Source organism: Mustela erminea, chromosome 2 (genome assembly GCF_009829155.1).
Source record: "Mustela erminea isolate mMusErm1 chromosome 2, mMusErm1.Pri, whole genome shotgun sequence".
Classification (NCBI taxonomy): domain Eukaryota; kingdom Metazoa; phylum Chordata; class Mammalia; order Carnivora; family Mustelidae; genus Mustela; species Mustela erminea.
The window spans coordinates 38,090,930-38,379,287 of record NC_045615.1 but is presented as its reverse complement, the minus strand read 5'-3'; the positions used below and the strand labels follow the sequence as shown (position 1 = coordinate 38,379,287).

General features: G+C 36.6%; 2 protein-coding genes, 3 long non-coding RNA genes and 1 pseudogene across 15 annotated transcripts; 5 read left to right on the top strand and 1 right to left on the bottom strand.

Annotated features, from left to right (window-relative positions):
* Nucleotides 1–96,182: 96,182 nt before the first annotated feature.
* On the top strand, nt 96,183–147,495 carry LOC116584397. Its single transcript, XR_004283188.1, has 4 exons — nt 96,183–96,307; nt 141,393–141,498; nt 142,023–142,146; nt 147,115–147,495. It is a non-coding gene; the product is annotated as an uncharacterized LOC116584397 (long non-coding RNA).
* Nucleotides 96,945–104,219, top strand: LOC116584399. The gene is made up of 2 exons (XR_004283189.1): nt 96,945–96,974; nt 101,647–104,219. It is a non-coding gene; the product is annotated as an uncharacterized LOC116584399 (long non-coding RNA).
* GASK1B (golgi associated kinase 1B) lies at nt 111,143–160,603 on the bottom strand. Of its 3 annotated transcripts, none has more exons than XM_032332686.1 (5): nt 160,425–160,603; nt 158,140–159,276; nt 143,005–143,219; nt 115,843–116,069; nt 111,143–112,968 (listed from the first exon to the last, which is right to left on the bottom strand). In XM_032332686.1, exons 2-5 carry the CDS (start codon nt 159,035–159,037, stop codon nt 112,761–112,763), a joined length of 1,548 nt encoding a protein of 515 aa, XP_032188577.1. In that variant the 5' UTR covers nt 159,038–159,276; nt 160,425–160,603; the 3' UTR covers nt 111,143–112,760. The 3 variants fall into 3 exon arrangements, with proteins under 3 accessions (XP_032188577.1, XP_032188576.1, XP_032188575.1); XM_032332685.1 differs by lacking the exon at nt 160,425–160,603 and adding an exon at nt 159,971–160,182; XM_032332684.1 differs by lacking the exon at nt 160,425–160,603 and adding an exon at nt 159,975–160,182.
* Nucleotides 160,604–160,625: 22 nt separating this feature from the next.
* LOC116584396 lies at nt 160,626–168,889 on the top strand. 2 transcript variants are annotated; one of them, XR_004283187.1, is made up of 4 exons: nt 160,626–160,742; nt 161,110–161,198; nt 164,699–164,804; nt 165,423–168,889. It is a non-coding gene; the product is annotated as an uncharacterized LOC116584396 (long non-coding RNA). The 2 variants fall into 2 exon arrangements; XR_004283186.1 differs by lacking the exon at nt 165,423–168,889 and having other exon boundaries at nt 160,635–160,742; nt 164,699–165,226.
* A 19,702-nt stretch (nt 168,890–188,591) lies between these two features.
* Nucleotides 188,592–273,210, top strand: TMEM144 (transmembrane protein 144). 8 transcript variants are annotated; one of them, XR_004283184.1, is made up of 19 exons: nt 198,602–198,942; nt 202,167–202,346; nt 203,421–203,592; nt 205,801–205,923; nt 208,078–208,177; nt 209,795–209,875; nt 218,618–218,699; nt 220,588–220,664; nt 222,732–222,850; nt 225,226–225,345; nt 226,610–226,707; nt 229,845–229,898; nt 236,702–236,816; nt 249,181–249,269; nt 255,968–256,111; nt 256,486–256,560; nt 261,161–261,286; nt 263,455–263,589; nt 272,419–273,210. XR_004283184.1 is itself a non-coding variant. In XM_032332682.1 (13 exons), the coding sequence occupies exons 3-13, from the start codon at nt 203,484–203,486 to the stop codon at nt 236,783–236,785; spliced, it is 1,047 nt and encodes a 348-aa protein (XP_032188573.1). In that variant the 5' UTR covers nt 188,592–188,688; nt 202,167–202,346; nt 203,421–203,483; the 3' UTR covers nt 236,786–237,666. The 8 variants fall into 8 exon arrangements, 4 of the variants coding, with proteins under 4 accessions (XP_032188573.1, XP_032188570.1, XP_032188571.1 ...); XR_004283182.1 differs by lacking the exon at nt 261,161–261,286; XR_004283183.1 differs by lacking the exons at nt 255,968–256,111; nt 261,161–261,286.
* LOC116584393 lies at nt 213,097–214,618 on the top strand (annotated as a pseudogene).
* Nucleotides 273,211–288,358: the final 15,148 nt, after the last annotated feature.

The window sequence follows — 288,358 nt, the reverse complement described above, 5'->3', positions numbered from 1 at the left end:
GGCTCCACACACAACGCAGAGTCTGCTGGAGATTCGCTCTCTCCCTCCCTATCTGCCCCTGCCCCTAACTCTAAATAAATAAATAAAATCTTAAAAAAAAAAAAAAAAAGACTACTTTGAAGAGATTTCTGACCTTTAGTAGTAGTCCATGGAATTGTTTGGAACACATATGTTGAAAGTACACTTAAATTTTAAGAGTTGTCCCATCAGCATTGAAAAACAATAGCTATAATTACAATCTCTAAGGCATATCCCAAATTCTTAATCATATCACAGTGGAAGGGGATGGGGCATACTCCATGTGTATATCTCACATTTAATTACTGGAACAACAACAAAAAAAGAAAAAAATGAGGAAAAACTAAATGAATCAAATAATAAATAAATAAATACATAAATAAATAAGGAAAGCCACCCAGAAGAGAAGAATCAGGCCAACTGATTCAAAGCTACTAACAAAACAATTCCTTCTAGCACCAGAGCAAACAGGGCAAAGAACACTTGCTATTTTTTTTTTAACCACATATTATATGTGGTATGAACTCTTGGCCACTATATTTATTTGTCATTTGCCCCATCCAATAGTTGTTTTATTGCAAATATTTCTTTTCTCTGTCATTTTTTTTTTTTTTTACAAATGATAGGTTATTGTATAAAGGTAAATTTCTTGTTAGTTTGCTGACCCATGAGGAGTTACATTCAGGCCTAATGAATAAGAATTGAAATTAACCAGAGGCATAGATCTGGACCTGGATACAGTAACTGGGAATGGCGAATTTAAGAATAAGGCTGTTTTATGATAGATGGCCAAAGGGACAGACTATTATGGACCTTTGTTATTTTTCAACTGCCATGACCCATGACCTCTGTTATTCAAGGGGGGAGGTGCTCTATCCTCAGCTCCAAGAACGGAGTATCAGCACACATCTGGCCAATGGTACATGGCAGTTTTGGAGCAGAAGTGGGAACCTGATGAAATGGATCCAACCATAATAACTTCTAGATCAAGCATAGGAGTGGTCAAAAAAAGTTCACTCTCTTTCCCTCCAGATTTCAACCAGGAAAGGAACATAGGGCAGAAAGCACACACCATGGTAAGGCATATGTCTAGCAAAATACGAACCCAACAGACAAGAAGCAGACCTGAGCAATTCAGAGAAAGAAACCAGATCCTGCTAATTGAGAAAGGCTCTGAATTGAAGAGACTGAAAGCTTACACTTATCTAACCCTAGATTTGTCAAGAACATAAGCTAATTATTTTTTCAGTTAAAGGTATTTGAGACTGAATTTGTTTTCACGTTTAACATGAAAATGAATCCGAACTAACCTTTTCAAATTACTTCTCCCTCCCTAATCCACAATTTTATGCCATAGTCATCCAAAGCGTAACCAAATCTCACATTTTGAAAACTTGGCTCTTGGAAGGCTTTTGACTGGAATGTCCATTTTCCTTTCCTGCCTGGAAAACTTCTGTTTACTTCTGTTTAAGGCTAATGTACATGTTGTCTCCTTTGTGAAAGCCCTGCCAAACATTCTGAATGGATGAATGCGCTTCCAAAGTCATTACCATTTCTAAGTTGACACCTAAAATGACTGGTTTGTCTGTTGTATGTGTCACTCAGATACAATAACAAGATTCTGTTAATTAGCTGGTGGGTTTCTGTTTTCTATACTCTATTAGTTGCTTTGGCTTTCTAGGGAAAATTACTACGCAGACCCTCCCAACATACACACACACTCATTTTCAAAAGTTAGCATTATGTTACTCCACTTTTACGAAAGACGTATTTTTAGTACCTGTTTTTGCTAACTGAAAGAAATCCAAAGAGGATTTTGGCTTTTAGGAGAAAAGGTGAAAAGCAAAAATAGCTTTCAGCATTTGTTTTCTACCAGGCAGCTTGAATCCCAAGCAGCAAGTGTGGCCCCGCCAAGCTCCTTTCTTGGAAACCGCACTCAGCATCTCAGCACCAAGCTCGGCAGCCTTGAACTCTTATCTATGAGCATCTGTGCTTCATCTTGATTGATTTTGTGCATCCCTTAGCAAGATGTGCCCTACGCTATCAGAAAAGCCTAAGAGGGTTTATTTTTTTTAGGTCTGGTAATGCTCAAAAGTTTTTCCAAATAAATTAGTGATAACTTCTTCTTTGCCTTATGCTTGAAAGGTTTCCTGGGAACGCTCTATTTTGGGATAGCACAGGAGAAACCTGCATGTAGGTTTTAAAACAATTTGTAACAAGATACTGGCAGTTGCAGTTCCATTGTAATTTCCAAAAAGAGTATTCCTTCTCTAAAATCTTTTTTTTTTAAGATTTTATTTATTTATTTGACGGACAGAGATCACAAGTAGGCAGAGAGGCAGGCAGAAAGGGGGAAGCAGGCTCCCCACTGAGCAGAGAGCCCGATGTGGGGCTCAATCCCAGGACCCTGAGATCATGACCTGAGCAGAAGGCAGAGGCTTTAACCCACTGAGCCACCCAGGTGCCCCTCTAAAATCATTTTTTAAATGAAGCGTATCACTCCTTTTCTGAGTCAAAAGTTGTAATTCTTAAATAACACTATGTTTATTTGTAATATTGTTCCATCAAGTAGAGACTCACTGAGTGTCGACCCCTAATTATATTTAAACATTGTGTGTTTTTCTGTGCTAAGCCTTTCCAGAATTTTTACTTTTCTTTTTATTTACTCCCATTTCAGAAAGTACTTAAGTTGGCTGAAAATAATAATTTCCCAAAAGCCCATAAACACAAGTATTTTAAAGCTGACAACGCTCTGTTAAAGTTATGTCTTAAATGTCTTGCATAATGTAGCTATCCTATCTGATACTTATGAGGTAGAATGGCATAAATACAAATGGTGATTACCAAAACTATTTTAGGTATTATCTTGGGGAACCAAAACAAAGAACGTTTATTTTTAAATGGAGATGTTACAAAAAATATCATATCCTCTCTTTTCCATTGTTCAGTAAGTTCAAGCATGGTGTGTTATAAGCTATTTTTCATATGTTTATGGCACAATGCTAACTGTTTTTATTAGGAAATGGCCTGCTGGCTGAGTGCCCATTCATTGTACCCCAGCATTTTCCCTCAGCTGTATCAGAGCAACAAACTAAGAAGTTCACTACTTCCTCATTAATTCTGGAAAACTCATACCATGAGTAACATATCATGAACCCAGGAACCGTTTTATGTCTTGACAATTGCTGGAAGTGTTTTATTTTGTAACAGAATTTAAGAATATCCAATTTAAATAGCAAACAGTGCATATTGTAGAAACCGAGTCTGTAAATCTCATAATTTTCTTAAAGGATAATAATTGTGACTCAAACCCTGTGAGTCAGGTACTAATAACTTGTAAGCCTATTTCCCTTTTCAATGGCTTCTCATTTGTTGGATATATTACCATAATTTTTTATTGTGAAAGATAACACAAGGGATCATTTTTAGTTTGACGTTTCCTATAATTTATGAGGACACTTCAAATTGCTCAAGTCCTAAAGGTAAAACTGGAAAGCTTGTGAATATTTAGGATAGAAATAATGCCAAGAGAGGGAAAACTGTGGATTAACAGAAAAATGAAGTTTTAGCCTATTTATGCTTTAATTCCCATCCATTCACAGCTCTATTTTCTGCTTTTCAATTAGAATCCCACTCTTCAGCTAAATATTTACAATGCAAAGTAAGAGAATGACTTTGGGCCCTGGACACAAACAATCTAAGTCTGATTCTGACCTCCTGCCTATGCAACTTAGTTCAATTAATTTAGTATTTCTAAAGTTGAAGGCCATTTGCTAAAAGATGAGAAATTAATTTCACTTACAAGTCTGTTATGACTATATTAAAGAAACTAAATAGAAATTATGTTATAAAAAAGGCCTGGTGAGACTCAATAAATAGAAGGTGTTCATAATAAGCCCTCAACTAACATCATCAACAACAGCAGTATTTATCAACCATGAGTATCTACTTAGGGTCTTTACAAATCGAGCTATTTCAGCTGTAAATTCTAATAGTTACTATTGCCTTGTTGTTATTACTACTGTTCTGTTATTTTGCTATTATTACCCCAAGTTTAGAAATAATGTACTTCCCTAAATTGAATACTTTGATTGGGAGAAAACGAGATTGTTATTCTGGAATAGAAAAAAACAAAACAAAACTTAAGAGGATCACACACGTTCCGTTCCTTTTCCTCAAAAACAAATTGTCCAGCTCATAAGCTGCTGTCCTGGTACAGGTTTCCCCCACTATCCGGAAGAAAACCATTCCTAGGAAAACTTTCATAAACCAAAAGAGCATAAGGCTAAGCAATTACCATTAATTTATATAGAAAAATGTTTGAGCATTCCCAGACTCCTAAAAATAACCTCTCATAGGCTTTTCTGATATTGGAGCACACATCTTGCTAATGGATGCACAAAATAAATCAAGCTAAAGCACAGATGCTTATACACACAATTCAGAACTGTGGAGCCTCCTGCTGACTCAGGACACCTGAGTTCCCAGGGAAGGAGCCTGGTGGGACCACAGCGGCTGCCTCTGTACAGGTGGGCATGGAACACAACTTTGGCTTATCACCTTTCTTTGATGGAAGTGAAAATCCTCTTCAGATTTCTTTTGGTTTGGCAAAAATAGGCACCAAGTAGGTCTTTCATAAAAGTGAAGTGGCATAGTGTGAACTCTCGAAATGTAGGGGATACCTGCATTTACCTCTGGCTCTGCTACTGCTGGTTCCCTGCAGGATGCACATCGTCTCTCGGTCTTCACTATTCCCCTATGTTGTCCCTTTCAAACCTCAAGCAGCTCCTCCTGCCTAATATGTCTCCCAGATGAAAATCAATACAAGTTTTTCTAGACATATATTTATTTGTTTTGGTAGAAGAAGCTTCAGATTGGCCATTAACCAAAGATTACAGAGATTCATTGGGTCTCCCAGGGCCTGCCGCTGTGGGTTTTGGGGGAGGTCTGTCCAGTTGTCTTGCTATTTTTATCCGTCAACCCCATCTGTTTACTGATGACCTACTAGGGCTATAACCATGTCAGAGGTGTCAGAAGAAATATTTATCCTGGGATACAAAAAAAAAAACAAAAAAAAAAGAAAAGAAAGAAAGAAGACAGAGAACCATTTTCTTTGGAAATTGATGAATCCCATTTGGTTCATTGGTCTTGAACTTGACACAGTAAAGAAACAGAACGATGGCTCAGTTTATCAGCTGCAGCCCTGATACTTGACAACCCGGAGAGCACTTTCATTCACCTCTCTACGAGGGCTTATGCTCAGATCCCTCCAACCTGATTGAGGATTTGGAAAGTTCTCAGAACATCTTTTGTTCCAGTCCTCATGTATTTCACAAAGTGACCTTAAATATATGCTAATGACTTTTTCCGAGGGCTATTACAAAACATGCATGTCCATACATGTAAGTATACATCATACCAAATTAAATAAATTACCATTCTAATGTATAAAGTCAGAAGAGTAAATTTTGTCCAAATTTGCCAGGGGGATAGGTTTCCACTGTTGTTAAGAAGAGATTGGTAAGGTTTAGCCCAGGCTGTATGACTTACTCTCTTTGAGACTTGGGCAAGTTACTTAACTTCTTTGTGCCTCACGACATAAGATAGCTATACTCAGAAGTTGGTTCTGAGAATTCAGTTTATTGGTATGAGTTTAGAACATTTTTTTTGTAAAACCTTTAATATTTGTTAGACAGCATTACTTTAAAAATATCCAGGAAATTACTATTATTCTACACCAATTTAACATTGTTCAGATTCAGAAATCTTTAAAATAATTTTTTTTTTTTTTTAGTTTTTGATAAACCACAACATTTGGTCATAGAAAATATAAACCAATATTTGGGATAAATCCAGAAATCTCTTTGGGTTTGCATTTGAATATGTTCAAATAAGATAATGCATTCAGCCTTCCAATAATTTATTTAATTAAACATTTATCTAGCTGCACATATACCGAGCTTCTTTCTATTTTTTGTATATGCAAAGTTGGTTTCCAGTCCAGAGTTTTCTATAGCTGGTTCTTTTCATAATTCATGTATGAACTCAGATTTCACCTCCTCAGAATGGCCTTGCTTGAATACCCAATCTATTTTTGCTCCCCCCCAAATTCTCCATACCGTTACCCTGTTCCATTGTCCATGCAATCTCAATTGCAATTAAAGTATATCTAAATTATCTGCTACTTATTTAATCTGTCTTCCTCCACTCCTGCTATTTTTGTTTACTGTTATATCACCAGGGCCCAGAATCGTTCCAGACTAGCAGTAGTAACAGCAATAGCTTACCTTTATGCATTTTGTGCACAACTTACCTTATGCCCTTCACATCACTGACAATTTAATCCTGATAACAACCTGGCACAATAAATGCTATACTACACTCATCTTACAAATGAGGAAAAGGAGGCAAAGAGTGGTAAAGCAAGTGCCCATAATCACACAGCTGCTGAGTTCTTTACCATTACCCTAGTCTACCTCTGAGTAGGCATTTAACACATTGTTGTTAAATAAAGGACTAGATGTGCTGGGTGCGGAGCAAGTAGCTGAATATGCAAAAGTCATGTCATGGGGCACAGGAGTCTACATAAGGGAAATAGATATGGTAAGTTAATTAGTAAGATAACACTTTAAACTTATACAGCGATATATGTCAATTATATCTCAATAAAAGTGAAAAAAATAAACAAGATGAATAGATTGATTCAATGAATCACTAGGTGCTCTGAAATAAGCTTTCACAGAGCGCATGCAGAGTGTAGATGAGGGCATGGCATTTCCTTTGGCGGTAAGTCCAGTTTTCCTAAGGAAGATGATGGCTAATGTCTATTTTGAGGGAGAACAGTGAATATGAGGGTCTTAAATTATGCAGCATTGGAATCTCTAAGTGAAACATTATATAATAGAAAATGCCTGAAACATGGAATCTATCCTGACATCCCCCTAAAAACACCGCGTGGGATTTGTTCATACTGCAGCTCTTCGATGGCTGTAGCTGGATATGTAGTTCAGTGCAGGCCAAGCGGTTACCATGGACATGTGAACAAATGACAGTGTGGAGATGGTCTGGAACCATCGCTTAACTCTTAGAGAATGAATGCCAGTGAGCACTCGTCCATTATACACGATGCATTCTTTGTAAAGATTAAGCATAGGAAATTGCATCATTTATTTCAAGAAAAGTAACATTTAAAATTTATAACCACTGGTCATAGCTGTCATTAGATAGAATTAAACTATTTGCTCACTGTTATTAAAGGCTACATAGTCACTAAATCTATGGTTTAAATATTGTCCTTTTAAAATTTAGGGGTTTGGTTTGACAATATCAAATAGCATTAATAAATTGTCAAGTTTTACAAGGTATTTTATAGTGAAAAATGTGTATATTCAGCTTAAGAACACTAAAAACCTTAATAACAAGGTTAACATATGTCAAACATTTAAAGAAGAAATAGCAAGAAATAGCAGCCTGATAGTTGCCAAAGTTTTATCCTCTAAAATCATTAACTTCTAATAAAGTGGCATTAGCTGGCATCTTATAGCATATTTCTGTATATATGATAATTTTATAGATAATTTAAATTTTATTTTCAAATTTCATTTTTTACTTTTCAATTTTTAAATTAATTATCAAGGTTACTTTGGATTATGTACTTTAAGAATATTATTCTTAATCATTACAGAAGACTTAATGTAGTTATTTGGAGAGGTCCCTGCTTGCAGATTTATGGTCTTTCTCAATTTCTTTGAGAGATTAAAAAACTAGAAAGCAATTGTGTAGACTGTGAACTAAATATGTTATGTCATATGATGTTAGAATATTTTTAATTAGTTAGATTATGTTGATGATGAGAAACTTTTTTCACATATTACAGTTTCTTAGATATAAAGGTAGAATTTAAACTGTCCAACCAAATATATTTATGAATATTAATTTAAAGTGATTTTCTTGTGTTATCCTTAAGAAACAATTTTGAATTAAATTGACTTGAATCTTGGGACCCCTGGGTGGCTCAGCTGGTTAAGATCTGACTCTTGATATTAGCTCAGGGCCATGAGATCTAGTCCCCCACCACCGCCCTGCTCTCGTACATGCACATGCACTCTCAAAAAAAAAAAAAAAAGGAAAAAAATCTTGAATTGACATAATCTTTAATAGATGATTTTTAAGTACTTCAGGAGAAGAAATGTTTTTCCATATGTGTGTCATTTGCCTTCCTGTCATTAGTAATTAATGTTACAGCTTCATAATTTGTTTCTTTTGTCTAATATAGCCCTACAAATTTTTTATCCTATAACCAAACAATCAGAAAAGAAATTTTAAAGTTGAAGGGTATTTTTTCTTTGACAAAGCAGAGTGGCACAGTGTGTTAGATTATTATGCTGAGCTTGGCAAAGTTGAAGTAAGATTTCTTGCTCTTAATAGACAATAAAAAAATCCTTTTTTTATTTAGACAATTAAAAAGTACTTTTTCTCCTAGAAATTTTCTGGGTTAACACTAGGATGACCTTTAGAATGTACTTCCAGTTAATACAAAGTTTATATTATATTAAAGTTTAAATTCCCTGAAAAAAAGAAACAATTATTAAAAGTGTATATTCTGAAAAATATGCTGATAAACTTGATTTTCATTTTCTAAATAGCTCATTTTGTGCTATTTAATAGTATTTGAAGGAACAGGAATATGAGAACAAAGAACATATGAAATATGAGCAGAGAGAGGAAATTAAAGGACATATGGTATCTATTCTGAAAATGGGGAAACCAAATTGTAAAAATATTTAATATTAAAATTTTAAAGAGATATGAAGAGAAACATAATGTTCTCAATGGATAGTGATAAAAAATGGTTCGATTTGACTTTTGTAAGAAAGTGAACTAAATTTTTATTCAAATCCCTCAAATTTGCTCACTCATATATTTTCATTTTTTTCTTTAATGGAAGCTACATTTTAAAAAAAATGTTTGAATTGAAGCTATACTTTTTCTGTCAGATATATTCTATTTATCTTGCCTTTTCATAAACACAAACAGGATTCTTCTACTTCTGTTAGTTTTTTCTTTTGCAAATTGGGCTTATTTATTCTTTTTAATTTAATACATGGAGAAGGTTTTAAAATTCCACATACAATCACTGCCCACTTGACTCACTGATATAACTTTTCGGAGATTTTTCTGAGCTCTTATTATTTTTCTTTAATTACACTGGTGATTGCCGCACATGACATTTTCGATAGTTATATAAGTCATGAAAAATTTCTGGCCACAGCACTTTAGGGAATTATTAGGGGGATATTCTTTGAGTCATATTTAAACTACTGGCTTTAACATTTTTAACACTGTGTTTCATTCATCTAACAAATATGCATTTTATGTGACTCTGCTCAGTATAGTTTCAGGTACTTTGCTTCCAGAGTATTGTCTGAGTAATAAACAGTGACTATTTATGACTATATATTTAGTACCTGGAATTATTATTATTATTCCTGTTTATTACTATATCCTCAGTCATGGGGAAAACTTAAAAAGTGTAATTAATAAATGCTCTATGATCTACCTCATAATATGACCAGGAATAGTTCTAAATTGTGAATTATTTATTTTGATACTTGAAATTTTTGATAGTTAAATCATATAAAATTTATAAAAAGACAATAACATCATATATGTTTTGTTTTCAGTTGTTTAGGTAATTTTTTCCCCTATCACTAATCTTTTTTTTTTTTTTTTTTTTTTAAGTAGGTTCTACACCCTACGTGGAATACAAAGCAGGGCTTGAACTCAAGCCTGTGATCAAGACCTGAGCTGAAATCAAGAGTCAGATACTTAATCAACCGAGTCACCCAGGTGCCCCCACTAGAATAATTTATTTTTAATTCCTGGGAAATACCTTTGCAGAGCATAAAATAAATAGCCTAATATATATTTATTTTCAATTATTGAATTTAATTATAGTTCTAAAAACATTAACATTAGAAAGTATGAAACCATCAAGCCTCAAAGTAATCTCAATGTTCAGCTGTCATTTTCATTCAATCTTAAAGAAACTGAAGCTTTTCTTAAGTCACTCAGCACTTGACAGAAATAAAATAAAAATTCAGGTCTCCTACTTTCAGAATATATCTTCTTTATTGAAACTTTTTTTTCTCTACCAAGGCTTTAGGTTAAAAAAAAATATTCCACAGTATCCACAATATAAAATAAATTGTCACTCTATTTTAAATTTAAAGCAACAAACATGAAATTGGGGTGATTGCTGAGCAAATAATAATTTTAGTATCTTTTTAAACTTATTTTCTCCTAATATAACTTTTCTTGTGAAATATTAGTGATAGCTAGAGATGGTTAGTTGTTTGCCAAAGATTCCACATAAGCTGGGTACTTCTGTAGAAGTAGTAGAGTTGTTCCAGGAACTGGAGCACCTTACCACCTTACATCGAGGGGGTTATATGGCCAAGAGAGAATCTGAGTAGAAATGGTATTAACTAGACATTCTCGAACTTTAGTTTGTATTAAAATCACCTGAAGAACTGGCTAAAACATCTATTTCTGGGCTATAGAAACCTATAGAGTTTCTAATATAGTAGAACTAGAATGAAGTCTATGAATTTAAATTTTAACCACTTAGTAGGTAATAGTGATGTTCCCTACCTATGACCCATACCTTGATATACATCACTACTACTTTGTCCATGTCCAGAAAAAAAAAGTGTTTTTTATGAAGTCATTAGTTTTTAGTTATAAACAAACAAAATGTAATTGCCATCGATGTATAATATGACATATGAATACATTTTTCTACTACCACTAATATTAGTTACAAAAGTTGTAGACACTTATAAATTCAGTTTTAACAAAAAGTTTTAATATTTCAAAAGAAGAAAATCCTGTTCCACCTGGAGATAGTTTTTTGGAAAATGATGTAGGAAGGAGATCTAGAATAAGAGCTATGAATTTAGGGCATGATTTATCTTCTCCAAGTTATCCCTAAGAAAGCATAACCAGAAGAACAAAATGATGCAAATACAGTGAAAAAAATACATATTTTATGGACCTTGGAAGATCTCTACTGACCGCTGTGATGACATTAATTATTTTCTAATGTAAACTGTAACACTGAAGACATTCCTAGTACACTTACTATGAGCTTTAGAAAATCACAAGCATATGAACCCGACTAAACAACTTAAACCAGACTCCCATTTTCAATACAAAAATAATGAGATATTCTACTAGTATTCCAGGAATAATACTTTGGCTTAAGAAACTTTCCTTCCAGGGACGCCTGGGTGGCTCAGTTGGTTAAGCGGCTGCCTTTGGCTCAGGTCATGATCTCAGCGTCCTGGGATTGAGTCCCACATCAGACTCCTTGCTCTGCAGGGAGCCTGCTTCTCCCTCTGACTCTGCCTGCCACTCTTGTCTGCCTGTGCTTACTCTCTCTCTCTCCTCTCTCTCTCTCTGACAAATAAATAAATAAAATCTTTAAAAAAAAAAAAAAAGGAAAGAAAGAAAGAAACTTTACTTCCAGGGCCATATTATGTACTCAGTACACTTCCTAGTTTATGTGTGACCTGCTCATGGCTCAGCGGTCTCCCTCCTCATCTTCTTCCATTCCCCTCTGGCACATGTAAACAGCTTATCCAGTTATCACTCTGTCTCCACGGTTTTATCCCATACTTCAGCATCCTTAGGAAAACAAGTACTCCTAGAGTAAAATTTGATTTTGCAATATGCCTACTATACCTAATCTTCTTTATCTTCTTAAACCTGTAACCTTTCAAATTAGGCCCATTCAGGTAGCTCCCCCTTATTAACTTGAGATCATGGATTAGGCTCTCCTAGGTAATAATCATTCAAGGTGGACAAAGGCATTTCTGTTTGTCTTCCTTGCCCTACCAGAGAGCTGAGAATTTACCAAAAACTTAAGTCATCATTTTCTCCAGAATCTGTGATAGGTATTATCGTCATTTTGCAGATGAGATACTTGAAGTAAAAAAGTAGTTGCAACTTGTCTAATAATACAGTCAACATTTTAGCAAAACTAAGGTTAGAATAAAAGCCTTGTAAATCCAATGCATATGTTTTAAGGTATCTCTCCTTATGGAAAGGCTTACACTGCAAAAATTAAAATAGACCTAGGGCACCCAAACCTGTGTTTACGATGCATAAAAAATTAACAAACAATTTGTTTTTAATGATCTCTCGACACATTTCATGTGGCAGATATGCACGTGAACACAACTTTAATGCAGACTCTAATGTTCTTTTTTTAAGATTTATTTATTTTGAGAGAGAGCGAGAGCTGGGGGAGAGGTACAGGGAGAGAGAGAATCTCAAGCATACTCTCTACTGAGTGCTGAGTCCGATGTGAGGCTCCATCTTACGACCCTGAGATCATGACTTGAGCTGAAATCAAGAGTCAGATGCTTAACTGACTGACCCACACAGGCACCCCATCCAGACTCTCGTTTTCAACTTAATAAGATGTTCTACTGGTATGCTAGGAAAAACTCTTTGCCTTAAAATCTCCCCTTCCAGAGCCATACTATGCACTTACTTTCAGTCTACTTTTTAGTTTATGTGTGACCTGCTCACAGTTCAATAACTACATTTGTGTTAGTCATCATAATAACAGCAGTACAATGCAGTACATTGAACTGAGAAGGCACTTGAAAAATATTAGCTGAATGAATGTTGGAAATACTAATAAAATCATAAGGCATATTTAAAGAAATTTAATTTCTTCCTGGCTTGTTTTTCTTTTCCTTTAACATGAATATAAAGAGGATAGTTTCTGAAATCAGACTTGGCTTTGCTCAGTTTTCTCAGCTAAAAAATGGTATAGTAACACCACCTAACTCATGGAATTTTCATGGGAACTAAATGAAAAAAATTCACGTTAGTCTTTTAAATCAACATTGGACACAGTGTAATGACTCAGTAACTATACATCATTATAAGACTTTCCATTTTGTACTGGTGAATAGCTTTTTTTTTTTTAAACTCATGATAAATGTACTAATCGTAAAACATTACAAAGGACATAAATTGATCAGAGAATATTGCAAAAAGATATATTCATCCTTAAATTAGTAAAAGGCTTCATTATTATTTTTAAATAATCCTCAACATTGTCTAAGATACATTCCATCCTGATAAAGTCCTTAATAGGTAGACGGAGTTTTTTTTATTATCCAGTTCTTTTGTTCCAAGACAGAAAGATATACCATACTTCAAAGTTGCACAATCTCTAACAAAACACCTAACGGTCAACTTTCAGTCCTTGGAAACACAGTCACCAACCAACTGGATAACATAATTCAATTAAAACCACTGAGCGGAATCGCTGCATATTTCCCACCATTTTGCCTCCTTTTCTCTTCCTTTGCTCTCTCCCTTCAATTTCATCTGCTCCTCTATAATAATTGGAGTTGGTCATTTCGTTTTTGTCATTGTTGGAGGTGATGCTGGTAGTGGTGGGTTTTGGAGCAACAGCGCATTCTTTTCTCAGTGTCTTTTGACTCTTCTCTCTCCTTGACCTAAGAAAGAAAAGTGACCACTCATCCACAAGAGCCATGCTTTGCTAACAGAATTTGGGATTCAAACTATATGACCTCTCTGTTGTTCCAAGGAAGTTTTCTTTAAAGAACCCTTTAGAAACAAGCCAATACTTTCAGACATTCTCTGGTGACTGGCAGCATTTGCCATCCATCTTTCAGTGGATAATTCCCCTGTCAAAGGTATAGTCTCCCAGATAACTATATACAATGCAGCATTATTCATTTTCTCCAACAATACACTGGAATCATACCAACTAAATCATATGCTATGGTAACATGCTGGTGAGCTACGTTAACATGAGGCTTCAGGGTGGCATGTCCTAGGAATCAAAAGTACTTGTGTTTTGACACAATTATCTCACTCGCTCAGGAGCTGACCCAGGGTTCAGAAAACAGACAGTAACATCATAATGTTACAAAGGATACATATGCACTTCCTTACATTAAGAAGATTTCCTCTTCTGGAGGATGACCTCTTATTTAATTTTGGAGAGACCTGGACAGCTCTCTTGATACAAGTCATTTATATAGTTGTTAAGCAAAAACTTAGTTGTTGTTTTTGTTGTTGTTTCCCCAGGTGATTCTTCTGGACATATTAAAGATAAAAAGGACACATAAATCTCCAGCCACCAAGTGGACTTAGCTAAATGTCATGTTCTGCATAACATTGGCATTAAGGGATCATACAGAAGAGAATTCTCTTCTCAAAAGATGGGATGGGGAGCTGCTTTCAAAAATAAGTTTTAGAAATAGCTTTCTCTTGCCATCAGATATGTTCATGTTATAGTAATAGATGCAATAAGTAGGACATGATCCTGATTTGTAATTACATTTTATTGTCTTAATTATGTATGTAAATCATACATACACAAAAAAGACCAAACGGAAATAAAATGTCAGTTTTGGATAATGAGATTGATTATTGATGACATTTTTCCCTTTTACTTTTCTATACTGCCACATTCTCTACAATGAGTTTTAATTATATGCACATTTGAAAAAATAAAACTGTTTCTAAAAATATTTTTAATGTTAAAGCATAGCATATCAAGGTATTTTCTTCCTACTTTGTTAATTTCTAATCATGTTTCTTACCATTCTTTTCTCTTTAACTTGTACTATTACTACAAATAACAAACACCAAGGTCTTATTGTATTAAAATTACTTGAATTAATATGCTTTCTCTTAAAAATTTAATGTGTCATAATTGCAACACTAATGTATAATATAGCTCAAAATATCAAACATGAGCCAGACCATCTGGAAGGAAGAAAAGCTCAACTCCAAAACTTGGCGGCTGGATTGACCCTGGGCAATTAACTTAGCCTTTCTGTGTTTTATTTTCCTCACACATAAAGAGAGATATTAACAAAATTCATTTCACAGGTTGTTGTAAGATGAAATGAGCTGTCCTAGGTAAATGTTTAGAACAATGTCTCACACATATTAAGTGCTATATGAGTATTCGTTTTCTTCCTAGATTTTGGTGGATCTACTTGTCTTGGCTTTATAACTACATAAATAATAATCATTTCCTCTGGGTGCTTCTCTAATACTCCTAGTAAGTTTCATGACTACAGAGAACTTGCTAGACTCATTCACTACCAAGTCCCACCTCCTACCATAATGTACGACACCTGGTAGATATTCTATAAATATTTCTTGAATAAATAAATTCATAATAAATATTATAGTCATAAAGCTGTGTCTAAAATGGAAACTGGTCTTTGAATCTAATCTGTTTTCTGAAAGCTCTCTAATTTCAAGGCTACTCCTTTTTTACTAAGAGCAATTAGAAAATGTTTCAGCTGAACTATATTTGTGGGCTCTTACACTATTGTTTATATATTTCAAGTGAGAATATGTTGTCATTTAATGACCTTGCATTCTTTCTTGATATAAAGCTGATGTTGAATCTAAGGCAAGAGTCATGTTTTCTGAATGAAATCGACATGTGTTTCCCATCTGACTTTTCTCTGTGTTGCTTTCAAAGTGCATATACTGAAAGATGGTACAAGTTTCCCTATGCCACAGGAAACACTCCATACTGAGAAGTTCCACTGGCCAGGTCCCCTGACCATGAGTCATAGTTACTCAGAACATTGCTTGAGAATAACTTTACAAGGCATTAAAAGCACAAAGGATTTTAATGACTGACCCAAATGATCTGGAATTGTAAGTGCTTCCAAGAATCCATGCTTATGTTGTTTTATTCCATGTGCTTGATGTTTAGGGGCATGTGAAGGATACATAATATTTCTTTTTACTTGAGGAGATAATTTATAACTCAGTATGATGATGGATTTGAATCTCAAATTTGCCTGTTATTCATATTTAATACATCTTGGTAAACTTTATTTTCAGATCCTTAACTGTATTGTGAAAAAGAAAAAGTATGGTATTTTAACCCTTGGATCAAGCTCAAGTTGTTGAGCTCTTTTCAATTCTGATTAAGTACAATTACAGGATGTGGGAGGGAATTTCAAAATATTCAAGTGGTTCTAGAAGTCTGAGACTGGAAACAAATCACAGAACCACTTTTCATCTTGTCAGTTGCCGACATCATGCTTAAAGAATTCTTATAGCAAAACAAATGCCTGTTTAGAGTATTAGCCGTTCTGTTCCTTGGTATCAATTCAAAGCAGTAGTTCCTACAAAGAACGTTGGAAAATATGCAATCATCATTTTAAAAATATATACATGTGCAAAATTCGTTATTACTCATATCTCACAAAGATAATACTACGACACATTTCACAACCCACATTCCCTGGGCCAAATGGCATTAGTCCAGGCCTCAAACAATGTTGAGATTATAAAGATATATCTGGATTTCATCTAGCATAAAAGCAGCTATGAATCTGAGCATAATGATTTTGGTATATTATTGCTGATTTTCAGATATGCTGAGGAAAAGCCATAAGATTTAGTGGCAGACAAGCCTCTATTCACACATCTAGTCGAGTATTTCTTCAGCTTTAGCTTCACTTTAGGATCAGCTGGGGAACTCTTATAAATCCCTGTACCTAGGTCAAACCCCAAACCAATTACATCAAACACACTAGTAGTGGGGGCCCGGGCATCAGTCTTTTTTATAACCTTCCAAGATTCCCCATATAAAGCCAAGGTTAAAAATGACTGCTCTAGTTATCGTCTGCTGGTATGGCCAAGAGTGTGGGAGCTATCTTTGGGAGTGCTGATAAGTGCTGGATGGCTAAAAGCAGCATTTACTATTAATATAGGCTGGCACTTTTCTAAGTGCTTTCCTCATAGTAACATTTAATCCACCCAAATGGGTAGAAACTATTATTATTTTACAGATGAAGAAAGAGATAGGTCATACAACTAGGAATGGTGAAATGGGGATTCCATTGTTCATTTAACAAACTATGTATAATTTCATATAATACACCCAAGACAGTGTCAAAATACTCAGAGTCTCCAAATGTGATAAACAAGGAGATGCATTCTACCAATAAACAAATTATGAGAAACTGCCTTCTCACATGTGCTAGAATTAAACAAAGTAGAATCATAGCCACTGTGATTCTAGCAACACTGAACCAAATTGTAACCATACTATTCACACACATTTAGCACCCAGATTAAGCAATGTTGAAGGAATAGATCTCATAAGAGCTGAATAAGGATTCCAAAGTGTAATTCATATTCTCTCTAACCCTCTGGAAATGGAGTACTGTTTAAGACATGCTTTCTGCAGGGGTAATCCCAGGGTAAGGCAACCACAATTAAAATGACTTCATTTATGTGCAGTATAAGAAACATGTTTCTCCTTATCCTACATCCTGGTGCTGACTTTCTGCGTTCACAAAGAAAACACGTAAAAAGACCATTGAAGACCTAAGCTACATTTATGCCACTGTTTACATGAAAACTATTTCCTATACTTAAGAGAATCCTACAGGTTGAAAAGCAACAGTTTGAAGATATTACATACATTGTCTCTGATGTCTAGAGATGAACAAACCAATTAAGACCCAAATCCAAATTAAAATGGCTTTATATAAGTAAATTTCAGAAAATTAATAGATGTGAGTTTGAAAAAAAATTCTTGATTACCTACAATTGTTATTTTCGGACCGTCAAAAAGAGTTAATGCCACATTCAAAAACTTTTCACCCTTTTCTGGTAAAGCTACAATAAGGTCTTCATCTCCTTAGCTATTTCACCATTTGAAAGTATTTCCAAAGGGGTTTTATGCTATTCAGAGTCGTTTATAATACGGTGTGAATTAATCATTTAAGAGTAAGATTTTCTATGGTTTTAAGAAAGAGACCTGGGTCCTGAGACCTGGAAAAGGTGGCGAGAAGAGCTGATATCCAGAATGGAAGAAACAGAATGTATGCAATCTGTGGGAATGTCAACGGCAAAGTCAATCATTTCACAAGTTTATCTTGGAACCACTTTCAATAAGAAAGCAGGAGGCATCTGAGAAGGGAAACTAATAAAAAAATTCTTTTCTTTTGTTTTTGGTAATACATATTTCCTATGGCTAATTAAGACTATGATTTTTATGATACACAGAGTACAGACATTTTAATTATAGGTAACTCCTTTAGCACTGAGCAAAATATGGAAACAACTCTAATGAAATCCTTAAAAAAGAACAAAGAGAAGAAGAAAAAAAAGGGGGAAAGAAGAATTCATATCATCATCACCATCATCCTCATACCCATCGTCATAATTTGGCTCAGTAAATCACCAGAGAGATTAGGTGCTTCGTGAAGTTGGGCCAAATGAGGCAAGATTGACTGCAAAGAACCAAATTGGCGTAAATTTAAAAAGTCACTGAGCTGACCATACTGAAATGCAGAGAAAGCACACCAATACATGAAGATTCAAACATGTAATAAAAATCAGATTTAATTGGATTCACAGACCTGTACCCCTGGGGATAAAAATATATGTTTATAAAAAATAAAAAATTTAAAAAAAATCAGATTTAAAAAATGAGGTTTAAGAAGCAAAGAATAAACAGAAACCCATGATGATCTCTAAATGATAGAAATATTGAAGTAATTTCAAAAAATATTATGCATAATATAAAGGTAACTTCATATGCTTAAAGAAAATACTGCTGATTCTTATCACGGTAATGATGCCGAAAGCAATGCCTCATACTCTTGCTGTCACTCTCATTTATGAAATTTAGATTCATTTCTCCAAAAAAGAGATGGAAATAAGGAAGAGAAGGTAAGAATTGTGACCCTCAGAAATTTAAAAAAGTTAATTTCTGCAATAAATTTGAGGAGAAAATGTCAACTCTAGAAATTAAATATCCCATTCTTAAGACAGTAAGTACAATGTGGCAATAAATGAAATATTCCCAATCATTGAGGAAACATTTTAAGAGATAAATTTGAGATAGGCTGGAAAAATCATCGTATCAGTTCCCAGTGCTGTAAAACAAATCTCCCCAAAACTTAGTGACACAAAACTATAGCAGTGCTATTATTTCACATGATTCCTGTTTGTTAAGAATCCATAAGCAACTTCTCTGGGCAGATGTGGCTCAGATTCCTTCATGATGCTCTCGTCAGACTGTAGGTCAAAGTGGAGTAGCTGGCGGCTGAGCAACCATCTCTCCCTTTGTGCGGTCTCCTAGCTTTTCTGTGTGATCTCTGCAGATGGAATCTTTTGGACTTCCTTACAGCATGGTGACCTCAAGACAGTGGGATTACTCACATTAGCTCAGGACTCCAAAGCAAGTTGTCCAGTAAGCAAGGTGAAGGCTGAATTTCCTTTTATGATCTAGCCCTGGAAGGCATCTAACAATACTTCCGTCAAAACATTTAGTCAAAATAACTTCAGCATTTGGGCACCTGGGTAGCTCAGTTGGTTAAACATCTGCCTTTAGATCAGGTCATGATCCCTGGACCCTGCTCTGCCAGGAGCCTCCCTCTCCCTCTTCTCCTCCTCTGCTCTTTCCCCCTGCTCGTGTTCAAGTGTTCCATGCATACACACGCACTCTCTCAAATAAACAAAGTCTTTTAAAAATTAAGGGAAAAAAAAAAAAAAAGCTTCAACAGTCTTCTTTGTTTCAAGTGCATGGGATATAAATCTAATCTCTCCTTGGAAGGAGTATGAAAGACATTGCCAGCAGATCATGCAGGTGAGAGATACCATGGAGATCATCTTTGGAAAGTATAATCTATCATGGCAGTTTTCCATGCCACATGACCTTTGGATAATATGTCTTTCATATTTCTTCCATTGAAAGGTTAGTTTTATATCCCATGCTAACTTATTTTTTTGCTAGACTCTGGTAACAATAAAGACGCTAACAGAATAAAATAGCAAAGTATTTCATTTAGTACTATCATTACTCCCATTTATAGTTAAAAATTTATAGTTTAAAAAAGGGAGCTTCAGAAAGTCTACTTAGCATGTTCAAGAGCACACTGCAAATAGCTAATATAACCTTCATAAATCACTTTATCACTGAATTCTTATTTATTATAATGGTCTACTTCTCAAAACACTTTTGAGTGGAAGCTCAGCAGTAGACCCACCAAAATTGATGGGAAAATGTGAGGTTGCCCCCACGAATGTCTCGCCAACACTGCAAAGATCAGATTCTTCTCTTGTCCATCAGTACTGTTCTACAGTATATTATTTAAATTTTCATTCATATCTCTTTCCCATTCCATATCAGTTGTTACAATTTTATTTTAACTTTATTTAATCTAATGTCAGTCTTCTTACTCCTAGCAAGTAACCAAGTCTCCAATTTAAAAAAGAAAATACCGTCTGATATGAATTCCTTCAAATTCCCTCCACTCCACATCAGGTTTATTTTGAACCAAGTATCTCTTTTCATTGGATTGCTACTTCTACTCAAAGCTAATTCCTTCCCTTGTACTTAGGATCCCCTCCCTTCCTGTCTGCTTTGAGAATTTTCTGTCTTAATTATGTCCATTTATTTTACCTTCTACTTCTTTTCTCTATTGGATCTTTCTCTTCCTTTTAAAAACAAGTTCACATTCCTTATTCTGGAAAAAATAACCCTGCCCTAGTCTCTTTCCTTCTCATTTATGCTGCTTCCCCTTCCAGGTTTCCTTTCGAGTCCAAACTGCTTATCACAATGGTTTGCACTGCATGGATTCCCTTTATTATATCCTTCTTACTCTGACTCATTTTAGTCCGGTTTCAGGTCTCATTTCCTTCAAGCTATTCTTTAAAATGACACAGCTCTTTAATGCAACTTTGTGACTAGGAATATGACAGTGGCATATGTATCCTTTCTTAGTAAATATCCTTCTCATAGCATTTATCCCAGGGTGAGTATTTGCCATGGTGAAGTTTTTACCTGATGCATTTTATCGGCTTCTCACTAAAAGTATTTATTGCCTTTCCTTTGTGTTTATGCCCAGAAGTGGAGATGCTGGATCATATGGTAGTTCTATTTTTAATTTATTAAGCAACCTCCATATGTTTTCCATAGTGGCTGCACCAGCTTACATTCCTGCCAATAGTTTACAAGGGTTCCTTTTCCTTCTCATCCTTGCCAGTATTTGTTATGCCTTATTGTTTTGATAATAACCATCCTAACAAGTGTGAAGTGATAACTCATTGTGATTCTAATATTCATTTCCCTAGTGATTAATGATGTTGAGTGTGATTTCAAGTACCTGTTGGTTACTTATATGTTTTCTTTGAAAAAATGTCTATTTAGGTTCTTTGCATATTTTTTAGTTGGGTCATTCAGGTAGTTTGTTTCTTTGCTATTGAGTTATATGAATTCCTTATATATTTTGGATATTAACCCTTATCAGATATGTGGCTTGTAAATATGTTCCCTTTTCATTTTATGTATGGTTCCCTTTGCTGTGTAAAAGATTTTTAGTTTGATATAGTCCCACTTGTTTGTTTTTGTTTTTGTTACCTTTGCTTTTGTTGTAAAATCCCCTCAAAAAAGCATTGCTAAGATCATTGTCAGGGAGTTTACCACCTCCTCTTTTTCTGGAGTTTTATAACTTCAGGTCTCATATTTAGGTTTTTAATCCATTTGGAGTTATTTTTTGTGTATTGTGTAAGTTTCATTCTTTTGGATATGGCTGTCCCGTTTTCCCAACACTATTTATTGAAAAGACTATCCTTACCCCATTGTATTTTCTGGGTTCCTTTGTCAAAAATTAATTGAACATATATGTGTGGTTTATATCTGGTCTATTTTGTTCCATTGATTTATATTTGTCTGTTTTTATACCAATGCCATTCTGTTTTATTGAATTTAACTTTACAATATAGTTGGAAATCATGCAGTATGATGCCTTCTACTTTGTTTTTTCTTAAATTTGTTTTGGCTACTCAGGACATTTTGTAGTTCCATATAAGTTTTAGGATTGTTTTTCTCCCACAAATCATTATCTCAAAGAAATATCTGTACTCTTTTTTTAAGATTTTATTTATTTATTTGACAGAGAGAGAGATCACAAGTAGGCAGAGAGGCAGACAGAGAGAGAGGGAGAAGCAGGTTCCCCACTGAGCAGAGAGCCTGTTGAGGGGCTCGATCCCAGGACCCTGAGATCAAGACCTGAGCCGAAGGCAGAGGCTTAACCAATGGAGACATCCAGGCACCCATCAAAGAGATATCAGTACTCTTATGTTCATAGAACATTATTTACAGTAGTCGAAGTATGGAAGCAACCATAGTCTGTCAATGGATGAATAGTTGTTGTTTTTTTTTTAATATAGGATATATAAATGTAACCATAGTTTAAAAAAAAAAATGGAAAGAAAATCCTGTCATTCATAGTCTCATGCATAGATGAACCTGGAGGGCGTTAGCTTAAGTTTAATAAGCCAGAGAGAGAAAAACAAATACTTCATAGTATTTTTATATGTGGGATTCAAACAAATAAACAACAACAACAAAAAAAAAAAACATAGAACTCATAAAAAAGGAAGTAGAAAAGTGGTTGCTAGGTACAGGGAGGTGAAGAAATAAGAAAAGTAGGTCAAAGGGTACAAACTTTCAGTTATAACATGAACAAAGTCTAGGGCTCTAAAATGTAACATGATCACGATAGTAGATAACACTGTATTGTATAAGTGAACTTTGCTAAGAGAGTAGAACTTAAATGTTCTTACAGAAAGAAGAAAGGAAGAAAGGAAGGAAGGAAGGAGGGGAGGAAGGAAGGAAGAAAGAGGTAAATATGTGAGGTGATGAAAGTGTTAATTACCTCTATGGGAAGACTGCTTTTACAATGTAGACATGTATCAAATCATCATGTACATTTAAATATCTTATCATCCTATTTGTCAAGTGTACCTCAATAAAGAAAAAAAAATAGCCTCATGACTTAAAATACAGCTAGAAGAGTGAGGACAAAAATGTTTTCACTTCTCTACTACTCTTAAGCCTACCTGGCTTTCAGAGTTCAAATTTTACCCATAATTAATATCCAGATGCTGCTTATAGTTAAGTGCTTATCCCTTGAAGACCAGCATGGCAAGCTCAGCCAAAGAGTCAGGAGTACTAGCAAAGGCTATAATGACGTATTTTATCATTAGTGTCCTCACAGGCAGGGTTGGCCACTGTCTTAGTCTGCTCAGGCTGCCATAACAAAATACAATAGAATGAGTGGATTAAAGAAGAGAAATTTATTTCTCACAGTGTTGAAATCTGGAAAGTCTAAGATCAAGGTGTCAGCATATTTGGTTCCAGCTGAGCGCTCTCTTTCTGGCTTACAGACGCCACCTTCTCACAGTGTCCTCACTTTGCCTTTCCTCAGTATATACACACAAAGAGAGGAAATGATTTTTTATTTTCTTAAAAGTTCACTAATCCCATCATGATATTTCAACCCTTATGACCTAATATAACCCTAACTACATTCCAAAAGCTGCACCTCTTTTGCATGCGATAACATTGCGAGTTTGGGATTTAATATATGAATTTAGGGAAGATACAAAAATTCAATAATAGCTATCTTGTCGTTGGTTCCAAAATTCCCAAGACTAACAACTGCAGTTAGTCTGATTGCAGTTCAATTCAGAATTATGAACTTCCTCATGAGCTCTGAGTGTGACAAGAACCATAAATGGTAGTTTTTGTTCCAAGGTTAATGTCAGGCTTGTGGTAATCACTGACATTCTATATCATACATGAATAAGTCTCTGAAATTTTCACAATCTTGGGTCATGGTGAATCTTTATTAGCTTTGAGTATTCTTGTGGATTCCAAATTAGGACATATTGAAGAATAGCAGCCAAAGAGGTAGATGCCTAGGTAAAGACAGGGGATTGAGCATACATATTTAATTTTAACCCTTCCTGGGATTACACCAAAACTACAACTAAAAGATTTTTTTTTTTTCTTTAAATCATAGGAGCTCCTGGGTGGCAGAGTCAGTTAAGCATCTGACTCTTGATCTCAGCTCAGGTCTTGATCTCAGGGTCATGAGTTCAAGCCCCCCACTGGCTTCCATTCTGGGCATGGAGCTTACTTAAAAAAAGGCATATTCCAGTAGACACACAGATCAAGGAAACAAAAGAAAGAGCCCAGAAATAAACCCACAATAAAAATTAACTTATGACAAGAAAATATAGTGGGGAAAAGACTTGACAGTGCTGGATTTCAAAGTAAAAGTTTCAAGGTCTCATTTCCATTGACGGCAACTGATCATCTTGTGGCCACAAATCCTAGGCTTATTTCTAGGAGTTACATAACAAACAATGCATAATTCCCTGATGGAAAAACTAAGAAAAGAGAATGGGATTTTCTCCTTTGTCCCAGCTAGTCTGTTAATCCTATCTGTTTGGACCAGGAATTTGTAGGTCTAGATTTATATCATAAATTGAGATCCAGTCCAGATCTGTATGGAGTTCAGCATGATGCTACCATTCAGCATAAGACCAAATTTACTAGCTCTGTGGGGCAAGCCAAGAAGGCTTTGAATGTGGCATTAGATCACCTCTTCAGAGATGTAGTAGGTGGGGATGAAAGGAACCATCTGGGAGATACACCAATCTGGCTATCAAAGAATGGTAGACAAAGGATAAGTCATCAATAGTAATGCATTGCCACACAAATTGATCAGTAGAGATGAATTCCCAGTTATGTAAAGACTAACACCTAGAATGAACTAACATAACTCTTGGAGGGGAAAGTTATCAAAAAGATAAAGAAGATTTATCTGAATTATTATCTGACTAGGAAAATTGGAAGCCTAAGTAAATGCTCAAGGGTAAATTGTGTATTAGATCCTGAGGTAATAAAACAAACTGGACATAAGCCGATTGAAGAAGAATCAGAGAAGCAATCATGAATTTCAAAAACCTAAATATTTGTTTTATGAAGCAGAATTAGAATTGTTTCTAAGATCTCTTATTTTTATAAGTGAGTATAACCCACTGAATCTATACCTGGATTAGTCCACAAGGAAGGATGGATCTCCACTCAAATTTGGTTCATATGTAGAGATGGTGTGTTACTATACACACACTAAGAGTGCAAGGAAAGTTTTATTACTCACATAATGAAGCTCTCCAGGGAAAGAAGTTCAGGTTCCCAGGCAGGTCTGAAAAGGGCTTGAGGACAGCAGGGAAAGGATATAAGCTTAGCTTTTACTGTAATGAAGCAATGGAGTTGGAGCAAGGAGTCCCTCAAGCAGACCAAGGTTTGTGTAGTTCAATCTTTCTGCTGGTGTCAAAGGAGGAAATAAACTGGATTTTCTTACAAGTTTACCCAGATGTAGGGTAAAGTGAGTGATGGAGCTTGAAAGCTGTCAACAACCAAACATCAATAATAAGGTCAGATTCTTTTTTACAATCTAATATACTGAATTTTGAAATAGTAGAAGTTATACTTAAGAAGAAAAATCTTATTTTCCCAGATTGTAAATATTAAAATGACGAAGAATTTATGGAAGGTTGACTATTGTCTTCTTGAGATTCTATGGCTATACCTTTGCATGATAAATAAGGTACCTTAGAAACATCTAATTATTTCAATTTCTGGATTAAACAAAGATGGTCTCAAATGCAGAACTTTAGAAAAATATTAAAACTGGTTTTGTACAACACATGATACAATATTTGTGTTATAAGAGTTAAATAATAACTAAATCAGATGAATATTTTTACCACTGTTTCACTTCCAAATCTGTTACGTCCTGCATTAAAGAGTACCAGTCAGTGCCCAATGTACTATTTTCTGAGAAAAAAGTATTCACACATATATGTCAGAAATAAAACTAGCTAAGGGTTACCATAAAGGCAAGTGAATAAATATGCATGTTTACTACTTTTGTCAGGGTATGTACTTTTAGCTCTGAACCATGCTTCAAACTTAAATATGATGGCAAACTAAATGATAACCTATGACTACCTGAAATCCTACAATTGAAGGAACTAGATTGAAATTGACAATACTACAAAATAGTGTACAGCTGACCCTTGAACGATATGGTTTCAACTGCACAAGTCTGCTTACATGTGGATATATTTTAATAAATATAATACAGTAGTGTAAGTGTATTTTCTTTTCCTCATGAGTTTATTAATAACATTTTCCTTTCTTTTGCTTACTTTATTGAAAGGTTATAGATTACAGTGCCTAATACATATAACACACCAAATATATGTTTTTTGTGGGGGTTTTTTTGTTTTTTGTTTTTTATAAAATTGCTTTGTTGTATTTTTTTTTAAGACTTTTATTTATTTATTTGACAGACAGATCACAAGTAGGCAGAGAGAGAGGAGGAAGCAGGCTCCTCACTGAGCAGAGAGCCCAGTGGGGGCTTGATCCCAGGACCCTAGGATCATGACCTGAGCTGAAGGCAGAGGCTTTAACCCACTGAGCCACCCAGGTGCCCCCATACCAAATATATGTTAATGGACCATTTGTGTTATCAGTAAGGCTACCAATCAACAGTAGAATACCAGGAGTTAAGTTTTTGGGGTGTCAAAACTTATACATGGATGAGAGGCAGTGTCTATGGAGACTTCTCTTCAGGAAATAGATGTTGGCTGGTGCCACTTCCTTACACTGTCCTTCAGCATAATAATGGAGCCATGATGAGAATCAGCACAGCATTGACACTGGCTCCCTAATTTGCTCACATCAAACCCCCTCCCCTTTGCTTGGGTAGGACTGCCCTTCTCAGTCAAGCTTGCCTCAGTCCCAGTGTGGTAGGCTCCTCCTATGGAAGACCAGCACAAACCACTGCCCACACCATATCTCTAGAGCATGGAGTTTTAAAGGTCAGCAGTCTTGGATAAAATACAGGCAGGAGAACACTGCACGACTCCTGGAGAGAAGGCAGGCAGAAAACCCAGAGGCAGACAGCGTGGGAACACAGAACTGAGAAATTCTCCTAGAATGGCAAATAATCTCCCTCTTTGTACAAAGAGGGAGATTATTTGCCATTCTAGGAGAATCACTGTTTTCATCAGAATCGCTGTTCACAGAGATGACTCTGCTGCAACAAAAGAGCTGACTGGTGCCATTTCCCTCCCCTGACCTTCAGCATAAACACATAGTTACCTGAGAGAAAAGCTCAGTGCTGACAACTTCTATACACTAAGCTCCTATCCCTTACCCCACCCTTGTGTTCTAAAGAAACTGCCCTTCTCAGTCAAGAGTGTCTCAGTCCCAGAGTAGTGGGTCCCTCCCCCAGAAGACCAGTACAAACCCCTACCCACACCACATCTTCCAACCAGAAAGTTCTTGCAGTGTCTTGGTTATGGTGGAGGTATTGTCAGGTCTCACTTCACAAGCACATCAAAGCACATCTAGTTAAAACTTGCCACATTCAGGCCAGGGACCAAACACTGCCCACAACAGGCAAGGAAAGCCTCTGTAGACAACTGGCCTAAAAGATAAAGCAGCCACAACACAGCAGCATAGTACTCGCACCACACTCTGGAGAAAGTCCCTGAATCATCAGGCACTGGGCACTACAAGACTTCTTCATAAGGCCATTACTTTCAGGAACAGAAGAAATAACTGGCTTTTCCAATACACAGAAGAAGATGGACTTAGACAAAATGCCAAGATGGAGGAATTTATCCCAAATGAAAGAACAAGATATGAGCACAGGAAAAAGATAAGTAAAGAAACATAAGTAATGTATCTGATGGAGAATTTAAAGCAATAATCATAAAGATACTCATTGGACTTGAGAAAGGAACAGAAGACATCAGAGAGATCCTATCCACAGAGATAAAAGTCAAAAAAGAATCAATTTGAAATGAAGAATGCAATAAATGAGATTGGAAACTGGCTTGATGCAATGAACAGCAGGCTGGAAGAAGCAGAGGAGTGAATTAGTGATATAGAAGGCAAAATAATGGAAAATAATGAAGCCAAACAAAAGAGAGAAAGAATTATGGAACATGGTAATAGACTTAGGGAACTCAGTGACTCCATCAGACATAATAATATTTGTATTATAGGAATCCCAGGAGATGAAAAGAGAGAAAAGGAAAAACAAAATTTATTTCAAGAATTAATAGCAGAAAATATCCCTAATTGAGGGAGGAAACAGACATCCAGATCCAAAAGGCACAGGGAACTCCCATCAAAATCAACAAAAGCAGGCCAACACCAAGACCTATTATAATTAAATTTGCAAGTATAGTGATAAAGAAAAAAAAAAAAGTCTTAAGAGCAGAAAGACAAAAGAAAGTCCTTAGTTTACAAGGGAAAACCCATAAGCCTAGCTGGAGATTTCTCAACAGAAAGTTCACAGGTCAGAAGGGAGTGGCATGTTATTTTCAAAGTGCTGAATGAGAAAAATCTGCAGCCAAGAATATTCTATCCAGAAAGACTATCATTCAGAATAGAAGGAAATATAAAGAGTTTCCCAGATAAACAAAAACTAAAGGAGTTTGTGACCACTAAACCAGTCCTGTAAGAAACTGTTAAAGGGGATTCCTTAAGTGCAAAGGAGATGCCAAAAGTGAGAAAGACCAGAAAGGATCAGAAAAAATCTCAAGAAACAATGACAAAACAAGTAATAAAATGGCACTAAGTACATACTTATTAATAATTACTTTGAATATAAATGGACTAAACACTACAATCAAAAGATGTAGGGTGTCAGAATGAATTAAAAAAAAAAGACCCATCTCTATGCTGTCTATAAGAGATTCATTTGAGACCTAAAGGCCACTGCAGATGGAAAGTGAGGGGGTAGAGAAACTCTTATTACGCAAATGGAAAGCCAGCATAGACATACGGACAAACTAGACTTTAAAACAAAGACTGGAATGAAAAGATAAAGAAGGGCATTATATAATCTTAGAGGGGATGATCCAACAAGAAAATTTAACTGTAAATATTTATGCTCTCAACATGGAAGCACCCAATATATAAAATATTTAACAACAAACATGAAGGAACTCATTGATAAAAGCACAATAATAGTAAGAGAGTTTTACACCCCACTTACACCAACAGACAGATCATCTGAACAGAAAATAAGGAAAGAACAGCTTTGAATGACATACTGGACCAGATGGATTTAAAGGATATATTCAGAACATTACATGTTCTGTAATCAGAACACACATTCTTTTTAAATGTACATGGAATATTCTGTAGAACAGATCATATAGTAGATCACAAAACAGGCCTCAATAATCTAAAAAGGTTGAAATCACATTATGCACCTCTTCTGACAATAATACTAGGAAACTAAATGTCAACCACAAGAATAAATTTGGAAAGACCGCAAATACGTAGAGGCTACACATCATGCTGCTAAATGATGAATGGGTCAACCAGGAAATCAAAGAAAAATTACAAAAATACATGGAAACAAATGAAAATGAAAACACAATTGTCCAAAACCTTTGGAATGCAGAAAAAGTGGTCATAAGAAGGAAATATATAACAATACAGGCCTACCTCAAGAAGCAAGAAAAATCTCAAATAAACAACTTAACCTTACACTTAAAGGAGCTAGGAAAAGAATAATAAATAAAGCCTAAAGCCAGCAGAAGAAAGGAAATAATAAAGATTAGAGCATAAATAAATTATATAGCAACTAAAAAAACAAAGAAACAAACAAAAAAAACCACAAATAATAGATCCTATCAATGAAACCAGGAGCTGGTTCATGGAAAACACTAACAAAATTGACAAACCTACAGCCAGACTTAATCAAAAAGAAAAAAGAAAGAAGACAAAAAAATAAAAATTACAAGTGAGAGAGGAGAAATAACAACCAACATCACAGAAATACAAACAATTATGAGAGAATATTATGGAAAACTATATACCAATAAATTGGACAACCTGGAAGGATTGGACAAATTCTTAGAAAAATATAAACTTCTAAAACTGAAAGAGAAATAAATAGAAAATTTGAACAGACTGATAAACAGCAAAGAAATTGAATCAGTAATCAAAAAACTCCCAACAAACAAAAGTCTGGAGCCAGATGAATTCACATACTTATTCTACCAACATTTAAAGAAGAGTTAATACCTATTCTTCTCAAACTGTTCAAAAATTAGAAGGGGAAGGAAATATTCCAAATGCATTCCATAAGGCCAGCGTTACCCTGATACCAAAACCAGATAAGGACTCCACTAAAAAAGAAAACTACAGGCCAATATCCCTGATGAACATGGATGCAAAAATTCTTAACAAAATAGTATAAAATCAAATCCAACAGTACATTAAAAGAATCATTCACCACAACCAAGTGGGATTTATTCCTGGGTTGCAAGGGTGGTTCAATATTCACAAATTAATCAGCATGATATATCACATTAATAAAAGAAACGATAAGAACTATATGGTCATTTCCACAGAGGCAGAAAAATCATGACAAAGTACAACATCCATTCATAATAAAAATTCTCAACAAAGTAGGCTTAGAAGGAACACACCTCAGCACCATAAAGGCCATATATGAAAAACCCACAGCTAATATCTTCAGTTGGGCAAAGAGAGCTTTTCCTCTGTGGTCAGGAACAAGACAGGGATGTCCACTCTCAGCACTTTATTTAATATAATAATGGAAGTCTTCACTACATCAGACAATGAAAAGAAACAAAACGTGTGCAAATCAGCAAAGAAGTCATTATATTCAGACGATATGATACTCCCTATAAAAAATCCCAAAATATTCCACCAAAATACTACTAGAATTGATAAATGAATTCAGTAAAGTCACAGGATATAAAATCAATGTACAAAAGTCTCTTGCATTTCTGTACATCACTAATGAAACAGCAGAAAGAGAAATCAAGGAATCAATTCCATTTACAATTGAACCAAAAACAGTAAGAAACCTAGGAAGAAACCAAACCAAGGAAGTGAACTCAATGGTCAACTAATCTTCAACAAAGTGGAAAAGAATATCCAATGGAAAAAGGACAGTCTCTTCAACAAATGGTGTTGGGAAAACTGGAGATCAATATGTAAAAGTATGAAACTGGACCACTTTCATGCACCGTACACAAAAATAAATTCAAAATGGATGACTTGAAGCCAAAATGTAAGACTTGAAGCTATCAAAATCTTAGAGGAGAACACAGGCAGTAACCTCTTTGATACTGGTTGTAGCAGCTTCCTTTAAGACAAGTCTTCAGAGGCAAGGGAAACAAAAGCAAAAAAAAATTATAGGGACTACATCAAAATAAAAAACTTCTACACAATGAATGAAACAGTCAACAAAACTAAAAGAAAACCTATGTAATAGAAGAAGATATTTATAAATTACTTATCTGGTAAAGGGTTAGTATTTAAAATATATAAAGAACTTATCAAACTCAACACCCAAAAGAATAATTCAGGTGAAAAATGGGCAGAAGACATAAATAGACATTTCTCCAAAGAAGGCATCCAGATGGCCAATAAACATATGAAAAGAAGCTCAACATCACTGATCATCAGGGAAATACAAATCAAATCAACAATGAGATATCACCTCACACCTGTCAGAATGACTAAAATCAACAACACACACAAAAAAACAAAAACAAAAAAATAAACAAAACAAAACAAAAAACAGAACTGGTGAGGACATAGAGAAAGGGGAACGCTCTTGCACTATTGTTGGGAATGCACACAGGTTCAGCCACTCTGAAAAAACAGTATGGAGGTTCCTCAAAAAGTTAAAAATAGAGCTACCCTATGTTCCAGCAATTGCACTGCTAGGTATTTATACTAAGGATACAAAATGCTAATTCAAAGTGATACATGTACCCTGACATTTATAGCACAATTATCTACATTAGCCCAACTATAGAAACAACCGACATGTCCATCGACTGATGAATAGATAAAGATGATGTGGTATTACCTGATGGAATATTACTCAGCCATGAAAAATAATGAAATCTTGCTATTTGCAATGACTATGGAGCTAGAGAGTATTAAGCTAAGCAAAATAAGTCAGTCAGAAAAAGGCAAATACCATATGACTTCACTCATATGTGGAACTTAAAACACAAAACAAACACATGGAAAGAAAAGAGAGAAAGAGACAAATCAAGAAACAGTCTCTTAACTATAGAGAACAAACAGATGGTTACCAGAGGAAAGTTTGGTGGGGGGATAGGTAATATAGATGAAGGGAGTTCAATATGTATGCTTATTATGATGAGCACAGAATAATGTATAGAAATGTTGAATCATATATGGTACACTTGAAACTAATATTATACTGCATGTTATCTAACTGGAATTTAAATAAAATCATTTATAATAGTTATATGTGGATTTTCAGCTATGTGAGGGGGGGTCTGTGCCTCTAATCCCCATGTTGTTTGAGGGACAAATGTACTTAGATCCACCTAACAGAATGATCTTCTATATTCCTCAATATTTTCAAGAGGAGGATTAAATCAAGCACATGTGTGCTATACCCACAAAGTTATTTGGTACACACCCACCTCACCAATCTTTGAGAGATCAAAAATTACTTAAGCAGAGGGTCTGACTTTGCTGATCCATCATTCTTGATCATTACACATATGGTTCCCAGGTGAGTTAACAGTTTAAAGCTGTGTATACTTAAGACTACCAGATCTCCTCTGCTATCTTGAAGTAATCAATGTATCCAATCACATGCTACTAAAAAAGCAGAATTACAATATGCTAGTACATTGCAAACTGACATGGAACAAGTACCAGCCCTAACAAATCTTCAGCCCAGTATCATTCTCAATATCGCTTTCAAAAAGTTTCAAACTGAAGAGAAAATTCTCACAACGTTACCACTTCAGTTAAACAATTCCACAATAATGCAGCTCTCCACTTAATTTTCAATCTATGCTTTTAGTAAAAGGTGCATTTGAAGATTAAACCTTTCTCTGTATATATTTCATTCCAATAAAAGTACCTAGTACTTTTTTTGTGATAGCTGCTTAATATTTTTATACCTTTTTTACTCCATTTCTTGGCAATATGTTTACTTAAACTTTATGAAGGGACAGAGAGTTTTTTCATTCCAGTTTCACACGTGGTGCTTCAGCATGGAGTTTGGAACTAATCACTGGGAAAGAAGGGAAGAGATGAGAAGCTAGAAGTATGAATCTGCAACCGATCACTGAAACATTGCATTTTGAATTAAATAAAGCAATCATTGGTTGTTCTGATAATCCTGCAAAAATTATTGGTGATGAACTAGAATTAAAGGTAATTAAGTAGAAATAGCCTCCTCCAATAAAAATCTGTAGTTAATTTTTTACTCATGTATACTTAGTAAAGAAACAGGAAACTATTTAAAATAAAAAAAGAAAATTAAAATCACATAATCCTTTCATCTAGTAATATCTTCCTACTATTAACATGCTAGAGTTTTACTTCCAATAATATTAGTTTTTATGTGTGTGTGAGAATGTGTCCCTAAAAATATTTCTGTACATTTATTTCTGCATATAAAGATAAATATGCAAACAGAAGCATGCTGCTAACTTTCACTTTACTTAAAGTTATACTATAATTTTCCATGCTATTAAATTTCCTTCAAAAAAACTAATTTGCGGGTGCCTTGGTGGCTCATTCAGTTAAGCAACAAACTCTTGATTTCAGCTCGTTCATGATCTCAGGGTCCCGGGATCAAGCCCTTTGCCCAGCTCCACACTCAACCTCTCCCTCAACCCTTCCATCCCCTGGCTCATGCATGCACTCACACACACACACTCTCTTTCTCTAAAATAAACAGTCATTTAAAAAAATCTAATTTTACATAACTACAAAATTTTCCATTTTATCAATATGCTACAAGTTGTTTCCCCTATTATTGAACATTAAGTTTGTGTCAAAGGAAAGAGTTGAATGTCTTTCTCATAAATAACATGTCAACTGTCATATTTTTGTATTTAAAGATTTGTACTCATCTCCTGGTATTTCCTTTGAATATAAGAAATACTCTTCTGGGTCACAGTATTTTGCCATTACACACTTAATCCATAGTTCCTCACAAATGTGTTGCAAAAGTTTACAATCCCATCAGCAGTTCATCATAATGGCTTTGCACCACACCCTTAACCATCTATAAAGAACTTAGCAAACTCAACACCCAAAGAACAAATAATCCAATCAAGAAATGGGCAGAGGACATGAACAGACATTTCTGAAATTTACTTCTTTAAAAAGAAATTCTACAATGTTATAAAGGATCATGATACTCTATTTCAAGATTATATTAGATGTTCCTATGATTATTTTTCTATGACTTCTATGAAGCCAGGTATATTTCCTTTCTGTGATGTAGCACTCCATGTTCTTTTCATATTTTTATATTGAGCTACTAAAGAGCTTTTAGTTATTATTTATTTGTAGGGACATGGTTTTTAAAAACTAACTATTTTTAAGTTCTATGTCCACTGTCTAAAATCAAATGCATCTGCTTCAAATAAGCTTTAGTAACTCTCCTATATTTCTAAATAAGCAAAAGATTAGACATAGAAAAGAATACATCAAAAGAACATTTCTTGCGTTCTTCTTTCACAGTGACCTCTAGGCATAGTTTTTGTATTTGCATCTTTAACTTGAGTAGAAGACATACATTTTGTATGAGATCAGGAGTCATCATTTTTCTCAGACATCCCCTTCATCTTTCTGAGACCTCACTGTGCATAATGGATGTGTCCACTTACACAAGTACAATGAAATTTGATGAATTGTGGAAAAGCATTCTTTCGTGGGGAAAGAGTGACACACATGTCTTTGGAATGTAAGGAATTTGACCCTAAGTAGACCGAGTCTCATTTTATATAAATAGTGCTCAATGGCAGTAACTTTCATCAACTTAAGCCATTATGTTCATTTTAGAGAAATAACAAAAGAATTGCTTAATTTTTCATAGGCTTTCATTAGAGCAAAGGACAATGTTCACCAAGCAAGAGTTGGTGTTGAAACTACAAATGCAACATTGTGTGGGAAATTCCATGTCCAGAATCTGCCCTCTTGACAACAGGACAGTTTTTGACCTTTGACTTTAACAAATTGTGGTCAAGTTAAAACACTATCTGGAAATCCTCCAGTTAACATCTGCATTATATTTCAACTATGTTAAGAAATGGGAGAGAAAGATATTGAACTGTGAAAATCATTTGATCACAATATTTCAATTTTGTTAAATGGCATTACTTACAAAATACATTATTTTTAAAAATCCACCAGCCAATTAAAGACAGATTGCATGGATAAAAAAACGTACAAGAATAATGAAGACCTAAACAGTATATTTTTTAACACAGGTTTGATGCATTTATGCAAATATTTCCCTGATAATAGGCAGAAGGGCCCATTCCATACACATAAAAAAGATCATATATTGGGCCATAAAAGAATTCATTAATCTAAAAAATATGGAAATAATACTGACCATAATAAAATGAATTCAGTTATTAAAACAAAATAAGGAACAAAAGTCATTCTATTTAAAAATCATTCTGTTCAAATTTTAAAAATTAAAATCTTGTTTGAAAAACTTTTAGATCAGGGACACCTGGGAGGCTCAGTCTTTGAGCATCTGCCTTCAGCTCAGGTCATGATCCCAGGACCCTGGGTTTGAGTCCAGCATTGGGCTCCCTGCTCAACAGGAGGCCTGATTCTTCCTCTCCCACTCCCCCTGCTTGTGCTCTTTCTCTCACTGTCTCTGTCAAATAAATAAATAAAATCTTCAAGAAAAAAAAAATTTTTAATCGAAAAATTGTAAACCAAAAAATCAAAATATCGGGGCACCTGGGTGACTCAGTGGGTTAAGCCGCTGCCTTCAGCTCAGGTCATGATCTCAGGGTCCTGGGATCGAGTCCCGCATCCGGCTTTCTGCTCAGCGGGGAGCCTGCTTCCTCCTCTCTCTCTCTCTACCTGCCTCTCTGCCTACTTGTGATCTCTCTCTGTCAAATAAATAAATAAAATCTTTAAAAAAAAAATCAAAATATCTAGAAAGTACTGATACTGGAGACAGTATACATTTTAGATATAAACCATAAAAAATAAGAAGAAATGAATAAATATAGAAATAAAGCCAAAAATGAATGAAGTAGAACACAAAAAGTGAGAAAAGGCAGATTAGAACTAATAACATTTATTTATTAAAATAAAATAACGGAAGTAATAAAAATCAAAACTAGGTCAAATCTTAGTTATTATAATCAAGGAAAAGAAGGAAGAAAACCAGGTATACAGAGAGATCACGAGAACAAAATAAACATAGACACAGAATAATTTTAAAATGTTAAAAAAACTTTCTTACCACTAAACATAACAAATTTAAATCTTGGATGAAATAAGTATTTTCTGGGAATATACAATGTATCAAACTTGTCCACAGACTCTACATAAATCCTTAAAAAAAATCTAACTAAAAGTTAAACATAAAAGATTTTCCCCAAAATAATAAACAGTACGCCTTGACAGTTTCACAGAGCATTCTTCTAAACTTAAAAAACAAACTATTTTAAATCACACCTAAAAATAATATTGTAAATTATTCTCATAAAAGTGTATTACATTGGTATTAAAATACAAAAAAAAGATTGCAAACTGGCAAATAAGCAAAAAAAAAAAAAAATGCTGACCAATTTTCACTATTTAAGAAAATCATAACTAAAACAGTAGTAAGCCAACTAGCAACACATTAAAATAACAGTGCATCAAGGACAAGAGAAATTTATTGCAGGTATAAAAAAAATAGCTGAGTGTTCGTAAGTCTTTTATTACATTTAATTCTCTGTATTGCTCCATGGTGAAAAATTACATGATTATTTTCCTGGTTGCTGAAATGGCATTTGATAAATTCTCTATTTAATTTTTTTATTTACAAAAAAACCCACAAAAAATAAAAATCAGTGAAATGTTCACTAACACACGTGGGTGCACACATGTGCACAGATAAACACAACCAACCCTGAATCCAGTGTACCAGATAGGGAAACAAAACTGGGTGTAGGAACAAGATGAAAACACTCACCATTACCATGACTAATGAGCAAGGTGCTAGAGGCATTAGCCATTGCAATTTGGTACAAAATATATTTATTTAGTTATTTATAAAGATTTTATTTATTTGAGAGAGAGAGAGACAGTACACGCAGGGTGAGTGGCAGGGAGAGGGAGAAATAGACTCCCTGCTGAGCAGAAAGCCTAATGTGGAGCTCCATCCCAGGACTCTGAGATCATGACCTGAGCCGAAGTTAGATGCTCATTAACCAACCGAGCCATTTAGGTGCCCCTACAAAATTTTTTTTCATTTGAAGTTTAAAAACAGAAGAATGAAGTAACATTAACACTCTTTGTAGATGATATAATTGTACAATTGGAAAATCCAAGACAAATTATGTGAATAATATAACGTATCTATGCAATATGAAACCATAAGGTATTAAAGAAACGTAGTTGTATTTTTATATATATATATATATTTTATTTATTTGATAGAGAGAGACATTATGTGGGTCTCCATGCCAGGACCCTGGGATCCTGACCTAAGCCAAAGGTAGATGCTTAACAACTGAGCCACCCAGGTGCCCCGCAGTTGTAATTTTTAATAACACAGTAGAGAAGGAAGATCGTTCCAAACATGACTCAAAGTGCAGAGGTCATTAAAGTAAGTTTGATAAAATTATCAGTGAGTTGGGGTGGGAGTTTTTTTGCTTTTTTTTTTAATTATGTTATTGGATGTGAGGGCAATCTGGCTGTGACATGTCACCCCATTGATCACCAGGATTGATTAGGCTGATCTGGCTGGCTAGGTGGGTGTCCCTTCCCTCCTCACCGCTCCATGTGCATCCCAGGGGAAGAAGATGACCTTCTGCCATAGAGGAGAATGGCTGTTGGGTCAACGGTATAAGAGTAGCTGCCGCTCTCCCGGTAGAACCTCCAAACAAGCTATAAGTAAGTTTTGTTAAATGCCACTGTAAGAAAAATGAATCCTAAAGACACCATAAGCAAAAAGAAAGACATTTCTCATACCTAAAAATAAAAGAACCTTGTTGCAGGCAATGTGCAATCCCCAACTATGTAAACACCTAGAAATCAAGAAGAAAAAAGCCAATAGTTCATAGAAAAATAAGCAAAGACATGAACAACTTATTGAAAATTCAATAAAAATATATCCTGAGAAATAAAAAATAAAAATATACTCTCATTCATCATAACTGAAATCTTCATTAAAATACAGTAACATTTTTACCTATCATTTAGGTCAATATCCAAAATGTTCAACAAAACACTCTGTCGGGGAGGTTATATGGAAAAAAGCATTTTCATTTATTCTTGATAGGAGTACAAAATACCACAACTCCTAATAGAGGACAATTTGATAAAATTTAACAAAATTTAAAATGCATTTACCCTTTTATCCAGCAATTTTTCTTATGGGAATTATTCCTGAAGGAACACTTGAAATGATTTACACTGAGGGTTATTTTCTTGTGGTACTTTTGTGTTAACAAAAGAGTCAGTGACAGCTAGCTATATTCATCTAAAGAGGACTGATTAAATAAACTTTACATATATAAAGTTTTTTTCATATTACCTATTTACATATTACATATGAAAATAAAAGTTACATAAGTGAAGGGGAAAAAAAAAAAGGCCAATTGGGAGGGAGACAAACCATAAGTGACTCTTAATCTCACAAAACAAACTGAGGGTTGCTGGGGGTGGGGGGTTGGGAGAAGGGGTGGGATTATGGACATTGGGGAGGGTATGTGCTTTGGTGAGTGCTGTGAAGTGTGTAAACCTGGTGATTCACAGACCTGTACCCCTGGGGATAAAAATATATGTTTATAAAAAATAAAAAATTAAAAAAAAAAAAAAGGCCAAAGAAGTTTCTATACCCTGAAATGGAAAATCTCCAGGACATATAGGTAAGTTAAAAAGATATATTCAAGTACATAACATTGTCATATCTTTTTATAGGAAGGTACTGATATATCTTTACAATTGCCTATACTTACTTAGAGAAACACTGGAAGGTTACACAATAGCATAATAAAACATGGTTCCCTATAATATAGGGTCACCGGGGCAAGGGTGATATCTAAATGGCTAAATGGATATCTTTGTATATATCACTTGGATTTTGAACTTTGTGAATAGGCTGTAAATTCAAAAAAAAAAAATCTTAATTCAAGGTATCTTTCCAAAGTACAATATATTATTTAACAGAAAGGCTGTGTGGCAGGTACTCAATGAAATTTTGTTCAGAGAGTGAATGTGTAAGAATAACAATTGTCTCCTCTGTAAACAAAAGGAAGGAAGAAAAGAGTAGAAGAATGTAAGGAGACCGGACAAGGAAGGAGGGGGCCATAAATTCCACTTGACTTTCAAAGTGTTTGCACCTTCCATTTCTATTTGAAATTAATTTTAAGTATGGTATTTGTCTTACCAGTGAACATTTCATGTGAATGTCATTAGAGAATTTCTCTCAATAATGTTATTTCAAAACTAAAAGCATATATCTTCTTATGGATACATATTGTGTGATTATTGAGACACCATTTAAGTATACATAGCACCATGCATATAAAACATTGTTTCATTCAAAAGAAAATTTGAGGTGGGTAGCCCTATTATTTAACTTCTTCAATCATTATAAAATGTGATTTAAATTTTTAAACTTAGTTTCCAAGAGTTGTGTTTCATTCAACTTGACTGCATGTGTGAAAATGTATTTTAGTCTCGTTCCTCATAGGATGCTTTTAGAGGACATTAAAACTGTTCCATTTTTTCAGATTGGCAATATGGATGTGTTTACGTAGAAGTAAGAATTCTTATATATTTATTACTACTGCTAAAAAAAATACCTTACCCACAAGAGGAAAGGTACATTTCAGGCAGTATAATGCAGTTTGAGTGAAAGATTCAAACAGTAAAAAATTAGGTGTTTTTGAGAATATGGGGAATTCCACAGGCATATCATCCTAACTGTGATCCTTTGCCTTCAGTAAGTAGGTCCTCGCTGAGATTTAATCACACATATTTAATTAACTGCTAAATGTATCTGGCCATGTATGGGGAAGTCTGCAGCTGCAGGATGGACACCATAACTACGAGAGCCCACTTCGTCTAAAGAGTATAGCAATAGGTATGGCACGCCGCTAACATTCAGACCATAAAACATGTGAGTGTATGAGGGGTGGAAGAGTCCTCGATATGCTGCCCAGCAGGATGTCATCATCGTATGGAAAAATTGGTTCCATGAACGCCATTCTTCCCCTTTCCCACAGATGTGTTTGTCATGATTGTCCTGAACATGAGTGGTCATTGTGTATTGAGCATATGCAAGGCTTACTTTCTATATTCATAAATTTCTGGAGCAAGGGGTGCCATACCTGGACTTCATGGATCAACCCCTAGCCCCACCCCGTGAGGGGCAAGTCTTGCATATCACTACAGGCCCGCTCTTGCAGCCACGACTAGATCTGGCTTTTGGATTATTTCCCATAGAGAAGTGTTATATTTTTAATATTGATCTTTATTCATTTTATCCTGAATGAATAAATGAGATGGAGGTATTCTGGGTCAGAGCCAGACTTTCATTATTCACTTAAAAATATATAATAACACTGTGATCCCTCATACTCTGATTCTTACCTCGGGGGTGATATGAGAAATCAGACAAAATGCTCTACTGCCACAAACTCCGAAGTCTGTATCTCCAAAGGAAAAGAGAACAATGAATTTTCTTTAGTTTATATCCAGTAGAAAGACAGCTGTTTCTGTCTCTCTAGGGAAAGGAGAAGGAAAGGAGAAGAAAAGGAAAAACAAAACAAAACAAAAGCCTTTGCTCCTTTGAGAGGAGATGGCAAGGATCCTGAGAATGTAAATACATCTTTCCAAGGGCCAGACAAACACTGGATGTCTCCTGCTTTTGTGACCTAGAGATATTGCCCATCTCTGGACTTCAAAGATTTAGGAATGTAAATACCTAGGAAGAGAGCTCTCCAGTCACTCTGACATCTTGAAGCTTAACCCAGGGACCTAATCCAAATGGCCACAGAAATAATTTTCATGATATGTGAAGAGTAAAATGCTTCCAGGAAAAGTGAAAGCAAACACTTCCTAACTTTATGTTCTGTTTATCTATCTCCCTTTCTCAGAAGACTAGGCTTTTTAACAGGAACACTGAGAAATCCAGGGAGTTTTATTTACCCACAAGAGGGAGAAAGTATGTTTTTTATGCAGCAAAGAGAATAATGAGCTCAAAATTGGTGACCAGTACTCTCGGCAATCATAATCATTAGTCTTGTTCACCAGTATTTTGATTACCATTTCTTGCTCTCCTCCTTCAGTCATGTGGTAAAGTCATGTTTTACCACCCCTTGAAGTTAGACATAATCATGTGATTCCTATTGGCCCATAGTATGGGAGTGAATGGAATATGTGCCTTTTGCAGGAAGAAAGCCTGAAAAATCAGGGCACCATGATCTCTTCCCTAAATGATAGACACCCTGACACCTGGCATTCCTGAGTGAGGATGGTGGAGCCTATAGCCAAAAGCAATTCCTTGAAATACATATAGAGTGAGCAGAAAACTCAGTATCTAATGTTTTAAGTTATTCAGATACCGTGATTGCTTATTATACAGCATACATGAAACTATCCCTTCTAACATAAATACATACAAAGTAATCAAAAAATTGTTATTGATCTAAATTTCTAAAAGTTGATACACTTTGAGCTGTTTTCTCCTCTGGGATATGTTTCTCCCTTCCTCAAGCAGCATGAAATGCTCAAGAAATCAATTTTCCAGAGATTGCATCTCTGGGGTCAGCACAACTCAAGAAGTCTAATCCATTTCTCCTCAAAGTACATTAGATATTCAAGTTAAGATGTGAATTCTGTGAGAGCCCTCTGTCAACCAACTTCTAGTTATATGTATACTTATACACAGTAGAACTTGAACTCTCTGTAAGAGAGTTGTTTGGTTTAAGAAAATCAATCTTAGTTCATGTGCATGCAAAATTTGGCAACAAATGTTATCTTTAGCTTACTTAAATACAAATGGGAATTTATTTGAGTACATCAGACAGTAAGTTTGAAGAGCGCACAGAATACTTCCGTGGCTTTTCAGTATTCCACAAAAGGGTTATTTCATTTCAGAGGAATTGTCTGAAAATGTCCTTTAAAAAGTTTGTTTACTAAATTTCCTTGAGTCAAGACGATTTGTTTCCTATGGTTAACCCTTCCTTATTGAGTTTCCATTAGTGAGTTTTATTTACCCGTAGGTAATTACCCATAGGTAATTAATCAAAAGAATCCTTTTAAATGCAATCATGTACCTACACTTCAAACGTTGAACAGCTGATCTTCATGGACTGTCGTGGCAATTCAAGCAATGCGCTGCATTTGTAAATTGTATTCATGACACTCTAACTGGAAGCCAGGAAATAATTTACTAATAAATTAACTTCTCATTTTATAACCTCGGATTTTAAAACTGGTGTTTTTCATCTAAAGAGACAGTTGCACCTCAGAGAACAACATATAATTATCCATTATATATCAGAAATGTAGTGGGGAGAAACAGATAAATTACTGCCTTTAAAATTTTTACTTATTTAAGGATTTAAGATTAAACATAAACACAGAGTAGGCAATTACTTATACAATTCAACACAAAGATACTTCAATAGAAATGCCCAACGATTTAATTTGAGCTGGTAGTATTTGGAAGGCCTCCATTTATAACACCACTATCTACCTTAGTTGTGACTGTTTTGTCTTAAATGACAGAAACCAGATCCTCCTTCTGATGGCATCAACTAAGTAAGCAAGTTTTGTTACTTTTACCCCCATTCACGGAAAAAATAGTCTTACTTGAGAACTTGTTTGACGTCAGCTCTGATTAAGTTAAGCCTTTTTCAAATTCATTATTTTTCCAAAATTATTTACTTTCTGAATATATCTATAGAGCCTAAAAGAATGACTTTATTAAAAATTAATAAGACACAAAAGAATAAATTTCTTTCTACCTAAAATGACTTTTAATAAAAATCCTGAAGTTTTCCAAAGATACTGATAGACCAATGTTTTTTGTTCTGCTTTTTGTTTTATTAAAATTGTTTTTATTAAAATTGGCCATAGATAAACCAAAATGAGGAAAAAAAGACAAAAAAATTTTTAAATAGACTTGATCAAAGACATATCTGTCATCAGAGATGCAAATTTGGGGAAAAGTTTTATTTTCAATATACTTTCCCAATTGTTTTAACATTTCTTTTAATGTGTCAAGACTGATTTACATTCACAGATACAACTAGAGGTAAGTTAAGATTTAAGAATACTAACCTTAAACTTTTTCACTGTTACTTACACATTTATCTAATCACTAAGTAAACCTAAATTAATTATGGACAATAAATCCCCTGGATTAACTGAATAAATGAGTGACTTTACTGAACTCTTCTGTGTCTAGATCAATTCTATTCCTTTAGTCAGTGCTTGAAGACATTTTTATTCAGATGTAATTAGACCAGCTCTCAGGCAGCATGTAGGCCAGTCTCTTGATGAACAATATGCGATGAGCTGGTGTTTTTTAAAATAATAATATATCAAATCACATAAATATGATTTTGTAACCAAAAGCAATTCAACATGAGAGTAGCAGTGACACTCTGGATCTTAGTACTATACTAACCTCATCTTAAATTTTAAAAGAATCTAGTCCAGACCAAAAATGTGTGAGAGAGAATTTGGTGTTTGCTGTGTAAAGATCGTGGCCCTTTTATTCTGAGGACAACCAGAGAAGGAAAACTTAGAGATTCCAGTATTTAGCTGTTTCAGAAAAGAAGGTAAAACCCCAGTTTCAGCATGAGTCTGAGAATGGCAGAGGAAATGGATGCTCTGTTACATAGTATGTCAAAAAAGAAAGAAAGAAAGAAAGAAAGAAAGAAAGAAAGAAAGAAAGAAAGAAAGAAAGAAAGGAAGAAAGCTTTTAAATTCTTAAGAATTAGAATGCCATCAGCCAGATATGCAATTGACATCATCAGAGATTAAACAAAGTATAATACTTTAATTTTAAGATTTAAGAATACTAACAAACTTTTTCAGTGTTTATCACTGAAAAAGTGATAAACTGTCAATTTAATACCAAGTAAGTGTTTGGAACAAATGATCTATTAAGTTTCTCTTTGATCTTAGATCTTTGATTTTATAATGCACAAGGAAGCAAAAGAGTTTGGATTTTTCTCCCCCTTTAATATCTAAATTGTCTTTTTTTTTTTTTTCCTTTTTTTAAGTCTCAGAAGAAGAGTTAGTAAGAACAGACCTTGAGCTGAGTCCCATCTTTCTCAGCCCTGGCTCCCACACCATCTCTTGGGAAAGGGATGTGAGTGTTCAGTGAACCAACTCCTCCAAGGGCCTTGGGATTCAAGTGGAAGTTTTGCACTGATACTCTGAGGTTTTGGCTCTGAGGAAGAAAACAGGAATTTTAAGAGTTTTGACATATTATGTTCTTTTGTTCCTGCTCTCTCATAAGTTAAAAAAAAATTTTTTTTCAGACGAAATTTTTCCCAAATACCCTGACACCAAAGGCAGCCCAGAGACCTCATAGCAGACTCTAAAGGACTAGCCATCCCTGTGCCCCATCCTTGATGTGGTCTCAGGATACTTGTAGGAAAGAGCACTGGGAGGAGGAGAACTTTAAAGTAACCCAACACTTTTGCATTCCAGGCAGCTGAGCTTGGAATGAGACCTCATTTCCTCACAGCATTACAAAACCGTACCTCTCAACCTTCTAAGGGGCTTGGGATATTTTAAGTTATTTCTGTTGGCCTCATAGAACACAGAATAGAAGGTCTATAATAAGAAAATAGAGTAATTCTGTCCTCTTTTTACCTCCTTTCCTCACTATTTCTCAAACCAACAACAAAAAAATTTTGGTGATATTTCAGAAAAGGAATGTGACAAGGCCTGTTTCATTTTAAAACAGTAGTTTCTGAAGCTGTTTCCTTAAGCATCATGATACCATGTTGCATTCCTTCCAAAGAAGAGGCTAATATCATTTGTTTGTTTTGTTAATCTAAATTACATCTCTGGAAAAAAAAAATATTGAAATAATGGATGTGAAAATGTCTGAAACAGTGCCTGGCACTTACAAGCCAGTTAATAAAGGTGCCCTTTATGAAATAACTGACATTATTGAATTTATTTGTAAAACTAAATGTTCTTGTTTAAGAAATTTTATACAATTTTAAAAATTCCATTATCCACATGGCTGGGAGAACTAAGCCCTCAAGGGTCAAGGCTTTACAGTGTCATACGAATTTTAAGAATAAGTAAATATGGCATATTCGGCAGCAAATCTATATGGTAAAAGTACATATAACATATATGGTAACTCTTTCTAAAAGTTTTCTTTGAATTCTATTGGAAATTATTTTTTTTTAGACTATTTTAAAATAAGTCCTTGTCTATTACATAAATTTGCATCTTGAGTATAATCACAATAGGTTCAATGTTACTATTTCTAATTTGTTCAGGAATAAAATGTTGAGGTAAAGGCCTCATTAGGATGAGATTGTTATAAACATGAATGCCTAACTCATTAAATCATATAATGGTGAAACCTTACCCCTGAGGATAAAATAACATGAAGTATGAATTAAAGCATAATTCAATGAGTGATAAAAAATATAGCTTACCTTGACTTATATTTCATTAATAGTTTACTGGTTATCGACATTAACACTCTCACCAAGATAAATAACTACATTGATGGGGGACAAAGAATACCCAGTAAAATATTTGGTGCACTGTACTTGTATTTCTCAAGAAATACTGGTAACAAAGTCTCCACGTGTTACATCAGAGCCCATTGGATATCCGAGAGGGCTCTATGTGCTGACTGGTTTTAGGACACTAGGCAGTTATCTCTGTGATATGATTCAAGGATACTAGACAGGCCAGGATGTCCTTCCTAACCCTCCATATGTGCTGACTGACTCATGACATTCCAGAATGCTTTATCCCTCAGATCAGAGGTTGTAAGCAAGAGTGTTTTTCAGGATTTTAAAATATTCTATTTAAAAATACCAGTGTCCCACCAGATTGCTGAATCAGAATATTTAGGGATTGGATAAAGAATATATGAAACTTTGATGTCTCATAAGACCAATCCCTTTCCGCATCCTATCCACACACCTATTGGAGCCCTCACCTAAAGCTATTTGCAAACATTTGTATTTTAGTATGAATTTTCTGAATGCAGATTTTAAAGAGATAAAGAAAAGAAGAGTGCATCAGTGTAACTGGGGAAAGACCAAGTAAAAAAATTCAGGAAGCGATAAACTTAATCTCATGTGTTACATCCAGAAGAAATTTATAAGAGAACAAAATTTTATAGGACTTAGCATGAACAAGACTTTAGCTTATGTTTTTTACAAAAAAAATCTATAAAACAGCAAATATCTGTAATAGTTTGAAAAGCTTACAAAAATATACAAACTAGAGGAAAATTAAGTAGAAAAATTACAAAAAGTCCCACTACTAAAAATGGACAACAATTAATAGAGATAAATAGTATTTTACAGTGCTTATGAACATTTACAGATGCCTTTCACATACTTCGTATCATTTAAGTATTAAAACAACCTTATTGTTTGGTAGAAGTAAGTGCAAGTAGATAGTGATTAACACTATCTTATGGATGAAGAAACTCAACTTTCTCAAAGGAAAAATATTCTTCTTGTGTCCTTTATCAAATCCTAGAGAATCTTCTTGCTAACCATTTCTTAGCTAGGTTCCAAACCTTTCTAAGTGGCCTAGCATTTAGATGTTCTTCTAAAGTTCTTTGGCATTGAAGGAGGCTGTGAATTACGGCAGGCCCTCTCTGTCTACTGCTTCCATGTCATTGTGTTATAGTAAATATCTGTTTGACTAACATGACCTAGTATTCCAAATAAAATGAGAGATACTAGTGGTCTATAATCTTGGATTTCCAAATTTATCTTCAGAGTTCCACTATCTGCAATCTATATCTGACAGAGGTAAGTTTAAAATCAACATCTAATGTTGTAGTTCTGCTCTAGCTTCTATCTCTCTTTTATTTTTATTAGTCTAGCAAAATAACTATTGACTGTGTTGATCTTCACAAAGAACTTTAGTTTCATTGATTTTTCTCTAATGGTTTTCTCTTTTCTCTTTCATTGATTTCCACTCTGATGTTATTATTTTCATCTTCCTCTTATTGGCACTGGATTTGGTGCTCTGTTTTTCTAGCATCCTAAGGTGGAAGCTGAGATTATTGATTTTAAATCTTTCTTCCTTTCCACTATGAGTGCTTGATGTTATGATTTTTCCTCTAACCACAGCCTTCTTTCTGTTGTTTACTTCTAATTTAATTCTGTTGTGGTTGGAGAATATATTTGATATGACTTCAATCCATTTGAAATTATTAAAACGTGTTTTATGTCCTAGCATGAGGTCTGTCTTGAACAATGGGTCTTGTGCACTGAAGAGTGGGTGCATTCTGCTGTTCTCAGAAGAAAAGTTCTCAATATGTCAAGTCAAGCTGGTGATAGAGTTAGCCAAGTCTTCTGTAATCTTACTGCTTTTTTTTTTTTCTAGTTGCCTTGTCAATTACTGTGAGAGGAGTACTGAAATCTCTAACTATAATTACTGAGTTGTCTATTTCTGTTACAATTATGTAAGACTTTGCTTCATTTATTTAGGGACTCTGTTTAAGTACATTTATTTAAGTGCAGTCACTAAATCTTTCAGTGTATTGGCCACTTTATTAATTAGAAAAGTCTGTTTCTGTCTCTAGTAATATTTCTTGTCTTAAACTCTACTTTGATATTAGTATAACTACTTGTTTGTTTCGAGTTACTGTTTGAAAGGCATAACATTTTTTCCATCTTTTACTTCAACTATTTATTTCTTTGAATATAAATAAAGTATTTGTCTTGCAGAAAGCATAGGGACGAATCTTAGTTTTTTATTCAATTTGAAAACACTGCCTTTGATTATAGTTTAGTCTATTTATATTAACATAATTATTATTAGGGCTGGATTTACACTTTGCTATGTTATTTTCCTGTATCTCTTATCTTTCTCATTCCTCTTTCATTGCCTTCTTTTGGAATAACATTTTTAGTTTATCATATTACTTTCTCTGATGATTTTTAGCTTTATATATAATATATAATATATACACACATACATACACATATATATAATATTTAATTTTTCATTTATTTTATTTTTCTTCATCAATACTCAGCATATTTTATTCCACACTGCATTTTGGTCTTCATTGTTTCCATAAGAAATGAGTTATTAATTGTATTGTTGCAAATCATTTTTACTTTACTGCTTTCAAGATTTTCTTTTATGCCTTTGGCTTTCACAGTCTGACAGTGTGTATAGGTATTATTCTTTTTGTGTTTCCTAATTCCTGGGATCTAGGGCATTCTATTTTTCACCAAATTTGGAAAGTTTTTAGCTATTATTTTTTCAACTTTTTTTTTTCCTCCTCTCTTCTCTATCTCCTTGTTGGATATAGGAGATAGTTGTAATTCATGGTGATTCTCACATTGATAGTGATTCTTTCTTCTGCCATTTCAAATCTGTTGTTGATCCCCTCGTTCTAGTTATAATTTTCAACTTTAGAATTTATTTCCTTTCTTTTAAGATTTTATTTGTTTATTTGACAGACAGATATCACAAGTAGGCAGAGAAGGAGGCAGAGAGAAGGGGGGGGGAAGCAGGCTCCCTGCTGAGCAGAGAACCCAATGGGGGGCTGGATCCCAGGACCCTAAGACCATGACCTGAGCTGAAGGCAGAGGCTTTAACCCACTGAACCACTCAGGCGCTCCAGAATTCATTTCCTTTTATATAGTTTACACTTCTTTACTAACATTCCTTATTTACTAACTCATTGTCATCCTAATTTACTTTTATTCTTTGAATAGCATTTTCTTTACTTCTGTGAATGTATTTATAATGGGTGCATTTAAATCTCTGCTAAATTGAGCAGATGAACCCATACAGAGTCAATTTTTTATTTACGTCTTCTGCTTCCGTAACTGAGTTTAAGTCACACTTTATTTTTTTTTTGAAAGTTCTCTTTTAGATGATCTACTCTAGTGACGGTGTTTTGTTTTGTTTTGTTTTCTGGGTTTATTGGACTTTTAAAAAGTCCTTGTCTGTATTTAAACTGCAGAATCTATCTGTTCCAAAGTTGTCTGTGTCTTCCTTCAAGTTTTTCATTCTTATGTTGATTTTTTAGCCTGGCTTCCTAGGTATGACCCTGTTTTTGCATAAGGGGTTAGATAATGTTTGAAACTGAGGTTTTGCTTAAACACCTTGACCATGCAGTTTCCACCCTCTGCTGATTTATCTGTATTGGTTTGAGAAATGCAGTCAATGTTGCAGACTGTTTTTGTGTCTTCCTAGGTTTTCTTCTCCTTCTTTTTTTCCCCCCTCGACCTTTAGATCTCTCATGTACATGCATAGGTTTCCAGTCAGCCTGTGGACACATGGAAGGCTTATCTCAGCACTTCCATGGCTCCCTCACCTCCCTATGAAATAACTGGTTGGAAAATTTTCCTGCCTATTCCCAACTGAACTCATTACCACTGTTAATCAGCAAAGCAAGAGTTTTGCCTCCTATCCTGAATTGGTTCAGTCTGTCTCCTTTGGCAGCAAAGCCACAGGTTTTTGTACCCAACCACAACTTGTGAATCTAGATCCTGTTATCCAACTAGGGACTCAGAATGTGAGCAGTCTCAGGGAAAAGGCCAGGAACTCCTGCTATCCTTACCCAAAGCTCTCACAAGTTTTTAGGAATTAATACTTCTTAAGTTGTTATCTGCCTTGGATCAATTTTCTGCTTGACTTATTTCACTCAGCATAATGTCTGTGCCTTTCCATGATTGGTTTTGACCTTTTTGTCCTGTTTTATATACTTATTTGTGGACATGAATTGCCAAACTATTCACATAACTATTATTTCATTGATATGTCAATCTGCAAAAGGCACAAATCATAGAGGCAAAAAGGTCAGTTTCTGGGAACTTGGCTGAGGTGGAAAGACGTTCTAACTACAAAGGAGGCATAAGAATTGATTAAAGTGATAGAAATGTTTTATACCTTCACCTTGGTTTTGGTTTCATGCCTACATGTATTTATCAAAACTCATAAAATTGTACAATAAAAAAGGGCAAATTGTGCTATTGGTAAATTATACTGTTGATAAACTTGGGCTTTACAAAAACAAAAATATAGTTATCTAACTTTTGTTTCTTATCCTATCATTGTCAAATAAGTATGAAAATTACATTAGTTTCCCATTGTTGCTGGAATAAATTACCATGAGCTCAATGGCCTATCGTAACACAAATGTATTATTATACAGTTCTGGAGTTCAGAAGTTCAAAATGGATCTCCCTGGGCTAAAATTAAGCTGTCAGGAAGGCTGTGTCCTTCCTGTAGCTTAAGAGAAAAATATGTTTACTTGATTTTAACAGCTTCTAGAAGATGCCTGTCTTCCTTGACTTACCTCTTCCTTCCTTACCTCTTCCTCTATCTTCAACATGTGCAACAGAGCTTCTTTAAATCTCTCTCTGACTCTGACCTTGTCTCCCTCTTCCACATTTAAAGAACGCTTATGATTACATTGGCCCCACTTAGATATTGCAGGATGAGCTCCATATTTTAAGAGCTGATTAATATCCTTAATTCCATCTGAAACCCTTTCCCTTGCCATGGACTATAGTATAACATATTCACAGATTCTGAGGATTAGGAACTGAACAACTTTGGGATGCTCACCACAATAATACCTACTTCATGGGTTTTTTGTGAGGATTAAGTGAATTATAAATATGAAAAAACTAAAACAACACTAGGAAATTATGCTGAGTGAAATAAGTCAAGCAGAGAGAGTCAATTATCATATGGTTTCACTTATTTGTGGAGCATAACAAATATCATGGAGTACAAGGGGAGTTAGAGAAGAGAAGGGAGTTGGGGTAAATTGGAAGGGGAGGTGAATCACGAGAGTCTATGGACTCTGAAAAACAATCTGAGGGGTTTGAAGTGGCGGTGGGGTGGGAGGTTGGGGTACCAGGTGGTGGGTATTATAGAGGGCACGGATTGCATGGAGCACTGGGTGTGGTGAAAAAATAATGAATACTGTTTTTCTGAAAATAAATACATTGAAAAAATTTAAAAATAAATAAATGAATAAATAAATAAATAAATATGATAAAACTAAAACAACACTAGGAAATAATAACTATTCAGTACATTAGCTCTATCATTATAAATTATTATTACTATGTAGCTTCTCATATTAGGGTCACACGTGGACAAAATGAGGAGTATGAGAAAAGGTGGGAAAGCATAGGTCAACACAATCTTGTCACACTCTCAATGGCACAGAATGTGGAAATACCAATATAACTTTCACTCAAAGAGTTATCATTTATCCTTTTATCCCTCTAACTTTCTGTTCTAATGTTAAACCTATACATAACCAAATCACTAAATAAGCTACCCAACTAATTTTGCAAGGGAGAAAAAATTTTAAATCCCTTCTAATTTCTAGATCCTCAGGCCATTACCAAGGTGAATAAAGTGACTGTGTATCTTGAAAAATGGGCTTATTCTCAGAATTCCCATAAAACTCAATTTAACTACTTTTTATGAATCCATCCATAGACATATTCAGCCTTCAGGCACTGTGAAGTTCTTTGTTATACCACAGCAGGTTACGTCATTCTCAAGCTTGTGGTTACATGTAAACTGGAACAGGAGCAAGCCAGTTGTATTTTTCAAATTACTAAGAGGTTAGTTAGAATAGAAGTCATTATTCTCAGTCTAGGATATACAAACCAGCTAAGCAAAAGAGAATATTAATGATTCAAACTTAAAACCTTCATTTATTCATTTTTTTATTATTGCTACTCCATCAATAAAAATGCTTCATTCTTTCAGATGGGAAAAAAATATATTTCCCACGTATGTACTCAGTACCCTATCATGTTATATAGATATATTTTTGCTTAGTAATTAAACAGAGCTACTCTGAAGTAGCTAACGTCCTTTAAGATTAACTTGCCCCAGTAAAATCAAGTATTAAAAGTGTGTTTGGCATAAGGAAATAACTTCTGAAAGAAATGCAAGTTCACACTGGAGTAGCAAAACTTTGAACAAACATACGTAACAGAACTACAGAACTGTCAGAGGAAAATCCATAGTTTCAAATATCACATTAACATATAAAATAATAAAATGAATGAATAAAACATTTATCTTGAGAAATTATTTAAAAACCTATGAAAAATAAATAGAAGGAATGAAATATAAACAGACTTTAAGGGGCATCTGGGTTGACTCGGTCAGATAAATGACTGACTATTCGTTTCAGCTCAGATCATGCTCTCATGGGTGGTGGGACTAAGCCCACATCAGGCTCCCTGCTCAGCAGGGAGTCTGCTTGAAGATTCTCTTACTCTGCCCCTCCTCCAATTTACGTGCATGCTCACTCACTCTCATTCTCTCTAAAATAAATAAATCTTAAAAAAAACTTTAATAGGTTAAAAATCATTAAATTAATAGAACAAAAAATAAATCTAAGAATTATCTTCACTTAAAATATAAAAAAATAAACCATTAATAATCTCATTAAAAACAAAAGAGTAAAAGCACAAATACAAAATATTGAAATGTTTTTATGCAAATAACCATGAATAGAAAAAACACAAAAAGAATTATGAGAAAATGTTTTGTTCATTACTCTGTTCAATGACAATAAGAATTTGTATGAAATAAATTGTTTTCTGGGAACACATATATTAAAATTCAACCCCAAAATAGTACGTAATATTACCAAACCAGTTACTCTAGAAGATGTCACTATAAAGCTATTCTTTCCAAAGATTAAAGAAAGGTTAGAAAAGTTTCACAGGGATTTCTACTAAACCTGTAAGGAAAAAATAATTACAGAGAAATTCATACTACTCACAAAAACAGAGAAAAGAATGAAAAGAACTCAAATACTCTTTAGAACATGATCATAGCATAGACCCAGAACCCAAAAACAGTAGCAGAAAAGCAAAACAAAGTAGAAATCATTCTTATTTAATGATTATGAATAAAAAAAATAGATAAAAGAATCCAAGGCACATTAAAATTAATGATGCAGCATAAGAAGTATTATTAATTCTAAAAATGCAAGGATGGTTAAATGTTACTCTAGTTATATAAATTTGCAGACTAATTAAGGAACCAATGAAGAAAAATCATACAGTAATTTCCATACATAATGAAAAGTCGTAAGAAAACTAACATAATTATTGGTATTCTCAGTAACATAAGACATTTCAGTTAGTTAAATCATGCTTAATTGGGAAACATTAAGAGCATTTTAATTAAAATCAAGAATAAAACAAATATGTTCTTTTCTACCACTGTAATTAACATTGTTCTGAATATATTCATGCAATTAGATCATAGAAAAAAATGTAAAAATTGAAAATAAGGAATGTTATATCATCATTAAATTTAAATTACATCTTTGTTTTCTGGAGCAAAAAATAAGACAGTCAGGAAAACAATTACAAGCAGTAAGAAAATTTATTGAAGTTGGTTGGAAAATTAAATATACAGAATGAATGATCTGCACATCAACAAATAACCGCTAGTTGTAAGATGTGACTTATTTAAAATAACACAAAAATAAGTAAAATATCAAGAAATAAATTGAAACATGCACAATGTACATAAGAAACATTTTAAATCCTACTGGAGGATGCAAAAAGGGGTTTGTACAACTGTATGACACAACTTACTATGAACAGGAAGATTTCACATAATAAAATGTTAATTTCTAGGGTGCCTGGGTGGCTCAGTGGGTTAAAGCCCCTGCCTTTGGCTCAGGTGATGATCCCACGGTCCTGGGAATGAGCCCCAGTTGGGCTCTCTGCTCAGCAGGGGGCCTGCTTCTTTCTCTCTCTGCCTGCTTGTGATCTCTGTCTGTCAAATAAATAAATAAAATCTTTTTAAAAAATGTTAATTTCTCACAATTAACTTATAATTTTTAAAATTACAATAAAAACACAATATTGATTTATTTTTGGAATTAAATGCACTCACTTTAAACTTCATAATAAAATTAATAAGCATATAACATCAAAGGCATATTCCATGAAGAAATATTTGATAAGCTGAACTCCATTACATTTAAAAACCTCTGCTCTGTGAATGAAATGTCAAAAGAATGAGAAGACAAGTCACAAAATGGGAGGAAATACTTGCAAAAGATAAAGCACTATTATTCAAAATATAGAAAGAGCTCAAAAATAACAAAATAAACAACCCTATTAACAATTAAATCAATGGCCTTAACAGACACCTCACCAAAAAAAGATGTGCTGATAAGAAATAACCATATGAAAGGTGTTCCATATCATATGGAAATGTAAATTAAAACAACAATGAGATACTACTACACACCTGTTAGAACGTCCAAAAGGGAGAATTCACCAAATGCTGGCAAGGATGTGGAACAACAGGAATTCTTACTCATTGCTGTGGATATGCAAAATAGTACATACTGCCAGTTTGGAAGGTACTTTGGCAGTTTTGGGTGTGTTTGTGGGTGGGTGATGTGGTATGTTTTAAGAAACTCAGCATAAGTATTACTATAAGATCTAAAAATCATGCTCTTTGGTATTTACCCAAAGGAGTTGAAAACTTAAATCCAAAAGCACATATGCATGGAATGTTTATAGCAGCTTTATTCATCATGGCCAAAACATGGAAGAAACCAAGATATCCTTCACTTGGTGAATAAATAATTAAACTGTGGTAGGTTAGACAATGGAATATGATTCAGTGCTAAAAAGAAATTATTTATCAGACCATGAGAAGACATGGAAGAAATGTAAATACATATTACTAAGTGAAAAAAGGCAATCTGAAAAGACAACATATTGTATGGTTTCAATTATATTGTTCTAGAAAAGGCAAAACTATAGAGATAGTAAAAATATCAGTGGTTGCCAGGGGTTGAGGTGAGAGGAACAAATGAGTAAGAGGAGCATTGAGATTTTTTAGGACAGTGAAAATTGTATGATGTTATAATGATAAATGCATTTTATTATACATTTGTTCAAACCCATGTAGTATATGAGAACAAGAGTAAATAATAATGTAAACTATGAATTCTGGGTGATAATGATGTATCAATGTACGTTCAAAAATTCTAACAAATGAACCACTCTTGCAAGAGTAATGAAGAAGGCCACGCATCCATGGGGGTAGGGAGAATATGGCAAATCTCTGTCTTCCCTCCTCATTTTGCTATAAATCTGAACCATTCTAAAGAAACTGAAATCTTAAAAAAAAAAAAAAATCAATAAGACAGTTTTCCTCTCACTGAGGCAGAAGAGAGCTAAAAAGAATGCTTCCCCTCTAAGAACAAGAAAAAGCCAGATAAACTACAAAATCCTACATATTCTTGAACCTACCAAAAAGCTGGTGTCACAGAGTAACACCAAGTAACCTAGAAATCCAATAAGGGGCAGACATCCATTAGAGCGAGTGCAAAATTGACCATCTTATCTATGAGAGAAATAGGAAGAAAGCAGAACGATCAGACACAATGATAAAAATTTCATCTGAAATTTGAATACATTGCTAAAGATTGAGAAAGGGCTAGCATAACATTTCTAAACTGATGACAGCCCCAGACACAAAAGGAATTTGCGTTTACTCATGAAATCTTTTTCAAAAAATTTCCAGTGGGTAGCATATGAAAGAGTGGGGGCCTCACAAGAGACTGAAGAGAACCATGCCTGCCGGTCAAGACATGAAAGAGGGGATTCGCTGCCACTGCTGGAAAGGCAAAAATGTTTCCCTGCCTGTTTCCTTATCTCCTAAGAAGCAAATGCCTTAGGGAGAGAAAACAAGACTTGTCAAACTTGGAGCATAAAGATCCATTGAGGAATTCCTACAACCAGCTCAGCAGTAGACTTGTCCTGGCGGAGGAAAGAATCCATGAACTTGAAGATAGGTGAGTAGAAATCACCCAAAGGTAAACACAAGGGGAAAAAAATAAAAAGAATGAAAGCAAACAGGGCAGAGCATCAAAAAGACGTGGGGAAAAGTCAGATCATCTAAATATTTGTATTTGGAGTCCCAGAAGGAGAACAGAGAGCTCATAAGACAGAAGAAATATTTGAAAAGATAAAAATCATAAACTTTCCAAAATTAATGAAAAAATCAAAACTGAAATTCAAGACCCTAAGAGAACCCAACGCAGTATTTAAAAAATATATATACACAGACATACCATATTCAAACTGCTGAAAAAGATAAAAATAAAATCTTTAAGACAGGGTGGGGGTGGAGGGTGAGGGAAGACCCATCACATATAGAGGAGCAAAGACAAAAACTACAACAGCTTTTTTTATCAGAAACCACACAAGTGAAAAGATAACAAGCAGCATCATTATGTTCTGGAAGAAAAATCTGAAAATCTGTCATCCCATATCCATACCTAGAGAAAATGTTTCTCAAAGAAACACACAAATGATTGCCTGCAGAATCCACTGAACTACAGCTTCATTAGCATTAAATATTTATGTTGAAACAGAAGAATGTCCCAAATCAGTTATCTAAGTTTCTACCTTAAGCAACTAGGGAAAAAAGGGGGCACCTAGGTGGCCCATTTGGTTGAGCATCCGACTCTTGGCTTCGACTGGGGCCTTGATCTCAGGGTTATGGGATTGAGCCCTGTGGGGAATCTGCTTGAACTCTCTCTCCCTTTCCCTCTCCCTCCCTCCTAAAATGAAATAAATTTTCTGTCTCTCTAAAATAAATAAACAAATCTTAAAAAAAAAAAAAAAAACAGAAAAAGAAAAGCAAATTAAACCCAAAACAAGCAGAAAGGAGAAAATAATAAAGAGCAGAACCAAACTCAATTACATTGAAAACAGACCCAAAAATAAATAAATAAATAATAGAAAATAAGTAAGTGAAACCACAAGCTTGTTTTCTTTTTTACCTTTAACTAACACCGTTGTTAATTAAATTATTTTTGTATTTTGTAAATTATAATTGTATAATTTTGTATTTTGTATATAATTGTATTTTGTATATAATTGTATATTTTTGTATTTTGTAAATTATAATTGTATTTTGTAACTTATAATTGTATAATTAAATAACAATTGTTCATTGTTAAATCAGCAAGACTGATGAAGAAAAAAGACGAAGACATCAAAAAACAATATGCATATTCTACTGATATTACCATAAAAAGGAAAATCATGTAACTGGATTGTGAGATGCACAACATAAAATAAAAGTTGTGTGATGTAAGAACAAGCAGTCAAATTAGGAAATGGGAAAACAGGACCAGTAAAAACTGTCATAGCTAGATAGATTGACAGGGTTATATGTGGAACCACAAAGGAATGAGCAAAGGAGTGACTGTTTAAGAAATACTGGAGGGACGCCTGGGTGGCTTAGTTGGTTAGACTGCTGCCTTTGGCTCGGGTCATGATCCTGGGGTCCTGGGATCGAGTCCCACATCAGGCTCCTTGCTTGGCAGGGAGCCTGCTTCCTCCTCTCTCTCTGCCTGCCTCTCTGCCTGCTTGTGTGTACTCTCTCTGACAAATAAATAAGGTCTTAAAAAAAAAGTCAATATTTGCCAAATCAATCAATCTAAATCAGAGCCTCCAAAAAATGCATATAAAAAAAAAAGAAAGAAATACTGGAAAGATTATTTAAGAACTTTATGGAGAAAAATGAATTTGCTGAAATGAAATTTTGATGTGTTCAGTGTGTGAAAATGTGAAATGTAACACTCTGAAATTAATTTTAAAAGGTTATCAGAAAGCATCTAGCATAAGGTGAAATACTGATGAGTACCTCAAAATTAAGGATCTTTGCTTTGCAAAGTTTCGAGAGAACATCAGGGGGAAATCCTGCAAACAAACAAACAAGCAAACAAAAAACCAAGAAAATGTTATCTAGAATATTAGAGTCTCTTACAAGATTGGAAAACACTGAAATCTTGTGTTATAATAGATAGAAATATATATGAATAAGAAGTGAAACTTCACAGATTGAAAAACATAGGAGGATATTTCAAATCTCCCTAATCATCAGAGAAATACAAAGTTAAATAATGATTTATCACTTTGTATGCAACAGATTAAAATAATCAAAGATATGGAATACCAAATGTTGACAAGGATGTGAAAAAATTTGAACCTCACATGTTTTGGGTATAAGCATAACCTGGCACGGCTATGTGTGGAAAACTTGTAGATCACAGCAACAATGTACCCATTGTTGGGTACATTGGGTATGACCCAGCAATGCTATGATGCCCAGGAATTTGGATGTAGAAACATTCATGTATAGCTCTATATAGGGGTAGATCCACATATGTTTGTTATAGCATTATTTTGATCATGAAAGCTGGAAGCCTCCTATGTGTTAATTGCTGGGAAATAAGACTGAAAAAAACAACAGACATGTTAAAAATTATCATGTAGTAATTCAGAAGTCATGACCATGAAGTATAGAATAGATCAATAACATGATATCCTTAATATGATTTTTAAAATACACACACTAACCAATAGTTTACAGTTTATAGAACTATACTCATATCCAAGAAAATACTACACCTTAGAGCAATGCCTATGGTAAAGGGGAATTGAAAAAATGCATTTGGTGATCAAAGACAAAGACAAAGGTAAGAATAGAGTAACACAGAAGACTCACACAAGTCCAATAAAATAGTATGAGTGAGGGGCCGCCAGGGTGGCTCAGTGGGTTAAAGCCTCAGGTCATGATCCCAGAGTCCTGGGATTGAACCCCATATCGGGCTCTCTGCTCGGCAAGAAGCCTACTTCCTCCTCTCTCTCTGCCTGCCTCTCTGTCTACTTGTGATTTCTGCCAAATAAATAAATAAAATCGTTTAAAAAAATAGTATGAGTGAGCTAAGTAACATAACTTCTGTGCCTGAGCCTTCCAATACATGCTCATACACACACTTCTAGCATACATCTGTATACACACATACCACACACATACTTACAGTCATAGACACATAAAAACTAAAACAAAGCCAGAAAATTAGATAAAACTTTGATGTGGGAGCTGGATGAAGATCTAAAGATACAGTATACTCATTTGAGAGAATATGATAAAGTTGTTAAAAATAATGAAAAGCTGGGCGCCTGGGTGGCTCAGTGGTTTAAGCCGCTGCCTTCGGCTCAGGTCATGATCTCAGGGTCCTGGGATCGGGTCCCGCATCGGGCTCTCTGCTCGGCAGAGAGCCTGCTTCCCTCTCTCTCTCTCTCTGCCTGTCTCTCCATCTACTTGTGATTTCTCTCTGTCAAATAAATAAAATCTTTAAAAAAATAATAATAATGAAAAGCTGATAAGAAACCATTCAGATGTATATTATCAAGATAAAATAATTAAGTCCCGACCTGTATAAAGAGCATGGTACTATTTTCATCATAATATACAGATATAAATTAGATATATAGATATGAGAATGGGAGACAAGATGGTGGAGAAGTAGGAGGAGGCACCATTTCAACCTGTCCCCTAAAGTGAGCTGATTACCTACCAAAGAACTCTGATCACCCACGAAATCAGCCTGAGATTAGAATTATACACTTCTGGATCTCCATTGGGCAGGTAAAGTGGAGTGGGAACATTGGACTGATATCGGAAGACAAAACAAAGGGGAGGGAGCCACCGGAAGAGACCCATTGGAAAGAAATAGCCCAATATGAGAGTGCCCTATGATTGGGGACCAGCATTAACTTGGTGTCTGGTTGAAAGCACGCAAAAAGAGCAAAGGATCGTGGGGGGAAGTTGGAAGGATCAGGCAGTTAGGGACAGGGGCTTATGCACGCTGACCCAGGACAGCCACCGCTGGCTCTGAGCCAGAAAGAGTGCAGCGAAGAAGCCAGGTCTTGGTCCCTGAGCTGCTGGCATGCCTGAGAGCATCTGGGTGACAGCGCCCTTGAGGGTGAGGGACCCTTGCCTGCCGGAAGAGCCACAGCCTTTTGCCCTCTCCGTGGGCGCCCGCACTGTGCAACCAGAGTCCAAGTCGCACTCTACATCCTCCCCTGAGAGAAATATGCCTGCAGGTGCCAGCCGGCACTCTTTCAGACCAGAGAGTCTGAGCAGTCCCAGCCCGGGCCAGCGTGAAAATCTCAATGCACTCTCTCTGCCTGGGACCTCTCTGGCAGTCTGAACCTACCCAGACAGTCACGGCTAGTATTTCTCGTGGTTTTGGGTACAAGCAGGAGTTCCCGTGACCCCAGAGACCGTGACTGGGAACGTGCTTTGCCAGCTGCCTAGGGGGAATTTATGTGCTCTGGAGCACCCAGAGGTGAACAAACTGAGGCTTCTCTCTGAGAGGGAGGTCTGGGTGCAGTTTGCTTTCCTCTAAACAGCCAAAAAACAACAAAAGCTGCCAAGGGGAGAGAAAACAAATAAATAAACAAACAAAAAACCTCCAGAGAACAGAAGCCTGAAAAACTGGTTTCCTCAGCACCCAGCCCCTTGATGGGGGCAGGAGGAATTTAGCAACACTGCCTGAAAACCCACACAGCGGGCCCCTTTCCCAGAAAGCCAGACCAAAAAAAAAAAAAAAACAAGAGGGCAACCACCACTACTTCATAGATACAACTTTTATTTTTAATCCATTCCTACTATTCTGGTCCTTTTCATATATATATATATATATATATATATATATATATATATATATATATATATATAAATTTTTAACCTATTTACTATCACAATGAGATGTTCAGTACATCAAATTCCATAATAACCTTTTAACCTGAACTTTTTGATACATATACCTGTGTTTTGCTTCTGCTTTCCTATTTTTTAATTTATTTTATTTTATTTTATTACTTTTTAATATTCATATAGAGATAAGCTTCAAGGTAATCCCCTTTCTCCAATCAATGCTACCCCCATAGGTAAACCAGTTTTAATCCCGCTTTATCTCAGGAAAGTTGAGTCCTTTAACAAAGATATCAAGATACATCCAGGAAGAATCAAAATAACCTTCCTTGCCCACACTGAGAATTTATAACCACTCTCCCATTATTTCCTTCTGCCAGTGTTTCTGTGTATTTGTTTTTGTCTTGGTAGTATATAAATCTTATACTTGGGGTTCTTTTTGATGAAGATCTTTTTATTTACTTATTTATTTTTCTTCTTGTCATCTATTTTTGTTGTTCTTTTTGTTTGTCTGTTTTTGTTTTTGTTTTTGTTTGTATACTTCATAAATCTTACCTTGTGGCCCATTTGGGTTGGGCCTTCTCTTTTATGTTTCTTTTTTTTTTTTTTTTCTGTCTCTCTCTCTTTCTCTTTTTTTTTTTTTTTCTTTTTTCTTTCTTTTCAGTGGGGAATCTCAATTGCTCAGAAGCATTCCAGGGTGCACCTTGCCTGCACCACAGTTGATACATTCAGCTACACATCCTTTCAGCCATCTCTCACCAAAATGACTAGGAGGAGGAATGCCCAACTGAGGAAAAGTTCCTTTGAACTTTGGGCCCTCTGGGCCCTCTCCATCAGAGCTATTGGATATGGACACAGACAGTATGTCGGAAAGGGAATTCAGGCTAATAATTACCCAGGCAATAGCGAAGTTGGAGAAAGCCTTTGATGACAAAATGGAATTGATTAGGACAGAAGTGAAAGCCACCAGGGACGATGTTAACAATATTCTCAATGAGTTACAGTCTAATCTAAATTCTCTAAAAGCTAGGATAACTGAGGCAAAAGATAGAATTAGTGATCTAGAGGACAAACAGAGAAAAAGGATCAGGAGGTAGCCTGGAACAAATAGTTTAGAAGCCATGAAAACAGAATTATGGAAATAAATGACACCATGAAGCATTCCATGTCAGAATTATTGGAATCCCTGAGGGGGAGGAGGAAGAAAGAAGACTAGAAGATATAGTTGAACAAATTCTCCATAAAAATTTTCCCAATCTGGTGAATGGAACCAGTGTTTGTGTACTAGAGGCAGAAAGTCTTCCCCCCAAGATCATAGAATCTAGAAAAACCTCGAGATATCTGATTGTGAAAATGATGAATCATAATTGTAGACAGGAGCTCTTGAAAGCAGCTAGGACAAAGAAATTCCTTACATACAGAGGAAAGCCCATCAGAATAACATCAGACCTGTCCACAGAAACCTGGCAAGCCAGAAAGGGCTGGCAAGATGTATTCAGGGTGCTAAATGAGAAGAACATGCAGCCAAGAATAAAGTATTCTTTATTGAAGAATACTTTAGACTGACATTTGAAGTGGATGGAGAGATAAAGAGCTGCCAAGACCAGCAAGGTTTAAAAGAGTATGTGACCACCAAGCCGACAGTGCAGGAAATATTAATTTAAGCCAACTCCACACACAATAAGGGAAATAATCAAGATTAGATCAGAGATCAATGAGATAGAAACTTAGAGATACAGTAGAACACATCAATGAAACTAGAAACCAGTTTTTTGAAAGAATCAATAAGATCAATAAACCATTGGCCAAACTAATCCAAAAGAAAAGAAGGAAGGCCCAAATTAATAAAATTATGAATGACAAGGGAGAGATCACAACTAACAACAAGGAAATAGAAACAATAATCAGAAATTATTATCGACAGTTATATGTGAATAAGTTAAGCAACCTAGATAAAATGGATGCATTCCTGGAAAACTATATACTTCCAAAATTGAACCAGGAAGAAACTGAAAACCTGAAAGACTGATATCTAGTAACAAGATTGAAACACTGATCAAAAATCTCCCAAAAACAAGAGCCCAGGACCTGACGAATTCCCTGGGGAATTCTATCAAACTTTTAAAGAAGAAATAACACCTATTCTCCTGAAGCTGTTTCAAAAAATTGAAGCAGAAGGCAAACTTCCAGACTCTTTTTATGAAGCCAGCATTACCCTGATCCCAAAACCAGGTAAAGACTTAACCAATAGGGAAAATTTTAGACCAATATCCCTGATGAATATGGATGCTAAGATTCTCAACAAGATCCTAGCAAGTAGGATCCAACAGCACATTGAAAAGATTATCCACCAAGACCAGGTGGGATTCATCGCTGGGTTTCAAGGATTGTTCAACATTCACAAATCAATCAATGTGATAGAACAAATCAGTAAAAGAAGAGAGAAGAACCACATGGTCCTCTCAATCAATGCAGAAAAAGCATTTGACAAAATCCAGCATCTGTTCCTGATTAAAATGCTTCAAAGTATAGGGATAGGGGGAAAATTCCTCAACTTCATAAAATCTATCTATGAAAAATCCACAGCAAATACCATCCTCAATGGGAAAAAGCTCACAGCCTTCCTGTTGAGATCAGGAACATGACAAGGATGCCCACTCTAACCACTCTTGTTCAACATAGTATTAGAAGTCCTAGCAACAGCAATCAGACAACAAAGAGAAAGGGGGGTTCTATAAAAGAGGAAAAAACCCAAGAATATCATTGAACAGAAATATATGGAGACAATCTATAGAAACAAAGAATTCACAGGTAACATGATGATACTTTATATGGAAAACCCAAAAGACTCCACCCCCAAACTACTAGAACTCATACAGCAATTCAGTAATGGGGCAGGATACAAAGTCAATGTACAGAAATCAGTTGCTTTCTTATACACTAACAATGAAAATACAGAAAGGGAAGTTAGAGAATCAATTCCATTTACTATAGCACCAAGAACATAAGATAACTGGGAATAAACCTAACCAAAGAGGTAAAGGATCTGTACTCAAGGAACTACAGAACTCTCATGAAAGAAATCAAAGAACACACAAAAAGATGGAAGACCATTCCATACTCAAGGATTGGAAGAATAAACATTATTTAAATGTCTATACTGCCTAGAGCAATCTATACTTTCAATGCCATTCCGATCAAAATTCCACCAGTATTTTTCAAAGTTCTGGAGCAAACAATCCTAAAATTTGTATGGAATCAGAAGAGACCCCGAATTGCTAAGGAAATGTTGAAAAAGAAAAACAAAACTGGGAGCATCATGTTGCCTGATTTCAAGCTTTACTACAAAGCTGTGATCACAAAGACAGCATGGTACTGACATAAAAACAGACACATAGACCAGTGGAACAGAGTAAAGAACCCAGATATGGACGCTCAACTCTATGGTCAAATAATCTCCGACAAAGCAGGAAAAAATATACAGTGGAAAAATGATAGTTTCTTCAATAAATGGTGCTGGGGAAATTGGACAGCTATGTGTAGAAGAATGAAACTCAACCATTCTCTTACATCGTACACAAAGATAAACTCAGATAAAAGACCTCAGTGTGAGACAGGAATCCATCAGAATCATAGAGGAGACCTCTTCGATATCAACCATAGCAACTTCTTTCAAGTTATGTCTCCAAAGGCAAAGGAAACAAAGCAAAAATTAATTTTGGGGACTTCATCAAAATCAAAAGCTTCTGCAGAGCAAAGGAAACAGTCAACAAAACAAAGAGGCAAACCACGGAAAGGGAGAAGATATTTGAAAATGACAGTACAGACAAAAGGCTGATATCCAGGATCTACTAAGAACTTCTCAAACTCAACACACACAAAACAGATAACCATGTCAAAAAACGGGCAGATGACATGAACAGACACTTCTCCAATGAAGACATACAAATGGCTATCAGACACATGAAAAAATGTTCATCATCACTAGCCATTAGGGAGATTCAAATCAAAACCATGTTGAGATACCACCTTACACCAGTTAGAATGGCCAAAACTAACAAGACAGGAAACAACATGTGTTGGAGAGGATGTGGAGAAAGGGGAACCCTCTTCCACTGTTGGTGGGAATGCAAGTTGGTGCAGTCACTTTGGAAAACAGTGTGGAGATTCCTTAAGAAATTAAAAATAGAGCTACCCTATGACCCTGCAATTGCACTACTGGGTATTTACCCCAAAGATACAGATGTTGTGAAAAGAAGGGCCATCTGTACCCCAATGTTCATAGCCACAATGACCACAGTCGCCAAACTGTGGAAAGAACCAAGATGCCCTTCAATGGACGAATGCATAAGAAAGTGGTCCATATACACTATGGAGTATTATGCCTCCATCAGAAAGGATGAACACCCAACTTTAGTATCTACATGGAGGGGACTGGAAGAGATCATGCTTAGTGAAATAAGTCAAGCAGAGAGAGTCAATTACCATATAGTTTCACTTATATGTGGAGCATAAGAAATAACATGGAGGACATGGGGAGATGGAGAGGAGAAGGGAGTTGAGGGAAATTGAAGGGGGAGATGAACCATGAGGGACAATGGACTCTGAAAAACAATCTGAGGGTTTTGAAGGGGCTGGGGGTGGGAAGTTGGGTGAGCCTGGTGGTGGGTATTAAGGAGGGCACATATTGCATGGAACATGGGTGTGGTACATAAACAATGAATTTTGGTACACTAAAAAGAAATTAAAAAAAAATAAAAATTTTTTAAAAAAATTTAAAAAAAAGATATAGATATGAGAAATGCTTGCACATGCATAGACTGACTCTGGAAGAACATGGAAGAAAATGGAGCAGTGATTGCTTCCATGAAGAAAACTAGTTAGCTGACACATGGTAAGGGAAGGGACAACAACATTTTACAGCATAGCATACCATTTCTTTTAATTTCTTACTCTTATTTGCATGACCACTTCAAAGAAATAAATGAAATGCATTGTTAAAGTAAACATAAGTGAGGAAGAGTTTTCCCTTCTTCCTTTCTAGGTTCTTTGGCTATTCTAATAACTAATTTGACATAAGCTAGATTAACAGGAGAAAAACACATTTAATTTTGCATGAGTGGCAGTCCCATAAAATTATGAGACTCAAAGGCTGCCAGGCACTTGAAGCTTATATAAAAGCCTGGGCCTGAGCCAGAGAAAGGAGTAGAAGTCTGGAGACACGAAGGGGAGGAAAGCTACTCACAAAGGAGAGAGGCAATATTTTAAAACCAAAGGCTTGCCTGTTACTCAGGCAAGTTTCTTAGGTAAAAGGTGTATCTGGTAATAGCTCTCTCCTGGTACAGGCCCCCTTTCCAACATAAATTGGGCAATTTAGGGGGAGGTAAAGAGGTCCTCCTTAATCTGCTGAGATTTGATTACCTTTAGCTCTAAATAATCCCCATGCCAAAGTGACATATTTTAGGGTCTCCTGTCTTGTTCTCCTTCAAAAACTTGCACCAATAAAATAATTGTCTACTTTGAAATCAGCAATGAGATTATCACAGGCTAAATTACTGGCAAGAGTTAAAAACTTAAGGGTCCCCTGGGTGGCTCAGTGGGTTAAGGCTCTGCCTTTGTTCAGCTCAGGTCATGATCTCAGGGTCCTGGGAGGTCCTGGGATCAGCCCCAATCAGGCTTTCTGCTCAGCAGGGAGCCTGCTTCTCCCTCCCACTCTGCCTGCCTCTCTGCCTACTTGTGATCTCTGTCAAATAAACAAATAAAATCTTTAAAAAAATTTTTTAAAAAGATAAAGCCATCAGTCAGAAAGCCTGAAAAGGGCCCAAGCTTTATTTAAAATTTATCTTCTATTCAAACACAGCAGTCTTTATCCATACCTGCAATTTCAGTTTTTGTAGTATTTACTGTATCACGACTCTTGCGGGTAAAGCTATATTTTTGATAAATCAGGATCTTATTTAGAATTCAGAATAATTAGCAGAATGATCATAATCTCTCCAGGACATACACAAGCATTTTCTATTTTATATAGCCAACGATCTCTAGATCCTAAGGGCCTTAAAGAATTATCCATGACAAAGCCAAATATATTGATCTGCAGATGTGCTGGAAAGCTTTCCTGGGAGAGTACCTTACCAGTGCAAAGACCAATTCCAATTCCTGTCTCTGCTGGAGTACTTTCACTCAGACTTTCAGCACAATTTCAAAGCCATTCACTTAAACTGTCCTTGATATGCTTACTCATCTCTCCCTGGTACACTGTCAAATACCCTTCAACTTGCACTCAAAAAGCTCTGATTCCTTGAAGTGGGGACAGTATTTTTTCTAAGTCCTTCTAAACATCTCACCTAACTGAGAGAGGCCAATTCCATCCTTCAACCATCCTACAAAGATTTTGTCAGTGCAGCTGTCATTTCTAGAGCAGAATCTGTAACTAGTGAAGCCCTCAAAGACCACCTTTACTCAGTAATTGGGCATTGACCATTTTGATCATATCATGACCTTGTCGAAAACAATATTTCCCATAGTGCTCTTAAGGAAGGGCACAGGAATGGGGGAGAAAAGAGAACTTGAGAACAACTCTACTGAAGATTTATACTTCCTCAGATCTAGCTACCAGAGAACTGAAATTATTAGAAAAACTAATTATTCAGCTAAAAGAAATTAAGTTTATTTAATCTTAAAATGTTAGTAAAGATATTCTTAATATTTCTTTACTTAATAATTAAAGCAATTGTTACCATGGATAATCACTAGTAATGTAATTTGTATGGAATTTATAAAATTTAGGGAGATATTCATTACCATTAACTTTGGGAATGTTTTTAAAAGGAAATACTCCCATGTGTTTAGGTAGATAAATTAGCAACACAATGTTATTCTCAACTTTTGCACTTAATAAAAACAATAAGAATTAAAATATAGTCAGATAAACAGAAATGAATCAGTATCGATTTTTCTTCCACAGAGAAGGGAGATGACGTGAGTTGCTGGCCTTGTTTGATTTTCAACTGTAATGTATTTCAGGCTTTAGCAAGCTTTTTCTGTAAAGTGCCAGTAGTAAGTATTTTAGGCTCTGTAGGTCTCCGTCACAACGGTGTCATTGTAGTGAAGCAACTACAATCAACAGGAAAATGGGCATGTTTTGTTCCCAAAAAAATGTATTTACAAAAATGGAAGGCAGGCCAGATTTGGGCCTGCAAATTGTGATAGTTTGCTTACATCTAATCTGTTTATTTTAGATAAATGATTCATAAAGATTTAGTAAGGGGCAAATAATAATCCAGACCCCCAAATCTCACCAGGTGTGTGCTTTTTTAATAGAGATGCCATGAATCCATAAATGTACTTATCTGATACTATGTGACATCATTTTTATCCCTATATTAATCTTCCTTTCCCTTCAGGTACACATTGGCTGTAAGAGGTAGAATTTGTTGATTTTTTTTTTTAATTTCACAATTTATTTTCTGTCCTATTGTGAATATTTCACGAAGAAAACTGTATCATCTTAGCAAATATTTTATAGAATTCCAGTTCTCTTATTAGAGCACTACAATATGAAGAATAAATACATGCTAAAACCGCTGAAAGAAATTTGAAGGAAGAGATGAACTTTTATCATGGTTTAACAAGATTAAAGGGATATGTGTTAAATAAATCACTGAACTGGAATTGATTCAGTAAAATTCAATAAATTAAATTCCTAATTGCTCCATGTTTGTGTGAATGAAATAATAAATTCTTAATGATAGCATGAATGCTGAAATTAAGAGAACAAATCATATCCGTAGGAAAATGAAATACACTTTTTGTTTTCCTCTCTTACAACTTCCCTATTTCAGATTTTCAGGAAAAAATAAAGTCATTAAGTGTCATGAGTTGAAGAGAACCTTAAATCTATTCCCGTTTCGTTTTTCATTGTCCAAGAAAAATAATCAGGAACAAAAAAACTCAAATAAATGAACAAAAGATCAATGTCCACATCGTGTGTTTTGAATTTTCTTCTTAATTCTGTTCTCTCTTTTGAGCTAACAGGCTATACATGGAAACTATCTAGGTAATAGGACTGTGAGCAGTGTATAACAGACAAATACATGTGATAGTTTTATTCTACTCCTCCTATTTCTCCACCCTACTCTTTCAGTCTCTATAACAAATCTCTGTGTTATACTTATGCAGTCACAAAAATGTTCTCTATGACTAACATTGCTAATAGATGGTTAAGGAATACACTGAGAGAGTTATAGACAACTCATATGTAGAGTAATATTTTGTAAGAAAAGATCTTTTAAACGTTGTAATAATTATATGGCCCAGTACATTGTATTCAAGTCTCTGTCTATTCCAGACTGCTATGTAGTAACTGATTAGCAGCAGAAAGTTCAGTTGTATTTACATAATATTTCGAAACACCTTAACTATTATTAACATGTTTTATTCTCCAAAATTTTCTGAAGCACTTAGAGTAGGTAGTAATATATTTATTTTGCAGAAACAGAGATGGGCTCCCAGGGGCTAAATCGTGCATGCAAAATCAGAAAATTAGTTAATGATAGCACCTAAATTAGAACCCAAATGTCCTTCTTTTCTTATTGCATGTCTAATCTATGAAACTCTATAGCAATTAATAGTCCTGAGATGTACACACCATAATACACAATGTGAATGTAGATCTAAACAGCAAATTGAGAGGCACCTGGGTGGGTCAACTGGTTAAGTGTCTGCCTTCAGTTTAGATCATAATCCCAGGGACCTGGGTTGGGCTCCCTTCTCAGCAGGGGGCCTGTTTCTCCCTCTCCATCTGCCCCTCCTGCCCATTCTCTCTCTCTCTCTCTCTGTCTCTCAAATAAATAAATAGAATCTTTGTAAAAAATAAAATAAAATAAAATAAATACAGCAAATTGTATCTTTCAAAGTGTAAGGGAAGAGGCTCAATTCAAAAAAACTGGATTGGGACACAACTTTAAAGGCCAGCAGCAGAAATGGTGAAAACACAGCCAAGAAGAGAACTTTCAAGGCAGAATATCTAATAACATTTTTAAGAAAAAAAGAAATAGGGTCTAGTTTTTTTTTTTAAAAAAAAAAAAAAGGCTGACAAGAATGAGACTGGTCCTAGGAAGCAGCTTGGGGACAAGAAAAGATCCGTCTCCTCTGCTTCTGTGTACCCTGGAAAGAACTGAGACAGCACCGTGACTTCTCCTTTAAGGCATTCAGTGAGGTGGTCCCACCTATTCTTTTTGAAAAATATGAGGCTTCATTTTTCTAGTGGGAGAAAAAATCAAATTTATTTTCAGTTCGTACTGCTTCTTGGGCAAAGGAGCAATGACACAGATATGTACATGCCACCCAGGCTGATTTGTTTAGTCTCAAGAAAAGGCAGGGCAGTTTGCCATTGTATGGGGATTTATTTCTGACAATTAGAAGAGAGCTAGGATAGTGCTACAAGAGGGAATGGCATTTATTAACGTCATTATTAGCCTTCTATGAAAAGGGTTTCTATTTTGAAATAATCTTATCTAGCATATACACCAGTGTTTTCCAACGAAATTATCACCTTAATGTGCATCATTCTTCACCAAACATTGAACCCCCACTTGATTGAATAATTTATGGACTTAACAACTTTTTTAAAAAATCAGTTAAAAAATAGTTTTGAGCAAACATTTGGTCCAATTCTTAATCACTGTTTTAAATCTTTTATATATATTGTCTCACTTACTTCTCATGACAACCTTATGGTTTCAATGATTATGCACATTTCCCAGAGAAAACTGAAGTTTGAGATTAAGTACCTTCAAGGTTTTTTAGAGTTATTAAGCCGAAGACACGGATTCAAACCCACGTCTGTCAAGCTCCAAAGCCCAAGGGTTTGGTCATTATTTTCCTGATGACATTTATTTAGAAAGTCAAGATTTAGACACAGAAAAAGGAAACTAATAGTACAGGCCAGTACAGTTGTCAAATAAATAACATGGACAGGATGCAGTATACAATTTCTGGGTAAGAAAAATATGACTGTAATTTTTAAAAGGAGGAGAGGGGATTAAAACAAAATTTACCTCAGTTAAATCTAGAAAGTTAAGAAATATACAGGTAGATGGCAAGTGTTGGGGCATTAACCAGAGGGAACTGTGGGAAGAAAGGTGGTAGGATAAAGACACAAAATGAACATAAATGCTCATGTTCACAAACAGACAGTAGGCAAGTCTAGTGGAAGTAAAGCAAAGAAATTGTACAGACTCACACAATACTAAAATATATATGAATGAATATGACCGTAGTTCTCCTATCACGGTAAAGATGATGTGCCTTACTACTTAGAATACATCTGTTTCTCTTGTGAGAGTCCAGAAAATCACAAATTCTTCTTAGATAAGAACAAAGAAGAGAATTGACAGGTCCCAGGCTAGTGTAAAAGTTGCATACAGTATAAGAATTGAAGCAAATATTATCATAATGGACTATGCTGTGGCATCAACTGAACTCAAGTCAAGTTGTAAGGTGGGAGTTAAAACTGGCAAATATGTGGGGTAGTTGGCTGGCTCAGTCAGTTGAGCATGTGACTCTTGATTTCTGCTCAGGTCATGATCTCTCGGGGTTGTGAGATCAAGACCCCTATCGAGGCCCCTGCCGGGTTCTGTACTGGGTGTGGAACCCACCTAAGATTCTCTGTTCCTTTGCCTCTTCCTTCCTTAAAAATAGGAAACTGCTGGTAAGAGATTAGAGCTAGAGTCAGAATTCCTTAGTGAGTACAGGACTTCTGGGACCTCTGACTTCTTAACAATTTTACTCCTAGTGTTGGCCAAAGGGAGGACAGCAAGGCTGTCACAAGAATGAGCTTGCCTTCATCAACATATCTAGAAGACGGATTATTATCACCATTCTTACTTCAGTATCTTTCATCCCTCTGATACATTCTGTGCTGGGATTCTTCCTATGTATTTATGGCCTATCTAGGCACTGACAAGTCACAGATACCACACCCGTAGAGGAGAGAGGGGAGAGCAGGGTCAAGGCATGGAGAATTCTCACAAAAGCTGTCCTTTCTCTTAGCTATAGAGAGGGTAAAATAGAGACTCATTTCTCTTTCAAACAAGGTTTTCCATTTTCTATGCATGACTGTTTACTAGAAACAAGAGAAAACATTTCCTTTCCATGTACAACAGAAAATTATATGTAGAGAAAAATAAAATCTATTCTCCATGGAAAGAATTTTAAAAACAATAGAAGTTTGACTTCTTTCCAAAAAACATGTGTCACGTGTTTTCCCCATGAACAGGTGTGGGGCTGGACATTGAATTGTGCTCATTCCCACATATATTCTCAGATCTCACTCAGATCTTCCCAGGAGAATATGAAAAAAATTCAACAGTCAGAGTTCTTTACAGATACCATGATGCATTATTACAAAATGCCCGTGGCAGAGCATCGCCTTTATCAAGACTACACTTGATATGTGAGTTGCATGAACTCACATAGTTCATGCAACTATGTGAAATAAAATCAAGACTGTAATGTTCCAGCTTTGGTTCCCAGTTTAATCATGAAGAAGCCTATAGTCATCAGCACTTGTTCACTGAAGGCCCACCTGTGTCAGGGCTCAAAGGAAAGAAGATGGCTCTGCATGAAAACAATGAAATGAAACCACAGAGCAAGCCATTCTCTTAACACCCAGTCTATATAGTGCCCTGTGTTTTCCCTATGTGGTTTTATGGCATCACTTTATGTCCTGGAACTCTCCATGTGGATGGAATACCAATACCTCAAACTGATCAGTTTCACAACAAAACCATTCATCTTCTCCCCACCCCACCCAAATCTATGCCTTCCCTGTTTCCCAATTCAGACAATGATAGTAATATCCTTCAAAACTATAAAACCCTGTAGAATCTCCAACTTCCTTCTCCTGTTCATTCTCCAAATTCAGATGCTGGGTACTTTCACCACTTTCTATTCCTCCAGGCAGACCCTAATTCAGGCTCTCAATATCTCTTATCTGAAAAATTTCAATAGCCTCTTAACTTGGCCTCCCCAACCTCTAATGTCTCCCCATTTTATTATCTCCTTCACGCAACAGTCACAGTTAGCTTCCTTAATCTCAGATTTGATCATTTTTAATTCTCCGTTTGGAACCTTTCATCAATTCCTTATTTTGTACAACACCATTTCCTTGTAAAATTAGCTTTACCTTGTGCCAAATAATGGGGAAAGAAAGAAGGAAAGAAGTAAAGATAGAAGACATTGGAAAAAGCAAAAAAAAATTGTAAAAAAAAATTTTATCAAAATTAGCTTTGCATTTTATTTTTTTATGTTTAATTGACTTATTGTATAAGCAATTCTATTTCAGAAAATAAAAAACATATGCAAATCTGCTTATTTTTGCAAAAACAACCAAAGAATGAATAAACTAGATACTGTTAATTAGTTATGTACAAGGGGAAGATGTAGATTAGACAGAAATACTAACTTTCCTCAATTTGCTTGCTAAGGGACCTGACATAAGCAGCCTACTCTCAAATAGTTCAGTTAAAAAAAAAAAAAAAAAAAAAAACCATAATGGTGAACGTGTGAGAGACAGACAAGACAGAAAGAGAAAGAGAATGATAAAGCTAATTTTCCAAGGTGTTAAAAATTGGTCAGTCAAGTTGTATAAGTCATTCTTTTCCCTGACATAACATTTATCTTTTTTTTTTTCCACTAAGGACCAACTAGAAGACTTTCCTCCAGTCCTAATATTTATTTTGCATCACTAATAGACTTGGAACTCTGATAATTTGCTAATAATTCTGTAGCAGTAAAAGTGGGCAGTGTTTATTTGAAGTTCATCCTTGGCCACGGGTTTAGAGCATGTGTTTAGTAAGGGACTATGTTTTGCATATTTTCCCTTTGGTAGATGTGTTGCAGATAATTAATTCTTACTGTAATCTATTTTGAGATTATAGCCTCCTCTCTCAAGTTTGTTCTTGATTTTCTGAGCTTAAATTTCTTCCTCTGCAGGATAAGAACAGTTGAATAAACACTAGATTATATGTCTAAGGTCCTTTCTCCCCCCAAAAATCTCTTTTATATTTTACTTTCTCTATTCTTTTTTAATGCAGAAGAATTTTAATTATCTCACCCCCAGTATTTTTATATCACTAGGGAGGAAAAAAATCAATTACTCGTGTTCATGATCAAGGTGAAGTGAGGTTCATTGTCATGCTTGCTCCTTTCTACATAATTTTAATCTCTTAATTGAGTCTAGAAATGAAAGGATCTTATTATAACTAGGACTCTAAAAATACTATCTCATGCCTGAGATTGCTTGCATTTTTACAAGTAAAAGAAAATTGTTGAAATCATTGATTTGTGGCCAGTCAGATGTTTTCAGTTTCTATTATTTCTCAGCCCTGGCTTGTAGAGTCATTGTTATGCAGCTTTGCCACTGTGCTAATTTGGCATTTGCCAAAAATATTCATAATCATGAAGGAATGGTGTGCAGAACAAATGCTTTGTAGTTGTCTACAATCTTTCCAGTGGTAATCAGTGTTTATTTGTTTTATAAATCATCAGCTACATAATGTAAAAGGCAAATGTATTTCCTTTTCCCTTTTTTCCCCAGGGAGGATCTGACAAGAACTGATCCAAAAGCCACTGAGAAGCTGTTTGTGAAGCAGGGCTGTAACCTGTAACAGACAGCGTGTCCAGATGGACTTCGCAGGACCTGAGAAGTTAGATGGCAAGAGGCTCGCAGACCACGTCTCCAATAGCTGCAACCCTGCTGGAAAAATGCAGGGTTTGAGTCCCGTTTTCATCAATAACTCTTCCGGACACCCTACGTTATAAAAAGGCACCCACCTTGGGAAAAAAGTTAATGTGCAAAAATTTAATAAAAAGACTCAGAAGGAGGACCTGCTGTTTATCCTCTAGGTCCCTGAGCCTGCACCCCTTAAGAGCAAAGTAGTCTATGCCACTTCCAAGGACACCATCAAGAAGCTGAGCGGTGATCAAACTTGAATTAAAAACAAACTCTGAGGCAGAAGTCAAGGACCACCACACCCTGGCAGAAAGGCTGCAGGACAGGACCCTATTCTTTGGAGAAGCCTGTATGGGTCTTTTTCCCGTCCACCTGCCTAGAGCATTTCACAGCGGATCTTCCTGTGTGGGTTGAGGGGGTGGGGGTGGGGCTGCTAAGAGGATGCCAGCAAGTGGAAGGCAACCCCTCCCCTGGGGATCTCCTCCTCCCTAAATCCCAGACAGTTCTGGCCTTCCCAAACTGCTTTTAATCTCCTGATTACTCTTGGATGGAGGCAGACCAAGTTGCCCCCAGTGACCTCAATTTAGCAGAGGATGGTGGGAGAAACTGTATTTTATTTAGTAGAAAACTATAATGATGCTTTTATTTTTTAAAAAATATTTTGTTTATTAATTTGACACAGAGAGAGAGATGACAAGTAGGCAGGCAGTGAGAGAGGGGGAAGAAGTATCCCCACTGAGCAAAGATCCTGATGCCGAGCTAGATCCCAGGACCCTGAGATCATGACCTGAGCTAAAGGCAAAGGCTTAACCCACTGAGCCACCCAGGTGCCCCATATTGATGCTTTTAAATAAACTCAATATTATACATTGGACTAAAGTTGAACGTGATCCTTTTTTTTTTTTTTTTAAGTCAGTTAAAACTCACCAATTAAAAAAATATCTTTAATTCACTCATTCAGTAAACATGTATTAAGCACATATTATATGCCAGGTTCTATGGACCATAAGACCAGGTTCTCTGCTCTCAGGAAACATATAGGTAAAAATTTTAAGAAAAAAATGTGTTTTTGTATGGATATTTGAAAAGCAAAAAGAGGGGCACCTGGGTGGCTCAGTCAGTTGAGCATCTCCCTTTGGCTCAGGTCATGATCCCAGGGTCCTGGGATTGAGCCCTGCATTGGGCTCCCTGCTCAGCAGGAAGCCCGTGTCTCCCTCTTGCACTCCCCCTGCTTGTATGCCCTCTCTTGCTGTCTCTCCCTCTTTGTCAAATAAATAAATAAAACCTTTAAAATAAATAAATAGATACATAGATAGATACCAAAAAGGTATTAATCTGGAGTTTTTATTAGTAAAGAGATATGAGCATAAATGATGAAAATGTCAGGAATATAATTTAAAAATTACAAAAAACAAGCGACATTATTCTTTGAGACCCTTTGAGAATAGTTTCAGGAAATATATTAATGATGATGCTTTCTTCTAAACCATTTTTTTAGTATTTTCATATGTATTTCAATTTACCTTGCTACTCTACAAAGAACTAGCATGTTAAAAAATCAAACATACAAGGGCACCTGGGTGGCTCAGTCATGTTAAGCATCTGCCTTCAGCTCAGGTATTGATCTCGGGGTCCTGGGATCAAGTCCCACACCAGGCTCCCTTCTGAGCAGGGAGCCTGCTTCTCCATCTCCCATTCCCCCTGCTTGTGCTCTCTCTCTCTCTCTGTCTAATAAATAAATGAAATCTGGAAAAAAATCCAACATATATTTCCAGGGATACAAGATCAGTGTGTTAAAATATTAATGTTTGGCAGAAAATATTTTTATTTCCTGCTATGACATCCAGCCGACTTCAAGGGTTTAAGATTCAGACATGTAACTGGTGTGGACATTGTTAATCTTCCTATGCAGACATTCAGGAGAAAATTACCAAAGCAGGATAGGGAAAAGTTAGCATCATTAAAAAAAATGACTTCTCCTCAAACAATATTGTCATTGTCTAAATGCCAAGGTCCTTTTGGAACTGTAAAAGTTTTCATGATATCAAACCCAACTGTTTATTAGCCAATGAGTAGTTCTTGTTTTCTAAAATATTCTTGATGTGTTTCTTCCCAAAAAATGTTATCTTTAAAAAAAGTTATCTTGGAAGATTATTTTTAAAGTATTGCTTAATAAAATTATTCTGTATTATTGATTCTTAAAGTATAAAATTATATTGAATTTTTGTATTGATATTGTGTTGATATTTTAATATAAAGTCAGTGTTATGTATTATACTTAAGTAGAACAGATTCTACACTAAAAGTGGAAGTCATTTTTTATACAGTCAATTAAAACTCACCAATTAAAAAACAGCTTTAGAGAGTCTACCCTCATTAATTTAAAAAAGTCTATAACCAACCATAAATTGACAACCCAATTAAAAACCAGGCTAAGAATTTGAATAGGCATTTCTCCAAAGGAGAAACACAATGGTCGATAAACTCATGAAAAGATGTTCACCTCATTAGCCAGAGGAAAATACAAATCGAAACTGGGACATACCACTCCCCAGTCCTTATTAGGATGACTATAATCCAAAAGACTGTAACAAAGATTGGCAAGGATTTGGAGAAATTGGAACTCTCATAAAACTTTGGTGAATGTAAAATGTTGCAATGACTTTGGAAAACAGTCTAGTAGTTCTTAGAAGGTTAAACATTAAGTTACCATATGACCAGCACCTCAACTCCTGGGATAGATCCATAAGAAATGAAAACAAATGTCCACACAAAAACTTATAAAGGAAGGGCTTCTGGGTGGCTCAGTGGGTTGAGCCTCTGCAGTCAGTTCAGGTTGTAATCCCAGAGTCCTGGGATCAAGCCCCATACTGGGCTCTCTGCTGAGCAGAGAGCCTGCTTCCCCCTCTCTCTCTGCCTGCCTCTCTGCCTATTTGTGATCTCTGTCTGTCAAATAAATAAATAAAATCTTTTTAAAAAAAATATGAATTCATTTATAATTGACATACTTATTGAATAGAAACTATTCTGTTGGAAAACCTAAAAATAATTTTTTCCTTAAATAACAAACATTTCCTGAGACTTTACATTACTAATTTTTTATCTGAATTTTTTCTCAGAATCATGAAATAATTATTAATCTAACTAAGCCAGATTTGGCACACATTTTCATATAGTATTATTTCTATTACTAGAGTTCTCTATGAATTTTTAAAATTTTTGTATTCAAGTATTACATTTTTAGTGTATCTATTCTCTAATATTACTATGAAGGTGTTGCAATTAGAATACTGTTATCAAAAGTATTAGAATACACTCAGAGTCCTGGGTAAAACTCTAAATATATGTTGTTTTTTTTTTCTGTAACAAATGATATATCCTAAAATATCTTAATAAAAATAGTGTGAATTAGAAAAGTTAATGTGTTTAAATATTGATTGAAATAAGGATAATCGTTGACTTAGCTTCACTAAGTTTGCTATATTGGGGTGCCTGGGTGGCTCAGTCGTTAAGCTTCTGCCTTCGGCTCTGGTCAGGATCTCAGAGTCCTGGGATTCAGCCCCCATGTCAGGCTCCCTGCTCTGAGGGAAGCCTCTCTGTGGGAAGCTTCTCCCTCTCTCACTCTCCCTGCTTGTGTTCCTTCTGTCACTGTGTCTCTCTCTGTCAAATAAATAAATAAAATCTTAAAAAAAAAAAAAAGTTTGCTATAGAAAAAAATGGAAAAAATTAATTTCATTTCAAAAATCATTTAAGAAATAAGGAAGCATCTAAGCCAGATGTGATATTGAAAACATGTTTGTCTATATGCATCTCTGCACTGAATAAAATGTCATATTAAGAATGGTCTCTCCAAGACAGACATAACATTCAGTAATTACCACCACATAAAAGAAAGAAGCAGAGGAATTTGCAAAAAGCAAGTGTAGTCAACAAAACGAAGATTAGAAGCACACAGGTAACTAAACCAAAGAAACTAAAACTAACAAAACTAAATTGGGCACTTAATCTTAAGGGGAAAATTTCTAAAATTTTCATACTCAAAAAAATGGGTCATGAAGGGATTTATTTCATCCAAGTTTGCTTCATCAAGGAACACAAATAATTCACAAACATTTAACTCATGGATAGTTTCCATGGTGATAAAGAAAGGCCAAAATGGAAATAATTTGTGTTGATTCTTAACCCAAATAATGACCAAAACTGCCTTAAATAGGGGTTATTATTGGTCACAAATATTTCTATAGAAAAGCATTTTATTAACAATAAAGAAATAATAAATCCAATATTTAAAGCAATAGACCACAACTACTAAAACCTTCATGAATTGCTGTACAAAATAACACTTCCATGTTTCTTTTAAGTGTAGACTATATTGATAAAATTGAGTCTATTCCTTTCCTTCAATATATTTCATATGACCCTCTGTGGTTGAATAAAACCAACATAAACTGTTGCTATAGCATTTATGTATTTGGTGCACATTCCCCAAAAAATGGTTTATGAAACTGAATTTATATGAAGATATTTTTATTTACATGTTTGTCTATCCACACAAGGAACATAAAGTACTATTACAGGGCACTGATGAAATGCTATTTGACTCTAACTATCCTTAGCGTGTATTCAATAATCACTATTGTTTTTGAGACTTCCCTCCTCTTTCATTTAGTGGAAAGAAAATTGCTGGGCTATTTCATGCCACCAATGTAGTCCTTCCTAGATGGAAGAGTTGCTACAATTATTTTCTTTCATCTTTGGATTTCTCCAGTCTGTATCCCCTTTCTATATTGGAAAGAAAAGACAAAACATAAAGTATTGGATAATTTGAGTTGGTACCCTGTGTAGTTCTCTTTACTCCCATTCCATCTCTAAAACCCCTGTATAAATTAAAAGAAGTAAAATACTTTTTTTTATTTCTTAATCAGAGTCCCAGTTATACTGTCTATGAACAGATAGGATCTAGTAGTTTATTTCACTCTTGCCATAGCCTAGAGTGAATAAAAACAAAAATTCAAATTATAAAATAGCTTACCTTTTCCCCTGTCATTATTTTATAGTGATAGACATAATCAGAAATCTCTTTATCCCTAATTATTTTTATTAATTAAAAAAACAGTGAGTTCAGTGCCATTATTACTTTGTACAATTTAAATTTTGGTTTCTTAATATAAAAGCTGATCAATCATATAAAACAACTTTAAAAGAGTTTGTGGGAAGCAGGCACATTTTTTCATCTGTTTTGTGACAAATTTCTTCATCCAAAAGATATTTATTGGATTAATTTTTTAATTCAGAGACTATATCATTATCCATTGTTTTCACTGACAAAGAAATCCAGCAGTAACAAAAGAAAGACATCCATGGCAGTAGAGCTGCTTTATTAGAATGAAAGTAAAAGAAGTAAAAACAAACAAAAAACTCATAAAAGAAAGAGGATGAAAAACAAAAATCATTGAAAGTTAGAATGGTTGTGTTAGAAATTGAGTAGAAAATGATAAAATTCTGGCACAGGAAATCAGTTAATTCAGAATACCTTAATATTTGATAATTGTAAGCATTTACTTATCATACTTTTTAGGGCCTTTCCTGTATAAATTCATTTAATTCTCACTGCTTATACTGAGTGGCATATTAGTGATGTATTAGGAAGTCCATCACCGCAACCAAAAAATAATGTATACATCCATCACCCCCAAACTTGTCTTTTCTCTCTCCCTTCCCCCTGCTCAGGTAAACATTGATCTGCTTTATGTTACTATAGACTAGTATAGATCACATTACTATAGACTAGTATTAGTTACCATAGATGTAACCAGACTTACACATAAATGGAATCATAAAGCATGTTCTCCTTTTCTGTCTGGCTCCTCCTCAGAATAGTTATTTTGGAATTCATCCATCTTGATGCATGTATGAATAGTTCATCACTTTTCATTACTCAGTAGTGCTCTATTGTATGGATATAACACCACTTGTTTATCTGTTCACATGGTGATACACGTTTGCGTTGTTTCCAGTTTCTGGTTATTACAAATCAAGCTGCTATGAATATTTGTGTACAAGACTTTTGGTGATTCTCTTGGGTAAATGCCTAGGAATGAAATGGCTAGATCATGTGGTAGTTGTGTATTTAACTCCCAAACATATTGCCAAACAGTTTTCCAAAGCAGTTGCATCATTTTACATTCTTGCCATGAGTTAATGGGTGCTCTACTACCTCTGTATCCTTGCCCACATTTGGCATGGTCAGTCTTTTAAATTTTAATCATTTTTACATTGTGTACAGTGATACCACATTGTGGTTTTAATTATTACTTGCCTAATAACTGATAGATAAGTGAACATCTTTTTTATTTTTTTTTGAAGATTTTTATTTATTTATTTGACAGAGAGAGCTCACAAGTAGGCCGAGGGGGAGGTAGAGAGAGAGGAAGGCAGAGAGAGAGGAAGGCAGAGCGAGAGGGGGAAGCAGGCTCCCCGCCGAGCAGAGAGCCCGATTCGGGGCTTGATCGCAGGACCCTGGGATCATGACCCCACCCGAAGGCAGAGGCTTAACCCACTGAGCCACTCAGGCGCCCCAGTGAACATTTTTTTGTATGCTTATCTGTCATCCATAAATCTTTCTTTGTGAGCTGTCTCTCCTGATCTTTTACCTATTTTTTATGGGTTTATGTTTTTCCTTAAATTTATTCAGCTGTGAGAGTTCCTTATACATTCTTGTCACAAGTCTTTGAATTTTCTCCTGATATATGGCTTACTTTTCAATTTTTATGACTGATTTTGAAGTGCAGATTTTTTTTTAATTTTTTATTTTTTATAAACATATATTTTTATCCCCAGGGGTACAGGTCTGTGAATCACCAGGTTTACACACTTCACAGCACTCACCAAAGCACATACCCTCCCCAATGTCCATAATCCCACCCCCTTCTCCCAAACCCCCTCCCCCCAGCAACCCTCAGTTTGTTTTGTGAGATTAAGAGTGACTTATGGTTTGTCTCCCTCCCAATCCCATCTTGTTTCATTTATTTTGAAGTGCAGATTTTTAAAGTTTTGATGAAATCCAATTTATCAATTTACTCCTTTATAGATTATGCCTTTGCTAATGTATGTAAGATATCTTTGCTTAACACAGGGTCACAAAGGTCTTCCCCCATGTTTACCGCTAGATTTATTACCATTTTAGATTTGACATTTAGGTCTATAATCCAATTTAAGTTATTTCTTTTATACTGTAAGATAGTATAGATCAAAGTATTCTGTTCTTTTATTTTTGCATATGGTTGTTCAATTATTCTAGCACTGGTTGTTGAAAGGACTATTTTTTCCATGAAATTGCTCTTTCATCTTTGTCAAAAATTCATTTTCCATGTATGTGTGGATCTATTTTTGGATCCTCTCTTCTTTCATAAAACTATTTGTCTCTCTCCTTTTTTAAAAGACTTTATCTATTTATTTGAGAGAGAGAGAGAGAGCACAAGAGCAAGATGAAAGGCAGAGGGAGAGGGAGAAGTAGGTTCACCACTGAGCAGGGAGCCTTCTATTTGTGTATCTTTATGGTAATACCACACTATATGACTGCTATAGCCTTATTGAAGGGCTTGAAACCAGTTAGTACTAGTTCTTTAAATTGTTCTTTTTCAAAGTTGTTTTGTCTATTCTAAATTTTTTTGTACTTCTAAAAATATTTTAGAATCAGCTTGTCAATTTTTATAAAACTCCTGCTAGGATTTTGATTGGAACGTGTTTTATAGCTGGAAATATGGTTTATCTTGGTACATATTCCATGCACAATTGAAAAGAGAGCATAGTATTCTCTTGTTGGCTACAGTATTCTATGAATACCAAGTAGTTCAGGTTGGTTAATAAGGCCGATAAGTCTAGTAAATTCTTGCTGATTTTCTCTGTACTTGTTCTATCATTTACTGAGACAGGAATATTGAAATTTCTGACTATTGCTGAGAATATTTCCATTTCTTCTTGCAGTTTTATCTATTCAGTTTCATGTATTTTGAAGTTCTACTTGAGGCATAAATGTTTAGATTTCTTATATGATTTTGAAAAACTGATTTCTATCTGTGGAAAAAGGTTTTCATCAAGTTTGGAGAAATTTTGAACATTATTTCTTCAAATATTTTTTCTGCTCCTCCAAATCTCTTCATCAAGAGCTTGAATTACAAGTACATGAAACATCTTGAAATTTCCTACAACTCACTGATGCTTTATATTTTAAAATCCTTTCCTCTGCTTTTTAAATTATATAATTTCTATTATTATGTCTTCAAGTTCACTAATGTTTTCTTCAATGTTCATCTGTGGTTAATTCTATAAAGATATTTTTCATGTCATACATTGCAGGTTTCACCTCTAAAATTTTGAATTGAACTAAATATTTTTCTATGTCCCTACTGAACACATTGAACATATAAAACATAGTTACAACTGTTTCAATGTCCTTTTTTGCTAATTCTAACACTGTGGCAGTCATCAGTCAATTTTGATTTTCTGAGTAGTCTCCTCATTATGCATTATGTTTTCCTACTTCTTTGGATGTCAATAATCTTGTTTAATAACAAACATCATGAATTTTGCCTGGATTGTTGCTTTATTCTGAGATGCAATTAAGGAACTTAGAAATAATCTAAGCTTTTTGGATCTTGCCTTCCTGAATTTTTTAGGCAGAAGCAGAGAGGTGCCCATTCTAGGGCTAATAATTTCCTAGTACTTGGGCAAGACCTTTCTTGAATTATGAGTTTTTCCATGCTGGCTAGTAGAAACGGGAATCATTCCCAGGCCCATGTGAGTGCCAAACACTGTTCTCTCTAATCCTTTTGGTTAGTTCTTTTCTCATCCTTGGATAGTTTCTTCTTTGCTTGCACGCACTGATCAGTGCTCTGCTGAATATTCACGGGGACCATCTTATGAACTCCAGGGATCTAGCACTGGAGTCTCTTTTCTCCAGTACTCTGTCCTAAGAACTCTAACATTCTGTTCTTCTCAGATTCAGCTCTCTGAGATCCAACTTCCTAACTTGAGGAGTCTAACACAGAGTCCCCACCCTGTGTTGCAACCTGGGGTAGTAAATTGGGGAAATGAGCCTTACTTTATCTGTGTCCTTCAGGAATCACTGTTTTGAAACCTGATGCCCAGTGTCTTGAAAACAATTTTGATATACCAGTTTTATTTTTCGTGTGTGTGTGTGTGTGTGTGTTCATTTTTTGTTTGATAAGCAAGAGGGTATTTTCAGTACCTGCTACTATATCTTGTGCAGAAAAGGAACTTTCCCCCCTATCTTTCAAAAAACAACTAAAGAAGCAAATGAAAAAGCAGTAGATAAAAAGAGAACATGGAAGAATTCTTTTTCCTAGTTTGTTATGATGATGCGCCGTAGCTGATAGATTAGTTTTCCATTGCTGCTGTTACAAATTACTACAATTTAGTGGCTTAAAACAATACAGATTTATTATTTACAGTTTTGTAGGTCAGGAGTCTGACACAGGTCTCAGAGGTCTAAAATCAAGATGTCAACAGGGCTGCATTTCTTTCTGGGGGCTTTAAGAGACAATCCATTTTCTTGCATTTTCTAGCTTCTAAAGACCACCCACATTCCTCTACTCATGGCTTCCTCATTTCATCTTCAAATCCAGGAAATTCACACCTATCTGACCATTCTTCTGTAGTCACACATCCCTCTGACTATAGCACAGAAAGAAACTCTGTTTTTAAGGACATATGTCATTAGATTGTGTCCACTTAGATAATTCACTGTACTCTCAGCCACTTAAAGATTCTTAACTTAATCACACCCCAAATTCACTTTTTTTGTGACCTGGTTTGGGTCATGATCCCAGAATCCTGGGCTTCCTGCTCCACGGGAAGCCTGCTTCTCCCTCTCCCACTCACCCTGTTTGTGCTCCTTCTCTTGCTGTGTCTCTCTCTGTCAAATAAATAAATAAAATCTTAAAAAATATATATATACCTACCATTAGACACTGGAGAAAAATAGTGTAATATTATTGCAGCAAATGGTAGTTAGCCACCTTGGGAAGCCTCGTTTTAGCTCATTGAGGTTTTTTTGTTGTTTACTTTCATAAACACACATATATGTATACCTGAATACTTGAATCTTGAATACTAGGCAAGATTCTTTAAATCTTTAAATAGTTAAATTTTGAAATTGCTTTTACTAAAATAAAAGCAGGAAAGTCTTGCAGATTTTACCAACTGTTGACATTGTGGGCAGTTGCTGGGAAGAGCTTCTAAACACAGGTGGAAATAAAGAACTCTCTCTCTAGTCATTGGTGAGAATATTGAGCTCAAGACCACACTCTTCTGGTTTCTCACAACTCTGTTTCCCTCAGTTAGAAAGGAAATAGCTGATTAGCCAGGCTTATTTCTATTACTTGGATGTATTTTAGGTCCATTATCCAACACAAAATGACTTGGAAGAAGTTGCCTACCTATACTAAGTTCCTAGAGCTGCCATAACGAATTATCTCAAACTGGTTAGGTTAAAACCACAGAAATTTATTCTCTCAGAATTTTGGAGGCTGGGACTTGAAAAGGAAGAAATTAGAAGGGTTGGTTTCTTTTTAGAGATCTGTGGGAGAATCTGTCCTTTGCCTGTGTCCTATCTTCTGATGACAGTCATCAGTCTGTGGAGGTCCTTGGCTTGTAGCATCTTCCATCTTCACATGGCCTTTTCTTGTGTAACTGCAGCTGTGTCCAAATTTCCTTCTTCTTGTAAGGACGTCAAGCACATTAGATTAATGACCTCATCCTAACTTGATGAAATCTACAAAGATTCTGTTTCAAAATAGGATCAAATTCACAGTTACTGGGGGTGAGGATTTCAACATATCTTTGGGCAGAGGGGACATACAATCATAACACTACCCTACCTGTCGAAGAATTTAAAGTTATGTTAGGAACCACTTAAGCCAAGAATTCACTTAGGCCTCACTTTCTGGACACTTTATAAAATTCTGGACACTGTGGAGACTATTACCTCATGCATCAAAGACCTTCCTGGTAGAAATCAAGGAAAATGTTCAAGTCAGACATTGGCTATTAAAATATTAGATGTATAATTCTGTCTTAGATCTCATCTATATATTATTATAATCTCATCAACCATGTAAAACTTATATTCTTTACCCTTCTGTGTTATCTGGGTACCCCCAGGTTCCCCTACACCTGATTTAACAATTACTTCATCAATGGCTGTTTCATGTTTTCCTGTGAGCTCAGCACCATACTGAAGAGCTAGGAGGAACTGGAAATCCTGTAAATGTGATATTAGAAGACATCAAACAATCTAATCTTCCTACTGTGCTCAGAGGAGGAAACTAAGACCAAAGAGGTTAGTTGTTTCTTAAGTTAACCCTTTAGTTGGTGACAGAGTCAGATATCCCTAGGTATCAGTTGTGTCTTGCTTACTGTTTTTGCTCATTTGACTATTACACTGTAATGCCAGTATAACTCACAAAAATATGTGTGGGGTAGTATCATTTCAATTTTTGCTCTCCATCCCTGATTACAGTCAACATGGAGGAGAAGGCTCCCAATTTCATTGCCAAGAGAGGAATCCTCCCCTCTGCATTTCACTCTAAGGACCTAGAAGTACATTGTAATTTGCTAATATGGCAAATGTGTGTTATTATCACTCTGTACTCTGTCTAATAAATAAACATGTGGGAAAAGCCAAAACCTCTTTTGGGTTCTATGCAGCTGCTGAACTCTCTGAAAGTCGGCTTTCTTCACACCACTCTTATAGTTCTCAACATTTCAGTTTGCTCAAAAAAGCACTGAAGGGTTTGCGTGGGCTGGTGCTAATGTCTAGCTCTGAATATAAAAAAGATAGTTATCCATAGAACAATCACATTCTTGATCAAATAATGATTTATGTCCCTAAAACTGGGCAACAAAAATTCAGATTGACTTCTTGTAAGTTACACTTATTTGAATTCTTCACTGCAATTCACTTATGCTTTCTCCAATTTTCATTTTCTGTACAATCAGAAATCTCAAGCACTATTGTGGCTTTATACTTGCAGGAATAAATTTTAAGAGGGAGCTTGATTAATTTTGCCTCAATCTCTTTTTTAAAATCAAAGAGGAAATATTTCACAGTATGCAAGTATCTTTGCAGCACTAAATATGTTCATTTATCAAGCTAGGTATCCATAGTCAAAGAAATAGGAAGGATTGAGAGACTATAAAGGAGAAAGGAAAATTTAGTCAAAAATAAAGGTAAAGTGGGGCACCTGAGTGGCTCAGTGGGTTAATGCTTCTGCCTTCAGCTCAGGTCACCCTGGGATCAAGCCCTGTATCAGGTTTTCTGCTCAGCAGGGAGCCTGCTTCCTCCTCTCTCTCTGACTGCCCCTTTGCCTACTTGTGATCTTTGTCTGTCAAATAAATAAATAAAATCTAAAATAAATAAATAAATAAATAAAGGTAAAGCAATCCAGTTAAAAATATTTTGACTTAGTTACTAAGCCAAATATTTATTAAGAATATTGGTATATAATTTTTATAATTACTGCTATTATTATATCAAAACTACTTGATGTGCGTGGGAGGCTCAGTCAGTTGAATCAACTCTTGATTTTGGCTCAGGTCATGATCAGAGTTGTAGGATTGAGCCTCTTCTTGGGCTCTGCATTCAGTATGGAGTCTGCTTGAGATTCTTCCTCTCCCTCTCACTCTGCCCCTTCCCACGAGCGCATGTACTCTCTCTCTAAAATAAACAAAATCTTTAAAAAGAGTATAATTATTATTATTTGATAGACCAATAATTTGAACAAAAAAATCATCTATATAAAGTAGCTTAGAGCCCATAACTCATATCTTTAATAGAGAAATGGTTGAGTTATTTCTGGAAGAAAAACAGATAATTTCATTTTCAAGCTACATTAATTCATTAACTTCAACCTACAAAAATAACTCTACAGAGACACAATGTGACATAACATTCAAATCAAGAACTCTGTCATTAGATTTCCTGGATTCAAGGCTAGACATCATAAAGTACTTGCCATATTACCTTGAGCAAATGAATTGGGCTTAATAAGCCTTCCTCAATTTTCTTGTATATCAAACAAAGATGACAAGTAGTACCTGCCTCAAAGGTATTTTTGTGCAAATGTAATGAGATAGTGCACATAAAGTACTTGTAGTAAGTGTTCCACAGCTTATCTGTTATTACCTGCCTGCAAAAGCTTTGTTAATAAGGTGCCTGGAACATAAAATAATGGAAAATGAAAAATAATGGAAAGAAAATGCAGCAAAATGTGAGCAGTGGTTAACATCAAAGTAGTGCAATTGTGATTATTTTTCTTTTTTCCATTTTTAAATCCACTTATATTGTATTTAAAACAGAATATGATTTTATGAAAGTCATTAGAGGAAATATGTTACAACAGAAAACTTTGTTATTCTTAATATTTTTCTATGTATGGAATCTTTAATTTCTAGAAATAAACAACTTCCAGTCAACACATACACTTCTCACTCCGAGATGAGGCTTTACCACTGCCTAAACCCCACACGGCACATGCAGAGAACTCACTGCTTGACATTGATTCAACCAGCCCCTTACAATTAATTACAAGTTCTGCTTTAAAAACATTCCTAGGATTAGAAACTCATGTTCTGCAGAATTCAAGGAAAATAGAGCTTACTTATTTGTATAAGATATGTATTGCTGTTATATCAAATGCTGGATCTGCATTAAACATTTCTTTGTAATATACTGTCCAAATCTGATCTTACTAAATTTAACTGCTACTAACTGAGTATTGTGTTAAGGAACTGGGGTAAATAGATATTCATTTAATTTTGGGGATGACTTTTTTGACATCAAGATTATTCATGTCAATTTTGATATCTGAAAATCTAAGTAAAAAAATATGTGTCTTCAGGTGGAGGGTGGGGAAAATCTACCCACTTATTTCTTAACAATAAGAAATTAAAAAGTAATTAAAGGCAACTTACACAAACACATTTAGTGAAAAAAACTATGTCCATACAAAAGAAACTTCCTTAGAAACAATTAGTAGATTTATGAATAACTCACTTTAAAAGTACTCAGAAGTCATACATAATTACCATGTTAAAACTGATTATTTGATTTCTTACATGAATTTTGAAACAATATTTTGTAAAAAGAACAGAAAGTTTATACATAAAGATAGGCATGAAGCTTTTCATATTTTTTTTAAGATTTTATTTATTTGACAGAGAGAGCACAAGAGGCAGGCAGAGAGAGGGGGGAAGCAAGCTCTCTGCTAAGCAGAAAGCCCGATGCGTGGCTTGATCCCAGGACCCTGAGACCATGACCCGAGCCGAAGGCAGAGGCTTAACTCACTGAGCCACCCAGGTGCCCCTTTTCATAAAATTTCTTTCTTTCTTTTTTTTAAAATTTATTTGATACAGAGAGAGAGAGATCAAAAGTAGGCAGAGAGGCAGGCAGAGAGAGAGGGGAAAGCAGGCTCCCCACCAAGCAGAGAGCCCAACGCGGGGCTCGATCCCAGGACCCTGAGATCATGACCTGGGCCGCAGGCAGAGGCCCAACCCACTGAGCCACCCAGGTGCCCCATAACATTTCTTAATAAGGTTACAAAAGATGAGAATTTGGCCATGACCCATTCAATTTAATCTGAATTGATTTCCTTTCTTTCCCCTGGTAGTATTTCTAAGAAAGTGGCTCATTTTCTCCCTTGGAATTTAAAAATGTAAAATATCAGCATACTATTGGACTCACCTTCTCTGGAGATACATGAATAGAGAAGACAGACAAACACAGAGTGTGACCCCTACCAACATTTTGTACAGGAGAAATTAGGTAAGAAATAAGTATCAAAGATACCATGAAGTGACAAGTCATAAATAAAATCTAGCAATCCGTGACTTCTTTTCCTTTGCCCAAGTCTTTAATCTTTCACAGTCTGTAAGAAGAAGGACTAGCCACAGTTGCCTCTTAAAGATGATAAGTGGAGTTTTATGCACTGGCTGCACACAATGACTTTTTTTTTCACCTGTAGATAAGGGCCACCTGCTTATTTATATCCCTGAAATATGTTATTCTCAATATTACACACATCAGTTCAAAGTATGAGTAACCCTGGAGGCACAAGTGATTAATAAAATGAAATGTATGAAAAAACAAGTGATATGAAAATGAAAAAGTATGAACAAATAAAACGCTATTTACCTCCTACAGAGATTTGTGATTACCAACCTAAGCAAGAAAGCACTTTGAAATATTGTTTAGGCTATTCGTCTGAAATTTTTACAAGATCAGATGCAGACATCTCCAAATAGGGAAGGTGAGAGTCAGAGATTTTGTGCCCATCCAACAAGCAAATGTATAATTTGTAAATATTTTTCATCACCAAAAATAGTGCACCTATTTTCCATTATCTTTAACTGCAAAATATTCTTATTCCCATTAAATCTTTTTTTAAGGACTTTTTTCTTTGTAATATGCTAAGAAACCTGCGTTTTGTTCTTGGCAAATAAACTCGACCAACTGCAGAAGCAAATGCTTGTCCACACTGTTGTCCAGACGTAAATATATGTATATTTACTAAAATAAAGATATATAATATGTACTTTATATATTAAATATTATATATTATATATATATTTAGAGCTATCTGACAAAATCCCTTAAATGAGAGATGAATAAAATAACAGAAAATGCGGAATAAATAAGAATGTCAGGAACCAGTGATCCCTTTACTTGAATCATGTGGAATTTGGTAGTACCCATTCACCACAGGTGGAAAGCAGACAGTCTAGTAGCATTCATTATGATTCATTCTTATTATGGGTTCCTCACCTGAAATTATAAAATATTAGCTAAGAGCTTTGTAATTGGGTTCAAGTTATCACAATTCTAGCTTTGTGAAATGTTTGTAGTTTTTGCTACTAATTGTTCAGATAAAATAATTTTTTGTAAAATATGATTAAATATCAGCTCCAATCTGTAAAAGAGACCATTTACCCCGAGGAATAAGGAAAAACAGAAATTCATCCAATACTGAATTTCTGGAATTAAAAGGGATACCTGCTATTATGACAGATATCTTTGAAAGGAACTGTGAAAATTATTTCATAGCCACACAAACAAAGGAAATGCCACGCCAATGGTACTCTTTTGCAAGTTTGTTTAGATATTTCTACTACCTACCTGGATTTAGGGAATGGGTTAATCCTCAGCAAGAGAAAAAATTAACATCATCTCAAGGTTATTGAGAATCAAAGCTAAAATCTACCAAGTGATTAATTTGCTCTAATTAAATGTAATTCTGCAGAAGCATTTGGAAATCCAATGATCTGTAAAAATGGTAAATAAATGTTCCCTGACTAACTGTTGCATGTGATTTAACTGTGATTTCAGTACTTGCTAATATTCCCTTATGCTTGTCTGATATTGCTTATAACAGATTGATTATGAGTTTCCCATTCAGTTTCCAGGTTTCACACCAAATGTCTGTGTTTGAAGATAACATAGAGAAGAGTATATGCTGTGTGTTTGGAGATGGGGTAGGAAAAAACATACGTTGGAGTCAAGTTGGAAATATCGATTAGTCAAAAGAGAAGCACAATTTTTATTTCCTGCTAGTAAGTTCAGGCAGGCAAATATCTTGACCCAGATTTAAGAGTTCCAGGAAGTACTTGCTACCATTGATTCCTAAGCTAGAAGTTCCAGTTTTCACAACTGGTCTTGTTCCTTTATTTCTCCTTCTGGGGGATGGGAGTTGGAGGGTGCTAGAAACACATGGCCCAGGGGCAAAAATGGGAGGTGGTTATTGAAGCAATACCCATCTGGACTGAAGGAGAGCCTTATTTTCTCCAGTGTGGCTGAAAAATTATTGTAAATATTCCAAAATACTTAAGAAAATAACATCTTTAATGAGAAGACATTTCATAAAGAAAAATACTGACCCAAATTTAACTAATATTTTGGCTCATATGGATTATTTAGCTTATGTAATATCTAGTCCCTAATTGCTTTTATTAGAGATTCACTCGATAGTTTATTTCTGTTTTGTTTTTTGTTTTTTCAAAGATACCACAAAGTACTAGATCCTAGAATTTTGAAAGTGGATATTTCATTGCATTCATCTATGTAATCTCTGCAATGTTTGCCCAACACAGTGTCATAAACAAATGCTTATTACTATAATAAGGGATGAGCACCACATTTCACTTGTATTTTCTTACTTCTTATGATATGGAAGGTAGATTCTATAGCCACCGAGTGTACATAGCTTATTCCATAGATTCCATGTCCAAGATGCACTGATTTTCTTTTAACCCCCAACTTCACCCATTTGCTCCAGCTCTATTTTGGGGGTTTTGTTTTCTTCTTTGTTTTTTGTTGTCTTTTTGTCAATGCTACTGCCATGGAGTGGTTAAGCAGGTAACAGAAGACGCAGGCATGGAAGGTCATTAACACATATATGTCATTGGATTGATTGAAAGTCACCAGGAAAGGCATAATGAGATAAGTCAAGAAAGGTATGGCAGGAAGAAAAAGGTATGTAAAATACAACCCAAACTGGTGCTTCAGGTATGTTTGATCACCCACTAAACATAGAACAAGAATTTCTGATATAAAACATGATAATCTAAAATTTACTGTACAGTTTGATCTTTATGTTCCCAGAGTCAGAACCTGCCATCATTTGTGTTATTTACAGACACTAGTTAGTGAGAAGAGAGCAGCCTGAGGCTCTCTGTTGGGATGTTCACTAAAATATCCTCCCTGACATGGGAGTAGTTTCCTCATTAAAGTCCCAGGAGCTTCTGTTTTTAAGGTCAAAAACTTAAAAAGGGGATTTTTCAAATTTGATTCTTCTCTTTGCCAAATAAGGATATTCTTCCATAGAACAAATTGGAAGATCAGCCTGTTAGGTTTTGTGGAAGATTTAAAAAAAAAAAAAAAAAAGAAAAGAAAAGAAAAAACTTTAGAATCAAACATTAGGCCAGGAAGTCTCATTAGGAAAATTATACATCAATTTGTTTATATTTGAGTTATTAAATATAACTGTTCATATCAAAAGTCTATACCATGATGATAGGTATCTGAAAATGTATAACTTCTCTAATGGATCATTCCATAAAATATGCTAAGAGAGGAGTTCAAGCCAAGCTTGACTTAATATCCTATTGATTAGATCATATTACATGCAATAAAGTCTTTGAGTATTAATTATTCTTTCTTGTCATGTAAAGATTGTTCCCTAGGGCTGGATTGAGAGAGAGAGAAGAAAAAACCTCATGGAGTATTGAAAAGTCCAAAGAATGAGGCGCCTGGGTGGCTCAGTGGGTTAAAGCTTCTGCCTTCAGCTCAGGTTGTGATCCCAGGGTCCTGGGATGGAGCCCCACATTGGGCTCTCTGCTCAGCAGGGAGCCTGCTTCCCCCTCTCACTCTCTCTGCCTGTCTCTCTGCCTACTTGTGATCTCTGTCTGTCAAATAAATAAATAAAATCTTTAAAAGGAGAAAAAAATTTAAAAAGAAAAAGAAAAATCCAAAGAATGCTTTAAGAAAATTAGATTTCCCAAGTAATGTGAATTTCAAGTTAATCTTTTTTTTTCTTAGACTGTGTTTCAGTATATACTTGCCATCTCCAATTTCTCTCCCTACATTTTTTTTTTTTTTAAACCACTCCACTTGGACCACCACTATTCCAATGAAACTGTTTTTAAGGTCACTAATTACCTGTCAATTCTCAGTCTTCAGACTCAAGTTTCTTATGCCTTTCTCTTTGCTATATTTTGTTTTTAGTGTCTTGGTTCCAGGACACTAAAATAGTTTGGTTTTCCATCTTTCTTGCTGGTCCCTCCCTTTCAGGCTCCTCATGCCTAATAAACCCTTCAATCTTAAAATTTCCAAATGTGAACCTCTCTGCACCTTAAAACCTGACCAACCTGAAGTCTTCTTCTTCTTGGTCCTCACTGATGCTTCTATATGTCTCATACCCACAAGCAATCTGCTAGTTCTAACTTCAAAATGCGTTCAGCATCTGATCACCTTCCTTCACAGTCGCTGCTCACCCCATGGTCCAAGCCATCATCATGGCTCACCCAGATCACAACAATCACCTCCTAATTGGCCTCTGTGCTTCTACTCTCACCCCTGTACTATATACTTCACACATCAACAGAGCCTATTAAAAGGAAAGTTATCACCCTTGAAATTCTTCAATGTGTATAAAAGTCAAAGTATATACAATGGTATACAAGTCCTTCCATGGTTCAACCCTTTGTTACTTCTCTAATACTATCCCTTGCAAGTCTTCTCACGGCTTCCTTTGCTCCAGTCATGCTGGCCTTCTTGTTCTTCCCAGAACACATGAGACAGTTATTACTTCGGTACCTTTGAATGAATGTTCTCTCAGTTTGCAGTGCTCTTCTCCCAAAACGTGTAACTCCGTCCCTCCCTGCTTTCAACCATTTCCTAAATGTCGCCTGCTTATGGAGGTTTTCTAAATCACTCATTTTAAAATTACAACCCTCACCTTGGCAGCCCTGGTCTCCTTTAAGTAATTCTAGTTGTCTTTTTCCATCCTATTTACAACCCTTCATCATTCCACATCATTAATTCTTTTATCATCTGCCTCTTCTTCTAGAATGTTAACTCTAGGAGGGCAGGGATTTATAAATTGTTATTTATCAATTATAAATTCAGTAAATTCTTTTAATTAATAAATGATTCATTTTGCAACAACCCCACACTATTTTCTCATGAAAGACTAGGATTTAGTACCCTATAGTGGTCCTGATCTCTCTATATATAAATTGTTTTTTTCCTCCTCCCCAATTGTCTCAGTATCTCCTTCCAGATGAGTGCCTGACAAGGCATGTATCTGTCGTTTAAGAATCGCTGTTCTAAAAACTAGAGTCAGACCCACCCCACCCAAGAAGGGATTCACTAACCTCTACTCAAACTTCTTCAGAAGCAGAAAACTTAGGAATAGCTTTGATTGTGAGACAGTTTCTTAAATTGGAACACAATCAGTCTCCCTTTCACTTACAACCACAGGTTCAGTTATTGTTTTTGAGGAAAGGCCTGAATAATTATTTTTACTCTTCCACATGAAGACTCTTCAGGTATTTGAATATAAAAATATTTTCCATTTGCTTCCAAAGTCCTCTAATCTTTTGCAAATAGCATCCATTCCTCCTATTAATTAAATGCCTTAAAATTTTAAAACATAACATTTATTCTAGAACAACTTACAGCACTTACTCTACAGCAGGCACAGCACTAGTAGGCATACCAAATGCAGGATCTTATTTAATCCTCAATGACACCTCTATCAGGCAGACACTACAATTTCCAGTCTTACCTCACAGATGAAGAACCTGGGCTTCAGTAGAGCTTGGCAATTTGTCCAAGGACACAGGGCAAGAAAGTAGCCCAGCTGGAATTCAGTGTCAGGCTTTGTCTAACCCCAGTATTGGATTCTTATCTACTGTACTTGCTGTCTCTTGCAAAATTACTAAACAATTAAAACATCTGATTCCCCAGTCATTTCCCAAGGAACCATGGAGCCTATAATCTTCCCAGTCAGACTTGGGGATTGGAATCCCCGGTTTACTTCCCACCAGCTGTGTGCAACAAACTTTCATGCTTTGGGTACTGTTTACTTCATTGGTAAAATATGATAATAATGAGAAAATTAGCCAACTTAATATATGGAGAAACCCAGCCTAGCAGTTAAGAGCACTAGCTCTAGAGTCCAACACTTGGTTTAAATTCAACTCTGCTCCTTATGTGTTATGATCTTGGGTGAGCTTCCAATTTCTCTCAGGCTCAGACTTCTCACTTGTATGTCAGAAATAATGATAGTACATCCCTCACAGATTGTTAGGAGACTTGAAAGAGAAAATCTTCACAAAACGTTTGTCACATAGAAAGTGCCAGATAAAACTGAGCTATTATTTGTATTACATAAAAACATCAAGCAACTACAAATTCTAATTACTAATATAGGTAAATAGAGCAAATTTCCTTGACACATGACAAAACAGAAATATGTAAACTAAGTTACAAAATCAAAGTTATACCAAGAATAATGATCTTGACAATAAAATAAAATGATTAAAATTGACTTGCTTAAAAGCAAAATTAAAGTGTTACTTGTAGAGATACATTCATAATTCAAATAATACAGAAACAAAAAATAAGAATATAGTGAATATAAAAATAACATATTTATGTTACAAATACAGGGCACAGAAAAAGTACTTAAAGTCTATGTGAGACTAAAGAAAAACTCAACAATAATATTAAAGAGGAAATTTCTACCTAAATATTATCAGTCTATGATAGGAAGTCATTTGATTTTTTTTTTAACTGTAAAGATAACATTAACATATATACAAAATTTTCTAAGATTCAGAGAATATACCCACTGCAACTACCCAGGCAATATTTACCAAATGTAGTAAGATATAAAGAACATCTCAAATAAAAATCATAAATAAATCTAAAGGCTATCCTTGATTACCATAATAAAGCCAGTTATTTTATTCATGTAACAGAGTTGATTCCTCATCACTTTAATTTAAAAAAGGGGGAAGTTAAAGTTTAAGACTATTTGCATTTCTTAATACACCATGTGAAAGTTTTGGGTTGAAATTGAGGCTCTTTTTTTGTTGTGTGTTAAAGCAGGCAGAGTCACAAGATCAAACTAATATAGGAAGAAGCAGAATAGCCTTAGTCCTTCTGTTAGATAAATAGTCCATGTGCCCAGGAGGAGAAGAGTGATATACAGGTATGCAAATTTTTTCTCTCTTTTCACTTGTATGTAGTGAGTAACAAAACTACATAGGGACAAACTTATTCAAATTTATTTAACTTCCAAAACATTCTCTTAAACTTGATTTGCCTTCTTTAACTTTTGAGGTTCCTCAGGAAATTGTCCGAGATTCTCTTCTCATCTGTCTCTGTCTCCTTTACTTAGATGATCACTCTTTTTTAAAATACTTCATATGAATTCATTATTTTTATGGTTTTTTTCCCCTTCAATTTTGGAAATTCATAGGCATTGTCTTTTTGATTATTGCCACTTTTCTCTCTTTCCAATCCTAGGCTTTTGGAACTCCTAATATATATGTGTTTGTCCAATTCATGCTATCTTCCATAAAGAAGTTATCTTTAAGACCTTCGATTGTCACCAACAATTATAATCTGTGATATTTCCTCAGCTCTACCTTCCATATCTTAAGTTTTGTAAAGAACCTACTATTTAACTTCCACTGTATTTGTAATTTCCTAAAAGATTTTATTTATTTATTTGACAGAGATCACAAATAGGCAGAGAGAATGGGAAAAGCAGGCTCCCCACTGAGCAGAGAGTGTCCAATGCGGGGCTTGATCCCAGGACCCTGGGATCATGACCTGAGCCGAAGGCAGAGGCTTCAACCCACTGAACCACCCAGGTGCCCCTGTTTAAATATTTTTAATTATCTTCCACATTACTGATTATAGTCAGCTTTATGTTATTCATTGTTTCATGTGATTAGAGCAATAATTCTCCTATGTATTGTGTCTGTCAACTTTGTTTCATGATCAATGATTTCTTTATAGTTTCATTTTAATTCTGCACTTCTTTGAGAGGGATTTAGTTTTGGCTGGAGTCTGTTTGCTGAGTGGTTATGGGAATGATCCTCAGAGGAAGTTTTGCATCACTCTTCTATTTATCCCTTGGGTATTGTAAGGACCAACTTTTATATTAATTTCTCAGCTGGGTGACTCTGGCCTTCTCAGATACTGTGAAGTTCAACTCCAAACCAAAATGGGACATAGCCTCAGGCTTCTGATTGCTTGGAGGAGCCTAGTTCCCAGACACTAAACAAATATGAGTTTCCTCATCAACTGCTGGGTCATGGGGCAGATATTTACGTACACTTTTCATTTCTATGGTTCAGACTTTATGAAAGAGTATTTTTCATAAAGAGTTCTGACTCTTTGCCTTGCATAGTCCATATATAGTAACTGAAAATCCAGTCCTGTGCTATTTTTATGAGTAGTGAGGAACCCCTCCAACTCCAGTATCAAAGCTACAGCAGCATTAGCTCCATGTTTATTTAAAGTTTTATCCTTTATTATTATTATTATTCTCTTGCCTAGGTCTTTTCTTTCTTTCTATGTTTTCAGTGTTAAATTTGTCAAACATTCTTTATCAAACATTCCAGAGTGGGAGAGTTGCTGCATATACTTGATACACCATTTTGCTGAAACCTAAACTCCTAAACTGGATGATTTCTTCTTCTTTCATGGATTTTGAATTTCATCTATATTCCATCAATTCCAAAAGTATATTTCAAAGATAGTCATTCTGAATTAATGATGGTTTTACCCCACAAGGACATTTGGCAAAGTCTGGAGATGTTCGCGATTGCCATAACAAGAGGACAGTGCTGTTGGCATCTAATGGGTAGAGGTCAGAGATGCTGTTAAATATCCTGTAATACCCAGGTCCTTATCGTGGCCCAAAATGTCATTAGGGCCAATGTTGAGAGACCCTTGCCTAGTCCATATGTCTCATTTTCGACATCTCCACTTGAATGTATATTGACATGTGTCAAACATTTTTTTTTTTTACTTTTATTCACAAATTTATTTCTCACTGATCTTTTCCATTTCAGTTAAGGGTACCATAACGAACCTAATTACTCAGGTTAGAAACCTGGTGGTCCTTCTTGAAACCTTTACTGCCAATCTGGTTGATTTTGTCCTCCCAAATATATCTGATGCCACCAGATTTCATCTACACCATCCTCATTACACTCTATCCTCATTACAGTCAGCCATCTCTCACAAGAGCCACAAAACGGTCTTTAACTGTCTCCCTTGCAAACTTCTCTGTCTCTAGTTCTTTTCTACACAGATATCAGGGTAATCTCATTGCACTTCTAGCACAAATCAAAATCCTCAGCAGGGCCTTCAAGCCAGGTGTTCATGATCTGGGTCCTGCTGATCTCATTAACCACCTTTTGTGCTGCTCCTTCATTTATCATGCTTTAAAAACCCAGCTATTTCCTGGAAAATGAACCTTTTTCTACCTCCATGCTCCTCTTTCTGCCTGGAATGTTCTTTCTCCACTTTTCAGGGTAACTGCTACTCAATCTCCATTCAGATTTCAGTTTAATCACCTCTCCTCCTGAAGGCCTTAACTTGTTCCCCAATCTGCAACCCATCTTCCCTGTTATTTCTCACATTTATGCAAGTTTTAATGTTATTGTTCATATTCTCCCCTAAATGTAAGTTTCAAATAATCAAGAACCATGTCTGCTCAGTTTACCACTTTTTATTAGGTTGGAATATGACAGGCATTCAAGAAATATTTGTTGAAATAATTAATGTATACCAGAAATTTAACAGGAATTATCACTAGGAATTATCACTAGGCTAACACCAGTTGAAGAGATTCTGTGAATCTTGAATTTATAAGGACATTGAGATTTAGGTGTATGACTAAATACATACTATGAAGTAAACTATATTCAGCTGCTAAATAGTTACAGCGTTATATAATATAGATACATATATGGATATAATATACATGCTTATGCATATATATAGGCACACATATGTATATAAGACATATATATTATGGGCATATATGTGCATTAAATATATGCATATATGTATATAATATATACATAATATATGTATAAAAATATTTCTAACATAATGAGTTAAATTAATATTTATAGTTATTATATAACAAAATATTTTACGTATTATACTTTGGTTCTAATCTTCAAAGCTAGTGCTATAACTAATGAAACTTTTACATGGTTTTGACATTAAAGATATTTCTTTCCCATATATTCATAAATCCCTAAAATTTTGATTCTCTTGGTCCCTAAAGAACTTGATCAGATTTTTCCTGTCTCATGAAATCCTATATCCAATACCGACATCTTCAAAATAATCACTTTATTTCCCAGTCTCTTTCTTTTCTATTTTCCAAAATTTAGGTTTTCAGCGTTCATCATTTATATGTGTATAGTTTTGAGTGTTTTGCTATTTCTACCTGGAAACAAAGTCCTTTTTAGAATGACGTAGAGAAATGCATGAATAAAAGTAAATCAATTACCATAAAGTGTATGTGTTGATAGATACAATTTATAGAGCTTTGTTTTCCAACATTAGCATTTTACAAAATGGATTTACTAACTAGATATTTGGGAATGGCTTCTCTCCCTCATTTCTACATTATGGCAGCAAAATTGTTTTGAGAGACTATCTTGATTTCATAAGAAAGAATATGACATTCTTAAAAAGCACCCCCCAAAAATGTACTGAAGCCATGAATTTCATAGTATTTTGTGTGTCATGGTCTCAGATATCCCACTGGCTATCAACTTTAATGCTGCTTCATGCTCATGATGAGATGGCTGCATACAGAATCCCAGTGTTCTTGAATAACTGTGCCTGACTGTTTATAAAAGGAGATGTGTATATTTTTGCCTCCCAGTCTTCCACAATCCTCAATATAAAGGTCCAAAGGCTTATATAAGACAACCAAATAGATACTTAATTGTTGAGCATATATTTTTTAAGAGTGTTGTCACTCACACAACGGGAGAGAAGAATGCAAAAGAGTGTTTCAATCACAGCAGTATAAAATTGTGTAAAGTACTACTGTTTGGTCATGAAAATCAGCTTTTTTCATATGACTCTAAGTGAAAGTAAGAATTCTTTCCCAGCACAGAGCTGATTTTATATGAGTTTAAATGTGTTCTTTATTTTTTCAATCTCTTGCTTTAAAACACACTAATCTGTTGACCGAAGCTCTACTGGCTATTATATCTACTTGCAAACTAGCAAATTCAATTTTCAACATAACAACACAAAGTAAAATGAAGTGGAATGCTGTGATTTTAAGGGGGCTTTGCCCTCCTTTGTTCTGTGAACTTTACTGGCTTTCACACCACAGCAGTCTCACAGCTCTTTGTTCAAATTCAACATCAAATGTAAAGAATGGCTTTACATTGTGATTTTCTTACCCGAGGAATCCAAATGCATCAAGAAAAATGCTCATCAAGGCTTGGAACAGAAAGAGGTATTTGTTTTACATGTGCCCAAGTTCTGCGTAACTCAACATTACGACAAATGAGTTCAGATTGCAATTGAGAGTTGAAATTCTCTTTGTCTCCTATGAATCATAAAGCCAAAACACATGGCCCAACATAACACTTTTGAAATATTAATTACTGATAGTGGGAAACATTAAAGATCACCATGTTACATACATAAGTAGAACCAGACATGTGAGAGATATGACAAACTTGAGTGGCTTCTGCTTCTTATCTCTATCAGATGTCTATTAGTCAATTTTTCCACTTAAACACTGGCCATAGTTCCTGCAATTTATCTCAGTGTGCATAAGAAATAAAATTCTCTCTGGGCACTAAGTCACTTTGAAGAGTGGAGAGAACACTGGATGGAATTGGGAAGGGGGTGTGGCCTAACTGTCATAAGCATAAGTTGTGAAGTCAAGTAGATTTGGATATGAATCTCAGTTTGGTCACTTCCTAGCTCTTTGTTCCTGGAAAAGTTATTAACTTCATTCTTCCATTTTCTCATTGTCAGATAGTGTCATGAGGACTAACTTGGATGAATAGTATTTGTGAAGTGCATCACACCGTGCCAACTTCACAGTAGGAACCTGATATGGGTAGTTGCTATTAAGTAAGGAAAACCTCCATACCGTTTCATGCCACAACTCTCTGGAACTCAAATGCAATCATTTTCAAAATACAAATGAAATATGTGTACCAAATGAGCCTAAATAACAACTAGATCTTTAGCCGTATCTTTACTATCCCTTATTTGCCTCTCACTTTATCTCACACTCTTTGGGTTGATTTAAATGGTGTCCAATACTTACATAAGCCACTTTTAAGTGTTAAAAGATAAGAAAATCAAGAGGTTTGTAAGGTATTCAGGCAAATTTAACTGCCATTTGTCTAAGCAGCAGAAACAAGGCTCTGAATTTTGGGGGAGCAAAAATACGGCAAGAGTAGATAGAGCCTAAGAGGATGTGATGAAAGCTTGAGAATAGGAAAAAATTCTGAAGTCTGCATCTCTGTATCCTAGAAAAAGAGGGGAGATATCAGCACTAAAGAAAAGAAGAAAGAATTGCTGGAGACTGCAAAAATAATCTGGTTGTGTATTGCGGAAAAGTTATCCCAATGGTCATAAATTACATTGAAGAGGTTTCTAGAAAAGAAAAAATAGAAGTAACAATTCTGCAATACACTTAAAAATGTAAAGAAATGTGAAATGTAAAGAAAAAAGAAAAGAAAAGAAGACGAAGAAAAGAAGAGAGGGATCAGAGATACTGAAGGCCCTTGAGGGGATTATGTTACAACAAAGGAAAACAGACTTAGAGAGGATGGCTTCTTGAACTTTGCTGTCTTCCCATTACTCTTACACTTCAAAAAATGTCATCCATTTCTTTCAGAGCAGAACGTCTTGCCAAATATGCTATTTAAATATTGATTGTAGAAACACTTCCTTGATTTGAAAGTATACTACCAAGACTGGCAAAAATCCAAACTATTTCTTTCTGTAGTCTTTGCCATGATTTATATGGGTAGTTCTTCCTACCAAGACAAAATGGGAAAAGAACAGAATGTAAACTGCACAATACATGCTATTCTTGAAAATAAAATGCACTGGCTGGAGATCTTGTGAAGGATATTTGAGATATTACTCAAGAAATTCTGATTATGTACACAAATATATCTGAAAAATACTGTTTCTGTTTCTAATAGGAACATTTGAAGAACAGAAAGGGAATGTTAAGGGAACACTATAAAATCAATTATTCTTATGTATGAGAAAAATTTGGTCAATGCCTCTGATTTTTGTTACATTAACTTTGCAGCTTAACTTTCAAAGATCTGAAGAAAGGAAGTTGCTAAAGATGCATGTGCTCACTTATTTTTCTCTGCTACATTTCAAGACCTAAAGCAGGGACTGGCACCTAGCTCACACTTGACAAATATTTGTTACATGAATGAATAAATAAATCCTCAGAGAAATCAAATTAACAAATAAACTCTGCAATCATCACCAGCTGAGAGGTAACTGGGCCAGAACATCCTGAGATATAAATTTAATCTCATGGTTTAGGGCATCCCAACCTGAGTGCAGAGTCTCAATCTTAATAGCAAGTATCTTGTTTTATACTCCACTGAGAAGAGAAAATCAGCTTTTTCATTATGAAAAAATAAAAGGAAACAATCTAGCTCCTTATCTAGATTTATTGTTTCATGTATATGGTCCATGCAGTCATGTGTGTGATGCATATATTCGTCCTTCTGAAATTTTCAATGATACAAACTCTGTCACCTTGTCTGGTTTAGACAAGCATCTTTAGGTAATACTGGTGTGGTGACCATAGCAGAAAAAAATAAATCTAAAGCCCTAAGCAGCCTGTTTTACATAGTATTCCAGAATATCCTTTCAAGTCATCTCCAATAACAAGGATATTTTTCTCAGAATTGTTAGTTAATTCCCTTTGAATCTTAAGATATATAAGGGTCCACAATTATGTATGAAAAATACTTCAAAATTAGACCTATCCTACTTCATACCTTATCTTATGCCTAAGTAATTTCAAGAACTTCCTAAATTACTTCTCTGCAGCTTCCATACCCTCTCCCCCAACACATGCTCCAATCCACTCTAAAACATGGCTCCCTAACTCAAGAACTTATAATGGCCTCTCAGTGAAATATGGCAAGGGAAAAATGGCTTTAAGATTATTCTTAGGAAGCCCTTATTCTTAGGAAAGAATGATTTATCTAGTATAAAGCTATAAGATGACTATCATCAAAACCAGAAAACCCGTGTAGATTTCTTTGAAAATAAGTAACAGGGTTCTAAAAGACATAATTAAAAGAAAATGAAAATAATACCAGCAAAACACTGCCAGATTGGACAAAAAGGAACAAGAGAAAGCAGGACTCTTAGAAGAGGCAAGACTGTCAAGCTGGCTGACTACAGATCTTGAAACATCTCAGCTTCCATAACTGCATAATCAACACGATGAGACTGGAAAGCTATTGGGCTGTGAATGTACACTATTCCTCAGAAAGAAAAGGGAAGAATGACGCAGAAGGTGATTCAGAGATCATCAGAGCTGTTATTTTCACCACAGACCCTGGGACAGAACTGGCTTCTGCTGGTTTCAGTGGGCCAGGATGCTGCCACCAGGTGCCTCTGGGTAAGGCTGCCCTCCCAAGCCCTGTGGGCAGGTCCCTTGCAGAGAGTCATGGGGGTAATGGCAAACTAAAGGAGCAAGATAAAGTCTTGCAGCTGTGAGGGTGATGCTGCCACCCCAGTGGGCCTGGGAGATAGGACATCGAGCCAGAGGGGATAATTCTCGACAATTAAAGGTCAAAATTTGCCTTTCTATGTTTGGACTTACATGGGCCCATCAACCCTTTCTTTTCCTATTTGTTCCTTTTGGAATGAGAATGTTTCTCCCAAGCTTGTCCCACCACTGTATTTTGGAAGTATATAACTTGTCTGGTTTTACATGCTCATAACTGGAGAAGAATTTTGCTTCAGGATGAATCATAGCTCAAGTCTCCCCCATGCGCCATATGTAATTTAGATGATATTGAGAGGAGACTTTGGACTTTAGATTTTAAAGTTGATGATGGAACAATTTAAGACATTTTAGATTGTTTGCATGGAATTAATGTTATTTAGTATGTGAGAAGGACATGAATTTGTGATGGCTAGTACTATGGATTGAATTGTGTCACTCCAAAATTCAAATGTTGAAGGCCTATCCTCAAAGTGATGATATTTGGAAATGGAGAATTTAGGAGGTTTAGATGAGGTCATGAGAGATGAGACTTCAGGATAGGATTACTACACCTATAAAGAGAGACACCTGAGAGCTTACTCTCCTCTCTCTCCACCCCCATACACCAAGGAAAGGCCATGTGAAGACACAATAAAAAGGTGGCCATCTACAACCTAAAGAGAGAGGCTTTTCCAAACACTGGCTCTGCTGGCATCTAGATCTTGAATTCCACTCTCCAGTACTGTGAAAAATAGTTCCTGTGGTTAAAGCCATCTAGTCTGTGACATTTGTTATGGCAACCCAAAATAACTAAGATGGAGACCTAAACCCTAAACTAGGTATGCTGTCTGGCAGATAAGGTAAAAGAGAAGAATGGAGGGAACAAGCAATTGCTGCTGAGAACAGAAAATATAAACCCCACGACACAAGAAAATACAAAGACCTGTGTTCTACAACAATATTGGCAATGACGGAAATGTTCTATATCTGTGCTAATAGATAATGCAATATCCATGAAGCATACATGGCTCCTGAACATTTGAAATACTGAGTGTGACTGAAATTTTAATTTAATTTAATTTAATTTAATTTTTAAAAAGATTTTATTTATTGACTTGAGGGAGAGAGTGAAACAAAGCATGAGATAGGGAGAGTCAGAGGGAGAAGCAGACTCGCCGCTGAGCAGGGAGCAATGCAGGACTGGATCCCAGGACTCTGGGTTCATGACCCGAGCTGAAGGCAGATGCTTAACCAACTAAGCAACCCAGGCACCCCAATTTAATTTTAATATTAGTAGTTCCGAAAACTATCCCCTGCAGTCCCAAAGAATATTTTTAAAACATCTTTGAAAAACTATTTCAAATAAAAAGAATGAAAAAGGTCAATCAAGAGTTAATAAAGCCACCAAAGATAAAAGCTGAGCTCTCTAAAAAGAAATTTTAAGATAATAAAATCATTAGGAGAAATTAAGACTAATAGGAAGCAGGAAGAAGCAGAATAGATGTGGCTGAAATAAAGTCAGGGACATAAAAGAAATCCTTGATAAAATAGTACATTTTGTGAAAAAAATACAGAGAAGTAAGCAAATAAGGAAAAACCAGTTGATTCAGTGGCAGATTCCACACACACATAATAAATTGGTCTTTACCTAAGGACAGAACAAATAGAATAGAACCCCCCAAAATTCAAATATATACTATAAAATTCTTCTTGAAATGAAAGAAAATATAAATATGTTGATTCTATGTTGTGTTCCAGGAAAATATGATGCAGAATGACCAACACTGACACATCCTGAGGATGTATTAAAATTAAAAGATTAAAAAAAAAAAAGAATTCAACATGCATCAAAATCAGAAAAGCAAATCACCTACAAGTCAGAGAAAAACAAAGAAGCCAAACAAAATAAAATAAAAACACAGTCTAGCCTCTGAAATATTATCTACCATGTTCAGTGCCAAATGTTAAAATGTCTACAGACTTCCAAGGGCATTTTGTTTTGAAGAAAAAAAAAAAAAATTTTTTTTTTTTTTAAGTGTGGAACCCAAGTTCTATAACACCAGGCTGTTACATACCTAAACAAACAGAATGTTTTCACAAATGAGCAAAGCTCACTGAATATGGAACTCATGGGTAAGTCTGTAAAAAAATCATTTGATGAAGTCAGTCAGCAAAGAGATGAATGAGGAAAACAAACAAAAACCTCGGGAATGGAGAGGCTGTAATTGATGATGGGCAGAAAATCCATTCAAATATAAAATTAATGTTCCTGTATCAAAGTGGAAACCAGAAGGTAAATATTAAGAAGATGAACGTGTAAGCACGATGATAAATATGTTAGAAGTTGGTTTGTGAAGGAAAGAAGCGAAGAGGGAGGAGAAATTTAAGAGCGTGAACATCTTTACCTGTCATAGGAAGAACTCATGACACACTTTCTAAAATTGATAAATTAGAAAAAGACCTAATTACCTTAGAAACTAATTATAGATTTACCATTGGTTGCAATTATCAGAAAAGCTATCAACCTAGATTAAACTGAAGCAAAAAGGTGAATTAAGAAAGGACTCTGAGGAAACCAGAAATTGGAACAGACCTCCAGAACAGCTAACACCAAGGAGTCAGGATACCAGACTTCCCCATCTCAGCTGCCAACACCTCTCAGGGTTTCACTCCATCTACTTTAAATTTTCTGCACTCACATAGAGGAAACGTCTGACTAAGATCTCCAGAACATTACCCATTATTGCTTTAGTCTTGGGTCTTGGTTTCTTTTTCTGTTTATCCATTCCAAAATCCTCAGGCAAGTTTTCTGAGTAACCTACTTAGGTCAGGTGTTCAGTTTGAACCAACCAATTATGACAGGAAACAGAGCTGAATAAAGAGATGTGATTGGCCCAGGGTTACGTCACATGTACATCCCTGAACCTATCAACTATGTCCTGGAAGCCCAAGCAGAGGTCAGTTGAGGTGGTGTCAGGAGCACAAGGTTATTCCCGAAGGAAAGGGTTAGTTGATAGACGGTAATACATTTAGGTCGTGTTTGGCCTCAAATATACTCAGAGCCACTACTGTAGTTGTCACCATCTGCCAAACAGTTACTTACCAAACAGTTCAAATTCCCTGCTTTTGTCCTGGACAAAAGTGCAAAGTGCGAAGCCCTTGAGAATGTTCTTTCCCTCAGGTACAGAAATAGAAACATCCAGGCTGCCTCAACAGGTTGGTTCTCTAGGTGTTTATGGGAAGCAAAGCTCTCCTGCCAAGCTGTGGTGGACCAATGCTGTGAGAAACCGACCTTTATCGCTTTAAGCCACTGAGATTTCATGGCGTTTTGTTATTACAGCATCACATAGCCTACCCCGTTGATATTCCCTTCCTTTCTTCTATTTATCCTTCTTCACTGCCCGTTGGCTGTTAACTGTATCACAGAGGACCAAGTCCCGTCTAATGCAATTTGCTACTCTTCTTCCCCTCCTGCTGGTAAGGTAACACCCTCCACTTCTTTTGACCTTCTGTCAGAGGAGGTTCCCACAGGGCTATAGAGTCCCTGGAAAGAGTATGGCTTCTTTATATTCCAGGCATCTTCTCAAAGACTACAGATACTGGACACTGAGACAGAGGAAGAGCACAGATTTCCAAGCACTTTTACTTCAACCAGCATCTATTCCAAAATTTTTACCCTGATATTTAATTTGTCATAGGCTCTTAGATTTATGCTTCACTTTTCTAAAATTTTTATTGCAAAGCTTAATATGTCTCTTGCTCCTATCATGTGGCTTCTTTTATTGATCTCTTTCTCCAAACCATCAGACCTCAAAGAGCTCTGAGTGATGTCATACAGTGTGGTAATATAGTCTATTCAAGGACTTTCCTTTATAAGCTGAATGTGAAAGGACTAAAAATAAGTAAAATAAAATAAAAGGTTTACTTTTTAATGGAAGACTTTCTATCAATGAATGTACTAAAACGTGAAGAACTAACGGATCTCAACCAGGGAATGACTTTGCCACCTAAGAAGACATTTTGCAGTTATCAGGAGACATTTTTGGTTGCCACAACTTGAAGGCATGTTACTACTGACATCTATCTAGTAGGTAGCCCAGGCTAAAGTCAAGACTTTCTTAAGAATTTGTGTCTTTAATTAGGAATTTGCTACTCCAGAGGCTGCCATGTCACTCCTCTTTTAACACAACATGATATCTCTACATGCAACCAACCATAAGACAAAGGAAATGAATGACACAATATCAGTAGCAAATATCATTGTCCTAAGAGTCACCAAAACACAGTCCTATATTATAACTCTCACTTGTAACCTGATTAAATTTGGAAGGCTGACTCTTAAGAAAGGCTGTAAATTATTTCCTCATTCTCTTAAGAAAGACCTGAATCTTGCAAATTTTAATTCTCACAAAGTTGGAAAGGGTATCTGAATCACAGTTGATTTTTTTTTAAGTTACTAAGAGGTAAAAAAAATAAATGTTGACCTCCATTTTAATACCCCTGAGGCCTCAAACAAGGATACAGAACAAGATCTCTTGTTCTCCTAAACAGAAGTTGAGCCAATAACATAGGGTACTTTATGAGCCAAATAATGTCTGGTGTCCTGGAGCTAAAGAAAATGTTGGCACATCTTGCAAAATCACAGCTGTTTCAGTCTCATTTAGTGACTGGTCCCACTCTCTGCAGCCCAGTTTGCCTTTTGAAATATGGCACAGCTAGCTATGCTGCAGCATGTGATTAAAGCCACTGACAAGGGAGGTTTTATTTTTTAGCTCTTTGTCTCAAAGCTTTAGAAATCTTGACAAGTACTGCTAAGAAATACAGATTACTTTTTTAGAATGGAGATGCATAAAGATTTCTTAATATGTGATTGTGCACATTTTTATCAAGAAACTAAATGTACTTTGGAATCATGATGGTAAAAAGGTAACTTTCTAAGATTAAAAAAAAAAAAGTTGAACTAATTTAATCATATGCAGTGCTGTTGTAAGAAAAGTTCTCTGTGACTTCATTCACTTACCCTGGGTATTTTTGTAGGTTGCAAAACAGAGTCTGCCAACAAGCCCTTCTGAGTCAGACCTTTGAACTAAATAATCAACTGATAACCATTAAAAAATTTAAAAGTTAAATGAAAATAAGCTCCAAATGTTAATCACATGGTACCATTCAGTTCTTTAATAACTGTCTTTCGAAAGATTGCTAAAGTAAATTTTTCAAAAATTTAACAACACGACTCTCAAGCAAATAAAATATGACTCTGTAGTCAAAAGTTTATAAAAGCAAAATTTTCAAAAAAGGTAAAACCCCATTTCTTATGCAAATGTGAAATGAACATACGGCAAAGATTTTATTTAATAATTCATTAGCAAGGAAACCACTAGGATGGTAAAATCATTTCAAAGAGTACTTCAAAAGCTAAGTATTTAAAGGCAAAGTCAGGATAAGATTGTTAGACTAGATATAAAACTGGTTAATGTCCAACAGATAATAAACTGTAAAACCATTAGCGTTGTCTTTTCCACCAGGCAGAAATTATTTGCATCTCTATGGGATAAAAATCTACACATTAACCTCTGCCCTACAACATTGTTAAGTAGACCATTCAATACAAAAGCAAGGCCAGCATTGCACTGAAAGAACACTCAAAAAATCTCTTCTGGCTGTTTCCAAGTGTCAGATAACTTTTCCAATAAATTAAATTATCTTTTATGAAGGAAAGTTCTTAATTCTTGATGATACCAGTTTTTAGAGAACAGTCTTTATCCTCTTTCTTTGACCCACGTACAATTTCCATATCATTTTTTCAGACTGGTGCCCTAAGAGTGCCTTCCTTTGTTCTGTGCTGAGATAAACATTAGAATTTCCTATGATACTGTGTAGATAAATCTACATCTAGGTTATTTTATTCATTAGATATAATGTAATATATATTTAAAGGTACAATGGAATAAACATGTTATTATACAAGTTCAGAGATTATAAATGTTTTAAGTATAAGTCTAAAGCATTTTATATTTTGATAAATTCCCCAGAGTGCCTAATAAACTTAATAAATATGAATTTTATAAAGATAACCTTAATTATATAATTCTAAAACTCACCTCCAACAAAGAAAAACAAAAATTGTGGTATCTGTTAACTAATTTGCATACCACCTAAGACAATGCTCTATGTACACCAGGGAAAGCAAACGATCACTAGTATCAATATCAAATAAATGTATATACAAACACAATCCAATAAAACTCTGTTTGTTTCTTTTATCGTGGACAGTGGTAGCAGACAGTCTTCTGTACTTAACTTCTGAAAAGTAATGCATGTACAAAAAAAAAAACCCCATCTAAAAAATAAAAACCACGCATCTTTAATTTCTAATATTTTTATTACAGATTTTTAAGATATGTATTTATTTTCATATTATCAGCTTAAAGAAAATAAGTCACACAAGAATAAACTTTTGTACTTCTGCCAAGGTAAATTGTTCTATTTCAAATTTATCAAGTTATAAATAAACCACATAATATGTTTATGTGAATGAAACCACAGTATAATCTGAGTGCACTAGAAAGGCACAGAATACTCTCATTGTTTCAGTAAGAGAAAAGAAGAGCATTACTTAGAATTAAAAGCCTGGCCCCGTAGCTATTCATTATTCAACAGTAATACGGCATGAATTATTCACTGATTATAAAACAAAACACATTGTTAAAAAGCAAAGGTGACTAAAATAAACATGTGTTCCAGGACCTTTCATTTAATATTAAGCATGTCAGAATCACTGGAGGCAAATAAGCAAAGCCAGACCCACATTAGGGAGAACCAAGCCACCCAAAGGCTGTGTAGCTTGGTACACAACATGAAAGCTGATTTCTAGAGAGACTGGATTCTCACCACTAATTTCACAAATTTGGATAAAGATGACCTATTCCACAAATAGCTTATTAAAATGCAAATATGCCATCTCGATAAGACAAGGTATAAGACAACCTGACAAAGTTCTTTCAAGTCAGTGGCTCAAAATAAAACCTTGGTCTCCAAGGTTTTGGTAGGCCAATTTTTTATTAAAATGCTGATTAATGAGAGAAAAGGGGGATCTTAAAAAACTCAAAGATAGCAAGTCAAAGTGGAGACTTGGGCAAACTAAAGAGTGCACAGAATGTGTGAAACCAGAGAAAGGACCTCAGAGGGATAATGGAACAGTAGAATGGTCTGAAGACCTCTTCTCCAATGGTCAGCAGAGCAAATACGGATGCTACAATGTAGTTCTTTAATATGAGTCTAGGAAAGTTACGATTAGATGGTCAAATGATCCCTCTCTCGTTGGCCATCTTCTCTTCTAGTTACCATGTGTTGTTTTGACATTTTGCCCCTATATATTTGCATAAATTAGAATCCATAGGTATATATTTTTTAAAAAGACTAGTCTTTATTGTAATGTTTTAAATAGTTCTACTTTACAGTGGTGTTAAATGACCCTTGATTGGAACATAGAAAATGCAATGTTTTAGCAATAACATACAGAACTTAGAAAACAGAGACTAGAAAGCATTACAATATTCTTAAATTGTATTCTTCAGCTTTCAGGGGAAAAAGAAGTCAGTATAACAGTTTTTACATAAGGAGTGGGTGAGGTGGGGGGCAGGGATGATGACTTGTTTGAGATTTAAAACCTCTGTATGAATATTTATCATATGTGATGACAGGCATATCTTCCCAGGACACAAAGACCCAACATGTGAATACTGTATGTCCATGTCTTATGCCTAATTAGGAAGTTGGTAGAGGGTGTTTGGGGAAAATTATTTGAAGCTCAACATTGTCCAAATTCACCATTTTGATTCTAGTCATGTGCTTTCACTGAGGAGAGTCAGGTTTTAGTTTATTTTGCTCATATATCTCCTATTAGAATAAGCTAAACAATATATTTAAATGCACTCCATACCTGGTTCTATTGTCCATATCTGGGCAATATCATTTAAATCTGAAGAACACCACTATTATTAAGAAAATATACAAAAACTAGAATATATCATTTGTAAAAATGACAAAATTTGTTAAAAAAGCATCTATTAAAAAAGGCACTCTGTAAGTATAATTTCAAATAGGTAACATAACTTAAAATTATTCAAGGTCTAAGCCACTAGACATAAGCTGGACCAAAACTGAGAAAACAAAACTACTGAATGCATAAATTGTCAGATTTGGATAGTTTCAGTACTGAAAAGAAAATAAATATCTTTTTAAAAAAAAGGAAACTATGATTCTTACTTCTCAGATTCACAGGAATGGCCAATCGTTTTATACATACAGTAGAATATATAGTGGCGCTTTTTTGCAAATAACCCACCATTTCTGTGCAGAATTATCGTACACCCTGATGTTTTTGCAAATCACATGCCTCAGTTTTCCAATGCGGACCTGCCTCTGGGTCATACTCGGACAGCTCTGTTTCAACAATCAGACTGAAGAGTGTTAAGAGCCCTTCCCATCAGTACTTGGGCAGACCAGTCAATATGGCATAAAATATGCTTTGTTGAAGGATCAGTACCTCTGTCTTACACTGTTCTTTTAAATGCATGACAAATGTTTTAACAAAGCTAGCTGGAATAATAATTGCAACCATCCTGTAAAATCAGATGTAGAGACTCACGTGACATGATGTTAGAGAAAAATGTGAACAAAAGTTTTTTGAGCAATATATTTCTTAAAAGGTTTTAAGCCTGCTTATTGTCTTCAGACCCATCATAAACACTTGGTTAAATTTATTTACTTTATATATTCATCTACACTGCCTCATTCCTATAAAGACTTGAGGCTTGTGTACCTATTTAAAAACAAAAACAAAAAAATGCATAACTTTATCTAGTAATCTAACCAGAAGATCCTTTTATTCATTCATAGGTAATACCCTGGCCCCATGTGCATTGATGTAGGTAAGAAGGATTTTGGCTCTCTGCTCTACGACATCAATAAGCTTTTCTATTCCTTGCCTGCCTCCTTGACTTTCCCAATAAACTTTATCAAGAAACAGGGACTGAAGGAGTTTCTGCCGTAAGTGCTGGCTCTTCAAAACAGAAACTGCAGATTCGGGAAACCTGAGAAGATAAAATGATATTTCATTCTTAGTAATTGCTTAGAAATATTATGCCTTACCCAAATGCTTTGCCTTTCATTAATCTGGCATAAATCACACTCTCAAATAGTACCTGGAGAATGAAAATATTTTTGTCACTGTCAAGCTGACACTTCTCTTAATAATAATATACTAGAAGAATATGTTTCAAGGGAACTGAATTTTCTATGTTGAACTTTCCACTGAGAACCTGACATACTAACATCTTACTTAAAGTCATTATCTGCAGGCAAAGAGAGGCATGGAATTAAAAAGAGTTCTGTTAGCCTGGCAAAAATACTTCCCTCAATCTTAAGCTCCATTTCACCCATAGAAACCACTTTAATCTGTCAAGTAGAATAGTATCCTCATAAGCGTCAACATGGGATTTTTATGCAAGAAGATATGAAAAGCAAAATGCTGACAAATGCATGACTGAATTTAATGTGAAATAATCCGAAATGTAGGTGGTAAGAAGAGAAAGAAATCATTCCATAATGCTCAATTAAATAAAGAATTACTTCTGATTCAGATTATACTTTAGGAATTCTGAGAATCTGGGAGCATTTTACTAAATTGGAATACTAAAGTGTTTTCATAAATTTAACAAAACTCGTGTTTTAGAAGCAGGCATTTCACTGTGACCCACCTCTGGAACACGTGAGGCCAATTTGGAAGGGTCCTTGTTGAATTACCTTAAGAGAGTGGTTTGTGCTTCTTGCTTTTCATTTAGAAAGTAAAAACAAGCTGCCTACCATTTACATTATCTGAAGAACTTTATCAAGGTTCAAGTTTCATAAGGAGTGTTTTGCTGAATCTCCAATTGACCCCATCCAACTTTCATTGAAATAATGATGAAAGCACAGTAAAAATACTGGGGTTGCATAGTAAATTTCATGCAAATGTAGTTGCTCCTTAACAACTAAACCAAGAATATATCCTTGTTTGAAGAATACAGTTTGCTGGAAGTTTCAGTCCTCCTAAATGCCTTTTCCAAATTTCAGTGGAGTGAGCTAAGGATGGCATTCAGGGGACATGAATGCAAGGAACCCAAGTGCTGTGATGCTGCAGAAAGACCAAAGGGCACAGAGCTGGACGTGCTTAATGACTCTGAGTAGGTATGGAATTAATTAATGCTGATAAGATGCTCTGAGCTCCCTGAAGACATGTACTATATAATTTAGTGGCTATGGTATTAATTAAGTAAGCATTTTTGCTCTATGAAATATTTATAATCCATGATTTATAAATTCTATGACCCTTCAACTAATTTAGCTGTACCAGAATGTATGAGATGAAACCGTGAAAACCATGGATCTCTTTAGTGACTAATCCTTTTCACAAAAGAAAATTTAAAAAGTACCTGTCTGTGCATTACACTGATTAATAGGAATATTCTATGCATAAATCTGGGCTAGCAAAGTCTTCATTTTTGCTTTTCAATGTGTGACTTACTTATTCAAAAAAAATTTTTTTGACTCGACTCATTACTCCTCATATTGCATTTAAAGTTAACTTCTTTCAAAGGATAAATAAAACAGTATTCATAATAATATGGATGTACTGAATAGATGAACCATATTCTCAGGCACTCCTAATTCCAAGAGAAAATTTAAAGACTTAAGAAGACCCCACAATATCAACTCAGTAAGTGATGCCTTCGGTCAATTTTTCTACACATAAAATTCCCTTAGTTTAGCCACTTTAAAGAAAGAATCTGTCATATATTCTACTTTCAATCCACAAAGAGATGTGAGAACGAGTATTAATGGGCAAGACATGGCAAAAACTCAGGAAACTGGGGCTCACGAAACTCTCATGGGAATAGTATTGTCTCTAGTCCTGGAAGTACACAAAAACCACACTACCTAATGCGGAGTGTTAGGAAGAAATAATGAAACATGCTTTAGAGTGTTGTTAACAAAAATAAAAGGAACAGCTTGAATAACATAAGTTACTGTAGAAAAATGATTGGACTTGGATTTGAAAGATTTGGGTTCTACTCTCAATTTTAGACTCCTTCATGTGCTCTCCAGGAGTCACTTAGCTTCACACAGCTGGTTCACTCTCTCACTAATGCACCCCTCTATTTCCAAGTCTCAAACATACCCGTGTCTTGGTCACTTTGATTTCTAAGGTAGGAAGGCTATGAAAGAGTGGCTATGATCTGGGGCCTGAAATCCAGCCTTGATCCCTATAGCTAAAATTGAATGGCCCAGACTCTACAGTGGGTTCCTGCCACTATTAAATGCATTAGTTTCCTTTATGTCCAAATAGATAAGCTCGATACTTTTGTCCCTAGTCTATGTCTATGAGAAAGATTTCCAAATGTTCAAAACCTTCCCACCTGAACTCAAACAGCTGCTGTCCTTTGATACTGTGTCCTAATCAGCAGATTAGCTCCAATTTCCCACCACATTCAGAAAAATATCTTGAATTTATTATACCTTTGGACATCCCACCACATCAGTATCTGTGTCTGTTAGTCCCCCTGCCCCATATCCTGATAATGGAGCTTCTGGCCACCTCCGTATCCCTACTTTGCCAGCTCCCATTCCAGAGGTCCCTGCATGCTTCCAACTTTACCCACATGGATTTTCACAGTAAGGGCCAAGGAAACATAACAGGAATTTTGTAGGTTGCATGGGTTGGTGAAAGTGACACCATGGCTGCAGTCTTGTTCTGTTCTGCTTAGGTCTGTTTCCCATTTCTGGGCCTCCATCCCCAGATTCCACATCCACAATTCTTTTTCAAGCATTAGATCAGTCACACATAGCATTTGAGTTTTCTCAAAACCTTACCAGTTATTTAATAGAAATGTGATGTCCCATAGATGTTACTACATCTTAAAACTTACTCTTTGATGCCTTCTAACAATTTGAAGTTTAAGTTATCTTCACTTCTGTCAAAGAAACCCTTGTTGTCTATGAAGACCAAATGCCTTGGGTCATGCTTTCGCTGGATAACATGTGCTAGAGCCACAGAATCTTGGTTGTCACATTTTGGCCTCAGACCATTCTGTACACAGACATCTTCCTTTCGAGGTCGGAATCCACAGCAATTTGTATCTAAGCGATTATAAATCTGAAAATGGAAAGCGAAAACAAAATCTAAGATGCTGAGTGAAAACAAAACTTGGGAAAATAAGATTTCTGAAGAATTAGTGCTTTCTAAATAGCTGACTTGCCAGAATCTAATAAGGCCAGGCTCATTTAATTAAAGGCAACTGTCAGAGGAAGTCCAAGGTTCATATCCCTCTGACTCAGCCATGGTTAAAAGCATTTCCAGCTTCTAACAGCTCCAAAGTCAGATCATCCAAGTTAGACATCTCCACCCTTAATATTCAAAGTTCCCACTGACATCATATGTAGACACATGGCCAGAAGAATCTCTGACTCTATTCATGGCAGAAGATAGAAACCACGGCACTTTTTTTTTTTTTAAAGATTTTATTTATTTATTTGACAGAGAGGGACACAGCAAAAGAGAGAACACAGCAGAGGAAGTGGGAGAGGGAGAAGCAGGCACCTGTAGAGCAGGGAGTCTGATGAGGGGCTCAATCCCAGGACCCTGGGATCATGACCTGAGCCAAAGGCAGATGCTTAACAACTGAGCCACCCAGACACCCCTACCACTGCACTTTTATATACCTAAAGGCTATAGCTCATTTTTTTTTTCCTCTAGCTGGATTATAGAAAACCTAACTTATCTCAGTGGCTCTAAAAGTTAACTGCATCCTCTAACCTTTTTGGACTTTAGAATTACACTAACCTGAAATAAATAACATGGAATAAATCTTTTGAAAAGATGTGACATCCAGCAATCATAACAAGAAGCACTACCTATATGGAGCCCACAGCTAGATTCTAAATAAGTGAGCAAGATGAACAAAATTATTGGGCCCAGTGGGGTTTATTACAGGGATAGGGTTTCTATCCTATAGAAGAAGTAAACAAATTAATTAGAAAGGGAGACCTGTGTTATTTCCATTTCCTTTGGGCACGAAAGAAATGATATTTATTAATCAGGGTAAATTAAAGCCTCAAGCTAGGAATTAGATAAGTTTCAAGTCCAATCTCTATGACCTTGTGTAGATTCCTTTACATCACTGACTTTCAATTTAATTACCTATGTAATAGGAATGATACTATGGCACTGTACCTTGTACAATTAGTGAGGATAGTAATGAAAATGTTTATACACCATCCAGCCCTCACCCAGGCATCTAGAAGATACTCCAAAAGATGAAAAGCTATTATTGTTGAAACCCACACATACACACTGTATGAATTGATTTACCTCAAAACAAGCTTCCAAGTCAAAAGGCAATTTCTCCATATTTATGAAGAAAAATTGAGCTTCAGAGAGGTTAAAAAATCCTCTCTGGGGGCACCTGGGTGGCTCAGTGGGTTAAAGCCTCTGTCTTCAGCTCAGGTCACTATCCCAGGGTCCTGGCATCAAGCCCCGCATCGGGCTCTCTGCCAGGCAGGGAGCCTGCTTCCCCCTCTCTCTGCCTGTCTCTCTGCCTACTTGTGATCTCTGTTTGTCAAATAAATAAAAATCTTAAAAAAAAATCCACTCTGAGTAGGATAGAAGTAAGTAGCAAAGTTAAGATTTAGACACAGCTATCGTTTCTCGGCCTTTTGGCTAAGATCAAGTGTAGACACAGGTATATTTGTCTCCAAAGTTCCAAGATTTTCCTCCCAATACATCATGTCGAATAGTTTAAGGTTAATCAAAGAAAATACATATGCTCATGATTCAAAAGATGGCTGGACATAACACTGTCACTTTTATTCCTTTGACACTAAATTTCAATTATTTCTCTTTCCCTGTTTTTACAGATCTTGTGGAGCTAGCCACACTTAAGAGGTCAACTGCGCAATAAGGAATGCAGAAAGTGTAGTACCAAAAAGATAAAAGAAAGTGTAGTACCAAAATTTAGCCTACTTTGAAATGATGATTCATTCATTCATTCATTTATCCAACAAATTTTTTTGACCATGTCCCATCCATCAGTGGGGTAAGGCACCAAGGCAAATATTGCCCATGCTCAGTACCTCCACACCATCACTACTCCCGGAGGAAAATGAAGTGGTCATTTAATTTTGCCTCCCTACCACAGCAAACTTTAAGAACTGGACAAATGACCTTTGTCTCTGTTTTCTGCACATAAGTGAACTTTGTATCAAATAGCATATCTTGAGAAACAGGGATTATAAAAGAGGTCAGCCTAAGCCAATTTTCTGTGACATTTATATAAAACCAGTCACATGGGACAAGGGTGGTTAGTGAGCCAAGAAGCATTTGGATAATGCAGAGGATACATTGCTGATCTACAAGCAACCTACAGATAAAGGGAGGACTGTCTGGACTGGTTCCAGACAACTGATCCATGGGGCTATAAGTCTAAGCAATGATTTATCCAAAATGTCACTTAGGCTGACTGCAGAGAACAGTAAGTTCCCACTCTGGTTAAAGTGTCTTTGTCTGACATGAGCACAGGGGTTGCCCAAAGGTAAGCAAGAGCGACCCAAGCAAATCACTATAGGTTAAATGAAAAAAAGCACAAATGAGAACTATAAGAAAAAAATATTGAGTCTTTTCACTTCAAACAATTTGATCCACTTTGTGTAGTACCTTGACTTCCTTTGAATATAAGAGAAATCAAGTGACGTAAAGAGATTGCATCTGATTGCCAATTATTTAAGATCAGGGAGTCAGGGAGAACATGAAAAATAGTCCTTCTAGAAGCTGCTTCTCATCCAATTTCCCCTCTTTTATAATTCCCAAAGAATCTCTATACCATGCTCCAACATCAACATATGCTTATAACCTGTCATAATGGCATTATATAATAGAAAAAAAACATAAATCCTATTTAATTTTGACCACAACATTCAAGGTCTGTTACAAAGGATAAATGGTGGGCATTTTAGTTTTAAGGATTAATCTATCAACCGCTTAATAAGGTTTTATTTATTTATTTATTTATTTATTTAAATTTTATTTAGTTGTCAGAGAGAGGGAGAGAGAGCAAGCACAGGCAGACAGAATGACAGGCAGAGGCAGAGGGAGAAGCAGGCTCCCTGCCGAGCAAGGAGCCCGATGTGGGACTCGATCCCAGGACGCTGGGATCATGACCTGAGCCGAAGGCAGCTGCTTAACCAACTGAGCCACCCAGGCATCCCTATCAACCACTTAATAAATGGTACCCCGAACCCTGAGCTTTTTCTTCATTGTTGATTTCATATCAGTGAAGAAAAGACTAAGAAATATAGCTACATTTCTGTTGTTTCTACAAAAAAGCCATGAGTCAAAAATATTAATGTTAAATAATAAGCTCTTCAGAGTCCAGATATCAACTCTCAGTACTCCTATAAATATTATACTTTTCTATTTTTAAACTACAAGAAAACATTAAAAGTTAGAGGTGGAAAAGACCGATTTAGGTCATTTTTTTTTATTGCCTTCCCAGCATTAGATTGTTTCCTACAGTGTATTTTTAAAGTGCTTTGTCTGATCTAATTTTGAATCACTCAACAGTCTGTGATGATTTCACCACTTCCCTGACAGACTGTTGTGCTATTCAAGTCTAACAGACCTTATTATTAAAAATGGGTGTGTGTTCGGCTCAACTTCTTGTCCAGAAAATGTTCACCGCCCACTTTTATTTGGACGTACATGTGAAGTTGGTAGGTATGTTAATACATGTTGAGTGTGTGTGGGGTGGTGTGAGTGTGTACACCTACAAATATAGAATCAGGTTGTAAGGCTTCAAGTAATCTGGGTTTCTCTTCATTTTTCTTATCCTCTAAGTAAAGTAAATTATGTCTTTGTATTATTGTCCTTGTCTAGCAGGGGCTTAAGTAGCTCTTAAATCTTATTCCCTAGCTTTTCTCAGAATTTTGTTTGTAGTCTTCCTTTTGAATTCACATTCACTATACCAAAAATAATTTGACCACAAAACCATAATCCACTCCCTTAAATTCAGTGCCATATTGCTAGGCATTTAATTTAGTTATATATTGAATATATTTCTGCTTACTTCCAAGAGAGTTTATCAATTTTTTTAAAGCCTAATAAAGCATATCCTAGATAGCTGTGAATCTATAATATGGTTTTAATATATATTTTTTGGCTCACATAGTAAAACTATCATTTCATTTAACTACCACATAATTAATCACTATTGTTCACATCTATGGGTCTATATCCTTAGATAATTCTCCTACAAAGAAGACTCATTTGGGGGTAAATCTTACCAGTTAAGTGATTGTGAGTATTGCTCATCATTATTGCAACTTGTTCAAATTCACAACCTCTCACTCTTTAAAACAAGGAAAATCTTTTACAGAAGTAATCTTCTAGATTACTACCCAACCATCATTTTCCATAAAATTGCTCTTTCCTCTTTTAGGAAAATATATATTTTCAATGTTTACCTAACTAAAATTATACGCAGAAAAATCCAGGTGTTCCAGCCAAATTTTTTGTTGTTGGTGGTGGGAATATTTTTAGATATACTGCCTTCTTCTAAAATTCCTTTTTTAAATTCTATTTTCCTTTTGGGGGTGTAACTTTTGCCTGCATGAAAGAAATATCTTTTCAGTGACTCAGTTAAGTTTACAGAGCCTAAACAAGGATGCCTCTGCTGCACTGACCAGCTCTCCAAAGCCCCATAAGAATCTATAGAAATCCAATGACTTTTCACCCTTTGGCACACCACCCATTCTAGCTGTGTCTTCAAAAAGTGGGTCTATCAAAGCAATGGCTTCATAGCTTCTTTTTCCTCAAAGCAATGAAATTAAATAACTAATTTCAGGCAATGTCTGAACAAAAGCAAGAAAAAAATATTCTAAAAGTGCTGCTAATATTAATGAAAAACACAAGAGCAGTCATCTACTGAGTGAGCCAGGAACTGTACACTTAATGCTTTACATGTATCATTGCATGCCTGCCAACAGTCCTGTCTGATAAATGAAGCAAGTGAGGAACAAGGAGGCTGGTTGACTGACCCAAGGTCCCTCATTTCATAAAAGATAGAACTTGGGATTCTAACCCAGATATTCATGCCCTTCTCCATCCTGATAATCTCTCTCACATGCAGCCAATGTGGTGGGGGGAAAAAAAAAAAAAGCAAGTGCACTTGTATAGAATACTAAATTACTGAATGTCACTACATTCAGTAAATACTGGTTATAAAGTTTCAGCAGAAATACAAAAAACTGCAGTTCAGGTAAAAACACATGAAGGAAAGGATATTACGGTTGTGTTTTGAGGGACAGGAAGTATTAACTAAAAAATAGACAAAAGCATGAAGGTAGGCAATCAAAAGACATCTTTAGAAGAGAGTACATGAGACTAGTGCTTCTCAGAATGTCTGTAGTGAAAGACCAGGGGTTTTTGTTTTTTTCTTTCCTTCAGCCGCACAATCTATATGGATTGTTGTTTGTTAAATGATACTGATAATTATAATAATAATTTATTACTAGAGAAATAAAATACAAAATATCAGCCAAATATTTGAATCAACAGATGAAATTCCCCTACAAAATGGCCATCAAAGTTTCTAAGTGCTTATTTGCAATTTGTGTACTTGTCATGGACTAATAAATTGGCAGGTTGAGTCACTCAAAATGAGTCACATTTTAAGTAGGATAATGCAGGACAGTTCTGTCGAGGATTAGGGGAACATGAAGGCAAGTAGCAGAGCAAAAGGTGGATAAAAGTATTGTGCCCAATAGGGAAAGCCAAATTTCTGAAGGGTCTTCAATTTTCACTATCATTTTCTCAAATAGAGCTGGAAGGAAGGTAAAAACAAGGGAGCAGGGCATCAGAGGGAAATGTTAAAAAGAACAAAAACTGAAGGTAATCAAGACAGAGTGTAGTTGGAAGCTGAAGAGAGAGGAAAATGAAGATGTTCCTCCTCACATAGATTAGAAATTCCCCCGATCCAAATATTTTTCTCATTCAACTCTTTTAGTTAAATTACATAACCCTGTAGATTTTTCTACTACCGTTTTTGTACACCTCTTTAAAGGTCTCAGTGAGCATATGTGTGTAGGTATGTGTGCATTTCTGGTTGGTGAGTCAATATCTTAAGATCTCACCATCTCTTTTCAAGCCATTTGTTTTTATCCACTTAAAATTCATACTTTTACAAAGAAAACTGTATTTCTAAAGAGAAAGTTTAAATAAAGCAATAACATGTAGTAAGTAGAAGTTAACAGTTTACCATAGCAACTCATCCAATACTTGGCACATAGTAGGCACTTGATAAGTGTGTATTATAAAAAGAACCCCTGAGAGTTGGTATTCACTGTGAATTTCGCTATTTACAAAACTCCTTCAAAACCCTGTTTTCTACTGGGAAGAATCAAATACAAAATAATGGTGGCAAAGGAAGACATGGGTCTTTTTTAAAGTAGCATCCAGTGAATGAAGGGGGAAAAAAAAATTGAAAGGGAGCAAAAGATGGAACTGCCTGTGCTTGCCATTTCTCTTGGTTGGCTCCCTTATTTGGGTTTAATTTCACTAACCATGGACCAGAAACTGTTATATCCCACAGAGAGTCTGCCTTAACACCTTGCCAGTACTAGGCATTTCATAAATACATAACAAGCAGATGGGACAGAAAAGCAATAGGGCATCCTTTTGTATAATTAACAGTTTCCTGGAATATTCCTTTGATTCCCAATTATTTCACTGTCCAATGAGATAATTTGTCTTTAGAAAGCTTGTTTTGTCATTTTGTCAAATTATCATTTGTTTTTAGGAAATGCATGGAGGAGGGGAAGTCTTATTGTCTCATTTTCAACAATTAACTTATTTCAAAAAGGCATAAAGACAGTGAGGATCACAACTAGTATCAGCCCTACCCTAGGTACAGAAAAACACGGAAACATATAGACTTACTTATTTATATGCTAATAACACATAATTAGAAAAGCCTTGTATGTGAATGTGTCTTGATGTGAATTTGTGTACTGTTACCATGTTACCAGCGAAACTAGATGGATCCCTGTAGTCTAATGAATGTATAAAGGTAGACCAGATCATAGAGAAGAGCAACCTCAAACAAATCCCATAGTCCCCATGGTACTTGTTAATACAGACTTAGTGTCTTACCTTGCTCTATACAAGCAAAAGCAAAAGTGTTCTCACCAGCCTGTACCTGTATCACTTGGGAACTCTCACCTCATAAAATAACAGATTTCATTTTTGTTCTTTGCTGCCATGGCAACGGGTGCCCATTAAATTACTCTGCATGTAAATGTGACTAGCAGAATATCTGATGAACACTAAGAAAAGTAAAAATAGTTCTCAATATATATACCTAACAATGGCCGTAGGCTCACTTTTGCCTCTGCCTCTGGAAAGAACAGTAATTTGCTCTATACTACTCAGTTTCTAGAATTCCACATTTAAAAATATCTATCAATATGAACCAATTCAATGCAGCATGTCTAGTTTCTTCCATGTTACTGAATCGTAAGCAAAGATGGAATAGTATTTCTTTATGCAGAAGTAAAAACATTATTAATGCTATGATATATTTGGATCTATTTCTATAAATGCAATGTTTAGAACCCAGATACTGTACCTCTGAATAAGTACCAAAAGTCAAACATCATTCTGCCCCAGAAAGACTAAAGAGAGTCACCAGACAAATGATAATCTATTTTTAGAGAAAGAAAATCCACAATCTGTAATTTGCACAAGTAGAGCTGCATGGAAATAGACTCTGCCAAAGGCACACTCATTTTCCTGTAAAAACTTATAAAGAAAACTAAGAGAAATAATTTTTACATTTTATAAAGTTCTGATTTATGAAATGGGTTTATATTAAACAAAGAAAATTAAAACAAGAATAATATAAGTAAAATGTTTAAAAAGTGCCTTCTTTTGAGGATATGAAACACCATTTTTAACAATTTAATATTAAATAGGGTTGTAAACACTTAAGATTACATATACTTATAGCTAAGGTAAATACTGTCACTAAAAACTTTCTTTCCTTGACTTGACTATATTAACTTTCAGTATTCTCATGAAATTTCTATCACTCTTATTTTCCCCTAAATGTAGTATTTTACTATAAGGATATTGGCAAAAATAAGATAATCTAAATGACTAGGCAAAAACACAATTGTGATTATAGTGACAAAGTTCCTTCGCTTGATGTCACTTTCGTCAGGCTCCTGAACCTTTCTCCTAGGCCCATCTAGGCACTTCCATATACAATCCAGTTTTAGCAAGTCAGTTTAACCAGAACCCTGCCACCATTGATATATGATCGCATTCATCTTCCACTGGCCCCCAGGGATATGTCTGATTGCCCTGGTCTGTCTTCAGCAAGAATCTGGTTAGACCAGTTAAACCAGACCTCCTCTTACTCCTGGCACTTCCTCTTCATAATTTGCCTTCCCACTGACCCCATGCTGTATTCAGGGCGGAGCCCAGTCTCTCTCTCCCACTGGAATATCCCATTACAGTGGTCCCTATACCTACAACCATCATCACCAATAAAGTCTTCTTTGACCGTCTTTACCAATGTCACTGACTATTTCTTCAACAATGATTAACAAAATCTAATATAACATATCTAAAAGCTATTTAAACTTATATCTTTCAATGGAAATTGGTTCTCTTTATAAAAAGCTAATAATTCTGACAGATTGATTATTCTCTGGTTATTGAAAAATAAGTAATACTTGAGAGTAGAATGGTGGTTTCCAGGGGCTGGGAAGTGAGGAAATGAACAGATGTTGGTCAAAGGGTACAAGCTTTTAGTTGCCAGTTGGGTAAAATCTGAGGATCAGACCATGGTTAATAATATTGTATTGTATACTTTAAATTTGCAGAGAAGATCTTAAGCATTCTCTCCCACACACATACAAAAGGTAACTATGTGAGGTGACAGGCGTTTAGTTACCTTGATTGTGGGAAATATTTCACATGTATACAAACATCAGATCACCACACTCTACACTTTAAGTATATACAGTTGTGTTTGTCAAGTATACTTCAATAGAACTGGAAATAAAACTAAATAAAGATGAGTTTCAACCTTTTTCAAAGATTACTGCTACATGCACTTACGTACTTACAGAAGTTCCTGTTTGAAGACAGATTTGTTTTAATTCTCTTTGGGATAGCAAGTAGCTATAAAGTAAACCCTTTATGCAGCTTAGATACAAAAATCCCAGGATACTGCTAACTCACTTTACATTATAAAGTTTCTAATTATCAAAATAACCCAAAGGGACATACATCATCTTTTCCTACATTACAAGTAAGGAAAAAATTCAAAGATGGTAAGTAACTTGCCCAAGGAGACAAAACTAGTGTATGATGTGAACTTCTACCAACTTCTGCCTGACTCATCACAAGGCCTTCCAGGGTAGAAAAGACAAGCTTTTTGCTTTCATGAAGATCACAGTCTGATGCTTCTAAGTATGATTCACTGTGCCTGATCCATCATGTTTTACAGAGTGCACGTACTCAAAAACTGTCTGTTGAAAAAATGAAAGAATGAATATGGGCATCGCTCAGCTCACCCACTCAAACCTATCTAATGCAGAGAACTAACTGCCAAAAGACCTCTCATTAGGCTAGACCTCCATGTTTTCTACTACCCGTTTTCTTGTAAGAAGCTCAGAATCTTCAAATCAAAATCACAGAATCTTAGAATCACAGAGATGTGATACCTTTGACGTTATGAGCTACTATTTGGACAAAGGGAAGTTTTTTTCAGAAAAATCACCCAGGCCCTGCTTCTCAAATGTTTTTTAAGTATCTCTGACACATAGAGTTATTGAAGACACCAAAAAGGATGAATTCATGTGAGCTAGTTATTATATAGAAATTAAACCTGAAAAAATAACTTGTTACGTATTATTTAAAAATAACACTAACCCATCCATTAAACGTTAACATATTTTTAAAGAAATTGCTATACTTTCCAACAAAATAATAAGAGAAATGAAATTGTTCTTCCAAGTAAAAATGATGTTTAATGAAAAAAAGCAGCTGGTTCAGCTCACAAGTCAAACAACTGCCTAAGGAGTTCTCCTCCAGGCAACTACCACACTATGGGAGGCATTAAGAGTGCCTTAGGCATTCTTCCTGTGTTATCACACAGAATTTTTATTTTTTCCATTTTTAAATTTTTTTATTTTATTTATTTAATAATAATTAATTTAATTTATTTATTCGAGAGAGAGAAACAGGAGGAGCAGAGAGAGAGGGAGAGAGAATCTCAAGCTGACACAGAGCTCAATCTCACAACCCTGAGATCGTGACCAGATCTGAAACCAAGAGTCAGACACTTAACTGACTGTATCACCAAGGTTCCCCTCAAGCAGGATTTTTTTAAAAGATTTTATTTATGTATTTTGACAGAGAGAGAGAAAGATCACAATTAGGCAGAGAGGCAGGCAGAGAGGGGGAAGCAGGCTCCCTGCTGAGCAGAGAACCCGATGCAGGCTCAATCCCACGACCCCGAGATCATGACCTGAGCCGAAGGCAGAGGCTTAAACCCACTGAGCCACCCAGGCGCCCCTCAAACAGAATTTTTAAAAGATGCATACTTACAGGTACAGACTTAAGAAAATTAATAGTTTTTCTGCTTTATCAAGGACATTCTTAAGTGAATCAGGCGAATTTTGCATGTACTTTTTCACATGAGCACCGTGGCAATGAAAGGTAGGACAGGTATTGGTATAATGTAGCGCCAGCTTTGATTCATGCTAAGGCACCAACAAGTTTACCCCACTACTGCAAACATCAACATAGAAGGGGGGGAAAAGCAAAAACTGGCTTAACATCATTATGGGAATAGTGTTGACCTCATGGATCCTCTGAAATGGCAAAAAAAAAAAAAAAAAAAAAAGACATCACCCCAAACAGTCCTATTGAGTAATAATTTTTTGAGCTCCATTTTCTCTTAGTTATCTATGTTCATTAAATAACTTGAATATGGTTGACAAGAAGATGGAACCAATAGAATCTTTATGAACCACCTCTCACTTAACCCTCTCTGAGTCTACTTTGTCGGGCAAAATTATTTTTAAAGTAAATCTTCTAAAAATAATTATATCAAAAAATATCTATATTGAGGCCAGATGAATATCTGCCTGCCCTCTCAGGTGTTCCTATGAAAATACTAGTGTATTAAGCTATCCATGGTTTTTTATTTGCTTCCTGGAGGATTTATCCAGGTCTGAGGCTTAGATCTCCTGTTTTCGAACATAGCAATTAAGGTTGGTTTCAAACTGTCTGTTGTTCAATGGCATAGGATTAATGGGGAAGCCAATCCCACAGCTAGCTCAAAGGATACATTAAACAATCTCTGAATATCAAAAGGTGGTTAGGGAATCACACAGACTTCCTCAAATCCCTGATCTTTCTCCCCCAGCTATCTATACATCAAGATTTAGGATTGAGACATAGTAACTATGCACTACTCAATTTCAGCAGAGTTTATAAATTCCATGGCAAGTGCTGAAATAAGCAAAAATGTGTATCATTAAATAACATATACTGTGTTTTTGATTAATAATTAAATTAGAATTGACCCATGAATGCTCATTAGGTTGTCATTTAGCAATATGAAGTTCATGAATATAACTTATTTGACCATTTTCCCCTTTGATTCAGAATGATAAAAGAGCAAAGATTATGTGAACCAATTTCCTAGTCCATGTTTTATGCAAATAAGGCTTTAGTATAATCAATGCCAGAAATCTCTGAGAATAAATACTAGACAGTAGGTTCTAAAAGCTTCTAAGTTAGAAACCGATGTCTGAGGAACTTATACGCTCCTTAACAGGAGCGATATGCTTTCAGACACAGGGAAGTCTTAACGAGAAGTGGATCAGTGTACAGAGAAACACATTCTTGTTGTAAAGGCCAAAAAGCCATGCCTCTGTGATAAACCAGGGTCAGTATGGCTAGACAATTGTTTTTCTTTGATGCTGCCTCCATGAAAAATCAAATAAATAGCTTTGATGCTGTGAAGAGAATGTAGTTTCTAAAAGTCAGACCTCCACGAGAGCCATGATGTCAAAGCCCAGAACAGAGGCTCACAGGCCACTGCCTTTGTGTTTACTTTCTCAATCCTGTCATATTCTTGTAGAAAATTTTTAGCAGCAGACGTACATTCCACTTAATGGCCATAAAAAGCGAAACTATTTGCCTTTTGAAATACACGCCAATATAATTCTACTGTTGGTTTCCTAATCTCACCAAGGTTTTGAGAAGGCCTAACTGTTAAGGGAACAAGGTACAATCTAGCAGGTCAGTTTCTTCACGGAAGGGGGGGTTTCACAGACTTCCTACATCAGACTCTCTTTGGAAGAGAGAATTCTGAAGGAGCAAACATGTGTAAATGGGATGTATTCCATGAATAATCAAAGGGGAATTGGCTGTGTGGATTAACCAAGAGGACATCTGGAAAGGAATCACACTGAGAAACAAGAGTACAATAATTCCCAGGCATAGAAATGACATCGTGTCAGACTCAAAGCCAAGTCACAAAATCTCACATGATGACTGAGCCTCACAGATTGATTTGGAATTGTCTAGACAGAACACAGAAATTCTTCAAGTTAGTTCAATTTAACTGAATCCCATGAGCAGTGTACTGTTTGCTTATAAATCCTGATTTTTGTTTATAAATTATAATAAAAAGTACTAAGCTATGAGAACAGGAAAAAGAACAAAAGATTATAAAGTAAACTATCTAAATAAAACACCTACGAGGCCAAGCAAAGTCTTTCATATGGTGTCAAAGTAGCCAGAAGCAATAAATAAATGCCCTAAGGTATTTGTTATATTAAGATGCTGTTTCAATCTAAGGAAAACTTTCTTGGCTATTGCCTTGCAGACCTATGTTCTCAGGAATAGAACCTCCCTAATATCTACCTCCTACAACATCCCTTTTACTGGCATCATAAAACCACAGCCTGCCTAAACCCTGCTTCTCTCTAACTGGTAAAAGGACAGGAGAAGCATGTGGCCAACGGCACTTAATGTATTTAAGTTTTTAAAAGCACACAAATATCTACTTACTATGCACGTAAGATTCCTTTAAAATTGGGTGAATGAATCACTTATGACAGTGACCATTTATTCAGAGAAAGTGCAGGAAGGGGACTTGAAGAGATGGTCAAAGGGGAGTTTAACTGATTTTTAATGTGTTAGTGTTTCTAAAGTAAATTATAATAGCAAATATGCAAAAATAACAACAACAAAAAATTAACAGTATAATCCTAGAAGGTAGAAACATGGTATTTGTTATGTTAATCTTTGTTCTTTAAGTTTTGGGGGATTTGTTGTTGTTGTTTTTGTTGTTTTATGTTTCAACAAAGGGACTAGAGATCTTGGGGAACAGAATCTCAGAATATAATCCCAACTAGCTTCCCAGATTCTGTATGGTAAGAACCCTGCAGTTAACAAACATGTAAGAATGTATTCTCTGAAATGCCCTCATCTCTGCAAAAATGACAGCCCTTCATCCCAATTTGACCTGAATGGCTGATCCATAGAAACAACATTATATGATCTCATGATTCCCTACATAGTACGATACGCTATAATGAGTAGCTCTTTACTGCAGAAAATTCACAGAGAAACAGACATGAACCCTACTCTAAGGACCTGCAGATTTGGAGATTCAAGAAATCACAGCTATGTGTGCATATATACATTCAAATTCTTGTAAATAGGGTGATTCTAGATGAGATCTCTGCTGATCTATTGAGTACTTTCCATCTGCCAGTACCTTGGTCCATTTGCGCTGCTACAATTATACAATTAAAAATAAAATAACAGGGGCGCCTGGGTGGCTCAGTGGATTAAGCCGCTGCCTTCGACTCAGGTCATGGTCTCAGGGTCCTGGGATTGAGCCCCGCATCTGCCTCAGCATTCCTGCTGAGCGGAGAGCCTGCTTCCCCTTCTCTCTCTGCCTGACTCTCTACCTACTTGTGATCTCTCTCTCTCTGTGTCAAATAAATAAATAAATACAAACAAAAAAACATTATGGTCTGTGCTGTGAGGTTAGGATCCAATGTCTTCAACGACCACCACCCTCTCTCCTTAAAAAAAAAAAAAAAAAAAAAAAAAAAAAAAAAATAAAATAAATAAATAAATAAATAAAATAACATAGACTGGGTAATTTATAAACAATATTTATTTCTCACGGTTCTGGAGGCTGGAAGTATGAGATCAAGGTGCCAACACAGTCTGTTTTTCATAAAGGCCCCCTTCCCAATAGCAAACTGGCGACATCTCACTCTGTCCCTACTTGGTAGATGAAACTAGGGAACTCTGTCAGGCCTCTTTGACCAGGTACTAATCCCACTCAGGAAAGCTCTGTCTTCATGACCTAGTCACCTCTTAAAGCCACCCTCCCATACCCCACCTTGGGGGCTAAGATTCGATGTATGAATTTTGGTGAGACACAAACATTCAGACCATAGGCAGCCAGATATCATGATAAACATTTCACGTGATAAAGATTTTATTTCATATCAATCTCCAAGTGAAGTGAGATCATTCTCCATTTCAGTAATAAAGAAATCAAAGCTCAGAGATTATGAACTTGTCCTAGATTACAGACCGGACTATTGAAGAAGCTGGGATATGAATCGAGCCTTACAACAATCAATGCTGTTGTTTTATCTCTGTTGCATATCCCTATGATTCTGTGTTGTTGCCCTCTGATTTTAATGTATTGAAAACTTGTGAACATTTTTTAAATGATGTTAGATATTCAGAGGAAAGAGGGAGCTTAATATGATTGACTTGGTTCCAGAAGACTTTGCAGAGAAAGGATTTGACTGGAGTTTGAGGGCCAGGCTGCACATTAGATGGGGAAGTAGAATTGACTGTAGTTTGAGGGCCAGGCTGCACATTAGATGGGGAAGTAAAAGCAGTGGTGAGTAATCTGTGGGAAAAGTGGGGGTGGAGGGTGCAACAGGCAGTGAGTAACCACAGCACACACACACAGAGGCATACACAACCCTGAAGTTAACAAGCACATACCTCCTTATGTGTTTGCTAACTACAGGGTTCTCAGTCTACAGTACTGAAATACCACAAAAGATCATGGCTGATGAGCAGATGAGGACAGAAAGGAAGTTACAAGGTCACGTTATGGTGTTTCTTCAATGTTAACATTTCTCTATATAAGTTGTACCACTAGACAACCAGGGTTTATATCAAATCTACCATGAAAGAACCAGGTAAGAGATGAAGGTAAACTACTTCTTAGAAAAGTATTCCAAATAATAAATGAAGCAGTGATGAGAGTTGGAATACCCCCCATTTCTCAATGCCTAGTGAATGGATGGATCAACATTGAGCATCGATAGCTACTACTGTCAGAAAAATGAAAGACCAACAAGACATTATCTCTCCTAGTAGAGAAATATACCACCATCTATGTAGAAGTCTTGAAAAAACAAGTTAAATCTAAATTGTATCAAGTCTCTAAACTCCACACCAATGTCTATTGAATATAGGTGACAGGAAGACAAATAAAGACATCATGGAAGTAAAACCAGCAAACTCCAGAATCTAGAACTCTAGAAAACAAGGCAAATGCTTTCTTCAATAAGTAAACTGGTAAGGGAAAAAAAAGGAAAAGGTGGGCGCAGAGTCTATACATTAAAAGACATATCAACTGATCACAAAGTGCAGGCTTTATTTGAATCCTGGTTCCAATAAACAAACTGAAATAATAAATAAGCAAGCAAGCAAATAAATAAATAAAGCATTTATTAGACAATTAAAAATTAGACCAGTTACTGGACATGTTACTGGAATTATTGCAAATTTTTCTTTTGGGTGTTATAATAGTTACATGCTTACGTTTTATTTTCTGGTGATCATAGCATGAGCCAAAGGCAGACGCTTAACTGATTGAGCCATCCAGGTGTCCCTAATGCACTAAGGCACTTAAAATTTATTTTCCAGGGGTACCTGGGTGATTCGGATAGTTAAACGTCTGCTTTTGGCTCAGGTCTTTATTTTGGGTCCTGGAATTGAGCCAGCAGCTGGCTCTTTGCTCAGTGGGGACTCTGCTTCTTTCTCTCCCTGCGCTTCTCACCCCACCATTAATTCTCTCTCAAGTGAATAAATAAATTCTTTAAAAAAATTAAAATTAAAATTAGAAAAATATTTTCCAATCAAATGGAACTTTTCAGAGCTTTTTGTTTGTTTGTTTTTTGTTTTTTGTTTTTGTTTTTGTTTTTTGCAAGAAGCAATTAAAACCATTTAAAGGAAAGTAGGAAAAATAAATTCAGCCATAGTTTACACAATAAGTTGAGTTGGGGAAGATAGAGACAAAGAGATCAGCCAGAAGTCTCTTACAACATCTGGACCTATATTGATAAGAGTTTGATTAGGATAGCATTAATAGGGAAGAAAAGGGAAACATAAGTGGAGTAATCCTGAGGAACTACAAAGTTTAGTGTATCTCAAAGAGTCAAAGATTCAAAGATGATTCAAAAATATCTGACCTGACCAATTTTTTAAATAGTAATATCATGAGAAGGAACAGGTAAGTCAAGGGGGCAAATTGTCGGGGCATGAGGTGACAAATTTGCTTCTAGACATCAAGTATGAGAGACTGACATGACCATTTGTCATTTAAAGTGAAGTATTGTTTTGCCACATACGCATAAAAATGTTTTGTGCCCTCTCCAATCATGATGAATTATTTAAAAACAGCCATGAATTAAAGTTGTATAATCAAATAAATGAATAAAAATGTATGTCAGACCTCCTCAAACAAGGAAGATGACCCAAAATCTTCCTTAATAAACATACTTTCTTGGCATAGGTTAGCCATTTCTTCTATATCCTTTTCTCTGCAAAAATCTCTTGTGTTCTCTGATACAGAAGCAAATCTGTAAACTTCTTTTACATCACCTCCTCTGTCTCTATCTAAACATAGCTGCCCAGTAAACACCAGCTTTTCTGGCCAATTTGCTCACATATGATAAGTAATACTTAGAAGAATAAAATTATAATGTCACAAAATAATTTGGTAAGTGTTCTGAGGCCTTTTAAAATAAGGTAGTCCCTCCTCGTATTATAGCATCAATAATACTGAAAATAATTTCTCCTAGTGAATAATCATGGACATGTGTATTATAAAAACTATGTCAAAGTCAGACATTTGAATTTCATTTGTAAGAAAGAGCACACTTTATACAATTAAAATTCTGTAGAAACTGCGATATATTTTAGTTCTTAGCACATCCATACCTTCGAAGTTTAGAGTTGGTCAATTTTAATGTCTAGAATATCACACTCCCATGTCCTTTATCTTAGGAAATGACTCTCTGTAATCAAGTGAACCATTGTGATTCTCATCATAAAAACAAATTGTGAAGGTTTTCAATAATTAGAAGCAATAATACGTCTTCTCAAAACCCTCTCATCCTTGGCCATCTTTGCTCCCTCAATCCCAGTCAGCTCAGCAATTAATATTGCCCAAGCTAATCATTTTCATCGGTACTTGAAGACAAGATAGTATGTGACTTACATCACATTTCATTGTTTGCTAGCAAATGAACAAAAACCTATATTATTTGCTTGCTTGGACTTAACAATAAATATAAGGCTACAGCCTATTTGGATCGGCAATGTGTTACTTCTGCAAAACAATGAAACTGACCCAAACTATTAGAAATCTCAGTGTCCAAGACCCTGGATTGTTATGCCTCTTGCTGTCAGAGCACCTATTGTGAGTGATCTCTGAAAGTTAGAGGCAAAACCCTTGGTCACTGAGTAGTAGGGATAAAAGGAGGCGATGCTTGGAAGACCTTCATAATCTACCATGGAGGCCACAGTTGGAATCTTTCTTTGCCTAGCATTGGATATTCCCACAGATACAAATATTTTTTTAATGAAAAGTTATATTTTCTCTGGTTTGATGATAGTTCATTGGAATTTTTACTTTTACTATTATCATATCATTAAGTGAAAAAAATGATGCATAGAAAGAAGAGTGGAAGAGAATAGGTCAAAGATTAACACCTATTAATTTAATGCATTATATTCAGGAGCTAAATCATTAGAAGCCAGGTAAGAGCTAGGAGAGTTGATTGATAAAAGACAACTCTAGGGTGACAAGGCATACCAATTCATATTATTGTTGTTCGTTGAATTTATGAACATAAGTTTATTACTCACAGCCACCTGGGGAAAACTACTTAATGGATTTTCCCACTCTGCCCTTTGTTAGAATCCCTCTCTCTGAAACCCTCTTCCTGTCTCCTGGACTCACTTGATTTCTGCAAGGTCTTCAGTTTCTAGATTAAATGTCATATTCTCTGTTTACACACTACAAATCTCAAAGAACTAGTAGCATCTTATTTGTTTCAAAAGGATGTTAAACTTAATTATGACACCTGATTCATTTTGTTATGATTATCTGTCTCTGCTGTTAGACTGCATAACTCGAGGTCAGGGACGGGATCTCAGCTATTCTATCACCAGCACTAAACCTGCCAAGTGTCTAGGATAGAAAAGGGCCCAAAAAAGTCTGTCAAGTCCAAGTGGAAAGAAATATATGTAATTTGTTTTGTTGAAGGTGGAAGAAAACATCTCCCAAAACACATCTCTGTTAGTACTCCTCTATCTAAACACTCCTTAATTGCTCATCAAATAAATTATTCTCAGAAAATATAAGTACACAAAGAACTCCATTAAATAGGAAAAATATTAAATATTTTTTATTCATTTGATTTTTCATTTTCTAACCTTCTAATTCTCTTATTTTAACAAAATTTATTTCTTTATTACAATTACACTTTTGTTGCTTCAACTTTTAACATTTTTAATTGGACACTTTTGATTTAATATTTTAATAATATAACTAGGTAGTTTTCTTTGATCAAAAAAATAACACCCTGAGTGTGACATTCTCAGCTACTCTGCTACTAATTGAAAGGTTACAGAGTTGAATAAGACAGGGGCTTGCCCTTAAGAAATTCACAGCTATTAAAAAAGACAGACTAGTCAAAAACAATTAAAACTTAATGGGCTAAGGCCTTAATATAAGTATATAAGAATAGAAAATATAACAACTTGGGAATGACTTACAATTTAATGAATAAAATAATGGTAAAATACTTTATTTTATTGGTATTAATCTCTACTATTATTTCCGAATAATAAATTTCTTAACATGTAATACTCATTGAACCTATTATGTAACAGACATTATACTAAATTCTTCATGTGTGTAAATGTATTGAATTCTCTCAATAACCTTCTCTATAAACATTGTTATTATTCCTGAGAGAACCAAGGTAGAGAGAGGTTAAATAACTTCTCAATGTTAAAAAATTAGTATTAGACATTTGGATTGAACTGTAGCAGACTGGTTCCAGAATCTCAGTTCCTAACCATTATACAGACTATCTACAAGCTCAAAAAGCAAGTTTTATAGATCCTAAATCTTTTCCTATTATTTTATTTGACCTTTTGATAGAAACTTCCCAAGTCTTAGAAACTCAGATTCTCTCTAGAATACTCTTCTTTGGCATCCTAACGGAGGTGAATTTTTGTCTCTGCAGTTCATACCCCCACGCTTCAAGAATAAAAGGTTACTTGTGTCTCTATCACATTTACAGACCCAGTAAAATGGCATAGCTTTTATGAATGTAGATTTGTTAATTGGGTAAAACAAAAAGAATGTTGTGTACAGAAAATTAACAACTGGGTTCTGTATTCTCTTGCCTTGTTGTAGCATCATAGAACAAGTGATTTTAGTTTACTTCAGACAGAACTTTTCTAAAATTGTTAACAAACTCTACTCAATGAATTCCCAACACATTCACAATCACCATTTAAATAAGACATATATTTGACTTTAAAATAAACATCTCAATGTAACTGATGAGGATTATTGAATAAAAGATAACTACTATAGTACTCATGAAAAATGGCCTACATATGTTCATTTATTCATTTATTTGTTCAGCAAACATTTTAACAAACACCTCTCTATAAAAATTGTATGATCCTAAATACAGAAAGTAAAAAGGTCAATTAAGATATCACCTTATACCCAAATTAATAAAATTATTAATGAAAAGGGAGAGATCACAACTAACACCAAAGAAGTAGAAACAATCATCAGAAGTTATTAGCAACAGTTATATGCCAATAAGCTAAATAACCTAGATGAAATGGATGCATTCCTCTGAAACTATAAACTCCCAAAATTGAACCAGGAAGAAATTGACAACCTGAATAGACTGATATCTAGTAACGAGATTGAAGCAGTGATCAAAAACCTCCCAAAAAACAAGAGCCCAGGACCCGATGGATTCCCTGGGGAATTCTACCAAACTTTCAAAGAAGAAATAACACCTATTCTCCTGAAGCTATTCCAAAAAATTGAAGCAGAAGGAAAACTTCCAGACTCTTTCTATGAAGCTAGCATTACCATGATCCCCAAACCAGGCAAAGACCCTAACAAAAAGGAGAATTTAAGACTAATATCACTGATGAATATGGATGCTAAAATTCTCAACAAGATCCTAGCAAACAGGATCCAACAGCACATTAAAAAGATTACCCACCATAAGCAGGTGGGATTCATTCCTGGCCTACAAGGATGGTTCAACATATGCAAATCAATCAATGTGATAGAAAAATTAATATGAGAAGAGAGAAGAACCACATGGTCCTCTCAGTTGATGCAGAAAAAGCATTTGACAAAATCCAGCATCCGTTCCTGATTAAAACACTTCAAAGTATAGGGATAGAGGGAACATTCCTGAACTTCATAAAATGTATCTATGAAAGACCCACAGCAAATACCATCCTCAATGGGAAAAAGCTCACAGCCTTCCCGTTGAGATCAGGAACATGACCAGGATGCTGACTCTCACCACTCTTGTTCAACATAGCATTAGAAGTCCTAGCAATAGTGATCAGACAACAAAAAGAAATAAAAGGTATCCAAATTGGCGATGAAGAAGCCAAACTCTCTCTCTTCGCAGATGACATGATCCTTTATATGGAAAACCCAAAAGACTCCACCCCCAAACTACTAGAACTCATACAGCAATTCAGTAATGTGGCAGGATACAAAGTCAATGTACAGAAATCAGTGGCTCTCTTATACACTAACAATGAAAGTACAGAAAGAGAAATTAGAGAATCCATTCCATTTACTATAGCAGCAAGAACCATAAGATACCTGGGAATAAACCTAACCAAAGAAGTAAAGGATCTGTACTCAAGGAACTACAGAACACTCATGAAAGAAACTGAAGAAGACACAAAAAGATGGAAGACCATTCCATGCTCTTGGATGGAAAGAATAAACATTGTTAAAATGTCTATACTGCCTAGAGCAATCTAAACTTTTAATACCATTCCAATCAAAATTCCACTGGTATTTTTCAAAGAGCTGGAGCAAATAATCCAAAAATTTGTATGGAACCAGAAGAGACCCCGAATGGTTAAGGAAATGCTGAAAAACAAAAATAAAACTGGGGACATCACGTTACCTGATTTCAAGCTTTACTGCAAAGTTGTGATCACCAAGACGCATGGTACTGGCATAAAAACAGACACATAGACCAGTGGAACAGAGTAGAGAGCCCAGATATGGACCCTAACTCTATGGTCAAATAATCTTCGACAAAACAGGAAAAAATATACAGTGGAAAAAGACAGTCTCTTCAATAAATGGTGCTGGGAAAACTGGACAGCTATATGTAGAAGACTGAAACTCGACCATTCTCTTACACCGTACACAAAAATAAACTCAAAATGGATAAAAGACCTCAGAATGAGACAGGAGTCCATCAGAATCCTACAGGAGAACATAGGCAGTAACTACTTTGATATCAGCCACAGCAACTTCTTTCAAGATATGTCTCCAAAGGCAAAGGAAACAAAGGCGAAAATGAACTTTTGGGACTTCATCAAAATCAAAAGCTTCTGCACAGCAAAGGAAACAGTCAAGAAAACAAAGAGGCAACCCACAGAATGGGAGAAGATATTTGCAAATGACAGTACAGACAAAAGGTTGATATCCAGGATCTATAAAGAATTCCTCAAACTCAACACACACAAAACAGATAATCATATCAAAAAATGGGCAGAAGATATGAATAGACACTTCTCCAATCAAGACATACAAATGGCTATCAGACACATGAAAAAATGTTCATCATCACTAGCCATCAGGGAGATTCAAATCAAAACCACATTGAGATATCACCTCACACCAGCTAGAATGGCCAAAATTAGCAAGACAGGAAACAACATGTGTTGGAGAGGATGTGGAGAAAGGGGGACCCTCTTACACTGTTGGTGGGAATGCAAGTTGGTGCAGCCTCTTTCGAGAACAGTGTGGAGATTCCTCAAGAAATTAAAAATAGAGCTTCCCTATGACCCTGCCATTGCACTACTGGGTATTTACCCCAAAGATACAGATGTAGTGAAAAGAAGGGCCATCTGTACCCCAATGTTTATAGCAGCAATGGCCATGGTCGCCAAACTGTGGAAAGAACCCAGATGCCCTTCAACAGATGAATGGATAAGGAAGATGTGGTCCATATATACTATGAAGTATTATGCCTCCATCAGAAAGGGTGAATACCCAACTTTTATAGCAACATGGACAGGACTGGAAGAGATTATGCTGAGTGAAATAAGTCAAGCAGAGAGAGTCAATTATCATATGGTTTCACTTATTTGTGAAGCATAACAAATAGCATGGAGGACAAGGGGAGTTAGAGAGGAGAAGGGAGTTGAGGGAAATTGGAAGGGAAGGTGAACCATGAGAGACTATGGACTCTGAAAAACAATCTGAGGGGTTTGAAGGGGCGGGGGGTGTGAGGCTGGGGGAACCAGGTGGTGGGTATTGGAGAGGACACGGATTGCATGGAGCACTGGGTGTGGTGCAAAAACAATGAATACTATTATGCTGAAAATAAAAAATAAAAAAAAATTTTAAAAGATATCACCATATAAAAAATGTAAAATTTCTCTGGAGTAATATCTACTATGAGCAAAGTCAAATGAAAAACAACAAAATAAAAAATTATTTGAGATATATAGGATTGATAATAATTTTCATGATAATCAAAATGTTTTTATAAATAAGTAAAAGCTATGGAATGCAAAAAAATGGGAATTATATGAACAGGCAACTCACAAAAAATGAACTATAAATAATGCATATTTGAAAGTATGAGATCCTCAATCTCACTCATAATGAAAAAACTGGAAATATAAGCAAGACCTTACTACCTGCCATAAAATCAGTAAAAATATTAATCATTTTTCCACTTCCCAAGGTTGGCAAGAAAGAAGAAAACACTTGCTCTTCTATCTTACTGATAAAATTATAAAATGCTACAGCATCTAGAGGAAATCAGTATTTTGTTGTACTGTGGGAAGCAAGTAAATGTTGGATGAATGAAAGAATTTAAGTCTATTCTCTCAGATGCCATCCTCATATATATAATTTGATATATTTTGATAGATACCAACCAAATTAACTCTTAACAATCGAATTAACTTCTGACTTTTAGATTCAATGCTTTAGGCAGAGCCAAAACTGGGAACTCCCATTAGTGTCATAACTTAGGTTCCAGTAAAGCCTTGCAGAGATCACATCCTCATGGATTATGAGGAAAATGAAAGACACCTTCACAAGCTCCTGAGGGCAGAAGGGACAAGGGAGTAGATTACAAATAGAACTAACTGATCTACCAATAGAATCCATTGCTGCAGAGTTAACAGCAACCTGATGCCCAGTATTTCAAGCCAAAGGTGATCTTGGATTATATAGTTTGAGTGGACTGGAGGAATTCATCCTGTTAGGAAATGACAAAGCCTGAACTCAGATACGAGCACAAGCCATACCTAAAAGAAGGTGGATTGGGGAGATATTTCAAGGACTTGGTCACTATATGGAAATGAGGGTAAGTATCAAGAGGCATATAAATGACTCCCAAATTTTTGACTTGAGAAATTGGAAGATGATGGCACCATTGCCCTATAAAATGAATAGGAGGAAGCTTTGCTTATAAGTTTGTCTCTTAAGCCAGAATTCCTCAGTTGGACTACAAATTCTATTGGATACCAGCTCTGTGACTCTAGCCAAATTAGTTAATTTCTCCTTGCCTTGATTTCCTCATTTCCAAAATATGAATAATAATAAGATCCACTTCATGGGACTGTTATGAGGATCAAATAAGTTAGTATCTTAGTGCTCAGGACAGAGAGAGTGCTTAGAACTATGCCAAGCACATAGCAAGTGTCACATAATTGTTAGAATATTAACAGTATTAGTTTAAGTTCTTAAAATATTTGTCTTCTTTGAAAACTTATATAATAGTGATGTGTCTACATTCATCCTCAAGACCACAGACAATGGGCACAATGACAAAAGCCGCTGATGCTCTCAGGAGACTGTGCATCAGTTTGAATTCATTCTTGCTCAATCAAGATAATGAACACAAAGGTTACAATGCGAACACACCTCTTGTGAAAAAAAGCTTTCTTCCTCTGTTTTCTATCATATCTCTTATAGACAGGGAGCATCACTACTCCCCCAAATGACTCTCCTTCAGATAAATGGTATACTTAGGATGCCCTAAATATCCTATGAACATTGCCAACCTCATGTCCTTCCTTACATTTGTGCCTATCCTCTTTATCATTTGTAGCCTGCAATCTTACTCAAACTCTCCCTCCTTTATTATTTTATGGCAAAGCACTCTCTTTTTTAACCTCATACCAGTAAGAAATTTTTTATTATCCCATCCAGCCCTTCTTACATGGATCTATTTTTGTTTCATACTATACTTTCCTATGTAATTTTCTAAAAACCCAAATGTGGGGGGCACCTGGGTGGCTCAGTGGGTTGAGCCTCTGCCTTAGCTCGGGTTATGATCTCAGGATCCTGGGATGGAATCCCGCATCGGGCTCCCTGCTCAGCGGGGAACCTGCTTCCCCCTCTCCCTCTGCATCTCCCCCCACTTGTGCTCTCTCTCCTTTTCTCACTCTCTGTCAAATAAATAAATTCTTTAAAAAAAAAAAAACAACAAATGTGGGATTGGGAGAGGGGATAACTCTCTTTACTATTTTGCTACCCCTGTGTCAATTTTCTTCAGTGTAATGCACATTAGGTGCTGCATAAACACTTCATCATTTGTTGAATGATGGTTGTAGTTTTCCTCAATAGAAAGGAGAATAACAAAGACAGAAGGTAGGTGGAGATTTAGTTGAAATTTCCATAATTAAAACAAACGTCACTAGAGACAACTTCTAAAAGGGTTTTCCCTCTAATTCAGTCTAGGTTAGCTCTTATGTTCCTCAACTACAAACCTCAAGGTCATTCCTTTCTTATAGACTTCACTGCCACATTCAAGACTCTCCTATCCCTCCTGCCTCTAGTCATCATTTTCAAGAGCTTCAATCTCTCTACTAACCACTCCCCTAAACACCTGGCCTCATAGTAAGTACATTTACCTACTTAGCCCTCATTTTTCCATTTTATTGCTAATACATTTTATCACACCAACCCCCTTTATTAACCTAAAGATACCTTGGGAGTTGCCATACAATAATGGTCAAAAATATGGAATCTAGTGTTAGCCAAAACTGCCGAAATCTCTATTTGGGAACTTAACAGCTCTGTAATACTGAACAAGTTAGGTAACTCTTTAGAAACAATTCTCCATGGCATTTCTGCACATCTTAGATCAGGTTTTACTTTGCACTGTCTCTTCAAGGATGTTATTATAGCAAACAGCCTTGGAAAATACAAAGATTGTTTCCCACTAATGTGGAAGTCAGATTTTATTTATCAGCTAACGAAGATAATAAAGATAACGTCTCCTTCTGGGACAATGTTGGACAGGTTTGCTAGCAACCTCTTATAAGATTGGGGGTTTCTTAAACTTAGAGTTTCTCTATAGTAACAAACCACTACATGCAACATTCACCAGGCTACTTTGTATCATCCCAATGGGACTCTAGGGGCAAAGGAGCATGAAGCTCATTCCATTTGTTATACCATGAGTAATGAAGTCATCTGTCTGTCTCTGTTCTCTGCTACCATCTATGAACATGTGGCTGGCTAATCTGTTAGCTTGTAAGAAAGGTAAGATCTCAGACTTTCCACAGTTCTTGATAAAAACCTCTTTACACTTCAGTTTCCCTTTTACCAACCCAAAAAATGGAAAGAAGATGCCTATCTCAGAGTTAGCATGTTAATTAAATGGGGACAAAATGAGATAATATATATACAATGCTTTAGACCAGTCTGAACCTCATGCCTGGACTCTACAACAGTTTTTGGTGACTTCTGACTGCCAGCTTGTCAAATGCCCTGCTCTCCAACTCTGTTCTCACTGGTGGTTTTGCAATGCTGACACCATAAATCATCCTCTTCTTGAAAATTCCTAATCCCTTGAAAGTCTGTGACTCTGGTTTCCTTCTTACATTTTTACCTCTCTCTAGTTCCTTCCCAAAATGTCACACTCACACACACATACAGAGGAATTTACAAAAGGAGAGTGCTTTGCAAATGTCTTAAGACAGTTCTAAATTCTACAAAATATTAATTAGTGACACAACAATAGCAGCCAACAGGTTTTTCTAAAATGGAGGAAAGGAAAAGCAGTAATCAGAATGAGGGGAAGAAGAGAGTCACGAGATCTTTATCAAAAGGGGACAAGAGTTATAAGACATCTGTGATATTCCGTGTCACTCACTTATACAGAAGGTCAATATTTATCATTCTATTATTCTCCAATGTCCAATCTTAATTAAATATTTGCAAAAAAATTACTAGAAAGAAAACAATAGAAATGGTGGCTGTAAGCTATATAACCAAATGCCACTATAGAACTTATACTTTGGCTTCATGAAAATTCAAGGTATAGAAAATTCTTAGCGTTAGCCTTACATAACTCAGTGTCAGCCTTAGATCACCCCTTACTTGATCTGATAAGCTTACCTGTAACAAAAAATCGAAGAGTGCCAGCTTGGACCACTCGTGATGATGTATTTCAGTACAACCCCATTCAGGCTTAGGTACTCGGCCATTCTGCCAACACTTCTGTTTCAACAACTGTTGGTAAGTTCCCCAGGTGAGCTTAACAGAAGAGTGGGTCTCATTACTTGCTGGAGATAAAGATGAGTCCCAGAGAATGAGAGGGCATGGTCGGCCATCTATAAAATCCAAACAAACAAACAAATTTGCTTTAGCATGTTCAGCATGACTCAGTGTGAGATTTTAGACAGTCACTCATAGCTTTGCCCTCTCACCTCCCAAATGCAAGAGTTTGATTAGATGATATTTCAAGGTCCCTGTTAGGCAATGAAAGGAAAGATTTTTGAGACAAGATGTTTTATTGATGTGGCACAGGAATAAGCCACTAATTACCAATAACAACGTCCTCTGGTTAATGTGGTTTTATTCCACTTCTAAAAGCAAACACCATGAAAAGGGTAAGAATCCAGGTGTTTATAATCATCTATTCGATGTCTGAGTGGAGTTGCTCTCTATATGTAATAACAACTGTCTGATTTTCTGGGGCCACAGAAAAAGAATTTTTGGAAGTCACAAATTTAAAAGTGAAATTGCACGGCTCACACCAGCCACCACCATAATTTCCAAAGAAATAAAAAAGAAGCAAGATGGAAACTTTTTTTCTCTTTTGGTGGAAACAATAGTGCTCTTGGTAATGGATCATGTATTCACACATAACCTCACGAAGTGCATTTAAGCAAATGTATTTCTTCAATTGCATGCACACAGACGATACGTTAAAAAAAAAAAACTATCATTCTAATTGTTTTTGTCTCACTCTTGAGAGTTTAGAAAGGCCACTGGTAGACTGTACCAAGAATGATGAATCCAAGTAAAGTCATAAACAGGGAAGATCACGAAGGTCCAATAAATGATACTTCAAGCTTAAAACAAATGACATCACTTTCCAGCCCCCATTTCTGCCAAATAAAGTCACTGACAGATGATGTTAAGCAGCTTTGCTTCTAAGTTAAAAATCAGAATGATGCTCTTGGGGAGAAAAAAAGTCACAAAGATCTGGAAAAGCCCACTTAACTCATTCTTAACAGGCCTGGACAACAGAAGCCTCTGAAATTATGACTGGAATGTCTAAGACACATCACAGGAATTTTTAAAAGTCCTTTTAAATAACCTGAGAGCTCTTGATCTATGACTGTATTCCTTTGGTTAAAGACATTTATTTTCCCATCTTGCTTGTTTGCCTTTTGTAGAGTTCTTATCTTTGTCTGGTCTTTACTACAGGAAACTGCTGTCTTCTCTAACCTCTTCTGAATTTGCTGTTACAGTGACCTCAATAACTTTGGTAGTGTTCACAGATCACGTGCATTCCAGTTTTATTCGAAAGAAAAATCTTCTTCCTTTTAGCCTTGGAATTTCAGCCTAGGACTTTTATGCAAGAAGTCCTTTAGATTTGGGGAAGCCTGCCACAGTGACTAACACAATTAAGAAAAAAAATAGAGAAAGAACATAGATCTAAACTAAAGAACTTCATTTTTAACACCATCACCCCTTTTCTTTCTTTTGACTTTCCTAAATGGTTTTGGGGCTGCTCAAAACTCATTGTTTTCTTAGGTAGAAGATAAATATAATTTTAAATGAGTAGACTCCAAATATGACATCAGTTTAACAAATAATAATAATAGTAAAGCCAAGGCAAACGCAGTCCATCATGAGTGGGAGACAGGTAGAGACCAATGTCTCTACCAAATAAGAGTCCAAATATGAGTGGAAGACAAACATCACTTGCATAGATATGTGTACTTCAGACTTCGAAAGATAAACACCAAGAAGTTCTACCCATCGATGTCTCTGTACTAAAGTTATACGCAGATGGCACTTTAGATTCACAGGGCTAGGAAGTATTCAAAGGGAGTTGAAACCTAATCCTGAACCTCAACAACACACATCAGTACAGGAGACAGACAGGCGGGCCGTTTCCTCAGCAATTCACATGAGGCTCACAGAGAAATAGGGAAATGATTTACATAAACAATTGAAACAGTTAACCTTTTGGGCTGTTTTTCTTTCCTTTAAGACATTTGTTTCTTATTTTTAAAGCAATTAAAAACAAATCTACTCATTTCAGGAAATGTAGAAAAACATTAGCATGTAAAACTAAGAAAACAAAAATCCACTATAAGCCCCGGATAGGAGCTTAATAATTGGTTCTGTGATTTATATACTGACTTCTGGTATTTTCCCATCCTTTTCTTTCTCACCTCAAAATGTACACTGTTTTTAGAAACTTAAGAAGTAGAACTTTTGGTGAGAGCTTAGTGCTCTGGAATCCTACAGATCTTTTGAAATCTGGTCACCTTACTTCTTAGCTTTGTAACATTAGACAAGTTAAGCAATCTCTCTAAGCCTTGCTTTCATCCTCTGTAAAATGGGGGTGAGAATGTACCTTCCCAAATTGGTTTTTAGGATTAAATGAGTTCTTACATTTGAAGTCCTCAACCTGATGCCTAATGTATATGCGTATCCCAGAAACTTCTGCTACAAGTATTACTCTATAGAGACATGATGCAATGACACAATTCATCAGTCTTTGACTGCCTTCATTTGTATATGGAGCATCTACTATGTGAAGTATAGTACTAGGAACTGAACCTAAATCAATCAATCAATAAATGCCAATTTCTATTTATTTTCCTGGCGTTTACATTTCAACTGGGGGAAGAGGCAAAAATTATGTGAGGAAAGTAAACTATGTGGGACTGCCTTGTATTATACAGTTAGTCATATATACAGTTTGACTGCTTGACTAAATATTTTACCACAAACATTTCTCTTACAATTAAATATTTTTAAATGGCATCAGTTCAATTGTCATATAATAACCTAATCCAGTGGTCAGCACACCCTGTCAAAGGTAGGTAGTAAACATTTTAGGTTTTGAAGGCCACCTCGTCTCCATCACAACTATTGACCCAGAAAATGCTTAACTCTGCTGTGGCATGAAAGCAGTCAAAAACAATAGATCAGCAGATGGATGTGACTGTTCCAATAAAACTTTATTATAGACATGAAATTTGCATTTCATATCATTTTCAAGTGTCATAAGAAATGTTGTTGTTCTTTTTATTTTTTTCAACGATTTCAAATTGGAGAAAGCATCTGTAGCTCACAAGCCACTCAGAAAGAGGGAAGGGGCCATCTTTGGCCTGCAGACTGTTGTCAGTCAGCCCCTGATCTAGTCTTTAAGGATATTGAATTTCATTTGCCATTTCTCTATTTCAGCACATCGAATTTTCTGAATGATACATTTTCTATACTATTATTTAAAAAGTTGTTCCCAAACTGCCAAAGGGAGCTTTCAGCTGCTAGGAGTAATTGGTTTTCAGTTAATATTCTGGGGTTTTCTCCACATCTATCCATGTCCCCTCAGCAAAATATTTTGAATGCTGACCATAACACAAAGATATTCCATCCTGCCCTGCTGGAAATCTGTGTCCCTCAGGCAAGGGAGATTTCCAGAAAGCAAGAAGAAAGCAGGGCAAGTAGTAATTCTCAGGCTGAGCGTGGGTGGGGTGGGTCCTTCGCACACACTGGTCTCCTTCCTGCATCTCAGTGCGTATGGCCGGCCCTCCAGATGATAGTCGTAGTCAGAATGGCTCCAGATCTCAGAGCCATGAGTATGAGTGTGGAAGAATTCCACTTTCTATAAAATATGACTGTTAGAAGAATGAAGTGAACTTTGGTAGATCTGAAGGGATGACAGAAAAATAGCCTCTGAAAACAGGAAACTGGTTAAAGCAACTTACCCTGAAGTATTTCAGAGATGAGGAGCATTCATCTCTTCACATTCAGGTTTGTCAAAATGATGCAGTACTTCACTCTCCAGAGAAATCTGAAGAGTGAAGAGATAAAATTCTAACTGTCAGAGTGGTGAGAAAGCAGGTTTTAAAAGATATGTGGGTGTTCGTGTGAATTAAAGGTTATACAGCTGCTTTAAAAAATGCGACTTGCCAGCATAAGTTGGCTTTTTTTCCCCAAAATTTGAATATTTCCTCTGATTTTTTATGTTCTCCCAAGTCATTCTCTACCCAAAAGCACAAAGAAGACATCCTTTTGAGAAGATGAACATGAACATTCACTAAGAATGTGTCCTCTACGCGATCTCCTTTGTCTGGAATTTTTAAACACCCTTCCCTTTGAACACCGGCTGCCTGGTTGTGTTGAACTGCAGGTGAACGCTAATCATGCTGGCTGGAGTTCTCAGTGTCTGTCTGCATTTGTCACTGAACAAAAATAAGTAAAAACATTCTGGAGTTCTAAAATCAAAGGTCCTTTCTATCATATGGGCCAAGTTCCGAGACTGTTTCAAGACTCCTTGTGAACAAGACAAAAAGAAAAGTGGCAGCTCAGCTCAGAGCCCTTCCTTAAAAATAACTCTCCAGGGCGCCTGGGTGGCTCAGTGGGTTAAAACCTCTGCCTTCTGCTCATGTCATGGTCCCAGGATTCTGGGATCCAGCCCCACGTGGGGCTCTCTGCTCAGCAGGGAGCCTACTTCCTCCTGTCTCTCTCTGCCTGTTTCTCTGCCTGCTTGTGATCTCTGTCTGTCGAATAAATAAATAAAATCTTTAAAGAAAAAAAAAAATTCTCCAAAATCTATTCAAGAAAACAAAAGCCAATCAAAATTTTAGACTCATCTTTGTTATAGGAAATGAATTCTGTCAGGTTCCACAACAACTATCAACAGTGCATTGGAGGGAAACCTTAAAGCCTTGGATCTCTAATTGCTAAAGGCAATTATTGGTGTTGCTGTAACTCCAATGATAGTGTAGCAGGTGTCTAGCTGTTAATGATCCCTTAAGTACTGTCTGTTCTATTTTTCTAGAGTGCCTCTCCCAGTAGGATTTTGGCAATTAAAAGTATTAGACTGAAGTGAAGAAGCAGGTAAGATCTCTTGGCTTAGAGCTGGTAAATGTGAGCAAGTCAGAGAATGCGAGAGAAGATTCCGGGACAGCCCTGAGGGAGAAGACAATTTGAAAGAGTTGATGAAATTTTAATTCCGCTCAGGGTTTTAGATATTGTTAATTTACTTATTCAAACAAACTTTTACAATTGTCCTCAAGTAGACCTATTAGTGCCTGGGTGTTAGACGGAAAGAATTCAGTGAGACACAGCAAACATAGAAGCCTCACAAGATCCCTATCCCTGGTAAGCCCTAGCCTCAGAAACAGAGAAGTTGCACACCTAATGATGATCAGACAAAACTATCTGCCAGTCGAACAAGGGTTTGAAGGCAACAAGTGAAGGACTAACGTAAAGATTGAGCTGTCAGTGCAAAGTTAAGAAACGGAGGAATACTGTGCCCTAGAATAGCTATGTGCCGAAATGTCGCAGTTAATAAGGAAAAGAAACTTCGCTGGAAAAGAGCTAAGAACATGCAGTGTTGTAGAAAAAGAAATCACAAATGTTGACTCTACTCCTGACTGATCACTCATCTCCACAGAACATGAGTCAAGTCCCTCAACCACCTTGATTAAAGCACTGAGTTCCCCAAGGTATGAAAAGAGTACCTTCCAAATCTATCTCATGGTTGTGTGAGAATCCAGTGAAATACTGGAAATATAGCCCTGTCAAATATTTAAAAGAACCAAACTTAGGTTTTTATGATTTAAAGAAAGGAGAGGCAGAAGAGAAGCAGAATTCTATAGATTCCATATGTATACGTTCTCTATAGTCAACCAAGTCCTATCTCAGAATAGATTTCTGGCTAATTTAGATGAAATTTTTTCAAAAAACAAAGAAAAAACCTTTATTTACTTACATAACTGTTTTTCAGTTTATAACTTGTTTTCTCTAGATTGGACTGAGTTAAAATAATTTCCATATCTCCTTAAGAGTTAGCTAAGTGAGAAGCTGAGGAAACAGGAAAGGAGAATGTCCTGTGACTTCTGCCATCACAAACTACTTAACAATCTAAATCATCAGTTCTACTTTAAAAACACAGCGTGCTTCTCTTTTCTGAACCTTGGACTAATGGACAGGAACTTCTGCTTTCTAGGTCTGCCCTGGACTTCTGCTATATATGTAAATGAAATTTCCCAGAAAATTCCTGTCTCAATATTCCATTTAGAAAAACAGAAATCAAATGTGACTTCTGAGAGTGTCACATCTGTGTCACATATGTGAGGATGTGGTCACTGTGCCAGGCTCCAAAAAAACAGTCATATTTTATGAACAATGTCCTGGTCACATTAGGGTGACCCAGTCCTGGGCCATTTCATTTTATTAATGTAGATAAAGGAGCCATGAATTCTTGCCCAGGGTGACCTTCCTACAATGCAAAACTCATTATATCACTCCTCTTCTTCAAACCCTTCAATGATTCTCCATTATCTGCAAGATAAAGTCTATGTCCTTACATGACATCGAACCCAGTCACTCTGGAGTACCACAGTTTTATCTCACTTCATCCCCCCCACAATCCTCCCAAACCCTCTCTCCTTCAGAGCTCTGAGATTTCCTAAGCACCTCTGTCTTCACAAGTTTTTCACACATCTATTCTCTCTACCCTTCCGACACCCACCCCATCTCTCACTCCACCCACAGTGACTTTAGATCAAGTTCTGACGCTAGCTCTTCGAGACGTTTTTATAATGCCCCACCCACCCCCCTACGCACACATTCTGAGCTAAATTTTCCTCCTCTGTGACTGCAAGATCTCCTCAAAATATCTCCATTGAGGTCTCTGTCATACCCTTTTTGTATGGTGCAGTTGCTTAGCTGTCTTCTACCCTCCAAGCTGAGCATTCTATGAGAACAGGGACTATTTCATTATTACCTTTGGACCTCCAACTCCTGACATGATATCTGCACCAAAGCAAGCACTCAAAAATATTGGAGAATGGGGGCACCTGGGTGGCTCAGTTGGCTAAGCGTCTGCATTTAGTTCCGGTCATATCCCAGGGTCCTGGGATCAAGCCCCATGTCTGGCTCTCGGCTCAGCAGGGTGCCTGCTTCTCCCTCTTCCTCTGCCACTCCCCCTGCTTATGCTCGCTCTCTCTCTCTCTCTCTCTGTCAAATAAATAAATCTTTTTAAAAATGTTGGAGAATGAATGAATGAAATTTTCAGAATCCCTCAATTTTCATCTATAGCCCTGAAGTTCCAAGGAATGGTCAATGGGCTCAGAATCGAAGTTTGGTTAATGGGACATCCATTCACATTAAGCTGTGACTGAAGTGCCCTCACTCCCAACTGAGTTAAGAAAGATCAGAAAGAAACTTCACAAACAAAGGCGAGGATATGCAGAAGCTTCCATGACTTGGTTCTATCTAGTTTGTGCTCAACAGTCCATTCCCAGGTCTCCATAACCCTGTGAGTCACTGGAATAATGAAAATGAGGGTGGTGGAAACCTGTCTCTCTCCTCCAGACCCCAGATCACTGTCTTGAGAAGGGGAATAGTGAGAGAGAGCATGAGCAGGGGGAGGGGCAGAGGGAGAGGGAGAAACAGACTCCCCGCAGAGCAGGGACCCTGATGCAGGGCTTGATCCCAGGACCCCAGAATCATGACCTGAGATGAAGGCATATGCTTAACCCACTGAGCCACCCAAGTGCTAATATGAAAAAAACGTTTTTTTTTTTTTTCATATCAACTCACTTAATTTTCACAACTTCATGAGGTAAGTTCTGTTACCATCATTATTTTTATTGTCATCATCCCCAATATATTAATGAAGAAATAAGGTGCACAGAAATTAAGTTAATTTATCCCAGGTAACACAGCCACTTGATCACAAATGACTACAGTATCGGGATTCAAACTCAGTTACTCTGGATTGTCAGTTGCATGAACTGAATTGTGTTCCCCCCAAATTTATATGTGAAAGCCCTCAATACGTCAGAATGTGATGGTATTTGAAGACAGGGCCTTTAGAGAGGCAGTTAAGTTAAAATGAGGCCATTATGGTAGGCCCTAATCCCAAATGTCTGGTGTTGCCATAAAAAGAGATTGAAACACAGAGAGACACGGGTGAGGGCACTTACAGAGGAAAGGCCATGTGAGGGCAAAGAGAGAAGGCAGCCATCAGCAAGCCACGAGAGAGGTCTCAGAAAAAAACAAACCTGTGGACACCTTGATCTTAGATTTCCAGCCTCCAGGACTGTGAGAAAATAAAACTGTGATTTCAGCCACTCCTCCTATGGTATTTTGTGATGGCAACCCTAGAAACCTAATATGACAATCCATGCCCTGAACGACAAAACTATTTGAATCAGAGTGTGCGGCTTCTTCTCCATGTTTAGAACAGTGCCTCACACACAGAGAAAGTAAGTGTTATCAACTACAACTGCAATATTCACCCATTCAATGAAATCGGAGTGAGGCTGTCTAGTCCCTCTGCACCTTCATGGTCCTTAGACCGATCCAGAAACAATAACAGATTCAGTCCTAATGGAAAGATCATAACTTTGAGCTCAGGAAGGTTCTAAGTAGGTCCTGGCATCGGTAGTGGATGAAGATTCCCTTCGGGCCACCCAACTGCCACACGGCCCACTGGTGTCAGCTCTAAAAAGGCAGAGATCCTTGACTTTTGTGTTCACTGGTGTAGCCCGCAGTGACCAGAGGAGCAGCTGGCACAGAGCAGGTGCTCAATAATATATTTCCTAAAAGAAGAAAAGATGACTATCATACTGGAGAAGGGCGCAGATTGCACAGAACTGAGAAGCACATGCATTCTTCACACCATGGTAACTATTCATTGTACTTTCTGTCTGGGCCATGTGTGGGATCAAGGGACAAGCCGCAGAAGCATGGCAGAGAAGGTTACCAGGTCCCCTCGCTTGTTTAGGAAAGTATGTAGTAAACAAACAAGAGGATCCTGGAACACAGTGCCACACTGAGCGGATGCTCAGCAAACTTTTGTTCACCAGTGAATGAAAATTATTAAGCTCACCAGCTCAATTTGATTGCTAATGAAATACTCTTATGACTTTTCTGGTAACACAATGTGCTTTCAATCCAGATTTTAACAATGAAACGTGATTCCTAGACTCCCAAAGAAATCTTTGAAGAACGTTTGTTCTTCAAAAATCCAAGGCTTTAGGATTTTGAGTCATTGTAGCTCCAGGTTGTGGGAGCATCTGGATTATTTCCATAACTCCCTGCAAAAGGTTTCTGTTTTTACCTGAGAGCCTGAAACAACGTGAAATTGGCAGGTGCCATCTCCCTGCTCTGGCTACCGCCCCATTACCCAGCAAATGCTGTGCTACTCACATGGCCTCAAAAAGAGAGTGGAAAATACGCACTGGATTTCTCCTACTTTATCATAAAATGAGGAGATGCCAGTTGGAAAACAGTGAGCAACTTGGGATCTACAATGAATTTAAATGGCAGTGGATGGGGCGCCTGAAGTTTGTCATGGAAGCAGCCTTGACATACAGAATTCCTGGAACTGGGCTACCTTAATTCGGTGTGACAGCTCTGTGGCAATAAAGCAGCATCTTAAAAATAAAGCATACATAATGTATCTCCCATACTGGGCATGAAAAATAGTACAATGCTTAAATGCTACCAAAATGGTGTCCCTTGGGATTCATTCACATTACTGAGCAGACTTTGAGGGAAGCTTTGGCAAAGCTGCTCAAGCGAAGATCACAGAGGGGTGCTGGGTTTTCTTATGCTCTTGACTTTTATGTGGATGTAGTTTGCTTTTCTAATCTTAGGTAAACAGTTCAAAATATTTTGTTAAAAAAATTAAATGTATCAGCACCATAGAGTATCTGGTGACCCTTGAAACTTTTGCAAGGATAGTTTGGCAGAAAACACACCAATATGTTCAGTCATGTTTGTATAATCATTTATGGTAAAACAAGAAAATCTAGTAAGCATTGGCTTGCATTTAAAAAAAAAAGAAAGAAAAAGAAATTCTTGCAAAAGTATTCAGAGTGGTATGTCATACTTCCTTTTAACAAAATATCACCCATGTTCAGTTGTTGAATTGAAAACAGAAATTGAGTAGAAACAGTAGTGATAAATCAGAAATAACCAGGCTAAAATTTGCCCATTTTTGCCACTATCCCATAACTATACCAAGTTATATCTTAGAGGTGATGTGGGTTAAAAGAATCAACTTAAGGAGGTTTTACGTATCAGACAGAATGGTTACACATTTCAGTTTCATTGCTCACTATTGTCCTTGGGCAAATTTCATAATCTTTCTGAATCTCAGTATTCTCATATGTAAAGTATCGATAGTATCTTCTTTACAGAATGATAAAGTGATGCATTGGCTTATAATACCAAATGTGTTGTAGGAACTGGGTGATGTATAGCAGTAGATTCCTTACAAATTCACAGTTGAAGAAGATATCATTGTTGCAGAAATTGATTTTTTTAAAAAGTCCTTTGGTGCTGTCTTTCCATTCAATTTTGCATTTCCCACATAGATATGCACAAGAGGAGACTCTGTTCCAGTAACAATTGCTAGATTTTGTAGCATGGTACACCACTGGTACTCCCTATCTAATTACAACCTTGCTTTTCCCTAAGGACACCATTCTCATTTTCTGAGTTATCTTTGGAGTCACAGAACATGGTCTGATATAGAGCACCAGGTCAGTGGGTCCATGAATTTCACATACATACTTTTTGTATTCAAAGAGAATCAGATACAATTCATCAAGTTATACAACCAAAAACCTGTCCTAAGCTAACCTGAGCTAGTGGGTCTCTGCTGGTAGGATCACCCACAACAGTTTTATTAATTAAAAAAACAAACAAACAAAACCTGAAGATGAGCTTTATAGCTGAGACTTCAGACTCAATCAACAGAAAGATTCACCTGAGAGGTTGGGGGCAGGTAGACCATTTAATTGTAGCATTGGATTTTCTCATTAAAAAAATTTTCTACTGCAAAGGTTTCTTAAAAAGATTTACTGAGATAAGCCAAATATCTGTATTTGATTCATAATACAGACCAGCTATGTTCTTGGTTCTGGGCTTGAATTTATTTTCACAAACATTAATCAAAAGTCAGAGAACAGAAACAACACTTAGGGCAGGATTACTTATAGGATTTTTCTGGCCACTCAATCTCCCATATATTAAAAAATTTATTCTTAGACCAAGCCAGATCATCAGAGGAAATACATACCTAAAATAATCCAACAGTTCCTCCTACAGAAAACCCATTATCAAATTACATTACAGTGTAAGACCCGCAGACCACATTGATGGTCCTCACAAGAATAAGCTCTATAAATCTCATTATTTGCATAACACAGAGGTTGCCAAAGACATTTTTCATTACCTTTATAGTGAGCTCTTTATAAGATCCTCCAGGAGAAATCTCAGCATGACTTTAAGTCTAAAAATGGTCGTACTTGTCTCCTGAGTATTGGAAGTGGAAGCAAATACAGATTTACTGTTAAGAATCAGTAGAACACTGGGAGCGTCTGTGACTCAGTGGGTTAAGCCTCTGCCTTCGGCTCAGGTCATGGTCTCAGGGTCCTGGAATCAAGCCCCACATCGGGCTCTCTGCTCAGTGGGGAGCCGGCTTACCCCCCACCTTTCTGCCTGCCTTTCTGTCTACTTGTGATCTCTATCCATCAAATAAAAAAAATATTTTTTTAAAAAAATCAGTAGAACAAGCCAAGATGTATTCCTGCATTCATTCAAAAATATTTATTGAACACCTACTATGTGCCAGATTCTCCACTAGGATCTAGAAATAATAAACAAGACAGGAAATGTTTCTGCCTTCACAGACCTAGAGACTAGTGGAAATGAAAAGATGATTAAACAAGTAACTAAAATACAAAGAGATGATATAAAATGAACCAGAGGGGCACCTGGGTAGCTCAGTGGGTTAAGCCTCTGCCTTCAGCTCAGGTCGTGAACTTCGTGTCCTGGGACTGAGCCCTGCATCAGGCTCCCAGCTCAGTGCGGAGCCTGCTTTCCCGCCGCCCCCCCCACCCCCGGTGCGGAGCCTGCTTCCCCACCTCTCTGCCTGCCTCTCTGCCTACTTATCATCTTTGTCTGTCAAATAAATAAATAAAATCTTTAAAAAAATAAATGAACCAAAAATAGGTCCTGGGCAACTAGGTAAGATCTATCATCTCCTTAGGTAGACAGGGAGCCTGAAATAAATCTAAGCTCGGACCAAAAGAAGAATAAGAGGACGCTAGAGGAAAATATACCCTTCTGTGGAAATCAGGAGAGGAAAGACATGTCAAGAAAACCCTAGAAATCGGTGGATACAGAGAGATACCAAGAACCTAAGATGGTCTATATATCTTCTACCATGACCAGCACTGATCTATTTATGCACTTTACACCAATATAATAGCCTACATGAGTAGAATTATATTGTGTAGAGTGTTCATAACTATATTTAAATCATGTCACAGATTCCTGAGGAAATTGGCCTGATTTTATGTCTCTAAATAACTACATAGAAGGTATCAAAAAAAAAAAAAAAAGAGAGAGAGATTTAGTATTGTTTGAGAAATAATCTTAGGTAACTCATCATACTGAGAGTCATATTGATACAACTTTGTTTCTTTTCATCACCGCTTAGGTCCAAAATGAGAGAATAATACCAAGATATATTGGGATTATAAAACCAGTCCTTTAAATTGAGTACAACTGTCCTCTTGATCCTGACAAATGCTGAATATTCAGGGGTGCCTGGGAGGCTCAGAGGGTTAAGCGACCAATTCTCGATTTCAGCTCAGGTCATGATTTCGGGGTTATAGGATCAAGTCCTGTGTCAGGCTCCATGCTCAGCAGGGAGTCTGCTTGAAATTCTCTCTCTCCCTCTGCCTCTGCCCCACATCCCACCTCTCTATCTCATTCGCTCTAAAACAAATAAATAAATGTGTGTGTGTGTATAAAATACATATTTTTTTTAAAAATCCTGGATATTAAGAGCAAAAAATAAGTATATACAAGGAATCCCAATATTGAAAAGTTTAATTCAACAATCAAGAGACCTGTGTTCTAGACCTGGTTATGTCATATAAAGACATGATATGTGAGGCTTGGAGGCCATGTAAGTAATTCAGTGAACTTGGTACCTCATGTATATAGTGTAGTAACATAAACAGACAATATTTATTGAAGATCTACTGGGTGAAAATCACTCATTCCACTTGTTTTTCATGTATTAACTAACAATAACTTCATCAGGTAAGTACTATTGTCCTTTAATAGCTGAGGAGACTGAGGCATTCAGAGATACTGTAACACTTCTGGCTCACATGGTTGGTAAATTCAAACTCAGTCAGAACGGTTCCAAGTTCCTACCCATTAATTCATTCTCCCAACTTCTACCCAAGAGTATCCCAAGGAAGTACCATATTGGAGTATCATACCTCAGGATCTATTCACCTTCTCTACCCAGGGGCCTTTATGACATGATAGTGAATGGATAATAAGAGTGACCCTATGCTATGACCTACTTTGCCAAGACAGACTTGGTAGATGCCTGTTATCTCCATGCACACCAGTATCTTCTTTTACTCCAGGGTGTTCTGCTATGATAAGTTATACAGTCACCTAAACCCAGTGGTTTAGAGCTTGAGTTCTGCTTAAGCAGAATCTACCTTATAGCTTAGTTGTGAGAAATATAGGCATGTATCAGCTATATGAATCAATTAGTATAATGCCTAGCAAATAGTGAGCACCCAAGAAAAATGAGTTTCAACCAATCTTTTATTAAATGTTTGGGAAGTTACTGCACATCTGCCTAATCATGGTGGACTATTTTGTGAACTTGAGACATCAAAACATAACTGTGAGACTGAAGCACCTAGACATGGACCAGGATAAGTAAGGAATGTCAAGTCTTTGTAAGTAAATCACTGGTACTTCTAGAAGTACCCATTGTAAGACTAAATTATAACCCTAAAGCCGTTGAAAATACAGATTAGTTCTTGACCACTCCCAAGAATTTTAATCCATTCCATTCTGGACTCCATAAAATGCTAAATTTTATCATGACGAAAAAATAAGAAAATATTCTTTGAGCTTATAATTCCCTTGTGGTCCTTTCTAGTCTCTTGGGCCAGTCTCGATTCATACCAGCAAATTCTGGGCTTATTCTGCTTTCAAACACAAACCACTGACCCACACTGTATTCAAAGCCTGGAACAGCCTCAGGATTCAGAAAATATCCTTCATACAGTGTGAGCACAGCCACAGACCACCCCTTTTGCCTGACACCCAAGTGACTGGCTATATAACCCAGAACCTGCCAAAATGTCACCTGACAGAGTCTTAGAAATCAAGCTCAATAAATTTTAGTCATGGGCTCGAAGAAACCATATACCTAGTTAGTATATACTGAAAAAATACCTAGTTTCATTTCATTTTCTTTGTAAAACTAAGGGAGTTAAATCAATTGTAAAAGAACCAAAGGGTCTGGTCACCAGGGTGACTCAGTTGGTCCAAGCAACTGCCTTAAGCTCAGGTCATGATCCCAGAGTCCCTGGATCTGGTCTGGCATCAGGCTCCAATCTGCTTCTCCCTCTGACCCTCTCCCACTTTTGTGGTCTCTCTCATTCTCTCTCTCCCAAATAAATAAAATCTTAAAAAAAAAAATTAAAGGGTCAAATCTAACATGGTCTGACTCTGGGCCTTTTAAAAAGTTTCCATCTGCTGGAGAACGATAACCCCCTCTCCCTTTTACTTTTAAAAACTCCTAAGGAATGAAATTCTACTTACTTCCATAGTAACCTCTCTAATAATATGCCTGACTGTCAGCAAGTTCTTTGCCTCCACCCGGCTTCCTCTTCTCATCATGCAAATTGCCACTGGCTTTAATTAGATTTAATAAGCCACTGGGAAGTGCAGTGAGGGAAAAGGAGAGCAAAGATTACACAGTGTGGGCTTACCCTTGCATGTTGAATACAGCATTTCCCTGGAGCGTTCATATCCTCCCAAAGTTGGGAAAATAAAGAACGCCAAACCTATGGAAAGACATGCTGCTGCTGTCCAAATGTGAGACGTGGGTGGAGAAAATCATTTCGAAAGAGAGACTGAGGGAAAAGAGGAAAATCAACCCAAATCCCCAACAGCTGCAAATCACGAAGCATGTGAAGCTGTTACCTTGGATGAACTCTGATTTCCTGCTCACAGACGGCAGGGTCCTGTTGAGCCCAAGGATCCTGTCCAGGTGGAAGGCAAACACCTCACTCATGTCCAAAGGCTGCTTGAGTAGTCCACAGGGACTGGGGCCACAGCGGGGCACAGAGCCAGCAGAGCTCCCCTCCAGCACCAGCAAGTGCGCTCCACTTTTAGAGGACACAGGCTGAAGACCTGCCACTGCACCATCCGCCAACAGGCGCATTCGGAGGATGTCTTCTTTGCTCAGCCACGAGGGGGCGCTCTCACTGTAGATCCTAATGTTGCTTTCCCGGGTCTTGGGCCGCTGAAAATCTGAGCCCCCAACTTGCACTCCGGGGCCCCGTATCCACCTCCAGGGCCGTTCCCCAACCTTGGCCAGGTTTCCTCCCTGGACGTACCCAGGCACTTCAGCATCAGCATCCTGTGGCTGAAGGGATGGTCCGACCAAAGCCTCCTGTCCCAAGGCTGGCGAGGCCACTGCGTACTTCTTCCTGCGCTTGGGTTTCACTGTGCCTCGGATATTGGCAGGCTTGCTGCGCTTGGAGCGTAGGGTAATGTACACCACATTGAGCTGCAGCGTTGTCCCATTGCCCTGGGACTCTGGAGGGGCCAAGGTACCATCCAAGGGTATCTCAGGAAAGGGTGCCTCGGCGGTGTCGCGGCTCTGGTGCGGCCCCTTTTCTGCTGCCCTTCCTTGCTGGAGAGAGGCACGTCCCACCTGGCTCACCAGAAAGCCCAGGTAGATGGCACAGGCAGTGCCCAGCAGGAGGTTCCTCCGGGTCCTTGGACGCCGGCCGCTCCAGAGTTTACGCACCCGCGGGACACACAGGGAGCAGATGAACCAGTTTATGAGTTGCCCTGGCTTGTCTGGACAGGTCATTTCTCTGCTGCATCCACATGTTGAACAGAGTTTAAAGTCTGCAGTTGGTTCCTGCTGACATGATGCATGGTTTCCTGAATTCAGCTGTCGTCTCCTCTTAGGTATATAAGTGATCTCCAGTGGGTAGGGTAGAGGTGGAAATAAAGGGCTGGTGATGAAGTTGGGAATGTTTCTGACACTCGCGGCAGCAAACCTTTTAAACTCCTATCAGCTTCCCCAAGGAGAAGTGTGGCTTGTTTCTGGGAATGAATGAAAACAGAGTTAACTGAGTCACAATCTCAAACTAGTTCAGTTCCTCTTCAACAGTAAAGAAAAAGAGTAACCCTTTCCTTTCATAAATACCACCACCATGAATTTTTTTTAAATTATGTTTAAAAAGAGAAACAGGACAATATAGAATCAATATTCAGTTTAAACTAGTGAAAACAAACCACGAAAATCCAAGAATATTTTATAACTTGTAGCTAGAGTAGTTTAATTTGACTCTGAAAGAAAAACATTAAAATCTGACAAACCCTTTTTGGAATTTAGAAATGATTTCAGACAAGGGATAGACGGTGTTTAAAAACAATCTATAGGCATCCCATTTTTATTTTTTAAAGTTCTGCATTACAGATTGGGCAGAAGCAGCAAGTATTAACATTCAAATTCAGAAACAGTTTCTCTTAATCTGATGGTACAACTTTTTCCTCACTGTAAGTTTCATCATCTCTACATAAAGAATGATCTCAATATAAAGCCAAATGTCCATATATCTCAGAAGAAGTTACATTTTTCAGTCACACACACAGAAACACAAAACACAAATCCAACTGCCTTTCATTCCTTTTCTTCCCACAAAAGTCAGCTGAAAGAAAATAAAGGGATCTCTAGCTTTCTCTCTCTCTCTTTTTTTTTACATTACTAAAAAGAAGAACTCATAAGCAACCTTACTTACACAGCTGGCCCCGTGCTTGGCTCCAGGAAGAATGTAATCCCTGACTGTAATGCAAAGAACTTTTAAAGGCTGAGGCATGTAAGTAGAACATATTTCATGGTCAAGAGTGTTCCACATTTCAAATATCTCAGCTCAGCTTTAAAAGCTCTCTTGAAAACTCCTGATTGTAAAGCAAAACGGTTACTTGTCAACTGGCTGTTGGTAGCCCAGTTTTAAGACACGCAAGGTTTGTTTTTTTTTTTAATAATTTAAAAAATAAACTTTAATTTTAAGATCTGAAAAAACAAAAGCCAAAGCCGTACAGAAGCAGTGTTCATTCAAATAATTTTCCACTTATTTTTAACCCCTGGGAGCCCTCTAGTGTCCTGTTTGGAAACAGACTCAGAAATTTCAGTCTCATGGTGTTAAAAAGGATTGAAAGTGTTTGCTAAGCAGCAGCAGGATAAATACCTTATAAAAGGAGGAATGCCATAACCCTGCTGTCCATCCCGGGTAGCGGGGGCGTAGAACACCAAAGTTCCCAGCGACTACGACTCATCTTACCATCTTGACTGTTTACAGAACATTTGTCTCCCACCACTTCTGAGAAGGCCTGGAGGCTCATAAAAAGGTAAGAAAGGGTTAACTTAAATGAGGAAAAAAATAGACCGGTGAGATAAGAGTGCACCCAGATAGAGGAAGACATTTATAGAGTGCTCTTACACGGTGCAACAGCTCACAAAAAGAAGTCATGGATTCCCTCTGATTGGAGGTTGTCTTTAAAAACAGGTTAGTAATTGGCTTGGGGAGTTTGCATGTCCTGACACAAACGCAGGGTTGATGACCTCTGGGTCTCACTTAAGCTCATTCTTTTTGCTTCAAAGGCAGATAGAATCAGAAGGTAGGAAGGTGACAGGGATTGTGGGTCTCACTGGAAAAGAAGTTTGTGATACTGGGAGGCCAGTAAGAGATCAGCATACGGTGTAGAATCGTAAAAATACTACATTTTATAATGCAAATAAAAAAAAAAAAGATCAAGGGGATTGAAACATAGAGAGAAGGAAAGAATTAGCTTCCAAGTGATTAAAATGCTCAAAAAGTGTAATACAGCTGTTACTTTAACACTCGAGCTCTCTCCCGTCTTCTTTTTTAAAAGTTCTGCCACATGGAGAAAAGAGAGGAACAATTCCAATATTGACAATGGTCTAGAAGTACCTGTGGATTCTGGCTAAACTTCATGAGACTGTAAGCATTTTTCCAGAAGCATTTTTCTTTGTGTTCCAAAACTCTTAAAGCTCACTTGAGTTATTTTCTAGGTAGTAACTGTTAACTTCTTGAAAGGAAACCATGAGAGAGTTGTTTTATTATAATGATATTAGGGGTGCCTGGGTGGCTCAACCAGTTAAGACTCTGCCTTCCATCCAGGTCATGATCCCAGGGTCCTTGGATCGAGTCCCACGTCAGGCTTCCTGCTCAGCGGGGAGTCGGCTTCTCTCTCTGCACCTCCCTCCACTCATGCTCTCTCTCTCACTCACTTTCTCTCTCTCAAATACACAAGTACAATCTTTTAAAAATTATATTGCAGTGATATTATTCTCACATACCAAAAAGAATAACTGGCCTGATTCCAAAAATTAAAAGTGTTTCTTAAATTAAAGGCAGAAGCCAAGTTATAACAGGCAAAAGCCTCATTGGCTGTTTCTAAATCAACTTCTTTAGTAAAGAAATGTTTCGGAAATAGACGAGAGTTGTATGAGTTGGTAAATTTGCTTGACTGACCCTCACACCAACAGAAGTCTTTTTATTAGAAGACCAGCACACTGCCTCCTTTTACAGCCTAAAAAGGGTAGGTAGCCTAAAAAAGCTAAAGGGTAGGCTATTTAAAGAATGGGCTCCAGAGGGAAAAAGACTGGCTCCTAATCATCTTTGGCTTTCTAGCTGTAGTCCCTTATGACAAATAGCCTTACCTCTCTAGCCTCAGTTTCCCTAAGAGAAGACTAATAATAGCACTTACCGCACAAGTTTCTTGTGATGGTTAAATGAGGTAACGGTGACAGAATGATCATTTGAAAGATTAGTCAATATTTTTTATTTCCCCAGCACCTTACTGAACTTCTCAGAGACCCTTCTCCCAGCCCAGGCAGCTTGACAGGGAATCACCACCTCATCAAAGGGCAAGCTATCATCATATAATTAGGAACATGCTCACTGAATCATTGCAGTAGTCAATATATGGATATAACCAATATAGTGGACAAGAATGTTCATCAGATGTTACCAGAAACAATTCTCACTGGGGCGCCTAGGTAGCTCCGCTAGTTAAGGGTTGGACTCTGGATTTAGGCTCAGGTCATGATCTCGGGATCTCGAGATTGAGCCCCTGTGTCCGGCTCTGCTCTCAGCGGGGAATCTGCTTAGGATTCTCTCTCCCTCTCCTTCTGCCTCTGCCCCTTCCCCATCCCCACACCCCCGACTCACTCACTTCCTGTCTCTCCCCTTCTCTAAAAAAATAAAGAAAAGAAAGAAAAACCATTTTCCTCATTCTCCCCACTACCTATTCAAACTTGAATTGTGTCCTAGTAGCACTTTCCAACTTCCTTGCATAAAAATGCAGACGTGGTTTTTCTAGTCATACTAAGATTTTTTAAAATGTCTCCATTTATTTTAGTCACACACACACACACACACAAACTGCATGAAAACTAAACAAATGTTTGATCTAAACATAGTCAAAATTTTTAAATTTCTCTTAAGTTTTAAGTATTTTCCTTTTCCAGAAATTAGCTGTCCCTCAAAAAGCATAGCAGAAGCCTACTGAAAAGGGGGAGAGGAAATCCCCCATGCACTGTTTGTTTCTTTGTTTTTACTGTCTAGACCTTCTACCTCACCTACATACCCACTCACCCCACTCTGGGTCTGTCTGGCTATTCCAGACTTAAAGGGTAGTGGAGATGTAAAAGCAGTAACTACAGTGGAAAGATTCTTGCCACTCCCTTATATTGTCATGAATTGGTTTATAAGCTCTCTGGGCTTAGCATAGGTATATAAAGCTGACCATCTGGTGAGCATTTTGCAGTTTCTTCAAAAATACCACTGTGACTGTTTCTCCTCAGCCTGTTGGGTTCCGGCAGCTCTCTGCCCTGTTGAGGTCACATTCTCTCTTCAGGCCGTTCTCTTGGACAGCTTTTAAAATGGCCAGTGGGGTGGCTTTCTCATGTGGGCCTGTCTGCATCACCCACAAGTGGTCTGATACACAGAGTCACCATCCTTTGCCTCAGCGACATTAGGCTATCTATTTCCCTTGGCATGGTGGACCCTCATTTTGGGATGGGGAAGCAACTGCCATCTATTGCTCATGGTCCAGGTTGAAACTGAACCGAAAGGTATTTTCTACCCCCAAGCTCAAGAGAGAAGTTTAATTTCATTTTAGAAAAATAAACCGGGATGCCTGGGTGGCTTAGTGGGTTAAAGCCTCTGCTTCGGCTCAGGTCATGATCCCAGGGTCCTGGGATCAAGCTCCGAGTCGGGCTCTCTGTTCAGCAGGGAGCCTGCTTCCCTTCCTCTCTCTCTGTTTGCCTCTCTGGCCTACTTGTACTGTCTGTCTGTCAAATAAATAAATTAAATCTTTAAAAAAAAAGAAAGAAAGAAAGAAAGAAAGAAAGAAAGAAAGAAAGAAAGAAAGATAGATAAACCTAAATTCCTTGAATGCATAATGGCTCAAAAGTTTGTTGTCACAATATAACATTCACATGTAACACATATATATGTGTTCACATATAACACTGCAAATGTTTGTTGTTGGTATTAATATTGGATCAGAGAGATCATATCCTCATACCTAAAGTACTTTCTCTTCATTAAAAAAAAAAATCCATGAGGAAAACAAAGCAGAAAGGTAGACAGCAAGACAATGATATGGCTCATTAAAATTACCAGGGAAACTTTTTGTACCTTTATGGAGGCAAGAGAGGGTAACAAGAAGCAACGGGAGCAGGGTCCAGAGCCTCTGGCGGTGTTCGATTTCTCCACCTATATGGTATTTAGGAAAAGATGTTTATTTTGAGACATTTTGTTGGCTATACACTTACAATTTATGAAACAGGTGGTAGGTAAATAAATATTCTTCTTATATACTTTATATCTTGCTTATGTTCTACGTCTATATAGAAAAGGGGTAGAAGTAATAATTTTTTTAGATCTCAGATAATTTTTTTAATATAATTTTATTTTTTTAGTGTTCCAGGATTCATTGTTTATGCACCACACCCAGAAGTAATAATTTTTTACATATTTTTATTTACAATGAAGAGTTCATGATATCTTCAACAGTTAAAATTAAAGAAGCTAAAGCAAAATAAAATCATTGAAATTTTTAAAAATATATAGATACCTAGGCCCCATCCACCTCCCCAGAGATTCTAATTTAATTGATCTGAGGTAGAACCCAGCAATCCAAACTTGGAAAGACTTCCAGTGTGTAGGGTTATAATTCACTTTTCTAAAAGCTAAATGGTTAGTTTCAGAAGGAAATTAACACCTTCTTGCCATCAGGTGATAAGTCTAAGGTTTCACTGGCAGTAAAACAATCTTTTAATCCTCCAAGGCTTCCAGTTGTAAGCACTGAGTGCGGTAAAGACTGCTTCTCCTTCAGACTAGGAGAACTCCAGGACAAGATTGGACAGTGCATAGGGCTCCAGATCTGTCATTCACATTACTCACATTTCTCATTTCTCCACTCCTGTCAGGTGTACCTTTGGTGCCTACTGTGGGCTCAAGCTCATCCACTTTCTCAGAGCCATTCAGAAAATGAAGAGGAAAAATATCTAAGGGCTCCAGTCACAGAGAAACTAAGTATCACGCTTTTCCTTGCTGTTGTGGACTCATGTTTGTTACATAGATTACAGACCTACAGAGGAACACCTTATTCCTAGCTCTGTGCTGACCAGACCTTTTCGCTGGGTCCCTAACCCTTGCTCACAGCCTTCCCCACTCTCGAGGACCTATAGCTGTTCTAGAACTATAATCCTGGCTTGAGCCTAGGTTCTTAGGTAACACCTCTGTCTTGCTTGTGATATGAAATTTGCAATATTTTTGCTATCCATTCTAATACCAGGCCTGGGCAGTCCCAACCTGGCCTGTCCAGACACTGAAGAATTCTCAGTCTTACAATCTGTGAAATGTTGTCATAAAGGTGTTTGACTGGGGCGCCTGGGCGACTCAGTGTCTTGAGCATCTAGCTCTTGATTTCAGCTCAGGTCATGATCTCAGGGTCATGAGATCAAGCCTCACATCGGGCTCTGCACTGAGGGTGGAGTCTGCTTGAGATTCTCCCTCTCCTTCTGCCTCTGCCCCACCCCGTGCTTGCAGGCTCTCTCTCTCTCAAGATAAATAAAATCTTAAAAAAAATAAAGATGTTTGATTGGTACCAAGAATTTTGTAGTTCCTTAAATAGTGCTCTATATTATATAGGTCTTCAGAACTGTATGCAAAAGAAATCACAGTGTTCTGCTGTATTAAAAAAACGTGTGCCCCTTCATCGGACACCTGATTATTTGGTCACTCCAAAGGACATCTTCCCGGTTGACCTACACCACTACATCTACTTACCATACGTAGGAGAAGCACTTTGAAAAAGAACTAGCTGTCTTCTCAGAGCTAGCCTTTCAAATCTGTGAAGTGACGCTGCATGCCATCTCTTGATCTCTCCTGTGTGACTAGACGGGCACCAAATAAGCATAGCTCCAGGGGACGCAGTGCTTGGTGTTTTATTGCTTTGGGTGTTCTCCCCTGTATCCCTGTTATACCTGGAAAAGAGAAACACAAGCCTCCGTGCCAGTGTGGAAATCTGCAATCACCCATTTAGCTTCTCTTCCCTGGGAGTGTTTGTTGCACTTATATAAAGTTTTGTTTGGGTCAGGATGTTTCTGCCACAGGACGAGAAACAGTGCAACGTTTGTATGAAATGAGCGTAATACAGGAAACACATAAAATGTCTGATAGCCGATTTGACATATGTCTGACATATGTTTGAAATAGTGAATTTATATTATTATATTGTTATATTGTTGTTCTTTCATTTCTGGATAATTGGATCATTTCTGCATGTTTTAATAACCAGCATTTTTCCATAGTTCTGAAACCCAAGAATGCATAGATTCTTCATGGAATAAGAGAAGACAGGTAAATCAGAGGCCCCTGAGTTCCTTCTAAAAGCCCTTTAGACAATCTAAACAATGTAGCTCCTCTTCTGCAGCAGTGAGTGCTGAAAGCCCCCACGCTCTGCCTCCCACCTCCACTCCCAGGCCACACACACAGAAACGAGGCCAGATGCAGCGGCCCTCAATCGTTCTTGGCTTAGGATCGGAAACCAAAGCAGCAGTGGTTTGGGACTTCTATAAAGCGTAAAGATTGGGTAAAGCTGTCTTAATCCTTAGGCTCCTTGCAGAAAATTACGCAGGGCTACAAATGATTTCTTTTCTCTTCACCTAAGGCATCATTTGCCTGAAAGAAATGAGGTGCAGAGTCGAGTTAAGAGGAAGGAAGTCTCCCTGGCTAGACTAAATTTGGCCTATTAGAAATGCAATGGGGTTATAAACAAACACCTTCAAAGAGGAAGAGAAGGGAGGGAGAAATTTGGGGTCCTTTTTTCATCTGCACTAGTAGTTTTGAGACTCAGCTGTGTCTCCACTGGGATTCAGGCACGTGTGGCGTATCTGAGAAGATGTTGGATTGTGAAAACTGCACATGCATTTTTCATGAACTTTTGAGACTAGCTGGATTCAAAAAGAAAGTGTTATCACATTCCTTGCCCATCCACCTATTGTCACCTTCCCAGATCTAGAGATTCAAGCCCTGGGAAATAACTACAGGCAAACACGAATGGAGATATTTTTCACATCTTGTTCTGGAAGATATCAAGGCATCAGCAGGCTGCTTTTGTTTCCAAGCAAGGAAATGTGATGTGGAGTCTGGGAGCACGCCATTGTCCCCACCCTTCCAATTTCAGGCACCCTGTCGGGCAGCACATGGACCTCAGGCTTCCCATGGAAGGCGGCAGCAGGCTCAGTGGTGCGGCAGCCTTAAGTAGCTGCACAGACAGGAAACATAGAGGAGGAGCTGGAATATGGTAACCAGAACTGACTGGGTGATAAGCACTTAAGTGAGAAGCCCTGGCATCCTGTGACACAGCTGCATACTTGTCTGAGAGGTGCTGGAGATCGTATTTTATGCAGGAGAGGGTAAGAGTCAGTGCAATTTGAGTCACTCCCACTAAAGAGTGCTTGGGACCCACATGCTTCTGAGACTCAGGGAAAGGCACAGCCACTTAACATTTATTAAAGACCCACTAAATGCCAGTAATGTCCCAATGAATATTGAATGAATGAATGAATCAGTGAGTGAATGGATGAAATAGTGAATGAATGAATGAAACTATTAAGATAATAAAACACAGTCTCTAGACCACACAGTTTCTCAAAGTGTGGCCCCAGACCATCAGCATCAACTTCCCCTGGGAATTTATTAGAAATGCAAATACTTAAACCCCACCCCAAACCTATTGGCCTCGAGACTCTGGAAGAGAGGCTCTGCAATGTGTATTGTGACAACCCCTCCAGGTAATCCGAGGTGTTCTGAAGTTTGAGAACCATCGCTCTGGTCGAGGAACCCCAAAAAGAATGGGGCAGGCCAGGAAGAAGACAGGAAAATGCCAAAAGAAAAATGATAGAATAAAGCAAAAAGTTGTAGGAAGATTGGAAACAGCATTTGTAATTTATGTGAAGTTATTCTCTACCTTTTCCTTCTTTATGAGAGTTCATTTCCTCCTTGATACCTCATCCGTTGGTTGAGAAAAGACAGAATACACTAATATCACATGTTCTGCCAGCCAGGCACCCCACGTACCCAGCCCTATTGATTCTAGCCCCTTTCTCAAAGCAGGGTTATAGCATGTAGATACTGGGAAAAGAAGGAGTCTGGGAGACGACAATCACAAACCATAGAATGGAAACCAGGAACACTCCTGGGTATGGAGGAACTCTCTATGGAAAATTACAGGAGGAAATGAAATCCTCTACAAGCCGTCACCAGCTCTGGACCCATAAAGAAACCTTTGATAGAAAAATCACACTGTTTTCCAAAACGCAGTCATAGGGTTCCCAGGGCCACATAATATGTAGCATAGACAGCAATTATAAGCCAAAAAGCTTTGGTGAGGAGCCTGGAATGGGTTCTGAATTGTGAAAAGTGAGCAAATATAAAACAGTATCACACATAGAAGAAAATTAAATATTTGCATAAGAATTAACAAGTTGCTTCCTTATATATAACACACCTCAACCATTTTTTCCCAGGAAGTAACCAAGGCTTTGGTTAAGAATGCACATTATTTTGCAGTTCTTTGTGTTGGGTAATAAAGTAAACTATTGAGTAGTCACCAGCTTGGAAACAACACTCTTTTTCTTTTTTCTTTCTTTTGAATCTTTGTACTAGTTTTTCATAGTATAGAAATAGCCAAAAATACAGTTTATGACAATAAATCTACATTTAATTCTATTGATTTAAGGAATTTGTAAACAAATATTCTTAGCTGGGTGCTTTTGGCAAGTGTTATGAACTGAATGTTTGTCAAAATTAGTATGTTGGAATTCTTATTACCAACCTGAGGTAAATGTGAGGTAAATGGAGACAGGGCCTCCGGAAAGTAACCAGGTCATGAAGGTAGAGCCCTCATGATGGAAACTGCCCCGGTAAGAAGAGACGAAAGAGAGCTTGCTTCCTCTCTCTGGTCTCTGCCTTGTGAGGACACAGCAAGAAGGTAACCATCTGGGAACCAGAAGGAGGATCCTCACCAGAAGCCAATCATATTAGCACTTTGATCTCGGACTTCCCAACCTTCAGAACTGTGAGAAATAAATTTCTGTTCTTTAACCCATCCAGTCCAGGGTAATTTGTTATTGCAGTCCAAACTAAGACACCAAAATATTTTATTTTGCTCAGTTTCACCTTCTGAAAAATTTATTATATCCAGCTCATAGGGTTATTCTAAAATCTGTTATACAGAAAGCACTTAACACAGTGCTTGTACACAGAAAGAAGTAATGGCTCATTCACTTGCTCTTTTCTTCTTGCAAGATGATGCCAGTGACTAAGATCTCTCTAAAGAGATCCCAAGAAAACGCTGATGGATAAAACATTGATCAATACATAATTTCAGGTTTAAAAAATAGTTGTCATCTTACCAAGTTACCGATGCAACATATTATCCAGAATTTGCTTATTATCTCCTTCTATTCTTGACAAAGTACTTAAAATTAATCAGGAGCATATTTGGCATGCTACCTTGGATTAAAATCTTTGGTCATTTTTGCCATTGATATTGAGAATGAGTTTATGGTAACCATGGTGAGGCTCTAGTAAGGTGGGTCCTTGACAATGTAATTGAAATCATGGGACATTTGTCATACAAGGTATTTAGTGTAGATCATACTTTGAAGATTTGACCTCAGGCAATTTGACACTTTCAGCCTGGTTAGGTGCACCCCCTCTAGGTCTCTAATAGTATTCCCAGAACAATAATAACTTATGATAATAGTAGTACAATAGTTTAATAACAGCACTTCATAGAGTTGGTATGAGGATTAGATGAATCCATAAATAAAAGCCATTATCATGCAACAATAAAATGTTAACTTTTCCACTACTGGGACATGTGATAGGGAAAATAGACCTTAGAGGTCATTCAATTATTGGCTCACTTTATCTCGCCAGTTCTTCTGCCAGGTATCTCCCTATTATGGAGAAACTTCTAATTTTCAGAGACTGAGTCTAATTATCTTTAGACTTCTATTCTTTGAGGGGCTTTTTATTTAAAACCTTTTTGGTGCAACTACTATGTGACAAGCATTATCAAGTCACTTTGGGTATAGCACCAAAAAAGATACTCAGTGGGCTAGCAGTCAAGGAATATACAGGATCCAACCTTCCAGACTGGATTGTCTTCTAAAACTTTCAGCTTTGTCATTTCTCCACATTCTTGCCCACCTACCACCCTTAGAACCTGCCCACACCCAACAGACACAGCATCTACATTTTTTTTTAAGATTTTTTCTTTATTTATCTGACAGAGATCACAAGTAGGCAGAGAGGCAGGCAGAGAGAGAGGAGGAAGCAGGCTCCCTGCAGCGCAGAAAGTCCGATGCGGGGCTCGATCCCAGGACCCTGGGATCATGACCTGAGCCGAAGGCAGAGGCTTAACCCACTGAGCCACCCAGGTGCCCCAAAATCTACATTTAGATTTCAAGTCTCCCCATTGTCTTGTAGAGCATGCCTACACACAGCATCCAATATGACAATTCTAATCTAACCAAATCTGTCATCTGCCAAGTAATGGTACTAGACTGGGTTGATGCGTTTTATAAATTATTCATTTTCATTTAATGAATAATTCACCCACCATCCATCATAAATTTCAAACTGAACCAAAGCTTATTTTCACTTATTCCCTTATTGGATCCTGGGGAAAAAAAATGCATATTTTTCTTTTCCTTAAGTAAGAAAAGAATCCTTTAAAATTAGTTGAATTACAGCTAACAAGTAGGTAACTTTCCCTCTCAAATACATATTTTTAAATAAATAAGTTTAATAAGATGGGTTTAGAATTTCTGCAGCTAAAGCTTTTAAATGTCCAAGAAGTTGGTGAATCTAAGTATATCACAAAACGTTTGTATTGCTTCCTTAAGTTTTCCATGGAGAGCATAATTCAAGATCAAAATATATAACTTCTGCCTCAACAGTATGTCAGGCTAGATACTCTCAAAGGTCTTCTTACTTTAAACCTAAACCCAGGATAAATAAGGAAAAATAAAATACATAACCCACTGTTTACAAGTTTTCTAAAAGGAAAGGACTCTCCAATTTATAGCTTTCACAAATTGTTATCACTTTGTATGAAGTGAATATAAGCATGCAAAGAAGAAGAAAAAAAGAAAACAGAAATTTTTAAATTATCAGGATCTAAATACAAATTTAGTGTATATACAAAACGTTTAAAGGAAGACAAAGTGAGTATGCAACAAAAAAATTAAATGAGACATATTAAAGAGAAATTTTAAAAAATAACACTCAGAGAGGATAAAACAAACTGTTGAAATTAAAATTTAATGGATAGAGGCACCTGGGTGGTTCAGTCAGTTAAACATCCACCTTCAGCTCAGGTCATGATCCTGGGGTCCTGGAATGGAGCTCCACAATGGGATCCTTGCTCAACGGAGAGTGTATTGCCCCCTCTGCCTGCCTCTCCCCCCTGCTTGTGCTCTCTCTTTCTGACAAATAAATAAAACTTTTAAAAATTAATGGATAAAATTTTTAGAACTTCAGAAGGAATCCCCAAAACTGCATTCAAAAATGCCCTCAATTGGATGGTCAGCTTCTGAGCTGTGAATGCGCAAGGCAATCCTGGAGAACTGCAGTAAACGGCAGACTGGAAGCTCAAGAACGGAGGTGGATTTCAGCAACCAGACAGCACAGGGATGTTAAAAGATTGCTATTAAAGATGGAGGAGACTTCAGGCCTGAGACCCACCCCTGTGAGGAAATGCAGAACAGGAAAAGGCATAACAAAGCTGAAAAACAAGTTTTGACTGAATCAAGGTCATTCACTACAATGCTTTGACTAAAAATCTTAACACTTTTTGGAAGAATGGCATCTAAGGCCTCTACAGTTTATCATCCATAATCTGAAAAGCAACTGAAAATTATAAGCATGCTAAAAACAAAAGCAAATGACCAAAGAGAAAAGGCAAGAAATAAAGAGATATAGGTGCCATCTATATGGCCACCACAAGAGCAGGTGTGTTGCTGGCCCTAGCCACCTGGAGAAGCCCAGTCCAATGCTATTTGGCCACATTCAGCATCTGGGAGGGTACCTCACTACACACTGGACTTCCCTTAGCCCAGGCTACTTCTTGGCCAGTCTTCTTCCCATGTGCCTGTGCAAGTCAGGGCCCTCCTGCACCAAAATGGCCCCAGTGGTAGGCTGTCAGTGGTCATCAACCCCAAAAGCAACTGAAAATTCTTGTCAGAAGAAATTTGTCCAGCATAAATAAGTTCTGTAAAATAAGACTTGAAAACCTTGTCCTATACAATAAGACTTATATAAATTTTGTTTGGACCATACATTAGAAGGCAGGGGGAAAATGGCTGTCCATCACATTTTTAATTGCTCCAACTTTAACCAGGAGATGACCTATATTTACAGGATTCAGACTTTTTAGAATTACTTGTTCACTGTAAAAAGAGATTAAAGAAATTATGAGGTAAGGCAAGAAATCTCACCACGTATAGGAATCTTTATAGTATTCACATGACTATAATGCTATAATGTGCTATAGTTTTTATGGTATCCACATGACTGTTCAAAGTATAAACACATTTATCCTGAGATCTATGTAGTAAGTAAGAGCCTTTTATTTGTAAGCTGACGTATATGAAATAGTCCTAATGAATAATGAGAGTTACTAGATGTGCTTGAAATGGGAACTTTCTTATTTCAACTGTAATATGGTGCTCACTTGCTTCTTTTGTTTTTTAAACAATAAAATATGCCATATTATGAAGGATTATAATCTTGTTGCTGAAACAAGAAAAAATTTTCAAAACAATTCCCGCTTCTGTATAAAATAAGATGTTCTGCTGTTATTGTTCTTTCTACCCATCCAGCATATTAGTGGTTCCCTGATGTGCTGTGGGCAAATCCATGAACTAGCAGAATTTCTGCTAGAATTAATTTAGGACTGTCTGACTTGATGCTAAACAAACATCAAGTGACAATGTCATTTTTTTTTTTGTCATGGCTTTAGCTTGATAAGTAAGGTATATTTCTGTATAAAACCACATGCCATTAGTTTTTAATTTGCTTCCAGAATTGGAAATCTTTCTCAGTCAATATTTTAAGGAAATAGGAAACCGTGATTATTTTTACTCTGGAGTGCTAGTTAATGAATACAAAGAGGTTAGAGAGATTTAGAGATATTCATCATTTAATAGTATTTAATGTTTATTTCAGTATATTTAATATGGATAACATTTTAGGAAGAGGAATAATGTTTTGATTTAATGTGGGAAATGAAAGGGGTCCCAAGAGTGGCTGACTCCTGATTTTGGTTCAGGTCTTGATCTCAGGGTCATGGGATAGAGCTCTGCATCAGGCCCCATGCTCAGCCAGAGTCTGCTTAAGATTCCCTCTCCCTCAGCCCCACCTCTCTCCCTAAAATGAGTAAATAAATTCTCTTTAAAAGTGTGGGAAACAATGGTTAGGAACCAAATTCTATATCAAGACCTGTGACTATATTACTTATGCAGCAGATTTCATTTTTCATGACATGCCTTATTTTCCTAAGCTATAAAACAGAGATAATGATTTTTAAAAGAGCGAGAGAGAGAAATAATCCACAAGTGACTCAGTCTTTAAAATACTAGGTAGGATTGGTAAGTTAAAAATGCAAAAAATGAGGAGTGAGAAAATTTCGACAGGAAATTGGGACCTATAAAAAGAAATCAAATGGACATTCTTAATCTGAAATTTATATATATATCATATATACATATATCATACATATATACACATATATATACATATGCACATATATCATATATAATTATGATAAATATATATGATATATATATCCAATAAAAATTTATTTGGGCCTAAATAAAATAAATGCAAGGTTTCTAAAATCAGAAAGAGGTCCCTAGGAAATATAAAAAAACTAAGTGTCAGAGAGGAAAATGGGAAAAAATAAAAACAGTGTTTAAGAGATACATTGGACAAACTTCAAAGATTTAATGTATAACTAGATGTCCAGAAGAAAAGAGAAAAACAATGTGGCAGAAACAATACTGGACGAGATAATGACAGAGAACTTTCAAACTGGCAAAAGACATCAATTCAAAGCTCCAAAAAAAATGCACTGAGATCAAGAAAAGATATGTCAAAGAAAACCCAATAAACACCTCAGAGTTGACGTACCAAAAATGAGACCAGATAGTGCTAAGAATTTGTAAACTGAAAGGGAGGGTCAAAGACAGATGAACAGAAGCACAAACAGCTAAAAGGATGGGAAATATAGAAAGGAGGATATGAGACACAGTAGACATAGGGATGAGACAAGATTTAAAACAAGAATAACCTGAGGTGTAAAAGAAAGGAGATAGAATCTGACTAAAGCAGTATTTGAAAATAAAATGGCTATGATTTTTCAGATTTAAGGAATGCTACAAACCTCAGGAAGGATTATTACAGACAAACATTTTATATAAAGGAATCACTATAAAGTTTGAACAGTCGAAGCGTAGTTGTACTTTACAGTGGAATCTTAAAACTGGGAGAGGTCTGAGAGATAAACTATTATAACACATGGATTTGAGGAAGCAGATCAACAACTGCACAAGCAAATGACCTAAGGAACGGCACAGATAAGGCACAGCCAGAATCAGAATTCTTGAATTTAGATTAGGTGATGTTTTCACTATACAAGACATTCTCTTTTATTTAACTTTATATGTCAGCAGCATTATCCAAAGATATTGATCCTCCTATCATTTTTAAATTATACTTTGTTAACTAAACTATTTTTAAATCTTTCTTGCTGACTTCCATATTGCCAAACAGATTGATAATGTAAAAAAATAATTCGAAGTCCATCACTCCCTCAGGCTGCTTTGTGTTAAAGGTAGAACGGGGACAGAAATTCAGATGACTGAACTTCCAATCACAGAGCATTTTTCACATCCAGCTTGTTGATGTTGCTGGTTTTTAATATCAGTGGTGCACTGTGTCTTTTTTTTTTTTAACATAAATGTATTATTTGTTTCAGGGGTACAGGTCTGTGATTCATCAGTCTTACACAATTCACAGAGCTCACCATAGCCTATACCTTCTCCTATGTCTATCATCCAGCCACCCTATCCCTCCCACCCCCTACCTTCAAGCAACCCTCGGTTTGTTTCCTGAGATTAAGAGTCTCTTGTGTTTTGTCTCCCTCCCTGGTCCCATCTTGCTTCATTTTTCCCTCCATTGTCCCATGATCCCCCACCCTGTCTCTCAAATTCCTCATATTAAGTGAACTCATATGATAATTATCTTTCTCAGATTGACTTATTACTCTTAGCATAATACCCTCTAGTTTCATCCACGTCATTGCAAATGGCAAGATTTCATTTTTGATAGCTGCATAATATTCCTGTGTGTGTGTGTGTGTGTGTGTGTGTGTGTGTGTGTGTGTGTGTGATATATAGATATATATATCTCACATCTTTTTATCCATTCATCTCTTAATGGACTTCTAGGCTCTTTCCACAGCCCAGAGACACTGCCAGATTTTTAAGAGTGATCTTTAAGTTAGAGCAGTCAGATCATTAATGCGCAGCTGGGACTGCTACTCTGACCCCAAGCCCAAAGGGGCAAGTGTAAGTGATGGGCACTTGAGCTGAAGCTTCTTTAGGTTCATGGTTTAGAAGAGACCCATTTCACCAGTAGTTAGCAATCTTAGAAAGTTAGATAATCAGGCACTATGCTGACAGAAAAGTTGAACTGTCTACCACACAATACAGGAAAATTGATTTTTTTTTTGCACTCTTTTCTCCAAGATTAAAGATTACCTCCTCTTCCTCCCTTGATATATTCTTCCTCTGTAAATTCAGTAATTCCCTCTACTTATTTCCATTATTTTCACTAATCCTACTGGTATTGTCATTTGAAATTAGTTGGTTGCTCTTCTTGGTTTCAGGCAACAGAAAACCCAGAAACCCTACTGAAGTTTCCACAAAAAGAAATGTTATTGACTAGTTTCACTCAAATATCCGGAGGTAAAGTAGGCTTCCATGCAATTCGTTCATGTCTGGCTAAGTTTCTCTGTAGTCCTTTTGGCTACATCCTTGGCTGACTTTCCTCCTTATCACAGGGTGGCTTCATGAAGCAATGGACTCTGCCTGATCCCTCTTTCACATCTAGGTAAAAAAGAACAAGCATCTCACAGCCATCAAACAAGATTTCTCAGGTCTGTACAGAAAACAATCACTATAGATAAAAGAATGTCATATAGGTTTACACCTTGGTTACATGCTTATTATTGAAATCATAACCGTTATAAATGATACTGAATTGCCTCTAGAGCTGGGTGTGATATTCATCCCACACAAATCCTTAATCTCCTCGCTGCTACACAATAGGAAACAAAATGGCGTTAGGTAGATATGCAAAACATCCATTATAACTGTGGTGGATTTTGTTTTTTCTATTGTCTCTGTAAAACCATGACAACCTGGAAGATAGAGACAGTTCTGACATATCTCTGTATCTTCAGGTCCTACTTCAGGCATATATAATCAGTATTCAATAGTCACCTGAATGAATGAACAACTAAATAACTAATAACTAATTCTTCTCAGAAATGTATTTATCATCAACCATCTCAGAATTCTTATAACATATTGTAGTTGTAATAATATTTGCACAACACCATATTGTTCAATCCCACCCTGCATGGTTATAATTTTTACCTATTGCTTTCTGGGTGTTTCACTTTGTTTCAACACATTACTGATTATTTTTAGAGCTGCTATTAACACAGACTTCAATTCCTGTCCTGTTTTCCCCTTGAGCAGTGAAGCAGTTGCCATGGAAACGGAATCCAATACCTCTCTCTAGAGCCTCACATCAATGCAATTTGATGTGGGGGACTAACATACTACCTCCTACCTGTATTTTATAAGTCTAGAGATATAATACCTCAAAAGATGTAAGTCATTACTGGGGTAAGGCATTCTCAATAAAGTATGGGCTTGACAGCTTGTCCAAGAGATGTATCAGAGCTCTCATCTGGAAATAATCCCCTAATCAGAGCTGGAAAAAGGTTTTCATGCTTGAATTGACTAAAAATTCCAAGTCACAATGTAAATTTTATTTCAAGATGGGGGGAAGGATCATTTTAATTGGCACCACTCGTTCAGCACAAGGTCACAGACACATAACCTTTGTCGGAGAACCAAGTGTGGTGATTACGTGGGATGCTTCTTTCCCATATCCACCCTACACAAAAAGTGAGGTTTGGAATCAAATCCAGGTAGACTGATAGAGGAAGAGAAGTATAATTTCCCAAGTATATCTTGCTGAGGCAACTCCCATCAGCCAAGATCTTTTCTCTGAACAATTTATAGATCTAAGCTTTAGCTTTAGTACTCTCAGCACCTGGGAGAAGGATACATTGGCTATGTGGGAAGCTAGGTGGGGAACCAACAACATTGACTGTATATGAGCAGAAATGGTTAATTACCAGGTCCTAAGCTCTCGGCTGGAACTGATCTTCATAGTGTAAAATGAAGCTTTGACCTGTCAGCACTACAGGATCTTTTATTTGGTGGACATATTTGTTATGATAGAATTTTCCACCCTTCCATGAGATACATGTTTACATAGTCTATCTCTACGGGTATATATCTGTGGGTAACCTGGCTTAACTCAAGGACATGGAACGGAAGAAGCCAAAATGGGGAAGATGCAGGTGATGACAAGGCTGTGAGAGAAAGATTAAAATATTAGATGCAATGATATCGACAGTACCTAAAGTGTAGTGACCTAAGCAAAGTGGGTTGTGAGTAGACAAGGCACAGCCTACTAATCCTAAGGGGCATTGAATCTTTTAGAAATGAAAAGATAACAATGAGGACATGGATGAGAAACAAAACAAAAAGATACACATACCAACTGGAAGGGAGTATATAGACTGAAATCAGCACCAGAAAAGAAGAGCCAGGGAGTGAGTTTAGACTGTAAGACAATAGTCAGCATACCCACGATTCTGTTGTAGGATTCCAATAGATTCCTTTATGCCATATTTTTAAGTTGGAGAAGGAAAAGATTTGTTTTTAGAATTTGTTTTGTTTTTAACTGTCTGCTTCTTTGGTTTACAGTCCTGGCCCTACCAAAATGATTTTTTTTTAAAAAAAGACTTCATTTATTTATTTGATAGACAGGGATCACAAGTAGGCAGAGAAGTAGGTAGAGAGAGAGGAGAAAGCAGGGTCCCTGCTGAGCAGAGAGCCCAACGTGGGGCTCGATCTCAGGACCCTGGGATCGTGACCCGAGCCGAAGGCAGAGGCTTTAACCCACTGAGCCACCCAGGCGCCCCCCAAAATGATTTTTTAAAGATGACACTCAGTGTTGTCTGTTCTTGGTCTGTGCCTTCCCTGTCTCTTTCAAAAGGGAAGTGTAACCATGAGCTAGATCAAGCCTCATTCTCCCACTGCCCTGTTCACCACAGTTTTGTTCTTTGCTGTGTAAACACTTGCCCTTATCCCAGGCCCCTCCCAGCTGCTCCCAAGAAACATTCAGTTCCCATCATTTTTCTGGAAAGAAGGAGGTCAATATTATTAGTGGAGTGTTTTCTACATAGCACCAGGTTTGGAAATATTTTTTGTCAAGACATGCATAGGCTTTCTCACACTGAATACTTCTACTACAAAGCCAGCCCACACTTGGCCCGTTTCTATCTAGGACTCAGGGGCATTCAGGTTTGCCAGGTTCTCTGCAGGGTATTAGTTGGGGTTGTTTTCTTGGCTCCTTCATACTAGGCCCATTTCCAGGTGGCTTGGTACAGATCTTGTTCTTACTTGATTTGCTTTGGACAGAATTGTTGACCTGCTCCTTCTCTACCCCTTACTTTTTTGCCCTATACTACTTAAACCCAACCCCCCAAACACGCCACCACTTCATTCACTATGTCCATTCTTGCCTTCTCACCCATTCTTATTCTCACAATCCTACTCTACTCCCTTCTCTTAGTCCATTATATAATGGCTGGGGGGGGCTAGACTGGATTAAGTGAGGAAATGTAGTAGAAGGAGATGTCAGAGGACAACTCAAGATCTTATGGGCCATTGTAAAGACTTTGGCTTTTACTCCTAAGGAAATGGGAAGCTACTGAAAATTTTTCAGATAAAGAGTAGACATGATCTAAAAATGATGGAAAAGAATCACTCTGGTTGTTATTTTAGGAACAGTCTAAGGGATTGTGGGGCCACAAGAGTGAAATCCAGAAAACCATCTGTAAGCCACCAAAATAATTCAGATTGAAATGATGGAGTCTCCATCCAAGGTAGTAATGATGTAGAAAAGATGTCAGGGTTCTAAGCTGATGGCAAAGAAAGAATTCTTGATATGTCTTTGGTGCAAAAAGCTGGTTTTATCAAAGCATGGTAATAGGACCCGTGGGCAGAAAGAGCTGCAATCAGGTCATGAGGAGTGGCCCATCATATACTTTCAAGTTGGGAGGGGGTTAGGGATAGCATAAGCCTCCCAGGTTGATTAAAAACATGGTTTCCAGGATCCTGAGGGAGCTATCTATTGTTAGGAAAGGTGATTTATTACTGTTTAGTAAACACTTAGTCATGAGACTCTTCAGATGTATATCAGTGGGCCATATGCTTGAAGGTTGATTGCCAACATGCATCTTGAGGGGTAGAGATAAAGTAAGTTTCCAAAGGAATTTTTATATGTTGAAGTAGACTTACAGGATCCTTGGGGTTGGGCTAAGATTTCCTCTTGCCCTTAGCAAAGTAGTAATGTCAAGGCAGCTGAGTTGCTAGAGGAATGTCACTCTGCCCATTTCAAGGACTTGTCAATGGGTGGTAAATAGTAAGGAAATTGAATTTTTCTTTTGTCTTTGTTTCCCACACCAGTCACAATAGAGGTGATAAGATGAGGTCAGATCCAAATATATGTAGTCAAGCTGAAAGAATTTCCTGACAGTTTGAATATAGGGTATGAGAGAAAGAATGGAGGGAAGGCTGATTCTATAGGTTTTGAACTGAACAAATATTTAAACACTTACATACTATTTCAGGAAATCATGATTGTGTCAGGCATTATCCTAAGCCTTTTGCCAATCACAATTCACTTAATCCTCATAACCCTATGAGATAGATGTTATTAGCATCCCCATTTTATAGATGAGGAACTTGCTATGCAGATTGCTTACATAACTTGTGCAAGGTCCTTGTGAATGTTGTTGCTATTAACTCAGATGGATCAGTGTAGGAGTGGGATGAATTTGGAACAGCATTAGAAGCTTATCTTTCTACTTTTTAAGGTCTAGAGATCACTAACCATCCAGACTCAGCCCACATTTGCCTTTAGCTGCTATTAGTTCATGGTATATGCATTTTTTACCTACAAGGGTTAAACCAGCTTCAGCTTCCACTGGAAATAGTGGCATGCTGGTAACATTTACCAGTCCTTCGGTGGGGAAGAAAGTAGCATTTTCTGAGCATTTGTTGATTTCTGTGATGCAAATATCCTCACCATAGCCCATTTCAAACAACATAGTTTTGTTGAATATGAAGTTTAGAAGAGATGTACACAGTTTGCCCTCAGCTATAGCACACCACTAATTGGAACCTTTATAATGATTTTTAAATGCTAGTGAATATCTAGCAATGGTAATTCAGGGCTCTCAAATTAGGAGAATTTATGATTAGAGACATAACCAAACTAGCTGGGAAAAATAATTTACATTTGAACTAGAAGTTGAAGTGTAGATGATAAAGCAAGAATAGACAGAAAAAAATCAAGAATGTGGAATAATGAAGGGGTTATATAACTATAGGAGAGGTCAGCGGTTGAAATAGCTGATTCCTGGTTGATGGAAGAAGGGTCCAGAGCAGAGATGACTAGGATGCAGGATTCAGCCAGTCATAAGTCTCAAGAGTAATTAGAGGAATGCAGTCAATGTAGCAGAGAGGAATCAGAAAACTTCAAGAGCAGGCAGTAGCAAAAGAGGCTCAAGCATAGTGTTTGTCAAATGAGTGTTTCTCCAAACCATTTGCTTTTGAATCTCCAAAAGGCATTTTCAAAGATCTTTATGATGCAATGTGTCTGGGTTGGGTAAGGACCTTCCTAAAAGTTCCATAAGTAATATATATATATATATAAAACTAGCTTTAATCTGGTAAACAATAAAGGCAAGAGGACTCAGGTTATCAAGGCCTTCCAAGACAAAATAAAAGACACCTAATTGTGAGATTAGAGTTTAGGACCAGGATAGCAATACCTGAAAAGAATGGAGCAAAGATAATATGGCAGCCAAGTAAATGTGATACACAAGGACTGATACTGAGACCTGAACACTAAGAGACACATAAGGGACACTTAGCAAAACTACATAAAAACTCCCGTACACATCACCAAGAAGTTTTCAGCTTCATGGCAGTGAGTGCCAAGAGAAAATTTTATACAGGGAAATGACACCACCATTCTACTTGCAAAATAGAGTGGAGGATAGAATGCAAAGAAATAAGACTGAAAGGCAGAAAAGTAAGGGAGCAAATGAAGCAGATGCCGATAAAGGCGTGAGCAATGGCTGTGACAATAAGGTGGGATAGTGAGGTTGGTTTTAGAAATATTTTAGAGTTAGAAGTCATATAGGGTATTTGATTGAATATGGAGAGGGAGAAATAGGCAGAAATTGAAGAAGATTGCCACATGTCCAAAAAAGGTGATTCAGCAAACACTTGCATTCAGGGGGATGGGCACCTAAGAAGAAAAAGAGATGAGGAAGTGTATATTCATTAGGAATCTTGATTGCAAATGAGAGAAAATAACTCAATTGGCTTAGGGGAAAAAGTGGTTTTTCTTGCTGCATGAAATCTAAGAAAGGATTAATAGTGTAGTAGTGTACGACAATAGTGTAGTGAACTATGATAGCTACAGTGTTGTCTTCTTAGGACATATTTTAATATCCCTTCTAATAAGGTTCTCAGGTTTTTGAGCACAGCCCTATCTGAACTACCCATGCACACAGATGTACCATGTGAACTGGGTCTGGCCAATTAGAGTACCCCATGCTTTTGGCCAGAGTGATTAGCTAAGAAGTGGTAGCTCATAAGACATGAGCTGAGCCAATCAAGGGCCCTCATGAGACTTTTTATTAAAATTAGCAGAGAGCTTTTGTCTTTGGGGTCACTGTGTAGGAAGGATGAAAGACTGGGGCAGCTTGCCACTCTCATTTTCAGCAACCTAGAAATTGCCGAATTGCATGAAGTTCAATTGAGACTAACTGAAACGCTGAAACAAGCAGAGATGAGAGATGGATTAAAAAGAGATCCAGGCGAGCCCCGCGTTGGGCTCTCTGCTCGGCAGGGAGTCTGCTTCTCCCTCTCCCTCTGCTTTTCTGCCTACTTGTGCTCGCTCTCATTCTCTCTCTCTCTTTCAAATAAAACAATAATATAAAAAAAGATAGAGAGAGAGAGAGGTCCAGCAGTTCTGAAGTGTCACTTCCAGGCATAAACAGAGGCCTGGTTAATGCAGTTATTTAAGTGATCATGTTAGCTACTTTAATCTCTCTCCCAACCATATAAGTGGGCATATAAGATAAATATCACTTTATATGGACATGTAAGTGGACATATAAGATAAAAAATTCTTTTTTCTCCCCTAAGCTAGTTAGCAATGGGTCTCTGTGATATAAAGTGTAAGATTCTCCGTTAAGACCTCCAAAAGCCTAGAAATACAACTAGGCCTCAGGAAAACTACATCCAGGGACTGAAATATCATTAGTCCTACACCTTTCACCTGCCTTTCTCTGGACATTGGTTTCATTCTCTCTCACTACAGACCACTTTCATTTACATCGTTAGAAATGTGACCACAATGGCTCCCTAGTTTTACTTTCCATAGGTTCTATCTATTTTTGAACTTAGTTCTATCTCTATTTTTAAATAGGTTTTATCCTTATTTTTGAACTTGGAAGCACAGAGACTAAAAGGCAGTCTTATTCTCTGCCTTTTAGTCTCTGTGCTTCCAAGTTCAAAAATTCTAAGAAAGGATTCTAATTGACCCACTTCAGGTCATAGAATAATAGATCAATAAATGGTAACTAGGGTTTTGAAATATTCTGTTTGACTTAATATGGGCGAGGCTGACATCCCTGAACCAATCAAATGAGGCCAATGGGGCAAATAACTATAAGAAAATAGCAACACTCAGGGAAGCTTAAGGAGGAGGCACAGGAACAATCCCAAGAAAAATGAAGTAGTACTCCCAGAAGAAGGACAAATATAGCTATCAGTGTCCCTTACTGGAAGATGTTGTTTTAAACACATTGAATTTGGGGCCTGTGCAGAGCCAAAAGGTGACCAAGGAAGTATGGCCTGTTAAAATTACCAATCAGGTCTATCAGGGACAATGTCTAGATATCATTGATTCTGATGAAACAGATCCCTTCGGACTATAAATTGCAAATTTAAACTATAACTTATGTATAATTTTAGCCCAAGATTACCTAGAATTTCAGTGTTCAAGACAAGCATGCACAATTTAATACGGTTATGTGCTATAGTGGCATTGTGAGGTAGGAGAAGAGAAAAGGTTGGGAATCAGAAAGGAAAGACCTTAGGAGCAAAACATCCTTATCTATGTCTCTGCTCTCTTGGGCAAGAGACCAAGACACAAGGTCATGACCTAACAAAGCCCTGGGACCCCAAGCTTTTTGGTCTGAACAACTGGAATAATGAGATTGCTATTGACCAAGAAAGGAAAGATTGTGAGTAGAGCAGAGTTGGGGTAAGTTTGAGTTTTATCTCAGATATTTAAGTGGATATGTCAGGTAAGCTATTCAAAAAGTTATTGGATTTCAGAAGAGCAATCTGGGTGTTCCAATATTGAGGGTCAGGGATGAAATGAGAAACCAGATTGATGAAGGAGTCTTTAGAGGATGGAGAAAAACTGGGAGAATGTGGTGTTCTGGGAGCCACATCAATGAGAAACATCAAATAGAAGGGGAAAATCAGCTGTGACAGATCCTGCTGAAGGGTCACATAAATAATGACAGAGAAGTAATTGTTGGATTTAGCAATGGGGCTGCCATTGGTGATTTTGACAGTTTCCATTAAGTGATGGAAGCAAAAGACGAAAGTAACACTTTAGCCATGGATGCCAGGAGAAAAGACTGAAATTAAATGGGACACAGTTCTGGAAACCAGAGGATAAATAGGATGTAACATCTTAGGACTTGGACTTATCCATATTCATGATGTCCTATAAGGTGACACGTCCCCCATCCACAGAGACACCATGGGAGAGAGAAAATCAGGTTTGGGGAGGTTATTTGATCAACTGAGCACTATTGGTATGTCTTTTATTTTGCTAAGAGAGACTGAGTATTAGATAAAGCTTCTGTTTAAATGAACAATCAGACTAAGATTTAAATCAAAGTTAAGGTTTTCCTTCTTATCAGCAGTGGAGAGAAAAAATCAAATCTAGTAAGGACAAAACTAAAGGAACTACATTTATTCTCATATTGGATTTGTTGCCTGTGTTAAGTTTTTCAACTTCATGGGTTCTTTTTATTATATTTTTTCCAGGTTTATTGAGGTATCATTGACAAATAAATATTGCATATATTTCTGGTTACGTGATGATTTGATATACATACACATTGTGAAATGATTACCACAATCTAGCTAGTTAACATATCCATCACCATACATACAGTTATCTTTTTGTGAGTGTGTGTGGTGAGTATGCTTAAAGTCTCGGTAGCAAATTTCAAATTTACAAGTCAGTATTATTAACTAGTCACCACATTGTACATTACATCACCAGAATTTACTCATCTTATAACTGAAAGGTTATACTCTTTGACCAACATTTCCCCCAGGTCCTGGCAACCACCATTCTACACTGCTTCCTTGAGTTTGATTTTTTTAGATTCCATATAAAGTGAGATCATGCAATTTTTCATTTCCTTTCTGTGACTTTCATCCACACCCCCAATGACACTTCTCATTTGGCATTCCACCGTAAGTATTACGTTGACTGTGAGCCCTGTGAGATATTATTGAGAAAAATCACATGGTCATGCCAACCATCAAGGTATGAGAGGCCATACATGTTCATTGGAGGACATGTTAAAGATGATTTATGCAAAAGGATATCCTGGCTAAGATCGGGCTCAAGAGATACTACATTTTTGATGAGTAAAGCTAAGTAAAAACTTTTAATTGAATGTGGCACTGTAATAAGTTGTTCATCATCTAAAGATGTAGACTTTAAATTACCTAGATAAACTGTTCCCTTATTTTTAGATAGTCAACAGGTGAGCCCTCCAACAATACAAATTTAAGTCATGTCCTTTGTTCTTAACAAACTTGTGATGACCTGTAGGCCAAAGTCAAGTGTTGTGGTTCGATCAGTCAGTATGTAAGGTAGAATCAGAGCTATATCTGTGAGAATATGGATTTCATTTTTTTATTAGTTTTAATATCATTATTATTATTACTGGTTGACTTGTTTCTTTGTTTTGTTTTTTTGGGGGGGGTTGTTTATTATAATTTTTGAGGATTACTTGTAAGAGATGAGTCACAGAAGACAGAAGTAGCTTTCCTAGAAGATAGCATGAACAGAATACTCCAACACCCATATCATAGAGAAGAGACATCCTCTGAGGTCCTTTTAGAACCAACAACGCTCTGCTCCCTTGGTGAGCTATAGCTATGAGAACATGGCTATGGTGCCACATACTCATCAGTCACAGCAACAGGAGATCTTTTTTAGACTACTTGGTGGCTAGCCTGGGGAAGCTAGAACAAGAAAGGAGAAATAAGAAAGATGTCACACTGGGAGTGTGAACACCTGGGAGGCTCCCTTTGGAGATTGGCAGACAAAACTGCAAGACTCTTGGATGCTGAGGTCTTGTAAACATAGTGTGGGAGACACTGTAATCTGGGTATTAAAAATAAAAGAGGTTTAATTTTATATACGAATACTGGTGAGGATTTTTTCCAACTTCCTTATTAGGTACAAACTAAGTGTCTTGAACAAGATTACCCAGGAGGAGACCACGCCTTGTGCATCAATATTTTAAGCTCTAGGAACTTTTAATAATGTCAGCTAAGAAAGTAAAATAACACAAAAATCTTCTCTGCCATAAAGTCAAATGCAACTTTATCAGAAAATAATATTTCTCCCAAATACACGATGCAACCATAAGGTACTGTAAGAGCCCAATTCTTAGAGTATCTCCTGATTTCTTACTGAGAAATCTTCTCTAAAATCACAGATTATCAGAAACACTTTTGTTTGAAATGATTTCAGTAGGAAAAAACATCCCACTCTTGTCTGGAAGAGTTAAGTTGTGAGGCAGCAAAGCAGCTTTGATTTCCAGGCCATCTGTAGAGTTTCAGATAGTGGGTCTCTGCACGTAACATCTGATATCTATTTTAAAATGTTTCCAAGAAAGGTCCATTTTAGTTCTGGACTGATTTTGGCCTCTTTACAGATAGCACCACTTTGCTTTGAGCCCATCAAAACTCTGATGCATTTACATTACACCTAAACTCCACTCTTTTGCAAAGTCCTTAACTCTTTCCTTCCTTTGCTGAAACACTCCATGGATTCCTTTGACGTGCAATCCCCCACATCGCAATGAGTCAGTAAACCGGGTTTATTTAGTCTACAGGTTTTTCCCACAGGCTCTCAGGTGTATTGGGCTAGGAAAAGACCATGTCTTAGATTTTAGAGTCTCCTTTGAGCACAGTAAATTATCTGTATTTTATCCTATTCCTTAAGCAGAAGTAAAAAAGTGATCTGGTTGCAAATCAAAGTATGTTTATAGCTGAAAGTTTACATGTTATAAACATAAAAAATTCTTAAGACCAGAGACAGAAAAAAAAAATCAGTCTTTAAAATGAAAACAAAATAAAACAAAACAGAGTTAGTTTCCTTTCACTTTGCTAAAACTCAGGCTGTGCCTCTTAGAATACAACAATGGCCAACAAGAGGGGGTTTTCTCCTTATTAATATGATGAAGCAAGTAATAGGATATGACCATTGCATCACTTGAGAGATACTGATAAACTTGAAATACGAACCTCCAAAAACCTTCTTCCCAGTCCTCATTCTTGACCTATGACATTATTTTCTAGCTAACTGAGAAGCAGAAAACAACAATAACAACAAACAGAAGAGAATATGCTCCAACTCCCACCACTTTTTCCCACCCTCCTGCAATTGCACCTGGATACTATTACTATAGGTGACCTCTTTGTGCACCTAACAAGGGCTATCCCTTCTGCTCTCTTGCTAGATCCCACCTGCTCATGCCCATTCAAGGGTATTATTCCAGTATTTCACTTCTTTTTTTCCCTAGTAGTCAGCATCCAGGTCAGTCCCCAGCATTCTCCACTCCTGGTATCTATGCCATCATGTAATCTCTTCTCTCACTGAATCAGGGAAGAACCACGTGACCCACAGAATACTGTGAAAGCAATAGTGTGTGACTTCAGAAGCTACGTCATAAAGGACAATGATACTTCCACTTTTTTAATTTCTCACACTGGGAAAAGCTGCATCATGTCATGAGAACATTCAAGCAGTCCCAGGGTGAAGCTCATGTGAAGAGGAACTGAGGTCTTCCACCACCAACTAGACCCAACTTGACAGTCACATAAGTAAGGAAACTTGAAGGTAGAGCCTCTAGAACCACATCTTCAGATGTCTGGAACCTCAGCCAACACCTGTGGCAGTTTTAGGAGACATTCAGTGAGAGCCCACCCAAGGTGATCCTGAATTCTTGACTCGCAGAAACTGTGAGAGATAATAAATGTTTTGTGTTCTTCAAGCCACTCCATTTGGGGATAATTTGTTGTGCAGCTGTAGATAACTAGTACATCTCCTGTGATCAAAATACTTCCGTGACTCCCAATTTTTCTCAGAGAAAAAACCAAAGTGCTCTTGATGACTTACATCCTATTCATCGTTACCTCTCCAACTTCATCTCCTCTCTCACTTTAGTCCCAGCTAGAGTGACCTCTTCACCATTCCTCAGATATGCTTCAGGGCCTGTGCTCGCCATTTCCTCTCCCTCTCCCCTGCCTCTTTCAGGTCTTTACTCAAGTGTCTCTCTCTGGGCGAGCCTTTTCCTGGCTGCTCTTCCAAGAATATAGCATCCCTACATGCACTCACACCCACACACATTCTCCATTATCCCTTTCTCCTGTTTCTTTTCCCCCAGCATATATTACTATTTAATATACTATATATATTCCTTATTATCTGGTTCCCCTTAGTAAGGCAAAAGCTGAGTCAATGCAGGGAATTTTGTTTACTTCCAATGCCTGGGGCAGTGCCTGATTTTTTATAGTACACACTCCATAAAGATTTGTCCAATGAGTATATGAATGTTAAGGCTGTAGGGATACTCAATAGTAGCTTTAAAAATGCTTCAGACATAGACCTTTTGTGACCCACTCCAACTTTATAAAGCTCCTTCTAAAATTTACTGCTGGAAAGGGCTTTTCTTTCCTAAATAATTATTTCATCAAAAAATGCAGTTAAATGGTAAACTATCCAAACCAACTGTTTGCCTTTTTCCTTGTAAAACTCAGATGAAAATTGAAATTAAACTATAGTAATTATGTGAGTCCTTAGGGTCTGTGCCTTTTGTTTCATCTTGATTGTTTTCTTATCCTTCATTCTTATTATTTCACTGTGTGTTCCCATTCTACACTGCTTCAAAGACATTATGAAATTAATATAAATAAAAACAAATAAGTAAATACTGTTTTCTTTAACTCACAACAGGAGATTAAAACCATCATTGGTTTACTATACTTATGGAAATACGAACTTTTTAAGGAACAAACCTTTAACTCTTTTGCGAACCCTTTTAAAAAGTCAACATAAGGTAATAGTTTTATTATTCATCAAGATAAACTTTATTGTAAAATATTTTACTGACAAATATGCTATGAGTCAAGACAAGAATACTTATTTCAACATTAAGCCATCAATTTGAGTACCGTAGTAAATTTTATCCAATTTCAAATTATTCTTGGAAAACTTTATTTGCTTTCATTATATAATAAAACTCTTCTTGAAAATTATTTGTTAAATTTTTTCCTTCTTTTCCAAAGAACCTAGGAAGAGTTCTTTTAAACACTAAAGTACAGGATTACACTATCTGACAAATCAGCAGGGGTTTTTTTTTGTCATCCCACAATTCATAATTTTTCATTATATATAGAGACCCTCAAAATGGGGAGTGGGAGCACACACCCTACAGGATTCTCTAGGATCACTTAGCAACTAGGGCAAAGAGAGAAAATAACTGAGATTTTTTTAAAGTTGTTATATCCGTACCTACCCCAATGGATCATAAAATGATAAACACAAGTTTAGAGATTACATATGGGTAACAATTGGTTTTGATTCTATAAGAAAGTAAAATAGTACTTGACAGTAGATGTCTCACTTTGTAAATACTTCTCATAGTGAATAGTCGAAAAAGATCAACAAATAATATATAAATTATATAATATATATACATATGTATGTATATAACCATATTTTAAATGTTATATACTTGGTACAGTTCATCTGACTGAGAAAAGGATATAACTGCTATAAAATAATCACAAACTTAAAGTGATATTTTCATAGATTTTAATTTTTAGAACAGTTTTAGATTTACAGAAAAAATGAGAAGATAGGACAGAGTTTCCATATACCACCTCTCTCCCCTCTCACATTTCCCGTATTATTAACATGTTGCATTGGTATATATCATTGCACATTAATGATGTGTTGCATCGTTACAATCAATGAGCCAATATTGATAGATTATTATGAACTAAACCCCGTAGTTTATATTAGGGCTCATTTTTTAGGTTGTACAGTTCTATGGGTTCTGAGAAATGTGTAATGCCGTATACCCACATTACAGTATCATACAGAGTAGTTTTACTGCCCTTACAATCTCTGTGCTTCACATACTCATTCATCCCCTCCTTTCCTTGAAATCTTTGCAAACACAGGCCTTTTTCTGTCTCCATAGTCTTGCCTTTCCCAGAACAACACAGTTGGAAACATATAGTGTGTCTTTTTTTTCAGATTGGCTCTTTTCACTTAGCAATATGCATTTAAAATTCTTCCATGTCTTTTTGTAATGTGATGGTTCATTTCTTTTTATTTTTAAACAATATTCTGTTGTACGATGTACTATGGTATATCTATCCACTCACCAATTAAGAGATCTCAGATGATTCTCGTTTTTAGAAATTATGAATAAAACCGATATAAACATTTGTGTAGGCATAAATTTTAATTCATTTGGGCAAATACGTAGAAATGTGATTGCTGCATAACATGGTAAGACAATGTTTAACTTTGAAGAAATCCCTCAACTGTCTTCCAAAGGAACCATACCAATTTGCATCCCCACCAACAAGGAATGAGAGTTTTGGTTGCTCCACAGACTGACCATTAGGTCACATTGTCAGTTTTTTGGATTTTAGCTATTTCATTATGTATTAAATGGCTTTAAAATGCAATTTAATTTGCAACTGCTGTTTTAATTTGAAATTGCCTAATGATGTATTATTCTGAGCATCTTTTCATATGATTGTTTGCCATTTTTGTATTTTCTTTAGTAAGACATCTGTTTGAATCTTTATTCTACTTTTCAAGTCGTATGGTTGGGTTTTAAGAGTCTTAAATAATTTTAGATGAAAGTTGTTTATCAGGTATGTATTTTGCAAATATGTTCTCCTGTATGAGGGTTGCCTTTTCATTTTTTAAAAAATGTCTTGCAGGGTAGTACTTTTTTAATTCTAATAAGTCCAATTCATCAGTTGTTTACTTCATTGATTGTGTTTTTAGTGTTGTTTATGAAAACTCATCACCAAACCCAAGTTCATCTAGATTTTGTCCTATATTATCTTCTGCAAGCGTTTAAGTTTTGTGCTTTACATTTAGGGTATGGACCATATTAAGTTAATTTTTGTGAGAAGTGTAAGGTCTATATCTAACTTTGTCTTGAACATGGGTGTCCAATTGTTCCAGCACCATTTATTGAAAAGCCTATACTTTCTCCACTGAATAGATGATTACATACGTGGAAATCTATTTCCTTGGCTCTATTTTCTGTTCCACTGATCTGTATCTATTTTTTCATTAATACCACATTGTCTTCATTGCAATACCTGATCATAAGCCTTGATCAGGTTATAGGGTTGGGTAGTATCATTTCTCCAACTTTCTTCTTCTTCAGTACTGTGTTACTTATTCTGGATATTTTGACTTTCCACATAAACTTTAGAATCGATTTGTCAATTTTCACAAAACAACTTGTTGAGATTTTTATTGGGATTGCATTGAATTGATAAACCAAGTTGGGAAGAAGTGATATCATTACTAATTCTTCAATTCATGAACATGGGATATCTCTCCATTTATTTAGTTCACTGATTTCATCCATCAGAATTTTGTAGTTTTCTTCATATAGATCTTGCAAGTATTTTGTTAGATTTATAGTTTTTTTTTATTTTAGTGAGTGCTAACATAAATAGAATTGTTTTTAATTATAAATTTTATTGTTCATTGCAGGTATACAAGAAAACAATTGACTTTTCTATATTAACCTTGTATCCTGTAACCTTTCTGTAAGTGTTTATTAGTTCCAGGAGTTCTCTTGGCAATTCTTAGGAATTTTCTATATATATAATCATATCATTTCTGAACAAAGACAGTTTTATTTCTTCCTTTCCAGTCTGTATACCTTTTATTTCTCTTTCTTCTCTTATTTTATTAAGTAGGACTTTCAGGATAATATTTGAAAACAGTGGTGAGAGGGGTTACCCTTATCTTGCTCCTGATCTTAGGGGGAAAGATCTAGTTTCTTACCATTATGTATGCTTGCTGTAGGTTTTTGCAGATGTTCTTTATCAAGTTGAGGAAGTTCCCTCTCTTTTCCTAGTTTGTTGAGTATTTTTTTTATGAATGGGTATTGGATTTTGTCAAATGCTTTTGCTGCATCTATTGATAAGATCATGCACTTTTCCTTTCTAACCTGATGATATAATAGATTACAGAAACTTATTTTTATTGTTGAATCAGTTTTACATAGCTGGGATAAATCCTATTTGGTCATGGCATATAATTCGTTTTTATACATTGTTACATAGCTTATATTAGCTAATATTTTGATGAAGATTTTTGCATAAATGCATCTATAAGAGTTATTGGTCTGTAATTTTCCTTTCTTGTAATTTTCTTATCTGATTTTAGTATTAGGATAATGATAGCTTCACAGAATGACTTAGGAAGGGTTCTTGTTGCTGTTTTCTGGAAAAGATCATAGGTAATTAGTATAAGTTATTCCTTAAATGTATGATTCACCAGTGAACTCATCTGGACCTGATACTTTCTGTTTAGAAGGCTACTATTAGTGCTCGCTTCGGCAGCACATATACTAAAATTGGAACGATAGAAGGCTACTATTAGTTGACACAATTTCTTTGATAGATATAGGCTTATTCAGATTATCTATTTCTCCTTGAATGAGTTTTGGCAGATGGTGTCTTTCAAGGAATTGGTCTATTTTATCTAGATTATCAAATATTTGAGCATAGCGTTTTTCAGAATATTCATTATCCTTTTAACATCCAGGGGATTGGTAGTGATATGTCTTTTTCATTTCTAATAATAGTAATTTGTGTCTTCTTTTTTTCTTTTTTTAACTAGTCTGGCTAGAGGTTTATTACTTTTATTGATCTCTTTAAGTAATCAGTTTTTTGTTTCATTGATTTTCTTTATTGATTTCTGGTTTTCAATTTTATTAAGTTCTACTCTTTTTTTTTTCCTTACTTAGGATATAATTTGTTTTTGTTTCTGGTTTCCTACTGTATACAGTTAGATTATTTATCTCAAAACTTTCTTTTCTGATGTATGAATTCTATAAGTTTCTCCCTCAGCACTGATTTCACTTCATTTCATAAATTTCATAAAGAGCATTTTCATTTTCATTTAGTTTGAACTTTATTTCATTTTGAGAACTTTTCTTTGATCCATGACTTATTTAGGCATGTTGTTTATATTCCAATATTTGGGGATTTTCCAACTATCTCTCTGTTACTAATTTCTAGTGTAACTTCACTGTGACCTGAGAGCACACATTCTATGATATTTATTCTTTTAAACTTGTCAAGATGTAGTCTATGGTGGTCAGTGCTCTATGTGAGCTTAAGGAGAATGTCTAGGCTACTGTGATTGGATGAAATATTATATAACTGTCAATTAGATCCAGATGATGATAATGCTATTCAATTCAACTATATCTTTACTGATTTTTTGCCCACTAGATCTATCAATTACTATTGGAGGGGTGTTGAAGATTCCAACCACAATAGTAAATGTGTGTTGATTTCTTCTTTCAGTTTTAACTGTTTTTGCCTCATGTACTCTGACACTCTGCTGTAATGTGCATAGATAAGATTGCCGTGTCTTCTTGGAAAGTCAACCCCTTTATCATTATGTTATGCTTCTCTTTGTCCCTGATAATTTCCTTGTTCTGAAATCTTCTTTAAAATTAAATTAACTATTCTCAGTTTCATTTTGATTAGTGTTAGCATGGTATATCTTTCTCCATCCCTTTTAATCTGTGTCTTTATAATTAAAGTGGGTATCCTGTTAATAGCATGCATCTGGGTTCCGTTTATTATTTGCTCTATTGTTTAATTAGTGTATTTAGACCACTCACATTTAAAATGATTATTGAGGGCGCCTGGGTGGCTCAGTGGGTTAAGCCTCTGCCTTCGGCCCAGGTCATGATCTCAGGGTCCTGGGATCGAGCCCCGCATCGGGCTCTCTGCTCAGCAGGGAGCCTGCTTCCCCCTCTCTCTCTGTCTGCCTCTCTGCCTACTTGTGATCTCTCTCTGTCAAATAAATAAAATCTTTTAAAAAATAAATAAATAAATAAAATGATTATTGATAGAATTGGATTAATACCTACTATAGTTTCCTATTTGTTATCCTGTTCTTTGTTTCCTTTGTCTTCCCCTTTTTTTCTACTTCCTCTGGTTTCAGTTAAGCATTTTATTTTTCCACTTTCTCTCTCTCGGCCTATCAGTTAAACTTCTTTTTTACCATTTTTTAAGCAATTGCTTAAAGTTTGCAGTATACATTTACAACCAATTTAAATCCACTTTCAAATAGCACCATACCTCTTCACAGATAGTGCAAGTACTTTATAGTAAACTATTCCCAATTCTTCTCTCATGTCCCTTCTGACTCTACTGTTATTTTACTTATTCTATAAGCTATATAACCATGTAAGCTATAACCACCTAGTATGTTCTTGCTATTTGTTTTGAAGTTATCTATTAGGGCAATTAAGGATACAAATAAAAGATCTTAGTTTTGCCTTCATTTACTTTTTTTCTAACATTCTTCCTTTCTTCATCTTGATCCAACTTTCTGAACTATATTTGTTCCTCTCTATGGAAAACTTCTTTTAACATTTCTTCCACGATAGGCCTACTGGTGATAAATTAATCAACTAATTAATTTTAAAAATGCTTTAGTTTTTGTCTGAGAAAGTCTATATTTCCTCTTTACTTTTAAAAGGATAATTATACTTAATTCAGATGTCTAGATTGATGGACTTTTCTTTCAATATGAAATATTTCACTATATTCTCTTCTTGCTTGCATGGTTTCTGAAGAAAAGGCTGATAAAATTCTTACCCTTGTTCATCCGTAGATAAGGTATTTTGCCCCAAACTGCCTCCTTTCAACATTTTTCTTCATCTGATTTTCTGCAATTGAATATGATATGCCCACATGTAAATATTTTCTGGTTTTACCTTGTTTAGTGTTTGTACTTCCTAGACCTCTGATTTGGTATCATCTGTCATTAATTTTGGAAAATTTTCAGCCATTATTACTTTAAATATTTCTCTTCCTTTCTCTTTTTTCTTTCCGTATTCTCATTACCTTTGTGTTACACTTTTTTGTGTGTAATTTTCCACAGTTTTCAGATATCCTATTGAGTTCTTTCAATACTATGTTCTCTTTACATTTATGTTTGCAGAGTTTCTATTGCCAAATCTTCAAGCTCACTGACTATTTCTTGGCTGTAAAAAAGCATTCTTCATTTCAGTTGCAGTGTTGGTTTCATTCTTAAAATGAATGAAAAGCACTTTCTTTTCATTCTTAAAGTTTTCATCACCCATATTACACATTTTGTCTTGTATGTTAACTTTCTCCAACAGAGCTCTTACCATATTAATAATAGGTATTTTAAATCTGAAGTCTGATAATTCCAAAATCTCTACCATATCTGAATTTGATTATGAGGCTTGCTTTATCTCTTTAGATGTGTTTTTTCTTGCCTTTTAATATGTCTTGTAATTTTTTTTACAAGCCAGATATGATGTATCAAATAATAGGCACTGTTGTAAGCAGGCCTTTAGTGTGAGATTTTCTTTTTACCTTGCCAGAGTTAGGTTGTGTTTAATATTTGCTATAGCTGTAGATGTCACAGGTTTCAGTTTCTCCTAATATCCTTCCTTCTGTCTCCTGTTTTGTCTTTCAGCTTTCCTAGAAACTCCTTAAACTGTGTCTGTGTCTTGCAGCCCTCTCAGTTGTAATCCACTGTTATTGTTGGAACACTTTTAATATGCTCATAAGGTATTGGGGAGTGGAAACACTCTATACTCTTATGAGTAAATCTCCTTTTTTAGTGAGCCAGGATCCCTGAACTGTAACCCTCAGAGAAGTTTCCTAACCCTTTTTTTTCTTCATGAGAGACAAGAAAACTAGAAGGGGCTCAGATCACCCAATTATTCTTCTTCCAAGTCTGATAAAGCTCTGATAAAGATGTTTATCTAGAAGACTAGGCTTTATTTCAGAGAACGGAGGTTCTGGGCATGTTTCATAACGGCTACATTTCCCCTCCCTTTGCCTGAGGCAAGAGGAAATTTTTCTCTGATCTTTACTGTAAGAACCTAGCAAGACTCCTGAAGGTCAACTCCTGAAGGTATGGGTGCTCCTGGTCACTGGGTCCTCACCATTACTGTTGAAGAGCCCTCTACCCATTACTGGCTCCAGTGAGGTCATAAGGTATGATTCTCTGCATTCACCTACCTTTGCAGTTTTCAGGGAGGTGATTTACCTTGTGACCTCAATTATCTGGTAGATGTAAGAAGAGTTGCTGATTTTCAGTGTGTTCAGCTTTCTTCTTATCTGCATGACAGGAGTGATAACTCCCAAGGTCTTCAAATGCCATAGCAGAAACCAGAATTCTAATGATATTTTTTAATACATTTTATCTTTCGACCACATAAAAGGATGAGGTACACAGATCTTATTATGTCAGTAATAACATAAAAAGGCAAACAGGTTTAGAGAGAGCAAATGAATTTTCTAGAGATAAATGGCTAGTATACACAGCTAACCTGGATCTTCTATTGCCTTCCCAAACTTTTCCAATATAGGCTTTTATGTTTAGACATTAATGCATATGAAACAACTCGAAAGAAGAATTTTAGTTTAAACAGAGGACCATCTGGGTTTGGATTAAGTCTATGGCATGATGTGAAAAGCACTGGACTTGAGGCATCCTTTAATAAATGTCCTCAATCCTGACTCAGCCCCCAACTCACTTTAAGATTTTAGGAAATTCACAATAATGTGAGTCTCAGTTTCTCAATGTGAATCTGAAGCAAGAATGAACCACATGATCATTGAGGTCTCCTGAAATCATGAAGCGAAACAATTCAAAGTTGAACTTAGGCACTCACTCATATTTTGGGGGGAAAGAGGGTTTGTGAGGAAAGGAGAATTTGTTTCCTCAAAATTTTTCTGAACTCTGAATTTCTGAATTAATCTCTTACCTTAGGTGGAAAGCCTTAGCTTCCTTAATTCTTTATATAATGTGATACTTTTCCTTCCCATCTGCTGCTTACATTATTGGGTGTGTGTGTGTGTGTGTGTGTGTGTGTGTGTGTGTGTGTTTTGAGAGAGAGAGAGAGAGCATGAGCAGGGAGGGGCAGAGGGAGAGAAAGAGAGAAAGAGACAATCCCAAGCAGGCTACACACTCAGTATGGAACCTGAGGCAAGGCTCAGTTTCACAACCCTGAGGTCATAACTTGAGCCAAAATCCTAAGTCTGCTGCTTAACCAACTGAGCTATCCAGGCACCCCTGCTTTTTCATTATTGTTTATGAATATGACTACTGTTAAAGATTTCGTTTTTATTTATTTATTTGACAGAGATAAAAAGTAGGCAGAAAGGCAAGCAGAGAGAGAGGAAGGGAAGCAGGCTACCTGCTAAGCAGAGAGCCTGATGCGGGGCTCAACCCCAGGATCTTGAGACCATGACCTGAGCCAAAGGCAGAGGCTTTAACCCACTGAGCCACCCAGGTGCCCCATGAGTACTGTTTAAAGCAGGACTTCCTTCCAGGATACCTCATCTTTGAGCAGTCCTTATGCTTTCTTCCTCTTATAACTCTACAGTCATTACCAACTACTGAATTGTCTCTGTTAACTGTCACTTCCTCAGAGAGGCCTTCCTTGATCTCTTAGACTAGGACAAAACCCAGCACTTCCCCTTTTCTGAACTTAATTGTTCATATCTATGTTTTTTGCTCTTCTGGAATCCTTATCAAGGCAGGACTCCTATAGGTCACTGCTGTACTCCCAGGGCTCTTAAGTCCAGAACAGTGCTGTCCAACAGAACTTCTTGTAATGATAGTAATATTCTGTAATCTGCATATGTGACTATCGAGCACTTAAAAAGTTCCCAGTACAAATGAGCCACTGAATGTTTACTCTAATTTGAATTCAAATAGCCATATGCAGTTAATGGCTACATCCCTGACCATGAAGGACTAGAGCAATGTTTCTCAAAATCGAAATTGAAATGTCAGGAATCAGTATTTTAACTCCTTCTCCCGGTAATTCTTCCCACCAATAAAATTTGACTATTGATCTAGAATGTGATTCTCAAGACTGGCTACACATTAGAATCATCTGGAGGAGAAAATGATTCCTAAGCCACATTGCCAGAGATTCTATTTCAGCTGGTCTGCTGTGGGGTCCAGGTATTAGTATTTTAAAAAACTAAATAAAGCAGGGGCTCCTGGGTGGCTCAGTGGGTTAAAGCCTCTGCCTTTGGCTCAGGTCATGATACCAGGGTCCTGGGATCAAGCCCAGCATCCCAGGGTCCTGGGATGGAGCCCGCATCCGGGCTTTCTGCTCAGCAGGGAGCCTGCTTCCTCCTCTCTGCCTGCCTCTCTGCCTACTTGTGATCTCTGTCTGTCAAATAAATAAATAAAACCTTAAAAAAAAAAAAAAAAACTAAAGCAGAAAACCTCTTCAGTGATCATCATGTACAATCAAGTTTCAGAGGCCTAGAACATATGTTCTCACATAGTACTCAGTACCTATTAGATAAATACACAGAAAAACCGGTCTGTGTGCATTTAGAAATGATCAGTGATTACAAGTGAAATCTTGTGATGCCACAGAGATGTTACTGACATTAGTGATTCAGAAGAATTTCTTGATGGTGATAACAAATTCAGCTTTAGGCAGCCTTTTATGATTGTATGAAATTCCTTGGCCCTTTGTTTCATTCATAATTAGTACAAATACCACCTAACTCTGTCACCTTTAGAGGGTGACTCGCACAGAGCTCCCTGAAGGATCATCTCTTAAAATATACAAAAGCTTTTCTAGTTTGCTGGTTGATCCACACAGGGCCGGAGGACGCCGCCTCAGGGTCACGTGAGTCACAAGACCACGCTCCCCGAGCAGCAGTTGGAGAAGGTGTTTCTCAACCTGCAGCCCTGGGCGGCCTCCACGTCTCCTTTATTGCAGTGCTCCCTCCTTCTCCAGGCGTTGCGCCCTAATTGTCCCCGCGGGAAATAATGGCTGGCGGGGCAGCCGGGTCGCGCGGAGGCAACAGACCTCCGGGTCATAGGTGCTAGAGCCCGCCCTTCTCCCGCCCAGTCATAGATAATTTGTCCCGGCAGGAAGTAAAGGCCGGCGGGGCTGTCCCAGCAGCTGGGGAATAGGCGGGTGCGGGCTCCGCCGCGGCGCGGGGGAGACACCGGAGAGGGTGCTGAGCTGGAGGGAGCTTCAGCGCCAGCCCCGAGCGCAGTGAGTACGAGCAACCAACTCCAAGGAACCCGGTAGCTTTGCAGTGGAGGTCTCCTGATTTTTCAGAATGCGCTGATGATTAAAAAAAAAAAAAAAAAAAAAAAAATCAAAGCTCAGAATAAAAAAGAAAAAAAGAAAGACCAAAGCTCAGAACAAGTATGTTCAAGCACTGAGAATTTTACCGAGGATGTCGGCAGATCTTGCCAGGAGAGTTGAGGAAATCAACATGAAACTAAAACTGAAATCTTAGTTGCTGTAGAAGAAGCATTATTGATTAGAACGTGCCAAGTTCTAACAAAAAAGGTCTACATAGAAGTTTAAATTGACAGGGAAAATTGAAAGGAAAAACATTTACAAATAAATGAAATAGAAGTACAAAAATAAAATTAATGACTAAAATATCAGGACACTTGAAGGCAAGCACTTAAAAACTCTTTTATTTAAGTGGTTTGAGACTTGTTAACAAGTCTGCACTAAAAAAAATTGGGAGTTATGTGCTAAAAGTGATATTGCTTCACTTTTGCATATAAATTTTATTGATTTAGGAAGGTAGATTCTTCCTTATCGATGGTGTGTATTGCCAACTTGCCAGCCCACATTGAAATTAGGTCACTTGCTTTCTGAAATGTACTGGAGCTGTATGCAATAAATTTCAGTTGTTTGCAGGATATAACTTTAATATTGATAGTGTTCACTCAGCAGTCAAAATGCAGTTCGTGCACTCGGATTAGCTCTTCAAATTATTACTGCAATAGCAATGAAATCTAAGAGGGCTGTCAATGGTCTTTAATAAAGCCATCTTTTCACTTAAATAATTTGCCACTTCTGAAAGTTAGGCGTTCTCTTATCAGTTTGTATTTATAGAGGTTTTGTTTCACTTTGCTTATTTTAATTTAAATGGAAAAAAACTAATTTCTTAGCTATCACCAAATCATGTGTCTTCTTAGTCCCGTGATATCCTTCCCAGGTAACTCCAGTTCCTATGAGCTATTATGGTCCTGATATTTTAGCAGCAGTACACCTGCTTAATCCTTGAGCGATATTCCATGTAAGCCATTGCAGGGCTAAACTTTACTTGTGCCTAACAATTAGAGTATTATTTTTATTGAAGTAGTGTTGTCATGTCAGTGTTTCAGTGTGTCTCAGGGCCTCTTCCTCAATTACATCCCCAAGCAAGATATTGTCTTACCAGCATTTGTTTTGGTTTGTTTTAAGAAAGCACATATAATTTCAAATAGATGTTTTTCTTACTAAGATTTATTGAGTAATTTTGAAGTTATCCCTGTTTTCAGTTAAATTATCCTTAATAATGCCAAAGAATATATGTCATAGGCAGTTCTATATTTAATATTCTCTGCAAGAACACATAAGGAACAATACATGGAAAAATGAAACACCTTTATTTTTTTAAGATTTATTTGTTTATTTGAGAGAGAGAGAGAGTACACCAGCAGGAGCATGGAGGGGGTGCAGGGAGGGACACGGAAGACAGAGCATCTCAAGCAGACTCCCCACTGAGCATAGAGCCCCAGGCAAGGCTCAATCCCAGGATCCCGATATCATGACCTGAACTTAAACCAAGGTCAGACGTGTAACTGACTGAGCCACCCAGGTGCCCTAAAATACCTTTATGGTAAATATCATTGTAAAATAAAACAGCAAGGAAAGCTGATTTCAGTTATACTTTATTCAACACATACCCCAAGAAGTCATCATAACTTTAAATTTGGAGGGGAAAAAAAGACTGGATTGATTACCTTCCATTCCAGAGGGCTTAAGGAGATGAAGTGAACCAAAAAGTCAGTGCACAAAATATGATTTCAAAATGATATTGTGGGAAGATTCTGATTACCTCTTATGATAAAATGACTCATTTGTGTTATTTTTTCCTCAGGTAGATTATACAACTAAAAGAGTAAATTATATTCAATAGCCTTTTCTAATGTTATGAAGAATGTCTGATTCTTGGCTATTTGTGGTTTGGATCCTTTTCTTCAAAGGGAACCAGAACTTTTTGATAAGCTTAGCAGGGCTCTCCAATAGAACTTCCTCCAATGTCGGAAATATTCTATCATCTGCATTGTTCAGATAACTACTGGCTATATGTGACTATCAAGCATTTCATATTAATTACCTTGGCTAAGGAACTGATTTTTTTTTTTTACCTAATTTTAATGGAAATTTAGTTAGCCACATGTGGCTAGTGGCTACCAGATTGCACAGATGTTTAGCTGCCTCACATTGTTTTGCTGACCAGGTGATAGTATTGTGCCCCATACCACTGTCATTCTTGTATTTTAGGAGATTCCTTTTTTTTTTCTTCCAAATTTTTATTTAAATTCTAGTTAATTGACATATATTGTAATATTGACTTCAGGAGTAGAATTTAGTAATTCATCACTTACATATAACACCCAGTGCTTATCACAAATATCCTCCTTAACCATTGCCCGTTTAGCCCACCCCCCACCCACCTACCTCCCTCCATCAACCCTCAGTTTATTCTCTATCCTTAGGAGCCTAGGATAGGGATCCCTAGGTGGCTCAGGGTGGCCTGCGATCAAGTTCGGCATCAGGCTTCTTGCTCAGCAGGGAGCCTGTTTTTCCCTCTGCCTGCCACTCCCCCTGCTTGTGCGCTCGCTCCCTCTCTTGCTCTCTCTCACTCTCTCTCTCTCTGACAAATAAAATCTTTAAAAAAAAATGTTAAAAAAAAAAAATAAGATTTTAGGAGGTTCCTGAAGGGATACCTCAAGGACCTAAACCTTGAAGAGATTTAAGAAATTCTTGAAGAGATCTTTAAAGGATTCTTTTATCTATTTAGTTATTTTTCTTTTTAAGTCATAAAGATATAAGGTTTCATGAACTACTTCAACTAATACACACCATGAGGGTACTACCGATGGGGACAGTGCCTTTGTCTGTACGTAATCCCTGAATCTATAGCAGCAACACAATCTACACGTGCCCTTTGTTGCGGCCGGCACAACAAATTGACCAGGAACGTGAGGGTAAGAGGATGGTGAAAAGAAATTAAGAGACAAAGAGATGGGGGCAGGAGGAGCACCAAGGAGGATGTCCAATAGTGCCAATTTTATTCAAGGCTGTGAGGCATTATATAGCTAACAGAAACAATCATAAGAAAGTATCTATTTTTAGCTGATTACTAAAGAGTTTGCAGCATGCACAGAAAATCCTTCAAGCTTTCCCATTATCTATTTCCCAAGCACCAATAGCAGACCCTCTAGCGCCAGATGTACTGACTTCAAGGCCACTCAAGACATAGTTTGTGTAAGCACAGCACAGTCTTACAGTGGTGTAGTCTATAGCCCGTGCAAGGACAGCAAGGACCAGCCAAGAATTTCTGACCCCGGCCAAATCCTCGCTATCTGACTAGCAAACGTGTGGTAAGTCACGTAGGCGAGCGCGCAACACATAGCACAGACCGTTTCTCAGTGCTACTCGACTTTATCGACCTAAGTCTTTTGTTCGGCTATTCAGCCTTTAAAGGAGGCACAAGTCAGGGCCTGGTTTGGTCCTCATCTCAAGGCTTACCATGGCCTCCCACAGCCCTTAAGCTCCTATCTGAAATTTTTAAAAAGCTTTTGCTTTTGAAGCACCGATAGTTCTCTTTTTATATATTTATATAAAAAAGAGGGGCAGGGGCAGAAGGAGAATTTCAAACAGGATCCATGCCTAAGGCAGAGCCCCAAATGGGACTCGATCTCATAACCCTGAGATCATGACCTCAGCTGAAATCAAAAGTCAGATGCTTAAACAACTGAGCAGCCCAGGCTCCCCAGACTGTAAGTTCTGAAAGTCTTCACATTTTTAATTGTCATTAATTGTCATTTCATTTTTAATTGTCACAACAACCGTTTGAAGTAAATTGAGTCCTGGTCCACCACAGATCTTTTCATTATGCCAGTCCATGTACACAAGAGAATTTTTTTATACTATAATAAGAATTATCTGCAGAAGTGCCTGGTTGGCTCAGTTTGTTAAGCATCCAGCTATTGGTTTCAGCTCAGTTTGTGATCTTGGGGTCCTGGGATGGAGCCCTGAGTTGGGCTCTGAGCTCAGTGGGGAGGCTGCTTAAGGATTCTCTCTCTCTCTCTCCTCTCCCCCTCATCCCCACTCTCTCTCTTTTTCTCAAATCAGTGAATGAATCTTAAAAAAAAAAAAAAAAAAAAGTCTCCAGATTTTGGAAGAAGTTAGATTTTCAAGCTCTGAAGACAAAGTTGTTTTTTTTTTTTAATTGTAGATTAATGATCAAAAACTATTTGTTGGTAAAATAAAAGAAAAAAACAAATGAACATGGAGTATGAACATAATACATAATTTCGTAGTGTCCTAACTTTTTATCTGGAAGAAGGAATTTTAGCATTACTTTTTGAAAAGCTCAATAAATATCACATAGTAATCACAATTTATTCATCGTCTCACAACTTCTTACTGGTTTTATTTTTATTTTATTTCAGAAGCTCTTGAAAAGGACATCAAGTGCAAAGTGAACCAGCTCACTCCCAGGCGGTATTGGAACCATGAGCAGTAACGGAACAGACCTGACCATTGGTTTTGTGTCCTCTTCTGTAGCTGTCCTTTTGTTTGGCTCAAACTTTGTACCACTTAAAAAATACGATACTGGTGATGGTAATTATTCTTCCTTCATAGTTAACTTTAAATTATGTATAAATGTGAAGTTCTCTTTTTTGGTGGTTTTTTTGTGTGTTTTTTGTTTGTTTGTTTGTTTGTTTGTTTTTGATGATGGCTACAAATTTTCTTCCACCTGGCACCACATGAATAGAACTTATGAATAAATCCTTCGATAATGCTCATTTCATTTTTTCTGAGATTTAGTCAGTATAGATTAGTCTTAAGGTTGTGTTTCATGGTAAAGCTGGGAGAGTGACTATCAGGAAAGACGTTTAGCCTTATCTAGTATGTTTACAGAAGAAGAAAGTTAGTCAGTTCTATCAATATACACTTGTTTTGAAAAGGCAAATTGCAAAAACACTTCATATAATAGAGAACAGTTTGAGCACAACATGGATTTTGTGCTTATGTGCCATTTTGATTCTGATACAACACTAGGTGAGCACAGAAAATGGCACCCAGAAGAATAAAGGTACATAGGAAAGCATGAGATGCGCTTGCTCACACACCCCTCAACGTTCCAAGGCTCCCTCAGTACCATACCTGTTCACATCTGGTGTTAGGATTCCCCCATCCACCAGCTTCACAATAGCTCCAAACTGCCTCACTTCTGATGCCCACTTCCATAAGCAACCTTCAAGTCTTTTTCAAGTTGAGGTGCCATATTTATTGTAATACTTGTGAATTTAAACACTTAGCCAGTGTAAAACTGTACTTTTTTTTTAATTGGGTTCCTGTCTTTTTTTTTTTTTAAACTAGGTTCCTGTCTTTTTCTTTAAACACATTGTTGATGAAGTGTTTTTTGAGTGTTGTTCCCTTTTCCCCATAAAAACTGTGGTTTTTATTATGTGATTTTGCATAGTGCGGTGTTTTTAGGAATGCACGTGGCATGTTAAAGTTGACCTGACTGTAATGTGAACTTCGGGAAAGTGAAGCAGGAGGTTTATTGTTTGTTTTTTGTTTTTTAATCCACCTGCCTATATATAGCCAGGAGAAGAAGACGTTCAGATATTATGCTGAACACCTGGTGGGAAGCCCTTACTTTATCACCTCTGTTCCTTTTATCTTGCTACTACTTAATAGAATTACAAATCTTTTCCCCCAGAGCTTTTCTCCTCTTTTTCTTTGGAATTAGGATGGAAATGGAAACTACTAAAAGAAGAACAAAATCTATACCAAGGGGTAGAGGAACTGGTTTTCAGGTATCTCCCAACAACTGTGATCCTGGACAAGTCTCACCAGCTCTTCTGTTCTCAGTTCTGAATTGTAAAATGAAGAACTTGTAAAATGAAGAACCTGTAAGATGAAGTTCGCTTTCATCTCTGTGATCTTCCTATTTTGCCCTAGGGACTAACAGCCACTTTTTTTTTTTTCTCTCCTCCACCATGAGATTGAATTGAAATAGGCAAAAATCTTCCACAGGTAGAGTCAGAAGTGCTACACTGAGTTATCCCTGCCCTAGTATTTCTTCCTATATCGACTATTTCTTTAACCTATGAATCCCTAAACCCTTGAGGGAACAGAAGTCTGGTACAGCTAGACTTCCTATCACCATGTCATCTTCCGCTAACTGGCAGATGGCAACCCAGAGCACAGAAAGGAGAGTGCTCCAACCTAGAATGCTAATTCTCAGGTTTGGACTGTCAGGCTCATCACAGGTATTCAACTCTAGCTGTGAGGGGTCTACCTGCGGCCACAAGTGGCTTTGTTTTTATCCCAAAGGTGGTATAAATGATCCCGAATGGTCTAAATTACCACTGTGCTATTCTGAAGTTCTTAATGCTGTGTTTTGGTGAAAGAAGGCACTGGGTGTGGCATTCAAATAAAAATATATAGATTTGGGCTTACCAAAACTCTTCGGTAGAAAATTCTTGATTTGTCTAACAGGTGAAACAAACAAAAGAATGTTAAGCAGGAATGCACTGTCCTTGGCAAGCTCTGGAGTAAACAGTAGGTTTAAATTCCAGCTCTACAAACCGTTAGCTGTTGAGACACGTTGCTTCATCTCACATTCATTTTCTCCGTCTTTAAACTAGGGTTAACTATGATGCATAGTAATTGTAAAAATTACATTACGTGTAGAAAATACCTTATAGGCATTCAATAAGTGGTGACCATTCCTCTAATAATATTGCTTTGATACCCCTAAGGGTTAATTTACTCAAATCAGTTTGAACCACTGTAACTGATTTCTTTTATTTCCAGGAATGTTTCTCCAGTGGGTACTGTGTGCTGCCATATGGTTGATTGCCGTGGTGGTCAATCTGATATTACATTGCCCTAAATTTTGGCCTTTTGCAATGGTTGGCGGCTGCATTTGGGCAACAGGTAATGCATGATTTAATTTATTTGGTAATCACTTAATACTATGACCAAAATAACTCTGGTTCATAATAAAAAGAGATAGCACAAACAGCAATTCTGAATAATCCTTAGACATAGATACTAGAAATTCATTTCATCCAGATGCTCAATAAATATTTTGAGTACATTTTCTGACTTTTTCCTCTTAATGATTTCTTTCTTAGTTCCTGATAAAAATTATAGCAAAAATGTTTCAGTTGCTCTCTTTCTGTTCAAGCATAACTCATGTATTAGTTTAAGTGCTCTAGGCTTTCTTTTCTCTATGCTAATTGGAAAATATTTTTTTAAATAGTAGTCTCTACTAATATAGTATTTAAGACTTGTTCTTAAAAGTAGGCAGACACATTTTCATTTCAAAAGCATTGGCAAAAAAAAAAAGGGGGGCAAACAAAAATCTTCCCTCTGTTGCTTTATCAATATCTGAAATTATATAACTGGAATTTATACCTTTGGCCCATCAGGACATTTTTTCTTCTATTAATATAAATATATCCCAGAAGAATTCTATTCTATTTAGCAAAAAGATTTCCAAGTATCAAGGATTTTTTGAGATTAATTTGATTAAAAGCAAATAAATTTTAAAATATTAAAAACTTATTGGGTACCCACTAAATTTGAATCTCTGCAGAATTAAATGATTTAGTAAAGTTCCTGAGTTGAAGGACAAAAGAGTTCACTTTTAAATTTCCACTGGAATTTAAATTATTATACCTCATTTATACCTTGGTACAATTATGTTTATCACATCTAATGGGGATAGGGAAACAGAAAGCTCACTGTATCCTACAGCTCTTTAAAACAACTATAATATTTGTAATTACCCAGCAGGCTCTATTAGGATTCAGTGGGGAGGGTTGTAATTTGAGAAATGTTGCAGATGTGGATGCTATAGGTCATAGTAATGGAATGGAGATGGGGAGTAGAGGAAAGGGAGCAGCCAATGATGATGTAGGGATTTTATCATAGGTGATTAGGAGGGTGGTGGTATCACTGATACAGGTGATGAAAATAGAAGTATGTGTCCAAAAAGAAAAATGATGAGTTTAGTTTGGGACCTTTTGAGACTGAAGTTCCTGTTGTTCCCACGTTGGGGGAACATCTGCTTGGAGATCTCTTCTTGGGAACAGACAATAAAACTGTGGAGAAGGTCCAGGCTAGAGCAATAGCACTGAGAGTATGTGTCTCTAATTGATAGCTGAAATCTTGAAAGGGCAAGTGCCCAAAGAAGGCTATATAGCAAGAGAAAAAATGTGTTCAAGGGGAAATATTTAGGGGGCACCTAGATCCAGACAGTATGACAAGAAAGAGTAGCCTGTGACAGAGAGAGACAAGAAGGAATCAGGAAATGAAGGCATCTTGGAAGCCATCAGAGGAAATCTTTCAAGAGAAGATTGCAGGACTGAGGCCAGACTACTGAGTGGTTAAGAACTATTAAAAAAAAAAAAAAAAATCATGCATTTGGCCTTGAGTGACCTTCCTGAATACAGGGTTCTAGAAGGTATGTCAGTGAGCATGGGAGAACATAGTCTGGGGCCATATTGGGCCAAAGACTTCTGGTCTTTGGCTCTGGTTCAAGTCTAAGAGGACAGTCACCACTGATTTATCATTGAAAGTTATCATATATCTTTCTACAAGAAGTTATAGAATAGAGACCTACATTAAGGATAAAGAGTGTTAGTGCAATTAGGCAAAGAGCGAATTTATCATTTTTCTTTATAGGATTTTGTTTTATGCCTAGTTCTTTTAGCAATCATCAACATGAGTTTAATGCCCAAAAGTGTAGTTATTTTATTTAAAAACCAAGGAATTGTGCTTGTGCTTTCCTAAATTTGTCCAAATCCCATAAACTTCATCTGAAGTTAAAAATTAATTCAATTTGGGGCACCTGGGTGCCTCAGTGGCTTCAGCTCAGGTCTTGTTCTCCGGGTTCTGGGATATAGCCTCTCTGCTCAGCAGGAAGCTTGCTTCCCCCTCTCCCGCTGCCTGCCTCTCTGCCTACTTGTGATCTGTCCCTCTGTCAAATAAATAAATAAATCTTTTTTAAAAAATTAATTCAGTTTGTAAATTTATTTTTGTATTAGAAATAACATATTTTTTTTTTGTATGTTCTATCTCCAGGGAACATTGCTGTTGTCCCAATTATCAAAACCATTGGTTTAGGCCTTGGAATCTTAATCTGGGGATCATTTAATACCTTAACTGGCTGGGCAAGCTCAAGGTAACACAAAGCAATTTCAACTAAGATTCTCTACACTGATGTAAGGCAAGTCCTAGGGATTGGGCTAGCTGAGGGGAATAACCTGGTTATTACCGTCACAGAGATTATAGCTGTAAGACATACACATGAAATATGCTACTTTTAATTATTATTTGCCTGAAATTCTAATATCCCATCTAAATATTTGGTTAAGATACAGTAAAAAATTAGCTCCTCAGAACAGAAGAAGGAAGAGAGGAGGGAAACTGAAGTGTATTGTGTGACAATTTCTTGGACATGTTATATGCATAATTCTCTCATTTTCACAAACATGAGGTAAACACTACCTTATAAGAGAGCTGAGAGACAAAGAGACTGAGTAACTTGCTGAATGTCATGGAATGAATAAGCTAGGCTTCAAACCCAGGTCTTCTAGTTCTAAAGCACATATTCCTTCTGGAGCCTGTGCTATGGTCAAAAAACCATGCCCCACCTTCCCAGCCACTTTTGTAAATAAAGTTTTTTGGAACACAACCAAACCCATCCATTTCATATTGTCTCTGGCTGCTTTGACACTATAGTGGCAGAGCCGAGTAATTGCAAGAGATCATCTGGCCCACAAAGCCTAAAATATCTGCTCTCTGGCCCCTGCCAGCCCCAGCTCTGGAGGGAGGGGTCCAGCAGGGTCACCATAAGCCACATGGTGTCCATTTATATTTCAAGTTAAATTAAAATGTGATAAAATTAAATATTCAGTTCCACACTGCACTGCTCATAGATCAAGTGTTCAATAGCCACAGATGGCCAGAAACTACCCTGTTACACTGGGCACCTATAGAAGACCCCGCCCCCATTATCATAGAAACTTCTATTTGATTGTGCTGCCCTTGTTCGGTATTCAAATTAACACTCAAGTGGAGTTTGGGAAAAGGAATAGAAAGGAGGGTGTCACTCTTACCTTAATTTTGGCGCTCCTCTTCCCTCTCAAAGCATTATAACAACCTCAGTAATAATAAAACAAATTAACTTCCAATCTGTTCTTTCCTGGCCTTTCCCTGTTCTTCCCCCAGCTTCTTACAGGTGCTATTTTCTTTTGCTTCTTCTACTTGCCTCTTTTATTCTTGCCCTGAATGGGCAACAGTGCCAACAGTAATTGTTAGTAACAAATGCTACAGTTGATGTCAAGGCATTAAGAAAAAAAAAAAAAAAAGGTGATGCCAAAACGTTGGCATCTTTGGTTGATCTTTAACCAAGCAGTTACTTAAACGTCTGTCTCAATAAACACTGTACAAAATTGCAGCCAATTAATTAGGATTCACTTAGCCACTAATGTATTTTGTTTTCCTTCTTCCTTAATCTTAATAAGAAAGGACACTCGCAAGAACTTTTATGTATACTGACTCATTTTAGATATCTTCATAAGAAGAAAGGGATATATATGACAATTATACCTACCTTATAGGTGTCCCATTTCAAACATGAGGAATTGAGGCACGCAAAGAGATGTTCAAGTCACAGTTAGTAAGAGAGGGATGTAGGATTTGAATCCAGGAATCTGACCCTGAGTCCATGTTCTTGAACACTGTGATGAACACATTTTCAAAAATAGCTACGCTGATGCAGCTCTCTCAATTCCAGGTTTGGCTGGTTTGGAATGGATGCAGAAGAAGTATCAAAACCGGTGCTAAATTACGTCGGAGCTGGATTATCAGTAGTGAGGTACACAGTCGTTTCGGACTTAACTCTTCTTCTAAAACTTTAGAACGCTTTTTAGAGATCCCAATGTGTTCACATTTTTTTAAACCTGCATTTCATAAAAGTGCCATGATTTGCCCTCTGATTCTTCATTTATATTCACAGATTTGGCTTTCGAGGACAAAAGTGTCAGCTCTGGGTCCCAAGCCCCAGCTTTAGTTCTCAAAAGCTCTGAGACCCCCCGGAAAATCATTGAGCTGCTTTGAAGCTCATTTTCATTTATCTGTGATCTTTAGAAAAATCTTAGTACATAGCTCCTAAATTAGAATCAAAAGGCACATTATTTTGCAAACTCAACTATACTCTATAAATAAATGTTATGCTGTCTCCCCAGTGCCCCTGGAATAGTCCTTGATTCTCTCCTCTTATCTCCTCTCATTACTCACTTCCTCTTTGCCCACCGCCCACCCCCCCACAACCCTCTGGTTTCCACATTCCTGCTGTCACTTCATCTCTGCTCATCCCAGTCTGATAACTACTCTCTCACATATGAAAACATGTATTCATTTAAATATGTGTTTTGGGATGTATCTGTGTCTAGTCATATGCACTATATGAATGAAGATGAAAATGACTTTAAATCTCCATAGGTCAGTGTTCAATCAATAAAACTCCAGCAGGAATTAGGTCACCTTAAATTCAGTCCCTTTCCTTTCTAGTCTCCATTTATATTCCCTGTCAGTGCTTCACATAATGGATAGCCGTGCCTGGAAAGGTTTTAGTACTTTTTTATTCTTCAGGGAAAGAACACTCTATTTCTCTTCCTCCCGCAATGATGGCTTTTTCCCTGCCACATTCAGGAACAATCTCTTTGTCATTGAAATGTTGCCTAAGAGAGTGGTTCCAGGCCAATTGGAGAAGAAATAACATAGATTATTCTAAAAAAGCAGATTCCTGACATTTTTGGTTAGAGGCAATTTTATGTATTTTGTGCAATTCACATGGCATCCTAGCTTTGAATAGCTCTCCCAAAAACAATTTCTTTACACCCCAAAATTGTTATGTAGCATGCTTTAGTTTTGACTTAATAGTAATTTAAGGCCAATTTACTCAGTCTGTCAGGCATTGTTTTTCTCCATATTTCTTCTTTCTTTAGAAAGTGTCCATTCTCTAAAATCGCAAATTATTCATGTTCTACCCACTTCTATCTGTATGACCTTGGGCAAATCACTTAATTTCTCTAAGTCTTGGTTTCTTCATCTGGGGCTAAAGTGAGGGAAATAATTGTGTCAGCCTTATAAAATATTTTGAAGATGAAATGAAAAGAAATATGCTAAGTGTTTTGTATATTGCTAGGTAGATGGCTAACGCTCTAAAATTTGGGTAATTTGTATTATAGTAATCATTATTTGTATCAATAGCTAGTTCATGTTCAATTACTGGTTTCCCCTGAGGGGTGTGTTACTCAGCTCTGTAGTAAGCTGTCGGTGCACTTGGAGATCATACGGTTTGGTTTGGAGCTTAGTCTATGGCACAGAAATGTGATTATCTCTTCCTATAGGGCATTCCAGCTCCCTTCTGGGTTTCTTTACCAAAAGGACCTCTGGAAGCTTTTGTTTCATTATTTTAATTCCATTAAATCAGTTAGTTCAAAAGGCATTCATTGAATAAGCTTGGAGTTTCATGGCCTGTATAAGGAAACTTAGAATATGGTCACATTTGTTTAGTCACCTCCTATTGCTTTTTTTTTTAAAGGGATAGGTGAGATAGATTGTTTCTAGCCTTACATTTTTCCTATATGTGGTATCACTCAGTTTCTACAACTAAAATCACTCTAGGTATTTTATTTTATTTTATTTTATTTTATTTTATTTTATTTTATTCGGGAGCCCCATGAGGGGCTCAGTTTCATGACCTTTTATCTTATTTTATTTTATTTTATTCGGGGGCCCCATGAGGGGCTCAGTTTCATGACCCTGAGATCATGACCTGAGCTATAATCAAGAATCGGATACTTAACAGACTGAACCACCAAGGCACCCCAACTCCAGGTATTTTAAACAGCAAAGCATTTCACACAGTAAAATTTTCACAAAATTGTGATAAGGCCCAGTGGTGCAAAAGGAGGAAGGGCGCTCTGCCCAAAGCCCTGGAGCCGATGCTCCAGCCAGCCCAGCTTCCTCTGCCCGGAGTTACCACCACTGCTGAAACTACCAGAGCCGCCATCAAAACAAAACAAAACAGTCTCTCCCAACTTTTAAGCCTATTCTTATGCCTCCTGTTGGCAAAACTTAGCTGCTAATAGAGTTTGGGAAGTCACGGGTTTCAGCTTTCTAGCCTCCATGGTTCAGGAGAGAATATGTAAGAGTGGGTGTGAAGCAGACACCAAGAACAGTGTTCTCTAAAACAAACTTAAATGAAGATCCAGGAGTCAGAGTTCATAAAAAAGCCAATTTCTTTTCCAATTTAAAAAAAAAAAAGTGCTTTGGATTATCCTTGAGTCTGCTCCCTATTTCTTTCTCAACTTGCTGTTCCTGGAGAGTTGTGTATAAGGAAACCAGTTTTTGTTTCCAGCCCTTACCCTTCTTCAGAGCCACGGACTTATATCTAACGAGGGTCCAACTCCACATCTCTATCAAGACGCCCCCAGGCACCTCCTCCCCAGCCTGAGGTGAGATAACCAGTGGAAGAGAGAACCCTGCTGGGTCAGGACATGGTCAGCAGTCTACGGACATTAGCCATTAGTTCTTTTCTCTCTACCTTCATTATTTCCCAGTCAGAATTACTTTTCTTGTTCTCCCCTTCCCTGTCAACTGGTTCCTCTTCCTGTGTTCCCTGTCTCATAGAATGTAATAGCCATACTTATTCAAATTCAAAACCTAGTCATCGTGAGTTTTTTTCCCTTTCATATCCCATCTTATATCTAATCCTGTAAACATTTTTTTCCTAATGTTTCACAGGTTCTTTCCCTCCTTTCCCCCAGTTCCTTAATATAAATTCACCTGTATATGATTGTAAAAATCTCACATCTATGAGCCCTTGAGGGGCTCAGTTGGTTAAGCATCTGACTCTTGGTTCTGGCTCAGATCATGATATCAGGGTCATGATCTCAGGGTCATGAGACGGGGCCCCTAGTCAGGCGCTACACTCAGCTTGGAGTCTGCTTGGGATTCTCTCTCTCCCTCCCTCTCTGCCTCTCACCCTGCTTGCTTGTTCTCTTTCTCTCAAATAAATAAATAAAAATCTTAAAAAAAAAAAAAAATCTCAGAGCCACTGCCAGGGAGTAGCAACCCTAAAGGCTTAGGCCTTTAGGGAAGAGAGAGGGCAGATGACCTCAGTGCTGCCAACAGGAACATGGAGGTCTGGAAGATCAAGAAGCTCATCAGGAGCTTAGAGGCAGCCCACAGTAATGGCACAAGCATGATATCATTGATATCATTGATATTCCTCCCAAAGACCAGATTCCACCAGCTGCAAAATTGTTAGCAGATGAGTTTGGAACTGTATCTAACATTAAGTCCCAAGTAAAATGTCTTTTAGTTCTGGGAGCCATTACATCTGTACAACAGATACACAAGCTTTAAACAAAGTACCTCCAAATGGCCTGGTTGTTTACTGGGGTACAATTGTAACAGAAGAAGGAGAGGAAAAGAAAGTCAACATTGACTTTGAACCTTTCAAACCAATTAACACATCATTGTATTTGTGTGACAACAAATTCCATACAGAGGTTCTCACAGTGCTCCTTTTGGATGACAGCAAATTTGGCTTCATTGTAATAGATGGTAGTGGTGCACTTTTTGGCACACTCCAAGGAAACACAAGAGAAGTCGTGCACAAATTCACTGTGGATCTCCCAAAGAAACATGGTAGAGGAAGTCAATCAGCCTTGTGTTTTGCTCTTTTAAGAGTGGAAAAGTGACGTAGCTATGTTCAGAAAGTAGCTGAGACTGCTGTTCAGCTGCTTATTTCTGGGGACAAAGTGAATGTGGCTGGTCTGGTTTTAGCTAAATCAGCTGACTTTAAAACTGAACTAAATCAATCTGATATGTTTGATCAGAGGTTGCAATCAAAAGTTTTAAAATTAGTTGATATTTCCTATGGTTGTGAAAATAGATTCAACCAAGCTATTATGTACTGAAGCTCTCTCCAACGTGAAATTCATTCAAGAGAAGATTTTGATGAAATCAGCCAGGACACAGGCAAGTACTGTATTGGAGTTCAAGAAGCACTAAAGACTTTAGAAATGGAAGTTGTAAATATTCTAATAGTCTATGAAAGTCTGGATATAATGAGATACAGTCTTCATTGCCAAAGCACAAAGAGGAAAAAATTATCTAAGTCCAGAGCAAGAAAAGGATAAATCTCGTTTCACAGACAAAGAGACCGGACAAGAACATGAGCTGATTGAGAGCACACCCCTGCTGGAATGATTTGCTAACAACTATAAAAAATCCAGTGCTGTATTGGATTGTCACAGATAAGTCACAAGAAGGATCTCAGTTTGTGAAGGGATTTGGTAGAATTGGAGGTTATCTTGCAGTACCAAGTAGATTTCCAGAGAATGGAATACCAAGGAGGAGATGATGAATTTTTTGACCTTGATGACTACGAGGTAGTCGACATGGGTCTGGCAAAACGTGCCTCACCCTCCAGCATGCAACCCAAGGAGCATACCTGTGGTGGAATCCAAACAGTTCAATTATATAAGAGAATATTATGAATATGTATACAGCAACAAACTGGGCAACCTGGAAGAAATGGACAAATTCCTAGAAACTTACAAACTGCCAAAACTGAAACAGGTAGAAACAGAAAATTTGAACAGACTCATAACCTGCAAAGAAATTGAATCAGTAATCAAAAATCTCCCAACAAATAAAAGCTCTAGGCCAGATGGCTTCCCTGGAGAATTCTACCATACATTTAAAGAAGAGTTAATACCTATTCTTCTCAAACTATTCCAAAAAATAGAAATGGAAAGAAAACTTACAAACTCATTCTACAAAGCCAGCATTACCTTACTTCCAAAACCAGGCAAAGACCCCACTGAAAAGGAGAACAAGAGGCCAATATACTAATGAACATGGATGCAACACTTTTAATAAAACAGTAGCAAATTGAATTCAACAGTACATTAAATTTTTAATTTATTAATTATTTTTATTTATTAATTAATAATTATTAAATTTTTCACCACAATCAAATGGGGTTTATTCCTGGGTCGCAGGGGTGCAGATCTCTGCCTTACAACTTGAACAGTTCCAGAACTTAATCCATGAGCATTGGATATACTGAAACAAAACCAGACCCTACCCTGCACTTTGGTTTGTCATGGTGTCACTGCAGGAGCCTAGAACTAAGTTCCTAAAATGCCACTTTGGACTAATTTAGAAAAGAATTCCAGTTGTAATTTTTACTTGGTGGTAAAATTGGTTGTTCCTCTATTTTATGAAAGAAAATTATTTTTTTAACCTACATACATAGAATCAAAAATACTTTAACTACTGTAAACCTTCAAAAGGTAATAGAAATGAGGTAATTAAAAACAAACTCACATCTACTTTACCTAGTTTCATTTTTTTCTATTGCCAGTGTAACTTTCTTGTATCTTGTATCAATCATCACTCTTCTAATTAAGAACCTTGGAAGACTCCCATTGGATTCAGAATAAATCTGTCTCCTTAGTCTGGTATGTCCTCCACCATCACAGATTCAACCCTTCCTAGATTAGCCTTCTCCCTGTATTATCAATTCATTGACCCAGATTATTTATCACACCATACCCCAGACACTTACCCCAGTCCAAAGACACTTTCCTCAGCTTCCTTGGCCTCCTATAAATATCAGTTGAGAATTCTTGGGTTGTTTTCTTGTGTTATTTTCTTTATTTCCCTTCTTCCTAATTAGAGTGAGTTGCTCCTAAACTTCCATTGCATCTTGAACTCTTATTATACAAGGGTCTGTTTTGTATTATTCTTACAGTTCCTTTATCCTTGAACTGTGAGATCCTTTGAAGGACGAAGTCTGTTATTTTCTTAAAATACCATCTCTCCCACCATCACCATTAGACTTTGCCACACAGTGCTTGAAATTAAAAGATGCTCGATATAGGCTTGTTAAATTGTCAGGGTAAACACATACAAACAAGTTCTATTAATAGTAAGATGTATAGAGGTATGAATCTAGGGAAACGGGAAAGATCAAAAACGTAGAGAAGCACTCCTATGTATAGCATTGATTTTTTTTTTAATTTTCCATGCTTTTGACAATATTCACAGACTTTATCATATATCTTTGTATCTTAGACACTGTACCAAGTTCTGTAAGTTTGTAGCCCAAAAGGCCTTGTGATCTATTTGGTTTTATGTTCGTATACATAAGATAAATTTCATTACCTTGTCCTAACTTAGTGCCCTGCACCCCCTCTTGACCTAACTGATCTGAGTTACCTATTTGTGACAAACACTAGTCACATGAGCTCAAAACCACTTGGTCCTGATTTTTTTTTTCTCATGCTCAAAACCCCCCTCCCATCCAATATTCTCTTTACTTCCTAACATATTTTAAGATTTTACCATGTTCCCAAAAGTACGCTAAGAATTTTGCATGCATTGTTATTTAATTCTCATCACATTTCAGTAAAATTGGCCCATCCCCATTTCTTTAGATGGAAAAAGTTGAGACTTAGAGAGCCTAAGTGATTTGGGGGAGGTCATACAGTTGTTTGAAGAAACACTCAAAGACTTTCTCCTTGGTACCGTTCAAGTATTTCTAATATGCCATCTTATACTGTCATTAGGAAAACATACTTGTCTATACAAAGTTGAGGGTTTTCATGATAATTTTGAGAAGAATGCAATTAAGATGACTAATAATAGCTTTGCAAATTAGCAGTTATGTAAGTACACATTTAACTAAGATACACACATTTAATTAGGTTTCATGCATTCATTTTTATTGAGTGTTAAGCTCTTTGAGGATCTTCAAGGAGATCTTATCTTCCATTGAATTAGAAAATCTGTAGAGAAAAAAGTTCACAAGGACTTGTGGTAAATGGTCTGGATTATGTGATGACTATTCTCAGTATTGTGGGAATTCAGAGAAGGGGAAGAGTCAGTGAGGACCAACCCGGGAACAGGGAGGATTCTTGTCACATTCAGCCTTCAGTTCTTCTTTAGTGTGGATAAGAAGAGGAGAGTGGGTTCTGTGTTCAGCTAAGAAAGAGAAACAAGCAAGAGCAGGTGGTTGTGGAAGATGGGAGTGGAGAGGTTGGAACAGGGACAGGTCAGAGACGGAAGTCGCTGTGGAGAATTATGTGGAGTAGGTTATGGGGAACATAATGCAGAGAGTAATAAAACTCAAAAAGGACAGTTACATTTGCTAGAGAAGGGAATATGGAACCATTCAACTTTTGAAAGCAAGTAAGAGGCTGAACTAAGGAAGCTAAGAAATTTTAAATTCATATTTAAAAAATCACACATTATCAGCACTTGTCTGCACTTTGATACCTACACTATTTCAGCCTCCTCTGTACTTTGAAAACTCCTCTTACATCTTTAACTTTTGAACCATGCAAACATATATATTTTTAAGATTTTATTTATTTATTTGACAGACAAGGTTCACAAGTAGGCAGAGAAAGAGGAGGAAGCAGGCTCACTACTAAGCAGAGAGCCCGATGCGGGGCACTGGGATCATGACCTGAGCTGAAGGCAGAGGCTTTAACCCACTGAGTCACCCAGGTGCCCCCATGTAAGCATATTTTTAAAAAGCAATGTCAAAAGTTTACCAGAGTTGTTAATTTCCTTAAGTTAATTTAATATTTTAACACATTTTAGCCTATTTGCGTGGTTCAAAAGTCAATAATGGTAAGCAAAGCATTTGTTACAAAGATACTGGACATGAATAGAAAATGCAGTATGCAAGAATGTCAAAGAGGGGGGAGCCTGGGTGGCTCAGTGGGTTAAAGCCTCTACCTTAGGCTCAGGTCATGATCCCAGGGTCCTGGGATCGAGCCCCGCATCGGGTTCTCTGCTCAGCAGGGAGCCTGCTTCCCCCTCTCTCTCTGCCTGCCTCTCTGCCTACTTGTGATCTCTATCAAATAAATAAATAAAATCTTTAAAAAAAAAAAAAAGAATGTCAAAGGGGAAAAGTCATTAGGCTTATGCATGTGTTTTCATCTCTTAAAATATACTCTGGAGATCTTTCCATATCAGAGCACAGAGGGTGTCCTCATTTCTTTTTTTATATCCATGAAGCATTCTGTTGTGTGACCATGAAGACTGCCTCATCTGAGTGTGGGTGTAGTGACCACAGCACCTCTTCTTTGGGGGCTGTGCAGTTCTCTGCTCACACCTGTAGTACCTGTCTGCTGAAGTTTGTCCATCAAGGATGTTGTTAAACGTCTAGGGTTTTGTCAGTATAACAGGTGGTTTTCACTTGTATTTTTTTTTTAACCATGTGATTCCAGAGTTAAGCAAGAATAAAAGATGCAGCTATAGACTGAAACAAGAAAATCAAGAAAAAGATCTGATTTGAGGGCAAATTTCATGAGTTAGGTTTCTAACTTGTTGTAGTTAAGGACACAGGAGACTTCAAAGAGAATGGCATCCTAGAGAAACGGCAGGACCCCTGGAGAAGCAGCGTGGCAGTAATCGTCCGAGCATTAGAACTGGATTTAAGCTGTGTTTTCTCATAAAATGCAGGCAGCTTGCTATGAACCAGGGATATAATAAACATCACTAAAATTTATTTTCTTTACAGTGCTTTCATATTTTTGTTCATCAAAAGTGAAATACCAAATAACATGTGTTCTGTGGACACCACACCATTAATGACAGATCATGTGAGTACAGTGTGAGAAACAGTATGATTTGAAACATAAAATTTAGATAAAAGGAAGATTTGAAATAGATGAGAAGATTTTTTTTTTTCTTTCAAGGCCATTGACACTATGTTTGTGTATTTATTATAGTTAGGTCTATGTGGCAACCAATCAAGATTGCCACAGGAAAGCTTCTCAGAAAATTCAGAGGTCTATTTATATCTGTTAATGGTAGATCTCAACCAAAAGGTATATATACAAGCCCGTATTTTGGAATGGCTTAAGGATTTCTGCAGTGGGAGGATCCTGAGTACAAAAGAGTAATACGAAAGTTACTGAAGAAAGAGGGAGGAGAGAGGTCTTAAAGTAGGCCAGGGGAGAGCAGTGAGGAATAGCTCAGAGGCAACCAGTGAAAGGAAAAATCAAGTTGTATGAAAGGAGGGGTAGTACTTGATTTTCTTCCTTTCTCTTTTTCATCACATCCCGTTCCACTCAAAGGTAATGACAAGAAATATGTAAGAAGATGTTGTTTGACCCTGAAGAACCTGAATTAGTCTGGGATAGCAAATCTATATTAAACAGGAACAACCTATAAGAGATCTGACAAAGCACAAGGGCCAGTGGCTACATATACAAAAGTGATTGCAGAGCAAACCCCCATGGCCATGAGCCAGACTCCAGTCCTTCCTGTTTCAAGTCTCTCTTCTGTCTGCTGTGGGTCCAGTGCTATCCGACTGCCCTCGGAAAAACCAGAGCCCTACACCCCCACAGCCACACCGTCTCCCGGGAAGGTGCCGGCTCTACTCCTTACTTCAAAATTAACATTTTCTTCTCCCTTCCTTCTTCCCCTCTCAAAACCCTTATCGAATAACAAGACTGAAATGTGAAGTTAACACTAAAGTTAACTAATAATTAGCTTCAGGATAAAAGGAAAGAGATTTATTAACCTATAGACATCTCTAATCTGGAAAATGTTGCGGAGAGAGAACGGAGGAATTGAGACAGAGTGAAGGTGTCCAATATTCCTTACCTCCCCTGGGGATTCAGATACTTCCTGACCAACCACTCCTCACACCTAGGGAGAGAAAAAGAAAGATGCAACTCTGTAAAAGATGCATAATAGGTTAACTGCCTTAGTTTTTCTAGGCACGGTGGAAAGGTATAAGCAAACCAAGTGTAAAGATACATAAACGGCATGATTGGGTAATATGCAGCCATACATTATGAGCTCCTCATCATTGAAAGAAAGCATTGTTGCCAAACTTGCGTGAACACATGACAAGTAATTCAAATCCAATATCTTAGCTCTTACAAAGGCATCAGGAGTATCACATTAAAGTAATTTCAGCTAAAATGCAAAAATGATTACATTTGACATTAGAACTATTATAAATTGGCCTATAATTTTTCTTGACTTAGAATATTAACCTAAAAATGAATCTTAACCTCATCAAGAAACATGGCTGGAAATGTTTTATTAACTAATTCAGTTAAAGAAAACTGAATTTAAAAAGTACCTGTCAATTTTTTAGTATTCCATAGAGGAGTATGAGTTTTCCTTGGTTCTAATTTTTTTTTTTTTTAGATTATTAAACCTTGCAGATGAAATACAAACATTGTTAACTTATGTTACTTTTGATAGGTGTATCAAAATGGCCATAGGTTAAACTGAAAAAATGTAAACAGAGAAGTTGCCAACTGCCCAGCCTTTTCTGAATGAAAGAGTAACAGAATCACAAACGTTCCAGTCTGAAGATGGGCCCAGGATCAGAATGCATAGTGTCATGTGCTCCTATTTTAAAGTCTGTTTGAGAAAGAAAGATTAAAAACATTGAAAATGTTCTTGACACCAGGGTGATTATCAGTTGAATGCTGTTTTTGTTTTGGTTTGTGCCACTATTTTCCATAGGTGATCAACAGCACTCAAGATTCCTGCCCTGACTATTCCTGGGTGGATAAACTTTCTACAGCACAACAGCGCACAGTGTAAGAAGAGGTTCTGTTACCCTCTTTCTTATTTGGGTAAAGTAAGGATTCCCGGAGTGAAGTGGTAGTCCTCTAAGTTCAAGAAGCAAATGGTAACATAGGTTTTGACCCTCATAGTTCCATGGTGGACAGACTTTCTTGTTTCCTGCTGAATTTTTAGGTAGGGAGGTCTGTGATCTCAGTGTTTTGAGAAATTCCTAAGCCACTGCAGTATCTCTAGCCAATAAGTAGCTGACAAAACCAATCTCCTTTTGCAGCACTTTTGTGCCTAAAGTAAAAGAGGTAATACAGGCCACAGCATATATTAATCAACAGGCTCTCAGCAATTATAGTCAAATTAGGCAATACACTTCTCTAATACTGCTTGGCCTCCACTGGAAATCCCTATACTCATATTGGATGATTTTATAATCTCAAGATATTCATTTTCAAATATAGTAATAGAGTATTTTGGGTCCATAACAGTTATACCCCTCACTGTCATAAAGACTGAGTTTGGCTCACCAGGAGACCCTGTATTTTAGAGTTTCTTGTGGTATGTTTTTGGATTAGCAGAGAAATATGGAAATATGTAAGTGGTACCTTGCATTTTACAATCGATAACTGTTTTGAACTTTATGTGGAGACACACATAAACGCTTCAAGAATATAAAGCATTTCCTCTGTTAGTATCCACACTAACCTCACAGTGGGGAAGAGGCTGTGCCTGGTACCTAAGAAATGCTCAATATTTGAATCAATTGAGTGAAAGAATGAGCTCACAAACAAGCTTCAGAAGATAAATACATTGCTGGTTTTGCTTAGAGTAAAACAGCTCTCAAAAAAAGGCAACAACAAAAACAAGAACATTTTTTCATAAAGTGTCTCCCTTTTAAGGGAATATTTGTTAAGAAAAACATTTTTGATTGTCTCATGATTAGCCAGACCTGGTGTGTTAGTCTGGTCTGTGTCTGGGACACCCCTTTCAGGACGATGGAGTCTAGGCTTCCCCATGACACAGGGATTTCCAGTGTGGATGGAACTGATTGTCAGGTTGGCCCTGTGAGTTCCTATTGAAATAGACTTTAAGAATTTGTTTTTACAGAGTGCCTGGATGGCTTAATCATTAAGCGTCTGCCTTCAGCTTGGGTTCTGATCTCTGGGTCCTGGGATTAAGACCCCTTTGGGGCTCCCTGCTCTGCAGGAAGCCTGCTTCTCCCACTCCCGCTCCTCAAGCTTGTATTCCCTCTCTCGCTGTCTCTCTCTCTCTGTCAAATAAATAAATAAAATCTTTAAAAAAAAAAAAAGAATTTTTTTAAGCTTGAAAAGGAATGTTTTTGTTTGTTTGTTTTTGCCGAAAACTCTTGCCTGTTTCATGCCATTGCCCTTTGTATTAAGTTAAAGGGACTGTTCCAAAATATTAATCATCTCTCCCCAAAATTATTGGGAAACTTGCCTCATGCAAATGTAGCACAAGTCTCAGGAGTCCACATGGTTCCATTGCTTAAGATGAAATATTTTCTTTTTACGATAGGAAATGTTTTACCCAAAATAAACAAATTATTTGATTAAATCAGTGCCTCCTGACCATACCCTCGTCAATGAAGGCATGGGCAAGTCCAGGGATATCAACAGTTCTTGAATGAGCATGCATTGAGTATTTTGTCTATCCTAGCCCTGTACTAGATATTGAGTGTTCAAAAAAGAAGTGTAAAGCATACAGTCAGTCCACAAATAGTTCATATTTAGAGAGCCAAGTTCATTATGCAGACAGTATAATGATAGCAATGGTTACGTCTACGTAAAAACCATTTATAATGATAACCCATTATAATTTCTGTAAATCGTATACTTCTAAAACTAGGAAGTGGAGGACAGAAACTGCGCTTTCAGTCCTGGTGCTACTCTGACCCTAGAGGATACTGCATTGACTTTTTGACAGACATAGAGCTTGAAATAGATGTCTGATTTCTGCATAACTGCCTGTGATTTACACTTAGAAGCATGCTTTAGCTATGATTCCATTTGTGTGTTTGTCAGAAATATTGCTGTGGGCCAAGATTAACAGTGATGTGCTTGTTTTTTAAGGGGCTGCACTCTTGCAGTGATATCTGGAATACTCTATGGGTCTACATTTGTGCCCATCATTTATATCAAGGACCACAGCAAAAGAAATGACAGTATATACGCAGGGGCAAGCCAGTATGGTAAGAGTAAAACATTATTTTCCTTTATAAATGAACTCAATACCTGTTTTTCTATTTAAGCATATAAAAAGAATGTGATCATAGTAAATCCTGGTACATAGATTCGACTTACTTTTTCATTGTAAGTGTAGATTAGAAAACCACCGAAGACTAAAAGTAATAAAGGACTGTTTGAGTCTTTTCATATGATCGTCAAAATACAAATATAATCAACGTTATTCTAGTCAGGGTTTATATAGGCTACTTAGATCTTAACACACAGTTCCTGGATTTACAGTAAGATTTGGAGATTATTTTCCAGTTAGGTAATCTCTGAGAAAATATGTATTCTTCTGCTCTTTTAAAAAAAGCTAAAGTGCAGTACATACCACTTTAAAATCAAGTAAAGGCCAAAGTATAACCTGCCTAAAGGTCAAAGTATAGCCTAGTCAGAGGATATTGTTTTTAAAGCCCAACATAATGCCCCCAGATTATCTCAGTTTCTAGGGATAGATTGAGTCTGTCAGGTATAAACAACACCACGTGCAATAGCCCTTGTACAGACTCATCAGGAGATGAAAGGAGGTCTACTTCAGGGGTCCTATCATTTTGTTGAAACATGGCTTCCACCCATGAACTCATAAAGGAATGAGATCATAGGTAATAAAGTTCTAAATTGGATGGAACAGAAAATTAATGTGATCTACATTCAGATAAGGGAGAAATTTGGAAGGCAAAAGTCATGAGGGAGAGACTGACGACAAAACTGGGATTTAAAAGACTTTAATTGAGTGGCTAGACTGTGTAGACACCATTGTTTCTTCGTTCTTTTTTATATTCAGTCCAAATAACATTCAAATCTTTTATGAACTTGTCTTTTTTTTAAGGTATTCTACAAATACTTTTTGGGTTTTTAGTATTTTCATCTGTAAAGGATAAGAACCAATAAAAATAGAATAACATAAGATAAATTAAAAGAGAAGGAAAAACAAGAATGAAAAAAGTAAAACTGAATCAGGAATGAGTCTAAAAACTGTAACATATTTTTACACTTGCTAGAAATGAGCCGTAAATTTGGCTCTAAGATTTCTTATAGACACAAGGGAAATCAAATCTGTCCCACAATTCAGTGAACACAAGATAAAAAGAACTAATCATCCAGGAGTACAGTTGTTCTTGGTCCTGGGCCATAATAAATAATTTCAACAATCTCTTTACATAAATAGTACAATCAATCCTTAGGGGTCTTTCTTACGACAACTTTAATGCCATCTAATAGGAACACACTTTATTCCACTTTATTAAAACATAATTCTAGGGAGGTGCAATTTTTTATTTCATTTATTTAACAAACACATAAGTATTATATGCACTGTGCTAGCACTCTTCTAAGCACATTACAATAATAACTCAGTTGACCCTCATAACAACCTTATTAGTTAGATACCATTATTATTCTTGTTTTACAGTTGAGAAAATTTAGACTGTGAGAGATTAGGTAATTTGCCCAGTTCTCAAAATTAGCAAGTAGTGGATTGCAGATCCCACTTATGTGGTATGTGCTTTTATTAACGATGTTATGCTGTCCCTTGTGGTAGTTCATACACATGTTGTTCTTATATGATCCAGAAGTAGGGTTTAAGATTTTAGAAGAACAGACACACTGGTTGACCTTCAAGCTTTTCTCCTTAAACATGACCCCTCACCTTTGCCAGAATTTCCTTTGAGAGAAACATTGAGTCTAGTATGACCTTCCCAGCCAAGAACCTATCATAGACACATCTGTATGACGAAAGGACAGTCTGCTCAAACAGTCGGTGCAGTTGGGGTTTCTCAGATATGATACCACCATCATGTGTCATTAACTCCCCCATGTAATCAGGCCTATAGTAAACAACTAAATAAAACCCTCTTTGAGAGAACTTCCTGAATATCCTCTCACATAGTTGTCGTCTGCAACAGAGATGCTCGTCTCCAGATTGGTCACCATACAAAATTAGCACTCTCCCGTATTTTTCACACCACCCCCACTTTGTCTACTTGGAGATTTGCTACATTGGCATTAGTAAAATTAAGTCTGCAATCTATTTTTAAAAAGAAGATGGTTTTCACATAATATTTATAGTTTCTTATTTATCTTTCCAAGATAACCATAAAAATCAACCTTCTAGATCTGATTATAGTAACTAATTTACTACTTAATATTTCTAAGTTTTAGATATGTTAATTAATATTCTTTATAAACAGCATATAGAAACCTAAAATCATAAAATATAATTAATAGTTCCTTTACTTTTGAGGTTAATTTTGGTGAGTTTGTTTTATTTTTGGAACCCTAAATATATTTGAAATGAATAAAAGAATATATTTGAGAGTCTTATGGTCTGTATTTTCAGATTTAGACTACGTTTTTGCACACTTCAGTGGCATCTTTTTTACAAGCACAGTCTACTTTCTGGCCTACTGTATAGCCATGAAAAATAACCTGAAGCTATATCCTGAAGCAGTCTTGCCAGGTAAGAATATTTACCACAAAAAAAAAAATCTTCTTACGCTGTGAAAGTATTCTCTACTCACTTAGCTTGAATAATCATCTCCTGGAAACCAAGCCACCCTATGTGACTTTGTCTGTGTATATATGTTAATTCCCTAGTTGCTCTGGCCCAACTCACCAGTAAATGGGAAAGATTTAAAAACCATGAAACTTGATATGAAATGCCAGTTATTATAGAACCTGAAACTTGAAAAATGAATCTAAGGTGATTTCCTATACCAAAATACCTTGTGTATTGACAATCAGACTCTATTATTTCTTCTTCATTATCTAAGGATGGTTATTAAAAGTCGGAGTCAATAGAACTTTGTAGTCACTTAGGTAAACAAACATTTTCTCTGAAAAGGAAGGAGAAATCCGTTTTAGAGTTTGAAAAGGGTATATGATAAATGCACATGCTTTGGACTTAATACATTTGGCACTGGTGGTAAAATATATATATATAGTTTCTTATTTTTTAGAAGTTTGCCATAAAGCAATATGGAATATAAGTCCACAAGGAAAAAATTTTAAGAACAAAATAAAGCATATGTCAGAGATTCATTTTGAATACCTGATTTGTTTAGGTCAAAGTATGCCCGTGGACCATTATAAAAAATGATAGAGTATTTATTGAACACCTAGATAAGTATCCTGAAAATTTTATCTGCTATTTCCATTCAAATTCTAGGAGCTTCCCCCCACCCCTTAAATGGTGTTCTCAGAGCATGCCCAGATCCAGTATCTTCCCTAGGTCCCTCTCCACTACGAAATCTTTATCTCAACTACAACTTTGGGTATTTTATTTAATGTCAATAAACTGAAAAGGTTGATAATTATACCCACAGCCATCAAGAAGAAAAAAAAAAAAATGACTTGGTTTCCAAATGGATCCTAAAACCATGTTGGCCAAATATGTCAATAAGAATGCTTTGATAGGGGGTGCCTGGGTGGCTCAGTGGGTTAAGCCTCTGCCTTCAGTTCAGGTCATGATCTGAAGGTCCTGCAATGGAGCCCCACATCGGGCTCTCTGCTTAGTGGGGAGCCTGCTTACCCCCTCTCTCTGCCTGCCTCTCTGCCTACTTGTGATCTCTCTCTCTCTCTCTGTGTCAAATAAATAAATCTTTTTAAAAAAAGAAAAAGAATGAGTTGATAGGAGAACTTTAATATTCCCACTGTATCTAGAGTGTGGACTTTTCAGGAGAGGAACATGGCTTATAAGTGTGCGCTGTTTGCGTGTGTTTCAGGATTCCTGTCAGGAGTTCTTTGGGCAATAGCCACCTGCTGTTGGTTCATAGCTAACCATGCTCTCAGTGCTGTGGTCAGTTTTCCGATAATCACTGCTGTAAGTAGCTGAATGTTTTCCAAATTGTTTTTCAAATATAAATCTGATTTCTCTGAAGCATTCTTAGTGAATCACTGGGGACTATCATGGAGTTCGATTTTTTAGGAGTACAGTTTGTATGACAGATTCATGTAGATTCACCAACACCCTCTCATCTCACGTCCCTAATTGCTCAGGAAACATCACTAACCTCATTTTAGCAGGTTTGTTCGTCCTTGATATCCTTGCAGTTTTTATCTGGTCATTTTACTTACTGTCATTTTGGATACATTGTAATTTTCTGTCTATAACAATGCTTATCTCTATGTAATATTTACAAATTAAAAATGCTTTTGTGTATATTCTGAATCTCCTGACAACCTTGTGAGACAGAAAGGACTTCAGACTCCTCATATGATCCTTTGGTATTTTTAAAGGCTTTCAGAAAGTCCTAAAGCAAACTATTGTCTCTGGATGAGTCATGTGATTAAACATTAAGTTTTGCTTTGTGTTTACAACAGGGAGTAAATACAATGGGGTAGTAATTCTTTTTAACTGGTAACATTATTTCTTCAGAAGATATTATTTATTTTCTAGCACTAAATTCTTAATAGGATGTACCATATGGGGCCTTTTACAAGGGACACTGACTAACAATAAATACTATTTCTTAAAAAAAAAAAAAAAGAACTTGTAATGGACAATATTTGGTTTTTCTGTCACTGTTTCTTGTATTAAATTATGGTAAAGACTTAGGATAAAACATTAATGCCTAATTCCGTGGAAATAAATCGCTGAGGTAGGTGAAGTATAGGCAGAGAGTTGATGGGAGTAATCACCGTGGCTCTTGGAGACTTGCCTGTCAGATTAACTATTCTCCAGCCACCCAGTTCTCCAGCCAGTTCTTGTGAGAACTGGATTTTTTTTTTTTGACATCAACTTTTTTTAGTGGAAAATTTTAAACATACCCATCATCTAGCTTCAACAGTGATAAATATGGTCAATTTTATTTTATCAAAAGAGCACATTTTTTGTTATTCTAGCAGCGCTGTTCTTCCCAGGTACATCTATTTCCACTGTTACATACCCATTGGTAGCTAGATTGTGAATTTCTTGAAGGTAGCATCTAGAGTTTATTACCAGTAACATTTAATTAAAAAGGAGAGAGAAAGGAAGGAAGGAAGGGCAGGAAAGGGAGGGAGGGAGGAAGGAGAGGAGGAAATGGAATAGGAGGGAAATGGGAGGGGAGGAGGGAAGAGGTGGGGAGGGAAAAGAAAGAAAAAAAACAGAAGAAACGATGTAGCAGCAACAAGGGCTTGATACCTCCGCTCCAACTCTTCACTGATAAATCTAAAAGGTGACTCAGTTTATCCAGAAGTTCAGCTTCTCAAGGTAGCTCAAGTTCACCTTGTTTTCAAAGGTTCATTTGCAAATATGTAATTTATATTCAGTTTACGAAAGGAAAATATGCAATCATAATTGCCAAAACAGCTATCTCTTATCTAAGATGTCCTTCCTCTTTGGCTCTTTTGCCTGAATCAAAGAGTATGTACACACTTTGAACTATGCTTGTTTTACTTTTAGCAAAGCGTCACTTTCTATAACCACATTACTCCTCACAATAACTTTTAGACCATGTCTAAAGTAATATTTAGGAAATGATCAGCCAAAAAGCCTCAAAGGTCAGTGATACCTTTTGGCATTGTCTTCTATCATGTTCTCTGAAGAGAAATAAATTTCCAGATTAGAGAGGATAAAATTCTTGAGCGATTGGCCTGATACCATTAGTATTATATTTCCTTTTCTATTGTTTCCTTCCATCCTGTCCAAAGTCAGTATGGAATTGCCTAAGGACACAGATGCTTCTTGTTTGGTTTGGATTTTGAGGCTTAACATCTTACGTCATTGATAAAAGACAGTTCCTTTGACCTATTTCTCTGGCACTTTTGATGTTGAATTTTCCAGACACTGATAAACAGAGAGTAATGTATTTTTATTGCTTCACTCACATCCCTGGAGTGGAGTCAAACTTTGTTGACCCAGTCATGTAGACAGTTGGAGTAGTGGAGGGCAAAAAATCTGTTGGAATTGTTTATAAGAAACCCTTCCAGAGTTTGTGCAGGGCTTGAAAAGGAATCATAAAAATGCTGATACAATATATTTTTTCTCCACAAAGACCATGATTAATCCAAATACCAATTTTTTTTCCTTCTCAGCTAAGAAAAGTTAATAAACTTGAATAGCTTCAAGTTTCAAACTGCAGAATCATTCTTTCTTTCCACCTCATTTCTTCTCATTTACCTTTCCTAGATTATTTCATTCCTGTCTGAATAAACCTTTTGTTTATTTTTCCTTACATGGCTTTTCTATCATCCTATAATACTGTCCTTAGCATCCATTGGAGTTTAATGTCAGATATATTTCACCACCGTGCAATAGTACCAGTTTAAGAATTTTTTTAAGAGTACAGTATTTGACAGGTCCAAAATAACATACTTCAGTTATGAGATTCAGTTTCTTCAGTTATGAGATTGCTATATGGCAAATAAAGTTATAAATTATTCCCACACTTTGGGGGCACCTAGGTGGCTCAGTCGGTTAAATGTCTGCCTTTAGTTCAGGTCATGATCCCAGGGTCCTGGGATCAAGTCCCACTCCAGGTTCCCTGTTTGGTAGGGAGTCTGCTTCTCCCTCTCCAACTCTCCCCTGCTCATGCTCTCTCTCTCTCCCTATCTCTCTCTCTCAAATAAATAAAATCTTTAAGATAAATTATTCCTACACTTTGTCCTATTAATCCCATTTCTAGTGTCCTAAGCTCACTAGAAAAAAAATAAATCATTTGCTTATTAAAATTTACTATAAATAGATCACATTTATTTGTGTAAATCACATAATATGACATCATCAATGTAATAAATACGAAAACTATAAAGAAACAAGAAAAATCTTTATTTTTTTACTGGCTGCTACCTTAGTTTAATGTTGAGTTAGTGTTGAGATTATGAATAGTTTTCCCTGACAATACTGTTATACTGTTTTTACAGTAGAAAGTTATTCAATGGAAGTATTAGGCCAGCTCTCCAATATACTATATTTATGTAGAGTACAGGTCACAGAAAAAGTAACCAGTTTAATTACAGTTTTTCTTTTTGTTCAAGGGTCCAGGATTTATAGCTGCAATGTGGGGTGTCTTCATGTTTAAGGAAATACAGGTATGTATAAGAAAGGGGGCAGATTAAGAAAACAGGTGTAGAGTCAGGTAAAAAAGGTATTTCATACTACGTTTGTGTCATTTTCTGAAAACTGTATGTGACCCCGAAGCACTTCTGCCTCAGATGTTCAAAATGTTATCATCCCTAACAAGGAAAGAAAATACTAAAGATATGATAAGTATTATGAAACCTGTTTCTCTCCACTCTAGTACCCAGTGAGAAAATGATTTAGTTGACTTTTTATTTCTGATAAGAGATTTTGGTTACATAATCTAATAAAATATGATAAAGGGAAATTTTATTTAATGTAAAATATGATAGATAAACAAGATGAAAGTGTTTTTATCCTAAAGATTAAAATATCCTTGAGGTAAATGGAATTTGGGAATAAATTCTTCTGTTGGTTCTCATGCCTCCCAAAGGCCTCCATATTAAACCAGCAATTTTATAGGAAAATAGTATGGTAGCAGGTAACTACTACCCCTTGTCTTTCAAGTGTAAATGATAATGATTTAAAATTTTATTTATTAAATAGCTCTAGGATGTGTGTGTGTATTTTCACTAAAAATTGTTGTTAGGGACGCTTGGCTGGCTCAGCTGTTGGAGCATAGGACTCTTGATCTTCAGGTTGTAGATTGGGTGTAGAGATTGCTTAAAAACAAAATATTTTTCAAAATATTTTTAATTGTTTTAGAATGTTTCCCATTAACCTTTATTTGAGGAATATATGTGAATAGTATTTTGAAATAATTTTTATTATAAATATATATAAATCAAAGACAGTCTGTCAAGGTAGCATAGATATATTTTCTATCTTCATATGCAGCTGTAATAACAAATAATTTCTGCTTCTAAAAAGATCTGATGTTTCTAATCTCTGGGAACCAAAAAGTAACCGGTGTACCTGGATAATTCTTAAAATGATTATTCAATTTTAGATTTAAAATATCATTTCATTTATCCTAAGTAAATGTTTTGATTTAGAAAGCCATAATCTGATAACACAGGATTCTCAGACTTAAAAAATAATAAGTTTGCTTAAGATATATGCACCAAGATCTTAATTTTTGTACTTTTTAAAATACAAAAGACAACTTCAAACATTTATAGACCCATAAATTGCTTCCATCCACATTTCTCATTTGTTTTAGTTAGGGTTGTTTTCCACAAAAAATAATTATATGTCCAAAACATGCCATAATCTCTTTGCAAATATTTCTTCTGCTTCCCAAGGGATAATTATTGCTATTTAAGAATTAGGTTTTTATTAACCAGTATAACATCCTGAAGCCTTAGAAAACCACAAGTGAGCATAGCTTATTTGCAGTTACAGAGAGAAAGAAGCACAAACGAAGAATAGATTTAATATAAAGGATTTGGAAAATTCTTCTAGTCACTACTACTGTATTAATTATACAAACTTAAAAAACCTACTTCCGTAGTTATAAGAACTTGAGAGAGAAAGAACCTCTAGCCATTCAGCTAATGGTAATTCCTGAGTCCTCTAAAATGATACTAAAAGTCATTTAAAGAAAACTTTTTTTTAACGGCACCTATAAAAAGACAGCTCAGATTGAATAGAAAAGAATTTTCTGAAAATGATAAGCCATGACCAAGTAGGGCTTAATTCAGGAGTGCCAGGAAAGTTTATAATATGCAAATTAATCAGAGTATTATAATGTTAGGTAAACAGAAAAACTGTGTGATAATATATATTCAAAAGACTTATGCTGGGGCGCTTGGGTGGCTCAGTGGGTTAAAGCCTCTGCTCAGGTCATGATCCCAGGGTCCTGGGATCGAGCCCCACATCGGGCTCTCTGCTCTGCAGGGAGCCTGCTTCCTCTTCTCTCTCTCTCTCTGCCTGCCTCTTTGCCTACTGGTGATCTCTTTCTGTCAAATAAATAAATAAAATCTTTAAAAAAAAATAAAAATAAAACAAAAGACATATGCTGAAATTAAAAACCAGTTTTTAATTAAGAGAAAACCTCTTAGAGTGCTACAAATAGGAGAAATCTTTCTATCAAAAACAATAAGAAACACATAGCTAAGATAAAACCTAAAAGTTCTCTCCCAGTTATACCTCAGTAAAGCTGAGGAAAAAAGTTTGCTGTAAGTTGAAAGTCAAAGATTTCTCCATATTATTCAGTATTTTCTGGAGATCCTAGCCAGTATGGTAAAATAAAATTAAGAAAGAAGAGAAATAGATGTAGGAAAGAAAAATGAGAAAACTGTCATTTGCATGTAACATTATCTGCTTTAGAAATCTAAGGGAATCAGCTGAAAATCTCGAGATCTAATAACATCATTTGGTAAGTTCTGAAATAGGATAAATATAAAATCAAGAGCTTTTTAATATGCCACCAATAACCAGTTTTAAAAAGGAAAATAAAGGAAACTGGATGGTTAAGTAGGTTAAGCGTCTGGCTCTTGACTTCAGCTCAGGTCATGATCTCGGGGTCCTGGGATCAAGCTCCATGTAGGGCTCCACACTTAGCGGCAGGGGGTCTGCTTGAGGATTCTCTGTCTCCCTCTCCCTCTGCACTTTCTCCTGCTAGTTCTCTCTCTCTTTCTCTCGAATAAGTAAATAAATCTTTTTTCAGAAAATGAAAATAAATGCTATTAAATATTATAAAAAAATATAAAAATATAAGAAAACAATCAACAAGGAATTGCTAGATTTAGAAAATCATTCACTTCGGGACGCCTGGGTGGCTCAGTTGGTTAAGCAGCTGCCTTCGGCTCAGGTCATGATCCCAGCATCCTGGGATCGAGTCCCACATCGGGCTCCTTGCTCAGCAGGGAGCCTGCTTCTCCCTCTGCCTCTGCCTGTGCTCGCTCTCTCCCCCCTCTCTCTCTGATAAATAAATAAAATCTTTAAAAAAAAAAAAAGAAAATCATTCACTTCACCACAGAAGTTTCCTATAGAACATAAGAAAATATCAGAAAAAATGGGGAAGCTTACCACATTCCTGACGGAGCAACTCACAGTTGTTAGTAGGAAGTTGTTTCCAATTACATTCAGTGTGATTCCAACCAAATTCCAACAGAGTTCTATCTAGAATTTTGAAAGTGTGTTCTAAACTTTGGCCAAGTTTGTATGTAAATGTAAAGAGAAAGAAGACCAAGCTGGAAGCAAAGAATGACTTTTATTGACTTCTGGACTTTAAAAAAAAAAAAAAAAAGGAAAAAAAAAAACCTACTTACAAATCTGTCTACAAACAAAATTCAAAATTTAAGAAATATCCAGTGAGACTTGTAATAAAGTGCAGGTGCCTAATTGCCTCTTAACAGGTAGTTTAAAGCCAAATTTTAAATACTCTACATGCCAACTCCTTTAAGAAAGAGCTAGGAACTACACACTGAAACCAAAATCCTATTGGAATTTTTTTTTAAGATTTTACTTATTTGAGAGAGTGAGAGAGAAGGCAGGATCAGGGGGAGAAGCAGGCAGAGAAAGAAGCAGTCTCCCCACTGAAAGCCCAATGTGGAAGTCCAACCCAGAACCCTAGGATCATCACGCGAGCTGAAGGCCGACATTTAACCAACTGAGCCACCCAGGCGCCCCCTATCGGAATTTTTTGAATTATTTTTCTTAGAAACAAGATAGGACCCTAGAGGAAAACAAAAGCAAAACATGTATCTTTCCTTTTACGCCCTATTAGTTATGTCTTGAAGCAGTACTTGAAGACACATGTTTGAAAGTCTACAACCTACAGCAGTAAGAACTTCATCTGACATCCAAGCACTTTTTGTGCTAAAGAGTTTTAATGATTTTAGTTAGTCTTAATGCCATCCAGGCTTTTCCAGTTGGAGGATTTTCCGCTTTCCACAATGCTCTTTTATATCTGATATATGTTCATTTTTGGGAAGTTTGTTTTAGAATTTTACTTTTAGCTATTTTAAGTTATATGTACATTATTATCTTTAGAAACAAACTTCAGACACAATGTCTACAGAAGTAACAATGCAGGGAATTACTACCATAACAGTTTATAGGTCAGTAGCTACTCCCAGATAAAGAATAGGTTTATCTGTTATCTTAGTAGCTGTTTCAGAGATCCAAGTTTAAAACTTTTTGCTTTGGGTAGAATGTTAGCATGATCCTTCTAAGTGTTAATATTCACTTTTGACAAAGGGAAAATATTGCTATCGCCCAAATATAACCGGTCTTTTTCTTTAGGAGACTGGGCAGTTTAGACAGATTCTTAACCTTAAAGGGGAAAAATATTTTAATCTCTGAGAACATCATTCTTCTGACTACGTAGACAGTAAAGGAGAGAGCCCAACAAAGTATTCACATAATTAGGTTGTATAAAGTGCTGATAATTGTTTTTCTTATTTTTTAAAGGTTTTATTTATTTGACAGAGAGAGAGACAGCAAGAGAGGGGACACAAGCAAGGGAAGTGGGAGAGGGAGAAGCAGGCCTCTTGCTGAGCAGGGAGCCCAGTGCAGAGCTTGATCCCAGGACCCTGGGGTCATGACCTGAGCCAAAGGCAGATGCGTAATGACTAAGCCACCCAGGCACCCCTGTTTTTCTTATTTAAGTCATTGTATCAACTGTCTAATTCACAAAGGAGATTTGGGAATCACCTGATTGTATTCCTTCTTTAAGCATATATTTGAGTGCCTACTCTCCATCAGTGCTGATATCTAGGTAAAGGTTGCAATCTTTAAAACTGACAAGATGTCAGGGAAACTTAAAGCTCAGAAGAGAGAGAGAGAGAGAGAGATATGTTTGAGTGTGTGCGCACACGTGCCCAAGCACGTAAATAAGCTGCTCTGTACTTAGCAAGGCTTTGTGGTGCTTTCATTTGTGGAACTTGCATTGGAGTGACTTCTGGTAGTACTCATACTCAGTGAATCAGAAACTTCAGTTGGCCCCAGCCCAACTTAAAAGACCTCTCCCTATCATCAAATACAGATCATTTCATCCATTCCCCCCCCCAATTCTTTATGAAGTTGAAGAAAAAATATATGAGCTTTTGGAATTTCGGCTATGTATTAATTGATATTAATGTTAGTAAGAGATAAAAATAATATTATATGATTTGACTGTCAAGAGATCTCAACGCTGTTTTAGAATTTTATCTGAAGTTAGGGAGGTACTTGTCCTGTTTTACTCTGTAATGTTCAAACCTTGCTTTAGAGCATAAGGACTTACAATTAAAGAAGGACATAGCATGACAACCATTAAGATGGAAACAGCCAGGGAGCCTGAAACTATTTCATATGAAACATGGTCAAAGAAGCTAAAATAATGATCCAGAAAATATAAACTTTAAGAGCATAAGACAGTTATTTTTTTTTTAATATTTGAGGGTTTATCTTGTGGCATAGAGATTAAAATCGATCTATCTGTACCCCTGGAGATAGATAGAACTTAACAGTAAATAGGAACACCTGGGTGGCTCAGTTGGTTAAGCCTCTGCCTTTGGCTCAGGTCATGATCTCAGGGTCCTGGGATCGACCCCCACATCAGGCTTCCTGCTCAGTGGGGAGTCTGATACTCCTCTCCCTCGGCCCCTCTACAATGTTCATGCTCCCTCCCTCTCTCTCAAATAAAAAAATAAATTTTTGAAAAGGAGAACTTAAAGTAAATAAAATATCTCTACTTAACACAGAAAGATACTTCTTTGTTAGGGACACTAGAGTGGACTGTCAGTTAAGCATCCAAATCTTGATTTCAGTTCAGGTCATGGTCTCAGGATAATGAGATGGAGCCTCGTGGTCGAACACTGAAATCAGTGGGGAATCTTTTTGAGACTCTCTCTCTCTCCCTCTGCCCCTTCCCTCGCTCTAAAATAAATAAATAAATCATAAAAAAAATTAGATACTTCTTTGTTAATCAAAGGTGGACTGGCTACATTGGGAAGTAGTTGTCAGTGTTTCCTGTCTTTAAGACCAGTGCACGTACCCATAGCTGGGCAAAGCAAACTTAGTCTCTGTTTCTTCCTCACCCTTCAGATTCATCTCTGTCTTTCCATCTGCACCTCAGCACCTGTGCCCAGGAAGCCTGTCGTTGCCTCCTTCATCATCTCTTTACACCCATTCTGGACCCTTCTAGTCTGTTCACCATCTGCAAAAAAAGGGGTAGACTTTATGAAAGGTGAACCCCATCTTTTCACCACATCCAGCTGCCAGTTTCTTTAAATTCTGCCCATGACTTGGAAAAATAAAACCCCAAAGTGTACATGGACTATGAGATCCCCATCAGCTCTGACCATAGCTCTCCAACCTGGTTTTGCTCCGTTTGACTCTCATAATCTGTGGGCACACTGCCTTCCTTTCAATCCCTGGCAAGTATCACACTTAATCTTACAGCAGAGATTTGCACATAAAATTCCTTCTACCTGGAACCCCTACTTGTTTCCCGACCCGATTAATTGGTACTTATGGTTAGAAGCTTAATTCCTCACCCTCCAGACCAGCCTCACTAAGATTCCTTTGTAGCCCCCCTCAGAAACAATCATGGTCATTTACTTATTAACACCCCTCTCGCTTCGTAGCATTCTTTCTGTGATGATTAACTTCTATCTCCCATCAGGGCACATTTCCTGAGCATTTTAACCCCCGCATATGTTACTGCAAAGTGGGTGTCCACATGTATTTACTGAGTGGATGAATTAGGAAGGTTCTAGTGGGTTTTTGAGGGACTCTGGTGATTACTTGGCGGGATAGCAAAAGGCATACTGGTGGCTAGAGCAAATGGTTAGTAAGGTCCCTAGAAATCTTGACATTCTGTGTTTTCTGCATGTTTGATTCATGGTTCCTTAATTACACTTACTTTTTTTTAATTATTCAGGGTCTACAAAACTACCTATTGATGATATTCGCATTTTTCATCATCTTGACTGGAGCATTATGCACAGCTTTCTCCAAAATCTAACAATCACAAGACCAGCAGATGGCAGCAGTGGGTAAGAGAACCCTGCTACAGGACTTGAGTGATTTATGCTGAGAACAGAGTTTATTTTCTTCCAGCAAAGGGATCTCAACCCGTCTTGGATTGGGTAAATGATTTTTTTTTTTTTCCCACAAACGTGAGAATAAAGGAGAACTAAGTTTCAGTCAAGTAAAAAAGTGGAAAATTTTTCTAATGAACTATTTATGATGGTAGGACTTTACTGGGGGACTAAAATGTCGGCCTTCTTACAGCATTATAGCCAAGAGTGCTCCTTTTACCACAATACACACTCGATGTTGCATAATCAGCAAAACGGTGAAGTTCATATACACAAAGAATTTTGTACATGTCCAAGTTTCCCAACGTATTACCCTCGTTAATGAAAAGAGGCAGAAAAATGTTGGGGAGAGAAATGGAAAGAATATCTTCCTTAAAATAGAATTAGACTCCAAAGCTATCTAGATCCTTTGCCAGAAAAAGTAAATGTCAGAGTTAGTAATTGAATATGAAAAAGGCCATTTCATTTTTTGCCCAAACTTATTTTTACTTCAAATTAATATTGCTCAACTCTACATCATCCCCTCATCTTAGCTCAAAATGCTTTTGATTATCTCCAGATAAAATCCATCTTCAGAAAACAAAAAGTTCCAACCATTGAGAATATGTGTCTAATACACATACAGACGTTAGCAGGTAGACACACGTAAATACACACACATATATGTCTGTATGATTCTAGACTTGGAGGGAACTCTAGAGTTGCTATAGTGAGGGTCCAGCTTATTAGAATAAGAATTTGCAGGGGTCAAACACTTTGAATGTAAAATTTATTATTATTTTTCTGAACTATACTTTTCTAAAATCCCTTTTTATTTTTTTTTTTTAAGATTTTATTTATTTGTTAGAGAGAGAGATACAGAGCGCAAGCACAGGCAGACAGAGTGGCAGGCTAGAGGCAGAGGGAGAAGCAGGCTCCCTGCCGAGCAAGGAGCCCGATGTGGGACTCGATCCCAGAACGCTGGGATCATGACCTGAGCCGAAGGCAGCTGCTTAACCAACTGAGCCACCCAGGCGTCCCTAAAATCCCTTTTTAAACTGGAAGTTTTCTTCCTGTTTTAACTGGTTTCCATTAGGGAAAGAAAATTAATGGACATGTTATTTATATATATATATATCAAAAGAGACAGAATAGCATTCTGCTTATGTGTTTGTACTCTGGTACTAACCCAGGTGGGTTTCATCTTCATTGTATGACTTTGAAGAAGTTCCTGAGCCCCCTGTATCAGTTTCCTCATCCATAAAATGGACATAATGATAATGATAATGGTTATCGTAAGGCTCAAATTAATTAAAATCCATAACATGTTCATGAGTATCTGGCACTTGGCAAACATTGTATAATTCTTAGCTATAATTATTATCTATTGTTTAAGAAAGAAGATGTGTCTATAGATTGGAAGATATTCTGTAAGAGCTGCTGGTCTCACCACCAACCAATCCAAACAACTAATTATTATTCATTCCTCTATTTGAGTACAATTTAAATAATGATACTGGAATCTCTATTTCATTATTGAATTCTTTGATTGTAACACCTTACCAAAACTCATTTGAATTTTAACTGGAAGTATCACTAATTATGTTGATAACTTTAAATAAATTGACATGACAGAAAAGCTATTTTGCTTACTTGAATATATTTTCAAATTTCATATTGATTTAATTTAATTATTTAATTAAGCATTTAATTATTCTGTAGTTGAGAATGCCAATTTATACACAAAATTTTAAATGTGAAGTAAAGCAATTGCAGAAGAAAAATGAGGAAAAAATCTTATTACCCCTTGCAGTTTCTGCTACCACACAATGCTTTTAGTGTTGAGTGTTAAGAGGAAAGAGTAGTGGGGTGGCGGGGGGACAAGCTTTTCAAAATGGTTACCATGTAGAAAACTTGCTATGTAGAGATTAGTCTAAACAAGTGATTACCAAATTTCTACTTTCTTTTGCTCAATTTATGAAATTAACACCTATCTCTCCAGAACTTTTGAGGCTTTGTTTTTCCTTGTCTAGTATGGTCAGATTCTTGTGTTTTAACTCTTTCTTGCTTTGCTTTCTATGTGTACAGAGAAGGCAGGCAGTACCTTAAGTAGGGGAGTGGCAGGCCAATGAGGCCGGCATCCAGATTATGGGAATTGTTAATTATCAGAATAAAAACTTCTAACTTCTCAAAATTCCTAATGGGTTTTATGGAATTAATAGTACATTTCCCCAGAGTTAACAAATAAATCTCCATTCCTCTTGTACTCATTTATTTGCACTATCTTATATGTATCAATATTTGTGAGCTGAAAAACACATTTGAGTTAAAAAGGCAAATTATAGAACCATGTGCAAATATGATACCATTTAGGTAAAATTTTAAGAATCAAAATAGTTTATATTTTTCTATAAATACTTATATATGCAAGAAAATCAGAAAAATACATATACAAAGCTCATAATAATGTTTGCCTCTAATGAGGATAAATGAGATAATGGCAACACTGGGGTCAATGTGAACTTGAGCATTATCTGTAATACTCTAATTTTTATGGCAATGAATTCATATTTTTTTCTTTAATATCTGTTAAAGAGTCAATAGCAAAAGAACTCCAAACACATGTCTAAATGTTGAAGTAATTAACACTAGGTAAGGAAAATATGGGTGTATGTTATTTTCCTCATCTTTTTTAGTACTTTTTAATTTCAAAGCAAGCATGAAAATGCACAGGCAAATAAAAGAGATCAAGGCAAAGTTGGGAAATTTTCCAACTTAAAAGTCCCACCTTCTAAGGATAGAATCTAGAAACTCACTTTCCTAGCCTCCCTTACAGTAAGATGTGTCGTTCATGATTATATAGCCTCCAAATAGACAAAGTAATCTAGAATGACAGAAAACAAATTATGGTAGCCTGGGACATGAGGGTTAACTACGAAGAGTATAAGGGAAACTTATGGGTTGCTGGAAGTGTCCTGTATCTAGATTCTAGTGGTAACTACATGGGTGTGTATATTTGCTCATAATACTCTCCACCTGAGTGGGAGAATTTTACTGGATGCAAATTATACCTCATTAAAGTTGATTAAAAGTTTATTAAAATAGGCTATCTTTGTGTGTGTGTGTGTGTTTTAATGAGGCCAAATTTCTGAAACAAGTGTTTTAGGTAGGTCACAGAATATCCAGCAGGACCTTGGAATTGATGTTGGAGGCTACATAATCAGGAACAATACATCCTACTGCAAGAAAGGATACTATATTTTATGAAAAAATGTTTTGCCTCTTTTGAGATAATCATGTTTTTCTTTTTACTCTGTCAATATGGCGAATTACATTTATTACTTTTCAAATATTAAACCAATTTTGGATTCCTCTGGTAAACACTACTTAGTCATGATGTGTGTTTTAGCCTTTTTTCTATACTGTTGGATTTAATTTGCTTTTCTGTTCATGATGAATATTGTTCTGTAATATCAGGGTAATGGCTTTAAAAAGTTTGCAAAGGATTAGTACTTTTCTTCCTTAAATGTATGGTAGAATTCAAAAGTAAATCTATTTAAGGCTCATTTTCTTTAACATATATAGGTTGATTCACATCATCTATTTCTTGATTGAATTTTCTTAATTTTTTTCTTTCAAGGAATTTACTCATTTCATATACATTAAGATTATTAGTATAGTATTGTTTATAATATTTCTTCATTCTCCTTTTCATATCTATAGGCTCTATAGTAATATCCACTTTCTTTTTTTTTTTTTAAGATTTTATTTATTTACTTGACAGACAGAGATCACAAGTAGGCAGAAAAGCAGGCAGAGAGAGAGAGGAGGAAGCAGGTTCCCTGCTGAGCAAAGAGCCCAATGTGGGGCTTGATCCCAGGACCCTTGGATCATGACCTGAGCTGAAGGCAGAGGCTTTAATCCACTAGCCACCCAGGTGCCCCTAATGTCCATTTTCTCATTCTTGATATTGATAATTTGTTCCTTCTCTTTCTACGAACATTCTAGCTGAAAGTTTATTAATTTTATTCATCTATTCAATAAATTAGCTGTAGATTTACTTGGGTTTTCTCTATCCTGTTTTTCTCTTCAATTTCATTGATTTGTGTTCTCTATTATTTATTCTGTTTCTTGTAAGTTTTTAACTTGCTCTTATTCTCCACCCCCCTCCTCTTTTTCTGTATCTCCAATTATACATACATATATTCTACCTTCCTTGATCTTCCCAAATTCTTATTTCTATCTACTTAACTCAGGAAGCCTTTGGGCTCTGTGTTCCTCCTTACAGCACTGCAGCCTGTAAACCCTACGTAGGCAGTAAAATTGAAAAACTACAGTGCTCAGCTTATTCCGTTCCCTTCTGACAGGGATCATGGTCATGTCCAGCGTTTGGTCCAATGTTTCATGCGTTTTGTCCATTTTGCTGTTTCTTCAGTGTATAAAGATTAACATGGTTCCTATTACTCCATCTTTACAAGAATTAGAAATTCTCTGATTAGCATTTTGTTATATTTTAATTTCAACTTCTCCTCCATCACATTTTCATAAATAGCAACATCAAAGAATAATTGGGCATTCTAGTTGGTTGAGTATGTCTCCCCCCAAAATATGTCTAAGTCCTAATTTCTAATACCTGTGAGTATGACCTTATTTGGAAGTAGGGTCTTTGTAGATGTAATTAAATTAAGGATCTCAAGATGTGATCATCTTGGATTTAGGATGGACTCAAAATGCAATGACTAGTATCCTTATAAGAGAAAAGAAAGAGATTATTTGATACAGAAACATGAGAAGAAAGCCACATGAAGTTGGAGGCAGAGATTGGAGTGATGTAACTACAACCCAAGGAAGGTCAAGGATTGTGGGAAGACAGTGAGCTAAGAGGCAGGTTTGGAAAGTGGTTCTCCTTCAGATCTCCTGAAGGAACCAACTGCCCCAGACTTTTAGACACTAACTGTGAGAAAATAAATTGCTGTTGTTTTAAGCATTCAAGTTTGTGATAATTTATTGTCTCATCCCTAGGAAACTAATTCAATGATCCTACAAAATAAGACACACAAATGCAACCCATAACCTTTAATACTGGCAATACTACTATCCAGATAAAGATGTTGGCCAAGCTGCAAAGCAAACACAGAATGAGTAGGAAAATTACATGTTGTGAAGGTCTCGAAAAGTGGCTTTTTGTCTTAACAGAGTTAAGTATTTTATCTTTGGATAATACAGGATGGGGCATACCTCTCTTCCTCTATAAAATGCAATAGAATATGTCAGATGCAGAAAAACTCACCACAAAAAAAAAGAACAAGAGGCAATACCAAAGGCTAGGGACCTAATCAATACAGACATTGGTAATATGTCAGATCTAGGGTTTAGAATGATGATTCTCAAAGTTTTAGCCAGGCTCGAAAAAGGCATGGAAGATTTTAGAGAAACCCTCTCTGGAGAGATAAAAGAATTAAAATCTAACCAAGTTGAAATCAAAAAAGCTATTAATGAGGTGCAATCAAAAATGGAGACTCTTACTGCTAGGATAAATGAGGCAGAAGAAAGAATTAGTGATATAGAAGACCAAATGACAGAGAATAAAGAAGCTGAGCAAAAGAGAGACAAACAAATACTGGGCCATGAGGTGAGAATTCAAGAGATAAGTGACACCATAAGACGAAACAACATTAGAATAATTGGGATTCCAGAAGAAGAAGAAAGAGAGAGGGGAGTAGAAGGTATATTGGAGAGAATTATTGTAGAGAATTTCCCTAATATGGCAAAGGGAACAAGCATCAAAATCCAGGAGGTGCAGAGAACCCCCCTCAAAATCAATAAGAATAGGTCCACACCACGTCACCTAATAGTAAAATTTACAAGTCTTAGTGACAAAGAGAAAATCCTGAAAGCAGCCCAGGAAAAGAAGTCTGTAACATATAATGGTAAAAATATTAGATTGGCAGCAGACTTATCCACAGAGACCTGGCAGGTCAGAAAGAACTGGCATGATATATTCAGAGCACTAATCGAGAAAAACATACGGCCAAGAATACTATATCCAGCTAGGCTATCATTGAAAATAGGAGAGATAAAAAGCTTCCAGGACAAACAAGAACTGAAAGAATTTGCAAACACCAAACAGCTCTACAGGAAATATTTAAAAGGGTCCTCTAAGCAAAGAGAGAGCCTAAAAGTAGTAGATCAGAAAGGAACAGACAATATACAGTAACAGTCTCCTTACAGGCAATACAGTGGCACTAAACTCATATCTCTCAGTAGTTACCCTGAATGTTAATGGGTTAAATGCCCCAATCAAAAGACACAGGGTATCAGAATGGATAAAAAAACAAACCCCATCAATATGCTGCCTACAAGAAACTCATTGTAGGCCCGAAGACACCTCCAGATTTAAAGTGAGGGAGTGGAAAACAATTTATCATGCTAATGGACATCAGAAGAAAACTGGGGTGGCAATCCTTATATCAGATCAATTAGACTTTAAGCCAAAGACTATAACAAGGGATGAGGAAGGACACTATATCATACTCAAAGGGTCTGTCCAACAAGAAGATCTAACAATTTTAAATATCTATGCCCCTAACATGGGAGCAACCAACTACATAAACCAATTAATAACAAAACCAAAGAAACACATCGACAATAATACAATAATAGTAGGGGACTTAACACTCTCCTCACTGAAATGGACAGATCATCCAAGCAAAAGATCAACAAGGAAATAAAGGCCTTAAATGACACACTGGACCAGACGGACATCACAGATATATTCAGAACATTTCATCCCAAAGCAACAGAATACACGTTCTTCTCTAGTGCACATGGAACATTCTCCAGAATAGATCACATCCTGGGTCACAAATCAGGTCTCAACTGGTATCAAAAGATTGGGATCATTCCCTGCATATTTTCAGACCACAATGCTCTGAAGCTAGAACTCAATCACCAGAGGAAATTTAGAAAGAACCCAAATACATGGATACTAAACAGCCTCCTTCTAAAGAATGAATGGGTCAACCAAGAAATTAAGGGAGAATTAGAAAAATTTATGGAAACAAATGATAATGAAAACACAACTGTTCAAAATCTGTGGGACACAGCAAAGGCAGTCCTAAGAGGAAAATATATAGCAGTACAAGCCTTTCTCAAGAAACAAGAAAGGTCTCAAATACACAACCTAACCCTACACCTAAAGCAGCTAGAGAAAGAACAACAAAGAAAGCCTAAACCCAGCAGGAGAAGAGAAATCATAAAGATCAGAGCAGAAATCAATGAAATAGAAACCAAAAAAAACCACAATAGAACAAATCAATGAAACTAGGAGCTGTTTCTTTGAAAGATTAATAAGATTGATAAACCCCTGGCCAGTTATCAAAAAGAAAAGAGAAAGAACCCAAATAAATAAAATCATGAATGAAAGAGGAGAGATCACAACCAACACCAAAGAAATACAAATAATTATAAGAACATATTATGAACAACTCTATTGCAACAAATTTGACAATCTGGAAGAAATGGATGCATTCCTGGAGACACATAAACTACCACAAATGAACCAGGAAGAAATAGAAAACCTGAACAGACTTATAACCAGTAAGGAGATTGAAACAGTCATCAAAAATCTCCAAACAAAAGCCCAGGGCCAGACAGCTTCCCAGGGGAATTCTACCAAACATTTAAAGAAGAACTAATTCCTATTCTCCTGAAACTGTTCCAAAAAATAGAAATGGAAGGAAAACTTCCAAACTCAATTATGAGGCCAGCATCATCTTGATCCCAAAACCAGACAAGGATCCCATCAAAAAAGAGAATTACAGACCAATATCCTTGATGAACACAGATGCAAAAATTCTCAACAAAATACTAGCCAATAGGATCCAACAGTACATTAAAAGCATTATTCAGTGGGATTTAATCCAGAGCTTCCAGGTTGGTTCAACATCCACAAATCAATCAAGGTGATACAATACATTAATAAAAGAAAGAACAAGAACTATATGATACTCCCAATAGATGCTGAAAAAGCATTTGACAAAGTACAGCATCCCTTCCTGATCAAAACTCTTCAAAATGTAGGGATAGAGGGCACATACCTCAATATCATCAAAGCCATCTATGAAAAACCCAATGCAAATATCATTCTCAATGGAGAAAAACTGAAAGCTTTTCACTAAGGTCAGGAACATGGCAGGGATGTCCATTATCATCACTGCTATTCAACATAGTACTAGAAGTCCTAGCCTCAGCAATCAGAAAACAAAAAGAAATTAAAGGCATCCAAATTGGCAAAGAAGAAGTCAAACTATCACTCTTTGCAGATGATATGATACTATATGTGGAAAACCCAAAAGACTCCACTCCAAAACTGCTAGAACTTGTACAGGAATTCAGTAAAGTGTCAGGATATTAAATCAATGCACAGAAATCAGTTGCATTTCTCTACACCAACAACAAGACAGAAAAAAGAGAAATTAAGGAGACAATCCCATTTACAGTTGCACCCAAAACTATAAGATACCTAGGAATAAACCTAACCAAATAGGCAAAGAATCTATACTCAGAAAACTATAAAGTACTCATGAAAGAAATTGAGGAAGGCACAAGGAAATGGAAAAATGTTCCATGCTCCTGGATTGGAAGAATAAATATTGTGAAAATGTCTATGCTACCTAAAGCAATCTATACATTTAATGCAATTCCTATCAAAATACCCTCCATTTTTTTCAAAGAAATGGAACAAATAATCCCAAAATTTATATGGAACCAGAAAAGACCTCGAATAGCCAAAGGAATATTGAAAAAGAAGGCCAAAGTTGGTGGCATCACAATTCCGGACTTCAAGCGCTATTACAAAGCTGTCATCATCAAGACAGTATGGAACTGGCACAAAAACAGACACATTAAAAAAAAAAAGAAAAAACAGACACGTAGATCAATGGAACAGAATATAGAGCCCACAAATAGACCCTCAACTCTATGGTCAACTAATCTTCGACAAAGCAGGAAAGAATGTCCAATGGAAAAAAGACAGTCTCTTTAACAAATGGTGTTGGGGAAATTGGACAGACACATGCAGAAAAATGAAATTGGACCATTTCCTTACACCACACATGAAAATAGACTCAAAATAGATAAAGGACCTCAATGTGAGAAAGGAATCCATCAAAATCCTTGAGGAGAACACAGGCAGCAACCTCTTTGACCTCAGCCACAGCAACTTCTTGGGAACATTGCCAAAGGCAAGGGAAGCAAGGACAAAAATGAACTATTGGGATTTCATCAAGATCAAAAGCTTTTGCACAGCAAAGGAAACAGTTAACAAGACCAAAAGACAACTGACAGAATGGAAGAAGATATTTGCAAATGACATATCAGATAAAGGGCTAGTATCCAAAATCTATAAAGAGCTTAGCAAACTCAACACCCAAAGAACAAAGAACCTAATCAAGAAATGGGCAGAGGACATGAACAGACATTTCTGCAAAGATGACATACAGATGGCCAACAGACACATGAAAAAGTTTTCCACATCACTCGGCATCAGGGAAATACAAATCAAAACCACAATGAGATATCACCTCACACCAGTCAGAATGGCTAAAATTAACAAGTCAGGAAATGACAGATGTTGGTGAGGATGCGGAGAAAGGGGAACCCTCCTACACTGTTGGTGGGAATGCAAGCTGGTGCAACCACTCTGGAAAACAGCATGGAGGTTCCTCAAAAAGTTGAATATAGAGCTACCCTATGACCCAGCAATTGCACTACTGGGTATTTACCCTAAAGATACAAACGTAGTGATCCGAAGGGGCACGTGCATCTGAATGTTTATAGCAGCAATGTCCACAATAGCCAAACTATGGAAAGAACCTAGATGTCCATCAACAGATGAATGGATAAAGAAGAAGTGGTATATATACACAATGGAATACTATGCAGCCATCAAAAGACATGAAATCTTGCCATATGCAACAACGTGGATGGAACTAGGGTATTATGCTTAGCAAAATAAGTCAATCGGAGAAAGACAACTATCATATGATCTCCCTGATAGGAGGAAGTGGAGATGCAACGTGGGAGGTTTGGGGGGTAGGAAAAGAATAAATGAAACAAGATTGGATTGGGAGGGAGACAAACCATAAGTGACTCGTAGTCTCACAAAACAAACTGAGGGTTGCTGGGGGGAGGGGGGCCGAGAGAGGGGGGTGGGGATACGGACATTGGGGAGGGTATGTGCTATGGTGAGTGCTGTGAAGTGTGTAAACCTGGCTATTCACAGACCTGTAGCCCTGGGGATAAAAAATACATGATATGTTTATAAAAAAATAAAAAATAATTAAATAAATAAAAGATTATGTCAGATGATTTTTATTTGTTTATTTTAAGAAAGAAAAGAACAAATCACCTGGAATATTGCATAAAGCGTTTTAGGCACACATCTCTGTATAGAAAAAGCTGTGACAAGAATTAGATAAAAGGAATATGAATTTTTTTTTAAGTTTCTTGATATTGACAGGAAGATTCTTCTTGCAGACACAGGACACCAAAGCTAACTCTGTTGTTTTTTAGCTACTGAAGTCTTCATGAGGGAATGTATCTCACTTTTTGTTGAAAACAACAGTTAAACTCCTATCTTTTTAAGCATCCTGAGGAAAGTGAAAAATAAAATTGACCAGAGGATTTTAATATGTGTGTTGTCACCTACTTATCACTTGTTTACCGTGATGCTACTGTAATCTTTATATACTTGACTCACATGATTATGGACGTTGAGAATTCTTAAGATCTGCAGTTGGCAGTCTGGAGACCTGGGAGAGCTATAGTTACAGTCCAAGTCAAACACCTGAGAAAGAGAAGCATTGATGGTGGAAACTGCTGTCTCCATTTGAAGGCCTAAGAACCAGGGTAGCCAATGCTCTAAATTCAACTCTGAGTCTAGGTCCTCCAAAGGCAGGAGAAAACCCACATTCCAGCTTAAAGACATTCGGGCTGGCAGTGAATTCACTCTTATACAGACTTTAATGAATTGGATGAGGCCTTTCATGGGAAGGGCAATCTGTTCTACTTGGTATACCAATTCAAATGTTAATCTCTTCCAGAAACACACTCATACACACACCAACAATAATATTTAACCAAATCCTGGACACCCTGCGGCCCAGTCAAGTTGACACATACAGTTAACTATCACCAGTATAGTAATGCATTTTGTGGTAATTAGCTCTTTAACCATAAAAAGAATTTGAGTTTAAACTCTTAAGTACACTGCTTGGTATTTCTATTCTGTGAAGATTGTTTTATAATGCGTCTGAGACTATAAAAACATGTTTATTATAAACACACAGAAGAATGTGGAATTCTTGGGAAGTTCTCCTCTGGGTTATACCTGATCTGACAGTAATTAGAATTTCACTTGCTTATATTGAAGTCAAATTAAGCAAAGGTGTTGCAATCAGGAAAGTAAGGAACCTAATAAAAAATAAGGTGAGAACTTTTTAAAAAACTACACACAGCCGGAAAAAGGAAACAATATAGCTTCTCCACATACATAATGTATTTCTCCATTGAAACATGACATATTTTGCTTGAAAGACAAAGTAAAGTAAGTTGTCATTTACTTGACTGGACACATTATGAGTTTGGTGGTCAATTCATTCATGATAAGTTTTTAAAATACCTAAAATGTTTTATTATATATAAAATTCCATAAATTTTGAGGTTAAAAATCTGTTAAGACTATTTTCAACAACAATGTCTATATTTGGTTCAAAATATGATATAGTAAGACAAAGAGGTTTTGGGGGAACTTTGAGGATTATTTTCAGTGAGGCAGTTTATGAAGTTTGCTTGTTAATAGAACATGGATAACAAGAGTTGAAGAGACAATAATAGTCCAACAAATAGAAAAATTGTAATTGAATGTGACATTTACTTTATTGAGGCACAATTTATATACAATAAATGCTCATCCTGATCAATTTTTACAAAGTTAAACATGTGACCTGCCACGACACAAATCAAGTTATAAAGTCTTGCTCTATCACCCAAGAAATTTCCCTCATGACACTTTGTGGTCAATTCCCCAGGCCTAGGCCTTCTACCCCTCCCCACGCACATCATTCTGTGCAATAGCTGTTCTTCCACACTATAAATTTTGCTTGTCCATATAATATATATAGTGAAACCATAAAATGTTTCTCAGTGTTTGGTTATTTTCTCCCTGCATAATGTTTTTGAGGCTTAGATATTTTGTTGTTTGTCTTTGTCAGTGAGTAGTAATCCATCACATTTTATGAATATGCCACAATTTGCTTATCGATTCTTCTGTTCATAGACTACGAACATTCCTGCACTAGACTTTCTATGGATATATGCAGGCATTTCCTTTAGACACATACTGAGGAGACAAGCTGCTGGGTGGAGGTGAGTGAACGCTGAGAAAAACGGCCCTGATAGCCAAGAACTGAGTCCAGTACTCTCAGGTCTTGGGTTTCTGTTGAACGAAAACAAATTCACAGAACAACATCAGACAAGGCCTCTCTGTAACCAAATGGATCAAGAGAAAAACTCACAATCATGTCGCAACACAGACAAAACATAAATATTGTTCGAGCCAAAAAATACCCCTTCTGGTTGAAATGAGTGACTGGCTGCTTTACCAACAGACAGCTTTGGCCTCTCTCTAGTCTTCCCCCCTCCTAGACATGATTTATAAAGACACCCAGTCATGGAATTATCCACTTCCTGACAACATCCAATCCAGAGCAAAACTCCACTTTCTTAAACCCTCTCCCAAACCACCTAACAGAGTCTCAACCCTAACTGTAATTACCAATATACACAAAATAGGGAAAGAAGGAAGATGTTAAAGACACCACAGGAATCAAAGCAGCAAAATACCAAGTGTGGGAAACTGTACGGGACAGATGATGACTTGATTCCTTCAACAAATACACATGCGTGTGTACATACGTATTTCTGTACATCTATATAATATATATTCAGCTGTTTATATGTATGCATGTGTGTGGAGGTGGACATTCAGAGAGAGAAAAGAGAAAAGGGATCTATAGATTTAAAACAACTTCATAGACATGTGAATCAAAAGCAGTATGTGGACCTTATTTCAATCCTTATTTCAAGAATAAAGCAATTGAAAATTTGAAAACTGTCTATATTACCTTGAAGTATGGTATTTTGAATAATGGTATTTTGGTTACTTTTTTTAAAAGTGTCCTTTCTTAGAAATTCAAACAGAATTACTTCTGAGTCAAAGCAAATGAGGTCTGGGATTTGTTACAAAAGGCTACAGGGGTGGGGTTAAGTGGGTTGGTCTTTTAATAACAAAGCTGGATGTTCACTGAAAGTCACAGAAAGTGGTTGATGGGTACTTGGGGTGGTGTTATGTTACCATTTTGCACATTTGTGTATGTTTGAAATTCTCCCTATTAAAAAATTAAAAACATTTTTTAAAGTTAATATCCAGTAGACTAAAAATAGCCTGTCATTTACTTAATTTGCCTTCCTTTTATTACTTGTTTTAACATTTTTCTGTCAAAGTTTTCTCTTCCATGAATTGACATTTTGTGCCACAATCCTTTGATCTATTAAAATACTAATGTTTTCTTCTGGATTTGCATGCCTTCCACATTAAGAAAAAAAAAAATGCTCCTCCTTCTAGTTTACCATCTGCCCATCTCCTCAAGGAGTTTTATTTCAGCTTAAGCACACTCCTTGTCATTTCTGTGATACAAGTGCATGTCTTCACCTTCTTTCTCTTTACAGTCTCACTTTCCTTCCATCCTCTGTGTCTCTTCGCAAAGCTCCAGGCATCTTAATCTCAAGATAGGTTTCTGATTTATATTTGTAGTTCTCCCTCACTGAATTAGGTAGCCAACACCATATTTTTTTTTTAAAGGTACGCCATGAATATTTATTGAATGAATTAAAATAAGCCAAATCCCAAAGGCCTTGTTTGGTGCTAAAATTATCTTCTATCACATATTTAGGCTTTATATTGAAAGATGTTGGGTGAGCCTGGTGGTGGGTACTAAGGAGGGCACGTATTGCATGGAGCACTGGGTGTGGTGCATAAACAATGAATCTTGGAACACTGGAAAAAATTAAATTAAATTTATAAAAAAGAACCCCCCCAAAAAAAGAAAAAAAAGAAAGACGTTTATTTGAGAAAGAGAAAATTTGAGATACTAAAGTTCAAGACCATTTATAATTTCACTGTGTGACTTTTTTAATAAGCTCACATCCAGTTAATACAGTAGATAAAATATACAAAGTTAACAGGAAATTTTAAATCCTCTAATTATCTGAAAGAACAAAAGTAAAACATAGGGCGCCTGGGTGGCTCAGTGGGTTAAGCCGCTGCCTTCGGCTCAGGTCATGATCTCAGGGTCCTGGGATCGAGTCCCGCATCGGGCTCTCTGCTCAGCGGGGAGCCTGCTTCCTCCTCTCTCTCTCTCTGCCTGCCTCTCTGCCTACTTGTGATCTCTCTCTGTCGAATAAATAAATAAAATCTTAAAAAAAAAAAAAAAAGAAAAAAAAAAAGTAAAACATAGATTCTGTCCTATCTTCCTTAGTTAAAAACATGTCTTATGATTAGAATAAAAAGAGGAACCAAATAAAATTATTTATACATTTTAGGGATAGGGGGGTTTTGAGGCTCAAGGAATACAGCAGTAAAAAATTTTGTTGGCTCTCGTATGAAATTATACAAGATGATGTTAAAACTAAAGAGTCAAGAAAATGCAAGCTTTAATTTTCTCTAGATAGAAAAATTAATATTCCAAATAATTCATCTATTTATCTATTTTACTTAAGGAACCATACTCTAAGATATGTCCAAGGTTTGTATACTGTAGCCAGAAAGCACTAGGTTTGGTTGCTGGGTGAGATTCTATATCCTGATATTCTTTGACAATCATGTATGTATCTGTGTTCCTAAAATTTTCATTTTAATGTTCATGATAAAATAAGTCACAGCCTACTTCCCTAAAATGAAGTAGCCTAAGAAATCTAGAAAAACATTCTTTCCTATTATTTCTACATAAATTGTAATATACATGAATACCTAAATTCCAAGTATATAGGCTGTGTAATCTAATACAACTTACTACTTATAGCCTCTGCATTACAGGGGAAAGTTTAGAATAATTATGACCTCTCCGAAGAGAAGCCATACAACTTTAATAATTAGGAGAAATGTTGTAGTCAAGTGAGTTGGTTAATGAAATATTCACTCAAAGTGAAGCATCTGGTTGCCTCACCTTTAGTTATTAATGTGTATTAAATAATCATTCAATTTCTCTGTAAAAATATATTTTCAATTTTGACCACCAGAGGACAGTGTAGGTTTAATTGTGACAGTCTTTATGTTTTAAAACAAAGTTTGGACTTCCTTTCTCTTTTTTCCCCCCTGCATCTCTCCTCTGAAATGCCTATATTTTGTCATTTATGGATTTTTTAAAATCTGAACTGAGAAACCCTACTTTCTATCTCACACCATACATTCAGTTGAATTGTCAATACGACATCTGATTTTCCGTCTTGGGTTTTTATTACTTTTTGACTTTAGTCTTTATCATTTAATTTCCTAGCAGTGGAACACATCACAAAATAAATCCATTTTTAGAGTTATGTAAACAGGAGAGTGTGTTGCCTGAGAACATTCAGGGCATAGGAAAATTCTCAAAGCCAGTGCTACCCGCAGTGGTGAATGTGGTTGAATAAATACTGAGCTAGCAGTCACATTATTCTCTGACCTAATGACAGAGAGACATCATTACTACATCATTAGGCTGAATAGCTTCAGGTTTCTCTATGATGCTCTAATAACTCTTCTTCAGCTTCATTAGACATTTTAGGTCACAAAGACCTGGGACTATTTGCCCTGCTATTTTTGAAGACCTTTTTGCAACCCAGAGGCGGAAATGTTTTCCCAATAGGCTATTAAGTAATCATTTGCTGTAATTGGATGGATTCTGAATAAGGATTCTTACAGCTTCTTACCACCACCGGGTGGAGTGGCTTGGGGAAGGGGTGCCCTCAGTTCCTATTTCCTGGGTACAAAATGATGTTTTACTAAGTAAGGTAAACGTCTGAGGTGAAGTCGGGTACCAAACAGTCCTGTTTGTTTCAGCTCTGAAATGCTTAGTGGAAAATTACCGAGGACCAAATTCCATGGAGATAGGAAAGTTGGACGTGTCTAAAATACTCAAATCATAAGCTGAGATATTTTCCAGAACCTTCTTCATTTCTCTTCATTTACACAACAAAAGTCATTTCAAATCCTGTCTCTTCACTGGTATCATCTTAATTGTGATGCTTCTTATTGAGGACCTCAGGTCTGAAATTCAAAATCACATATATGTTTTGTCCTGGTAATAGAGCTGTCAATTTTAATATGGGAGTGTTACAGATTTCTCAAATAAGTGGTAAGAAAATGTGTAAAAATCTAAATCTCACAACATATTCCAAAAGATTTTTTGTGCATTTTATGTGGGGTCTGGGGGAGCCAATCGGAAGGCAACTTGGAATTAAATGTTTTCTTGTAGGAGGGATTTTCTGCAGAAACCAGGCTTTCTCTACGTGCTGCGCCATTTTATGTAAATGCGGGTCTCTTTTCTGTGGCTGTTGCAAAAATTCAAAATGCCTAATTATTTCTGAACTTCAATGCTTTGTGGAACTGATTTCTCCTCCTGAAAAGATGTTTCAAAATTATAAATCAAAGGAAGACAACGTAATTTCCTTCAGCTTTTGTGTGGTTTTACTAGGTTCTATAGCCCCAGCTGTTTGACTTAACTATTCAGTCAGGCGAACTTTTCAGAAATGTCTCACAGAATCCAACAGGGTTTTCTTATGGCCCTTCCTTAGGCAGTTCAGTTGTGGAAGAGAGAGAGAGAAAGAGAAAGGAAGAGAAAGAGGGAGAAAAGCACATCAACATAAATTGTTATTCACATTAGCTGGAGTTTAAACTACACTAAAAGAAATTTCTTTAAAGAACAAGAACTTGTGTTTTTTTTTTTTTATCATAACTTACGATGCCCATCTACATTCTCACTGAAACAGACATAGGTTTTGTTTAAATTGGTTTACCAATAAAAAGAGTTTATTTTAAAACAATGAAAAAAACAAAAGTATAAAACAAAATTAAATAGCATCTTGATTCATTCTATCATTCTTTCCCAATCTCTCAGTTTCTATCTTTCACACACACACACACACACACACACACACACACACACAAACACACAGGCACACACTCGGTCTTAAAGATTATTTCTTACATCTGTTACTAAAAAACAAAATGCTGTTATTAATATACTTGCATGTATATTTTGTGCATTTCTGTGTATATGTTTATAAGTCATATTCCTAGTAGAATTATGATATCATAAAATAGATACACATTTTAAATTTTGATAGTTATCACCGTAATACTCTGCAAAAGTTGTAATTGTATTTTAACCCTGCTAACAGATTTCTCTGGGTACTCAAAGTGATTTTTATCAGTTTCTCAATTATTTACCAATATGATTTGATTAAATATGGCATCTAAACATCTAAGTGTGTCTAGGTGTGTATTGGTTTGTGAGCAGAATTGATCATTTCTTTCTATGTATTACTAACTCCTTGTATTGCATTTCTCTGGAAATTTCTTCTTGTTCCTATCTCTTGACAACTATTTCTAGGAAGTTTGGGGACGTAAAATGATAATTCATAGGATCCTTTTGTATTTTAAGGGAATTAAACTCTTTGCTTGTAGTGTACTTTTTGATAAATACTTTTCTTAGCTTATTTTTCATTTTGCTTTTGTTGTTGATTACCACCCATATGTTTAATTCTTACAAGGTAAAACATATCAAGTGTTCCCTTTTAACAGATTATGGTAACACTCTCAAAATAATTTTTATCAATCACTGTAATTTTTTCCTAACACTGTTATTTACATGTCTTATATTTAAAGTGTTAGTTCATATGGAGTTAATATTAGAGCAAGGGGTGAAGATTTACCTAGGTAATTTTTCCAAAAACCCCTTAAGTTTTCCCAGCACCATTTGTTGAATAATTCTGCTTTTCTTCAATGTTCTGAAATGTTTTTAATGTATGCTAAGTTCCTATAGGTACTTGAGTCAATCTCTAGATCATGTAATCATTTTTTGTGCTAGGACAAAGAGTTGTACTTACTGTGTCTTAATAGCACATCTTAAAACTGGTTAACTTATTCACTGTGACTCCTCTTCCCTTTCAGGTTATTTCTGGTTATTCTTATATGTTTACATTTCAAGCTAAATTTAGAATAAGTCTAATAAGCAAACAAATAGCAGCAAAAATACATCTTTTGTTTGTTTGTTTGTGGTTTTGGAGTTTTTTTTAGAGGAGGGAAGGAGCAGAGAGGAAGAGAATCTTAATAGGCTCTATGCCCAGCATGAAGCCTGGCATGGGGCTTGGTCTCACAACCTTGAGATCACCACCTGAGCCAAACCCAAGAGTTGGTCACTTAACCAACCGAGCCACCCATGGGCCCCCGTCTATTAGTATTTTGATTGGATACCATCTAAATCTGTAAATTTAATTCCAGGGTGATTTACAGCTTTCAAATTTTTTAGTGTTTTGGTTGTGCTACTGCATGGTTTTATATTTTATTATTATTGGTTTAAAATGCCAGTTTGGGGAAGAAAAACAGTTACTGCTTTTATTTATTCATTCTATGATTTGTGTTTTATATTTCTGTTGTAATCATTTTAATCCTCTATTTTTAATCTGAGTTGGTTTTTTTTTTTTAAGGTTTTATTTATTTATTTGACAGACTGAAATCACAAGTAGGCAGAGAGGCAGGCAGAGAGAGAGAGGGAAGCAGGCTCCCCGCTGAGCAGAGAGCCAATGCGTGCTCAATCCCAGGATCCTGAGATCATGACCCAAGCCAAAGGCAGAGGCTTAATCCACTGAGCCACCCAGGCGCCCCTGAGATAAGTTTTTAATTCAATATTTTATTCTTTCTGCTGTAGTAAAGTATAAGTATTTACATCTATTTATTTTTCTCTGAATATAGCTTTAGACAAGTCACCTAAATTATGATATATCTAATTTTTATCTTCATTTTCTAGACATCCTGTACAATCAGTTAAAATATTATGTTCTTCACAAGAATAATTAAGATCACATTTTAAAATTTCCAGATGGTTGGGGCACCTGGGTGGCTCAGTCCATTAAGCGCCAACTCATGATTGCAGTTCAGGTCATGGTCTCAGGTGAGATGGAGCCCTGTGCCCGGCTCTGCACTCAGTGGGGAGTCTGCTTGAGATTCTCTCACCCGCCACCGCCTGATTGTCCCCTCTCTCTCTCTCTCTTTCCCTCAAATAAATAAATAAATCCTTAGAATTTCCAAGTGGCTAAAGGTTTTAAATTTTTATTTTTGTAATTTTTATTCTTCATAAAATTAATATAATCCATATTCTTTCTAGTTAATAAAATTCATTGCTGTTCTCAAGCATTTAAATTCTGGCCCATTTGTTGTCTTTTTCACACCCTTTAAACCAAATAATTATTTTTAAAATCTAATCTGTCCATGAATGTTTCCTAAAAGGATTGTTTTCCTACTCATTTCCTTTTCTGTTTCTTACAGGTTTGCTTCTTGAATTCTGATGTTATACCATTTAGTTCAGAAAAATTTATTCCAGTTAGGTCTTCATCACAGAAGGTAAAATTTATCTTTATAAAGTTTCACTGTGTCTTTTGAATGCACTTTTTGACCTACCTTTAGATGAGTCGCTTGTGAACAGAATATAAATGAGCTTTGCTTTTTGACCCAATATGAGTCTTTTTACCTGACCAGAGAGTTTATACTTTATCATTTTATCCCCACAAATCCTGACTGGTTTCCTTTCTTCCATCTTATTTTATGTTATTTTTTTCATTTTTTGTAACTTCCCTTTCCCCTTCTTTTTCTGTTTAATCTGTATTTTCTGACCCTCTGTAATTACAAAGCGTGTGGGTCCCTCTTCACTTTTTGGTGTGGTGTACTGTCTCTAAAAGTGTGAACCAGCAACTAACAGAGTCAGCTCTGTTCTTGTCACACAGGCAGATCCCAGGGCTCCTGAATCAAGAACCTGAGAGGAGCAAGTCGTGTGCTCTTCACAAGCTTACTGTGGTTCTTTTGAACTCAACCCAGTCTTATTTTGCAAAATACCAAACATACTGAAAATTTGTGCGACAAACTCAGGTTTGAAGATTTGAAAGAATACTAATAGAAATACCTGTATCCCCTTCATCCAACTTTAATAATTGTGAACATTTTGCTCCCTTAACTTGTGCGCTCTCTCTCTGTGGCTCTCTCTTCCCTCTCTCCTGCCCTCCCTCCCCAGAGTTCCGAAAGGTAGATTCCACCAATCATGTAACAAATCATGTCATATTATTTTAACAACTTCAGCCTTTATTACTGAAGACTAGAAAACTGTGCTTCATGATCACAATATTATTGACACAGCCAAAAAGCTTAATATTGATCCAAACCCTACTATGACGTCTGTGGTTGATTGTTCCATTGATGGGCACTGTGAACCTCTGAGACATTAACAAAAGAGCCCATTGCAAGCAGAGACTAGATAAGCATATGCTGACCAGGGCCTGTCCTCATGGAAGGCTGCTGGTGCCACTGAGGACACTGGTCTGGCCCTCTTCAAAAGTAAGAGAGCCTGTGAAGAGAGGATCCCAGCCATCCAGTAGTTCCCTCCGGATGTATGAGCGAGTGCTAACAATATCAACAGAAGAACCTCCCAAGCCATCCACAGAGCCCTGAGAAACAGTAATTATTTAAGCCACTGAATTTGAACTTGTCGCACAGAAATAGCTATCTGACACTTAGTCTATGTTTAAATTACGCTGATTGTTAAAATAATGTCCCTTATAGCTTCTTATCACTTTTTTGATCCAGATCCATTCAAGACTTACACACTGAATTTAGTTATCATGTTCCTTTACTGCCTTTTTATTTATACCAATTCCCTGTTCTAGCTCTTTTTATCTTTAATGATATTGACTTTTTTATTAAAGAATCTCAGCCTGTTGTCTTATAAAATAGTCTATAATCTTGATTTGTCTGATCATTTCCTTGTGAATAGCTATAGTTTAGATATTTTTGTCAGACTACAATAGTTAATGTGATAGACTTCCCATTATATCATATCAAGAGAGGTGCTGAGTTTGATAATTTGATTAAAGTGTTTCCTATCAGACTTACACATTGTTAAAAAAATACTCTGAGAGTTTGTTAATACCCTGTTCCCCACCGACCTTTCACACATTGGCTATAGCACCCAGTGATGATCCCTGCCTGAATAAATTATATCATTGACTGCAAAAAGGTGATTTTGTAATTTTATCATGAATTGTACATTTTCTACCCAGTATTCATCTGTGAAAATAAACTTTATCTTCTCCCTCCTTTCTCTCTTTTTCTATGGGCTTGGAAACTAGTTGTTGTTGTTCAATGGGTCAAAATCTATTGCAAGCGTCATTGTTTTTAATAGTTCGGTTCAGCCAGCAAGGAGGGTTCCTCAGTGCCCCCTCCATCAGTCTTTGTGTACTTCTTAGCTTTCTGGTACATTAATTCACCCTGTACTTCTCCCACCCAAACCATTATCAGTCCTTTCTTCAACAAGATTAGTTCCTTTTACTGGGAAATGACATTTAGAAACCAAGAATTGTCTAATTCTCTTGCATACTGGAGAAATCATTTTACTTATCTGTATTTTTCATTTGTCATTTACTTCCCACACTTCTTTTCTGCTGTTTTGTACTATCCAAGGAAAGGCCACGTGTTAGACCTTTCTAAATATCATGGTTTTAATGAGGCTGTTATATTTAGATAAGCAGTTTGCTCAAGAATATTGTGGGGAAGGGGCTGGACCTAGAAAATGATAGCTTTAATTTCAGCAATTCCTTTCGGAATTTTTCAGGTCTACTGTGTTCCTGTCCCAGTGAGTTAACTCCTTTCACCTTCTGTTGCTTCCTGTTCAGAGGAAGAAGATGCCCCCGGCAACAGCTGGGCATGGCTCAAAAGAGAAAGCATGTAGCTCATAGCTGTTCATCTGGTTATTAATCTCTATTCCTCCAACGTTGTTCAGCAGCCTGCTTCTCTGGGCTAAGAGTCTAGATCTGACAGAGTAGAGAGGACACCTCTGCACTTTTCCTTGCTCTTCTGCAGCAAAGGGGAGGCCCCAACAGAGGCATTTCCAACTTTTTCTGTGGCTACCCTCACTCTTACTTCTTGGTCTTTCTAATAAAGTATTTTAGCAGAAGCCACAAGATAACTTCTGCTTGGCTTCATCTAGCACAGCTCATGTGTTAAGTCTTTTTATTTCAAGAGGAAAAAAAACAACAACATAAACCAGCTTGAGATAAATAGAAATTTATCCATTTAGATAAATTAGGAGAGAGTAAGTGTAATGGTATTCAAGCATGACTTGAGAATGGGAGGGTTCTCAGTCTCTGTCCCTCGTCCCATCTTGTTCTTGTGTCCCTCTGCTCCCCTACGTTTTCCAGGACTCTCATTCAGCCCCACATATCCTTGCTTGCTTCTGCTTTCCTTATTCTTATATAGGCTATCTCTACATGGTAGGGAGACTCCACAAGCAGCTCCAGCTACCTGCCATTCTTGCTCTAACCTCTCTTAAGAAAAACGCCTTCCATGTCAGCTAGAAAATGGAGAGTCCCAAAAGAGAACGCCAGGCACATGCTTACCCTTGGAGCATTCACTAGACTGGGGGCATGGACTATTATGAATGGGTGGACTGTTTATTCCCAAGTAAGGAGGAAGGAATCTGTGAGTGGCACCCCTAATAGAACATGAATGAAGAGAGAAAAAGACCTGGAGAGAAGAGGCATATCAAACAAAAATAGCATGTATCCACTACAGCTCAGCTTTTATAACAGAAGTACCTCGGGCCCAGAAGATACGAGGCAAACATTTTGGTATTGTGATCACTATGTCCAATGTTGCAGCATCCGCTAATCCAACATATCAATGGCTCTTCAGAAGCATATGTGGCTTCCTGGCATCAGAAACTGACCCTGAGAGAGAGCCGGAACAGAAAAGAAAGTGGGAAGCTCCAAGAACTGTATCATGCAGATTAGATTAAGTCATGCTGCATCTCCACAAACAATCCCAGAACCACAGTGGCTCCCACAGCAGGGTCCCTGTCTTGCTTTAAGCTCTGGAGACAACACACTGTCTTCATTCTAGGACCAAGGCTGAAGAAGCAGCTTCCATCTGGAGCCTTCCATTCTCCTGGAAGAGAGAAAAGGGAGAAAGCAGAACCACATGATGGGGCCTAAAATTTCTGAAGTGTCACCATTACTTCGACTCACATTCACTTTTCCCTGGTCAATGCCAGTGTCCTGGCCAAACCTGGTATCAACAGGGTAAAAAGTATATTCACTCAGCAGAGACAGCTGAGTGTCTGGTAGAGTAGCAGGGTAGAAAGTGGTTCAGTAGGGAAATCCAGCAAATTATTTTCTCAGTAATACAATTGACCATAATATTAAAAGGACAAAGAGAACTGTTTTTTTGAGGATATATAAGCTATTTCTGAAGACTCCTAGGAATCATGTGTCAGTAAATTGTAAGGGATATCATAGCTAGAGTTTCTCTGAAATACCACCCATTGGACCCAAAGAGATATTGTTTATATGCTTGGTCTAGGGAAACATTGAATATACTGAGCTAGGCAAATGTGAAAGGAAGATGGAGAAGCTATATATATGTCTTCCCTATTTCAGGAAAGAATGGCCTATTCTTTGGATGGCCATATTGTTGTATCACATAAAGTGGGATACTTTGGAGTATAGAGAGGGAGTTTTTGATAAGTATATTGGGCCAACTCATAAGCCTTAGCAAGTCAGGACTTACAATAACTCTACTTTCATCCCATGATTTCCATTGATTGTAATAAATAATTTTTGTATATTCTAATTTATTTATTCCCACACATGGGGTCCCCTCACTGGACCCATCAAAATTTTAAAGAGCACTATTAAAAGTACAGCTTCCTGAGCCTTATCTATAGAATTTAAGTTCCCACATCTAAGTGAGTCTGGCTGAATGTGATAATATCAAAGTATCCAATAACTTCCACTTCTGGTGCCTCCTGTAGAAATATTATACTTCCTACTCCACTGACAAGTAGTTTAACCATGTGACCTGCATTGGCCAATGAAATGTAATTGGAGTGAAGCTCTTGTCAGAGCAGAAGCTTCAAGGCCGTTAGTGCTTCCACCTTCTCTTTTTTTCCCTATGCCAGGAAGATCAGCAATGTTCCATATGGGGACTCCTTCTTCAGCCTTAGTCCTCAAGGGAAGAGGACATGGATCACAGCTACAGCCAGCCTAAAAGGGACATGTAGCATAAACAGAAATAAATCTTTGTTGTAAGTAACTATGATTTGGGGTGCATTTGTTTCCACAGCATAACCTAGGAGGATGTGTCTGCATCTCATTTGAAAACCCTTATCAGATTAATTATTCATGCTCCATTAATTTTATTCATTGCTCAGTTCTGATTTTTAACCTAAGCATCTTACACAGAACAAAGTACAGATGATGTGTCCAGTTATTATTGACTGTTGTAATTTGATTGTTATATTTATAGTACTATTAGATTCACTACCAATAATTCACCCTAAATAGTTTTGAGGTACTCTTGCATTTTTTTTTCTAAAAGAAGGAACACATGTACACTGTAGACAACTCGAAAATAGAGAGTATAAAAATTCCCACACCATCCCATAAAACTTAGATTAACTACTGTTAATATGTTAGTTAATTTTCAAGTGCTTCCCAAAGATATATTAATTATTAGATCATACTATACAGTATTAAATATCATTTTCTCATTTATTTCTACAAGAATATTTCCTATATTGTCAAATATGCCACAAAAACATTTTAATTAACATACAGTGTTCCAACATGTCAAAGTCATAACTGAGCTAACCCTCTCCCAATTGGTTGTTTCCATTTATTACTACAGTTAATGCTGTTACGAGCACCTTTGTACTGAATCATATAAGCATCTCTATTTTCTTATATTAAAATGTTGGAAGGCAAATTACAGGGCCAAAGAGTATAAACAATTTTAAGACTTTTAATATGTATTGCCAAATCGTTTTAAAGAGAAGTTCTACCAAAAATATACCTATGTGCATTTGCCTTACTGCACACTGACCAGCATTGTACCTGACCCTTATTTTAATCTTTCCAGTCAGATAATCAAAACTAAGCTCATTGTTGCATTTCCATTTCAAATACGCTTGAACATTGTCTTGTGATTTTTAGCCATTTGTCTCTTCATATGATTTCTGTTTCTGTAATATTAATGTAATTTGCCCACAGGGAGTTTTATTCAAAGTCCCCACCAACTTGTAAATGAACTTTCAGAATATACCTCATTTGTAAGTTAGAAGCTATTTATATTAGCTACGAGAAAGATAGCACACTACCAAACTCTCCCTCAGTGCTATGCAATAGAACTTCCTGCAAAGTTAGGAATGTTCTGTATCTGCATCATCCAGTATGGTAACCACTAGCCACATGTGAATATAGAGCCTTTGAAATGTGGTTAGTGTAACTAAGAAACAGAATTTTTCAATTTTATTTTATTTCAATTAATGTAAATTTTAATTTTAATAGCCATATGGGGCTGATGATGATCATATTTGACATCACAGGTCTAAACAACTTACTCATCTCAGGGAATGGGTCAGCCTAGGGTTCATACTTGACCTACTAAATCCATAAGCATGAGGGACAAAAGCAAGATCAATGGGGAAAGTGCATAGTGTGAGGCAAGCTCAGTATATATGCTCAATACATTTCTGCAGGGTTTTCTTTTTTAATTATTTAAATTCAAGTTGGTTGATATAGAGTGCAGCATGGGTTTCAAGAGTAGAATCCAGTGATTCGTCACCCACACACAACACCCAATGCTCACCCCATCAAGTGCTCTCCTTAATGCCCATCACCCATTTAGCCCAAGGCTCCCAACACCCTCCCCTCCAGGAGCTCTCAGTTTATTCTCTATAGTTAAGACTGTTATGGTCTGTCTCCCTTCCTGTTTCTATCCTATTTTATTTTTCCTTCCCTTCCCCTATGTTCATCAGTTTTGCTTTTTAAATTCCACTTGTGAGTGAAGTGGTATGGTATTTGGCTTTCCAACTACATTATTTCACTTAGCACTATACTTCTGTTTCCACCCATGTTGTTGCAGATGGCAAGATTTCATTCTTTCTGATGGCTGAGAAATAAATAAATAAATGTGTGTGTGTGTGTGTGTGTGTGTGTGTGTGTGTAATCTCACCTTTTCTTTATCCATCCATCAGTCAATGGACATTTGGGCTCTTTCCACAATTTCCATTGTTGATAATGCTGCTGTAAACATGAGGGTGCATGTGCCTTGGGTTTTTCAATTCAAGTGGTCATGTTACCCTTGCATATTTCCCATGTACCAGTCTGTGTGCCAAATGCTTTTATATAATAACACATATCCCCACAATAAGCCTATAATATAGCTACTATCAATTTTTCCTCCATTTTACAGGTTAAACAGCTGAGTCACAAAGAGGTCAGCAGGCCTAGGAACATAGAGCTAATACGTGTCAGAGCCAGGGTTCAAGCCCAGCTAGTCTAGCTCCGAAATCCTTGCTTTTAATCCATCCACTCCCTTATATTGCCTGTGGGTATAAAATCACCAGGGGAACATAGTATGTATTATACTTAATGAAACCAAGTATGCTATTGCCTGAAATGCCTCTAACAAGAGATAAACCTTTTATTTCACAACTTAGAGTTGTTTTCATAATATAAAATAAAAATTTTAATAAAAATCAGCCCTGTCTGGCACATGGTTATTTGGAGGAACAAGGGAAGTAAAGCAAAGGGAAGAATTATCGTGTAAACTAATGTACTGTAACATTAAGTGCTCATTTTTATGTTCTATACTGTTCTATACTATTATGTTCTATACTGTTCTAATCAAGTGTACTTAAGAGACAGGCTTTGCTTTCATCATTATCCTAGAAAATATAAATGTAAGTAGTAGTCAAATTAATAGTTATTCTGAGTATCTTTGCTGCATATGTAAAACAGAAGTAGACATGAAATCATGCACATGTGTTTATATTATTTAGTATTTTTATGTCTCTGATGGATATTTACTTTTATTTGTTTCATAATACATAGCAACTGAGCTTTCCTTATACTATATGAAAGGTCAACAATCATGTATGACAAAGTTGAACATGGAATAATAATTTGTAGTGATTTAGTTGCTTATTGCTTCTAGATACCTCAGGACTGCTTATAAGGGTACATGATATAATGACTGATAAGAATAGGCTCTGACACTTTATACACCTGGGTTAAATCCCAGTCCTACCACTTATCACCTGGGTAAATCGTATCATACTATAGCTTTTAAGTTTCAGTTTCTTCTTCATTTGTAAAATGGAGAATATCGTTCCTACAGAAGTTCAAAGAATGAATGAAATAGTAGAAAGAGGGTGTCATTAGGTCAATGCTAGCGAGTTGCCCCACCTTGTAGGTGTCCACAAATGGCATTGGTCTCAGCGATTCTATTACAGTTCGAGTCTGGATTTCAGTCCTGAAAGCACAGAAACTAAAAGTCGTCAGGACCTTAGACAGACTGGCCTCAGCAATTCTGAGTCAACCTACCTACACAGAAGAGACAAGTATACCTTGTTGTACTTTAGTTTTTTTTTTTGTTTGTTTGTTTGTTTTTTTAAAGATTTTATTTATTTATTTGACAGAGAGAGATCACAAGTAGGCAGAGAGACAGGCAGAGAGAGAGAGGAGGAAGCAGGCTCCCTGCTGAGCAGAGAGCCTGATGCGGGACATGATCCCAGCACCCTGAGATCATGACCTGAGCCGAAGGCAGCGGCTTAACCCACTGAGCCACCCAGGTGCCCCTGTACTTTAGTTTTAATGAGAGCCTCTGCCACGTGAACCCTCTGGTGCATTCCATCCCTGGAAGTACGCTACATGGAAAGCCAACTGAACAGAAAGGCTCTTGCTGAATGAGGAATCAGAATGAGGAAAGTGGGTTGGTTGTTTGATTTAGGCATACAACATAGCTGGCATATCTTTCTCCACTGTATGTCTATGATCGACATACCACCCCCAAAATGCCACTTGGGTATATTATTTTGAGCCTAAGGCAATTGAAGAAAAGCAGATGCAAAAAAGGCTCTCTGATCTCTCCTTTCTACCTAAAAAGTGGGACATAAATTTCCTGTGGAAAGTATTTCCTCTCCCAAAAGAGAATATTCTTATCAATTCTCATCACCGGAGAGGAGGAGTTAACACCAAGATTAACATCTATACAAACAAGCCTATTAAAGTAACCCTTACCTTCCTTTAGTCTTCCCTTATTCCTGCCAGGCACTTTCCCACAGTACCACCCTAGTGCACACACCTTTTCTCTTTGTCTTGCCACATCTCCCCAAGATATTCCTCTTTGTTAAAATGGTATATAAGCTCTCAGACCCATCTGCTTCTTTGAGTCCTCATTTCTTAGCTATGAAAGCTCTGTGTACCTGTACAAATATTAACATCAAATAAAATGGGTATGCTTTTCTACTACTAGTCTGTCAATTGTCAGTTTAATGAGAGGCTTACACATAGAACCCAAGAGGGTCTAGGAAACATCTTTTCTCCCCTATAGCTGTATTTGTCATGTTGTCATACTATTCCAGTCCAGAGGGCTCCTGATTCATTCCTAGATGGGCGTTCTCAAAATTGGCCTCCACTTTTTGTTTTTCCTCCAAGTCTCCATCACTTTTTTTGCTTTTCAAAGTTTTTATTTATTTGACAGAGAGCGTGTGTGTGCACAATCAAGAGAGGGAGAAGCAGGCTCCCTACTCAGCAGAGAATGCAACGCATCTGGATCCCAGGACCCTGGGATCCTCACCTGAACCAAAGACACGCCCCTAAATCTCCATTACTAATCAGTTTACCTTTTGATTGATACAGTACATGAAGAAAGGCATATGAGGGGCACCTGGGTGGCTCAGTGGGTTAAAGCCTCTGCCTTCCCCTCAGGACATGATCCCAGGGTCCTGGGACTGAGGCCCACATCCGGCTCTCTGCTCAGCAGGGAGCCTGCCTCCTCCTCTCTCTCTCTCTGCCTGCTTCTCTGCCTACTTGTGTTCTCTGTCAAATAAAATAAAAACTTTAAAAAAAAAAAAAGAAAGAAAGAAAGGCATATTAACCTTCAGTTTTTTTTTTATAAAGGAGTCTTCTAGGCCTAGTGCTCTTCTTTCTTTTTAGGGCACTTTTTCTGATTTTGTAGATAAACTCTCAAGAGATGGTCTTCTTTCTCTCCCTTTATTGTTTTTTGTGCAATCCTCAGTTCATGGTCGAGCATTAAGTATAATACCTACCTCATACCACCTGGTATTTAGTAAGTATTTGATAAATGCTAGGGTTTTTAAAAAATTTTTCCTCATCATGAGTTTATCTTTATTTATAAACATACTCTACATAAAAGAAATAAAGTCACCTAAAGGAGCTGGAGAAAGAACAAGAAAGAAACCCTAAGCCCAGCAGGAGAAGAGAAATCATAAAGATCAGAGCAGAAATCAATGAAATAGAAACCAAAAAAACAATAGAACAAATCAACGAAACTAGGAGCTGGTTCTTTGAAAAAATTAATAAAATTGATAAACCCCTGGCCCGACGTATCAAAAAGAAAAGAGAAAGGACCCAAATAAATAAAATCATGAATGAAAGAGGAGAGATCACAACTAACACCAAAGAAATACAAACTATTATAAGAACATACTATGAGCAACTCTATGCCAATAAATTTGACAATCTGGAAGAAATGGATGCATTCCTAGAAACATATAAACTACCACAACTGAACCAGGAAGAAATAGAAAGCCTGAACAGACCCATAACCAGTCAGGAGATTGAAACAGTCATTAAAAATCTCCAAACAAACAAAAGCCCAGGGCCAGACGGCTTCCTGGGGGAATTCTACCAAACATTTAAAGAAGAACTAACTCCTATTCTCCTGAAACTGTTCCAAAAAATAGAAATGGAAGGAAAACTTCCAAACTCGTTTTATGAGGCCAGCATCACCTTGATCCCAAAACCAGACAAGGATCCCATCAAAAAAGAGAGCTATAGACCAATATCCTTGATGAACACAGATGCAAAAATACTCAACAAAATACTAGCCAATAGGATTCAACAGTACATTAAAAGGATTATTCACCACGACCAAGTAGGATTTATCCCAGGGCTGCAAGGTTGGTTCAACATCCGCAAATCAGTCAATGTGATACAACACATCAATAAAAGAAAGAACAAGAACCATATGATACTCTCAATAGATGCTGAAAAAGCATTTGACAAAGTACAGCATCCCTTCCTGATCAAAACTCTTCAAAGTGTAGGGATAGAGGGCACATACCTCAATATCATCAAAGCCATCTATGAAAAACCCACCGCAAATATCATTCGCAATGGAGAAAAACTGAAAGCTTTTCCGCTAAGGTCAGGAACACGGCAGGGATGTCCATTATCACCACTGCTATTCAACATAGTACTAGAGGTCCTAGCCTCAGCAATCAAACAACAAAAGGAAATTAAAGGCATCCAAATTGGCAAAGAAGAAGTCAAATTATCACTCTTCGCAGATGATATGATACTATATGTGGAAAACCCAAAAGACTCCACTCCAAAACTGCCAGAACTTATACAGGAATTCAGTAAAGTGTCAGGATATTAAATCAATGCACAGAAATCAGTTGCATTTCTCTACAACAACAACAAGACAGAAGAAAGAGAAATTAAGGAGTCAATCCCATTTACAATTGCACCCCAAACCATAAGATACCTAGGAATAAACCTAACCAAAGAGGCACAGAATCTATACTCAGAAAACTATAAAGTACTCATGAAAGAAATTGAGGAAGACACAAAGAAATGGAAAAATGTTCCATGCTCCTGGATTGGAAGACTAAATATTGTGAAAATGTCTATGCTACCTAAAGCAATCTACACATTTAATGCAATTCCTATCAAAGTACCATCCATCTTTTTCAAAGAAATGGAACAAATAATTCTAAAATTTATATGGAACCAGAAAAGACCTCGAATAGCCAAAGGGATATTGAAAAAGAAAGCCAACGTTGGTGGCATCACAATTCCGGACTTCAAGTCTATTACAAAGCTGTCATCATCAAGACAGCATGGTACTGGCACAAAAACAGACACATAGATCAATGGAACAGAATAGAGAGCCCAGAAATAGACCCTCAACTCTACAGTCAACTAATCTTCGACAAAGCAAGAAAGAATGTCCAATGGAAAAAAGACAGCCTCTTCAATAAATGGTGCTGGGAAAATTGGACAGCCACATGCAGAAAAATGAAATTGGACCATTTCCTTACACCACACACAAAAATAGACTCAAAATGGATGAAGGACCTCAATATGCGAAAGGAATCCATCAAAATCCTTGAGGAGAACACAGGCAGCAACCTCTTCGACCTCAGCTGCAGCAACATCTTCCTAGGAACAACACCAAAGGCAAGGGAAGCAAGGGCAAAAATGAACTATTGGGATTTCATCAAGATCAAAAGCTTTTGCAGAGCAAAGGAAACAGTTAACAAAATCAAAAGACAACTGACAGAATGGGAGAAGATATTTGCAAACAACATATCAGATAAAGGACTAGTGTCCAGAATCTATAAAGAACTTAGCAAACTCAACACCCAAAGAACAAATAATCCAATCAAGAAATGGGCAGAGGACATGAACAGACATTTCTGCAAAGAAGACATCCAGATGACCAACAGACACATGAAAAAGTGCTCCATATCACTTAGCATCAGGGAAATACAAATCAAAACCACAATGAGATATCACCTCACACCAGTCAGAATGGCTAAAATTAACAAGTCAGGAAATGACAGATGCTGGCGAGGATGTGGAGAAAGGGGAACCCTCCTACACTGTTGGTGGGAATGCAAGCTGGTGCAACCACTCTGGAAAACAGCATGGAGGTTCATCAAAATGTTGAAAATAGAACTGCCCTATGACCCAGCAATTGCACTATTGGGTATTTACCCTAAAGATACAAACATAGTGATCCAAAGGGGCACGTGCACCCGAATGTTTATAGCATCAATGTCCACAATAGCCAAACTATGGAAAGAACCTAGATGTCCATCAACAGATGAATGGATCAAGAAGATGTGGTATATATACACAATGGAATACTATGCAGCCATCAAAAGAAATGAAATCTTGCCATTTGCGACAATGTGGATGGAACTAGAGCGTATCATGCTTAGCGAAATAAGTCAAGCAGAGAAAGACAACTATCATATGATCTCCCTGATATGAGGAAGTGGTGATGCAACATGGGGGCTTAAGTGGGTAGGAGAAGAATTAATGAAACAAGATGGGATTGGGAGGGAGACAAACCATAAGTGACTCTTAATCTCACAAAACAAACTGAGGGTTGCTGGGGGGAGGGGGGTTGGGAGAAGGGGGTGGGATTATGGACACTGGGGAGGGTATGTGCTTTGGTGAGTGCTGTGAAGTGTGTAAACCTGGTGATTCACAGACCTGTACCCCTGGGGATAAAAATATATGCTTATAAAAAATAAAAAATTATTAAAAAAAAAATTTAAAAAAAAAAAGAAATAGTCAAATTTTATCTGCCATCTCAGTTTTCTGCCATCTCATTATATTCTCTCAAATGATATTAGTTAAAACTAAAACTACCCAAACTGCTTTGCAGCTGCTACTCAATCATCCTATCAGGCAAACCTCCTCAGTGTTAACAGCATATTAAAACACAGGTCTCTCTGGGCGTCTGGGTGGCTCAGTGGATTAAACACCTGCCTTGACTCAGGTCATGATCCTGGCATTCTGGGATGGCACGCCATGGTGAGCAGGGGGGAGCTTACTTCTCCCTCTCCCTCTGCCCTTCTGCCCAACTTGTGCTTACTCTGCAGTGCTGTCTCTCTTTTTCTAATAAATAAATAAAAACTTTTAAATAATTAAATTTAAAAATAAAATAAAATGCAGGTCTTTCCTACTATGTGAAAGTAGAACGTTCCAATGAAAACTTCCAAAAATTAAAATGGCATAAAGTGAAGAAGAAATCACCATCAATTTATAGGAAAAATGTTTGAGCACTCCCAGACCCAAAAAACTACCATTCTTAGGCTTTTCAGATACCTTAGAACACATCTTACTAACAAATGGACAAAATAAAATTGAGATAAAGCACGGATGTTCACAGACACGATTCAGAGCTCTGGCAGCTTGATGCTGAGAGGCTGCGTGTCGTTCCTAAGCAAGGAGCTTGGTGGGGGTTGGGGGGGGGGCCCTTGCTCCTCCAGGCACATGTTGCCTCTATAAGCTGGAGCAAAATCCACATGAAATGCTGTTTTTCCTTTTTTTTTTTTTTTTTCGTTTTTGTAAAAGTTAAAATTTCCCTGGATTTCTTTTGGTTGCCAAAAACAGGTTTGACATCTAGGTCTTTTATAAAAGTGACATAGGGAAACATGAACTTTCAAAAAGTTGAGGATACCTGTAGTTTCACTGATGATAGGTTTAGGAACTTGGAGAAGAGTATTTTCAAAAAAGTTTTGTTTTAGAGGAAGAGCAGGAAAGAAATCAAGAGCAGCTATATTCATAGTATTTGTTTATCAGTTTGTTTCTTCTCCTTCACCACCTATGTTAAAAAGAGAGAAACAAAATGGGATATGGAAAGGATGAGGCACAAAGAGAAAAGCATTTTTAATATTTCAAAATCCCAGGTAAAAACTACTTACCGTTTTCCTCTGGAGACATTCTTCGCAACAGTGATGAACAGTGGTCTCCATTACATTTCTGCTCATTTGTACAGCTGTTTGACCACAAGCTCCTGCACATAAAACATGCCTCTTAACTGCTTCTGTATTTTAAGTGAGAACATTTTCTTCTTTTAGTCTTTGATGTATTGATTAACTAATGAGAAGCCCAATGGCTGGTAGACAGGCAAGAAACTCTTGTGAACAGAAGACCACAAATCCATCAACAGAGGAATACGCCTCAAAAAAAGAAGCGAATGGGGCGCCTGGGTGTCTCAGTGGGTTAAAGCCTCTGCCTTCAGCTCAAGTCATGATCTGAAGGTCCTGGGATCAAGCCCCGCATCAGGCTCTCTGCTCAGCAGGGAGCCTGCTTCTCCCTCCCTCTCTGCCTGCCTCTCTGCCTACTTGTGATCTGTCAGATAAATAAATAAAATCTTTAAAAAAAAAAATAGAAGAAGAAGAAGAAGTGAGAGCTTTGAGAGGAGCTGGGAGGGCTCTAGACTGGGTAGGCTTCAGCCTCCCACTGAGGTATTTAAGGGGCCAATGCCCCAGGCCATGGACAGACTACATTAAGCCAGGGTGCAGAGGATAGACTCAGTAGGTCCAAACCTGCACAATTTGAAGCATCCATGCTAGGGATTAGTAGCAAATAGGTGACCTCAGTGGAACCAGACAAATGGGAATCGCCAGCAGGGAAACCATTTACACCTACAGAAGTGTGAAGTCTTTCCTCACGTTGTCACTAGAGATACTCATTATGAAAGGAAACTAGACATTATTCTCCTTAGGTGGGCGACTTTTGAGGCTACTTGTAAGTGAGGGAAATGTCTAAATATCTAGCTTAATGATTCTCTGGAAAAAAAAAAAAGCCAAATTTTCATTTAGACACTTTTAAAATCCTGGAGTAAAAACTCTAAAATGTTTATCTTCCCTCTGGAGACAATTATTTAGATTTCCATAGGCAAGAACCCAGAGACCTTTTCTTTTCTTCCCAAATGGAATTTATTTACATTAGGGAGATGGGGTTTCTCTTTGTCTCTTCAGAAACTGTACTTCCCCTGTATAAGTGCCTAGGCTCCCAGTTTTGAGGGTCCCTTCCTGTAATGACCAAAAAATCCCTTTGCACACACTGGTCTGCCCATGGGGTCCTCCTCACATTGCTAGAGAAAGGGCAAGAACTGGTGCCAGGGGAACTGATGCAATTATTGCTCTAAGTAATAATAATCTACTTTGATCTAGAAGTGCACAATATGAATAAATACAGAAATTAAAAGCGCATCATATATCTTTGATGGAGAAACAGGTAGATAATATAGAGATAGATATGAATATATAAAATGGAAATGTATATTGTGGTAATACTCCTTATTCATGCTCCGTGAACATGTGTAATTTTCAGTGACTGAACTTTGCACCATCACTATTTGAGGGTAGCATATGATACAGAAAATAGTACTAAAATGGTTCTAAAAATATGGTTTGATTCACATATACAAGCTTTTGCACTGGAAACCAAAGCTACTTAGGCTATAAAAGAGAGCCCTTACCACCCAAGATAGCCATGAAATTTCAAGAAAAATAATTAGTTTCTTCCTGGTATTATTAAAATGACCAAGCATGTTTTGCATAGGTCACTACATTGTAACTTTTTCCTCCACTTTTTATAGATACTGGCATTATCTACCAACAGCCCCATTCCAGTGTTTTGCACAGAAAGTCCTTACTGGCCTGCTGCAATGTCAAGACATTCAAGGATTTCGGGGCAGAACATTCGACTGGAGAGATCACAAACTTGACTGGGACTTACTTGATATAACAGCATATTTTAGAGATTTATTTTCACTATTGACAACCAAAATGTAGAGTGCATCCATTTCCTGCAAGCAGTGCAAAGTGAATGTAATAATGTGATAGCAACAGTGGACACATTTTCTGATGATGTCATGGTAGATTCTGTTTTTTATAGGACCTGATCATGAGCAAACTTTAAGAAACTGCCTGAAAACATTTCGACTATTATGAAGAAACATTTAAAAGACAATAAAACAGGATATTCATTGAATTAAATAGTTAAAGGATTTGAATAGGTGTCCCTGATGATATTACCTTGCAGATTCTGTGGGTAAAAAGAAAAACAGTATTTCAACACCAATAGACTATTCTTAACTGCTGTAGCTCCTTCGCTATTTTGCATAACTTGATTCAGTCTTCAAAGACCATTTCAAATCATTTCAAATAGAGGTATTTTTTCTGAAGAAAACTTTACCTAGGCACTACAGAGGAATTAACTGCTCTCCCAGCAATGCTTCATTCATTCCGCTAATCTGTTACTTCCCTCACAGTACAAATTAAGTTCAAACATGGCAGCCGCCGTCTAGACACCTGCATTTTTCGTATGCATGTTTTTAAATCACCAGAATATAACAGATACCTAATAAATATTTGTTGATTTTTGAAAAGTGTAAGTGCGTTTTTTTTTTAGCATTTGTATTTTTATCTATGAATGCTCTCAGACACTATTAAACATATTTGGAAACACATTAATTTTTGCAAGTTAGAAAAGTACAAATTAATTGTGGACAAGAATTCAATGCCATTCATGCCACTCTGTGACACCTCAAGCAACTTCAAGAACATTCTAACCAACTCCTCTAGGTTCTATATTCTTTCTTACCTCCACCACATACTCTTCATGATTATAGTCCTGCATGTTATCTTTCTTTCCCTTCTCTCCCTGAGTCCTGATGGTTGACGCCAGAAAAGAGCATCTCTTGAGTAGGGCTGAGAGCCACACACTGTTGAATCTTGATTTGCAGCATTGCATTGGTCTGAAAGAATTAATACAGCTTTCGTTAGGAGTGAATTAGACTTTGGAGAGGCTATCACGCAACATTCCCTGCGTGATAATTTTCCTATACTTTTCCGTATTTTTCTAGAACTATGGCTTACCGATCTATAATTCATTATTATGTATAGTGTTCATTTCAGCAAAACATGATTGTCTTTTATTGTGGAAAGAAAGATCATTTTTCTTTTAACTGTGTGTGATTATAACCAATCCAAGTAATTTCCTTTCCGCGAAACATCTCTGATGATAAATACCAAACCGTTCACAGAAGTAGCTCTGTTTCTAGAATTTTGGAAAAAAACATTGTTATGTGGAATGAATTCTGATATTTTTTGAAATTGTTCTCAGGAGTTTGAACACAAAGCAGGTTGTATGTCAACATTTAGACAAGCCATTAGAACTATCAGTTCACAGTATAGAAAAACTGCAAAAAAATGGACATTACTGTGGATAATAAGTTGTGCTCCATTATATCTGGCAATAATTAAGTTGAAGTTGAAGCAAGTTGGAAGATAAGCAGTTGTCCTCTGGCTAGAAACTAAAGACAAATTCATGCTCAGTATTTGAGGGGAGAGGTAAGGCTAAAAGGAAGTCTACATTTTAAACCTTAATGCATCAAAAATTTCCTTTAAAATCCTTTTGAAGCTTTGAATATGAGAATATTGTGTGTCATTCCTTTTTATTATTCTAAGACCAAATTTACTAAAAATTTTATGCATTGCTTTGGTAATAACTTGACATCTTTAAGTGTTTTCTCAGTAACAGTATGTGTCATTGCTATATTTTCATTTTAAATATTTTCATCAATTGTTTTATTTCTATGAATTTTGATTTATTCAATATAGCCTGAGTTACTGAGGTGAAAAAAGGTATTTCAAACAACAAAACGTATATGATTTAATTTCCATCAGGCTTTCAAAATGAGTAGGTTAGAGCTAACCAGAATTTTGTGTTTAGCTCAGTTCGGTTTTTCTATTAAGCTTTTTTTATTTTAATTTCAGTATAGTTAAAATAGTGTTATGTTAGTTTCAGATGTACAATATAGTGATTCAACAATTCTATATATTAATCGTGCTCTTCATGGTAAATGTACTCTTAATCCCCTTCACTTATGTTACCAATTCATTCACTGACCTCCCCTCTGGTCACCTTCTGTTTGTTCTCTGTAGGTAGGAGCCTATTTTTTTTCCCCCTTTGTTCCTTCATTTTGTTTCTCAAATTCTACATGTAAGTGAAAGTATATGGTATTTGTCTTTCTCTGACTGACTTATTTTGTTTAACTTGTTACTCTCTAGCTCCATCCATGTTGCTACAAATGGCAAGATCTCATTCTTTTCTATGACTTAATATTCCATTATGTGTATGTATATACCATATCTTCTTTATTAATGGACACTTGAACTGCTTTCAAAATTTGGTTATTGTAAATATTGTATATCCTTTTGAATTAGTGTTTTCATATTCTTTGGGTAAATATCCAGTAGTGTGATTAATGGATCATAGGGTAAGTTCAATTTTTTTAATTTTTTGAAAACCCCTGAAGTATTTTCCACAGGGACTGCCCGAGTTTACATTCCCATCAATAGAGCACAAAGGTTCCTTTTTCTCCACATCCTTGCCAACACTTGTTTCTTGTATTTTTGATTTTAGCCATTCTGATGAGTATGAGGTGGTATCTCACTGTAGTTTTGATTTGCATTTCCCTGACAATGAGTGACATTGAGCATATTTTAATGTGTCTGGAGAAATGTCTATTTATGTCTTCTCTCTATTTTTTAAGTTGGATTATTTGCTTTTGGGGTATTGGGGTGTAGATGTTCTTTATAAATTTTTGGATACTAACCCTTTATCAATTATGTCATTTGCAAATCTCTTCTCCCATTTAATGGCTGTCTTTTGGTTTTGTTGATTATTTCCTTTGCTGTGCAGAAGCCTTTTATTTTGATGTAGTTCCAGTAGTTTATTTGTGCTTTAATTTCTCTCATCTCAGGAGACATATCTGGTAAAAGCTGCTATGGCTGATGTCAAAGAAATTACTGCCTGTGCTCTCTTCTAGAATGTTTATAGTTTCAGGTCTCACATGTAGGTACTTACTTCATTTTGAGTTTATTTTGGTGTATGGTGTAAGAAAATGGCTCAGTTTCATCTTTTGCACATAGCTGTTCAGTTTTCTCAATATCCTATGTTGAAGAGACAGTCTTTTTCACAATACATATTCATCCTTCTTTTGTCAAGGTGCAATTGACCATATAACCATGGGTTTGTTTCTGGGCCTTCTATCCTGTTTCACTGATACATGTGTCTATTTTTGTGCCAGTACCATACTGTTTTGATTACTACAGCTGTGTAGTATAACACGAAATCTGGAATTCTGGTATCTCCAGCTTCAGGTTTTTGTTTTGTTTTGTTTTGTTTTTCAAGATTGTTTTGGGGGGGAAAAAAAAAAGATTGCTTTGGCCATTCAAGGTCTTTTGTGGTTCCATACAAGTGTTAGGATTATTTGTTCTAGTTCTGTGAGGAATGCTGTTGGTATTAGTTCAGTTTTCTTTCAGGTGGATATATTGTCTTCAGAGCTTTTACATATTAAGTTAAAATTACCTTAATTTAAATTTTTTATATTAGCTTCTACATTGTTTCAATTGCACTCAATCCAGGAAGTAAGAAAGCAAAGTTTAAACTCTCCCCCACCCCCTCCGCTGACATGCAAAATGTTTCTTAAGTTCCAAAAAGCTTAAAGGATTGAAGTAGCATAAAGAAAAAAATATAATAAGGAATAATAGAACAAAGCAAAATTCCAAAGTGCAGAAAAAGACTGAAGTTATTGGTAAGTAAAATTAATAAGAATGCCATTGAAATTAACTAGTGCCATTAAAAATTAATTAAAAGAGAAGAAAATGGGGGCACCTGGGTGGCTCAGTGGGTTAAGCTGCTGCCTTCGGCTCAGGTCATGATCTCAGGGTCCTGGGATCGAGTCCCGCATCGGGCTCTCTGCTCAGCAGGGGCCTGCTTCCCTCTCTCTCTCTCTGCCTGCCTCTCCATCTAGTTGTGATTTCTCTCTGTCAAATAAATAAATAAAACATTTAAAAAAAAAAAAGAGAAGAAAATTGAACAAAGAAGAACAATAGAAGAGAGGAAAATGTGTACTTACTTGCATGGTAAAACATTACAAAACATAGCAAAACAGTTTCTGAAGCTAGTTGATTTAGAACTTGAGGGTTACTTTATACTTTACTGAAAAGAAATTATGAGTTGTGAGTTGTGTAATAAAGCTACATCTTCGTTTTGTCTACAAATCTATAATGCGAGGAAATTGGATAATACTATGTTTAAATCTCTTTAGACGAAACATACCATATATTGATAGATTCTCTTCATGTATACCCACAACATGTGAAGATGTTCAGGATGCCAGGCCAAAATATACCACTTTGATATATTGATTACTTTGAGCTGAAGGCACTTGAGAAAGAGCAAATGCAGAAAGATTTCTCCCAACTCCTTGGAGGTGTTTAAAGACAGAACCTTGAAGAGGAACTCAGTTGTCATAATCTCTTCCCCAGGAGTTTCACCAAACAGGGAAGACGCCTCTTATTACAGGAGAGGATGCTAGAAGTTGACACCATACCCAGATAGATGAACTTTGGCCCAGATGATCATACTTCTTATCTATTCCACTGAGGGCCCTACATCTTTCCTAAAAAACATTTACTCTTCCCCAGTGGCCTATATTCTCCCTTCCCCTGTCTCTATTAAGACAAAGATAAGAGCCCAAATATCACTGTTTTTTTTCCAATTCACTTTTGTTTTCCTGCGATACCCCAAGCACATAATATTAAAATTAATGAATGTGTATATATGTTCTCCTATTAATCTACCTATTGTCAATTTCATAGACTAAGCTTCTGAGCCTAGGAGGGTAGAGGAAAAGTTTTTTTTCCGCTACATATACAAACTTTCATATTTACCCTGGAATTCAGAGATAAATTTTTCACACTGAAATCTGCCCAAATATTTTAAAAATATGTTTAGTCTAAGTTTACTGACATTTATATTATTATAGTGATGGAAAAACTAAAAAAGATTCAGCACTGGAGGCAAGAGAAGTATCCAGTTAATAAACCTGGCAGTTTCCTATTCTTAAAGCGGATGTTGGTCAGAGCTGCCTCAGCAGAAAAGCAGATACAAGGAGCCACTGAGACCATCCTGTAGGACTCATAAAACCCCTGATCATCCCAGAGTCTTGGGCTAAATTAAAGTCAGAGAGAGACAAGTGGCCTGCACTGAGTTAAGGAGGTCACAAGAGCACAAAGTCAAAAAATTTTCACATGTACTCCACTTTCCGTAATTAAAGTCAAGCATTTGCTTGCAAAATTTGAAAATACATTTTGGGAAAGTCTGAGTTTACCTTTGCCAAAAATATTCACTTGAAAAACTAATCTATTTTTTGTATGTCTAAACAGATGTCAAAGATGCCTTGAACCACCTTAGCATAATTATACTTTTCAAACACATCAAAGTATTAGTCTCCCATAGAAACACGCTTATGAAAATAGATGTTACAGCAACAAATAAAAATGGAACAGACAAGTCTTGCCTGTCAATTTTAATTATCAAATGTTTATTATTAAGTTGGTAGTTAGTTTTGCACATATTAATGTAGAATAAATTGGAACTGGCAATTACTTTCGAAGCAAAAAAAGTTTAACTGTTCTTGTAACTTTTACTTTCTAAAGGTACAATGACCTGAACTTCCTAAGTGATGGAAAAAAAATGTGCTGTGCCATTTTCTCCCCCTTGATAAGTCATGACACCCAAAGAAATATATATTACCAAGCTACTAGGAATTTAAAACAGGAATTTTTTTAAAGATTTTATTTATTTATTTGACAGATAGAGATCACAAGTAGGCAGAAAGGCAGGCAGAGAGAGAGAGGAGGAAGCAGGCTCCCCGCCGAGCAGAGAGCCCAATGTGGGGCTTGATCCCAGGACTCTGGGATCATGACCCGAGCCGAAGGCAGAGGCTTTAACCCACTGAGCCACCAGGCACCCCCTTAAAACAGGATTTTAAAAGATAAATCATTCTTATTTTATGGGTTATTTTGAATATTAATAATTACAAAAATATAAGTTTTCTTCGAGGTTGTCTCATGTTCAAAAACATGTGAGGAGGACAGATGTGAGATTAATCATATACAGTAATCCTAAAATAAAATTAACACCTTTGAACCAACCAATAATAACCACAAGACACTTTCTAAATATCCTTATCCACTGGAAAGAACAAGGTATTCTTTTTTCTTTTTTATTTAATTTAATTTATTTATTTGACAGAGGTCACAAGTAGGCAGAGAGGCAGGCAGAGAGAGAGGAGGGAAAGCATGCTCCCTGCTGAGCAGAGAGCCTGATGCGGGCTCAATCCCAGGACCCTGGGATCTTGACTTGAGCTGAAGGCAGAGGCTTTAACCCACTGAGCTACCCAGGTGCCCCAGAACCAGGCATTCTTAAAGAAATAGCTGATCCGGGGGTTGAGCAGGGGAAGTACATGATGATCCTAGACCAACTTGTGCCAGAGAATAAGGAAATTCTTGAGAATGATGAAAACCTACCAAAAAGACCCAGGAGACAATCTGAAGAGGTTTTAAGTGGCCAAATGTATAAAATTTTAGAACTGAATAAAATAAAGATGTAAATGAATTAAAGAACTTAACAAACAAGAATCCATATTGATATAAATAATACCTAAACTAGAAGAAAAACTTTACCTTAGAGCTTTACCAATAAATATTGAAGGAAAGATGGAATTTAAAAATTACTATTTGGCAGCCATGACAGTAACACTTAATTCAAGGCACGACACATCAAAGAGTGAAATTTTGATACATATTACATGTACATGTACATATACATACACAAAGAGAAAAAGGGAAAGAACGACAATGGGAAATGTGCTAGAAGGCTAACAATTAAGGAATTTGGGCAATGCGTATATAGATTTCTCTGCACGCACTTTCCAGCCTTTCCACTACCATAACACTGTATCAAAATTTTAAAGTTACTGGAAACCTCATTATTTCAGACTCCATTAAGCCATCCCCTAATATAGTATTTTCATTTGTTAACAATGTCTTATTCTTAAACTTATTTGATTCAGTATTTCTGTAGATTTCCAATAGCTATACTTGAAATTCATAGGAAGAAAGTCATTTTTAAATAGTTCTAAATGTCTGGTAAAGATTAAAAAACAACTAATAATAAAGACTAGAGTTTAATGTTTTAAATATTCAACAAATATATTGCAAGTTTGCTATTTACAGAGCCAGATAGTATTCTAGGCTCTAGATTCAAAATGAGATTGTCTTGGGAGTGGGGGGCGAGGGAGGGGGTGCTGCTGTGGTGAGTGCTGTGAAGTGTGTAAACCTGGCGATTCACAGACCTGTACCCTGGGGCTAAAAATACTTTTTATGTTTATTTTAAAAAATTTAAAAATTTTTTAAAAATAAAATAAAATAAATGAGATTGTCCAGGAAGTAATGACCAAGTAGTTATGCATTCAATAAAGAATGAAGACTCAAAAGTGTGAAACACAGTTGTGGATGGGGGAAGAATGAGTCTTTTCTTTAATATACACCAGTGTGCCTCTTCTATCAATTTAATCTATGAATCCTTTGTGGAACACCTTTAGTGGGCAAAGACTGTTCTCTGATTCTGTGTCAAAGATCATGCAGCTAATACATAGGTCTTATTTTAAGACCTATGTCTTAAAAGACATAGGTCAAATTTTAAAAGAAGAGTAAGCAAGGGGGAAAGATGTATACTTAAGTAGTGCTAATGTAATGGAGACCAAAATATGGAGCTATGGAAAGAAACTTTCTTCTTTATGAAGAAAAACTTTATTTTTTCTTTTCTTCTTTTGAGAGATCTGTTAAGGTTTCTAGAAGAAAAGGATGTGATCTGCCCCATTAAGGATGGATCTATGCTACTATGGGTAGGTTGGTCTAGATGGAAGGAAAACCTTCTTTTAAAAAGTCTGGAAAATGCAGAGAAAAGAGAGTGATCATAGGGCCAAGTCATAAACAGCAGCCAATCAACTATTCTCTCCTGCCTTGCCATTCTCTGGAAACCAAAAACCTGTGAACTCAGGGAGATTCTGTGAGATAAGAGAAAATCTATATATAGATTTGTCTCTGCCCACAGTTCCTGGAACAGAGTTTCTAAAGCCCTTGCAATTTCCTAAGTGATAAGAATAGTAAGAGCACTTTTTGTTATAATGAAGCCACTCTGAGTGGGCTCCTGGATGACTCCAAGATGGAGGCTGGTCACCAGAAAGACCAAGCCACTGAAGCTTAGGATTTTCAGCTCCCCTCCCCCTTCTACCCATTCTCCAGAGAGAGGACTTAATAGTAGACATTTCGGGGAGTTACCAGGTTGGAGAACACATCCACACTGGGAGGGGAATGTACTTCACCTCCATGGAAATAAAAACTTCTGTGCTCAGGACCCTTCAAGACGTCACCCTATGTTTTTCTTCATCTGGTTGTTCATCTGTATATTTCGTCATATCTTTTAATAAACTGGTAAATGTAAGTAAGTGTTTTGCTCTAAAAAATTAATTGAGCCCAGGAAGAGGATTTTGGAATTTCTGATCTGTAGCTGGTTGGCTAAAAGCACAGGCAACAACTTGGGCTTGCAATTGGCGTCATCATCATGTAGCGCTGAGGGTGGGGTGGTCTTGTAGGACTGAGCCTTTAACCTGTGGAATCTGATAATCTGATGCTGTCTCTGGGTAGATAGTGCCAGAACTGAGTTGAATTGTAGGACACCTAGCTAGTTCACAGAGACTAGGTTGTTATTTGCCGGGGGGGGGGGGGGGGGGGGCAAGAGTAGGGAACATCCACATATTTGGTGATCAGAAGCAAAATGTTTCATGTGACTAGTAAAGGAGACAGACAGCAGAGAAAATCATAGTCAAGAAGAACCAAGTGATTCTGGGGGAAAAAAACTGAGATTTTTCCATTTATAGCTCCTTCATCTCTGGAAAAGTACAGTTCAAGCCATCTCTACAAATTACATGAAATCATTTGTTTTGGTTTTTCCCATCGTTCCGAGTTCAGAGCCATCAGATGCAATCCTGAGATCATAAAGATTGAGCTCTGCAGATCATTCTTATAATACAAAGTAAATTTTATTAGACATGAACCTGGAAATTATATCTGGCAATAAAAGTAATTATTGACATCAGAGGTTTTAAAAATGACATTTTGGGGATGTCTGGGTGGCTCAGTTAGTTAAGTACCTGCTTTTGGCTCAGGTCATTATCCTAGGGTCCTGGGATCAAACCCCACATTAGGTTTCCTGTTCAGCAGAGAGTCTGCTTCTCTCTCTCTCTCTCTCTCTTTTTCTCTCTCTCTCCCCCACTCTGTCCCTCCCTACCACTTGCTCGCTCTATTTCTTTCAAATAAATAAATAAAATCTTTTAAAAAAATGACATTTTGGTTCTATTTTATAAACCAAACCAACATGTGCATTTCTAACCTTTATTAAAATAACATTAACTGCAAAGATAATGTTGCATTAAATTACTTTCTGCCTCGCTTACTAAAATGTAAAGTGATTTCTGGTTTTGGTAGTCGCCATTCATAATAATCTATTGTAAGGAACTTTTATTGTGTGAATCTTTAAAAATGTCTAAGCACAGACAATAGGCTATAAATATGTGAGCACGTAGGTTTTAATTTTGACTCAGAGTAGTTTCTTAGCATTTGAAAAACAGTAATCAGAAGCCCACATTACACAGATAGCTCCCCGAAGTGTTTCAGCCCTCTTTTTCTCCAATGCTAAAGGAGTTGTTATTTAACATAAGGAATATAAGACCTTTTTCCCCACTGGCAGAATAAATGGTCAAGATGTGGGTCAACTAGAAATAGTATACAGGTACCTCAACTCCTGCAGAAGAGAAGGGTTTAGCAAGGCTAACAGCCCATATCCTCAAAGCCATTCTCTCAGCCTAAGGACTCTTCCGAGTCTTTTGTATAACCTTTCTGAAAGACCATGCCACCCGATCTGACTTGAAGTTTGGCTGAACAAAACTGCCCCCATACTGTTGCAATTGCCTCACGAACCTTTCATTCACGGTGCCTGACAGAATGCCTACGATGATGGTAAGCTGAGACTTCATGCTTACAGACTCTTTGCCCCTTTTTTCACCTCTTTGACAATAAATACTTCTATATGTAACGGAATTTGGTCTGAGACAACAGGAGTCGTCATACCTTAACCTCTAAGCAAGACTGTAGACAACTGTAGCCCTCAGTGACCCTTAACTTCTAGAGGTTACCAATCTCTACCAAAACAATGTCATAATTTTGGCCCAGTTGGCTTATAGCAGTTTGTAATAGAAGGTCTCCTGCTAAAATCTTTTCAATAACCTTGTAAACATTATGGTATTAGGAAACAGGTAATAATGTTTCAAAAAAGTCTAGAGGGGCTTGGCACTGAATGCATATTGATGGCAGGCAAAAGGCTAGAGGTCTGGGGGTACCAATATAGGCATAATGGTAGAGACATTGAGTAATTTATGATCCAGTGGGAAAATGGATGCTTAAGTTTTTAAATATAGTACAACTTGTTAGTTATAAAGACAGAGATATGCATCTAGAATTGGGAGTGAGAAGGTTCTTAAGATAAGGAAAAACTTCCTGTAAAAACAAATAAATAAATAAATAAAAACTTTCTAGATAAAGAATCTTTGAATTAAGTCTTAATGAAAAAAATAAGATTTAGCCATAAAAAGTCAAACAACAGGGAAAGGGTTTATAGTGGCAAAGACACATAAAAGACAAATAGCATGTTGTATAATAAAGACCACAAAGACTTAGGTGTCCTGGATTATAAAATACCAGGTGGGCAGCTACGAAAATAAGCAGAAGAGCCATAGATTCTGGCCGTAGAACTGTGAGTCGCTTTTGAAAAGCTTGGTGCTTAGTCAAAGGTTGGTTACCAGCTTTCTCAAATATCAACACCCATTTTTAATATGGATGAATTTAGGGCTTCCACGTGATCATTAGTATACTTTTACTATTCATATGCATTTAACAATACACAAAATCAGAAAGTTACTACAAATTCACTGACATTTAGGAGTTTATTACTTATATTATTAATAATAACCTGTATCTATAAACTTTTGAGAAATAGTCATGGATACATGTGTAAGAAATATTATTTGTTCAGTCTGTAATCAAATATTGCAATGGTTATTAAGAAGGGCACTTGCTGCGTTGAGCACTGGGTATCATATATAAGCGATGAATCACTAAATTCTACTCCTGAAACCAGTATTACATGATATGTTAACTAACTAGAATTCAATAAAAATTTGAAAAAATAAAGGTTGCAGCCAGTGTAGTTCTGCAAACATTAACCACAATTTTTAAATGTTCCTAAGGGTCTATGGGCCACAAACTGGGTACCACACTGCAGCTCATTAAAATTCAATGAAGGCCTTCAACCCCAAGAGAGAGGTGGTCAGAACTGCATGATGTAGCCAGACCCCAGACAAGGAGAGCAGAAGGAGGGTGGGGTAGCTCTCATGCTCAAGAGTTAACTGATAGATGGAAATAGTGAAGGAATGAGAGGACTCAAAGCTCAGTACAGGAATGACTTAGGGGAGTGATGGTGACATTAACAAACAGGAAGAAATCTAGAATGGCAGGTGGCCGTTTGCAATGACGTGAATGGACCTAGAAGATATTATGCTAGGTGAAATTAGTCAGTCAGAGAAAGACAAATACCATATGATTTCACTCATGTGGAATTTAGGAAACCAAACAGATGATCATAGGCGAAGGGAAGGAAAAATAAAATAAGATCAAGTTAGAGGGGAAGGCAAACCATAAGAGAGGCTGAGCTCTAGGAAACAAACTGAGGGTTACTGGAGGGGAAGGGAGAGGAGAGACATGGGGTAACTGGGTGATGGGCATTAAGGAAGGCACTTGTTGGTATGAGCGTTGGGTGTTTTACGCAACAGATGAATCACTGAATTCTATCTGTGAAACTAATAATGTTAACTAAATTGAATTTAAATAAAGAGTTTATTGCTTTAAAAAGAATGGCAAGGGGTGAATTTGTTTAGGACGTGCTGATTTGAGCTGATGTGAAGTAAGGTAATGCACAGAAGGTAGTTAGATAAACACTTGAAGGGTCCACAGCACACAACTAGGGATAGCCTAAAATTGATGAGACCACACAAGGAGAGTAGTTATAGGGTAAGAAAGAAGGATAATACCACGAGTTGTAGAAAATGCCAAAACTTGGAGGGTTAAGGAAAAAAAGTGAAGGAGGCAGAGAAGGAAAAGAGGCATCAAGGAAAACCAGGGAAGCCTGGGACCACAGAGTTCACTGGGAGGAAAGAGTTTGAAGTAGGAAGGAACGGTGATATGTGTTCAGTGCTGTTCCTGAAGAATCATGTATCATAGTGGCTGCTGCTAGGAAGTGAGAAAATGAGAAATAGAGTCAGAAGCAGCTTTAGAGATTATCGAATCTATTCTAAACCTCTCATTTTGCAGATAGGAAATTGAAGTTCAGAGAGATTTGGTGTCTAATTGCTAATGAACTGTTAGTGGCAGAGCTGGCGTTTGAGCCAAATCCTATAATAGAAGACAAGCATTCACAAAACTGTTATTAAAGTCTGATCATTAAAACTCACTGAGGTCAGTGTCTGAGTTTTCTTAAGACAAAAAGTAAAGAGGGACACCTGGGTGGATCAGTCGGTTAAGTGTCTGCCTTCGGCTCAGGTCACGATCCCCAGGTCCTGTTGGGCTCCTTGCTCAGCGGGGAGTCTGCTTCTCCCTCTGCCTGAGGTTCCCCCTGCTTGTGCACTCTCTCTGACAAATAAATAAATAAAATCTTTTAAAAACATACAGATAAAGAAGTTACAGTCTTTATAAAAATACTGACTTTTCCAGGGATATATTGGCCTGGGCATCTCATCACCTTCAACTCATTTGTGTTGCCTAATTTGCAAATCTATAAAATTTGCATAAGGTATTTTATCCCAACACCTGGGCACAGGAAGCTCCTCTGTGCTGGGGGTTTGAACTCTGGGATTAGACCCTGGCATGGAACTACCTCTAGTACCTTAGCCCCCTTCCAGATCCAACCATGATGACAGCATACTCCCTTGGTGAGGAAAAGACTTTTGTATCCATGAGACAACTAATGGACAACTGCAGAGACCTGCCAAGTAGTTAACCATAAGGGTTGCTGAACTCCAGGAAATAAACTGAGGGTTGCTAGAAGGGAGGTTGTGTGTGTGGCGGGGGGTCGGGGGGGTGGAATAGGGTAAATGGGTGATGGACATTAAGGAGGGCACGTGATGTAATGAGCTTGGGCATCTCATCAGTTTCAACTCATTAGTGTGTGTATGTGTGTGAATAGATATGTTCTATATCAAATACTTTTATATTGAGTAAATCCATAATCCCATAACAAATATAAACAGTTTGGTAAGGGAAAGCCAAGTTGGTTTCCAGTTTTCACAGCAAACCAGTGACGTATTGCAGTCACTCTAAGTTTATATATTACAGCTTTGATAGATACTATGGAAATTAAACATTTTAGTTTTAAAAGTTCAAATAGCTTTCGTTTCATAAGGTTGAAACAGTTTAAAGTCTTCCTTTTGGAATGGTGTTTGTGACCTTTTTAAAAAGGGGATTATATGAGTTCTGTTTTCAATCTAGACTAGAATTTAAAGAAAGGTATGCATGAAATAATCCTTTCAGAAAAGTTTTTGTTTTTGTGGGTTTTTTTTTTTTAACAAGAAAATTAGTTCTTGTCTACAGATTCTGAAAATTTATGGAACACAAATTGCAAAAATAAGCAACCTGGTAATTTTCAGGGAACAAAAAAATTAGATATGTAGTATAAAGAATATTTTGCTTTGGGTTTTCAGTGATACAGTGAAAGCAGCAAGAGTCAATGGTGCTTTCTGTTGTGTTGGCAGTGAAGGTGGTGGTATGGTTTTCAGAGAACGAGGGCTTCTGCAGACTTCAGTGTAGTATTTACTGTGAAGTAGTAGTAATGATAAATGCAAACATTTTGTTGAAATTTCCCATAGCCTGTCATAAGACTCTGATTTCTCTATTATTATATTTTAAGATAACTATGAGATGATAAAACACATCATAATCAGAATCTATTGAGCCATTGGATAAGTTACTTCCAATCTCCCAAGGCTTTTTTAGGCTTAAAAAAAACCAGTTTCAATTCAATCAAGGAGGAAAAAGATGTCCAAATGCTGCACCCATTTAGATGTGACTTGAGTAAGGTTTCACAACTACATTAAAGATACCTAATTTAGTTCCATATGTTGAAATGCTTAAGGTCTAAAATTATGTTCAGCTTTTAGAGGAACCTGTGTGAGGGGCAAACATCAAAACCTCATCCACATAGAGAAAAAAGGCAATGGCTTTAAAAATTTATTAACTTACACAAATCAAACCAGACATGGCAAATAGCACTTTACTTTCCAGTGTTACTTCACTCTTGGCATGAAATGAAATAAAGTTCCAAACATAAATGGTCACCTACACTGACCTCGAGACCGATATGACTCCTGAACATTTCTCTATATTAGATGGAAAGCACTAGTGTTGACTCCTTACCCGGTAAGAGGCACCACATTGGATGTCATGTGATAGAACATCCCCACCCTGTACTCAGGGGAGCAGCCACAGCATGTTCCCAGGATCTAAGGGGCATTGTGAGCCCAGGCAATGTCCCATTGCTGCCCAGGGCTGATGTACCAGATCAGGTCACTTTGCTTCACTTACTTGTGTCATTATCTTAAAAAAAAATGATAGTAGTACATTACTGTAGCAAGTGCCCCAAATATAATTCAGATTTCCTGAGGGAAGGTATGGGTTCCTTTGGAATTGGTCCACTAACAGAATTTTCCTAATCTTGTTTTATAAAAAATAATTTCCTTTTGGGCCACTAGGAAGATGTCTTGGAAGGATGAGGGATTTACTTGAAACTTTAGGGAAAATACTCTTTCCAAAAACACTTCATTGGTAGCTTTAAAACCAGGACAGTCTATTTGAAAAAATAGTTTAGTCAAACTGAGGCAGTTGTCTTAAGTTTGAGCCCATCCGTGAAATTCTGTTAAGAACTAAGCAATTTATGGATGCCTGGGTGGCTCAATCCATCACACAACTGCCTTTGGCTCAGGTTGCGATCCCAGGGTCTTGGAATTGAGTCCTACATCAGGCTCCCTGCACAGCAGGGAGTCTGCTTCTCCCTCTCACTCTCCCTTTGTGCTGTCTCTATCTCCCAAATAAATGAATAAAATCTTAGTTAAAAAAAAAAAAAGAAGAAGAAGAAGAATTAAGCAATTTATTTCTCTTGAGATACAAAGTTTGAGCTAAAGACTATTCAGTTACATTTTTATAATGCAATGAATGAGAGTAAACAATAACAATTAATTATCATTGTAATTTCCTAAGATGATAAAAATATACCAATTTTTAGGAAAATTTTAATTTTTTTTGAAAGAGGTTTAAATATTACTGGAAATGGAAACTATTGCCAAATGCAGCAGCTTTATCAAGGAATTTTTTCCTTTTCAGTTAATTGGCTAATCTAAATTATAATGAAACTCTTGGTAGTAGCTATGACCCCCGCTAAGATATTATATATTGAAAAATAGATGTATTTGGAGGAATAAGTTCTAACCTGGAGAAAACAAGCACCACTGATCTTCT

What these genes read in the sequence shown, in the direction of transcription:
- TMEM144 (XM_032332682.1), top strand. Translation starts at nt 203,484, where the DNA reads ATGAGCAGTAACGGAACAGACCTGACCATTGGTTTTGTGTCCTCTTCT. An exon ending in ACTGGCTGGGCAAGCTCAAG is followed by an intron (nt 208,178 to 209,794) that starts GTAACACAAAGC and finishes TCTCAATTCCAG; the next exon opens with GTTTGGCTGGTTTGGAATGG. An exon ending in ACAGCACAACAGCGCACAGT is followed by an intron (nt 220,665 to 222,731) that starts GTAAGAAGAGGT and finishes TTGTTTTTTAAG; the next exon opens with GGGCTGCACTCTTGCAGTGA.
- GASK1B (XM_032332686.1), bottom strand. Translation starts at nt 159,037, where the DNA reads ATGACCTGTCCAGACAAGCCAGGGCAACTCATAAACTGGTTCATCTGC. An exon ending in TCTTCGATTTTTTGTTACAG is followed by an intron (nt 116,070 to 143,004) that starts GTAAGCTTATCA and finishes TTCCATTTTCAG; the next exon opens with ATTTATAATCGCTTAGATAC. An exon ending in TTGTTAGAAGGCATCAAAGA is followed by an intron (nt 112,969 to 115,842) that starts GTAAGTTTTAAG and finishes TTATCTTCTCAG; the next exon opens with GTTTCCCGAATCTGCAGTTT.